The sequence below is a fragment of the Pinus tabuliformis genome, chromosome Q, assembly GCF_031772625.1.
Source record: "Pinus tabuliformis cultivar Carrire ecotype Pingquan chromosome Q, CPIR1, whole genome shotgun sequence".
Taxonomy (NCBI): domain Eukaryota; kingdom Viridiplantae; phylum Streptophyta; class Pinopsida; order Pinales; family Pinaceae; genus Pinus; species Pinus tabuliformis.
The window spans coordinates 746895624-747183981 of record NC_142296.1 but is presented as its reverse complement, the minus strand read 5'-3'; the positions used below and the strand labels follow the sequence as shown (position 1 = coordinate 747183981).

The following is a 288358-nucleotide window of genomic DNA, read 5'->3' as shown; positions in this document are numbered from 1 at the left end:
CAAGGCTTATATAATTGTTATTTTCAAGAGGAGTGATAGAAATAGTAATATATTTTCCTACAAGATTCCTCTTAATTCTAAATAGCATTGAAGCTTAGCTATATGAATTTTTTTAAAATCTTCCTTCTCTTCAGTTATAGACTCCATTTTGCTTCTGTTCAAAATATCTTAATGTTTTACTTTAAACGTGGTACCATTTTGACTTCAAAAAATATTTATTATGACTCACAAAGCATAGAATAGATGGTGATGGGATGTACTATAAAGGAAATTTGTGATGTGAAGGTCATCGATTTGAAACTCCGTGGGAAAAAACCATCCATATTAAGGGGCGGTGTGGCCTACGCCAAATGTGATCGTCGAATGATTTTGATGGCTTAAATGCCCCTAGGTCATGGTTTCTCAAAGCAAAGTTAAACATGCACTCATCTCAAAACTAACACAACTTAGCAAACAAAAAATATATATTATTTTTTTATAATATATTATTTTCTTTACTTATAAAAAAATAAAAAAATAAAATAAAAATTATTAGTGCACCTTTCAATCATTTAGTAATTAAATAATTTAAAATACTTAAATAGTTATATAAATTTGTTTCTCAATATAACCTATTTTATGATATATCATTTTAAAATATGTTAATACATTATCTGTATTTATTTATTTATTAAATAACTTAATTATAATTCTTCAATTTGAATATATATATATATATATATATATATATATATATATATATATATATAACTTCTCCCTCTTCGCAAAGCAATTTTACATTCACAATGAGTTAAAAGCTTTAATAACAATCAAACCTTTAATCTTTTGCTAACGGAAGTTGACAGCATGACCCAATGATTATGATACAATGAAAGATATCTTGTGATGACATAAATTGTGGATGAACAAAGGTGTTGTTTTTAATTGGTTTAAAATTCCATGGTGGTCACTTAGGAGTATGTGTAACGTAATTACCAGCCAAAAATTCCCTTAAAACAAGTTGATTCCTACCATTATTATTTCTTGATGTTGTAGCTAATATAACAAGAGAGCCACTGTCGTAGCGGTAGTCCCTGCCGGGGTTGAGAACTTAACATCTATTTGTTCGTTGAAAACCTAACATAATGGTAGACTCAGATAATGGTAGACTGTGGAGGAGGACAAGCACTAAACAAAATACCGTTGGGGCCGCTTGTTTTGCGTTGTTTCAGTTGAACTCAAATTGAGAAACTCCAGTTCTTTGGGTTGCCACAATGACTTTGGCAGCAATGCTTGGGCTTTGCGTGTAAGGAAAGGAAACATAAGAAAACCCCTACAAGAATTCAACCTGCCATTTCCAGACACCTAGATAGCTTACATATTTACATATTTATTAACATAGATTTAATAAGCTTGAAAGTTATAAGCCTAAAAGTTATATAAAGTTGAGAGGGGTAATCAACCTGGGAAATGGGCTATTCTTTATTGCTTTCTGGCCATATTTTCTCCAACAATAACCATCTTTCAAATGATGGACATTGCTTTGGTCATGAAAGAAAATCTAATCCAGCTATTTTTCCTGACCTCTTTTCCTATTTTAGCTCCTGTACAGATACAAGTAGTTTGGTTTTTTAACCTAAACTCTAGGGCCTGCAAAGCCTCCCCACAAAACCTTTCATTGTGAATTATTTTCTGAATGATGTTGGAATAAAGGAAAATTAACTTTCTTTATTTACAGAAAATTACCTTGGGTAATTTGCATAACTCACTAATTCTTAACTTCTGTTTCTATAAATCTGTACTAAAATTTTCATAGAGCGACTCAATTTTTTACGGCCCTAATTTGATTCTTGCACTGGATTATTATATCTGGCAAAAGCCTCATTCAAAATCCTCTACTTCTACTGGCTAAGGGATTGAACAACTGCAAAAATTCCTGCTTCTACTCAACAGAGGATCCTGCAAAAAAAGTTATGGCTGTAGGTTTAGAAAGGGAATTAAACTACCTGAAATCATATTAATGCGGCATTAAACGACCTATTTTTAATCTGCCTATTGGAATTCAAAGCAACCAGGTAGTTATGTGTGGAAATACACAATTTAAGCCGCAGACTACAATGGCCACGTATTAAAGCATGTAATACAGGTGGCCAAGGATGTCCTGCCCACCTGTGCCCGTTTTCCCACCTATTTGCACAAGACATTAATAAAGGTCTGTCAGCATGCACACATGAAAAAACACACCACAACATGGGCCCATCTGCCAACCACTTGTCCATACCAACATACTATCTTCACTACATGTTCATCGGGCTCACTGACATCCGACCCTTCTCCCTGTCCCTTGTACTCCCACTAGAGGGTTCTAGTAACTGAACTGATGGGTTCTCAAAGGAATGGCTCTATTTCTTTCCATTATCATTTAGGGCCAAACAAGAGTGCAAACTAAGATAGTTGAAACTAAGGGCAAAGTATGAGACCTTATGAGTTTCGGTTTACTTACATTTCAGTATAGCACATCTAGCATTTCCTTGCAGAAGATGATGATGGCCTTTCCACTATCAGCATTGCAGATCGACTACTAGAACCTGGAGGCCTTTTGTCTTTTTCTAATGGCGTTTGTGGAGAGGCTGGGAAGCGAATGGGTGAATTCAATGGTTGAGCTCTTTACCTGCTCTAAGAAGAGGAAGTCATAGAAAAAGTTAAAATACTATTCTTGAAAATTTGTTACAGATGCAATTTAATGGACTATACTTTGTTATTATTTAATTGTTGAGTCTTCTCAAACAAATTATATAATGTTATTTATTTGACAAGTGATTTTCGTGTGATTTCCCTGTGTGCAGAGTGTTTTTTTGGAGATGTCTGAATTCCAATACATGGCTGCTTCAGTTAAACCTTCATCTATTTATGTCAATGCCATACTCAATGCCTACACAAAGATCCTGCACTTGTGGAAAGCTCATCACCTGGACCGTTTGTGGAGCAAGATGGAGGGCCAACTAATAGCATAATAGAAAATCACAGAAGACATAAGATTGCAATGGTAGCTCTCAAAATCTTGTAGAACAAATGTGCACTACACACAAGGTAAACAATCACACTATGGAAATGCAAAATTTGCTGGCAGAAGTAGAAAATAGGTGATACATTATCTCATATGACTCATTTTCCCCTCCAAGATACACATTAATATTTATATAAATGATTATCTAATAGTAATTTAAGACAATTCTCGAAGCTGAAGTGTTTCGCCTCCCCTAAGGTTTGATAATTCATTGTTTCCATTATACCAAGGTTGTTAACTCTATTCAGAACTATATTTATACATCTCTGTTTTGTCGATAATGAGTTTTTACTTCAAACACCGCCAAATTTGTTTACTCTATTCAGAACTGTAGTTATACATCTCTATTCTGTCGATAATGAATTTTTATTTCAAACACTACCAAATTTGTTTTACTCATGCATTCTTCATGTTGGAGAACCAAAAAATTGTTTTAACTTTTAATCCTATGCCATCCTCTAAATGAGAGTGTGAAAGGAGAGAGATTGTTGCTGAGGAATTCGTTGTTGCATCTATGCCAATACCTTTGTCCTACTACAAATCTATGAAAGGAGAGAGATTTTTGCTGACGAATTCATTGTTGCATCTATGCCACTACCTTTGTCCTACTACAAAGCTCTCAATACATAAATGGGACCAGGTTACCTGGAATGGAAATGAAAACAATGCAAAAAAATGAAAACAATTTTATATCAAAACAAAACAATTATATATGGGAACATGAAACCAATTTTGAGTTAGTTATCTGCTATGCATTGTAAGTTTCCCTCTGCACTCACTAAACCTTGCCCTGAACCTTGCCTGAGTTCATCTGGTTGCTATTCACAGTTGAAATCCTCACCCTCGAAAGCAGCAGCAGCCTCCGGAGTCCGGTTAAGGAAGGAAACTCGGGATGAAGGGAACAGGCACCATTGTAGGACCAAAGGTTAGACAGCATTCATCAGATCCTTGAACATTTGAAAACTTGCTAAAAGATCTGTCCATTCAAAACATTCAAGAATCAATGTAGATATGAGCCATAGGAAAAAAAGTTGTACATTATAAAGACTACACCATCAGCAATTTTTCCAACCAACTGCAGAGAAGAATCAACACACACCACTGGAGGAAACCATCCCACCGCCTCAAGAATAGATTGAAACTGTGGAACACTGTAAAGAAGAGGCAGATTCTTCGTACACTTCTGTCATGGTAGGGTAAGACTATTGTTCAGTTGCACCTCTTCTTCAGAGCTCGGGAGCCCATCGTCTTCTCCAAAAGCATTTGAGGTTGTCCAACACTGTAAAGAAGCTCAGGACACTTACCACATTTGTAAGTGACACTTGTGGTCCATGCAAATGTGTTGGCATGTCGCAATATCGGCCAGAAATAAAACGTGTTGACGTCTTGCAATATCGGGGAAAACATTGGTTCAATGGATCAGTACGATGTATTAATATGAAATCAATCAATATCCCAGAAATAAGACCTCCAAAACAAAACTTTTGATAAAACAAAAAAACCACGAAATGTTTTTTAAAATGTTGGTTAAATGGAACGGTACGCCTGAATTAATATGAAATGAATCGACGATCAATCGCTATAGTCCTGCTATGCCGAAGGCAGGGACTAATAAGCGTTGTAATGAATCAAGCATGTGATGTTGTAAGAATTTCTTCAAGGATATATAGCTTTTGTAAGATTTTGTACGTTTCTATATATATATATATATATATATATATATATATATATATATATATAGATATAATAAATGATATATATTGCATAATTTACGGATCTATCTAATTACTAGGTAGAGTGCTTTTTCATAAAAAGTCAAATATTTTGGTTGAGACATGTCTTTTTACATGTCATTTTAATTAATTATTATTATTTAATATTTATTTAATCAATATTATTATTATTTATTGGTGTTTATGTTCATAACATTCTTAGTAATAAATTTTAATCATGCGAATATCTTTTAACAATAAAAGTATTATCACTCTCACTTACATATACATATATAATTTCTTTAAAAACTAAATATCTTAATCATCCACTAAAAAAATAAGCATACACAATTTTTTTCTTTTATATTTCCATCATTAGTGTTATCAACTTAAATCCTATATCCTTTCCATGCTATAGATGAAAAAGTTCAATATTTACAACTAAAGTAAACATAAACTTGATCTTCTTGTTCACTAAGTATTTTCTTAATTCACTAATTCATCGTCATTGAGAATCCTAGCTTATTGATTCCATTATGTTTCTCCATTAGTGAACTACCATGGGTTCCATCTACATACCTTCTTTGTACAAGACATCTACCTCTAAATTAAGCTTTTTATACACATGATGATATGATATTTTGGTGAACACTTTCTCCATTCCCTATGGCTAGTATAGAAAATTAGATTGAGGGTAACATTAGCGATCCTAGACAAACCCTATTGTATAGTTTATTAACATCAACAAGTCACCAAATACCTAAAATTTAGTAGCCCCCTTATCTATTTCCACTTTCTCCAAAGGCATCCAAGCCAATAGTCTTTCATAGTTGTTTTAATAGCACCTTTCCCCCTGCTCTTATACTGCTACAACCCACCCCCAAAAATTTCAACTTTAAAGTCAATATATGAGAATCATTCAAAAATATTATTTCTCATATACCACACATATTTGTTGCCCTTGGCTACCACCATTGAAATATTTGCATGCCCCAAACATAAGAGAACGTTTTGATATATTTTCTTTTACATTTTTGGTAGGTTATTTAATGATTTTAAAGATTTGTAAATTTTGAAAAGCATATCATAAAGCTGGCATGACTTTGTCTTGGAAAATATCTAAGTTTCTAGCTAACCAAATGCCCCAAGATACCACTAAAGAAAAATCTCTTAAAAATTTTAAATGTTTCCTTTGAACTCAGATCCTCATATACTCCTCTATTATATACTCTTGATATCCACCCTTGTAATCCATTAACTCGTCCATCTCTACCTACAACCCATAAATATATTAACAATTATATAAGAGATGATCAATAGTTTTTATTTCTTTCTAACACAAAATACAATGACATGATTATTCTTATTACATTTTTGAATGACTTTCCAAGATTCCTTATTCATAATAGATAACCACATGTAAACTCATGCTTATTACATTTTTGAATGGCTTTCCAAGATTCCTTATTCCTAATGGATAACCACAAGTAAACTTTAGATTTGAGATGAGCTAGAAGCTTCCATGGATCCTTCCACAACCAAAGCACTTACTAGTTTTCTTCCATAAACATTTATTTATACCCCAAACTAGGAATGTGAACCCCCATGAAAGGGCTCCAGAAATAACTGAACATCCTCCTCTCTTATTGTAATATGGTTCTTCTCATGCTATTAAGCATAAACCCCTATTAATGGTTGTAACATTTCTTCATTTTTCTAACCATGTTGTAAAATTAAGGTAGTATTTGACTCAGTTGCATGTGCAATTTTGTAGATTCCCCGACTTTGTGTTGGAAATACTGAGAGGAGGTGTGAATCAGTATTTCTTTTCAATTGTTAATTTTTTTAGTTAAATCATTTATACCTAGAAAACAGAAATAAATAACAGGAATGAATGCTTTTATTAATATAATCTTTGCAATAAATCAAGTACAATGTATATATAGCTTCAACCAGTTGCCAAGCACCAACTTGGACTTTTTGTGAGGCTCCAACCTCCAAAGCACCAACCCTGTCTTGTCAAGGCACCAACCTTGGATTTAGGAGCACCAACTCCCAGGACACCAATCCTTCCAGTTTTGAGGCACCAACCCCAAGGGCTCCAACCCTCTATTGTAAATTGTCTGGATCTGTTTGGTAGTAATTCTCTGCTCCCAACCCTGTTGGACCTATGACTTACTTCTGTCCTCCTGCTTCTTCCACGTCTGCCAGACCTTTGGCTTCCTCTATTTCTTACAATTTCACCAACTAGTAAACTTTCCTTGTTCTCTGTTATATATGCCTGATACGCCTAACCTTTGGCTTCCTTATCGCTGGCTTGATCTTTCGGCTTCCTCTGCGCTCGCTTTTCGGCTTCCTCTGTCTCTTCGGATTCACCAAAACTCAAAGGATGCATTCATTTAGAAAAGAGGCCAAATTACAAAAGTGTTGCATATTAAAAACTATATCAGAGAGGCCCTTTATAATATTCATATAATATATATTAATTGTTCACGGAAATCGCATCACAAGAGAGGTTATACCCATATTGAAGATCCACATGCTGCGTCATTCCTTTAATCGCAATCGCAGCTTCCGAAGATCTTTTACAATTCGTGCCCATAACATACTCTATCCTCCAATATCAACATCATCAATCTTCATATATCAACATAGTTAAAAACAAAACATATAATGGGTGGTCCCACCAGCCACATCATCACCTCGATCGCAATCGCAGTTTTTTGGAGGTTCGCACATAACACAGTGATTCTACTACTATCGATGGAGCAAATGCGATGTGATCTTAAGAAGTTGTTAATAACCCCGTCGGGTCCATAACCTTATCGCAATCGGTGGTTTTCCGTTGTTACATCTCTTCAAGACTTGTGATATGCGACGGATGTGATATTTCTTTAGGGCATATTATAATGGTGCAGCAGGTCCGCATACTTATATCACAATCGGGGTTTTAATGTGACAATAGCTTTAAAAAACTTGCGATGTGGCGGATGCGATGTTGTATTACAGCGTATTGTAATGGTCCCATGGGTCTGTATATATATCGCAATCGCAGATTTCAAGTGGCATTCATTTTTAATACATGACTTCCAATGCAGATGTGATATAACATTAAATCATGTTGTAATGGTGTAATGGGTCCACAATAATATAACGGATCCATGCGGATTTGATATTACAATAGGGCGGTTTATAATGGAGCAATAAGGTCCGCTTCTTATATCGCAGTTGGGGGATTCAATGTGACAAGCCTTTCATAACTTGCGATGCAGTACTCAGCCGGGTCCACAACTTATCACAAACGACGGTTTACGGGACTTCATGAGTGCAGGACCTGAGTCATACTTTCCTACCCCTGCTCTTCCAATAGTTGTTGTTCTCGTTGGCTCTTTCCTAGTTGTTGTTACAGATCCATTTGGGCACATCAACCCCAAATTATAGATCGATACTATTAGGGCCCATCAAACCCTAATTCAGTTGTTACGTGCCCTAAAGAAGTCAACCATCCGAATGCTTAGCTTCCCAAGAAGTTCCATGACTGAAATCATCCAAAAACTGCCTCTAAGAAGATCAGCGCAGGCAGGCCTTCATTAGGGTACGTTGCAGTGTAGTCCAGTACACTGCTAGGGTGCTATGCAGCGCACTTGAGCCCTCTTTGGCCTGCGTTGGGCGAATTTGAGCAAAATTGCATTGGGGTTTGGGAATATTCTTATCCATTGGATGCATCTAGAAGTTTCCCAAGTTTATCTACTCCTTTGGGCTCGAATCTGGATGAGGTAGGGAGTTAAGGAACATCAATCCCTTTATCCCTTCCTCTATGGAACTAAATCCTAAGTTTGTGAGGGCATTCATTTTCACCGTTTATGGCATAAATTCCTTCATTCACCTATAAAAAGACCACTCATCTAAGTGATCAAGGGCTTGGATGGAAATCATTGAATTATAGGGAGATGTTGTTAATATGAGACTTGAGTTGATTTCAAGTATTGTAATGATGTCAAAATTTCTTGCTTGTTATGAGGAGAGGATGGGATTGAACTGGAGGAGTGATGCTGAATTAAGCAAATTGGGTTGTAACTCTTCCTTTTACTAATAAAGTGTTCAAAGCTTTTTCCATATTCTTGTGTTATTCATTGATGCTTTCATATGTGTACTATGTACTTGATTCCACACTATGTTTAATCGATAGATCATTATCATATGCTTTGATCAGTTTTTGTCTTATGTCAGTGTGCAGGTACTCTTCAAGTGGATTAAGTACGAAAAGGAGCAACATAATTGGTCAAGAGAGATAAGGAATAAGCGAAATCTTCAAGTAGGCTTCTTTACCTCTTATTTAATCTATTGGTCATAGAAAAAGTAGAGAATTATTTGCACTGTTGTTCTAGACTTAGCTACTAGTCTAGGGGTTTAAGCGTTTATCCGTAGACAATAAAACTTCCCAAAACAAATTGGCAACTCCACTGGGGATCGATCATCCATCTTAGTAGCTTATCAGCCTCTTAAGACATTTCTACATACTGTAGTTGTGGTCATTGATTGAATTTCAGTGTTCTTTCATTGAAAATTGAGTCAAAACTGTGTCAAAATTACCTTCAAAATATCTTACTATCACCAGCACAGAACAATGAAAGACACAGTGCACTGCAATGCACTTCCCGCATAGAGTTAGTGCGTTGAAGTGCATTGTCTCTCACAGTTTCCTGCATTGATCCCTTGAGGGTCAGTTTCCCATCTAGGAACTGAAATTTTGTGCCAATTTTCTCCTGTTTGAATGATTTGTTGAATGTCAATGATGTCTTGTCTCTGAAAATAGTTTTTCATCTCCTTACCTGGCCCTACTTAGACTAGGATTGATAAATGTTTCTTATGTATATACTTTTTCATTTTCAATTTATAGTCGAAACTTAGTTTTTGGTCGATTGATCTTTAGCGAAAGAAAGTGTCGTAAAATCGTCTTTTCCTTCAAAAATTCAATTGTCGTAAAGTCTTCATTCATGAAAGATCGATTGATTGATGTGTGCATAAGATTAGTATTTTCGTTGAAAGTTTTGTAATGCCTCATTTCTTTGAAAACGAAAGTGTCGTAAAGTCTTCCTTTCCTTGAAAAGAAATTGTCGCAAAATCATCATTTTTATGAAAAGAGTTTATTGATCAATTGTGCATTAAAAAAGAAATGCATGCATGTGCATATTAAAGTTTGTGATTGCTTGATAGGAATAGCTAGGGAAATTGCACTAGATGTGCTCTTTTCTCTTTGTCAAAAATCTGATTGCTTTATCCCTACTAGCTAAGGATTTTCATTGTTAAATTGAATGGAAAGAATGCTTATTATATTAGTTTCATTTTAGGAATTGCAAACATACATCATGTGGTGAACATTGAAAGGCAAATTCCAAAGAAGATCAACTTAAAATTTATTTGAATTTACCTAATGGAGCATTGTCACCTAACGAAAAACATTTAGAGGTCTAGGCTAGAGACGTGTTCCGACGTCGTAAAACAAAGCAATTGTCACTAACTTGTCTGCAATACATCCCGAGTGTGATACCTCATTCCATGTACGTGAGTACATCGTAGCTTGTCCATGTACCTTCAGGTATATAGGGCGGTGTTACAGTACGTAAAGTATATGGGAATGCTCTCACTGTGTTGTTTTGCATTAAACAGCGCTTATATGGATTGGGCCTCCATGTACTTTCGGGTATGTTATCACTTAGATTTTCCTTAGAAGTTATTGAAAAGAAGGAAAGAATCTGAGGTAACCACAAACCAACTTTTAGACTTAGGTGCTAGCCCACCTAGTCTAGAGAGGTCTCTCTCTTTATGATTTAGCTATGTTTGAAAGCATTTTAGGCTAGTATTAATGTTCAAGGAGGTTATTAAGTTTGAGAGTGGTGGAGTTCTGAAACAAATGGGAAAACTAGGCTTTTAGGCCATTGGGCTATGGAGTCAATCAAGGATAATTCATTAGATTAAGTCAAATTGCTGAGGTATGAGTTCAACAGGCAGGATAACAAAGTAAAAACAAACTTTGGGGCTTGAATGGATGATATTTCTACTCAAAACTAGAGGGCAATAAAGAATCCTGAAGTTAGGATTAGAAAAAGGAAAGGAATATAAGTCAACTAGTAGAGGGCAATTAAGAATCCTATACTAGGAACTTATTAGAGAAAAACTACAAGGATAGAGGAGCAACTAAGAATTCCTTTATCAAAATAGTTTAGAAGAAAACATATAAAGGGTACATTGTTGATAGTAGAGAGCAATAAATCTAATTCTAATATACTTTGACTATTTTACCATTTAGATTTAAGATGCATAAAACATTGAAACATATAGAAAACACGTAAAATCACAAGGATAGAATACTTATTTGTAATTATACTGCACGTGAATCAGATGAAATGTCCTCAGCTTTCATTCCTTTTCCAGCAAAAAATCCAGATTTGAGTACAAAAGCTTTCTTAGCTTCATAGCATAGATTTACAGAGATGTTATAGAATCCACCCACAATACTTTGAATGGAGAAGTATTTATGCAAAAATTACATCAAAAATATCTCATAACTACATGAGATTTATTCTAGGGAGTACAAAATATCTTTTACAAAAATATAGAGACAGATGCAAAAATGATTGTTGTTTTCCCTTTATTCATGGAAGAGATGGAGGTTGAAACTCAAATTTGCCTCTTGTTGTTGCTTTAGTAGTTTTGTGTTGGATCCTTGCTTACTTTTCCTTACTAATACTCTTTACCTATTTACCAAACTTTATGATCCAAATCAGATCCATAAACGACTGTCAAAGAACCCTGACTGTATCGGGACGAAACAAATCCTTGAAGAATCCAAAACAGCAATCGAAAAAACCCTGAACGAGTGGTCATGGCAGCCGGCACAGAGCAACGAGGACCTCGGTCAAAGCGCACTAACCGAGGCCCATGGAGACTGCGTAGGAGGTCGATGTAGCCCCTGGGAGCCCCGAAACAGGAAAAGGAGCTGATTTTCAATGCGCGATTAGCGCTAGGTGCTAATCGCGCATTGCTGGGCAAACAAGGCCTAAATGGAGGGGCTTTAAGCCCTTGGTCATGTTGGGAGCCGGAGAACCACGGGCGGAGAAACGAAAAGCGCCAACGTACGAAGGTGGGACCCAGAACCTGGAAACCAGTGGTTTTGATCGGGGCGCCCTTGAACGGTAAGAGGTTTTGGAGGAGAGCGAAGCGATCCCACTCAGCGATCAACGCGTGGCAGTGGAGGTGAGAGAAAAACTGTCGTGATCGCGCGTTATCGGTCGAGCAAGTCAACCGCGCTTGACATGCGTATGATGTTGGATCAGGAGGAGCCCAAATTAGACGACTGAGATTACGCCTGATAGACAGAAGCGAAATCGACAGGGAATTAAGCTACGATTTAAGGGGATTTGGAATCCGTTGACCGCCACGGTGGAGAAAGAACGTATCCACAACATAACCGAAGAAACAAATTGACGAGCAAGTTGGCGTTGTTCTGATGGGGACGAATGGATACTTCCGGAGCGTTCATGCTGACGCCGAATAGGGAACTCCAAGCACGCAGGCGGTAGGCGAATTGACGTAGGCAGGAGAGGAACCGAACAGGAATGGAGATCGAATGGCTAAAGCCATGAACAAAGACAGTGGAATGGAGATTGAGAGAGGAGGAATAGAGAGGAATCCAAGCGACCAAGAGAGACAGTGAACAGTGAACCCTGAGAGGAGGACTAAACACAGAGAATAGTAAAGCCAAGCAGAGGAGATAGAGGTCTGAGTTGACCACAAGCAGCGTCGAGCACCAGAGAGCTTGAAGATTCAAGCCTTCCCATAGAGGAATCTGTCCAGATTAAGCATCACAGTTGGCTCTTTCCACTGTAGACCGAGGTTCATAGAGCTGGTAGGAAGGAAAAGAGTCTGTGAACTCCGAGTGGCTTGGGGAATCCAAGAACCACCCTACCAAGAAAAATCTGCTTCAGGAGAAGTCACATTGAGTCCTTGTATTGTAATTTCTCTTTTGTAAGACACAATAAAACAAGGCCATCACTGAAGCTGGACGCGAGACATAGCCCTGGAGAATAGGGTGAACTCCTTATTAAAAGTTGTTTGTGTCTTTGTGTTGCTTACTGTATTTCTCTGTTGTCTTTCCACTTATTTTCTGTGTATTGGCAATCTGATCGATCCGTTGTTTCAATAACACAGAACACACACACCAGCACATGGGTCTGTAATACCTTTTTGTTTAATAAATCTTCAACTGAGGTCACTCATAGGGTGATTATCAGATCACTTTACCTCAGTAAATATTTTCTATTTACCTTAGAGTTACCATAGTAGATTATAGGATATCGGTCATACTGGTCCACCATTCTTCATTTGGTATCTTCATCCTAATTAATTTTTTGTACACTTCGTTAGCTTCAATGTATTTTGAAAAATTGGCCTGGACTGTGAATAGGTGCTTAACTTCATGCTCAATATAGAAAAGATTTTCCAAACCATCATACAACACTTTTCCTGTAGGTAGTTCTTTTGCTGCGGAAGAGCTGGCTTGACTTTTGGCTTGTTTGTGTAGTTTTTCAATGTAGTCCTCATGAGTCATCAGCTTGTCATTTATGATGAGTGGACTTGGAAGTCCTTTATTTTTAGAATGTCATATTTTACAATAAAATCATCTATGTCTTCTTGAATACTTTGACATCATCTTTCCAGGTTCAGCATTAAGTTCTTATTAGTAAGAACTTTCTTAATTTCAAAGATAGTACCAATTCGATCCTCAATATCCCATTGTTCCATCTGGTGCTTGTTTTTTCTATTCAAGAAGTTGATCAATTGGGTTGCCTCTTCAAGTTTCTCCCCCAATTCCTCCCTAGTCTTCTGTATAGCCTCTGTAGCTAGTTTAACTAACTCAGTCTATTCAAAAATGATATGAATGGAAGACCAAATACCATTGATGGAATCAATGATATTGGTCCATAAAATCTCTCTAATATCTCTCAAAAGCTTTCCCAATGTTAAGTCCTTCTCTAATATCTTGATTGTTTCAGTCATCCTTCTATTCTTTCTCTCTTCTTCAGTGTAATTGATCTGTGATAGCTCACACTTGTTTTCCAAGCTGGTAACCATTTCTTTTAGTTTCTTTATTTCAGTTGCTTGGATTTTCATTTCCTCCATGAACTTTATCAAATCCTCTGTTTGCTTTGTTGAAGTGGCTGCTACTTCTGATGTACTTGTTGTTGTTGTTATTGGTAGAGCTATTGCTGGAGGAATGTTGGGTGCCAAAGATGCTGTAATAGTAGATGGCACTACTATAGAAATGATGGGTATTACAGTTTGAGGCATGGTGGTTGGCTCACCCTATTTAGATTGAAAAGCTTTTTCTAATTCTTGCTCTATTTCTTTCAACTACTCATTTAACTTAAGGATCAAGTCCATAAGTTCTTCCTCGTTTTGTTTCTCAATTACTTCTACAGTTTGTGGATGTATGAGGGGAGGGAGTTTGAGTTGTTTCCTGAGTGCATAAATGTCATCATTCTTTTTCTTTATCAAACCTTCAGCTGCTTTAACATCTTTGGGATCATGTCCCAACTCAATCATCAGGTCTTCTAATGATTTTATCTGGGTGTCCTTAGCCTGAAAAGAGGCTTTTCCAACTATAATTGTGTTGCAGTATTACTCTGAGAATTTTGCAACTGATGTGCAATGATGGCTTTACTGGTCAATGTGGAATAGACCATCTCACCCGTTTGCTTATGTAGTTCAATCTGATCAATTGGGTGGATGTCTCTGGCAAGGACTTCAAAATATGTTTTTAAATAATCAGACATGGACTTTGGTTGTTGTACTATTGGCTTAAAAAAGCTCATCTACATCTTTCCCTCTTTGATGTCAAAGGCTGACATCAATCTTGTCTGATTTGTAGGAGCCATTTTCAGATATTTGGCATAGGTTTGAGCTTTGAGCTGCTCATTCCTAGCCTTAATCTCTTTGTACTTTTCTTTTAAATCCTGGCTTTGCTCTGAAATTGTCCTTAGTGATGACACTTCTACACCTGGCTTCTTGTTTAGTGCCTGTGTTTGAGAGGTAGATGGTGTCTCCATTGCTAGTGTTGTATGCACTATGTCACTTCTTGTCTCTTCATATTCCTGCTCAGACAGAGGATTCAATCTCTGCCTTTTCACATATACCTGGTCCAATGGCACTGTAGAGGGGCTAGTCTCATTCCTACTTCTTTTTTGAATTCGCTCCTCATTAAGAGGGGTCTGCAATACTGGAGGGTTGCCCATGTTTGTATCAGTTTGGGTCAACTCCTCAGAAATGCTTTGTGATCCTGAATCTTTTCTCTATCCTGAGGTATCTGGTTGTCCTGATGTCTATGCACTATGCTCCTGTGTTGGTCTCTGTGAAGATTCTCCAGGCACCTATACAAAGGAATCCAGATCAAGTTGTCTTTCCAAATCTTTCATAACATTTTCTACTTCAACTTGTGTACTATCTTGTTCTATAAGTGTTCCCTCCACCCATTCATTTTGATTTGCATATTGTTCTATCTCTAGAATTCTATGATGGATGTAGGGGGATAGCTTATGCTTTTGCCTTCTGTCACAGATGAAGCTATGAGGATCATAAGGCCAAATGAAACTCTTTTTCAATCTCATTCTCTCAAGGATTTCCTCTGCCTCTTTCCTTGCTCTTCTGTTGTTGCAAATAAATGGGCCTAGGTGATCCCTTATCCTTAACAGAGCTTTCTTCTTAGCTTTCATAAAGTGGATTTCAGCAAAATTTATCATTTTCCTATAGTACTCCCGGGAAAATAATCTCATGGGGAGGTATTTAGGCATTTTAAAGGGAGGCAGCTCACACCCATAAATTCTGATCTCATAATGGTTCTGGTACAAGTGCCAGTCTCCAACCTTGTATTGCTTGGATAACTGAAGAATTCTCTTAATATCATCACTGATTCTAGGAGGGGGACTTTCTATCAACATAGTAGTTGCTGGATGCACAAATTGATCAATATAATCTGTATAAGGATGGGGAGAAGAATGTGAATAGTGAAAAGTGGAAGTCCAGAAAATGACTGACCTAGGATTCCCTCTGGTGTCAATCTTTTGAACAGAGAAAGGGAATTTATTAGTTTGGTAATAGAGGAAAAGATGATACAATACTGAAGAATATTTAAATACCCTCTCATTCTCTAATCTCATGAATTGGTCTTGCATCTTATCAGCAATGAATGCAGCATAGTCATATTTGCATGCAGGAGGTTGGCCAAGGGTAAAAATAGTCATGTAGACAAAAGTCATTTCATCTACATACTCTCTAGTGGTAAAACCCATAATGCAAGCAAACATGGCGACAATATCCCTATATAGACCAGTAAAAGTACATGACATGTAAGGAGGGGGGTCTTTTGATATGTATTGTTCTTCAATGAAAGTTTGACTGATTTAGTTAATTTCAGAACTGGACAGCCTTGAAGATTTGTCAAGTAAATCAGCAATGGAAAGGGGAGTGAGGTTCTGGCCAGGCTGTAATTGCAACATTTCATTTCTAGACTCAGCTATAATGGTGAAAAGGACTTCCTAGTTAGGGGAGATTACAGCTCTCAGATTGGGGTTGTAGTTTGCATGGCATTGGTGGACAATATTAGGGAAAATATGGATAGTGAGGAACTGATATTTAGGGAGGTTTGACTCCCAAAGATCTATTTTACCAGCATTGTTCAGATAATTGTCCCGATACTTGCAGTATAGATTCAATAGAGTTTCATCAAAAGTAAGGTCTTTAATTTGAAAATCTTTATCGGTCAAAGGAAGGTAGTCCAAATCCTTGTGGGGAGTAGTGATTGAGGCAACATTTAGGGCGACATGAGCTTCCATCCTTGGTTCTTGTGTATTCAAGGAAGAAAGTTGGGGTTTTCAAGGATTTTAGGTAAAACAGGTGCTTGGGGAAGCCTTAGGGCTAAGAAAACAACTTAATTGTACTAAATTACTTAAGTTTAGAGCAATAAATTTGTGGAGGTTTCAGTACAAAAACAAGGTTTCTTGAGAAGGAAATGCAGTAAATACCTGATTATGGTTGACTGTTGGGACAAATGGCTATGGTGAAGGCTTTGCCAGGTGCGCACAGTAGTCTGCAGTGGCCTGGAGTTCAGTAACTGATGGTGGTTGACGGTTGGGAGTAAGTTGCTAGTCTGGACGTACTCTGTGCATGGAAAGCAGCAATTTCTTTTCTCGAAAAAAAAAAAGGAAAACAATGAGTATTTTTGTTTTTATGCACAAAGTCAATGATTATTTGGAATTTTTTGGGTGAATGGAAAACGACAGTTGGAGTTAACTAACTGATGGGACACTTTGTCGTTTAGCGAAATCTGTAAGCGGGAGCGATAATGGTTTTCATCGCACAGCTTTTGGGAGGTTGGTGGTTTTGGCGGAGGGTCACGTGGTGCCACAAGTTGGATGACACATAACATCGGCAAAAATTCAAAACAACTTATATAGCGTGGTTAACGTTTGACCAAAAGGCCAATGCGATATAAGCGAGAGTCGTCGGATGAGGGAAGGCAGATCGTGCGGTAGTCGGCTGCAGAAAGTGTTAGGGAGTTAATGGAGGGGGCCCAATGGCATAATTAACATAATTAAATTGACCTTAATTATATCGGGGATGATATGATTGGACGAATGAAGGATTAATATTTTTAATGATATTGTGGGTGAATGTATTGGGAGAGAGGCTATTAATTAATCCAGGTGATTAATTAATTCCTTTTTTAACAGGTCGGGGGGGCTTGGCTCTTAATTAATCACGATTTGATTAACTAATCCAATTTAATTAACTTTATTTATGGTTTATTTTTCAAACCATAAGGACGGGATATTTATTTATTTTGGGATTTTTATTAATAATACGGGAAAGGGTAATTTGTGTGGGGAGTTAAATAATAAAAATTAAGAGTTAATATGACCATGGAAAAAGAAAATACGCTAATTAAATGTTTCTGAAAATACATTCATCATCCAACATTATGACTTAGCCTGTTTGGGGGGTTTTTCCCTAAGTAAAAGACTGATTTTACCTTAGGAAAAAGGATTTGAAGGGAATGAATGAATTATGAAGGGGGTGACTTTTGATGAAGGGGTTTTAGCACTTAGGCCTTACAAGTTATTGGGCCAAGGGTCTGGTCCCTCCAGAAGTCAGAGAAATGCTCTAAGCCCCTTTAACTTTCAGGTTGTTGGTGCCTTTAGTACTTATGGGAAATTAGTAAAATTTAGGGAAAAAATGAGTGAGGAGGTTAATTAGTTTGACTTTTGTCTATGATGTAAATGTCTTCATTGTCATCCATATCTTTAAGTGCTTTTGATGATGAAAGTATATGACTTGATATTTGGATAATCATTCATCATACATAATTCTGCAACCAATCATCTACTTACCCACCTACACATCCTACCATTTTTTCTTCTTTTATTAGGGTGCACTTAAACTGGAAAACCCTTATCAAAACCTTTTCTTTTCTTTTACAATGGTATTCTAACTAAGTCTAACCTTATTACATCCAAGGGCTCAGATTAAACTATTGAGCATCCTTTTATTCACTCTACCTATCTACTTATTTCCCAAAATTAAACAGTTTGGTCAGATTTTATTCTCTAGCTCTACGCATGAAATTGAAAACATGGAATAATCAAGATTAAACTGTTTGGTTACCATGGATTGTGGCATAAGTAACAAGTTGCACACAATTATTTATACAAAAAGTGAAATAGTAGTGGCATTTGGGCTTGCACACTTTCATGGTCTTTTTATTTTTCTTTGGGGTTCATTTTCTTTCATTTTTTGACCTTTTCTTTATTCTTTTTTCCCTTTGATTTTTCTTTTAGGGCATACCCTCTTTACATTTTTTTATTTTTTTTATTTTTTATAAATATGGAAAACATTTGCAACAAGCAAAGGTATGTACATATTTCAGAGCTAAACCAAGTCAATCATGATATATGACACCTATTGGTATAGGAACATAACAGTGGCTCCACTTGGGGATGGCTTTTCCTAGTGGAAAGTCAAGAACTGTAGATCAATGGCCTTTGAAAGACTTTGATTGTGCTCTGCAAATCTCCTTTTTCCTGTTGCTTTATTTGTATGTATGACAGTAATATTTCTGAAGCTTAGGGCCGTCTTTTCGAGCTTTAACTTCAGAAATTTTACCATCCAATCAACACTGAACATTTTGATGGATATAGTATGTACAACTGAACTGGCATAATTAGTAAATTGGGTCAATGTAGTGCTTTAACATTCGACCATTGACTGGCCCTCCTTCAATCTCTGTACCATCCAATTCTTTAAGAAAATATGAATTATTTCCTATGAAGGCATACATAATGTATGGTCCTTTCCACAGGAAGTCAAACTTCCCATGTTTCCCTTTGTCCTCTCTTCTTGAATCCCACTTTAACACTTTATCTCCTAGATAGAAGTCTTCTGCTTTGGTCTTTTTGTCAAAAATCTTCTTAAGTTTTTCTTGTAGTACTTAGGCTCTGTTGTATACTTCCTCCCTGGTTTGATGTAAATGAATAGTCTGGTTAATTCTCCTTTTTCTATCATTTGGTTCCACTTGGGCTTCCTAAAGTAATTTCATGATTGGAACTCCTAAATATGAAGGGAAAACTACCTCCATTCCATACACTGGCTCATAGGGATTGTTTCCAATGGATTTCTTAGTTGTGCGCCTATCTGCCCATAAAGCATTGGTTAATTTCTTGTTCCAAGTTTTCTTATTGTCTTCCAATAGTTTTTTGATAATATTTATTAAACTTTTATTGGAGGATTCTGCAAGTCCATTCCCTTGAGGATAGTAAGCTGTGGAATGACCAAGTTTTATATGATACTTGTGACAGAAATCAATCATTTTCTTTGACTTGAAGGCTGCAGCATTATCTGTGATGATTTTGTTGGGGCAACCAAATCTAGACAGAATATTAGCCTCTATAAAACCTATTATTACAGTATCAGTGGCCTGTCTAGAGGGAATAGCTTCTATCCATTTGGTAAAGTAATCAGTTGCAGTGAGTATCCATTTATGCTGAGCAGAAGAGGGTGGATGGATTTCTCCAATGAAGTCAAGACCCCATTGTTGAAAAGGTTTTTCTATGGAAATAGGTTTCAAAGGCAAGGGTAAAAGTTTTCTTTTGCCTTCGAAGATCTGGCATTTATGGCAGGAAGTTACAAATTTTTTAACATCTGAAAACAAAGTTGGCTAGTAAAATCCAGCTCTTAGAATTTTATCAGCAGTTGACTTCAGTAGACATGTCCACCACAATCCCCTGCATGAAATTCTTGGAGTACTTTGTCAGCTTCTTCTTTTAATAAACAGTTTAACAAAATACCTTCATGATTTTTCCAAAACAAAGTATTATCCATAATGCAAAATTTCGAAGCTTTCATTTCAAAAAACTACTTTTAGTTCAGGATAACGCTGGAGGAGCCTACAGGTTTTGGAGAACATATATAATATCAGCATACCAAGGTGAGTCTAAAAAGGGTTGGCTGATCTGTGGAGTCACCATCTCCTGTTTGTTATCTAGTTCTGCAATAAGATTTATGTCTAGGGCTTGGCAATTTGTTTCTGCCATAAGTTTGGCCAACCCCTGACCTTTAATTAACTTGGTAGGTTTTATCTCTATATCATATTCTAAAATAGTAGCTATCCATTTTCCCCTTTTGCCATCAACTCCATCCTGTGTCAGGATGTCTTTGACTACAGCGTTGGGAACATAAGCTATTACATGAGAATAAAAAATATACACTCTGAAATCTTTAATAGCTTTTACCAAAGCAAAAGCTTGTTTCTCCATTATTTTATACTTTAATGAGGCATCTCTAAGAGCTTTACTAAAAAAGGCTATTGGTTTTTCACATCCTTGATCATCCTTTTGTAGTAAGACTGCAGCTATGGTGTGTTTTGATGCAAAGGAAAATATAATGAAGTCTCTGTCAAATTTTGGGCTTGTAAGGACTGGTGTTCGAGTTAAAGCTAATTTTATTTCTTCAAATGATTGTTTAGCCTCTACTATCCACTTAATAGTCGAATATTTTTCGACATGTTATTCAATAATCTAATTAGTTCAGCTAAATTAGAGATGAATCTTCTTAAAAAAAAATTATTTTCCCTAAAAATGCTTGAAGTTCTTTAATGTTTCTAGGGTGAGGTATTTGCAAAATAGCTTCAACCCTGGTTGGGTCAATCTGGATTCCATCTTTAGAGATAATGTGGCCTAACAGTTTTCCTTCTTCCAAACCAAATAAATATTTCTTTGGGTTTAGAGAGATGCCAAATTTTCTACATTTAAGAAAAGCTTGCCTGAGATGATCCAGGTGTTGTTGATCTGACTTAGAAAAAATTGTGATATCATCAAGATGTATAACCAGGAAATCATGGATTTCCTTTTCAAAGGCAATATCCATTTCCCTTTGAAAGGTGGCCCCTACATTTTTCAATCCAAAGGGCATTTTGACATACGTGAAGGTGCCCCATGGTGTTTTGAATGCAGTTTTTGCTTGATCATTAGGATGGACTAAAATTTGGTTGTAACCCGAGAATCCATCTAAAAGTGAAATCCTTGTGGAACCTACTACCCTTTGCAGTATGTGATCCATTTTAGGTAAGGGATAGTTGTCTTTGAGTGAGACTTTGTTCAAATTTATAAGGTCAACACACAGTCTGATTTCTCCTATTTTCTTTCTTGTAGGGACAAGATTAGATACCCAATCTAAAAACCTAATGGGGGCAATGATTCCTGCTTCATACATTCGTTTGATCTCTTTTTCAATGGAAGGTAATAAAACAAGATTAATTCTTCTTAGATTTTGCCTAAAAGGTTTCTGATCTTCTTTCAAAGGGATAGTGTGTTGTATAATACTGGTATCATAGGATTTTAAGTCTTCGTAACTCCAAGCAAAAACATCCTGGAATTCTTTCATTAGCTCAATATATTTCAGCTTTTCATCAAGGGGTAATGATTTGGACAATTTTATTAGCTTAGGATTCTCTTGAGTTCCTATGTTGCATTCTTCAATGTCTACTTTCAAGGGCTCCATCTTAGGCTTTTTAGGAATATCATTAGAGTCAAATAAGTCCTCCAAAGGAGTTAATCCCTTGGGTAATTGGTTACCTTTGAGATTTATGACTTTAGTTTCATCATCAATTATTTCATCAATATCCTTTTGCTTTAAGTACTGAATATCTGTTTTCATGAATTTAGTAGGGTGAAGCATGTTTATTGAGTTTTCTTCCAATTTGTTAATGTCTAACTCATTAGTGTGATCAAAATCTAAAACTATGTCTACATCTATATAAATGCTAGCAAATTCTTCATCTGATGTCAGAAAGTGATTAATATGCTTATCGTTTTCAAAAACTTGCCAGTTCTTAAGATTATCAGGTATAGTTGGCCTATGCCTAACCTCAGTAGTATACTGGTGATTGGACTGAAAAGGAAATTTGTAGGTGCTGGAAAAAATAGACAGGCTATGAGCTTGCATGTTATGTTTTCTAGGAATGGCTGCAAGCTTGGTTTCTAAAAAAGTGTTAAGGATTTCTACAATTGTACCTCTGTAAAGTCCTAATCTAGGGTCTCTGGTTATGTAAAATCCATTAATATTTTTAACTATCAGTTCAAAATCTCCCATGATTGATACCCTTATAGCTCCTAATCCTTTGATTAACTTGAGGACTAGCAGGAGTGCTTCATATTCTGCCATATTGTTTGTGCATTTGAAAATTAACCTATAGGTGTGTCCCTCTGCATGATCATTCTCTAAGTTATAGATCCATACCCCTGCACCTGCACCTAGTTTGTTTACTGAACCATCAAACTCTAAATGCCATAAAATTTCATGTTGATACTTTGTATCCGGAGTAATGGCATCTTTCTTAGCTAAGGTATCTGGATTTTCTTTTTCATCTTATATCTCCTGAATTTGGAAGTTGACTTTTCTGTTACAATTTCTTTTGGTTCGGTTTCTATGTCTTTAGATTTTTTAATTTCTTTTGGTTCTGCTGCTATACCATTTGGAATATTATCAAAATCAGTTTCTGCATTATAGAGAATAAAGGAATCCATATCAGAATGTACTGAGTAAATGGGAAAGTTTTGAGGCTTCTCCTAACTACTCACTACATACTTCATTAACGTTTCTCTATATAGCTTCTTTGCTTGTCCAAAAACAGATATGGTAGCGTATTACATGTCTAATTGTATAGACCCTTGAAGTTTGGCACCCTAGGATCTGGACAACAGCATGCCATACTTGGGTGGAATATCTGCTACCACTATGTCCATGAGTATAGTTTTTGCAGGGTGTTGGACCAGTGAAACACATAAATCCTTTATAAGCCCTAAACACCTCACTTGACTGGAATCAAAGGAAAATAAATCCCTATAGGGTCTAGTGATGTCTAAGTTAACTTTCTCCATAACAAACTTGGGCATAAGATTGTGCGAAGCACCAGAGTCGAACATGGAATTATGCAAAATCTTATCATGGATATTGAGACTGACATAGAAAGGTGGTATCCCTCCTTCCATTGGTTTCCCATTTACTTCAAGGCCAAAAATCAATTCAGGCTGGTCATCAAATAGATTTACAGAATCTACATTTTCAATGATATTTAATGATTTTTTTATTTGAGACATGTAAATATCATGTTTTACCAGTTCTATCAAAGGAACTGAAATTTTAAGCTTGGCTACCTCTACTCCAAGATTAAAGGGCAAGATTACTTTGTCTGTTTGAACTTTTGGATTTCTGGTAGCAGTGTTTTCTATGTTTTCTTCTCTTTCAGAATTTGGGACATTCTTTGTTGATTTTTCTAACACGATCTTTGGAGACTCTTCCACCATTTCCTTCGAGGGAAGAGAAGTGGAAGGTTGTTCATTGTTGGGCTGATTATCAGAAACATCTTCTATGGTGGGGCTGGAGGGATTTTGATTTGTTCTTGAAAGGATCTGAAGTGTTTTTGTCACTGGAACTATTTTATCCTTTTTAGGTTGATTACGACCTATTTTCTGGTTTGGTTCTAGGGTATTAATATTTTTTCTGCTTCTTAAATTATACTACTTATGTACCTCAAAAATAACAGAGTCATATCCTTGTCTGAAATCAAATGACTCTCTTGTTTGGGTTTGGAATTGTTTCAATACATGGGACTCTTGGTCGTCCTGAGTTAGGAAGACATCTTCCTCATCATATAGACCCATTAAATTTATTTGAGTGTCTTGTTCAAGGTCTTTTGAGTGGGAGGCCTCTGCATAGTTTTCTTGGAAAGGTGGTCTAATATTCTGGTCAGGAATATTCTTTCCAGCATTTTGGTTCTGATTTTTTCTAAAGTTGGGATTTCTCCCTGAATTAGCCTGTTGGCCATCCCAAGGAGCTTTTCTTTCAATTATTTCAACTCTGTCCAAAAATCTATCCATTGCTTTAACTATGGCATCCATCTTTTGTTCAAAGGGTGTATTATCTTCTTTTTTGGGTATTCTTCTCTCGTTCTTAGCTTTGGATCTTTTGGAAAGTAGGTTAGCCTCAACACCTACAGCTACGCTTTGCATTTCTTCCAATGTGGGGGGGTTCCTTTCTCTTAACTAGAAAGCCATATTTGAATCAAATCCATTAGGAAATTTGATCAAGGCTAAACCAGGTGGGGGTCTAAGGTCAAGTGGAATGGCACTATAAACACTATTGAACCTAGTGCAATAGTCCTGAACGGTTTCATGAGGTCCCCTTTTAAGGTTCTCATATTCAAATAAAATATGCAGGGGGTCTTTCCTTTTCTCCCACCTATTCAAGAATTGTTGGTAGAGAACTCTTAAGCTATCTATACTTTGGGGGGCTAAAGATCTAAACCAAGTTCTAACTTCCCCAGCCAGACTCTAAACAAAAATTCTCATTTGAACATCAACTGTGTCAATTTCATATATCTCAAAATAATCAGTCATTTTCTTAGTGTGTTGCTGAGCTATGTAGGTTCCAGTGCCATAAAAAGTAGTAATTTTACTCTAATAGTCCTGAGGCATGGCACCTAGGGGAGCATGCATCATAAGGGGAGCATATCTATTAGCCATGATTCTAGGTTTGGTAGTGGTATGAACGGGATTTGGGGTAACATGAGGTGTTTGGGTTGTAGAAGAAGAACTAGAGGTAGTGGTGGGATGTTGTGTGATGATGGGCTGAGGAGGTCGTGAAGGGATGAAGGGAGGAGTGGAATGGATTTCAGAAGAGTGAGGGAATAATGATGAACTGGAAGAAAGAGAAGTAGTTTCAAAAAGTTCAGGTGTTCTATCAGTGGTAAGAGATGACTGAGTGGAATTCTGCAGATATCGATCAATTGACAAATTGGCTCGTTGGGTTTCAAGTTCTCTGAGGAATTCTGGATCTTGGACTAGGTTCAATAGTTCATTGTCAGATGTGGTTCTAAACAGAGAGAGTTCAAAATGTTCGTCAAAAGGAAGATCTTCTAGGAAAATCCACTCAACAGGACATGAATATGATCTGAACAAAGGTCTGGGACTTAATGAACTTTCTTGCCTTCTAATGATTCTTGGAATCAGGTTAGGATTTTCAAACACAGGGGGAGGATTTGGATCAAGGTTAGCCCTGGTGTAATGAGTTCTTCCAAAAGCCAGATTTCAAGTTTTACAATGCTATTTTTTATGGATTTTCAAAATAACTTCTAATAATCCTTTAAGATGCTTTAAATTAAGATTTTGAGTTTCTTAAAGGTTTATTTTAGCTGAGGATGTGTCCTCCCCAGCAGAGTCGCCACTATGTTATCACTCAGATTTTCCTTAAAAGTTATTGAAAAGGAGGAAATGATCCGAGGTAACCACAAACCAACTTATAGACTTAGGTGCTAACCCACCTAGTCCAGAGAGGGCTCTCTCTTTATGATTTAGCTATGTTTGAAAGGATTTTAGGCTAGTATTAATGTTCAAGGAGGTCGTTTTGTTTGAGAGTGGTGGAGTTCTGAAATAAATGGGCAAACTAGGATTTTAGGCCATTGGGCTATGGAGTCAATCAGGGATAATTCACTGGATTAAGTCAAGTTGCTGAGGTATGAGTTCAACAGGCAGGATAACAGAGTAAAAACAAACTTTGGGGCTTGAATGTATGATATTTCTACTCAAAACTAGAGGGCAATCAAGAATCCTCAAGTTAGGATTAGAAAGAGGAAAGGAAGATAAGTCAACTAGCAGAGGGCAATTAAGAATCCTATACCAGGGACTTATTGGAGAAAAACTACAGGGATAGAGGATCAATTAAGAATTCCTTTATCAAAATAGTTTAGAAGAAAACATATAAATGGTATACTGTTGATAGTAGAGAGAAATAAAGCTAATTCTGATATACTTTGACTATTTTATCATTTAGATTTAAGATGCATGAAACATTGAAACATATAGAAAACACATAAAATCACAAGGATAGAATACTTATTTGTAATTATATTTCACGTAAATCTGATGAAATGTCCTCAAATTTCATTCCTTTTCCAGCAAAAAATCCATATTTGAGTACAAAAGCTTTCTCCTTGCTTACTTTTCCCTACTGATACTCTTTACCTGTTTACGAGACTTTACCTTAGTAAATATTTTCTATTTACCTCAAAGTTACCATAGTAAATTATAGGATATCGGTCATACTGGTCCACCATTCTTCATTTGGTATCTTCATCCTAATTAATTTTCTATACACTTCGTCAGCTTCAGTGTATTTTGCAAAATTCGGTTGGACTGTGAACAGGTGCTTAACTTCATGCTCAATATAGAAAAGATTTTCCAAACCATCATACAACACTTTTCCTGTAGGTAGCGCTTTCGCTGTGGAAGACTTGGCTTGAATTTTGGCTTGTTTGTGCAGTTTCTGAATGTATTCCTCATGAGTCATTAGCTTTTTATTTATGACCAGTGGACTTGGAAGTCATTTATCTCTTAGAATGTCATATTTTACCATAAAATCATTTATGTCTTCTTGAATACTTTGACATCTTCTTTCTAGGTTTAGCATTAAGTTCTTCTTAGTAAGAACTTTCTTAATTTCAAGGATAGTACCAGTTCAATCCTCGATATCTCATTGTTCCATATGGTGCTTGTTTTTGCTATTCAAGAAGTTGATAAATTGGGTTTCCTCTTCAGGTTTCTCCCCCAATTCTTCCCTAGTCTTCTGTATAGCCTCTGTAGCTAGTTTAACTAACTCAGTCTGTTAAAAAATGATCTGAATGGAAGACCAAATATCATTGATGGAATCAATGGTATTGGTCCATAAAATCTCTCTAATATTTCTCAAAGGCTTTTCCAATGTTAAGTCCTTCTCTAATGTCTTGATTGTTTTAGTCATCCTTCTATTCTTTCTCTCTTCTTCAGTGTAATTGATCTATGATAGCTCACACTTGTTTTCCAAGTTGGTAACCATTTCTTTCAGTTTCTTTATTTCAGTTGCTCAGATTTTCATTTCCTCCATGGACTTTATTAAATCCTCTATTTGCTTTGTTGAAGTCACTGCTACTTCTGATGTAATTTTTGTTGTTGTTACTGGCAGCGCTGTTGTTGGAGGAATGTTGGGTGCCAAAGATGCTGCAATAGTAGATGGCACTACTGTAGAAATTATGGGTATTACAATCTGAGGCATGGTGGTCGGCTCACCCTATTTGGATTGCAAATTTTTTTCTAATTCTTGCTCTGTTTATTTCAACTGCTCATTTAACTTAAGGATCAAGTCCATAAGTTATTCCTCATTTTGTTTCTCAATTACTTCTACAGTTTGTGGATGTATGAGGGGAGGGAGTTTGAGTTGTTTCCTGAGTGCAGAAATGTCATCATTCTTTTTCTTTATCAAACTTTCAGTTGCTTTAACATCTTTGGGATCATGTCCCAACTCAATCACCAGGTCTTCTAATGATTTTATCCTGGTGTCCTTAGCCTGAGAAGAGGCTTTTTCCAACTGTAATTGTGTTGTAGTATTACTTAGAGAATTCTACAACTGATGTGCAATGATGGCTTTACTGGTCAATGTGGAATAGACCATCTCACCCGTTTGCTTATGGAGCTCAATCTGATCAATTGGGTGGATGTCTCTGGCAAGAACTTCAAAATATGTTTTTAAATAATCAGCCATGGACTTTGGTTGTTGTATTGTTGGCTTCAAAAATCTCATCTGCATCTTTCCCTCTTTGATTTCAAAGGCTAACATCAACCTTGTCTGAATTGTAGGAGCCATTTTCATATATTTGGCATAGGTTTGAGCTTTGAGCTGCTCATTCCTAGCCATAATCTCTTTGTACTTTTCTTTCAAATCCTAGCTTTGCTCTGAAACTGTCCTTAGTGATGGCATTTCTACACTTGGCTGCTTGTTTAGTGCTTGTGTTTGAGATGTAGATGGTGTCTCCCCTGCTAGTGTTGTATGCACCGTGTCACTTCTTGTCTCTTCATATTCCTGCTCAGATAGAGGATTCAATCTCTACCTTTTCACATATACCTGGTCCAATGGCACTGTAGAGTGGCTAGTCTCATTCCTACTTCTTTTTTGAATTTGTTCCTCATTAAGAGGGGTCTGCAATACTGGAGGGTTGCCAATTTTTGTATCAATTTGGGTCAGCTATTCAGAAATGCTCTGTGATCCTGAAACTTTTCTCTGTCCTGAGGTATTTGGTTGTCCTGATGTCTGTGCACTATGCTCATGTGTTGGTCTCTGTGAAGATTCTCTAGGCATCTGTACAAAGGAATCCAAATCAAGTTGTCTTTCCAAATCTTTCACAACATTTTCTACTTCAACTTGTGTACTATCTTGTTCTATAAGTGTTCCCTCCACCCATGCATTTTGATTTGCATATCGTTCTATCTCTGGAAGGATGTAGGGGGATAGCTTATGCTTTTGCCTTCTGTCACAGATGAAGCTATGAGGATCATAAGGCCAGATGAAACTCTTTTTCAATCTCATTCTCTCAAGGATTTCCTCTGCCTCTTTCCCTGCTCTTCTGTTGTTGAAAATAAATGGGCCTAGGTGATCCTTTATCCTTAACTAAGATTTCTTCTTTACTTTCATGAAGTGGATTTCATTAGAATTGATCATTTTCCTGTAGTACTCCAGGGAAAATAATCTCATGGGGAGGTATTTAGGCAATTTAAAGGGAGGCAGCTCACACCCATAAATTTTAATCTCTGTATGGTTCTAGTACAAGTACCAGTCTCCAACCTTGTATTGCTTGGATAATTGAAGAATTCTCTTAATATCATCACTGGTTCTAGGAGGGTGACTTCCTATCAACATAGTAGTTACTAGATGCACAAATTGATCAATAAAATCTATATAAGGATGGGGAGAAGAATGTGAATAGTGAAAGGAGGAAGTCCAGAAAATCATTGACCTAGGATTCCCTTTGGTGTCAAGTTTTTGTACAAAGAAAGGGAATTTATAAGTTTGGTAATAGAGGAAAAGATGATATAGGACTGAAGAATATTTAAATACACTCTCATTCTCTAATCTCATGAATTGGTCATGCATCTTATCAACAACGAATGCAGCATAGTCATATTTGCATGCAGGAGGTTGGCCAGGGGTAAAAATAGTCATGTAGGCAAAGGTCATTTCATCTACATACTCACTAGTGGTAAAACCCATAATGCAAGGAAACATGGTGACAATATCCCTGCCCAGACTAGTAAAAGCACATGACATGTAAGGAGGGGGGTCTTTTGATCTGTATTGTTCTTTAATGAAAGTCTGACTGACTTGGTTAATTTCGGAACTGGACAGCCTTGAATATTTGTCAAGTAAATCAGCAATGGAAAGGGAAGTGAGGTTCTGTCCAGGCTGTAATTGCAACATTTCATTTATAGGCTCAGCTGTAATGGTGAAAAGGACTTCCTGTTTAGGGGACATTACAGCTCTCAAATTGGGGTTGTAGTTTGCATGGCATTGGTGGACAATATCTAGGAAAATATGGACAGTGGGGAACTGATATTTATGGAGGTTTGACTCCCAAAGACCTATTTTATCAGCATTGTTCAGATAATCATCCTGATACCTACAGTATAGCTTCAAGAGAGTTTCATCAAAAGTAAGATCTTTAATTTGAAAATCTTTATCATCCGAGGGAAGGTAGTCCAAATCCCTGTGGGGAGTAGTGATTAGTGCGACATTTAGGGCGACAGAAGCTTCCATCTTTGGTTCTTGTGTATTCAATGAAGAAAGTTGAGGTTTTCAAGGATTTTAGATAAAACACGTGCTTGGGGAAGCCTTGGGGCTAAGAAAACAGCTTAATTGTACTGAATTACTTAAGTTTAGAGAAATTTGGTGGAGGTTTCAGTACAAAAATAAGGTTTCTTGAGAAGGAAATTTGGTAAATACCTGTTTATGGTTGAGTGTTAGGACAAATAGCTGTGGTGAAGGCTTTTTTGAGTGCGCACAGTAGTCTGCAATGGCCTAGAGTTCAACAACCGATGGTGGTTGACAGTTGGGAGTAAGTTGTTGGTCTGGATGTACTCTGTACATGGAAAGCAGTAGTTTCTTTTCTTGGAACAAAAGGGAAAACAATGAGTATTTTTTGTTTTTATGCACAAAGTCAATGACTTTTTGGAATTTGGTGGGTGAATGGAAAACGACAATTGGAGTTAACTAACTCATGGGAATTTGTCGTTTAGCAAAAGTTGTAAGCGGGAGCGGTAATGGTTTTCATCGCACAGCTTTTGGGAGGTTGGTGGTTTTGGCGAAGGGTCACGCGATGCCACAAATTGGATGACACGTAGCATCCGCGAAAATTCAAAACAGCTTATATCGCGTGGTTAACGTTCGACCAAAAGGCCCGCGCAATATAAGCGAGAGTCGTTGCATGATGGAAGGCGGATCGTGCGGTAGTCGGCAACAGAAAGTGTTAGGGAGTTAATGGAGGGGGCCCGATGGCATAATTAACCTAATTAAATTGACTTTAGTTATATCAGGGATGATATGATTGGACGAATGAAGGATTAATATTTTTAATGATATCGGGGGTGAATGTATTGGCGGAGAGGCTATTAATTAATCCAGGTGATTAATTAATTCCTTTTTTAACACATCGAGGGGGATTGGTTCTTAATTAATCGTGATTTGATTAACTAATCCAATTTAATTAACTTTATTTATGGTTTATTTTTCAAACCATAAGGACGGGATATTTATTTATTTTGGGATTTTTATTAATAATACGGGAAAGGGTAATTTGTTTGGGGAGTTAAAAAATAAAAATTAAGAGTTAATATGACCATGGAAAAAGAAAATGTGCCAAGTAAATGTTTCCGAAAATACATTCATCATCCAACATTATGACTTAGGCTAAAATGTGTTTGGTGGGGGGGGTTTAGAAAGAACCTTTATTTTTCCTAAGTAAAAGAGTGATTTTGCCTTAGGAAAAAGGATTTGAAGGGAATGAATGAATTATGAAGGGGGTGACTTTTGATGAAGGGGTTTTAGCACATAGGCCTTACAAGTTATTGGGCCGAGGGTCCAGTCCCTCCAAAAGTCAGAAAAACGCTCTAAGCCCCTTTAACTTTCAGGTTGTTGGTGCCTTTAGTACTTATGGGAAATTAGTGAAATTTAGGGAAAAAATGAGTGAGGAGGTTAATTAGCTTGACTTTGGTCTCTGATGTAAATGTCTTCATTGTCATCCATATCTTTAAGTTCTTTTGATGATGAAAGTATATGACTTGATATTTGGATAATCATTCATCATACATAATTCTACAACCAATCATCTACTTACCCATCTACACATCCTACCATTTTTTCTTCTTTTATTAGGGTGCACTTAAACTGCAAACCCTTATCAAAACCTTTTCTTTTCTTTTACAATGGTATTCTAACTAAGTCTAATCTTATTACATCCAAGGGCTCAGATTAAACTGTTGAGCATCCTTTTATTCACTCTACCTGTCTACTTATCTGCCAAGATTAAATAGTTTGGTCAGATTTTATTCTCTATCTCTAAGCATGAAATTGAAAACATGGAATAACCAAGATTAAATTGTTTGGTTACCATGGATTGTGGCATAAGTAACAAGTTGCACACAATTATTTATACAAAAAGTGAAATAGTAGTGGAATTTGGGCTTGCACACTTTCATGGTATTTTTATTTTTCTTTGGGGTTCATTATCTTTCATTTTTTAACCTTTTCTTTATTCTTTTTGCCCTTTGATTTTTCTTTTAGGGCATACCCTCTTTACATTTTTTAATTTTTTTGATTTTTTACAAATATGGAAAACATTTGCAACAAGCAAAGGTATGTACATATTTCAAAGCTAAACCAAGTCAATCATGATATATGACACCTATTGGTATAGGAACATAACAGGGTATAGATGGGAGGACAACTCTAGGTTGCTATCCATCCTTAGGTAACTGAGTCGGTCACCTTGTACACTGTGATACATTGAATACAACATTCGGGGAGATTGTCTTCCCGTACTTCTTGGTTTGCCAGGAGGTATTATGCAGTTCACAGTTGCTTGGTAAACCTTTTGCCTAGATTATCTCTTTTTTGTTTTGTTATGTTACTTTGATTAAAATATAATTAATTGACTGCACATAACATCCTCCATGCTCGCTCCTTAGTTAATCTTAGGTTGAAACATATGGCGACAAATCCAGAGTCCACCGATCAAGGAATTCCTTTTGATGGGAATTCTAGTCCTTTTCCTCCTTTTGGAAATATTGGTGCTCCTTATATGGCTACATTGTCCCTTCCAGGATTTACCATTGGCTTGCCAGTATGGTTGTTTTTAACCTCCTTGGTTCAAAATGTCATGATTTCTCCACAACCAAGTACACCTCCAACTAGACAAAATCAACCTCTAGTTGATCCTAAGTTTGAACCTTTGCCTTTTTCCTCGGTCATTTCTTCCTCCCCTTCTTCCTCTTCTCCTGGTGAAAGTATTGGTACTAGTAACTAGGTGGCTAAGAAGAAGAAGAAAGGGAAGAAGAAGAAGAAGAAGCAAATTCAACAGAGGGAAAACCAAGAAACCATTGCTTTTAATGCAACATCTGATGAGAAACCGTCCATCAAGCCTCACATAGTTCGATATCCATGCAAACTTTGTGCGGGAGACCATCTTCTTCGAAATTGTCCTGATATTCCTCAAATCTTAGAAGATCGGTCTTCTCGTTCACATCATCCTGTGTCATCAACTTCTGGGGATCATGCTGGTGACACATCATCAACTAGTGGTAATAATGTTCATGGAAACAAGGGTAAATTTAAGTTTCCCTATAGTTTGTGTAAAGGGAATCACCCCATTCACCTTTGTCCCTATCTGGATGAAGCCAAAAGAGTGTTCGATAACCGTCCTGCTTCACCACAGCGACTTCCATTTGGTTACAGGAAACTCTCCCTAAATCCTTCACTGGTTGATGAATTGACTAACTCAAATTAATCGTCGGTCAAACCCACTCTCTCTGAAAGTGAATCCTATGAGTCTATACCTAACCCAAATCAATAGGTCGAGGTAACAGTTGACCCGATTTCACCTTCAGTAAATTGTACCCTTCCCAAAGAGAATGAACATGATACCACTCAGGTTCTTTTTGTTTCTTTAGATTCTAATGAGCTTGGGGGTAGTCCTCCTGTTCCATCAATACAGGAGGAAAATCTTCCAGTTCTTGTAACTCAAGGGGTTAATTCTCTTGTTACTACGGTACCCCCTCCAAGTAGTCTAATCACTTCCTTTGATTGGAATCGACTGGAAGGATTCTACCTTCCATCCTATGTGCCTTTCTAGATCATAGTAAAAGTTTGTAATATGATTGTATCTGGCACCATTATATATGAAGGTGCATCAGTGAGTATCATTTCCTCAACTGCTTGGCAAGCGCTCGATTCTGTTACCTAGAATCTGTTGGCTTTTAACAGAGGAACCAGTCAACCATTAGGGATCCTCCCTCGATTACCCATTACTTTGGAAGGAAAAATCGTTTATCTGAATGTGATGGTAGTCCCTGGCCCTTTAGATTACAACTTACTTATGGGGCGCGACTATGTTTATGACATGGGAGCTATTGTTTCCACACTCTTTCGAGTGATGTGTTTCCCGCATGAAGGCAGAATTGTCACCGTTGACCAGCTTTCATTTCCTAGTCCAAGTATAGCTCCTAGTCAACCATATTCCCTAATTGGTCCTTTTGTACCAATGGTATCATCCCTACCACAAGTTAATTGTGTGGCAACCCATTCCATACCTACATCAACTGACGATCATTTCAGTGATGTTGTACGTCATGTATTGGGTGCATTGGAACCAGATCTCTCCTTCATGACCTCTTATGAGTTGTGATACAAGCCAATGAGGATAGTTCCTTGTCTTGTGTCAACCTCGTTAAAAAATGAAAACAAGGAATACGAGGATGGTTCTTTTACTGTGTCAACCTCGTTAAAAAATGAAACAGTTACCATGAGGATAGTTCTTTTACTCTGTCAACCTCATTAAAAAAATGAAACAGGCCTACTAGGACAATTCCTAGTCTTGTATCGACCTCGTTAAAAAATGAAACAAGGAATATGAGGATAGTTCTTTTACTGTGTCAACCTCATTAAAAAATGAAACAACGCCTATGAGGACAGTTCGTGTTCTTGTGTCATCCTCATTAAAAAATGAAACAAAGGATATGAGGATAGTTTCTGGTCTTATGTCAACCTCGTTAAAAAATGAAACAAGGATATGAGGATGGTTCCTGGTCTTCTGTCGACCTCGTTAAAAAATGAAACAAGGAATATGAGCAGAGTTCCTTGTCTTGTGTCAAGTTCATTAAAAAATGAAACAAGGTCCCCTGGAGCAAAGTTCCAAGTCGAGTCTTTGATTAGATCTCGTAAAATCCCAGTCGAGTCTTTCACTCGATCTCGTATGTGAACCTTTATTCCATCCACTTGATAGCCACGAGTAGTCTACTTAGGTGAATGTAATGAAGCTCGGGGGCATGCACCTAGTGGTAAAGTTAAATTTCCCCGTAGTTTATGTGAAGGGAATCACCCCATTCACCTTTGTCCCTATCTGGACGAAGCCAAAAAGGTGTTGGATAACCGTCCTGCTTCACCACAACGACTTCCATCTGGTTATAGGAGACTCTCCTTTTCATCATGTTGGGGGCATGTAAACTAATCTCAAGCATAGTTTTTCATTTCAAGCTTGTGTAAACATGAAACTGAATTCAAGCATAGTTGTTCGTTTCAATCTTGTATAAACATGAAACTGAATCCAAGCATAGTTCCCTATGGTTCAAGCTTGCGTAAAAATGAACCCATTTCCATTTTAACCCTTGTGATTGCCATTCTATCAGTATTTTGAGCCTTGGTTTTTTTATTCCATCACCACCATCCCTTTGACCGACCATACGCTTTCACTTGGTTGTTTTACCCTTTTTGAGGAACCATTGCAATGAGTGGTCTTATTAGCCAGCCTCTTCACATAAATCAACGTGTTTTGAGAAGTTCCAACATCAACAGAACTAGTTGCTACCCTAGACACCACTCATTCCTCAAAATGGAGTCCTCTTTAAGCTTTTTTCAGACTCTCTAAACATGAAAAGATTGTTGATCGCTTGTCTTTTCTAGCTCATTAAAGGATTGGAAACGATATCTCTCTTGTATTATTTTACGCTTTTTCGGACTTGAGAGATTATTTTATGAAAAATAACTTGCTGAGTTTTCTTTTTGTCCCTTTTTAAACTCTCTAAACATGAAAAGGACTGATTTATCTTTGTCATTAAACTCGTTAAAAACATCAAATAGAGACAAACTTGTCCATCTAGACAAGACCGAGTTTCACCTTCGCTAGACTCATTAAAACATCAAATAGTGATGGATTCACCCGAAGAATAAAATTATACAACAAGCATATGTTATACTCCTCAAGCTTGATTAAAAATAAAGATGTACTGGTCAGCAGTGACTGGGGAAAATTTGAAAAATGGGAAACACTTTATGATAGCAAGTCGCTCTTGAACATGAGACTTTCACCTGATCACCGTGACTATGTGGGTTGGGTCATTTAGCTTGATGGTTATCAAACCATTGGTCTATCATACCATCCATTACTTTGTTTTGATTCAATGCTACCAATTCATCTTAGTGTCGCTGACATGTTGAAGAGAAGTCATTCAGTTCAAACTTCATCCTTTGCAATATCGTAAACCTTCATTTTCATGACCGCCATTCCTGAACCTTCTATCGTTAGTCAATTTTCCATCTCTGAAATCATTTACCTCATTTCATGTTGTTGATGTGGGATACATCAAGGCCTTCCTGTGACGAGTCGCTTCTTGTTGACATCAGTACATTATCCAAGAAGTTGACTTAGAAACACCCCTTCAGTACCTTGAGACTTGCATACATCAATGGCAGGTTTCTCGCTACCGGTGATAGGTTGACATAATTGGCCTTCGACCGAAAGACTTTGTATGGTGTTTGACATCAAATCATTTATTCACACCATGCGAAATGAACTGTAGTACCTTCAGGGTCATTATCATTATCGGTGATTCCTCTCGCGTCTATTAACGGCTTACATCATTGGCTGGTAATCAGACGATATCTTCCCATGTTTGACTTCAGATCATCTATTCACATGGTTAGACTTGTACTTGAGCGAAAGATTGAATGAGATTGAAGACCCCGGATCTAGTTTCATCCATCCGGGCTGCGATATTTTCAGGAGTACTAAATCAAATGTACAATGGCCTTACATTCATGGTCATCCATTCATGGTCATCCATTCATGGGCCTATATGTATAGACGACTATATTTGTACATGTAATGAAAGTATATGAGCTGAGCATGGGTATGCCTTCCCTCAGCAAGTTCATGAGAAAAAATCAAATTATCATGATATATGTATTGTAATTCATGCAGATCACCTTCCGCTTCGAAACCTCCTCTCCACATGATAAATTATTTCACTCGACATACATATTTACGACTTCATGCTTTAGGGGGAAACTGTTACAGATCCATTTGGGCACATCAACCCCAACTTACAGATCAATACTATTAGGGCCCATCAAACCCTAATTCAGTTGTTACATGCCCTAAAGAAGTCAACCATTAGAATGCCTAGCTTCCCAAGAAGTTCCATGACTGAAATCATCCAAAAATTCCCTCTAAGAAGATCAACGTAGGCAGGACCTCATTAGGGTGTGCTGCAGTGCAGTCCAGTACACTACTAGGGTGCTATGTAGCGCACTTGAGCCCTCTTTGGCCTGTGCCGGGCTCGAATTTGGATGAGGTAGGGAGTTAAGGAACATCAATCCCTTTATCCCTTCCTCTATGGAACTAAATCTTAAGTTTGGGAGGGCATTCATTGTCACCATTTATGGCATAACTTCCTTCATTCACCTATAAAAAGTCCACTTATCTAAGTGATCAAGGGCTTGGCTGGAAATCATTGAACTATAGGGATATGTTGTTAGTATGAGACTTGAGCTGATTTCAAGTATTGTAAGGATGTCAAAATTTATTGCTTGTTATGAGGAGAGAATGGGATTGAACTGGAGGAGTGATGTTGAATCAAGAAAATTGGGTTGTAACTCTTCCTTTTACTAATAAAGTGTTCGAAGTTTTTTCCATATTCTTGTGTTATTCATTAATGCTTTCATATGTGTACTATGTACTTGAATCCATGCTATGTTTAATCGATAGATCATTATCATATGCTTTGATCGGTTTTTGTCTTCTATCTGTGTGCAGGTACTCTTCAAGCGGATTAAGTACAGAAAGGAGCGATAGAATTGGTCAAGGGAGATAAGTAGTAAGCGAAAGCTTCAGGTAGGCTTCTTTACCTCTTATTTAATCTATTGGTCATAGAAAAAGTAGAGAATGCTTTGCATTGCTGTTCTAGACTTACTACTAGTATAGGGGTTTAAGCGTTTATCTGTAGACACTAAAACTTCCCAAAACAGTTGTGTGTTCCTCTTTGCTCCTTCTGATGAATTCTTCCTCTTTACAGGACTTCTTGGGCATATATTACATGCGATACTCTCTATATGGCTCCTCCGATGTTAACTCCTTTGATATGTTGACTCCTCTGATATTTCATGTGATATCTTAATAAGAACAGTTTGTAGCAGACTCTTACTCATGGCTTGGCTTTGGTCCTTGGCTTTTCTGTGGCTTCGCTCCTTGGCTTCTTATTCCATTTTCTTCACGGATCTACTCTGCTTCTCCTTGGCTTCTTATTCCATTTTCTTCATGGATATGCTCTGCTTCTCCTTGGCTTCATATCATTATTTAGTATCTAGAATATTGCCATATTGACATCAATGACAATCTAGATAAACAATCTCCCCCTTTGTTATTGATGGCAATATTCTTCTTCTCTCCCCATTTGACATCAATGGCAAAGGAATGCACAAGGACTCCCCCTGTCGAACTGCTCCCCCTATCATGCAACATCTTTATGAATCAACTTAAAGTGATGCTAAAGAAATAACCCCCATCTTTTGATGAAGATGTTCAAATGCTTCTCGAGGAAGAGGTTTTGTGAAAATATCAGCTATCTGCTCCTTAGTATTGATATATTCCAAGATGATGTTTTGTTCAGCTACTTGTTCACGAAGGAAATGATACTTGATTGGTATATGTTTGGTCATTGAGTGCATCACTGGATTTTTGTTGAGGCTGATAGCACTTGTGTTATCACAATAGATGGTGATTGGTTGATTTGTACCTATGCTGACATCTTTCAAAGCTTCTTTCATCCATAATATTTGAGTACAACAATCTGCAGCAGCTATATACTCGGCTTCAGCTGTAGATAGTGATATGGGTGTATGTTTTTTGCTGAGCCAAGATACTAGACAATCTCCCAGGAAGAATGAATTTCCACTAGTAATTTTTTGATGATCAACACTTCCGGTCCAATCAGCATCAGTGTATGCGGTCACAGTAAGAGTTGAGATCTTAGGGTACCAAAGATTGAAATCAAGAGTTCCTTTCAAGTATCTGAGAATTCTTTTTACAGCCATCAAATGGGATTGTTTAGGGGCTGATTGAAACCTTCCCACCATTCCTACTGCTTGCATAATGTTGGGTCTCGTAACTGTTAAGTATAGAAGGGCTCCAATGTTTGACCTGTAATGAGTTGCATCTACCAGAGGGGAGTCATCATCTTTGCTTAATTTGCAATCAGTGGTCATAGGTGTGCTCATGGGTGCACAGTCTTCCATTCCATATCTTTTAAGCATGTCTTTAAGATATTTGGCTTGAGATATGAACATTCCTGTCGTGGTTTGAGATACTTGTAGTCCAAGGAAGTAAGATAACTCTCCTATGATTGACATCTCGAAATCTTTTGACATATTTTGAGAAAACTCATGGCTCATTTCATCATTATTACTAGCAAAAATCAGATCATCAACATAGACAAGTGTCACTAGTAACGTATCATCATCCGTCTTTATGTAAAGATTACTTCCTGCCACCCCCTTCTTGAAGCCTTGTTGTTGTATATAGTGATCCAATCTTGCGTATCAAGCTCTAGGAGCTTGTTTCAACCCATATAATGCCTTTTTCAACTTACAAACAAAATATTTTCCTTCTGCTAGATTAAACCCTTTTGGTTGCTCCATGTAGACTTCTTCCTTGAGTTCCCCATTCAGAAATGTTGATTTTACGTCCATTTGATAGATTTTAAATCCTTTTGAGCAAGAGAATGCCAAGAACATCCTGATAGCTTCCACACGAGCTACTGGTGCGAAGGTTTCTTCAAAGTCAATTCCCTCAATTTGTGAATAGCCTTGCCTTATTTCTGATGATTTGTCCATCTTCATTCATTTTGTTTTTGAGCACCCACTTGGTTCCAATTATATTTTTATCCTTTGGATGAGGTACCAACTCCTATGTCTCATTTTTCTCGATTTGAGACATTCTTCTTCCATGGCTTTTACCCATTGAGGATCCTTACTTGCTTGAGTAAATGTTTCTGGTTCTATCATGGATAGTAGAGCAACATCATTTTTCTTTGGTGTACTTTCATCTTTCTTCGGGTTTGCATCCTTTCATCTATATTACCAATAATCTGCTCTTTTGGGTGATATTTTTGGAGAAACTTCATCTTTGAAGGGGTTTAAGATGGTTCTTTTTCCTTGGGTTTTTCTTGATCTTTTTCTTCTTTTTCAAGTTCTTCTTCAATGAGAGGGTCAACTTCATGTTCTTCAATTTCTTTTTTCTGGAAGGTCTTCATCAATCTTCACATCAATGCTTTCCACTATTTTCCATAGTCAATTATTGTAGCACTTGTAGGCTTTGATCCTTGTAGAATATCCAAGGAAGATCCCTTCGTCAACCCGAGAATCAAATTTTCCTGGTGAGCCATCATTGATTTTCACGAAGCACTTGCTTCCAAAAATTTTGAAGTATTTCACTGAGGCAGGTCTTCCTTTCCATAATTCATAGGGATTCTTCTCATTATTTGGTCTTAATTGAGTTTGATTCAAGGTATAAACAGTTGTCCCGACTGCTTCTATCTAGAATTTTGGCTGCAAGTCAGCTGCTATTAACATTGTTCTTTCCATTTCTTGAACTGTTTGATTTCTTTTTTCAACTACCCCATTTGCTTTATTGTTCTGGAAGCAAAGAGTTTTCTTTCGATTCCATGTTCTTTATAGAATTCATCAAATTCTTTTGATGTGAATTCTCCCCCTCTGTCTGTTCTAAGACACTTAATCTTAGAGTCCTTTTCATTTTCTACAAGAGCTTTAAGATTTTTAAAACACTCAAAAGCTTCGGATTTATATTTTATGAAATATACCCACATCATTCTAGTATAGTCATCAACAAATAAATCAAAGTACCTTTCTCCTTGGAGTGTCGGAGTTCTAGTTGGTCCACATAAATTAGCATGGATGATCTCCAAAGGCTTTGATGTAGAAAACTCTTTGGTCTTGTGGCTGGTTCTAGTTTAATTTCCATGTTGACATGGACCACATACTCCTTGATTTGGCTTGAATAGCTTTGGGATGTCTCGTACTGCATTAATCTTGTTGATATTGATCAAGTTATTGAAGCTTGCATGTCCAAGTCGCTTGTGCCACAACCAACTTTCATCTGTTTGACTTAAGTAACATTGATCTTCTTGAATTTTGTTCATAATGTAGATTTTGTCTAGTGTTCTAACCCCTTTCGCCACAAGTCCCCCTGAGGAAGAGTTCCTTATTTCACAATCTTTAGTGCTAAAGACAACTTTATGTCCTTGATCACAAATTTGGCTAACACTCAGGAGATTGTGTTTGAGCCCGTTTACTAGCAAAGCATTTTGAGCTTTTCCTTTTCCATTTATAAGGGTAACAGTTCTTTTTCCAGCAATTTTGGTAGATCCACTTCCAAAGGATACATTTCCTTCCTTTTGTCCCATGTCATGTGTCTGGAGCACCCATTATCCACAAACCAATGATTTTCATCACTGTGAGCGCATAGAACTAGGCCACATTTATCCATGTTGGGATTCTCATTTTTTTCTTTCCTTCTTCAAAGGGGGGAATTTTGTTCATTGTGTCCATTATCATTACATAATGAGCAAATTTGATCAAATTTGGCCAAGGGATCAAAAGAGTTGTAGGTCTTGATTTGTCCTTGCCCTTTTGGACCGTATGATTTGTTTGCTTGATCCTTCAATTTTGGTGTTTCATGTTAGCCTCACTCTCATAATAAAACAATTATAAATCCAAAATTATGATTAAATAAATCAAATCTTGAGAATTAGGAGTTAGTTCCTCAAACTAAGGAGTTTATTTAGGATGAGAGATTCTCTCCAACTAGTTCTCCTAGATTAGTGTTTTGTTGAGAAAATATCTCAACCAAGTTTGTTCAAGATAGATGCACTATCTTGAGACAACTTCATCATGTATTTATATGTATCATAAACATTATTTTAATAATGAAATTCATGAGAATGAGAGACTACAGCAAAGTCTCTCATGCCTTTTCTGCGATGTCTAGTTTTTTGTATATGTTTGCTATTTATTTTATGAGTGTGAGTGTTTTACTATTAATTTGTTAAATTTGTTCATGTGGTATCAAAGCAAGTTTATGCTCATTGGGGAGTTTTGTTGAGTATTTGTTTTTTATCTGTGAACCCTCCGATTATGAGGGAAAGAGATTTGTTGTATCTTTGAGCATGCAAAGGCCGATTAAAGCGAAATGTTATGTGGATTGTGATTTAATGATGCCACCATTGTTGAGTCAATTTCTGAAGGTTGAGGTCGATGTCATTAGTAATAAAGTGCGAATTGGTAGCATTTGAAACTTCAAAAAGTAATTCACATTACATAAATCGAGATCTGCAATTATTGAGCAAATGCTATGTGGAGATTCTAGCATCAAAGTTTGTGGAAAACTTCATCAAATCATACAGTAGTTCTGGAGGCATGTCAATCTGATTTTTATGGTATATATCGGTTCATTCCACATATTAAAGGCTATTGAGTTTGTTTTTCATATCCATTATTATCTATTTAATTTCAGAAATAGAATATGTGGAGTATAGCTAGATCCCAACTCTCCATTAGAGTCATCGTAGAATCGATCTTGAATGTATATCCTAATTCTCCATTGTAATATTGTGGATCTCTAAAAAGATCAACATTGGACTGTGGATCTCTACATTGGACAGAGGGAAAATCTGCACATTTTGCTAGCGATAAAAAAACTCCAGTTTAGAACTACAGGATAAGCCACTTGTAATTGTGAGTTTGATTATATACATTATGGAGTAGATCAGAGGATCGAGATCCACCACTTGTGATGGTATTTATTTCATTCTCATTATCATCGACCTGTAGGTTTCTATTGGGAACAATAACTTGTTTTTCCAACCTCTGGTTAGGGTTGGGAGCAGCACAGGATTTTGAATAAATTTTTCAATCTGTTGCTCCATTCGTAAAATTGTTAATTGCTCCCGAGGATTCTGAAGAACGTCCCTAAGGAAATGGTCTACTTGATTTATAGCCTAAGCCAGATCCTAGCCATCCCCGATGCCACCCAAGGTTGAAATTAAAGGTGTGGATGTTGGCGTTATACTTCTTCCTCTGGCTGAGGATATGGAGGGACAAAGAAATTAATTCTTATAAAGCTAGAGCGAATCTGCGACAGCAAGATTATAGGGAATGGTATTCATTTTCGATTCATTCAAAATCCAATGGCATTCTCGGGTTTAGCAATTACAGCCACAAGTAATAGAAAGGTAATGCGTGAAGAGAACAACACTTTCAATGTGCGCGTAAAGGATATCTATGCAGAAATGATCTCTGTTCATGCTCAAAGTCCTGGTCTGCTTTTCCCTCCTTGCCTCTGGGAGGCTGCATGTCCTCTTAAAATGATTATATTTTCTTGGTTGGTTTTTGGGAACAGGAATCTTACTTGGGAGGTCCTTCAAAGGAAAAACTGGCAGGGCCCAAGTAGATGTGCCATGTGCCACAACGCAGAAGAATCAAACCTGCATATGTTTTTTCAATGTGCCTCGTCTCTCCATATCTAGTATGATCTATCTTTAGCTTTTGGTTTTCCTTACCTTATCTTTCCTTCTGTACAGCATGGTTTTAAGTGGTGGAGCAGGCAATGTCTATCCTGGAGATCTTTGTTTATCATTGCCTGTTGGTTCTTGTGGAAATGGAGAAACGCACAAATATTTCAAGAATCAAAGGAACCTCTTAATTCAATTCTTCAGCGTATTATGGCATGCCATGACTCTTTTCATCAGGGCGATACACTGTCAAAAAAAGTCTGCAAAAAGAAGTTGGATATCTTTTCCTTTCAGAATCCTGTCGCGTTCTTTGATGGAGCTGAGCACAACCATAGCTGTGGTTGCGGGGTCTTCGTCTTTATAAGTGACAGCCTTCACTATTCAATACCTTGGCATGGTGGTTTTGGCTCAAACCCTCTGGCGGGGGCTAGGGCTCTCACAGGGTTGCTCGCCTTTTGTGTCTTCCTAGGCATCCAGTCTATTTCAATCTTCGGAGACTCGAAATTGCTCATTAATCATGTAAACGACCTGGGCCTCATAAACTGTCCACACCTCCTTGGATGGTTAAGCCATATCAAGTTCTTTCGGAATTCAATAAACCAGATTTTGTTTCAGCATATTCCCTGTTCCAGGAACACCCAGGCTGATATCCTCTCAAAGGATGGTCTTCGCATGCCGCCGGGTCTGTGCTCATTATCAGTCATGCATGATGGTATCTCCTTCCTCATTCAGGATTTCAGTATCAATGGAATGTGACTCTTATCCATGGCAAGGCCGCAAGCTCACTGAGCTTCTGTTTCTATATGAATGTGTATTATCATGCAATCCTTAGTTGTTTTTGTTACTTCTGCGGCAAAATGTTTTTGTATCAAATCGGTTAAGTAGATATGGTTATGTTTCTGTTTTAGATTTTGATGAACTGGGAAAATCTGTCCCTATATATAGTATCTGTTTCTGGGCATCTCATTGCCCCCAAAAATTTGTTATGTATTGCAGATCTTTATATTTTCTTAATATAAATCCATGCTGGTTTTTTTCCTCTGAAAAAAAAAAAAAAAAAAAAAAAAAAAAAAAAGCTTAGCCTTGCATTGGAAATTAAAGCCACTTCATTTATTAAATTCTTCATTCATTTGAATTTGAATTCTCGGTGTAAACCAAATATTGCTCCCAACTGGCTGGCATGGTTACTCGTTGCTAACAATAGAAGACGAATCATTCTCTCCCAATTCCATGTTCCACAGTAATTGACAGAAGAAATTTTCAGAATTGTTCCTTCAATTATCGGCGGCAATTATTTGATGAAATTGTTTAGCCATATCACATATCATCGTGGAGAAAGTGAGCATTGAATATTTGTAAACCCGCATTGGAAAAAGCATCAACATTCAATTTGAAGAGGAAGACCTACATAAAAAAGAGAAGCCACCACAAAGTAAATGAAGAGAAAGTCCACATCTATGAAAAGGAGTCCAACTAAAAAGGATTGATGCACTTCCTTCAAGGTATGCTTAAATTGATACTTAATGCACATTTTTTAAAGACATAAGCTTTTGAAAATATATTTTATTACTTTTCATGAAAGTAATAAAATATCTTATATTCCTTGGTGACTTGTAAAAGTGCTTTTGGAAATTCCTATTTTAAACATAAAAGGCTTTATGAGAAAAGGGGAGGTATAAGAATGAATGTGTTAATGTAAAAGTGGGAGTTATAAGAGTGAAGATTGATAACTTATGTAATCTAATATTTAATAAAATCATAATTTTTGTGGTGCTTGTGTCCTAGATCCTCCCGAAATTGAATAAGGGGATCTTAGGTACACTATGTGTAATGAATGTGTGTGCATGACTTGTGTTCAGATTATCAAAACACTCTCTTTGTATTATGCTTAAACAACTACATGCACATAAGCAAGCTTAAGTATAAGAACGCTTAATCAAGCTCCTGTAATCAAGCTTAAGTACACAAGCACAAAGCATCACATCATCAACTTGATAAGATGATCTTCCAAGCAAGCACATTTCACATCATGTAATCAAAGCAATCAAGTTAAGGACGCTACAAAATCAATCATTTCAAGCCAAGACGACATCAACATCATCAACACTTTTTGTGTCACTTGTAGATAAACATGTTTTAACTGAATTGTACGGGTGCATTCTTGGTTGTAATCGGCACCCTAATTTGAATTGTTAAGGTGAATACATTAATTCAAGTAAGTCTTCAACTGAGTCATCAAGATTGAACTTGTCATTTGTCTCTTGGGTGCATTTTCAACAGTGTTCGACACCCTTCTTTTTTAAATCATCGTATTGAGTGAGTACATTCAAGAAAACACGAAGTGTCAATAATAAATCAAGCAAACCATCTAACAAGAAATCATCATCAAACAAGTATATTCTATTCTTCAAGTGAGAAATAAGCAACAAAGCAAGCGAGTGTGTCATTCAAACAACAAAGCAAGCAAGCATGTCATTCAAACAACCAAGCAAGCGAGCGTGTCAGTATCAAGTGCAAAAGTTCAAAGCATGACATCTACAACAAGCAAGCATGTCAAAATCAAGTGCGAAAGTTCAAAGCACAACATCTACAACAAATGAGCCAGTGTGAAGTTCATTGAAGCATTCACAAAGTGTCAGTGAAGCATTCAAGCAAAGCGATCATCATCAAGCGAGCATGAAATCAAGAGTTCAAGCAACCAAGTTATAAAACTCTAGCAAGTGTTTAAAGCATTACAAATAAGCAATAGTACAAGCGAGCCTAAATTCAAAGTAAGCAAGCTAACATGGTGACACACATTCAACTGTCCCAAATTCTTAACAAATTTGATTTTATCATCAGCTGGCGACATGGTGAACATCAGCACAACAACTCTTGCTGATATTCAATTGCGTCTTCAACATGCACATGAAATGATTGAGTTCCTTCAACTGGAGTTGCAACTACAAAGAACTAAGTTGCTAGAGAAGAGTGATGCTTCCAAGTCTTTGAACAATACAAATACAGCGATTGATTCCAAGTCACTGATCCAACCAACTTCAAGTGTCGAAGTGGTCCCTGATCCAGTTCAACTTTCTTCCAAACCAATCATCAAGCCATGGGAATAAATCCAAAGTAACAGAAATCGACGAGGCTTAGGATATGTCAAATATGACGCCAACTTGCATATCCCAAATTATTCAAGGCCCATTAAGTTTGTCAATGCAGGGTTGCTTGCACAAATCACATCAGCCAATTCTGAGAAAGTTGAAGCCAACCAGAAATACACGCAAACTGAATTTCTAATCAAACCAAACTGCCTTCATTGTCAAAGAATCGGTCATCTGGAAGATTAATGTTTTGATCTCCATCCTTGTCACCATTGTGGCAAGTCAAATCATTCATCAACACAATGCAACAAACAACAACATTCAATTAGATTGAAGATCGATTATTCATGGATTGATCCCTAGGAATGGTCATCCACGGTTAGAAGATTGTATAAGTTTTACAATCGAATTCACTCACACATATTACAGCCAACAGTAAAAATGAATATGGTACTCTTGTGCAGTTGAACAGGGGAGTACACCAGTGAAACACTCCTACACCTGAAGGGGGGGAGTTCAGAATTCAGAAATCAAGTGAAAGATTGTCTCTCCTTTCAACTGTCAAAGGGGGGAAAATGTCAATGAAATTGACAGTGGTTGTCAGACTGAAAGTCTTGACAATATCAACGAAGCTGCCAGTGGGCATCTTTAAATCAGCCCGTGGGCATCTTCAAATCAGCCAGTGGGCATCTTTAAATCAGCCCGTTGGCATCTTCAAATCAGCCAGTGGGCATCAACAACAAAAGCTGCAGTGAGCAGTTTTCGACATCAACAAATTCGCTTATGGGCGATTGACAGCAAAGTCAGGAGTGAGCAGTTTTCAAACACAGCAAAAGCAACAGTGAATTTTTTTTCAACGTCATCAACCAGTGGGCAATCATCATCAACAAATACGCCAGTGGGCATTCATCATATTTTTTCAGTGGACACATGATGCTAATTTCAAGCAAAGGATAGATGGATCCTTCTGCAGCTTGCACGTGATGGAGTTGTCAAGCAACATTCAGACATGCAGCTGACTTATGGTCTCTTTATATTGTAGTTTCTTCAGCATCTAGCTTTGGTGCTTTTTGAGGCAAATGTTTTTTGAGGATCAACTTGAGAACTTGGAAGAGGGTTCCTTGTTCTTATTTTGGATTTATCATTGAGGGGGGGAATGTTAGTGTCACTCTCATAATAAAACAATTATAAATCCAAAATTATAATCAAATAAATCAAATCTTGAGAATTAGGAGTTAGCTCCTCAAACTAGGGAGTTTAGTTAGGATGAGAGATTCTCTCCAACTAGTTCTCCTACATTAGTATTTTGTTGAGAAAATATCTCAACCAAGTTTGTTCAAGATAGATGCACTATATTGAGACAACTTCCTCATCTATTTATATGTATCATAAACATTCTTTTAATAATGAAATTCATGAGAATGAGAAACTATAGGAAAGTCTCTCATGCCTTTTCCGCCATGTTGGTTTTTTGTATATGTCTGCTATTTATTTTATGAGTGTAAGTGTTTTACTATTAGTTTGTTAAATTTCTTCAATTAATTCTTACGGGCCATGCAATGTCTAGCTTGATGACTAAAATTTTTACAATAAAAACAATGCCCAAAAAAGACAGTTTTGTACCTGTTGTAATAGCCATGATTTGAATCAACATTCTTTCTTGGAGTTACTCCCTTTTCATTCTTTGGACTTGAGATGGGCCTTTTATGAAATAATAATTTGTACCTGTTGCAATAGCCATGATTCGAATCAACATTCTTCCTTGGAGTTACTCTCTCTTCATTCTTTGGATCTGAGATGGGCCTTTGATGAAATAATCTTTCTTCTTTTGGGTTCCTGGAAAGTACATCGGCATATCTTTTTGCATTGTTCTTAGTACTTGATGATTCTCCTTTAAAACCTCTTCTAGATTTGTCATGTTGAGGTTTTTTATTATTTAGGATAATGTCAAGTGTTTGAGAGCTTTCCCAACCCTTCTTGACTTGCTCCAATTCCTTCCTCAGAGATACTATTTCGGCTTCACGTTCTTCACAAACTTCTTCTTTTTTGTTTAGCTTATTTTTCAAGAGGTCTTCCCTTCTTTTTGTTTCCTCGTTTTCTACCTTGAGAGAGATGATTTGATTTCGTAATTTATCATTTTATTCAATGACACTCATTAACAATTCATCTACATTTCCTTCTAGCCCTGAATCATCATCATTAGTGAATGCATGAATAATACTTCTTGACTTCTAGCATGGTCATTTTCTTCATCTGATTCTTCATTACCTCCTTTGTGGTGAGGGAACTGATTATTTGATTTCTTTTTGATGACTACAAATGCATCTTCATCAGACTCCTCTTGCTTAGAGAAGAAATTCTTCTTATTGAACCCTTTCTTTTTGTATACCATCCTTTTAGAATTTTCCTCACCATCACTATCATGCTTATGAGGACATTTCGTAGCATAATGACCTATTTTTCCACATTTGAAACAAATAAGAGGGTATTCAACATCGGAGTCATCACTACTGGCATTTCATTCTTTCCCTTTTTTTGATTTTGAGGCCTTGAATGCTGCATCTTTGGAACTTGGGCATCCTTTTCTCATCTCATAGGCAATGAGGATTCCATGAATTTCATCCATCTTGACAGTATATAGATCCTTCATTTCTTCTATAGCACTTACTTTGGAGTCAAATCTATCTGGGAGAGATCTTAAGACCTTTTGAACAATAGTTCTTTCTTCAATGTTTTCTTACAATCCTTAAAGAAAGTTGACTACTTCAGCTACTCGGAGAAAGTATGATGCAATATCTTCTTCATCATCCATTTTCATACTTTCAAATTGCCTTCTATGAGTTTGAAGCTTAGCCTTCTTAACTTTGGATTCCCCATCGTATAAGCTAATTAGCTTATCCCATAATTCTTTGGCCAAGTTAAATTCATGACTTTTGTAAATTCAAAATCAATGATTCCACTAGTGATGGAGTTTAAAGCTTTTGCATTTTCAATGTAGGCTTTCCTTTCATCTTGATCTGTTTGAAGAGTGGAAGGAGTTGTGTACTCATTTAGAACCGAATGCCAAACTTCAGGTCCAAGGGACATTAAGTAGTTGGACATTCTCTTTTTCCAAAACCCAAAATTTTTGCCATCGAACAGATGAGGTCTTCTTGACACTTCTTGATTTCTCATCATGAGTAAGAATCCTTCTTCAAGTTGTTAGGCTGATATGAAGAAGCCTGCTCTGATACCAATTGTTGGAAATACTGGGGGGGGGGGGGGGGGGGGGGGTGAATCAGTGTTTCTTTTCAATTGTTAAACTTTTTTTAGTTAAATCATTTATATTTAGAACACAGAAATAAATAACAGGAATGAATGCTTTTATTAATATAATCTTTGCAATAAATCAATTACAATGTATATATAGCTTCAACCAGTTGCCAAGCACCAACTTGGACTTTTTTTGAGGCTCCAACCTCCAGAGCACCAACCATGTCTTGTCAAGGTATCAACCTTGGATTTAGGAGGACCAACTCCCAGGACACCAATCCTTCCAATTCTAAGGCACCAACCCCAAGGGCTCCAACCCTCTACTGTAAATTGTTTGGATCTATTTGGTAGTAATTCTCTACTCCCAACCCTACTGGACCTATGACTTACTTATGTCCTCCTGCTTCTTCCACGTCTTCCAGACCTTCGGCTTCCTCTGTTTCTTATAGTTTCACCAACCAGTAAACTTTCCTTGTTCTCTGTTATATATGCCTGATACGCTTGACCTTTGGCTTCCTTTTCACTCGCTTGATCTTTCGGCTTCCTCTGCACTCGCTCTTCGGCTTCCTTTGTCTCTTCAAATTCACCAATACTCAAAGGACGCGTTCATTCGGAAGAGAGGTCGAATTACAAAAGTGTTGCATATTAAAAACTATATCAGAGAGGCCCTTTTTAATATTCATACAATATACATTAATTGTTCATGGAAATCGCATCACAAGAGAGGTTATACCCATATTGGAGATCCACATGCCGCGTCATTCCTTTAATCACAATCGTAGCTTCCAGAGGTCTTTTACAAGTCGTGCCCATAACATACTCTGTCCTCCGATATCAACATCATCAATCTTCATATATCAACATAGTTAAAAACAAAACATATAATGGGTGGTCCCACCAGCCACATCATCACCTTAATCGCAATCACAGTTTTTCGGAGGTTCGCACATAACACAGTGATTCCGCTACTACCGATGGAGCAGATGTGATGTGATCTTAAGCAGTTGTTAATAACCCCGTCGGGTCCATAACCTTATCGCAATCGGCGGTTTTCCATTGTTACATCTCTTCAAGACTTGCGATATGCGACGGATGCGATATTTCTTTAGGGCGTATTATAATGGTGCAACGGGTCCGCATACTTATATCGCAATCGGGGTTTTAATGTGACAATAGCTTTAAAAAAATTGCAATGTGGTGGATGAGATGTTGTATTACAGCGTATTGTAATGGTCCCGTGGGTCCGTATATATATCGCAATCACATATTTCAAGTGGCATTCCTTTTTAATACATGACTTCCAATGCAGATGTGATATAACATTAAATCATGTTGTAATGGTGTAACGGGTCCATGCGGATGTGATATTACAATAGGGCAGTTTATAATGGAGCGATCAGGTCTGCTCCTTATATCGCAGTCGGGGGATTCAATGTGACAAGCCTTTCATAACTTGCGATGCGGTATTCCAATAAGCTTCTTTTGATAACTCAACCGGGTCCACAACTTTATCACAAACGACGGTTTACAGGACTTCATGAGTGCGAGACTTGAGTCATACTTTCCTACCCCTGCTCTTCCGACAGTTGTTGTTCCTGTTGGATCTTTCCTCAGTATGTGTTCCTCTTTGCTCCTTCTGATGAATTATTCCTCTTTGCGGGACTTCTTGCGCATATATTACATGTGATACTCCCGATATGGCTCCTCCAATGTTAACTCCTTTGATATGTTGGCTCCTCCGATATTTCATGTGATATCTTAATAAGAACAGTTTGTAGCAGACTCTTACTCATGGCTTGGCTTCACTCCTTGGCTTTCCTATGGCTTCGCTCCTTGGCTTCTTGTTCCAGTTTCTTCATGGATCTACTCTGCTTCTCCTTAGCTTCATATCATTATTTAGTATCTAGAATATTGCCATATTGACATCAATGACAATCTAGATCAACACTTTGCTAATTAATTATGATATCCATTGGGAGTATATAACCACCTTTACAACCTACCCAAGAGTCAACCCCTATTCTAACTTTGTACCCACTTCCTACTTTCCAAACCTACCAATTGTTAATATAGGAAAAGATTTTAATGTTCACTTTCATAGAATAGGCATTATATATCAAGGTTTGTTTTCCTTCTTGAATCATTTTTTCATAGCCAAAGGTTATACATACTTTTTATTTATCGCATTCCTCCATAAACCCTCCTTAGAAATTGGCCTCCATAAACTTCTGGTAGCCAAGGTTTTGTTAAAGAAACAGATTTTTTTAGCCCCCAACCTCTTACTTCCTTTGGTTTGGCTAAACATTTCCATTTGACTAAAAGTAGACAATATTTTTCTTTCTTGCCTATCCACAAAAATGTAGAACTTTTATTTCTAATAATTTCCAACACACCTATAGGGATGTAATCGTGGTACGCTAGTAAACACAGTTATAAACTCCAAGACTAACTTGACTAAAGTTAGTTTTCCTCCCAATGAAAGCCATCTATTACACCACATATTAGTTGCTTTTATATCTTCTCAATCAATCACTTCTAATCATTCTTCCTTAAATCGTTAGGTTTCAAAAGTAAACCTAAATACTTAATTCCCTCTTAGACATCCTCTTTTTGAAACTGGAAAAATCGAAGGATACTTTCAACCTACTTATCCTCCACGCCAATTAAAGTTGTAGAACATTTCTACATATTGATTTCCATATTGTATGATGTATTATAAAGATTTGGGATCTCCCTTAACTTCTTAACATATTATCTAGAACCATCACAAAATAAAAACACGTCATCTACAAACAATAAGTGAGTCAAAAAGAAATATTCCCCTAACATTATGCTCCTTAAAGTTTTTGTTCTATTGGCCTCTGATATTATTCGATTTACACCTTCAATAATAACAAAGTCATAGGGAGTCCTTGCCTTAGTCCAAGGGTGGGGATGAATAAATAGTATAACCATTAATTAGAATTCCAAAGCATGTAGAAGACAAGCAACCCATGATCAAATTCACATTTGAATATAGGAACTAAAATGTATAAGTCTCAACCTACAAGGTGTCTAATAGACTGTGACAATATGCTATGTTAAGACACTATGTGGTGAAAAGGTCACTGGTTCGAAACTCTGTGGGAAAAAATATAGTCATGTTAAGGGTTGGTGTGGAACAGGCTAAGTGTGATCCCTAGGTGATTTTCACGGCTTAGATGCCTCTGAGTTGCAGCTACTCAAGCCACGGGTTAGGCATTACAGTCATCTCAAGATTACCTAACAAACAAACAAAAAATATGTATAAGTCTCAAATAAATCAATTGGATCTTTCACAACCTCAGAGAGATCCAAATTCATAACCATAGCCCCATTTCTCTAAATTTTTAAAGAATGGAAACCTTTGTGCATCACTCCCGTGGCTTCATGGACTTGTCTCCCACACAGAAAGTCAAATTTTTCTTTTAAAATTTTCTTTGAAAATATCTTTTTCACCCTAAAAATGGCAAATTTTTCTATTATCTTACAAGTCCAATTACAAAGTGAAATAGGCTTGAAATCATCAAATGATTTTTGAATTGTCCTTGTTTGAGATTCAAAACAAAAATGTCGATTGAAAGCACCCAATACCCTCTTCATTCTCCTTGAATCCCCATTCACCCTAAACAGTTATGCTTCCAACATTTCATAAAAACCTATAAAAACTCCATAATCTACTGATAAGTCTTGACTTTATCTTTCTGGAGAGAAACCAATACATCATTAATATCATCCTTTGATACTTCCTTGACCATAATTACTTTGCCTCTTTCCTACAAAGCTTGGAAAAAAGGAAGTGATCTTCTTTATTTCTATAGTATTAACTCTACATGTTCTTGGTATAAACCTTTAAAATGTGAAACCCATTGTATATATTTCTTACCATCATCTTTCTACATTTCCCATATGGTATCAATTTTTTTCCTATGATTAGTGTAATTGTCAAAATATTTTTTAATTCCATCTCTAATAGCTAGGCATAGAGCACTATACTTTACATTGGATTTCTATATCATATTGGAGTTTCTTATTACACTATTTCAAAAAATTTAAGCATGTTCTAGAATTTTCAACAAAATGTTTGTCATAATGCTAAGTATATACCTACTATCATATGAACTTAGTTTGACACTATAATAAACTAAAGGTTGGTAGACTCCATGAAAAGAACCATCGTACCTTACCCACCCAAACTTCACTAGTTTTAGACAACCCTTATTCTCTAACCATTTTGAGTTAAATTTAAAAGAGCTAGGAGATTTAGTATCTTCATTTTGTTAACTTTCGATGTTACTCTATAATTTTTTATACCATGCTTGGGGGTGCTTCATGTGATGATTTCTGTCCTTATATAATAATTTACATTACGCATTGGAGATAGCTTACTTATTATACATTGATTCGATTTTTATGTAGGAACTTCCTTTGGAGGTGGGGGACCTATGTAACATGGTGACTTTGCCATTAAGGCACATTTGGAGAGGTCGAGGACCTATCTGACATGGTGACATTTTCATTAGAGAACATTTGGAGAGGTTAATTCCTTTCTTGGAAGGATGACCCACTTGGACGATGGGATTGAGCAATAGGTAGCAAGGGGCTACTTAGTCACTTGCATTGAAGTGTGTACTTAAGGACACTTGGGTTGAGGAGTGAATGTGTATATGTAGTGGACTCGGGGGTACACATGGATTAGGATGGAGTGTTGGAACATTAGAGGGCTTTGGAGGAGAAGCATTGAGCCTTTATTAAGGAGCACTGGACTCACCTTAGTGCTTGGTTAACATGCATAACTTGGAGCTTGACATGTCACTTAGAGTTGGAGCACTACCTCTGGGGATCTATATATTGTTTACTTAGGTTGCTTATTATGGAAAAGGTTCACTTTTTTATTGTTGGCCTCCCTAAAATTTCAAATAAATAAATGGAGAGAGTCTCATCCATATTCATTATTTTACACTCATGAAATCACATACTTTTGTTAGAGATGTGATAGCTAGAGTGAGCTAATATATTTGTACTCCTCTTCATTTCTATGTGCTCTTCATCTTCAGTGTTATGGTTCTTGAAGGAATTCAAGGGATGATTAGGGTTAAGGATTTTCCCAAAGAATACAAGGTAAGATAAAACCTAGAGGAGAAAGGGAGTTCTTGATCTAATAGTTCATGTTTTGAGGTATTTGGAAACCTTAGTACACATTTGTAATGCAACTAAAGGTGTCAACAAAGAACTTCTAATTTTCATACTAGCTCGTTGTGGATCTTTGGTGAAGAAACCAGAATTAGTTGATAAAGATTCTTAGCTAGGGAGTGTTGGTCGTTAGAGTCTGTGATTATCGTGGATGTTTAGCTAAGGTTTGGAGAGATTGAATTGTACTAGTGTGTATTGAGTAGGTTTACAATTGTACTTCATATTGTCTATATATATTATGTCCCAAGTATCCAAATTTTTTGCACCTAGATTTGAATTTCATTTTATAATATCTACATGATTGAGTAGACGACATGGGTAGATTTGCTATTGTAATAATCTTCAAATATGAAATTTGCTTCGAAAGTGTGCTCTATAGTACTAAAACGTTGTTGCATTAAATTACATTTGACTAGTATTTATTTTCTTAGGTTTCCTTGTGAATTGTTAAGCGATTTAACGCACATCTAAAACATAAATGGGTAGATTTTATCTTGTAATTACCTATTGTAATAAGTCATTTTCAAATATGAAATTTGCTTGGGAAGTGTGCTCTATAGGACTATGACTTTGTCTCATTCAACTACACTTGAACGGTATTTATTTTTTGGATTGCCTTGTGAATTTGGTTCAAGAGAAGTCAAGTATATGTTATTGTAATTTAATATTTTAGGTTGAACCCTAGGGTTGAAAACTCGCAATGAATACATCCAAAGAAACCTCAACAATAAGGAGAGATTTATGAATTTGCACTAATAGTAAAATTTGTAAAATTCCACACCTCAATTTGCAACATGAATAAAAGATAGTTAGAGTCTCCTCCCACCTCTACTCATGGCCTGATCCTTTCAATTTCACTTAATAGAAATTCATAAAAAATAAATATATGCATCCTTATAGATATATTTTCTTCCTCAAACCTCAAATTCCTCCAAATCAGAGTCATCATTATTAGCTCCACATCCACATATCCAACTCTCTCAAATTTATGAATAAAGAAATATGGCAATGAATATTCTCTAGAACAATCCCCCAAGTCTTTTCTCTTTTAATGTTACTAGTAAGGTTCCCTCCAAATATTAATTTAATAACTTTTAGGAAGTTCTAGTTAAAAACCTCCTCTCAAAAAATGTCTTTCTTCATATGGCCCATATACATCAACTATTGAAAAAGCGCCCCCCCCCCCCCCCCCCCCCCTCCTCTCCTCGAATGACTAGTGTTATACACTAACCCTTGATACCAAAAACATAGAATTAAACTACTATTAATTTTCTTCTCCAAATTGTCAGCGAACACCTAGAGCACCATGTAGCATCTACAACTAAATAATATCAAACTTTTCAAGGTTTTGTAAGGTGTTCTATTAGATTTCTCCATTCCCCATGGTCTCTTGAATCATTATGATGTTAAGGTTGTGAAAAGCCACAAACTTGCCCAAGGCAGGTTTTTTTGAAAGTTTGCCTAAACCCTTCATGTTAAGGAACAAAGCTGTCATGATGTAACCTTCTTCAAGGCTTTCATTGCACTAAGGGCCCTTTTTAGGGTTCCTTTTCCTCCATTACGTTCATATGGGCTTGACTATGAGCTATGGAAATTTGTGACTTCCTTCTCCTTCCATGTTGAGGGCCTTTCTTCCTCGCATCTGTGCACAAACCCCTTTTGACTCCTACCTCTACAAATTCTACCCCCTGTTAGATATTAGAGGGTATCTAAAGGGGTCAAACACTTCAATACACTATTGTATGTTTAAGAAAGGTGGTTTCCCAATTAGTCCATGAGTCTCTTCATCTAGGAAATAAATTGAGGTAAAATACTTTCTCAATGTAAAACCTTTCCAAAACGCAATTTATTACTTGAAGCCAATCCCTTCCCCTCTTTATATTGTTTTTCCCTCTCATAACCTTCATAGAAAGTATTTCTTTATACACACCAAGCTCAAGCAATAATTCAAAAGGAAAACTTACTTCTACATTTTGTAATCAACTAATTATTTCAGGGACTTGGTTAACTTACCAATTTGAATCATAACTTGAACAAGTGAGCTTTTCAAGTTGTCTCCCAAAATGACATTCCCTAGTAGGCCTTAGTCATTTCAACAATTGGAATCCTAATCTCCTTTTTTAGGTCCACTTTGCCTCCTACTAAAGCCACTTGCAATTTTATTTTCCCACGTTCGTGGAAATAAACTTCTTGTATTCCATCTATCTTCTCCTATGGATCACATTCACCAGTTCTTAATGTCATTCAATCCAAATTTCCATTCCCTACCACCTACCACTCATTCAATCGAGAGCATTCACCTACCACCTCTTCATTCCCAATAATCTCCTTTTCAATATTGTGACAATTCTCTACTCACAACAGAAGTCCCTTATTCTTCTCTAAATATTTTTGGACAAAATAAACTACAAAACTAGAACCTTTGAGACTTTCACCTCCTTGTAATTATTCACAAGGATAAACAAGGAATAAACTTGTTGTTTAATGAAATGCCAAATCCCATTTGACCTTAAGTTCTATCACCCCCATTTCTAATGGATGACCTTATTATTGATCTTGTACTTATGACAAAGTTATCATAACCATCTAGACACTCCAGCCTACCACAGATTTCCAAATGTGAAGGTATGAGCATTAGGCTAGCCAAAGGACGTCTTCCAAGCGGCCCTCTAGTCCTAATTTTAGTTCCAACACCACCATTGCACTCCAATTGATCTCAATTGGAAAAGATAGATAGACCTTCAAAAGGATCGATGATGTAACCAACCTACTCATCCACTATTCCTAGCTTCTACAAAACCCTACTAAGTCATGTTTTCTCCTTCATTCTTTCCTTCCTCATCAATTTCAAACTTAACAAGGAGAGATGTGATACATATGTTCTAATTTATATGTCAAGTTGCTCATTACATTATGTGATGGTAATAGATAGATCATAACCCCACAACAAAATTTTTGATATATGTATGGGACATTACGTTAGTTACACCCCTCTAACTATTACCGACTATTTCTCCAAATTGGCACCTATATCAATGCTTGTCCCACTACATGGATTAGTGTGACAATTTAATCTATACATTTAACATTAACGGCCTACAATTTAATGATAAATGGATTTATCAAGTACACTTAGCAAATGCTCAACAAAATTTTGAATATATATCATTGGTTATGTTACACCTAATTTTGTATGAGGCCTACACTCACGAATTTTTTTAGTACACTTGTGATTTTTATCACAAAGGCAAGTTTACAAGATGATTGACCTTTTAAATGGCCTAGGGGTAGTGAGTTCGGTTAATGATTTCCATGCCTTGGTTGATAGTTCATGACATTGAATGACCACGGATACCTTGATTGTACCTTATTTGGTATACTTGACTGTCACAGAGAGATAACAATGCATTTGGTCCATATTTTGCTAGAGGCTTGAATATGAGAATATATGGTTCCCTTGGTGGAATTTCGTGGCACTTTTGGGCTAAGTGAACATTATCTTGACATCTTAATTTGCTTGGCATTGTCATGGAATAGAATGCTTGGTGTATACCCCATCTTCTTTCGTATGGTTTATTGCTTTGATGAGCAAATTAGCATGGTTAGACTCCCATTTCTCCAATGCCCTCTCTTATGGATGTTTTTCACATGGATATGTTGCTTATGAGGTTGACCATGGCCCTATATGAAATGCCCCCTTATTTGGCTCATATGTGGAGACATATACACACTTAGCATCATTGCATGCATCTTTTGATGAGGTCATTCCCCTTCTTGAGTAATTCTTTGATCACTAAGATGACTTAGCAAATGGTTGGTGATGATAAAAGTATTGTTTGACTCATTCTTTCTTGGATCTAGCACTTTGCACATATAATGAGGTTTGAGTGGAGCACTCCCTTTCTCTAATGGCTTCGCCCATGTGGCCATGGAGTAACCCTATATTCATGGATATAGTAAAGTGCAAATTTGTAGGGTGTGGTTACATTTTGAAAGCCTTCTTGCACATTTACTTATGATTTGAGAGGATGCCTCAGCGTAGAGAAATAGATATCCACTACTGAAGGGTTTATATTGATGATTACATTTTTTCCATGCCATTAATAAGGATGTTTCATATTGGAGAAGATCTATGATGTTCCAAACCCTACATCTAGGGCTTCAATGGATATTTTGAGGATGTCCTGACTAAAGGGATACTTTTCTTTTGACAAAGTGCCCAAATTTCCATCAAATCAATGTCATTAGATGTAGAGTGGCTACCTAATTTCCAAACTGTGGTCCTAATATAATTCTGACAAATATTCACAAAGTTATGGTGTTTTCAAAATTGTCACAAGAGACCATACTAAGTATCATGTGCCACTTAAATGTTGTCATTTGCACATTTTATGGAGGACATTGGAGCATGCCATGTCTTATACCCTCTTTGAGGGAGATGTTCTGCCTTCATGGAGCTACTTTGTTGGAGGATATTGTTTCTTTATTCCTCTATATGTTAGATCTACGATTTTGAATTTGGATATTGTTACTTTATTGTCGATGAAGACAAAGCTCAAACATACATGAGTTTGGTATCTTCGTTATTTCTTGTGGTTGGGTTATTAGAGTTTCCTCTCCATGGATTCTAATGGATGTCTTTCTTGTTGCATTTGTGAAATGTAAGGGTTTTGTCCTATTGTGTGTGGCTCATTGTTATAATGCTTCTTATTGTTTCTTGTGTTATAGAAATTGCTAGAACTTGGTTTATAGGGCCAAGTGAGAAGGGTATCATCCACCCCTTTGGGAGGGTTTTATTAAGGACGTTCTCGCTGTTGAATCCTTTATTGTCTCATACACACCATTTTATTGTATCCAACATCTTACTTAGTGGGTGCTACAGTAATATTTCATTGTGTAAGGAATACCCTAATGGCATAGCTTACATGTGGCAATTTTAACCCTCCCAATACTTCTTTACTTTCATTTTCGGTTACAACCCTTGTAGTCTTGACCATTTATCAAGCTTGCCTTCTTGGATTGGCCTCTAAAGTCCATTTGCCCTTGTTGGATTGGCCCTAATCCCTTTCCCCTCATCATTCTTTTACCATTAAAACTATAAAAATATCGTTTTGCTAGAGCTATCTCTTCATAATGCCTTTGAACTTCATTGTTATAGCTTTATTATCCTACTACCTAGGGGTACCCCCTTGAGTTGGAAAAGACCCAACCTAAAGTAGGAAGATAAGTTACTTATGTGGCAGTGGTGACATTCTTAGTAGTTCCCTCTCAGGTTGCACCTTGTGGATTAAGGCTTGTATCATTAAGTGTGAATAAGGAGGCAACAGTATGGTATGTTTTGATGAACACTTGATGTGTGTGTATAGATTCACATGAGAAGCACAATTGAGCACAAAGGAGATGGTAGTTGGCTTTGTGAGAGATGCATCACACTCCACTGATCCTTACATTCGATATGAATTTTAATATAAGAGGTCCCATCCTCAAATTACTAAAGATAAAAATTAATAGAACTTGGTAACCGATGTGATTTCTCATATTTTAATTAGAACCCCAAATCTATGGCATAAACTTTGTTGAGAAGTTGAGAATTATATACAATTTATGAACCACTAACATGTAAGATATGGGATGCATTATCAACTCTCTATTGAATTTTAGTGCACGCATGAGCTTTGGTGAAAACCCACACAATTTTCTTATGAATGAATGAATGATACTTTAATGTCCACAAGACTAAAAATACTCTATGGGACCACCAGCCTCTCCACCTTTCACCTTTTAAAATTCAATCATTTTCTTATTCAAATTGGTGATGAGTTGGCTCAACCTTCTAATAGTCCCCTCGTTGAAAAGACAACGCCAAGGGACCGATGTTAACATATTTCCATAACTGTCCTTGATGTCTCTGAAAGCATCACATTCCAAAATAAAATGGTTTTCCAATTCCACTACCCCAAAAGTACAAAAAGTACACACCCATTCTTCCCAAGCTTCTTTAGGTCTTTTCCACCATCGCATTTCACACCGAAGTTGATGCAAGTTAGTTTTCAATTAAGCAATAAGAATCTTTGCTCACCACGGAATGCCATAACTGTCCTTGATGTCTCTGAAAGCATCACATTCCAAAATAAAATGGTTTTCCAATTCCACTGCCCTAGAAGTGAAAAAAGTACACACCCATTCTTCCCAAGCTTCTTTAGTTCTTTTCCACCATCGCATTTCACACCGAAGTTGATGCGAGTTAGTTTTTAATTAAGCAATAAGAATCTTTGCTCACCGCGGAATGCTAGCTCCAATGTACTCTTTTTGTTGGACGTCACAACTATGGTTGAATTCCTCAACATAGTACTTCTTTCTACCCAATTTTTTTCCCATATACTCTTACGGGAATTCTTCATAATAAAATTCTTTAACTCCTTCCTATTTGTGGACAGACATTGAAGTATGTATTCCATTTTTCATACATTTGTTGTTTTGTCTTATCCATGTTTTCTTTCTTTCACTCATATCTTCATTGAAGATAACTTTAGGCCATTTATCTACTCTTATTTGCTCAATTTTTTTTAAATGTCGTACCATATATTATTTATATCTTATTTACTCCATATATATCAATGAAAATATGCAATCCATATATATCAATGAAAATATGCAATCAATATATGTGACTTAAAAACTTTTGGTTTTGATCCATGAATTTTGAAGGAAATAACTCCTTAAATTTGTAATAAAGTTGAAAATTGACAGCCTTCAACTACAATTTAATTTGTCAAATTAGATTTTCGATGATAACATGTGAATTTCGAGGAAAGGCAATGACTCCAATATAATACGCAGCACATTTAGATCTATTACCTGAAAAAACCAAAGAAATTTTGATTGATTATTATGATAAAGATCCTCAGATTAATCGAATATACTACAATTTCCCTCTCATTTTGGATCAAAACGAGGCTTCTGGGAAAAATATTATTGCTCTAATGAATACATTACAACAATCGGCAATGGTAAAATGCCTTAAACAGAAGTTCTCTTGGTTTTAATAGTAGTGGGCACACCGTAGCAGACAGGGGATGCTCCAATCAGATAAGGAAGTCTGCATGTGCTACGCCCTTCACCGATAAAAGATCCTGTCCGTACTGTACCCCTTGTAGATTTTGATCTTATTGCGATGTCAAAAACATTCTCAGAAACTGCCCGTTCTACCTGCATGCTCTGAACTTCATCGTCTTTACCTTTCTGCGTAGGTTTTAATACCTTTTTGGCACCCTTGTGGCCAGCTATTGTGAGGTTTTGAAATTCCTCGAGCATTTCCAACTCGCTGCAATCACTAGACACTGATTCAAGCCATCCATTCAGCAGGATCCTGCTAAATCTATCAATATCACCATCCGTAACATCCCATAGGTTGGCTATAATCGAAGGACATCCAGCTATTATATATGACAACGGGACCCCAACAGGTTCATAATCCCCTCTACAAGAAAGCCTACCACTGCTGCATCCCATAAGAACAGCAGCAGCACAATGATCCAGTCTTCTTATATTCCTTCCAGAAAGATACTGTTCTCCTGGTAATATGCCACAACACACGAGTATGAGGATGTCAGAGAAGATAGTGCATAGCATGATATCCAAAATGACAATTGAAACAGTTTTAAAAAGCGAGAAAAGATGAGCGTAGAGAGGCAATATCACATTTAAGAAATTTTCAAAACAAAACATTTTAAGTGGTGGCAAGTATCCTATGGCATAATCCGATTAGTGAGTTTATGTCAAAATGATTAGATGACCAACAAGTCCCTAACGTAGTTCCAAGCTACATAGGAAGACTTCAACCAAATTACAGGCAAAACTACTTGTAAAATTATTGGATTGTAAACAGTACTACATTTCGGAAAACAAAAAGGCTGGAATCATATAAAGAATTGTAAACAGCACTACTAAGCAGGGTGCTGACTTCAACCAGAGAGAAAAATATGGGATAATTAATAATTATGTAGTTTCAAAATAATCCAGATGATAACGCAAACTGAAGTCACTGAAATGAGAAACAATAAAACACACACACACACAAAAATTATGAGAACGTTTTATAGGGTATTACCGTGTAGGTGTTTATAATGTACATTACGAAACTGATGCATACAGTGAATCAGAGGAAACAAAGGAAGGGCAAGGCACGTAGTCCAAATAATGTTACATGATAACGATTTGAAAAATAATCACAAGTTTCAAATCAGCTCACCCCGAAACATTGAAAAACACATGAAACCGCATGTCAATTACTTTATTCAGAAAGAGTAAACACAAAGAAGCATGGATAAACTAAAACAAGCTTCCTGACAAAAGAAAATAGCCTCAAAGCCTGAACAAAACGTGAGAGATAGTACCTGTTGGAAGGTCAGAAACCTTATAGTTATCTTCAACAGCCACAGTTAATACTAGAGGTAGCATGCACTACAGTTTGTACTAGACAGGATGTAGTGTTTAGAACATGACTATTACGAACAATGGGATTACTTACCATCTAATTTTTAATCGCTGGTATTATCATATGAGTTCCAAACCAAGATATGAACTAGCAAGCATAGCCACCAAAATGTATTTCAAATATTCATGATATGCATAGGAAATATGAGCAGTTTCCTTACCACTGCCATGTCCAAAATAGATAAACAGGTCATGTTTTTGAAGAGCTGAAATGCACTCGTCTGGAGAAGGAACAACTCCCATTTTACCCTGTAAACAATTTTTAAAAATCAGAATTTCCTTTATAGAAAAGAGAAACTGCAACAATACAAGTTCTCTAGCATATCTTACCTCCCAGCCTTTCTGATTCTTAAACCAATCCTCAAATGCAGCCTGTGTGCTACCAAGGTCTCCACTTGGATTCAACAAGTAGAATGTATTGTAAGGGTCAACAGTTGGTAACCTAACCGGCTGTTCTAATACAGAAGACTTCATGGTTTTCCTTGAAGATCTTTCCTGCTTGGTGTTCTTTCTTCCTTTCAACAAAGACTTCTCTCTCTTACCAAAACCATCGACAGAAGCTGCATTAGATCGGTGAGCCATTACTGCCAAAATGCTGCTCACTGAAGGCATGCGATAAACTTCATGTTTCCTAAGTATTGGCAAACTTTCCCAGGGAAGGACCTGTGCCATGAAAAGGATAAATAAATAGAGTTACCATATGTCATGAATGATACCATAGTGTGATGTTTGTTTCTTTACCTGTGAATTTGCATCAAGTACAAGAACCACTGGTTCTCTCTGGATGTGCATCATATTTGAACCTATAAAATCCTCTGCAAGTTGCATGGGAGAAAATTTTCAGATTCAGTGCATTCATTAATTTCAACTTTAAACCGACTTTTCTTTTGCTTATACCAGCATAGATCAATCTTAAACCTACATATATTAAGCACCCAAAGGGATCAAAAGGAAACTGAGACACAAAGCCCTTGACGCTAAAGAGATCGGGAATTAAAATGGATCTATGCCGGTTCATTTTATTCATGTGTGTGTGTGCGTGTATTATGATCAAACTTCATTTCACTTTTATGTTACAGAAGTCAATTATTCTTTATTTTTTGTTTATTAGCATTATATTGAGTTACCCATCTCATAAATATTGAGATGTAGAGTGCACCTTGCTTCTCTTGGTGCATAGAAATTCCTGGTTCATTATCATGCACTTTCTGATCAGCAATCGTATCTGGTTCTCTACTTTTAAAGACACTAGAAAGTGCTTTCGCAACTTTGCCAACAATTTCTTCTTTTTGAGATCCTTCCAAGTTGTCTACCCCAGAGCTCTGCAGAATATTGAAATTTTTCCACAGCAGACAAGAAACACCCTTCTCAATTTCATTATATCCGAGAGAAGTACTACCAGCCAAAAGGACTTTCAATAGGCCTTCATCAACTGGAACATGAGTTTCCACACCTGGACTTGTTGCCACTAAGCCCAGCATTAGCTTGACATCTTGTATACATGCATCTACAGCATTATGGATAGTAGCTTCTAAGGGTTCTCCCAATAAGAAGCACTTCCATGGACCAAGCCAAGAATCTTCAATTCCCCTGAAAATATGCAGAAAATTATAAGAAAATGACTTAATCAAGTTATAGACTATAGGTATCTTGTGGAGAATTGAAGAGTTTTCATATAATGTTATACCTTAGAAGTTTGGCAAGCCTTTTATCAAGTTCAATTCTCCACTGCCACCATCTACATTTATCCTCATTGCTTGGAACAGGCAAAGAATCAGAGGTTGACAACCGACTTTCCTCAAGTACCATCCCAAACTCTTCAGCAACTACATCCACAACTGTTTTGGATGATCCATGGATCAAGTTTTTGACCTCTGAGCCACTATCAATGTCATTTCCTTCTGAATCTTCATAATCCAGATCAATAGTGTATGGACAAGATACTGTACTCCCTCGAGCATCATCTTTTGACAACCCTGACATTGTCAAGAAAATATGCTCAACAATCTCCTTAATATAGATAAGCAGTCTAACTAAATCACTCTGTACTGGTTTTGTCATTTGAAAAGTAATATTTAGAAAAATATGGGTTTAGACGATGGACTAACTAAGAAAATACAAACCTTCAAAATTAGAAAGAATAGGCAACAAAAGAACCACAGGTTGCCCCTTAGAGCCAAATCGTGTGAGAAACATCCATGCTGGAGAAGAATTATTGAATGGCAGATCCCCCAGAAGAGACACATATTTAGAATCCAATAAACTGACACAGATAACTGTAGAAAGTGGTATGTTTTTGAAAAAATCTCTGACAAAGTGTTCAAGATCCTCCACAGTCTCTGGCATAAGTCTGGGCCAGAAAAATAGGAAATGCTTAGATAAACACTCAATACTAAAACCAACATGGAGGTTATTAGAAGAATATACAAATGTAATAATCATTAGGAACCTGAGGGCTTGCTGCACTCTTGTTATAAAGTCCTTCGAATTGTGATGATGTTCCTGCAAAAGACACTAATTTAGAGCAAAGCTTCACTATCAAAAATTGAATCCAATGGCCAGATGTGACATTGCTAATATTATCTTGACTGTAACAAATTAACAACATTCAAAGGAAGATACAAATGAACACTCAAAGCTTTTCATAACATATACAAGCACAATGACTTCTTCTCCAGCATTTCACAAGTCTAGTATCACCTACCTTGGTGCATGTACACTAGAACAAAAAGGATGTAGAAGAGAGATTACTGGATATACATTAATATCCTAAAAATTGTATGTAGATGTGGTGTAGATGTCTTGTTTTGAGGTGACTTTTTTTTGGGCTCTCAAACTTGGCCCAAAGAGGTCTACCAGCATATGTGTAAGCACTATTGCTCAGATAGTCAATGCCCTGGAGCCATCATTATTTACTGCTATTGCTGTCACATAGGAATTATCATGCCAATGGTTTTTATCTAGCTGATGCAAACTAAGAATGAAACAATATATATGTACTCTTATTATCACAATGTCACTGTCGATGTATCAATGTCAGATCTGTGTAAACTCATTGTCAAGTCTTGTATGCTTATATGTCAAGTCAACATGTCATGTATTAATTGTTAACTCTTCATCAACTATATGTCACTGTTATAAACAATGCAAATCCTGGGTCATGAACTAATTATGATAAAGTTATCATTGTTATTAAGAAATATAGTTAGTGTCAACACTTCTTGTCTTATCTCATAGGAAATCTGTCACATAAGCTTACTACAACCCTATAAAAGATCACCTAAGGTACTGTCATATCATTTCATATTATCAATGTCAAGTCAAACCCTATAAGTCAAAGTCACATACAAACTATCTTGCCAAAGCCCAGCTACACCTATTGTCATAATATTTCACTGTTGTTAAGAGTATCAATTATATCAATTCACAATTCAAGGATCAATTCACTACCATCCACAGTCATGTTTTAATTTTCAGTCATATATACTTTCAATTTTCTATAGTCATTTATGTCTATGCAAATTGTTGCTTGTCTCATAAAGGTACTCCACACAAGTTGTTATATGTCATACATGTGACTGCTTAAGCTTACTGGTATAAGGTAAAGTTACTAATGTTACACATTAAGGTGACTATCGATGACTGATTTCAGGTATTTCAGAAGTTACAATGAAACTGCATGTTTGTGCTTTTATAAACCCTTTAGAATAATTTAATGCAACATACAACAACACTCGGAACCAGTCATTGGTTTAGTGCATTTTATCCTACCAATGTTGTGAAGTGAATGATTGGCTTAGTACATTTATTCCCTAAAGTTACTCACTGATATACAATGAGATTGCAGCGAGAATTATTGTCATATATTGACAACTGTAGGTGAACAAACTTCCTATACACTGCTTCTTATCATATTCATAATGGGAAACCACAGGGTACTAAAACTCTTCCAGGATCCAAGTCCTTCTGCTCAACTTTTGAACCGAATATCCATGCTATTTCTTCAGAAAAATTGCCAGTGTAATATCACAAAGAAAGAGTTTAAGAGTACAACATTTGCAGTTGATTAATACCACAGAATTATGGTCCCTTACAGAGTTTCAATGCCCTAATAAGGGACAAGCAAGCTACCAGTCCTTCGCACCTTTTGAAGCCTCCTCAATCAAACATAAATATGCAAGATGAGTTCTGGATTGATGCCCTAATGCAGGGACGAAGACTTTTCTTTCACCAAGTCCACAGATTCAGGAGACCGAGCTTCAAAATGCCTCTCTATATTTCGTTGTTGAGTTCTTCAATTGTTCAGGAATGCGGACTTTGAATCCTTGTAAAAGTCTTTGCTGCCCTAGTTCCTAGATGTACTTTAGAACATTGTACTCATTGCTCTTGAAGCAATGCTCTAAAGACTTTCGCTGCCCAAATTATACTTGCAAAGAACCTTACCCAAACGAATCACCGAGAAACAAATAATAAGATAGAAATAATAATAATAATAAATAAAATAAAATAAATAAAAAGACAACAACCAAAAAAACCATTCCTAGATTTCTTGTTGTTCTGTTATAGAAGTCAAAATTCTTAGAACATAAAATGTGTCCTAAATTTTTTTTATGCTTCCTGTGTTGCGTTCCCAAACGAATCTTAAAGGATTATAACCAAACCCAATCAAAAACACAAAGAATGACCCAATGTGTTAAAGTTGGCAACTAGGGCCAAACTCCATGTGGGTCATCTTATTTATGGCAGCTGATATTTTTTGTGGATTCCTCTCGTCGAGAGGTGTAGAATTGATCTAAAGATCATCCAATTCCGATATGTATTCATGGAGATATGAATTTATTTGTATTACCCGACAAATTGTCAAGGTCGGCCAGCAACCAAATTAACCCCAACTTAACCCAACGTAGCACTATAAATAGAGGTGGCTTGCAAGTCATTTGAGACACACACTCTCGTGAGCTCTCTCCACTTGTTTGAGTTTTGGTGGTAGGAGAGATCTAAAGGAGAATACACTGCCCTAGAGGAGATGCCCTAGCCCTAGACGCAGTCAAAAGGAGAAGGCTCTACGCAGTCCTAGGAGACACTTCTATACGCTGTCTAAGGAGACTCATACACTGTCCAAAGCCGCAGTCAAGGAGGGTTCTATATGCAACTAGAGGAGACTTCTATCCACAGCATTTAAGGGTGCCCTAGCCGCAGCATTTAAAGGTGTCCTAGGCTGCAGTCAATGAGGATTTTTATGCAGCAAGACGAGGCACTTATACAGAGTCTAGAAGAGACTTAATTCCGCAGAGAAAGGAGGTTCCAAACACAGCTATAAGATGCCCTAAGTCACAGTTAAAGGGAGGCTCAATACACAGTCCATGAAGGTCCTTAATTACGCAGTAATTAGATTCTCATATGCTGTTTAAAGAGAGCTACAATCCACTGTCCTAGAAGGCTCCTATACGCAGTCCTAGAGGAGAGTAAGACGCAGTCATCTAAAGGTCATAAATCCGCCGTAAAGAAGAAGATAACTGCAGTTGAAGGAGAGCCCTATCAACGGTTAAATCTAGCTGCAATGGTAGGGAAATCTGACCACATTCAAAGAAGGCCTAAACGCAGCAAAGAGAGGCCAGATCCATAGCCCAGAGGAACTCCTATCTGCTATCCTAAAGAGGCTCTGATCCACAATCTATAGAGACCTAGCCACAGCAAAATAAAGACCTTTAATCTACAGCAAGAAGGAGCCTAGACAACATGGGATTTGACAGTTTTTAATAAGGCTGATCTAAGGTCAAACAAGTCTGTCTAAGATGATCTCTCAGGATAAGATTGGAAGACACATTGCTGTTCAAGGGTCAAGATAGTTGGGTGGTGTGTGTAGACCTAACTTGTTGCTGGGCTAGGCTTGTATTAAGGGTTGCACAAGTCAGTCTTGAAAGTGTGGCAGTGCTGGAACCTCAACTTGGATCACCGCAGCCTTTGAAGGCCTGTTGTTGACTGTATCAAGGATAAGGACTGAAGTTTGATGCACAAACTCATGTAGCAGTGACAGCTATTACAGCTTGAAGACAACAGCATTCTGGGAGATATATTGGGTCAAGGTTTGACTATGTTTGGCTCAATTTCATGAGCTTCCTGTTGATGCTTCTTGGATGAAAGATTCTGTCCAGATTGACCAGCAGACTTGTATATTTGTATCTCTCTCTCTGCTGAACTATTGAAGAATATTAGAAGAATTGATCAAGGGTTTCCCCACATTGGGGTTTGTCCCTGGCTGGTGCCACATCTTGTGTCCTCTTGTCTTAGCTTGTCTTCTGCTGTTTATGTTTATGTTCTATCTAAACTTCATTATCATGCTGATGTGATTGCTAATCTGAATATTGTCATTGGGCTAATATGAAAATTTGAAGTAAAGTGCTCTAAGCATAGAACATACCTAAAATTTAACAGCATGTTCCTTCTGCAAATGGAAATAAATATATGATGATATTTATTGATGACTACACCATAATGTGTTGGATTTATCTATTGAAAAACAAATCTGATGCTTTTCAAACATTCAAGAATTTTCATGCATGGATTGAAAATGATGCACAATCTCATATTGGCTCTATTCGCACTGATAATGGAAAAGAATACATTTCAAATGAATTTGAAAACTATCTTCGCCAGCATGGGATCAAACATCAAACTATTGTGCCTTATAATCCCCAACAGAATGGAGTAGTTGAGAGAATGATGTTCCATGATGTTTTTCAAGAATATGAAATTGATGTTTTGGGCCGATGCAGTTCTATGTGTTGTGTATGTAAAGAATAGGTGTCCATCTAATGTTATTAGAAGCAAGACTCCTTATGAAATGTGCTATGGCCACATTCCTTCGGTAATGCATCTCAGGGTCTTTGGTTCCACCTGTTATGTCTTGATACATAAGGAACAAAGAAATAAATTTGGTGTAAGGAGTCGTAAGTGTATCTTCTTGGGGTATTCAAATACCTCCAAAGCATAACGTCTCTATGATGAAATTAATAAGAAGTTTGTAGTATCTAGAGATGTGATGTTTCTTGAATATTCTAGGGCTTACAATGTTGTTGAACGTAAGCTTGATCGCTTGGATAGATTCAACATGCAAAGGATTTTCAAGAATTTGATAATGAGATTCCACATCTTGAAGGGGGGATTCCTATATTGGATCAATTTGTGGAATCTACTTTTGAAGCACTCTCTCCCCCACATGAAGCTTCAGCCATTGATGACACTTTGAGTGATGTGACAGAATTAGGAGACTAAATCTTGACTCAGCCCCAACTTAGTCAACTGAGCAGCCTAGGCCATCTTAGAAAGGCCCTCCAAAATGGCTGACAAAGACACTTGAAAGTGTTCATCTTGATGAGGTTGGAAAGACAAGAACAAGAAGTTTAACCAGACAGAATGGAGGTGATGTAGACGATTCTAATTCACCTGTTGATATGGATGTTTCTTATGATTGTGAATTGAGTTTGTCTTCAAATTTTGAACCAACTTCCTTCAAAGAAGTTGCTTCTCATGATGAATGGAAAGAAGCGATGCAAAAAGAGTAAGATGCCTTGATAAAGAATAACACGTAGAAGCTAGTTGATCCTCCATTGGCAACCAAACCAATAAGCTGCAAGTGGGTCTACAAGAACAAGTATAAAGTTGTTGGTTTACTTGACGAGCACAAAGCCAAGCTTGTGGCAAAAGGTTTTGCACAAGAGGAAGGGATCGACTATGAGGAGACTTTTTCCCGCATAGCAAAATGGGCTATTATTCGGACACTCTTTGCCTTGGCAGCTCAAAACGGTTGGAAATTCCATCAAATGGATGTAAAAACCAATGTTCCACCAAGACTCCGGGCGGGGAGACGCACAGGGGGGACGTGTGGGAGTACCCTCAAATTTTAGGGAAATTTCGGGGGTGTGGGGAGTCGTCGAGGTATATATATATAAATATTTATATATATATATATATATATATATATATATATATATATATATAATTCAAGTTGATATTCATTGTTCATTGTTCAATAATGAAAGCATAAAAATATTAAATAGACAATTGAAATTTGAGTCATTGATCCATCCTCATCATTCATTTTAATACATACATCATTCATATGACATACTCAAGTGACAAGTCTCATTATTGAATTAATTATTATTCATACATACCATGAGATTCGAAAAACAAAAATAAAAATCAATAATAAAATATTCAAATACATTGATCGATAACTCATTCAAATCAGCATTGCGTGGAAATGGAAATGACTTTGGGTTGAAATGAAGTGAGCTTTTAACTTTAAGTTTTGCCTTTCATGTCTTTTAGGTTTAGGCTTTTAAGTTTTAGTTATTTAGTTTTAATTTTAATTTTTTTTTTAGACTTTTAAGTTTTAGTTATTTAGTTTTAATTTTAGTTAAAAAAAAAATTAATGGTTTTGATTTTTGAATTTTGAATTTTGAATTTTTTATTTTTAAGTCTTATTAGACAAATTTAAAGGGGGACGCCCAGGCGCACCCTTTTTGGGGAGTCTAGACTCCCACACTGAAGGGGGACGCCCAGAAGCACCCTTTTTGGGGAGTCTAGACTCCCACACTAAAGGGGGACGCCCAGAAGCACCCTTTTTGGGGAGTCGTGGGGAGTCTAGACTCCCACACTGGGGAAACGCACCCCCTTGCGTCTCCCCAAGACTCCCCAAAAAGGGTGCGTGGGGAAACGCACCCCCAAGAGACTCCCCGTCCCGGGTGCGTGGGGTGTGAGGGGTGCGCGCACCCAACCCTGGGGGACGCGTCCCCGTGGAACACTGGTAAAAACTGCTTTCTTGAATGGAGATCTGAAAGAGAATGTTTTTGTCACAACCAGAAGGATTTGTTGTGAAGGGTCAGGAACATAAAATATGCAAGCTTGTAAAATCCTTGTATGGCCTCAAGCAAGCACCGCGAGCCTGGTACGAGAATTTAATTGAGCATCTTCTGAAACTCAACTTCAAACATGATGATCTTAATGATGCAACTTTTTTTGTCAAGAAAGTTGGCAAAACAGTTGTATATCTTGTGGTGTATGTAGATGATCTTTTGATGACAAGGAACAATGAGAGCTATATTGCATCCATAAAAGAGGAGTTGAGGAAAGGTATTGAAATGATAGACATGGGGTATGTTCACTACTATCTTGGTATTGAAATAACTCAATATCCAAAGTTTATTATTCTCTCAGAAGAAGTACATTGGAGGTCTGTTGAACAAGTTTGGCATGGCTGAGTGCAATCCTTTGACTACTCCAACGAACAGAACTTAAAGCTCACATGCATTGAAGGAAAAGAATTTGAGAATGCAACAAAGTATAGACGACTTGTAGGAAGTCTCAACTACCTGACTACTACTAGACCAGACATTCCATTTTTTGTTGGAATCCTCTCCAGGTTTATGCAAAAACCTTGTGAGGGACATTGGTCTACTGCAAGAAGAGTTCTAAAGTACTTGAAGGGAACTCAAGACTTTGGAATTAATTATACACAGGTGGGTGACTTCAACTTGATTGGATACTCTAATTCACACTTCGATGGAGATAATGAAATTGGGGTATCTACTTCAAGTTATGCTATGAGTCTTGGATTAGGAGCTGTCTCCTGGAGGTCACGCAAACAATCAGTTCTAGCAGATTCCACAACTGAGGCAAAATATGTGGCAGCAACTGAAGCAACAAAGAAAATTGTGTGGCTACAGAAAATTCTGGAAGATTTGCAGGACAAACAAGTGCATTCAACTCCTCTCATGATTGACAACACTTCTGCAATAAAGTTGGCCAAAACCTAAGGTTTTGTGGTCAAACAAAGCATATCAATACAAAATATCATCTGATTTTGACATCATGTTGAGGCCAAGACAATTCACCTACGTCATTGTTCCACAAATGAGCATATTGCAGACATTTTCACCAAAGCGCTTGGAAGAGAAAAGTTCGAAAGATTCAGAACGATGCTTGGACTTACCAACATCCCTTCAGGTTAAGGGGGGGGAATGTTGACACCTAATCTTTGGGTTTAGGTAATAGATGTAAAATAATGTAAATAAAAAATAAAGAGAATTGGAATATGAAGAGACACTAGGAGATGAAGCCCAAGGGTCTCTCCCTCCATGTATATATCTATAATCAGTCTTAATGTAAAATCACAATTTGCTTTGAGGGGTTACCTCCCGGCCTAACTATAATAAATGCGATGGAATAGAAAATTCTACTCTAACAAACTGAAACATAAAAGACATAATACAAATGTGTGAAATACAACTATCTAATGACACTAAATAAAAGGGAGTAGGGTTAGAGATACTAAACAAAACGATGCCTTATGGCATCAAATGTCATCAATGTGGATCAATCCTGGGCATCTATTGACTGACTGGTAGATCAATAGGCTACTTATTAGATGTCCCTTGTTGAAATTTAACCCTCTTCGGTTGGTGTAATTGCTCATCACTATGTTGCATATCTCTGTTGAACTGAAATTTGTTTCTCTTTCTTCTCAAAGGAGGGGATGGGCGGTGGAATGAAGAAAAGTGATAGATTGGTTGAACATATTCTAACTCAAAGTGCAGTGGATGACCCTGTGGCATGACTTCTTCACCATTTTCTAATCTCTTTGGAACTTCCACATGATACCTTCCCTCCACTTCTATGTATAATCTACCATGCCACCTGTTGTTGTTGGAATGGTGGCGTAAGATAGATCCATTTGAATATAACAACCAAGATCAGCTACAAACTTCCTAGAAAGAAGCATTCCCCACATGTCTGGCGCATCAATTACTGCTATGTCCATGGTGATAATCTTGTATGAGTAATCAACTAATGCGACCTGTATATCCCTAACCACACAAGGACTTCAACATTTTTAGAATCCATTGAGAAAATGTTATGATAAGGTCTAGAGATTTTTAAGTTTAACTGTTCCGTAACTTTATTAGTCATAACATTTGTGGATGCACCAAAGTCAAGCATGCAATTATGGAGCAAACGATCATTTATGTCTAATGTCAGGAAGAAAGGTTGATGGTCTTCATTAGTCATATAGCAATTTACGTCCTTTAACCTGATTTCTTCATCTTTAGGCTAAGTATCAAATCTTTCTTGTTGAGCCAGCCTAAGGCTTTAAAGAATGAAGCTCTTTGTGATGGAATCTTTAGTAGTTCTAATACTGGAACTAACATCTTAATGTTATTGATATATGTTGCCCAATCTACCTTTAAGCCAGAATTATACTTTTCAGATGGAACTCATCTATTTTGACTCTAATCCTTACCTCTTCTGGTATAACCTTTACTTTTTGCAAGCTCAAGAATCTTCTCCTAAGATGGCTTCTCATTATATGCTTGAGTGATGGGGTCTTTCTCTTCATTGAAGGTGTTGATGGCAAAAGCTAAAGATATCATGTCGGCATATTGACTTTCCTTGGATTTATCTTAACTTGCGTTATGATCTTGTTGGTTTCTCCTTTCCTCCAAGATTCTTCTAGCAAAGGCACATGTACTCTCTTCACGGAAGCCTCACAAGATTTGCACAAAGGAATAGGCTCATCAATCATATTAGCAAACTCAAGTGGTGTAGGAGGTCTTTGATCATATCATGGATTTCATCTTCGCTATGGATTGTTATCATTACCTCGTTGTTATTATTATCTTTAAGCGGCATACTCTGCATCTGGGACCTTTCCATTTGTATTAATTGATTTTGCATCTCGCTTACCTGTCTAGCATGTTCAATTGTCATTTCATTCAGGAATCGGGTCAATTCTTTAATAGATTCTTATTCTTCTTCTTTAGTTTTTTTCCCTTAGACTTGATTTGGACTCTTTCAAAACCAGGGATTTATGACTTTCCTGAGGCTTTCTACTCCTTTTCTCATTCCTCAGTTGTGCTTTGGGCAATAGCGAAAGTGTTGGGATGAGCACGTCTTATCTCATACTGCGTCTCTACAGGGTAAGCCTCAAGATATTGTTTAAGAATTGTCTTGTCAGGAGGCTTGTAATCTTGAGTCATATCCCTTAACAGTTTATTAAATCTTTGGTTAAATTCTTCAACCGTTTCATTTTCCTTTTTCTTGATGGTGTTGAATTCCTTTAGCAAATACTTTCCTTCTCTCTTGTCTCCATACTTATCTCTAAATAGATCAAGAAGGGTTCTCAAAGAATTGAAGGAATTGTCAACTTTATCTTGAAACCAATCGAGGGCATCATCTTCTATAGAAAGCACAAATAATTTCATTAGAACATCCTAGTGATTATAGGCATGGCATGAGCGAATCTTTGGATAAAGTAGTTGAACTTCTTTACGTGACTTTTAGCATTAATAGCATTGTTCCCTTGGAAGAGAGGCAGCTTACTCATAAAGGATTCATTCGGAAAATCATGTGGATATCCCTGAATGTTGTTGAAGTTGCAAGGCCCGTAGAAGTCACCCGTGATGTTTTCATTTATAGGATGGTTGATGAAAAGAAAATGGAGATCAAGGAGAGCTTCTTGTTCGAGAAAATTTAGACGACCTCTAGAATGTAATTTTTTTAACTGAGCTCTTAGAACCCATTCAAGATCAAGAGCGGGGTTAACCAAGCTACCAGGATTTATTCTAGAGAACGTTCTTTTGAATCGATGAAAAAGTGAAGTCGCTACCCAAACAGGAAACCAACCTAAATGTCCAAGTGTTAATGGTGAATGAACAAGATGAGAGATTAGTGAGAGAACAAAAGATAAGATGATGAAAAGATGAAGAATGATCAAAGATAAGCGCCAAAAAATGTTGTGTCACTTGACGAGCTAATGAATGGCGAAAGATGAAAAGATTTAGAAATTGTCGTAAACACCAGGAACTGAAAATTTTATCCCTGGCAACGTCGCCAAAAAATGTTGTGGCGTTGGCGAGATAACAAAGATGAAGTTGATTAGCAAATTAAGAGAAGAGATGATAATTGTCGTAGAGCCAAAGCCCAATAAAATGGTTCCCGGCAATAGCGCCAAAAAATGTTGCCGCCCAAATTGTACAAGCATCGTGACAACCGCTCAATGTGGGGGTTGTCACTCTGATCCATGCCCACTCCATTCTAATTCTCCCAACAGTAGGCTTTGGGGGGTAGTCCCTATTGAATGAGGTGATGGAAAACAAGTTGGGAACCAACTCGCTTGGGAGACACAGATGAGTGACCTAGCTACTTGGTTAAAATTAGCAAGACCTAAGGATTTAATTAGATTTGGAGACGAGACCAGTGCTTTATGGCGTCACAATTCTTGCTTATTACAAATTTAGACGAAGTAACCGAATGAACACCCGATGCTTCATATGATAGTCTAACCTATATGAGATGCAATTCCAAAGAACTAGGTGCGATGTAAGGGTGTTGGTTAATTTTAGATTGAATGCCTAGTCTAAGTTGAACCTCTCCCTTAATTGTTTTGACAAACAGTCTTCAGAGTAGGTTGTGACATGGAAGCCAATGAGAAACAGGCAGTGACTTGAATAACGATACCTCCATTTGTGTTCCAACCACCCAGCACCTCAGGTGTTGCAAAGACTGTGGCTCTGACAACTGCAAGGTCACTGTGTTAACCACTAAGAACGGTTGAATCCCTCAAGCTAATTGGAAAAGGGCTTCCCTAGGAGTCTATCAACCAATCTTATGCTTGGAAGTAAATTATTAATGCAAATTAAGTCCTAAGATGCTAGTACAATATTTATGAGTGAAATTATCTTGGCTTAAAATTCGTTTATGTTATTTAAATACTTAATGTGAATTATCTTAATAGCAAGAGTACTTCACAATGATTATATAACAATCTTAAACAAGATAAGTGCTTAAAGATACAAGTGCAAGCTTCAACTATAGATTAATCCACAAGATGCTAACTAATTCTTGACAAGAACTTAGAACAATTTATCCACTTCTCAATTAGCCACAAAGTTATAAGATGTCAATCACAATCACCAAAAATGTTTCCAAACAAAATTATGTGTAATCTTATTACTCAATGTCAATTATTAAGAGAAACTCAACCGGATTCACAAGATACCAATATGCCCAAGAGACTTGTCACCAAAATGATTTATGATTTACGTGCTTTAGTGAGTGCCTATTAGATGTGAAACATGAATTCTTATAGTACATAAACTCACAAGCAAACACAATGTTAGCCACTTCAACAATATAACTGCTAGGAACAAGTAACAACAAAATATAGAACTATGAAAACACTTATGTACTTTATGTTCCAATGATCTTTTTATGAGCAATGAGTGACTATTATGACAACAGTAAGAGACTTATGACAGCAGCAAACAAATTTTCTCTAAATATCAAATTCAAAGTGTATATGCTTGCCCAATGTCATAAAGAGAAACCCAACTACCAAATAAACTCAGACAATTCAAGAATCAGATGTATTAACCCTTTTAAGAATAATTTTTCCATTGTTATATCAGATCTGAAATCTTAATTACAGCAGTAAGAAAAGAGCATGAACAGTGAGTTATTAATGCTTGAACCAATTCCAAATTTAACTCAAAACTTAGAAAAAATTACCAATACTGAAAAATCCAGTGTTTAGTCCCTTTAGAGAGTGTTCATTTAGAAAATTTCAAAATTGATTCTGCGTTTTATGCAGAAAAATTCCAGCAAACAAAACTTTAGATCTAGGTTAGATCCTTCATGCCCAAGTAGCCAAAATTTAGAAAAATTCAAATACTGCAATTTTGAGTTATTTTGACCAATTTAAATGTGAAGTAATATGATGTCGCTGTTATAAACTGAAAATTACAGTAGTAATAAAACAGTGAGAATTAGGGTTTAGAGAGCAAACCCTAGGCCAAAGGTCTTGAAGATCCCTTCGTCCAAATTTGCTGAAATTTTGGGATCAAATTGCCACTTCAAAAAAATAGATTTTTTGAAGTTCAAAACCACCAAGTCTTCAGTCCAGAAAAATTAGACGTAAATTTACGGCAGATTAGGGCTAAGGAGGGCCAACGCTAGGCCTAATATGGCTAACATTGAGGGCTAGGAAGCTAAAAGAAGGTGGATTTGGGGTCAAAGATGGCCAAGGAGAGAAAAACGAAAGGAAATGAGACAAGGAAAAGACCTAAAGGGCTAGATGTTGGACAAAAGAGGTAATGGCTAGGGTTCTAGGGCTAAAAAGCTCACAGTTATTCCAAAGGGCAATCGTCTACGGTCTCTGAAGGAGGTCGAGGTCTTCCAAGGCAACGACTAGGCCAAATTTGGCCTTAAACCTTCAACGCAAGGGCAAGGAGGGGAGGTTGAGGCCTCTAAGGCTTACAGGCTACCCTAAAAGGGCATAAAACGCTGACGCAGGGGGGATATAGGCTGATGCAGGGGCCTTAGAGGTTGAGGTTGGGTTGGAGGAGGTTGGACTTGAGTTCGGGTGGCCCAAAAAAATGAAACCCTTTCATTAGAAAAAATTTCCTATTCCAGATCTGAATTTTGCTGCAAAATTTTCAATGGTTGGCCCTCCAAAAATTTCTAGAAACTAAATCTTGCCCTCAAGGACCTAGATCTAGCTCTACTTTAGCCTCTTCTCTTAACTTCACCTACAAAAAATGGAAATAAAACACCCAAACCCCAAATATATACGAAATCTCAAAACCCCAATTAGCTAAAATATTTTACAAATATACAAGGGTTTTGTAAAATAATTTTTTTGAGAAATAAAAATTTTATGACTATTTTCTTTGATAAATGGCTAATAATACTTTAGAAACCCCATGCACACTATAGCCTTAGCGAAGATTAAATCCACCAAATAAATATTCAGGATCCAAGCAAAGTTGATCCCTGCCCACAAATTGTGAACTTAGAGACCAAGGACTAAAGTACCTACAAACACTATGTATTTATCTCACGACAATCCGTTAAATCATATAGCAAATCAAATCACCTAAGGTTATCCCAAAACTATCAATAGAATGATTTTATCTCCATCTAATGGAAAAACATATCTTACCATTTATCAACACAACATAGGAAAGCTCGCAGTAAGTACATACCACAAATCAATGAACATGGACACCTCAAATTGCACCCCAAAGTCCTTATTATGATAAAAATAAAAGTTCTCAGCGGGACAATAGTGTTACATAAAAGCTTCAGCAACAATTTCTTAGCCAGAATCAGATGGCTAGAGACTCAAATGACTCTTTAATTTATAGATACATCCTCCATGTGAAAAATAATGGCTAGTTTGCTTGATCCTTGTCAAAATAATCTCAATCGTCGAAAAATACTTGATCATCTTTTTATCTTAGCCATTGAATCTTTATTTTTGAGGAATTTTCGAATTTATCATTTAGTTCAAAATTCAAAATTAATTATTGAGTTAATTTCCTCAAAAATGTGACTTTCACTTAACCACCAAGGTCCAATGGTCCATTTTTTCTTGAAAGAACCAATATTCCCTTGGTGGAAGCCCTCCAAAAATTCATTCTTTTGGCTTAGGGTTTTAATTCAAATTTCTCAGAAAATGTAATTAATTGACACTTGAGGGCATTAATTATTTTGCCACCCTCTAATATTTTAATCATGGTGTCTTAGTATGAGGGACCATGCATTAAAATACTTTTTACATAAGATTTAAAATTTCAACACTCAAAGGAGAAATACTAGTTCGGCTTAGACCCTCAAATTACTTACTCAATCTGCGACACAATATGATCTAGTAGACCAAGTAATTTATGATAAAATAATTTAGCCAACTATCTTAAATTATTCCCAAATCACATTTACATAAGACTCGACTAAAACACTAGGACTCACCTAAGATTTTGACGAAGAATTCCACCCTAGATTTGGGGTGATGTTGGAGGGAAAGACTTTGCCGACCAAACTGTGTTTGGAAACACAAATGAATCAGTGAGACGAAAAACCTCCCAGGATGAAACTCTCACCAAAATAATAGGCTTATCTAGGTTGCTACATACATTCACGGTCTTACTAGCATCATTTACATTACATAACTTGTATAATACATTTATAACGGCACATGAACTAATGATAGATGATCTAAACTTGTTAAAAAAATTGGTACTTCCGCTTCCTTGAACTTTGACAAAATGTGTGCAACACCTCCCTTGTGGGAGAGCCTTCTAATTTCCTCTCCTCAACTCACTCCATTCACTTGGGCATACCTTGAGCCCTTCTAGTTGTAAAATATCTTTGAAATTCTGCAATTGCTATAGTGAACAATCTTAAAACTGAAAACTAATTCATTTTCACTAAAACATGGAATTTATCTACATCAAATTTGCAACGGAATAGAACAGAATTAAAGACACATTCACACACAATTAAACACTATTTTTCTAGGGAACCTAACTGGGAAAACCCCCTACCTGATTATTGATAGAAACTAAGCATTAGATCTCTTACAAACACAACTTATTTCAATCTGGAAACAAACTTTTTTTCTTGCCTTGAACTAGGCTTGAAACCCTTAAAAGATTGCTGATCCCTATCTGCTTGCTATCAAACTCACACGAGCCTCAACACACAAGCACCAGCGTGTGCTCTCTACTACCTTGTCTCGCCAACTCATGCTCACAAGACAATGATCAAATTGTGCTTTCGTTCCTCCTTATAATCACATTGATTAGGATATTACTAGCAACTTCTATTGGACGAAAGTCGAACTGTTGATTGACTAGTTAACAAAAGCTCACTAGTTGCGTTAACTCGTCCTTCCTACAATTTAGGACTCTGACTCAATCAACTCGTCTTTTATCCAAAATAACTCACACTAGAAGATAATAAACTCGGTCGTCCATTAATTAGCACTAGTCAACTGCCTCTTACACTCCTAAATTTTAGGAACATGCCCTACTTTTTAGGAATTAGCTCCTAACTCATGGGAACTCATGCAGGCTCAAGGAGAAACTCGTTGTGGTTCTTTTGATTAAGGCACAAATCAAAGAACTGTTTCTCGCCAACATTTTCAGCACTATTTTCACCAAACTCCTTCTCCCGTCCACCTTTAATATAAAGGCACACATCATTTGATCTCCACCTACAATGAACATGAAAGGATTGAGCTTCGTACCTCTTAGCCTTTGAAATTCTTCTGCCAATCTCCTTTGGACAAGAACTCATTATTTTATCAAGCTCCTATTTCATGCAAGCTTGAGTCCAAATGAATACAGATAATTTGCTAGCAAGAAAGAACTACTTTAAACTAGAATAAACTCAAAAAAATGAAAATACTTATACAACAATCTCATCAACCTCCAATTCATAGAATATATATGACAAGACATGCAACAATGATGTTAAAATACTCATATCTTAGTAAAGGGATAGAGCCATTCTCGACCAAGTCCAAGGTGGCATCGGCATCTTAAGGGCTAAGTTTCCTTCTGATGAAATGGAACAGGGAACAGATTTCTAGTGCAGAGCATCCGAAGGAGATGGAGTTGTGGGATTAGGTATCATAACTCAATCTCATAAATAAGCAATCTGTTGGAAATAGTGAGAAGGGGGGTGAATCAATATTTAGTCAATTAATCAATTTAACCATCAACAATTCACAACATTAATCATCTGAAATTGAACACATGAACACAAAAGATTAATAACCGGGAGAAAATCACTTTCAACTATTCTTAATATATAAAGAGTACAATCAAGTCTATCAGCTTCAACTAAAACTTTTGTAGGCACCGATCTGCAAGAGACACCAATACCCCAATTGAGCACCAACTCATTCAATTCGTGGGCACCAACCCACAGGAGACCCTAATCCCCAGCTGAGCACCAATTCAACTCCAAATTCTACTTTGGATTTGTCATCAATTGCTTCTTCCTCAGATGGTCGTCCCTTCACCATGCAATCAGTAGATTTCTACTCGCAACTTTTATTACAGCCACCTGGCCTGAACACTGCAACTTTGTGCTCTTCAACTAGACTTAGTTCATTAACTTGACTTCATTTGGCTTCTCTTCAAATGTCCAAAAATGCAGCTCCTTCAGAAGCCTTTACTATTCACTTGTTCAATTGTCTTTGTCACACTAAGGTTTGCCCTTTTTGGCAGTCTTTCAAACATTGTAGTCTTCTCACAAGATTGTCACTTCAGTCATAATGAATTGATCTACCAATCAATACGAAGACAACTAGTGTGTTATTACAACAATGGTTCAATTTTATTCTACCCCTTCAATTTTATTCTACCCTTCCACTATAGTTGCCAGACTGGATTGTCAAAGTTCTGCTACAAACTCGGTTATATAGACAATACTGAACCTGGACTTTCGCCACATATGACATCCTCTGTCATATCTGCGGCCTCTGCTAGCTTGTTATAGATGAATTGTCAGGCCAGGGTAACTCCAGACTTGCCAGAAGAAAACTGATTGATTGATTTCATTAGGTAACTATTGTTTATATACAAGAATGTGACTGATCAGTTCATCTACTTGATGATTGTTCACATTCCGGGTACACCCAACCGCTGAGGATTAGGTGTCAACAATTCCCCCCCTTAATCTGAAGGGATGTTGGTGAGTCCAAGCATCGTTCTGAATCTTTCAAGCTTTTCTCTTCCAAGCGCTTTGGTGAAGATGTCTGCAATTTGCTCATTTGTGGAACACTGACGGAGATGGATTGTTTTGGCCTCAACATGATGTCGGATCAGATGATATTTAGTATTGATGTGCTTAGTACGATCATGGAACTTTGGGTTCTTGGCCAACTTTATTGCAAAGGTGTTGTCAATCATGAGTGGGGTTGATTGTACTTGTTTTACCTGCAAATCTTCAAGAATTTTCCTGAGCCACACAATTTCTTTCGTTGCTTCAGCTGTTGCCACGTATTCTGCTTCTGTTGTGGAATCTGTTGGAACTGATTGTTTGCGTGATCTCCAAGAGACAGCTCCTGATCCAAGACTCATAGCATATCCTGAAGTAGATACTCCAGTTTCTTTGTCTCCATCGAAGTTTGAATCAGAGTATCCAATCAAGCTGAAGTCGTCCACCTGTGTATACTTGATTCCAAGGTCTTGAGTTCCCTTCAAGTACCTTAGAACTCTTTTTGCAACAGACCAATGTCCCTCACAAGGCTTTTGCATAAACCTCGAGAGGATTCCAACAGCAAATGAAATGTTTGGTCTGGTAGTAGTGAGGTAGATGAGACTTCCTATAAGCTGTCTATACTTTGTTGCATCCTCAAATTCCTTTCCTTCAATAGATGTGAGCTTTAAGTTTTGTTCCATTGGAGTAGAAAGAGGATTGCACTCTGTCATGCCAAATCTGTTTAACAAATCTCCAATGTATTTCTTTTGAGAAAGAAATATGGATTTTGGATGTTGGGTTACTTCAATGCCAAGATAATAATGAACATAGCCCAAATCAGTCATTTCAAAACTTTTTCCTAATTCTTTCTTTATGGATGCAATATAGCTTTCATTGTTCCCTGTCATTAAAAGATCATCTACATATACCACAAGATATACAACTGTTTTGCCAACTTTCTTGACAAATAAAGTTGCATCATCAAGATCAAAATGATTGAAGTTGAGTTTCAGAAGATGCTCTGTTAGTTTTTCATATCAGGCTCGTGGTGCTTGTTTGAGGCCATACAAGGACTTCACAAGTTTGCACACTTTATGCTCATGTCCTTTCACAGCAAATCCTTCAGGCTGGGACATAAAAACATTCTCTTTTAGATCTCCATTCAAGAATGCAGTTTTTACATCCATTTGATGGACTTTCCAACCGTTCTGAGCAACTAGTGCAAAGAGTGTCTGGATCGTGGCCCATTTTGTTGTGGGGGCAAAAGTTTCCTCATAATCGACCCCTTCCTTCTGTGCAAAACCTTTTGCCACGAGCCTAGCTTTGTGCTTGTCAAGTGAGCCATCAGCTTTCTATTTGTTCTTGTAGACCCACTTGCAGCCAATTGGTTTGGTTCCAAATGGAGGATCAACCAGCTTCCAAGTGCCATTCTTTATGAGGGCATCATACTCCTTTTGCATCGCTTCTTTCCATTCATCATGAGACGCAGCTTCTTTGAAGGAAGTTGGTTCAAAATCTGTAGACAAGTTCAATTCACAATCATAAGTAACATCCATATCAACAGGTGAATTAGAGTCATCTACATCACCTCCATTTTGTCGTTTGAATTTCTGGTTCCTGTTTTTCCAATTTCATCAGGATGAACACTTTCAAGTGTCTTTGTCAGCCACTTTGGGGGACCTTTCTGAGATGGTCCAGGCTGCTTTGTTGATTGAGTTGGGATTGAATCAAGATTGAGTCTCCCACTTCTATCAATTACATCACTTAAAGCATCATCCGTTGTTGGAGTTTCATGCAGGGGAGATTGTTCTTCAGAAGAAGATTCCGCATGTTGTTCTAGTATAGGAATCCCCCCTTCAAGATGTGGAATCTGATTATCAAATTCTTGAAATGATTTTGTTTTTGCGAATCTATCCAAGCGATCAAGTTGCCGCTCAACAACATTGTCAGATTTGGATGATTCAAGAAAAATGACATCTCTAGATACAACAAACTTTTTATTTACTTCATCATAAAGGCGGTATGCTTTAGATGTGTTTGAATACCCCAGGAAGATACACTTACGACTTCTAGCACCAAGTTTGTTTCTATGTACCTTTGGTATTAAAGCATAATAGGTGGAACCAAAGATCCTGAGATGTTTTACCGAAGGAACATGTCCATACCACAATTCATAAGGAGTCTTGTTTCTTATAGCACTAGATGGACATCTATTCTTTATATATGCAGCACATAGAACAGCATCAACCCAAAACATTATCTTTACATTTTTGAAGAAAAGCATGGATCGTACCATATTCAAGATTGTTCTATTCATTCTTTATGCTACACCATTCTGTTGGGGATTATAAGGCACAGTTGTTTGATGTTTGATCCCATGTTGGCGAAGATAGTGTTCAAATTCATTTGATGTATATTCTTTTCCATTATCAGTGCGTATAGACCCAATATGAGATTGTGCATCATTTTCAATCCATTTATGAAAATTCTTGAATGTTTGAAAAGCATCAAATTTGTTCTTCAATAAATAAACCCAACAGATTCTGGTGTAATCATCAATAAATGTCATGATATATTTATTTCCATTTGCAGAAGGAACAGGCATTAGACCACATAAATCTGAATGAACGAGTTCAAGCTTCCTATGTGCTCTTGAATGTGAATCATGAAAAGACTGTTTGCTATGCTTTCCTAGAATGCAAGCATCACATTGCTTATGTTTTCTAGGAATTGTAGGCAAACCAGCAACACCATTTTTCTTCAATAAGCGGAGACTGTCATAGTTTAAATGTCCAAATCTAGCATGCCATAATAAACTTGATGGAAGTGTACCTTCTTCATGAGCAGAGGTTCCTTGCAGTTTGAGAAGCCTTTCTTCTTCTATTCCCCTCATGACAAGTGAGTGGTCAGAAGCTTTTCTTACCTCAAGCTTGCCATCAAACATATGAATGGAGTGACCTTGCTGGCGGATGTGGACCAAGGACAGCAAGTTTCTCTTGAGCTGTGGGAGATATAGAACACGATCCAGAAGAAAGTCTGGAAGACCAGGCAGTTTAAGCCTGATTGTGCCAAGCCCTGATGGCTTGATTTTTGACTAATCTGCAAAGTATACTGCTCCATCAACATTGTCAGTGAAATCTTCAAAAAAATCTTTCCTATGAGTCATATGACAAGTTGCTCCTGAATCAAGCAACCAATCATTTTTCGAAGAAGCAAGTGAAGCATTAAACAAATCTTCATTTACTCCAATGTTACATTGTGCCTCAATATAGTGAGCGGATTCAGGTGCTTTACCTTTGTCTGTATCATCAGTTTTACCTTTCTGCTGGTTTCTTTTCTGCTCAATTTTGTCCCACGGTAGCTTGCATGTAGAAGCATCATGTGATCCATTTCATTTGCAGCGAATGCAATGCAGATCTGCCTTTTCTGCTTGAGAATGTCTGCCCCCCCTGCCTCTGAAGTATCTTCCTCTTCCTCTTCGTCCACCTCTTCCTCTTGTAGAATCTTGAGCAGGATGCTTTTCTTTATGAGCAAGGCAAACAGTCTCTTCAGAAGATTCAGGGACTGTCTTCTTTCCAAAGGCTTTCTCTCTTTCAGCAAACTTTTTCACAAGAGAGTCAAAGGTTATATCTTTAAGATTTCCATTTGCTTGTAAAGACTCAAGATAATTGGAGTAAGTAGGATAGAGTGCCTTGAGAAAAGCAATAAGAGGGATATCCAGCTCAACCTTAGTAGATTTGATATCATGCATTATGGATTTTACTTCAGATGCAAGAGCAAGAGGATCATTATTTTTTAGTTCAAGACTGAAGAGTTTAATCATGAGCTGAACAACTTCAAGTGCAGAATGTGAGTCATAAAGTTCTTTCAGCTTTTGTAAAGCTTCAAAGGCAATTGAATATGATGAAATATGGCGACTTACTTCTTCATTTACAGATGTTGCGATTAATGCATAGGCTTTGCTGTTCTTGTTTTCCCAAATGACGATCTCTTTGTCTGATGTAGGTTGTACTGGGTCATTGTCTCCTTCTCTGACACACACTCCTTTCCACAACTCATTGTAGATGAGGGTGTGTTTTACCATCCGGGACCATTCAGGATAGTTCTCCTTGCCAGTGAGAACTATCCCTACCATAGAGATGATTGAATACATTCTGTAAAAAATGCCTCTGCTGATAAAAAACTTCTGTTGATAAAAAAAAATTCTGCTGATATACAGTGAAGTAGTAAAAAAAGTAACAGATTTCAAATACTTTTATGTACTGTTTCTTCAAATCCCTTCAAGTATCCTCATATAATATATCCATCACATTCCAAATCTACAACTATTCAAACAGCGTCCAAAAAACCATTCAAAACTTATTTAAATAGCGTCCATAACTCAAACGCTGGTCAATGTAACCACAGTGCACACATATATACAGCGTTAGTGCACATATAAAGCACCGCCACAGCAACAGCGTTAGTGCACATATACATATTCAGCACCGCCACAGCGTTAGTGCACATATACAGCGTTAGTGCATATATACATATTCAGCACCGCCACAGCAACAGCGTTAGCTCAGCACCGCTATCTCAGATAAAAGGAACACCGCATATAAAGTGATCATAAAAAATTTCAATGTATTGTAAATACACCAGCATGTAACTCAACGCACATACAAATTCAACGCACAACAACATGGACCATCACATACCATTCAAGGCAGCAATTAACACATGAGTATAAGGTCAGATCAACGGTCATACAATCCATGCAAACGACTTACGTAGAACGAATCACCATAAGCAGCTCGGTCTTGAACGCAGAGATGAAAGCCAATGTACATGCAGAGAAACAATATTGCTACCAGGTCACAAAATTCTCAATGAGAAAAGCCATCTTCCAAATTATTTACTCGGTTGATTGAGTTCCAAAGGCTGTGAATTTATGCTCTGCAGTTCATTACTGGAAACTTGTGACCCTACTGCCACCAGTGACCGTTTCACAAATTCTCTTGCCACTGAAATTTCATGAAAACTATGATCCTCTTTATGAAAACCAACGTCTCTTTCCTCATCCGCTTCAAATCTTCAAGCAATTGTAGCTCGTTACAGAAATCTTCACGCCGCCTCTTCGGCTCGGCGAAGTGGATCAAATGCTCCACAACTTTATGACGCAGCAAACCAACAGGGCTATCTACACAGAAATTTGTCTTGCAGGCGAGCTCTTGTTTCTGGGTTTCTCTTGTCTCATTCCAGTTCTTGCCGCCATTCGGACATTCGCTTGGCTCTAGGCTCCACGACTTTCACGCCGAAAATCGCAGGACAGATTCAATTGTAGAGGAAACGCACGACCTCCACCGTGGCTATCCATGGTGATTTCTGACGATGAAGATGCAACTTCATTGATCCGATGGGTTTCCACCTCCAGAAAACGATCAGAGTCGTTTGAGGACAGAGCACTGGCAGAGGCAGAGGCGTTAACCAACGGATGCAATTACACTAAAACCAGCAGGCAGAATATGGGATAGAGGAGTTACAAGGCACGCCAAAAAAAGGAACCTGGGACCTGCGCTCTGATACCATGTCAGGCCAGGGTGACTCCAGACTTGGCAGAAGAAAACTGATTGATTGATTGATTTCATTAGGTAACTATTGTTTATATACAGGAATGTGACTGATCAGTTCATCTACTTGATGACTATTCACATTCTCGGTACACCCAACCGCTGAGGATTAGGTGTCAACATGAATTAACATACCTTGTCATCATAACTGGTCCGTCACTATAACCAAACAATCCAAAGTTTGGGAACCATACCTGTCACAACGATAAAGCTCATACCAATCTCAAACTCTTATCGAACATTAGAACATATGTTTGCTTACTGTATATTGTTGTGACAGATCAACAGTTCCACGAGGCTTTCTATCTCATCGCAGTGTCAACTTGTATTATCAGTCTGACGAGTCAAGGTTTTGACGATGTCTGTGTCAATTTACCAAAATTTACAACGTCAGGTTGCTTGTTCAATATGAATCCAGCTTTTGTGGATGTATTATTCTATCCAGAGCATGCACTTATTTCAATACTACCTCCATTGAGAACCATAAACCAAACCAATCACAATGGAGCCTGGACAATGAAATAATTTCACGTGCTAAGCTCAACTTATCTAAGAACAGTGCTTGACTACAGTTATAAACAATAGATTTGATCCTCTGCCACTGTAAACAACCCACTGGTAATACCTGAAATAGCTTGATCGTCTCACCACAGAGATATCCTCACAGAGATAATTATTCCTAGACCGCGGACTCACACCAGAACTGTATAGTTAGTTTGTTATACCTCAGAACCCTTTGCTTCCTATCTCAAGATTTTTTCTCGACTAAATTAGAAGACTTATGATCCAGTCACGTTGAAATGGCATGTTCAGGCTCAATACGTATAGAAGTCCCTGCATCTATATGTTGGGAATAACAATTGTCGTTAGATCAAAACCCGCAGGTGTTAGTCAACAATTGCATCCCCAGAGATAAGGATCCACGATAAGTGGTTAGTCCATGTAGCGAAACACATGGAAAGCGTTGGTTTATCCAATGTCCAACAATCCCCCACGCCCAACGCGAGACGGGTGTGTATCGAAATCGTGACCTACGCTCTGATACCACTTATTGAGAATCATGATTGTCGTTAGACCAAAACCTGCAGGTTTTAGTCAACAATCGCATTTTCAGAGATAAGGATCCACGATAGGCAGTCCATGTCACGAAACACACAAGGAGCGTTGGTTTATCCAATGTCCACACTATAATTTTTAAGAGCCAACCTGTAATTTACTTGGAGCCGACTTGTATTACTTTGAATATTTGTTCTATCTTAAGGGCCAACCTTAGGAGAGGTGCCATTACTTTTCTATTTCATTCTTTCTTTTTTTACAGACAGTGTCACAGGGTTCGTCGAACCTAAAGGTTGAGGTCCGAAATTCGTCGAATTTCAAAAAAAATCTTAAGGTTCGGTTCCTACTGCGTGCATTATTATTATAACGACATTCATATTGTTATTACCCTAAGGTTTAGGTTCCAGAAGGTTCGGTTCCTGCTGCTGTGTCCTAACTTGTACAGTATTCCACATAATCGTCCCAATCTCCCAGTGAGCTTGTGCGCAATTTCCGAGTCATGGTTCAAATTTTTTTTACTAACGCGTTGACATTATTATAATTTTACAAGTATTATAATATATTGCAGTATCAAAATCTGCGTAAATACATTATGATGTGTTAAAAGCATTATATTTTAAGGCGTCAACATTATTATAATTCTATAAATATTACAATGAACTGGAGTATTGAACTCAACATACATGTATTACAGGCAATACAATATGTTAACACATTACAATGTATTGAACTCAGCTTATATGAGGCATTACAATGGGCTAATGTATATTTATTATTATTATTATTATAATAAAGATAAGTTAACATAATTTAAAAATTATATATTTTTACAACAATTATTTTTAATATATTTTAAATTATATTACATTAACGAAATTAGGGTATTGTTATTTTAAATATTATAAAATAATATAACTTATATTTACGGAAAATTATAAATTTATTGATACAGTATATCATAAAAATTATAAATATATATTAATTGTAAATGAATATAAAAGATTTATGTAATTTTAATTATTATATATATATTTTTAAAATTAAATACATGAACGAACCTAATGGCGAACCTCATTCGAATCTCATCGAAAAATTCAAACTCGAATCGAACTTAATTGTAATCGAATTCGAATTCGAACCCGAACCATGTGACATTGGTTACAGATAGTACATTTTCACACTTAACCATACTCTTCTTTGTATGTCTCCCTCCCTGATATTCTGAAAAATGGTGCAGCAATATCATTCACTAAACCAAAGAGAACATCTGTGGAAAGGGTTCTCTTGTGGGCCTTTCAACCATCTGACTTTGACCATGGTTGGCTTTGACCATGGCTGGCCCTTGTTTTGACATCAATGACAACATCTCAAGTTTCAACGCAATCAACCCAGGAGACAAAAAATGCTGATTTATTAGGCTTCATATTTTTTCTGATTTTTTAGAAGCCTTGAGCTTGTTGTTCCAAAGAACCAGAATTCTGGAATAAACAAAAATTACAGTTTTGCAGAGTTTTGGAATAAACAAGAAAATTACAGATTTGAAAGGCGTGTACTATATGCAGAGAGACTGTAGACAATAGTTATGATATTACGGTTTTCTGTCTATATATGAATTGATCCAGTCATTATGAATATCAGTAGGAGGAAGCATGAAAATTTTCAAAAAATTATAAACAAAGTAAACAGTTTCATAACTTGTGAGGGCTTCAACCAGCCTTTTTCAGCAGAATAAATTTTGTTTCATTTAGCCAAAAAATTACTAATGATATGTTGGCAGGCATTAACTAGTTTAACCAAGATCAAATAGAAAAAATTTGAGAAGACCTACCCATGAATTCAAATACTTATTTAGATATGATTCCATAAATAAAACTTGTTAGCCCAAAAGAGTTCATTGTTTTCATGAATATCACAGAATATATCATTTAGCAAAATATGAAGCAATTGAAATAAATGAAAATTAAATTATACATCATTGACTAACAATCAATTTAAATTTACCTCACTTTCACAAGCTAAGCTTTCAAGCTTTGAGTCCAAAACAATAAGATGTTGCTGACGTAAAGTTGTTCCAAGAGAAGCTTGATGAAAATACGCAGCCCAATGACTTCTAGAAGGGTTATTACCATGCCTCACAGGTAAGGAATACAACCCACCTGATTCTAAGGGCAGATGCAGAATAGCTAGTAACATGGATACCTGCACCCAAAAGTCATCAAAAATGGCATTTAAGTTCCCAAAATGAGGAATGTATCAACAAATTTCTTTCGATATCAAACAAGTAAAAATATCTAACAAATACCAATTTCAACCTAAGAACAAATGTTTCAGTACTAAATTATAAATAAGATCTCAAAAATACTAAATTTTTCAGAGAGGCATGCCTCCCACTTCAAGTCTCAGCTTCAAACTAAACCAAGATAAACTATATTGATTTATCCAAAAAATAAAAATTTATGGAAATTCGTTTAGCTAAATAAGAATACCTGAGACCTCCGAAAAACAGTAACTGCTAACCAGACTTATAGGCCTCTTCAAGGCCCACACCTCTAAGGAGCAGTAAACAAGATGAGCAACAATCTTTGTTGAAAACTGAGTCAAGAAAAAAATAAGATAAAATGCAAGTGTGAGACCAATCTGAAAAATAGTCTAAAAACATCTAGGATGGGCTGCAAACTCTCCCTGGACAACGGCATGCAGTACAGTACTCTTTCTCTTGATGATATGGCAAAGATAAGAATCTGTATGCCCTCTATCTTTGCCCAGTCTTGGAAATGTTTATCAAAACATTGTCATTTGAGAAAGCAAGGGACCCATACCCCTGTTTGAACCAGGGTTGGACTGCTTTCCACAACTTCAATCTAGGCCTTGAGAACTGAACTCCCAAGTAGGTATAGGTTATGATGATGTCAAACTCCTCTCCCGGTAACAAAAAATGGAAATTTGTAAGGTCACTCTTCAAGCCATGGAAGATCAGCACCTTGCTTTTACCCAAGTTGACTATCACCTACCACAGATCACAAAATCTAGGTGGGACATCCAACAATCTCTATCAACCCTTTCAAGTAGTGGCCAAGAGGAATACATTATACAGAAAGGAGGATGGAGATTAAAACTTGAAGAAGAAGACAACCATCTCCAAGCCAATTATACTCTTGCATGGACCTACCTCATCAATATAGATTCAAAAAAAGGTTAAGGAGAGAAGGCACCCTTGCTTCACCCAAATGGTGCTCCAAAGTCCAAACAAAATCACAAAGTTTGTGCACTATGCTAAGGAAACCCTGGATAAGCTCATAGAGGTGCATGATGGTTGTGACAAGGAACTTAGATAGAGCATTGTTAAGAAGCTATTGAAAGAAAGCCTCCCTCAAAACAGATTCAAAAGCTTTTTGAAAGTCTACAAAGTAACAAAAGACACCGTTGTGGTATCTTGCCTCTCCGATGATGGCTCTAAGGGTAAGACTATGGTTAAGAACATGTGCATCCTCCTTGGAGGTCATAGGTTCAAAACCAAAGCGGGTAGGATTTGTATATGTAAATTGATTAATATTGGCATGTTATGATGAGGCTCGAGGGGTACACATCCCTCTAGAATGGGACCCTCCAAAAAATTGATGATGGGAAAGTCTTCGGACTTCTCGACCCTTGCCAAGTCAAAAACTCCTTTTAGTATTGGTGTGTAGGTTGTCAATACTAGCTTCACCCAAATTTACCATAAATAAAAAAATAAAAAGTAAATAAATAAATATTAGGGTTTTAAAAGTAGATGCACTAGAGCATCCCCCCTTACTCCTTCATTATCCTTCCTTGGAATTTTGTGCCATAAAGACTCCATTAGACCTTGTAGGATAAGGCACTGGTCCCAAAGTATGTTGATCAAGCTTAAATCTAAATATAATGCTTTCCTTTTTCTCTCCTCAACAACCGAGGCAGCCGCTAGGGTCTAGCAGCTAATTTATGTGTAAAATTTGTCGTTTTATTGCTTAATGATGGCCTTAAATTGGATTTAAATAGGTTACTCTCTAAAAATCATATACAAGCAAAACCTATAATATTCCTACAAGGAATTTAACACTGATAATCAAACAAAGCACCATATGCAACACAAAAATTCAACATGCAATTAGACACCCAGAAATTTGCCAAAAATTGTGCCAAGCATACCCATTTTATTAATATATCAAAGAGAGCACAAAGATGTATGGAGTAGGTGCACCTGGGCTTGCAAAAGCAAGCTACACAAGTCACAGGTGATAAAATGTGTTGCCCGGGTGATAGGAAGTACTACTCCTTCAACCCCTGCACTGGCCCAGAAATTATGTTGTTGTCTAGAAAGGAACTGGAGTTTGGCCCCTCTAGAGTCCTCAAAAAAATCTGTGAAATTAACAGTGGCCTCTCCTCACCAAACCCACAAAGACCCAGAAAGGGTTTGGCCATGTTACGACTGCCGGAAATACCCCCAAATAGTGTGAACTCCTTCTCCAGCTGGGTGTTCACACCCCTATGAATTTACTACCCAAATGACCCCCAAAATCCTAAGAAATCCCTCAAATAATTCTCCCTCTTACCCCTAGCAAAACTCACCCTCAAACTCTCAGTCAAGCCTCCTGCAACAAGTGACTGCACAGGCCCAATCAACCATCTTTGCACATGCCCAGAAAGAAGAATTTGGGCTGAAAGATGGCCACCCAATCAGCTCACCAAACCACTGCAAAAATGCTACCAAATGCCAAAGAAATGTACTCCTAAAAGCCTAACGCTATCTCTCCACAACAATGTGTGGTGCCTTTCTACGCCCAATCTGCTCCAAAGATAGCTCAAATTTTCTATAATATCTCCCAGAACAACTCTTCAAGTGTAGCAATGGCTCCCGTAGGGTGTCACTCGAAGTCCACAGAAGAAGGAGGTGAGATCTCCCCTCGAAAATCTCAGTGTTGAACAACACTTCGTAGACTTGACTCAATAGCTCAAGCATATTGTTGTTGCCCCGATGGTACAGGCACCGCAACAATGCTCAGGACGAGGGTTGTCACTCTGATCCCCACCAACTTCATTCTAGTTGTCTCCCAACAACAGGCTAAGGCGGGTAGACCCTATGAAATGAGGCGACGAAAGACAAGTTGGGAACCAACTTGCATGGGAGACACAGATGAGTGGCATAGCCACTTGGTTGAAATTAAGCAAAATTATTGATTAGATATAGATTTTCTATTATGAAACTGGTGCCTTAATGGAGTCACAAATTCTTGCTTTCTATAAATTGGAACCAAATGACAGGATGGACACCCATTGCTTGAATGTTTGACTAACCTATATGATATTCAAGACCTAGGACCTATGTGAGATGCAGTGATCTTGGTAAATTTTAATTAGATGTCTAGTCTAAATGTAACATTTTCCCCAATTGTTTTGAGAAGCAATTCTCAAAGTAAGTTATGAAATGGAAGCCAACAAGAAGCAGGTAGTGGCCTAATTAATGATACCTCCCCCTGTGTTCCACTCAACTAGTGCCTTCAGTGTTGCAGAGATTGTGGCTCTGACGACTGCAAGGTCACTATGTTAACTACTAGGAGAAATTGAATCTCTCAAGCTAGTGTGAAAAGGGTTGCCCTATATTTCTATCAACCTAGCTTATGCTAGGAGGTAAATTATTAATGCAAGCTAGATCTAGGATGCTAAATGCAAGATGATGAGTGAGGTTATCTTGAATTAAGATTGTTTGAGTTTCTTAAGTACTTAAGTTATGATTACTCTTTATGCCAATAGTACTTAACAACAATGGGAAAAATGATTTTAATACAAGATGAGTGCTTAACGATACAAGTGCAAAATTCAACTATAAGGCAATCCACAAGATGCTTAAGTAAATCAAACTATCCACCAATAATTACCAACACAAGATATTGTGCCAATTCAACAAGATTAACTTTAGATTTTGAGTGCAAAGTTAGACAACCTTTAAGACCAAGATGAGATAAGCCAATTTCAGATTTATGACAGTCTATATCAGCAGTAATAATTCAGAAATTCCAGACTTTATTAGTGTTATGACAACAATGAGGAAGCCACTTTAAATCATGAAATTTTGCTCAACCATGAAACATAAAAAATTTCAATGACCAGCAAATGTAAATTAACTTGTTTAGCCCACTTTATGATGAAGTATTCAGTGATATTTCAGATATGATATATTTATAACAGCAATAAATAGATCACAGATCAGCAAACTAATGAGGCCCAAAACAGTGCCCAAGATGTCCAAAAATAGTAAAATTTCACCAAATCTTGAAAAAATAATTTTTAGAGCTATTTAGAATATGTGATTCAGAAATTTCAGATCTGATCTAATTTATTACAGAAGTAAATAGATGACAGATCAGAAACCCAACAATGCTTAAGACAATCCCCAATATCCAAAAATAGTAAAATTTTGCTGGAAATTGAAAATTAATAATTTTTGGCCCCTTTAAGTATTTGATTCAGAAAATTTTGCAGTCTTGATTCAGCAATTCACACAGAAATTTCCAGCAAGCAAAAATTTGGATCTAGGTCAAATCCAAGATGCCCAAGTGGTCGAAACTCATGAAAATTAAGACTTTACAATTTTAAGTGATTTTGACCACTTGGGCATCTTGGATTTGACCTAGATCTAAATTTTTATTTCCTAGAATTTTCTGCATAAATTGTCAAATCAAGCTTGAAAAAATTTCTGAATCAAATACTTAAAGAGGGCCAAAAATTTTGAAGTTTCAATTTCCAGCAAAATTTTACTACTTTTGGATATATTGGGGATAGTCTTGAGCATTGCTAGGTTGTTGATCTATCATTTGTTTACTACTGTAATAAATAGATCAGATCTGAAATTTATGAATCACATCCTCTAAATAGCCCTAAAAAATAATTTTTTCAAGTTTTGGTGAGATTTTACTATTTTTGAACATCTTGGGCACAGTTTTGGGCCTCATTAGTTTGTTGATCTGTGGTCTATTTATTGTTGTCATAAATATATCAGATCTGAAATATCACTAAATACTTCATCATAAAGTGGGCTAAACAAGTTAATTTACATTTGCTAGTCATTGGAAATTTTTATGTTTCATGGTTGAGAAAAATTTCATGATTTAAAGTCGCTTCCTCATTGCTGGCATAACGCTTATAAAGTCTGGAATTTCTGAATTATTGTTGCTGATATAGACTGTCATAAATCTGAAATTGGTTTATCTCATCTTGGTCTTAAAGGTTGTCTAACTTTGCACTCAAAATCTGAAATTAATCTTGTCGATAGAGTTATCTTGGGCTTCTAAGTTTGAATTGGCATAATATCTTGTGTTGATAAAAGCATCTTGTGGATGACCTATAGTGAAATTTTGCACTTGTATCGTTAAGCACTCATCTTGTATTAAGATCGTTTTTCCCATTGTTGTTAAGTATTATTGGCATAGAGAGTAATCATAACTTAAGTACTTAAGAAACTCAAACAATCTTAGTTCAAGATAACCTCACTCATCATCTTGCATTTAGCGTCCTAGATCTAGCTTGCATTAATAATTCACCTCCTAGCATAAGCTAGGTTGATAGAAAAATAGGGAAACCCTTTTCACACTAGCTTGAGAGATTCAGTTTCTCCTAGTAGTTAACATAGTGACCTTGTAGTCATCAGAGCCATAGTCTCTGCAGCGCCGGTGGCACTGATTGAGTGGAACACAGGGGGATGTATCATTAATCAGGTCATTGCCTGCTTCCTCTTGGCTTCCATTTCACAACTTATTTTGAGAATTGCTCCTCAAAACAGTTGGGAAAAAGGTTACATTTAGACTAGGCATCTAATTAAAATTTATCAAGAACACTGCATCTTACATAGGTCCTAGGGCTTGCATGTTATATAAGTTAGTAAAGCATTCAAGCAGCGCGTATCCATCTAATCATTTGGTTCCATTTTATAGAAAGAAATAATTTGTGACTCCATTAAGGCATCGGTCTTATAATAGAAAATTTAGATCTAAACAATTATCTTGCTTAATTTCAACCAACTAGCTAGACCATTCATCTGTGTCTCCCAAACAAGTTGGTTCCCAACTTGTCTTACTTCGCCTCATTTCATAGGGACTACCCCCCATAGTCTATTGTTGGAAGACAGCTAGAACGGAGTGGGCGGGGATCAGAGTGACAACCCCAGTCCGAGCGTTGGCGCGTTGCCTTTACAATACGGGCGACAACATTTTCTAGCACTGTTGTCGGGGACGAGTTTGCTCATTGTCGGCGTTTACGACAATCTTCACAATCTTATAATCATTTTTGCCATTCATTAGCCCGTCAAGCAGCCAAACGTTTTGTATCGCAGTTGTTGGGGACCAAATTATTAGACTTTGGTCTTGACGACACTCTCATTAGTCTTCCTAATCTTCTAATCTTCTAATCTTCCATCATTCTTCATCTTCTCATCACCTTATAATTTTTCCTTTCACTAATCTTATCATCTTGTTCATTCACACTCTTCGCACCTAGACGTTTACATTGGTTTCCTATTTGGGTGGCGACTCCACTTATTCACTCATTCCTTTTAGGCAGGAAGCTCTACTTGATATCCATTTGCTTGATCCTTGACTAACTTTTTAGTTTTTAACTTTTGGATCTTAGAGCTAGATTCATGTTCAAGTGGCGACTCCACTTCTTTCATTTTTTACAAGAATTTCTATTAGAAGCTCCCTTCTTGTGGATCTCTTATTTTCTTGTGGATCTCTCTCTCTCTGACATCCATCAACTTCCCTTTCCCCTTAAGCAAGTCATCTTCTTTTGGAAGTTATTTGATGAAACTTTTGACTCCTTACAATCAATTTTGAGGCCTTTGAAGATAAATATGGAAATCAAAGGGGCCCACCTTGTCCCTCTAGTACTGGGCAAAAATTTGAAAGTGGTCATCAAGAGATTGTGTCGTATAGCAAACCTTGCATGAAATTTCATAATGAATTCACTTATGTCATTGCAAGACAAATCCTCGACAGTGGAAAGGCAAGGATGAGTTGTCAAGTTGGTAGCAACAATGAAAAGGAAAAAGATAAGCAACTTATCAATGAGTTAACTCAAATAATAAAAACCATGGAACTTAATCAAGAGAAATTGATCGCAGACCGTTCTAGGGATATAAAAAAGTTGTTCACCAAATTATAAAAATGTGATGAGGAGTTAGAAAGCATGAAGGTCAATCACTTCGATCAAGTGGCCGACATGCAAAACAATTTGATCAATATGGTAGCTAATTATAAAGAAGAAATGAATTCCATTCAAGTGAATTATGATAAAGTAATAAAAGACATGAAAATCGGTTTTTAGAACAGGTTGTCAGCTATAGAGGAAAGGCATGATGAGGAGGTAAAGATCATGAAAACTAATCACTCTAATCAAATGGCTACCATGGAGGAAAAGTGTGCTCGAGAGATGGAGGCTATGAAATCTAGTATGCAGAATCATTTGATTGCCATAAAAACAGATCATGTCAAGTAATAAAAAATATGGAAGTTGGTCAAATGTGTCTCCAGAATAAGTTGTTGACCATGGAGGAAAGTCATACCAAAGAAATCAATGCTATGAAGCTTGAAAACTCAGATCATATGGGTGCCATGAGAATTGAAAAGATCACTTTTTAGAATAAACTACAAATAATGGAAAAGATACAAGTACAAAAACTTCAGCATGGATCAAATAATGAAAGAAACAAATAGTCTATGATAGATCATAAGCCTCCTGATCCACCAGAGCAGTTCCCATCTCATTGCCAGGAGGTTACTTGCTCCACTCGATATAGGTCAGCTGGAAGTACCAAAGTTGAAAAAGAAGCTAAGAATGGTCAGGCTTATGTGTCACCTTTGACTGAGTACATACATAATAAGATTGTGCATACTTCAGATTCTTCAAATCCTTCATCCAAGAATTCTCAAAATCAGGACAAGAAATCTACAGTGGTATCATTATTGATATCACAACCCAATGGAAAGAGAAGTAAAACACAGAAGAAAAGAAAAAGGAAGAAGTTTGATGCGATGCATAAGATGGCCGAGAGTAGCTCAATATTCAGATGAATCACAGAGCTAGCATTTTCAGAATTTAGCATGGCACATCCGAAAAGCAGCCCATAGACTTGCCGGAGTTTCGGTAGATGCTCAATATGCATCACGTTGATGACATTTGATGCCATAAGGAATCATTTTGTATAGTATCTCTAACCCTACTCCCTTTTTATTTCATGTCGTTAGGTAGTGTATTTCACGCATCTACATTATGTCTTTTATATTTCATTTGGTTAGAATAGATTTTCTATTCCAACGGTATTTTCTATATATGCATGATGATTTCAATGTTTAATGGATATCTATTTAAAGGACTTTTGTTTCCTTGGATGCAGGATTCTAGGATTCTCACGTTCCTATTGAAGAAAGTATAACTAGGTTTGGTTTTCATAATGACATGATCTTTGTATTTGATGTAATAAAAGACAAATTATTTTTGTAATCTTGCTACATGGGTTTCATGAGAAAGAAGTGTCACTAGGTGAAAGACTTCTTCTTCTTCATGACTTCAGGATTTATTTCTATGTCAAAGAATCGTGTCATGAGTCTGTGTAAATGTATACAAGTCTTCAACAAGTGTAGCAGACCTCCAAGCCCAAGATCAATGCCTCAAGAACAAGCACAAGAAGTTTGCTAGCTAAACAATAAAGAGATGTTAATGTCAACTCCAAACAAAATGAATATATTAAATAAATGGAAGTCATGTCGGCTTGGAATAAGACATGACTATTCACACTCACACGTCAGCTCAATATGAGAACACTCACCACTATATATACTCATGAAGGGTCAACGAAAATCATATGAAAAAAAAATTGGATGGTTCTGAGATTTTGCATGGAGTAAGGGAGCCACAGTGAAGGAGCAACCGCAGTCAAGAGGAAAAGGAGCCGCAGTCAAGTGAGGTAGCCGCAGTAGGAGCCACAGTCATAAAGAAGAGGGAGTCGCAGTCAAGAATAAGGTGTTAGGATATTCTAATGCATAGGAAATAGTTAAGTATAACTTGGTCTAGTGTAGAGTTACGTAAAGTCTGTTTTTTTGCTATGTACTTTTGTAACTTACAATCCGACGGTCACGATATGTTCTAGACATGAAGTGATCCGACAGGTTCATTCTCTCCTTGGTATTACTGACACTTGATCCATGGCTTAACACCCAATTGGTCCATGATCTCTATTTAAAGATCATGGAGGGTCATTTGTAAGGTGACCATTCAAGAAAGAAGCTTATGTAAATTTTCTTTTTTTTATTAATAAATTGCATCAAGTGGCTACGTTGGCTCAGGCCGTGGATTGTTTCCATCTTTGAGGGTTTTAACCATGTCAAAAATATTGTTGTATTGATCTGTGATTTGTTTGTGAGCAGTGTCCTTTGGTGTTCTATCTGAAGAACTTACCCTGTAAATTCCTACATGGTATCAGAGCTATTTGAGCGCCGCATCCGTTGGTGATCCAAATCCGAAGTGGGTACAACTGCATCCGACTATCATTTCCTAGATCTATTGTTTCTGACTGCTTTCAGGCCAAGAGGACTGTTCTATTGCGTTAGGAGCATCTATTCCAGTGAGGAAGCCCTTTCGTTTCATGCAAAAAGGTTTTTGATAGCCCTAGCTACGTCATTTTTAAGATCTGGAGGTACACAGTCTTTATTTGCAGTTTTAGTTATTCATCTCTCTGTTTATTTCGGTTTATTTAGCTCTCTGTTTTTTATTACCAAATCTATACCTTTAATTTCTACGTATGCTCTTTGCCCTGCGACCCTGTGCGATCTGGGCAAACCAGAAACAGAAAGGAAAGATTTTTCTCATGCGAATGCTCTTTTCCGCCGCACCTTAGTGTGATCTCGGAAAATCAAAAGCATTGAGTAAAATATTTAGTTTCCGAAGAAAGCTGAATTCAAGCCATAAGGTTTGGTTTTTTTTGCATATTCGTGTTGAGTTGTGTGTTTTTTTTGTTTTGTACGCAAAAGGGCTTTTTCAAGCAAGCATGCACTCCAAAGCTTCAGTGACTAAAAAAAGGGAAAAAAAACCCTTCCTCTTTTCCAAAAGTTACTAACCTTTTAAACTAGCTCACTTGGTCCAAAGTTACTTTATGAGAATAGAGGTCTTGCGTTCAAGTCTTTCTTTTTGTTGAGTTAGTTTTTCAAAAAGCACATGTAACTTATGTTTTAAAGTTACTTTATGTAAAAGTGTTCTTACCCATTATAAAAAGTGAGTCACTTATAATTCTAAAGTCTCTTTATCTTTTATTTAAATTACAATTCAGTGGGCATCTCATAAAGTACCATTGTAAAAGTGACTTTCACTTATTTATAAAAGTCGGTCACATAAATTTTTTTAAAGTGAGCTAATTAGATTAAGTTTGGAAAGAGGGGGGATTTTTTTTTAAATATAACATTATCATTCAGTTCCGCACATCCACATACTTCATCAGCATCTTCAACAACTTTTCTTCAAAAAGCCATAACTTCTTCATCCAGAAGCCGTTTTCAGAGGCATTTTTTTTTAATCGGCCTAATTTTTTGAGATCTTTCCATTGGAACACTTAGTTTCAGCATTTAAAGCTTCAGTTTCTGTTAAAATGGAAAGTCCATGCCAAGTTATTCTTGACAGCACCAACTACCTCCAATAGGTGTCCTACATGGAGGATTTACTTAGAAGTAAAGGCCTTTATAGAATAGCATCAGGCCAAGAGTCTAAACCTAAATATGAAGATAAGGCAGTCAAATGGGAAAATAAGCAAAATCAAGCACATGGATTGATAGGGATGTCTATTTCTCCAGATCTTAAATTCCATATCGCAGAACTTGATACCCCTGAGGAAGCAATGAAACAGCTCAATAAAGTTTTGGGAATTAAAAATGAAATTACAACCCATCAACTCGAAAATGAGTTGCTTATGTTGGACCCCAATAATTTTTCTTCCATTGAAGATTTTTTGTCCAAGTTCAAGACCCTTAGACTTCTCTTGGAAAGTGTTAAGATTAAGAAAGAAGATGGTTGCCTTATCTATTGCATTCTTACTAAGTTAGGACCAGCCTACTCTGTGTTTGTTTCCACCTTCCATTCTACTAGAGAAGCCTTTATTTCTCAAGGACAAGCCTACAAGTCCCCCTCTTTTGATGCCTTTTGTAATTCTTTAATAAGAGAACAAGAAGAACTCTTACATCTTGGTCTTCTTAATCTTGGAAACTCTTCTATGAAAGCATAAGAGAACAAGAAAAACTCTTACATCTTGGTCTTCTTAATCTTGGAAACTCTTCTAAGAAAGCCTTAGCCGCCCAGCAGCAACCAAGTTCAAATAATCCTAAGAAGCAGCATCCTAAAAAGAATGGTCCTAAACCAACCAAGGGTCCTAAGCACTTTTAGTCTCAAAATGAAAAATCAATTCAACAAAATGATAAGGCAAATAAAAACAAAGGGAAGAAGACTAATAGACATTTCAACTTTTGTAATCAAGATGGCCACTTAAAATCCAAATGCTTTAAGAAGATGGAAGCCTTGGAAGCAGCAATGAAGAAGCATAACATCCATTTGGAGCACTCTTCAACTTCAACTTCATCGTCAGGAATAGCACTTTCTGCATGTGGTTGTCAAGCATCTCGGTCTGGTTATGCACTAAATGTATCTTCTTCTTCTCATTCTCATGAGTGGCTCATTGATTTTGGAGCTTCTTATCACATGGTCAAAAACAAAGCCATGTTTTCTTCTTAAAATGATTGTAACACCAAAAATATATATGTTGGTGATGATAGATCTCTTAGTGTTGTAGGGATTGGAACTATTCATCTAGATAATGGTCAATTTAATAATGTATTATGTGTTCCAACCTTATCCTGCAACCTTCTATCTGTATATCAGATAACTCATTCAGGTGAAGGTAAAATCGTTGAATTTTCACCTCATGATGTTGTATTTAAGGACCTAAGAGATCCTAGACAGATTTTAGCTAATGGCATTGTTGATGATTCTACAAGGTTGTATAAGTTTAACAACTTTGGGTCATCAACTCTTCCCTCGGAATTTGTTGCTCATAATGATGAAGTGAGCAAACTTTGGCATGAGCGATTTGGTCACTTAAACTATCGCTCCCTTCGAAATCTATGTAAAGAAAATAAGGTGACAAGTCTTCCTATGGTATCTTGCAGAGATGGTGTTTGTTCCGAATGTGTACTCGAAAAACATCATCGGGATAGTTTTGAAGTGCATCTTGGCACACCTCAGCCCCTTTACAGCTTGCCCATAGTGATTTATGTGGTCCACTTCCAATTGTTTCATTCTTTGGCTACAAGTATTTCTTAACTTTCATTGATGATTTCTCCAGACGCACTTGGGTATACTTCTTAAAACTCAAAAGTGAAGTATTTAACATGTTCTTGGCCTTTAAGGCCTTTTGTTGAGAAACAATCTAGACATCAAATTCTTAAGCTAAGATCTGATAATGGCGGAGAATATGTTAACAACAAATTCATCAACTTTTGCACTGAGCATGGAATTCAAATGCAACACATTGTTCCATATACTCCACAACAAAATGGTACAGCTGAAAGGAAGAATCGCACCTTAAAGGAAATGGCTAATTATATGCTTCAATCTAAAGGACTTAGTCTTAATTTTTAGGCAGAAGCAATTAACTGTGCAAATTACATAGTAAATCGCACTCCTACTAAAGTTTTAAAGAATATCACTCCAGAAGAAGCATGGAGCTCAATTAAACCAGATGTAAGTCACTTTCGTGTTTTTGGAAGTGAAGCATGGGCCCATATTCCCAATGAGAAACATAAAGCCTTAGAACCTATGAGTGAAAAATGTATTTTTGTTGGATATTCTGAAGATGTCAAAGAATATAGACTTCTTTCACCTAAATCCAAAATGTTATCATTAGAAGAGATGTAAAGTTTACTGAAAATATATCGGCCTACGAGCCTAGTTCGGCGGATGTGCCACCTCTCTCTATCCCTTCTACTTCTGAAAATATTTCTTCCTCAGATGATGACAGCGAGGATGAGAATCCTCCCCCACCTTCTCAAGATCCTCCTTCAGCTCCTCAACTTCCAAAATGGGTCTTTGCTACTCGGGATGCAGCAGCTTCTCTTGCAGGTGATCCTACAAATCAACGACATACATGTTCTCAGTTCGATAGAGTCTCGTCTTTACTGGCTCATGCTTCAGCGAATTATGATCTTGACACCTTTGTAGAAGCTTCAGGCCATCCAGATTGGGACGCAACTATGAATGAAGAATATTGCTGACACCTAATCATAAGGATTGGGTGAACAACTGTAATTAATGTAAATAAATAATAGAAAAGATGGAGAGTCACCGGGAGATGAAATTAATAGTCACTCCCTCTTGTATATAATAATGAACAACCTGAATGAATAACATGATTTGATTTGAGGAGTTACCTCCTGGTCTGACATGGTATCAAAGCCAGCGCCATTTTTGCCTTCCCTCTTTAATTTGTATCTCCTATTCTGCCTATGTTCTAAATGCTATGCAGACTGACATTTCTCTCATTATTATTCTACTGATTCTGGCTAGCCTGGCAGCCTTGACGCTACCTCCCATCTAAGAATACACAGTCATGGTATAACGCTTCAAAATCAAGCTGGCATTTTTTAGTAATGGTATCTCGTGGTATCTCGTGGTATCGATGTGCTGAACATCGCGGAAACGTGGTATCGTCCTTCTACAGCACCATCGGCCATACCCCATCTCATGGCGCCCACCGTGGTATCGTTGTGGTGAACGTCGCTCCTCGTTGAACACTGCCTTCTACAGCACCCTCGGCCATACCCCATCTCACACCCTCCTCCACGGTGAACGCTCCCATGGCTAATACACAGTCGAATTTTCGTTGCACGTTGAACGCTAGTGCGGTAGCTGCTCCATGGTGAACGCTTGGTATCAGCGTTCATACCTTTGATCACTGCTGCTAAACACACCCTCCTCCCACGCTGCGCTACTCCTCCCACACTGTGGCTGCTTCCATACGGCCCCTTCTACCACGTTGTCGCTGCCCCTCTTAACTCGCAATGTCAGTCCCACCATTCGCAGTGCCTCCATATAACTCATACACCGCTCCCAGTCCATACAAATTCGCTCCTCCATATAAATAAATCTGTTTTTTTTACCTCCGCTCTATACATATCATATTGTAATTGTTTTACCACCAGAAGTACAATATTTTTTTTAAATTGACAGCAGAAGTATTTTTACAGCACTCATATTTTACAATGCATTCAATCATATCTATTGTGGGAGTAGTTCTCACTAGCAAGGAGAACTATCCTGAGTGGTCCCGGAAGATAAAACACACCCTCATTTTCAATGAGTTGTGGAAATGAGTGTGTGTTGGAAACGAAGACAAAGAGCCAGAACAACCTACCTCAAACAAGGAGTTCGCCATTTGGGAAAATAAGAACAGCAAAGCTTATGCATTGATTTCAACATCAGTAAATGAAGAGGTGAGTCGCTATATTTTCGCCATTTTCAAATGCTTTCGAAGCCTTACAAAACCTGAAGGAACACTACGACTCACACTCTGCACTTGAAGTTGTTCAACTCATGATTAAACTCTTCACCCTTGAATTACAAAATAATGATCCTCTTGCTCTTACATCAAAAGTAAAATCTATAATGCATGATATCAAAGTCACTAATGTTGAACTGGATATTCCTCTGATAGCTTTTCTAAAGGCACTTTATCCCACTTACTCAAACTATCTTGAGTCATTGCAAGCAAATGGAAACCTCAAAGATATTACATTTGACTCCCTTGTGAAAAAATTTGCTGAAAGACAAAAAGCTTTTAGGAAGAAGACAACTCTTGAGTCTTCTAAAGAGGTTGTGTGCCTTGCTCATAGAGAAAAGAATCTTGCTCAAGATTCTTCCAGAGGAAGAGGTGGTCGAAGAGGAAGAGGAAGAGGAAGAAATTTCAGAGGCAGGGAGGGCAGACACTCTCAAGGAGAAAAGTCAGATTTGCACTGCATACGCTGCAAAAGAGATGGATCACATGATGCATCCACATGCAAGTTGCCTTGGGACAGAATTGAGCAGGAAAGAAACCAACCCAAAGGTAAGACTAATGACAGAGGGAAAGGTAAAGCACCTGAATCCGCTCACTATATTGTGGCACACTGTAATATTGGAGTAAATGAATACTTATTTAATGCTTCACTTGCTTCTTGGAAAAGTGATTGGCTGCTTGATTCAGGAGCAACTTGTCACATGACTTTTAGAAAAGATTCTTTTGAAGAATTTACTAACAATGTTGATGGAGCAGTATACTTTGTAGATAAATCAAAACTCAAGCCATCAGGGCTTGGCACAATCAGGCTTAAATTGCCTGGTCTTCCAGACTTTCTTCTGCATCATGTTCTATATCTCCTACAGCTGAGGAGAAACTTATTGTCCTTGGTCCACATCCGCAAACAAGGACACTGCATTCATATGTTTGATGGCAAGCTTGAGGTGAAAAAAACATCAGACCACTCACTTGTCATGACGGGGATAGAAGAAGAAAGGCTTCTCAAGCTGCACGGTACCTCTGCTCGTGCACAAAATTTCTCATACAATTCTCATTATGAAGAAGGTACATTTCCATCATGTTTCTTATGGCATGCTAGATTTGGACACTTGAACTATGACAACCTTCGCTTGTTGAAGAAAAATGGTGTTACTGGTTTGCCTACAATTCCTAGGAAACTTAAGCAATGTAATGCTTGCATTCTAGGAAAGCATAGCAAACAGTCTTTTCATGATTCACATTCAAGAGCACATAGAAAACTTGAACTCATTCATTCAGATTTATGTGGTCCAATGCTTGTTCCTTCTGCAAATGGAAATAAATATATGATGACATTTATTGATGACTACACCAGAATGTGTTGGGTACATTTATTGAAGAACAAATCTGATGCTTTTCAAACATTCAAGAACTTTCATACATGGATTGAAAATGATGCACAATCTCAATTTGGCTCTATTCGCACTGATAATGGAAAAGAATACACTTCAAATGAATTTGAAAACTATCTTCGCCAACATGGGATCAAACATCAAACAACTGTGCCTTTTAATCCCCAACAGAATGGAGTAGCTGAAAAAATGAATAGGACAATCGTAAATATGGGACGCTCCATGATGTTTTTCAAAAATGTAAAATTGATGGTTTGGGCTGATGCAGTTCTATGTGTTGTATATATAAAGAATAGATGTCCATCTAATGCTATTAGAAACAAGACTCCTTATGAAATGTGGTATGGGCACATTCCTTCGGTAAAGCATCTCAGGGTCTTTGGTTCCACATGTTATGCCATGATACCAAAGGTACATAGAAACAAACTTGGTGCAAGAAGTCGTAAGTGTACCTTCCTAGAGTATTCAAACACCTCCAAAGCATACCATCTCTATGATGAACTCAATAAAAAATTTGTTGTATCTAGAGATGTAATCTTTCTTGAACCATCCAAAATTGACAATGTCGTTGAGCGGCAACTTGATCGCTTGGATAGATTCGCAAATGCAAAATCATTTCAAGAATTTGATAATCAAATTCCACATCTTGAAGGGGGGATTCCTTTACTAAATCAACCAATGGAATCTTCTTCTGAAGCACTCTCTCCCCCGCATGAAACTCCAACAACGGACGATACTTTGAATGATGTGATTGATAGAATTGGGAGACTCAATCTTGATTCAGTCCCAACTCAATCAACAGAGTAGCCTGGACCATCTGAGAAAAGGTCCCCCAAAGTGGCTGACAAAGACACTTCAAAGTGTTCATCCTGATGAGGTTGGAAAGACAAGAACTAGAAATTCAAACCAGGAAAATGGAGGTGATGTAGATGACTCTCATTCACCTATTGATATGGATGTTTCTTATGATTGTGAATTGAATTTGTCTACAGATTTTGAACCAACTTCCTTCAAAGAAGTTGCTTCTCATGATGAATTGAAAGAAGCAATGCAAAAAGAGTATGATGCCATGATAAAGAATGGCACTTGGAAGCTGGTCGATCCTCCATTAGGAACCAAACCAATTGGCTGCAAGTGGGTCTACAAGAACAAGTATAAAGTTGATGGCTCACTTGACAAGCACAAAGCCAGGCTTGTGGCAAAAGGTTTTGTACAGAAGGAAGGGGTCGATTATGAAGAGACTTTTGCCCCCATAGCAAAATGGGCTACCATTCAGACACTCTTTGCCCTAGCAACTCAAAACGGTTGGAAAGTCCATCAAATGAATGTAAAAACTGCTTTCTTGAATGGAGATCTAAAAGAGAATGTTTTTATGTCTCAGCCTGAAGGATTTGTTGTGAAAGGACATGAACATAAAGTATGCAAACTTGTGAAATCCTTGTATGGCCTTAAACAAGCACCGCGAGCCTGGTATGAAAAACCAATTGAGCATCTTCTGAAACTCAATTTCAAACATTATGATCTTGATGATGCAACTTTGTTTGTCAAGAAGGTTGGCAAAGCAGTTGTATATCTTGTGGTATATGTAGATGATCTTTCGATGACAGGGAACAATGAAAGCTACATTGCATCCATAAAGAAGGAATTGAGGAAAGGTTTTGAAATGACTGATTTGGGCTATGTTCATTACTATCTTGGTATTGAAGTAACTCAACATCCGAAGTCCATATTCCTTTCTCAAAAGACGTACATTGGAGATCTGTTGAACAGGTTTGGCATGACTGAATGCAATCCTCTAACTACTCCAATGGAACAAAACTTAAAGCTCACATCCATTGAAGGAAAAGAATTTGAGGATGAAACAAAGTATAGACAGCCTGTAGGAAGTCTCAACTACCTAACTACTACCAGACCAGACATTTCGTTTGTTGTTGGAATCCTCTCCAGGTTTATGCAAAAGCCTTATGAGGGACATTGGTCTGCTACAAAAAGAGTTCTAAAGTACTTGAAGGGAACTCAAGACTTTGGAATCAAATATACACAGGTGGGCGACTTCAGGTTGATGGGATACTCTGATTCAAACTTCGATGGAGACAAAGAAAGTAGGGTATCTACTTCAGGTTATGCTATGAGTCTTGGATCAGGAGTTGTCTCCTGGAGATCACGCAAACAATCAGTTCCAACAAATTCCACAACAGAGGCAGAATATGTGGCAGCAGCTGAGACAACAACAGAAATTGTTTGGCTTAGGAAAATTCTTCAAGATTTGCAAGTAAAACAAGTACAATCGACTCCACTCATGATTGACAATACCTCGGCAATAAAGTTGGCCAAGAACCCAAAGGTCCATGATCGAATGAAGCGCATCAATACTAAATATCATTTGATTCGACATCATGTTGAGGCCAAAACAATCCATCTCCGCCATTGTTCCACTAATGAGAAAATTGCAAACATCTTCACCAAAGCGCTTGGAAGAGAAAAGCTTGAAAGATTCAAAACGATGCTTGGACTCACCAACATCCCTTCAGATTAAGGGGGGAATGTTGACACCTAATCATAGGGATTGGGTGAGCAACTGTAATTAATGTAAATAAATAATAGAAAAGATAGAGAGTCACCGTGAGATGAAATGAATAGTCACTCCCTCTTGTATATAATAATGAAAAACCTGAATGAATAACATGATTTGATTTGATGAGTTACCTCCCGGTCTTACAAATATTGTTCATTATTGGAAAATGATACATGGGATCTTGTTCCTCTTCCAAAGGGAAGAAAACTTGTTAGATGTAAATGGGTTTACAGAACCAAGTTTGGACCAGATGGAAAAGTTGATCAACATAAAGCTCATCTTGTTGCTAAGGGATTTTCACAAGTTGAAGGCATTGACTATACTCAAACCTTCTCCCCAGTTGCCAAAATGAACTCTATCCGCCTTGTTCTTTCCCTTGTTGCCTCTTTCAAATGGGAAGTCCATCAGATGGATGTTAAATCTACCTTCTTGCATGGGGACTTGCATGAAGAAATCTATATGGAACAACCTCCTGGCTTTATACAAACAGACTATAGACTTGTATGTCGGCTTAAAAAATCCCTTTATGGTCTCAAGCAAACTCCTTGGGCTTCGTATGCCAAAATAGATAGCTTTCTTTTAGATACTGCCTTTTCTAGGTGTCATTCTGACAATACTGTCTACACCAAGAAAGTGGGTAAGTCTCTTATCATTTTTGTTCTTTATGTTGATGATCTTATCCTTACTGGTAGTGATCCCAGCCTTATAAACCATGTGAAGTCCAGCCTTAAAAAGCAGTTTGAAATGACAGACTTAGGACACTTGCATTATTTTCTTGGTCTTCAAATCTTGCAATCCAAAGAAAGTATTTCCCTTTCCTATTCCAAGTATGCATGTGATCTTCTACGCCATTTTCACATGGAAGACTGTAAGCTAGCCCCTTCTCACTTTCATCCTGGAGCCAAACTTTCAGTCACTTTTACTTCCCCTGAAGTTGATGTTACCTTATACCATCAACTTGTAGGAAAAATTTTGTATCTGACCCATACTCGTCCTGCCCTTTCCTTTGTTGTTGGCCTTATTGCTCGATTTATGCAAAATCCACATAAAAGTCATTGGAAAGTAGCTAAAAAAATACTTCGTTATGTTCGAGGTATAGTTCAGTTTGGGATTCATTACAGTGTAGAAGCATCTCCTCTATTGGTTGGTTTCATTAATTCTGATTGGCCTGGTGAGCCTGATGATCGGAAGTCTACTGCAGGTTATGTCTTCACTCTTGGTTCTGGACCTATTACATGGGTTTGCAAGAAACAAAGTGTCATTTCTCTTTCTTTAGCAGAAGCAGAGTACCGTGGCATCGTAGAAGCTAGTAAGAAAGCCCTATGGCTTCGTCAGATCCTGTCAGAGTTTGGCTTTCAGCAACAGCATCCGTCTACACTTTGGTGTGATAATCAAAGTGCCATTCAACTATGCAAAGAACCAATCCAACATCAATGCAACAAACATATTGAACTACACATGCACTTCATTAGAAATCTCATTCATGACCATGTTCTTGAAGTGCGACATTGTTCAACCGATGATCAAGTTGCAAACATCTTTACAAAGGCTCTCACAGAGGCGAAGTTTACTAAACTTCGATTTATGGTTGGAGTTCAGGAAGTTGTCACTAAGAGTGGATAGGCTCTAATGCCTCCTTCCTTCTCCTATTGTGTCATATTTGTACATCCTTCAATCCAATCCCAAGTTGTTCTTAAGGGGGGATGTTAGGATATTCCGACACATAGGAAATAGTTAAGTATAACATGGTCTAGTGTAGAGTTAGGTGAAGTGTGTTTCTTTGCTATGTACTTTTGTAACTTACAATTTGACGGTCATGATATGTTCTAGACATGAAGTGATCTGACGGTTCATTCTCTCATCGGTATTACCGACACTTGATGTGTGGCTTAACACCTGATTGGTCCATGATCTATATTTAAAGATCATGGAGGGTCTTTTGTAAGGTGACCGTTCATGAGAGAAGCTTATGTAAATTTTCTTTCTTTTATTAATAAACTTACTGAAGTGGCCGCGTTGGCTCATGCCGTGGACTGTTTCCCTCTTTGAGGGTTTTAACCACGTCAAGGATACTGGTATATTGATCTGTGATATGCTTGTGAGCAGTGTCCTTTGGTGTTCTATCTAAGGAACTTACCTTGTAAATTCCTATATAAGGGTGCCGCAGTCATGAAAAGGAACCGCAATTAGGGCTTGACTGCATCTCGGATGGGGTTTAGGTGCAATCAACACCTTGCATGAATGGGAAGAGACAGTCTTGACACCAAATCTCGGTGTTTCTCCTGTAGCTATCTAGGCATATTGGATAGCAGTATGAAGATGATCCAAGTAACGTATTCATTGCATAATACAAACAGTGATCAAAATTACAAGAAGTGTCAAGGGTCATATCTTGGCATCTCTGTCTTAACTTTTGGATCTGTATAGGCAGATCAAAATAACATAATGACTTCGGCATATCTATAAGTATCTCAGCAGGATGAAGAAGATCTCAGTCGTAGGGACTGTGTTAATAGATCTTGCACAGAAGTCATGATATATGAATCTCGGTGACATCCTTATGGCAGTACAAACATATTGTACAGCAGTATTAGAGTATAAGGCAGTGATAAAAGAAACAGTGATCACCACTGTGAGGAGTGTTAGTCTCATCAATGTAAGAGACAAGGATCATAATCCTTCAGTGCAGTAAGGTGCAGTTATGATCTCAAGGTACAGAGATCTTCTTAGTCTCAAGGAACAGTCATGATGTATAATCCTTTCATCAACCTTGCAGTAGTGACGAAACTCTTGAAGTCAAAATATTGATCTCATAGGTGCAGCAAGAAGCATTCAAGCAAGTGGATTGATGTTTTGGTCTTGGAGAGGCAGAGTGTGTCAAGGGTCATGGTCTTAGTATTCGTCAATGGAATCTCTATAAGAAGAATTTTACGCATGGGTTTTCCTCTCCAAGAGGGAGAGGTTTTGGCCCTGGTAGATGGTGAACCATTTGTGTTCTTGTCTCTTTTGTTTGATAGCAGTTTGATGAAGTTAACTTACACATGCTAATAATGAATTAAACAATCAAGCTACAATAAAATTGCATTAGCACTTCACAAATTGTTATCATATAACGAAGAATCATCTTAATTTTGTCAAGCCCTAGATTCTTCAACAATTCCTTCTTGGAAGCAACGTGTCGCCATATGGAGCCAGATGTTGCACTCAAAATATCAAAGTTCCAAGGAAGCAGAAGTGCCAATTTTTTCCAATAGGATCGGATCACCTATCAGCAGTCCATGTGTCATGGTCACCCCATTCTGCAAGTTATATGATGTAAATGATCCTAGTAAGACCTTGAGTCTATGTAACAACCTAGGTAAGCCTATAATTTTGATGACGAATTTCATCCTAGGAGGTTTTTTAACCTCACTGATTACCTGTGTTTCTAAACACAGCTAATCAAAAGAGTTTTTCCCCTCCAACTTAAACCCCCAAAGCTAGGGTGAAATTTATTGTCGAAATCTTAGGTGAGTCCTAGTGTTTTAGTCAAGTCTAATGTAAAAGTGGTTTGGGAATAATTTAAGCTAGTTGGCTTAATTATTTTATTACAAACCACCTGGTCTACTAGATCATATCATGTTGCAGATGATTTATGTGTCTCGAGGGTCCAGGCCTAATGTGTATTCCCTCTTTGAGTCTTATAAATGTAAAATCTTATGTATTAGAGGGTTAGAAAAATATTAAATCCCCTCATGTGTAAATTAATTAATTTTTCTGGCAAAATAAAATTGAATCCTAAACCAGAAAATAAATTAATTTGAGTCAAATTTAAATTGTCCTAGGAAAATAAATTATTCAAATGGAAAAATTCGTTAGTCTTAAAAGAGTCAAGTTTTAAAGGTCCTCCACCAAGGGAATATTGCATATTTCAAGAAAAATTGGAGTGTTGGGCCTTGGTAGTTAAGTCAAAGTCAATTTTTTAGGAAATTAACTCAAAATAATTAATTTTGAGCTAATTAATGTGAAGTTAAATGATAAATTCGAAAATTCCTCAAAAATAAAATTCAAGGGTTGAAATTGAAAGATCTTGAAGTGTTTATCAACGACCAAGATTATTTTCACAAGGATCAAAGAAACTAGCCGTTATTTTTCCATTTGAAGGATTTATCTATAAATTAGAGCCATTTGAGTCTATAGTCATCTTGTTCTCTGGCTAGAATTGCTGCTGAAACATTTTGTAAATTATTGTCCCATTGGGAACTATTTTTTCTACTATAATAAAATACTTTTGGGTGCAACTCGGGGTGTCCTTGTTCGTTGATCTGCGGTATATATTGACTACAGACTTCCTATGTGGTGACTTACTTGATATATTTTGAGATAATACATAGTGTTTGCAGGTACTCAATCCTTGGTCTCCAAGTTCACAGACTGTGAGCAAGGATCATTTTGCTTGGATTCCTAGTTTTTATATGGTGGATTAAATCTTCGCTAGGGCTATAGTGAGCAATAATTTTTTTGAAGCGTTTTAGCCATTCTTTCAAGAAAAAATATTATAAAAATTATTTTCTCAAAATTTATTTAAAAACCCATGTACAATTTGTAAAATAATTTTGTAATTTTAAGTGTAAATTATTTTTCTAACTTGGGTTGGGGTTTTAGATCTATTTTGTATATATTTGGGGTTTGGGTGTTTTTATTTTCATTTTTGCAGGTTGGATCAAGGGATCAAGTGAAAGAAGAGCTAGATCTAGGTCCTTGAGAGTAATATCTAGTCTCTACACAATTTTGCAGGGACATTTGCTTAACATTTGACAGCAAAATTCAGATCTGGAAGAGAAAAAACTTTTCGAGGCACGGGTTTTCATTTTTCGGCCTCCTCTTGCCATTTCAGCCCCCGATCTATCATTTCACCCCTTTTATCCCAACAAATTGGCTTTTCTTGGCCTTGTTTTGCCTTTTCTTGGCTTGTTTTGCCCTAATCTACACTAAACCCTTATCTAAAATTTTAAAAGTTAAATACTTGGTGGTTTTGCAGATTTTGCGGTTCAAAAATTATGATTTTCAAGTGGCATCTTCATCCAAAATTTAGGTTCACTTGGCCAAGTGTTTCTACAAGGCCTTGGTCCTAGGATTTGACCTCTAAACCCTTGTTTTACTTCAATTTTATTACAGCGGTCAGATCAACAACAATTATGCCCTAAAATCACATATTTAACAGTCAAAATCACTTACAATTGTAAAATCTTAATTTTCATGAGTTTTGGCCACTTCTGCATCTTGGATTTGACCTAAATCTAAATTTTCGTTTGCTGGAATTTTCTGTGTAAATTGTTGAATCAAGCCTGCAAAATTTTCTGAATCAAATATTTGGAGACCAATATTTTTTGATATATTAGGGATTGCCTTGAGCATTGTTGGGTTGTTGATTTGTCACTGTTTCACTACTGTAATAAAAATATCAGAGCTGAAATTTGCTGAATCAGACTTCCTAAAAGCCCTAAAAATTGAATTTTTGAGTTCTAGTGCATTTTTACTATTTTTTGCAATATTGACAGACTATTTTCGGCATTTTTAGCCTGCTGATCTGTGGTTGTTTACTATTTTAAACTAACAATCAGACCTGAAACTAAATACATCATCACAAAGTGGGTTAAAACAAGTTAATTTACATTCGCTAGTCATTGAGAATTTTTATCTTTTATGTATAAGGCAAATTTCATGATTTGAAGTGGTTTCCTCACTACTGTTGTAACATCGATAAAGTCTGAATTTTCGGAATTTTTACTACTAATATAAATTGTCATAGACCTGAAATTGGTTTATCTCATCTTTGCACTCAAAGTCTAACATTGATCTTGTTGATTGGCATAATATCTTGCGTTAATAATCATTGGTGGATAAGTGAGTTATTTGAAATTTACACTTGTATCTCTTAACACTCATCTTGTCTTAAGATTGTATCACAACATTGTTAAGTACTCTTGCATTAAGACAAATTTCACATAAGAACTTAAGTAACTTAAGCAATCTTCACTCAAGATAATCTCACCCATAATCTCTTGCATAAGTATACCAAATTTAGATTGCATTAATAACCTCGTAGCATAAGCTAGCTTGATAGAAATATAGCCAACCCATCTCAGTTAGCTTGAGGGGCATCGGCAACTCTTCAGTGGTTAACACAATGACCTTGCAGTCGTCAAAGTTGCAGTCTCTACAGCATCGGAGGCATCAAGTGATAGGAGCACAACAGAAAGTATCGTTAATCAATCCCTACCCTGCTTCCTGTTGGCCTCATAGGTTTGCATATCATTCAGGTTAGTCAATCATCTTAAGCAGCAGGTGTCCATCTAGTAATTTGGTTCCATTTTACTTTAAGCAAGAATTGGTGACTCCATAAGCCACTAGTCTCATACTTTAAAATCTAATCTAATTAATAATCTTGCTTTAATTTAACCAATTGGCTAGGCCACTCCTCCATGTCTCCCAAACAAGTTGGTTTCCAATTTCTTTCCCTTCACCTCATTCCATAGGAACTACCCCCAATAGCCTGTTGTTGGGAGACAACTAGAACAAGAGGGCGGGGATCAAGGTGACAGCCCCCGCCCTGAGCGTTGTTGTTGTATCTGTACAATCTAGGCAACAACAAGAGAATTTGTTTTTCAAATGGTCAAAAGCCCCAAAATGATGCATGCTCCTCCTATTTATCATTCATCTCCCTTCTCTCCATGTGGGTCCCATGCATCGACCCCCTCTTGCCTTTCTCCCTCCAAAAGTGTATATTGCTCCAAGGGGTGTGTATGCCCCTTGGGATGGCCCCCACCATCCTCTAAGAATTCGATTTGCCTCCTTTCTCCTTTGTTGGAGCCTCCCCTTAGCCAAAAATATGCAAGTGGGGTCCTCCTAACCCACTTTTTCCTAAGTCCTCCTTAGCAAAACTCAAAATTGTGCAAAATTGTGACTACTTAACAAAACTGCTAGTAGGAACATCACAATCCTCCCCGCCTAGATGTTGCTTGGCCTCAAGCAATTGAAGTGATGGGTGTTGGAGTACATGTTCCCCTTCCCAAGTGACATCTTCCTGGAGCAAATCATTCCACTTCACCAAAAATTCCTTAACAGTCCTATTTATGAGCTTCCTCTCCCTCGCCTCCAAAATGGCCTCTAGAACTAGAACCAAATGCCCCTTATCATCCAAAGGGGGTAGATCAGCAGTTGTTGTCACCTATTGTCCCAAGGCCTTTTTCAAGCATGAGACATGAAATACAGTGTGCACCTTGCTCCCAGGTGGGAGCTCCTACTCATTGGCCACCTCTCAAACCCACCTAGTTGTCCTGTAAGGCCCATAGAAATGTAGTTTGGGCTTCTCAGCTCCCTTCTACTTCAGAATGGACTGTCTGTATGGTTGGAGCCTCATAAAGACTCAGTCCCCAACCTCAAAATGCCTCTCAACCATGTGCCTGTCTGCATAGATCTCCTGCTAATCCTGGGTTGTGTACAAATTATCCTTGAGAGTCGTTGGGATGTCTTGGCTCTCTTGTACCCAATCTTTGGCCCTTAGGGACCTACAATCTCCAAACACCATATAAGCAAATGTCAGAGCATCATAACCATATAGAGCACGACATGCAGACATACCTATTGACATGTGGAACATGGTGTTGTAGCAATTCTCTCCAACGTGAAGCCACTTCACCCATGCGCACTGTTGCCCGATCATATAGTTGCGCAAGTACCCCTCCAACCACTTGTTCATGATCTCAATTTGACCATCAGTGTGTGGGTGGTAGCTAGTGTCGGGTGTGATCTTTACACCCACTAACCGAAACAACTCCTGCCAGAACCCCCCCCCCCCCATAAATTTGTTGTCGTTGTCACTCACTATGGTCTTGGGTAGACCATGCAGCCTAAAAACCAACCTGAAAAACAACAAGCAACCTATGAAGCTGATGACTAGAAAGGTATGGTCAAGAAATGGGCATACTTGGTTAATCGATCGACCACCACATATATGCAATCTTTCCCGACACTGTTGGCAACCCTATAATAAAGTCCATAGATATAATCTCCTATGTCCTCTTAGGAATAGGGAGGGGTTGCAATAAAACTGTGGGGTGTGTTTGCTCCCCCTTGTTCCTCTGGCAAGCATCACACTCCTGCACTGCCTCCGAACATCCCCCTTGAGGCCCCTCCATGTGCAGCGCTCCCGAATAGCTCGGTATGTCTTGAGGAACCCCTGATGCCCTGCTAGTGGAGAATCATGCACAGTCAGCATGATCCTCTTCCTCAACTGTGAACTAGGTACCAAATAGATCCTCCCCTTGTAATAAATCGCCTCATTCATCACCCGATACTTGTCATCCACATCAGGGCCATCTAAGATCTCACAAGCTTGCCTGTCCTTAGAGTACAGCACCAGCAACTGCGCCTTCCAACCCTAGCAGATACTCATAAGGGATAATGTCGTGAGCCTCCTGGGTAAAGCATCAACTACTGCATTCTACTTGCACTTGACATACTCTATATCAAAATCATAGGCTCGGATCTTGTTGACCCACTTATGCTACTTCTCGTTGAGCTCTCTCTACTCCAAAAAGAACCGAAGACTGTTGTGATCAGTCTTCACCTGTAATGACCCACTTATAATAAATTAATATTTAAGAAATTAAATAAAATTAATTAAATTAAAATTAATTAAATTAAAATTAAATGATTAAAATAAATAAATAAACTTTATTTCAAATTAAGATATGCAAATAAAATCAAATCAGATTTTTGTTTATAAAAATCGACACGTATCATAATTTTGACACGGTGATGGGGGATGTCGACAAATAGAAACTTATAAGAAGGAAGGGGCAGTGGGAGGCAAGGGGGAGAAAAAAACGGGAGAAAAGCTTATACACAGTTGGTTAATCATCAGGAACAGTTGGGCCTTGCTTGTTCTGAGGTTTCTGGGCACGGGGGAACAGTGTGCTCCAACTGAGGAGTTTACTGGACTGAGTAGCGAGGTTCTACTCAGTTTGGTTGGGTGGTTTCGGTCGTTTGGTAAACGGAAGCAAACTGGAGGAGTCCTAAAACATTTTTCATCTGCAGCAGACATCCACAACAGACCAAGTAAGTACTTATCATCCAAGCCAGCAATTAGTCATATGAAGTTTTTGCATAAATTTAGAATAGAAAATTTTCTTAAAGTCTCATACTCTGTTTAGGATAGATAGCTCTACAAAAACATTTTACAATATTTACAGTTCAGTAAATCGTTATAGAATCAGAAATGGTCCTTTACAGTCCTTTATATCACCCTAAACCTGTTGCCCACTAGATACTGTCAGAATTTGGCCAACACATGCATGATGGCCAACATCTCCTTGTCATATATAGAATAGAGACTCTCATGACTAAGGAGTTTCCGACTCTCAAACACTATGTGGTGCCCACCTCGCATCAAAACAACCCTGATGCCTTCATCAAACGCATCAATCCAAAAGAAAATGTTGCGTGAAATCGGGCAACGCTAGCACCGGGCAACTGCTCATGACCCTCTTGAGGCACTCAAAGATGTCCTGCGCTACATTAGTCCACTTGAATGCACCGTTATTGGTGAGATTGGTAAGGGGTGCCACCAGCTGTGGGAACCCCTTCACGAACTTCCTGTAATAGGTGCAAATGCCCAAAAATCCACATGGCTCAATCACACTCCTGGGTGTGGGCCAATTCAATATGGCCTGATCTTCTCCTAGTGCACTTGCACTCCATCCTCCCCAATAACGTGACCAAGATACAGCATCTCTATTAGTCCAAACTCACATTTGGACACCTTGGCGTACAACTGTTGCTCCTCAAGGATACAAAGCACCTCCTCCAAAAGCCTCAAGTACTCCTCCCAAGTCCTACTATAGATCAAGATGTCATCAAAGAACACCAACACGAACCTATGAAGTTGCTTGTGGAACATGTGGTTCATGCAAGATTGGAAAGTAGTTAGGGCATTGGTTAACCCAAAGGGCATCACCAAGGACTCAAATTGCCCATAATGGCATCAAAAGGTTGTCTTCGGAATGTCTTGCCCCCGAACTCTAATCCGGTGGCATCTTGAGCACAAACCAATCTTAGAGAAGTATTTAGCCCCTATAAGTTCGCCCATCAACTCATCTATGCATGGGATCGGGTACCGATTCTTCAAGGTCTTCTTATTCAAGGCCTAGTAGTCAATACACATGCAAAGGGTCTCGTCCTTCTTCTTCACCAACACAACTGAAGAAGTGAAAGGACTCTAACTAGGCTTGATGTGACCCAAGGCCAACAACTCATGTATGGCATGCTCAATCTCATCCTAGTAAGCCTTGGGCTGTAGCCACGGAGTGATGATCACGGGATGCACACCCTCATTTAACTCAATTGTGTGCTCAAATCCCTGGTCAGGTGGCCTGCCTGTAGGAGTGTCCCCAAAAATTGTTGGGTACCTATTTAATATTTCATGGATGTCCAGGTGTACTGGTCGTGGTTGAGTACTTGCCTCTGTAGTCCTGAGCTTCACTGCCCACTCTATCTCTCCATGTCATAAATCAGCTTCCATTCGATGTGTTGACACAGTATGTGGTGTGTATGAATGCATCCCTCTCAACAACACCATCCTCCCATCTGGCCCCATGAACCCATCTCTAGTTTCCTTCAATAGTTAGTGACTCGTCCCAAGCAACAGAACCACTAGACACCCATGACTATGTTGGTGTCTAAAACATCGACCACAAAGAAGCGATCGGTCAAAGAGTAATTCCCCATAATCATTGTCACACTAGGGACATACCTGGTGCACTGCATAGTCCTGTCTCCCGGCACCAGGACTAAAAACCCCTCAAAGCTCTCAGTTTGTATACATGTCTGCTCCACCATCTATGCATCAATAAAGTTGTGGGTTGCCCCACTATCCACCAAGACTGCTACACGTTGTCTTTGCACCATGCCCCTGATCCTCAGCGTGAAGTACTTGGGAACTCCCCTCAACGAAGCGATAACACCTCCAGTGGGTCTAAAGAGGTCTCGATCAGGTGGGGGTGGTGCTTTTCCTCCTCCACTACCTCCAATGGTCTGCAACTCACCACCTCTGACATCATCCTCCTACTCTACACCATCCTCTGGCTCACTGTTAGAAAACACCTTTATATAATGGACCTTGCCTGTGGTACACCTTCCTCCTACATAGCTCTCTCTTGCTCTCATCGTCCAGTTGTCCATGCCCCTAAACATCTCTTTGCGATGGGGCTCTAGTGTCTCAGCCCCTTTGTGGGAAAGGAACTCAAGGTGGAACTAGTGCCCTAGTCTTGGGAATTGTGTCTTGTAAAACCAGTGTGGCTTTCAATGCCTCCCTGTAGAGTGGTGGGCCTGCTTGCCCTCACTAGCCAACGTCAGGGCCCAACCAAACCATCCACAAAGGTGTAGACCCTCCTGGCATCTGATAAATCCAGCACCATCACAGACACCCTCAAGAACTCTGTTATGTAATGCCTCGGGCTACTTATCTACTTGAGTTAGGTCAGCTCTCTGAAGTGTTCCTCTAGATCACTCCACTCAAAATGCTCCACAACCATGCATGTGAAGTTAAACATGGAACCACCAATTGTGGGCCTCCCCCTCCAAGTGTAAGGTAACCATTTTAATGGCTTCCACCTCAGGCATCTAGCTAAGATGAAAATGTGTCTAACTTCTTCACCCAAGCCCTATTTGTGCACTTGGATGAGCCATCAAATGTGGGGAGGTACATCCTCCCAATTGTACATTGCAACTTCGAGTTCTGCATGCTTGACCCTCCTGCGCCCTTACCCTTATCATTCTGCTTGAGCTAAAAGAAATCCTGAAAACTCGATGCAACTCGAAACTCTTCACCCATCGACTACCATTCCCTGAAATACTCCCCATGGGCATCTTGTCTTGCCCTAACTGCTCACCATTCTTGAGGATAAAAACCTTGCAATGAGGTTCTGGTTGGCCCACTGAAAGCATCTGGGTTGAGTCAAAGGAGAATGGTGGTTGTACTGGTGGGAAGTACTTGAGGTCTCCCCAAACACGAAATCCCGGTTGACACTCTAGTTGTGAAAATTTCTAAACAGAAATCCTACTGTAGTGATTAATATTATTTCTTCTACTTATTATCTCAGAAATAAGTTATTCACAGTGTTCTTATAGCAATATTCAAATATATTCTACTACAACCTTCACAATTTAAATATTGCAGAAGGTAAATGTAAGAAGAAAAATAAAATATTGGCACAAATACAATCACAATGACACAATTATTTTTGGACAATCATCCCCGAAAAAAAACCAATGTGGGAAAATCAGTGCAGCAGATGAGGGTTTTATTATTCTTCAGCAAATTCTCATGTACATTTACAACGAACAAAACAAGAGTGAGAAATTTTACAGACACTTCCTGACAACTTTCTGATCCAGGTGAAGTACTCCTCTTCCCCAGAATCCTTCTGCGTCCCTTTGCGTCAAACTTCTCACACTGGCCTAATGTCTAGCTGCCCATGCAAGCTCTGCGTCAATCTGCCTTTGTTTTGCCTCTTACTGCATCAGCCTGTTCCTACTTTGCATCTTGCTTCCTTGCACTCTCTAAAGATGCTAATGCCCTCTCTTCCTTTCTCACCTGAAACTCTCCCTCTGATTCGATTTTCTCTTTGTCGAACTTCGACCAGTGAGAAAATCGATCTTACTTGGGTAACTGAGTATCTGCCTCTGGTGTGTTCTCCAAGTGGCCATCAAGCCTCCTCTTATAATCCTCTCGTTGATCAATCAACGACCCAGATTAGATTCTAATCAATGGCTAGGATCATTTGACTTGATCTCCGCCTTCTTCTAGAAGTTTCACCCACAATTTAGATTAAAACCCATTAATTATTTTAATTTCTTAAGTTTAGACATAGGATCCCATTTAATTATTTTAATAAAATTGTCTCTGGCCAGAATTTCCCAAAACGATTTCTAGGTATTGGAGAATGCATGTGTCTAAGCCTCCATGCAAATTTTGAGGCCTAAAGCACATTGGATGCTACCCCAAATCAACACTTGTCACAGTTTTGTAGCTTAATCTCCAGCATTTCTTTCTGCCCCTTTGCCAGGTCATTCAAAGCCTTCAAGAGGCGTCTTTGCTTGTTGGTTCCACCATGTTTGCTTCCACTACCTATTGTTCTGGGGTCTCAGTATCAGGTGTGATCTCCATTTCTCTCTCTTGGCTCTCGTATCTATGCCTCCTATAAGTTATGTTCTTCTTCTCTTTTGTGGTCATAAAAGATTTCCCACACGACTGAGCCAAGACCAGTGCTCTGATACCATTGTAATATTCCTACTAGGAATTTAATAGTAAGAATCAAAACAAAAACACCATATGCAACAAAAAAATTCAACATGCAATTAGGCACCCAAAAAATTTGCCAAAAACTATGCCAAGCTGAGCCATTTTATTAAATATATCAAGGATAGTACAAAAAGATGTATGGAGTAGGTGCACCTGAGCTTGCAAAAGCAATCTAAACAAGTCCCAGGTGATAAAATGTGTCGCCCAAATGATAGGAAGTACAGCTCCTTCAACCCCTTCACTGGCCCAGAAATTCTACTGATGCTGGCTAGAAAGGAAATGTAGTTTGGCCCCTTTAGAGTGCTCAGAAAATTCTGTGAAATTAACCGTGAGCTCTCCTCACCAAACCTAGAAAGACCCAAAAAGGGTTTGGCCTCGTTCCGACCTCCCGGAAATACCCCCAAATAGTGTGAGCTCCTTCTCCAGCTGAGTATTCGCACCCCTGTAAATCGGTTGCCCAAATTACCCCCAAAATGCTGAGAAATCCCTCCAATAATTCTCCTTATGACCCCTAGCAAAACTCAGCCTCAAACTCCCGATCAAGCCTCCCACAACAAGTGCACTCCTCAAGTGACTGCGCAAGCCAAGTCAACCACCTTTGTGCATGGCCAAAATTAAGAATTCGGCCTAAAGGATGGCCACCCAATCAGCCCACCAAACCACTGCAAAAATGTTGCCAAATGCCAAGGAAATGTGCTCCTAAAAACCCAGAACCAACTCTGCCCTGAAGCTATCTCTCCACAAGAATGTGTGGTCCCTTTCTACGCCCAGTCTGCTCCAAAGATAGCTCGAATTCCCTGTAATATTTCTTGGAACAGCTCTTCAAGTATAGCAATGGCTCCCTTAGGGTGGCATTCTAAGTCCACCGAAGGAGGTGAGATCTCCCTTCGGAAATCTCGAGTGTTGAACAGCACCTTGTAGACTTGGCTCAACAGCTCAACCGTACAAGAGAGTTTGTTTGTCAAATGGTCAAAAGCCCCAAAATGATGCATGCTCCTCCTATTTAGCATTCAGCTCCCTTTTCTCCATGTGGGTCCCATGCATCGACCCCCTCTTGCCTTTCTCCCTCCAAAAGTGTGACCTGCTTTAAGGGTTGTGTATTCCCCTTCGGGTAGCCCCCACGATCCACTAAGAATTCGATTTGCCTCTCTTCTACTATGTTGGAGCATCCTCTTAGCCAAAAATATGCAAATGGGGTCCTCCTAAGTCCTAACCCACTTTTTCCTAAGTCCTCCTTAGGAAAACGCAAAATTGTGCAAAATTGTGACTACTTAGCAAAACTGCGAAGCAAGAACATCACAAAACCTAGCATAGTCGATAGCTTTACATGCCCTAGAAGGGCTGCTGTCACCTTCTATTTTTTTCTGTTTATGCATATCTAACAGCCTTAAAGCTGTTTACCCAAGTTCAGCCCTAGTCTCTATTTGAAGCCCTTGATCCTTTCTTGTTGAAGATAATTTGAAGGGCTTTTCCTAGGCAGCTATATGCAATTGCATGCCCTATTATTTTAATTCAAACCCTAACTTATGCAACCCATTTATAGGTCTATATTTAAAGTGTTTGAACCCTAGCATTGAATACATTTGGTCATCTTTGGCCTTGCCAAGCCCTATATCCATCTTTAGACTGTCGAAAACAAATCACCTTGAGCCCTACTATTTGAATACCCTTATAGGTCATTTAGGGAAGCCTCCCTTGTGGTTGGAATCCCACTAAACAGCAGGAAGACAGTTGCTGAGGAGACAGTGGCAACCCTTCCTCATTGTTGCCATAAGGTCTGGCTCCTCGCCCAATGAGACTTTGTAGCAGAGGCCTTCTATATTTTGCAGCAACAGTATGCATCATGAAATTACCTTCAACACATCAAAAAATGTAACTCAGTAAAAATTCATAGTTCAGTACTTCATCTAATATTCAATGAAAAATGTTTGGCCTGGAGAAATATTTTTCCACATTTTAAGTAAACATGCATTTTTTTACGATAAGACATTTAAGGATGCCAGGTAAGTTGTTAAAGAATTCCATCACTTCATAACTATCACTATTACTTAACTGATTCCCTTGACAATTTCACAAATATCATAAAGCTTAGCATTTACTAGACTCACAAGATTTGAAGGGTGACCATAATCAGCCCAGAGATGCATAAAAAGATAAAAACACATTAGCAAAATAGCAACATAACCTTTTGAAAAAGTGCAGGAGTTTGACTACAAATAAAGAAAGCATGATGCAGCCATCCCAACACCAATGACATCCGGTTTTCAGCAAATTTGCAGCACTGTATCCTGTACAATTAAAGGCAAGAAAGCAAGCAACTATAAGATCAACACATATTTCTATCTATATATTTGCATAGAGTTATCAGCATTACACACTTTCCATTTGTATTATTTCAGGCATACAAATTAACATAAGAGTAACAAGAAAGTTCTTACCATGATAAACTACAGAAAATTTTACTTAGAGAAAGCCAACTGACATGGTACAGCAACGCTGCCCTTTCAATGTGGAATATATCCACAGGACTTCTCTTGCCAGAGCATTCAAGCTGGCAGCAATGTGCAGTACCAAATGAACACAGGCATAGAGATCTACCATTATGAAAAAATAGCAGAGAGATATTCTGCAAAAAGATCTCATGCACCTTGTCCAACTCCTCAGATGCCTTGTAACATTTGCCTGTTCAGCAACAACCAATAACTTTGACCTTAGAACTAAACTATAGAGAAACGAATATAATCAAAAGTGTAATTAAGAGAACTTTCAAATCTATCTATTTTGACAAAGATACCTATTTGAAGCAGGAGTCTAGACAATACACTTCTTGTATGGCATTCCCAACAAAATGCAATAAGGTCCTGCATAGAATGTACTTGATCTGTTTCGATTTCACAATGACCACTGCAATCTCTCTCATGTGACAGTTCTTCAAATTTATTTCTAGATCCAATGTGGGAAACACTTTGTGGCTTCGGCTGTGTTTTCTTCCTGAGTGAATAGAAAGATTTATCTATGTCATCCCTTGCTATCAAGCATCCACTTGATTGCCATGGAGTTTTTGATAATGACAGATGTTCTGTACCTTCACTAGCTAAACGACAATTATTTCCAGCTTTTGAACGCGAACGCGTCTTTCTGCATGTACCCTCAGACTCCTTTAGGTAATCCCTTACTCCAATGCTAGAGTCATCTAAGTCCACTATTCTAGAAGACTTTTTCCCCCTTTGACCAGTTCCTCTTTTCTTCTTTATGTCATTGGCCGTGCAAGCAAGAGATTCTGCTAGTTGTGCTTTGCTCATTTCTTTACATAAATTTTCCCGTGCCAATGTGTAAATATCAACAGCAGAAGTCAGGTTCTCAGGAAAATGTACATCTTTTTTATCCTTTGGACGCCTACGCACCAAATCTCCAATCCGCATGTCAAGCATGGCTTCTACTGTTACTTGGCAAAGCTTACACACAAGCTTCAAGTCCTGACGATGAAAAATCTGCTTTGCATTTTGCAATATCTCTTCAGCTTTTTCCCATGAATGACGTTTCCGATAAATTTCACCTGCAGAAACCATTATTCAACCACCACAATATGTGAGAGCCTCAATCTTTTTCTCTGCATACCCATATGAATATTTCTGATACATCCAATAATAAATCCAGAAACCCCAAAGGCAAAAGATACCTAAGCAGGATCCAAATGCAGCCTGACCAAGTGGTAGATCTTGTGCATTTGAAATCTTCAGACCTTCCTGAAAGATGTTTTCAGCTTCATCTCCATCTCCCACCATTTCATAGAGAACACCCACCTAACAATCACTTAAATTTTGAGAACCGGTAAATCTAAATCATCCAATACTAATTGATTTTATGTATAGAAGAGAAATCATTTCCTTTATGCTTTTAGTTTTCAAGAGTTTAGAACCTAACAAAAGCTGATTGATTTAATTGCTAAGGAATAGCTTCCAAACCTGCATAAGGTTTTCCAAATAATTTCCAAGAACAACCCATTGACTAGGCCAATACTCCCCATTCTTCTCTGCATCTGAAAAAGTTGGCCAGACATTTGTTGTAACTGATCCTAGGGCCTCCAGATAAATACCTCCCACTTCATTTGAGTCATTTTTAGGCTCAGTATTATTATCTCTTGCAACTTGAATTGACTTCTTGTCCAAAAACCTGAATTTTCGATGCAGAACTTTTGTTCTTATAAGTAGTGCTTCTTTGGAGTACCTGAGAGCCTGTAGAAAACATCATCTAAGCAAAGCATAAAATAAAACTGAAGGACATCAGAAAAAATATCCTAAAGAACTTATCTAGGCATCTGTTCAAATTCTGATTAAAAGTGAACCAAATATACCGCAAAGTGTCATTATTCCCAATGTTGCATTAATCGTTATCGGGATAATATCGGCGCGAAGAAAAACTCGGAAAAAATCATAATTATCGGGAAATAATCGGGAAAAAATCGTTTGGTACAAAAATTTTCATTTTTTTCATTTTTTTCAATTTTTTTAATATCTATACCATCTACAACATAAAATAAATACATTGACACATAAATATGATAAAAGAACTAATATATAAGATGTTTAATATCATTTCTACTGCTAAAATCACACATAACATTGAATCATTTCCTGAATAGTAAGTCCTGACTCTTGAGTCCCAACTCAGCCTCAAAATATCAACAAAAAGTATAATAATGTATCTCATCATGTCATAATGTCATATACAATAAAATTAAGAAAATAACTAAAGTCTAATCCTATTGATTTCCTCTGCCCCTCTTGCGAGAAAATGCCACAGCTTTCCCTTTCCCTCTAGATGTAGATGCTGGTGCTAGTGGAGTTGGCAGTGGAGTCTGATGTGCTCTAGAAGCTGAAGAACTAGAAGTAGGATTTATAGGAGGTAGACCACATCCTCTACTGGTGGCAATGGTAGCCTGGGCAGGTGGCGTCACCTCCTCCTCCTGTTCCTCCTCCTCCTGCTCCTCCTCCTCCTCCTCCCCCTCCACTACATCCTGCACTAACCAATCATCAGCAGACTCCATGAGAGGCCTCTCGGCCTCAACCCTCCATGTAGCAGTGGTGTCAATCCCATCCAATGAGATGGCCTCCACATCAAGTGTCCTCTCAAGTTTACTCACCCACAATCGAAGATTGTAGTAGACGTAGACCATGTCATTAAGTCGTTGGGACTCCAACCTATACAAAGATCATGAAATAATAATTAATAAATATTAAAAAAAATATTATTTAATGAATTCAAAAATTTATTTGGAAATTTGCAATATTTTAAATGTTTAAGTGTTACCCTGTTGCGCTTCTTCTTGTGTATTTTTTCAAATACACTCCAGTTGCGCTCACATCCTGAGGAGCTATATGTTTGGCTGAGGATGCGAATGGCAAGCTTTTGCAGAAGGGGTACCCTGCCACCATACATTTTCCACCATGCATCTACAACAAAATTACAAATAAAATTTTAAATAAACATAAGAAAAAAATGGAATTTGAAGAGACAATGAAATTTGAAACAAAGTTACAAACTAAAAAATACCTGGCATTTTAATCGTCCTATCAATGATAGCCATCTCAAAGCCAAATGTGCCACCTGCCATCCTATATGTCTCAATTTGTTTAGAGATCTCTATATGTTGTTTTGGAGATCGCACCATCTTCTGGACACGAGATAAGAATCCATCCATGATCTCAGCATCAAAATCAAACCCACATGCGTAAGAAAATGCGGGGTTCAGGAAAAGCTCAGCAACATGAATGGGACGATGGTGTGTGTTGTTCCATCGCTCATCAATCACTCCCCATAGGAGGAGTTGTCTCTGAAACCCATCATCTCCCTTACCATCATAGTAGTCCCGAATGGCTTCTTTGACCCTGTCCATGGCCTCATACAAATAGCCCATTGCGGCCTTCTCACCATCAACCAACCGAAGAACCTTTACCAAAGGTTCAATAACGGCCCACACCTCCTGCACTCCCGCCCAAAAGTCTTCCTGGTATGAAACTAGTTTGCATACGGCCTCTCCCTCTGGTTTGCGGCTCATTGGCAAAGCACGTCACTCCTCTGAAATAAACATTCTCTTCACATCCCACATAGAATTCAAAAGGAATTGACGAGATATGAAACTAGTGGAAAACCGTGTAATGGCGGGACGCACCAACTCTTTGTTGTTGGTGAATCTTCTCATCAAGCTAAGCACAGATGTATGGTTATATATAAATTTTGTAATGCTTTTGAATGAATCAACAATATCTTTAACAAAGGGAATTTTCCCTATGTCCTCCAACATCAAATCAATACAGTGTGCAACACAAGGTGTCCAAAATAAAGTAGGATGCTTGTCCATAAGCATCCTGCCAGCAACAACATAATTTGCAGCATTGTCCGTTATGACTTGGACAACATTTTTTGCACCCACCTTCAAAATAAACACATCTAGCAAATCACATAAAGTTCTTGCATCTTTGATTTGTGCAGATGCATCAACAGATTTGATAAACATAGTCCCCTTGGGACAACTAACCAAGAAATTTATAAGGGTTCTCCCCTTTTGGTCAGTCCAACCATTTGACAAAACAATGCATCTTGTTTGTGCCCATGATGCCCTAAAATCCTCCAATCTTTGGGTGCAGTCACGCTTTTCATTTTGAAGAATCCGGCCTCTGAAATCATGATAAGAATGGATTTTGTACCCTAGGCCAACACTTGCAATAGCATCAACAGTAGGTTGGAAAAATGGATTATTCCTTACAATGTTGAAAGGAATATCACTCCAAAAAGAAATTTTGCCAGCAACTTGTCAGCTTGTTCTTTCTCAGTTCTTTTCAGCATTGAACTGATAGATGGCAGTGAACCAGGTGTGGTTCGAGGAACAAAAAATGATGTGGCAGCTACCGAATTGGTTGATGTTGCAGTAGAACCAGTGCCACTTGCTTCAGTTGACCTTTTCAGTTGCCTTTTTTATTTCTTCTTTGGCCTCTCTACTCTGGTCTAAAGTTTCCAATGCTTTCATGGCTCTTGGATGAGTTCAGGATTTGTATTTGAACAAGGCCCCACATCTTTTCCAAGGATTTGTGCAAGGTGATACTTCAACCTATAAACCCCCCTGGACATAGGGTGGCCACACAACTTGCAATTCAAGTTTAGTCTATCATTCGGAGCATTAGGTTCACCATATTCCCAGAAAGGATCCAATTTCCTTGGCATGTTTGTTTTTGAACTTTGAAGTTGCAAACTTGAATGGTGTTTCAGTGAAGTTGTGAACCTATGGGAAAATAAGGATTACAATTTAGTATTTTAATTTTTAATTTTTACATTGTAAAATGAAAACCCAAGTTACCCAACCAAATGGCAAAAACAATGAAAAAAAACATAAACAATGTTTAAAAACAATGAAAAAAAAAATGGTTCCCATAGTCATCCTTTCATTTTAAACCAAATGCCATCACGCTTGATGAACCATTCTCAAGAATCACATTGCCCCTTGCTCTCTATCTTTATGTAATTGCAGCAGACACCCTTCATTATTTCTTGGACCATCCTATTAGAACCAATCAGTCCGAGTGGTTTCATCGCCACACCAGTTCAGTTTGGTGTTTCAGAGAGGTTCAAGCCGGTTCTGTACGAAACCAGACAATTCCGTAACGAAACTGAGCACCAAACTGGTTGATTCTATACAGCACAGCTAAAAACCACCAAACCTCGATTTTTTCATAAAACAACAAAAAATTACTTAAAAGAAAGAAAAATATCTAATCCTAGGGCCTTGCAAAACCTAACACTAATTAATGATAATATTGAATTCTTAAAGTAAAAGTTGACATTCTCCTTATCTTTTGTTTTCTATTGTTTTAAGTCGACATAATTGTATCCATCACTTTCTATCCTTTTACTAAAACTTAACATTACCATTAATTGTTTCAAGATTTTTGAGAGTGGTTCCAACCTCATTGGACATCATATGGATAAAGTAGAATTTTAGATCCCATTCAAAATCCAGCAGACTTAACAGATTTCAAGATTTGAGATTTGGTAGCATTGCAAGGTTTCCACTAGATTCCATAATGCATGAGTATGGAGTTGGCATTTAATCAAAACCACCAAGCCCTCTGTGTAACTTGATGTTGATTGCATTGATTGTTGAACTCCTTTGTCATGACCCTAATGTCTCCGTGGCTTGAGTTAAGGGCATATTCTCACTTGGGTCATGATAGAAGAGTTCAACAATCAATGCAACCATGGCCAGAAACCAGTACCATATGATTAGATTGTAGATTCTAGAGTCTAGACTATGTCACTATACTCATTAGTACTATGCTTAGTTTTGGACTCCATAGGCCATTTAGAGCTTCTTTGTTGATGTCTTTCGGTTCAAAAATGTATCACACTCAGTGCTATTTTGCTTATATGCACACATGTTAAATCAATGAGAAACTTTGGATATCGATGTATGACCAATTTTTTGTTCCAGCTTTTTTCCAATGCCAATACAATTCACATTTTTATTTTTGGGGTCAACCAGTCTGGCTCTAATAACAATGATCAGAGGTATATCTTTCCCTAATGGTAACTATTATCGTAAAATCTAACACCTTAGTGTAAAGTCTTACTAAGCATTCTGGGTTAAAGGAAACAAAGGGATCAATCACCATTGTCAGCTTACTAACTATTGCCTTGTTGTTTTGTGAATGGATACTATCCCCACAAGGGAGGTTTCCCTAATAGATCTTGGAGATTAGATAACCCAACAACTCCCAAGCTCAATACCCTCCAAGGGTTAAATATCCAAAGATAATGTTCAACAAAGAAAGGTTTTGTGTGAGATAAGCTAACGAGTTCAAAGGACCTACAGCTAAATCTAGAAGACTTGGATAATCGTGGAGAGGCTTTGCACTAAGGTGTTATATTTGCAGTAACATTTTTGGTGTCATTGCTAGGGAGGAGTTGAGTCATTCTCATCGTGATCCAAATTCTATGATTCAATTTTATTTGATGAGATTATCGCAGAGCCGAGCTTAAAATTTCTCTCTTGGCAACTCAAAACTCTTATTCCAACTCAAGAGATTCTAGTCAAACATCTAGTAAGAAAGCTAATATTCCTCCAAAAAAATGCCCTGAACACTATTGAGAATTCAATAGGGCAATGATTATGATTAATTCTCTTTACTTGATAACTGCTTGTGGTTCCTTTTTACTTAATAGCTTTGTTCCTTATTATTATATGTGTGAAACATCAAACAGGGACCAAAAACAAAAGAACAATGACACAATATATACGTAGCAAGCCAGGACGAAACCTCTCCTCTTGAGAGGAAAACCCTCAAATCTCTTCTCTTCCTTAAAGATTCTTCAACTGACGAATTCCATGACCTTAAGACTGAGACCAATACCCTCGAAGACAAAGACCAACCTCTTTGAATGATGTGCCAACTTCTATCTATTCAAACCCAGCGAAATCTCTTCCAGTAGCACCTTTTCAACCTTCTACTGCAAGATTTTCGGCCTCCTACTGCAGATCTGAAATTTCAGCCTCCCAGCCACTATTGCTATCACACGTGGGAACTTCGATCTTCTTTTAGGGCCCTCCTCTGACCTTCGCTTTCCTTTCCCTGACTTCTAGAGCTTGAGAGTGACCCTTGGTGACCTTCGCTTGACCTCTTTGCCTCCTTTTCTCCAAGATCGAACTTGTAGATGGACGCCCTAGGTCAACTTCCTTACTCTTCCTTTGCTAGAATGAGTGGTGAGTGAGTGTGCTTCAAGGAGACTAGTCCGCTTCTATATATAGGCTTCTTCAAGGGTCGACATGGCTCCTTCTTTAGGCCGACTTACCAGCTGCCAGGCCGACTTGGTGTTGGAGGGTATTTTGACACTTTTAAAGACAAAAATAATTTTCTTTACAAGTTATAATGTGCCAAGTGGGGTCTTCAACTTGCGACAATGACTCTTTTGACTCCTTGACCTAAGACAAACCTAGAAGCACTAAATGGGTGCTTGACCTATAAAATAAGACCTTGAGCATGAAACCCATGCTCCAAAAATAATGATAATATTTTTCTTTCATTTTTATCATTTACAAGAATCAAAAATACATTTCATACTTATGAAGACCGAACTTAGTTACACATTTATTAACACTCCCACTTAACTAGTGAGGTATTCATAAGAGGTACATGGACATTCTCAATCTGAAGAGATCTCGTAAGAAGTGTCGGATTGGTAACCCATTTGCCTAGCATCATATCAACCAACATTGTCACATAGTAAGGTCTTGACTAATAGCTCTATCTCTCCACAAGATTAGAGAACAATGTTGGCGAGGCCAATTATTTATACACACCATCATCATTGCCTCTCAAGGTACATACTCCACTCGATTTTTCACCATGTATGACCTTCTTTGGGCTCTTCTTCTCTTGGATAGCTAGTCCTCAAAGAATATCGGTCCACCACTACTCTTGTCTTGGATGCCCTACCTCATCCTCAAAGAGTATCGGATACCAGATGGTTACCAAATCCTCCATTGTGTCTTCCCAAGTGAAGACAAGAATGATGTGCCTATCTCTCCCTCTCAACTAGGGAGGATATATCAACCAAAACAAGCTTGTCTCTCAAGTGCACAAGCTTGTCTCTCAAGTACACAAGCTTCTTGTTATGAAGAGATTTCGTCAATATGTCAGCTACCTGCTCATCAATGGAGATATATTGTAGTTGCAACACATCATTTTATACTATCTCCTGAATATAGTGATACTTGTTGTTTATAAGCTTTGCTTTTCCATCAAATATTGGGTCCTCAGACAAACATATACAACTGGTGTTGTCACAATGTATCACTGTAGGGTCCATCGGTCCTTCGAATAGGTCGGATAGCAGCTTCCTTAACCAAACTGCTTCTCTGCTTACTTCACAGGCCACAACATACTCAACCTCAGCACTACTCAAAACAACTGTGTCTTGCTTTCTGCTCATCCATGAGATCATAGACGATCCTGTGAAAATTTCTAAATAGAAATCCAACTGCAGTGATTAATATTATTTCTTCTACTTATTATCTCAGAAATAAGTTATTCACAGTGTTCTTACGGCAAAGATCGAAATATATTCTACTGCAGCTTTCACAATTAAAATATTGCAAAAAGTAAATGCAAAGAAAAATACTAGCACAAATACAATCGCAATGATAGTTATTTTTGGACAATCGTCTCCGGAAAACACAATGTGGGAAAACTGGTACAGCAGATGAGGGTTTCTTTATTATTCTTCAACAAAATCTCATGTACAAGTTACAACCAACAAAACAGAAGTGAGAAAATTTATAGACGCTTCTTGACAAATCTCTGATCCAAGTGAAGTACTTTTCTTCCCTTTGAATCCTTTTGCGTCTCTCTGTGTCAATTTCCCCACGTTAACCCAGCGTCAAGCTACCCATGCAGTCTCAGCGTCAAACTGCCTTTGTGTTGCCTCTTTCTGTGTCAACCTACTTCAGCGATGTCTCTCCCAACTCTACGTCTTCTTGCCTTGCACTCTCAAAAAATGTTGATGCTCTCTCTTCCTTTCTCACTTGCAACTCTTCCTCTAATTCAATTTTCTCTTACTCGGGTAACTGAGTATTTGCCTCGGGTGTGTTCTCCAAGTGCCCATAAAGCCTTCTCTTATAATCCTCTCGTTGATCAATCAATGGCCCAGATTAGATCCTAATCAAAGGCTACGATCATATTGACTTGATCTCCGCCTTCTTCTAGAAGTTTCACTTACAGTTTAGATTAATACCCATTAATCATTTTAATTTCCCAAAATGATTTATGGGTATTGGAGAATACATGTGCCGAAGCCTCCCTGCAAAATTTGAGACTTAGAGCACATCCAATGCTACTAGAAATCAACAAATCCCAAGCTGAAACATCCTCCTATAGTGCTTCTTCCATCTTGCTCGTTGCCTCCCCAGTCGAAATTTGTATATCCAATTAGGTAGACATCATTCCTCCAATCATATTTCAAGCAATAGTGGATAGTCCCTCACAGATATCTCAGTATATGTTTTGTTGCTATCCAATGATCATGTAATTAGGTAGACATCATTCCTCCAATCATATTTCAAGCAATAGTGGATAGTCCCTCACAGATATCTCAGTATATGTTTTGTTGCTATCCAATGATCATGCTTTGGCTCCACTTGGAATTGACTGAGAATGTTTACTGCAAAACATATGTTTGGTCGAGTGTTTCACCAAGTACATCAGTGAGCCAATCAGTTGTCTATACTTGAAAGGATCTATAGGGCTCGATTCGAAACTCCTTAGTCTCTTCAAGTTTGTGATCATCGGAGTGGTCATAGGTTTGCAATCCATCATGTCAAACCTCTTCAGCATCTTGATCACATAGTTTCCTTGACCCAAATAAACTTCAATAGGTCCTTGTCAGACTTCTAGTCGCAAATAGTGATGCATCATCCCTAGATCCTTCATGTCAAATTCTGCTGCTAGTTGCCTCCTACATTCTTCAATTTGGCCTTCTACACCTGTCCAGAAAAGATCATCTACATACAGAACAATGATTACAGGTTCTCCATCTACAAACTTTATATAAAGGTTTGGATCAGCAAAACTTTTTGTGAAGCCTATTCTTTGTAGGTATTCATCCATTCTAGCATACCATGCCCCTAGTGCTTGCCTGAGGCCATATAATGCTTTCTTCAATCTGCAAACATATGCCTTCCTGTCTTTAACTTCAAATCCCAAGGGTTGCTCTATACAGACTTCCTCATCAATTGCGCCATTCAGAAACACAGTCTACACATCCATTTGATGGATGTTCCACTCCATTGATGCTACTAGAGAGACCAATGAACGAATCATTGTATACCTTGTTGTCGGAGCAAATGTCTCTTCATAATTGATGCCTTCTTGTTGAGAGAAACCCCTAGCCACAAATCCTGCCTTATACTTATCAATACTTCCATCTATCGCATGTTTGATCGTGTAGATCCATTTGGAAGTTACCACAGACTTGTCTTTGGGCCTAGGCACAATTTCCCAAGCTCCATTATTCATTATAGATTGATATTCTTCATCCATGGCATCCTTCCATCCCTGATGGTTGATAGCTTCTTCAAAAGTGGATAGTTTTGCTTCTATAAGTTTTTTCATAAATGCAGCATACCCAAAACATCTCATGGGTTTCTTGCTTTCTCTAAATGAGCATTTCGCTAACCCATGACCTTCTGCATCAAGTAGTGTGGACTTCAACCAATTTGGTCTCTTTCTTGATTCGGTTAGGACCACAGGTTGAATGGGTTCACTGGGACTCTCATCTTCATGATGAGATTCTTCTTCTTGAATGACCATCTATAAATGTGACATAATATAGATGACCTCCAAGAGATTTAGGAGTCATAGGGCCACATACATCGGAGTGAATGAGATCCAAGATTTATTTCGACTGTGAAGCACTGCTTCCAAATGGCCTCTTGGTATTCTTATCCAATGCACATCACTTACAAACTCCTTCATGGTCTTCTTTCAATTCAGGGATTCCATCTACCATAGAACTCAAAGTTGGGCGGATCTTGAAATGAAGATGACCAAATCTTCTATGCCATAGTTCACATCGGCTAACTTCAATGTTAACGACGGTTTGAGCTAGATGAGATATCAGCCTATAGTTTCTTCCTTCTCGAATACCAATTACTCTAGCATTTTCTACGCTTGAGTTTTTACTCCATACAACAACCTTTCCATCAATGAAAGCTACTATATAACCCTTGTCCTCTAGACTTGAAATGGGAAGTAAGTTCTTATGCAAACCTGGAAAAATAGGATGTTGTTGAGGTGCATGTTGCTTCCATTCTTCAGCTTTATAGAGGTTGATCCAATGCTTCTCACAAGATAGCTTTTGTTATCTCCAAGTTCCACTAAATAAGAAGATTTTCCTCTTGATAAAGTCTTCAATTGTGTGTGATGACTTGTCATGTGCCTAGATGCACCATTATCAATTTACCCAAATGCTCTTGTCTTCGAATGTGTCAGTGAGTGTAGAGAAGAGACCTTCATCATTTTCTTTGATTACTTCCTTCTTTGTAGGGAATAAGAGACTCAATGCTTCCTTGATGTTTTTCTTGAGATAGATTGCTACCTTTGAACACTTCTTGATGAACTTCTTCAACATATTAGAGATCTTCTTGATGCCCTTAGCCAACCTTAGCTCTGAAAACATGTTGAGAATTCAATAGGGCAATGATTATGATTAATTCTCTTTACTTGATAACTGCTTGTGGTTCTTTTCTACTTACTAGCTTTGTTCCTTATTATTATATGTGTGAATCATTGAACAATTACCAAAAACAAAAGAACAATGACACATGTATAGGTTGCAAGCCAGAGCAAAACCCTTAAATGCCTTCTCTTCCTTATAGGTTCTTCAATTGCCGAATTCCATGACCTTAAGACTGAGACCAATACCCTCCAAGACCAAGACCAACCTCTTTGAATGATGTGCCAACTTCGATCTAGTCGAACCCAGTCAAATCTCTTTCAGTAGCACCTTTTTGACCTCTTGCTACAAGATTTTCAGCCTCCTACTCCAGGTCTGAAATTTCGGCCTCCTAGCAACTGTTGTTGCCACACCTGGGACCTTCGATCTTCTTCTAGATCCCTCCTCTGACCTTTGCTTTCCTTTCCCTGACTTCTAGAGCTTGAGAGTCACCTTTGCTTTCCTTTCCCTGACTTCTGGAGCTTGAGAGTGACCTTTGCTTGACCTCTTTGCCTCCTTTTCTCCAAGATCGAACTTGTAGATGGATGCCCTAGGTCAGCTACAAAAAACCTAGTCCTCTTTAGCACGTGTGAAAGAAAGATAGCCAAAACATAAAGCTCCTTCGTCCTTCTTCTCCTTCGCTGACTCTTCCTTCCTCTTCCTTCGCTAGAATGAGTGGTGAGTGAGTGTGCTTCAAGCAGGACGAGTCCTCTTCTATATATAGGCTTCATCAAGCGTGTGCGTGGCTCTTTCTTTAGGCCGACTTGCCAGCTACCAGGCCGACTTGGTCTTGGAGGGTGTTTCGACACTTTTAAAGGCAAAAATAATTTTTTTAGAAGTTACACTGTGCCCAGTGGGGTCTTCAACTTATGACAACGACTCTTTTCACTCCTTGACCTAGGACAAATCCTAGAAGCACTCAATGGGTGTTAAATTTTTGTAGCATCGAATGTGTTCTAGCCACGAAATTTGGTGGAGAGGCTAAAATATAGGAGATCTCCAAAACCCCAAAATCATTTCTGGAAATTCCGCCTAGAAGTGTTTCAATTAGATTATTAACCGTTTTTTAAATATTTCCTAAGTCGAAACTTAGGTAATATGGTTAATTAATCAGTATTAATTGATGTAAGGCGTGAATCATCTAGAAACTCACACGGATCGATCCAGAGATGATACTAGCCATCGACTATGTTTTAATGTTGGTCGTTGGAGCTCCATCAGAGGATTATAAGAGGAGGTCGATGTGGTGATGGAGAACACACTAAAGAGGTTCAATTTCATGAGCAAATCGATTTCGAGAGTAATAGCAATCAGTTGTTGGAGAGAGAGCCTGAGATCAAAGCAATGAGAGAGGAGCAGAGACAGTGAAGTCAGAGAAAGGTTTCCACATTTGGTGAGTACATTTGCAGAGAGGCAAACGAGCCACAGAGAGGTTGACGTTGGGGTAGCACAGTAGCCTCTAGAGGCAGTTTCGATTATGCTAGGGAAAGACGAGTTTCAATGCCAAAAGCTGGATAGAGGTTTCGAAGGCCAGGAGAGACATTTTCCCAGACAGCTGCAAACTAGACGGCTTGAGGAGAGGCTAATTCAGACTGAGTGCAAAAGGGATTGCGCTAGAGTGATGCAGTAGCTACGCAGAGCCAGTTTGGACGACGCACTTGGAGCTGTGGTCAGAGCCCGGATTTGCCTGTGGGGTGAGGAAAATTCCTCACTAGATTTTTGCAAGTATATTCTCTGCAGGATTGGCAATATTCCGCATCCAAATTGTAATCAAATTATTTCACTGTTGCTTAATAATAAAGCCCTCAGTTGTTGCACCGATTTTCCCAAGTTGGGCTTTCCCGGGGATTTTTGTCCAAAAATAATTATCTTATTTTTGTGTGTGCTAGCATTTCTTCCAACATTTATCCTTCCGCAGTTTTATTTGTGTAGATTGCAGTGTTATTTATTCAGTATTTCTTGTAGCGAACAGTAAATAAATTGTTAAATTAAAATAACAATTAGGAGAATAATTTCCAGTCGCTGCAACAAGATTCCAGTTTGGAATAATCACATGGTATCATAGCGCAGTTGATCAGTCGCAAATTTCAAAGGCAAAGAAATAAGGAATTTCGGTGCTCATTTTTGGCAGCAGCCCGAAATTCCTAAGGGCAACGCAGTCATCCTACTAGGAGGCCAAATTACTTGTGGAGGTTCGTTTTTTTGAGTGGGGTAGAAAAATTCAATTTTTCAAGATCGAGTGATTCCAAAGGCAGAGGAAGCAACTCAAATTTTTCGTTGAGCAATCTCTCTACCTAGACGTAGTGGTTTTTGTAGCAGTTTGCTAGAGCATATACAACGTTGGGTGGAAGGAAGAAGAGCACACACTAAGGGAAAATTTTCCTCAAGCAACTTCTAGTCTCAAGAAGTTCGAATTCTCCTTGCAGATTAGTAGTCATTGTGAGCAGCTCTTCTCACTCCAAAAAGGAGTGTGAATAGCAAAGCAGCAACTGAGCAGAAGGAAAGAGGAGATTTTCAATATTTTGTTGAGATGGCCATTGTTGGGATTCGTGATCAAGACAGGTTGGATGTGGCTTCCAACTATGTCATCTGGAAGGCAAGGATGTCCTTCCTTCTAGATGAGTTTGGCCGGAAAACATATATCGATGCAGTGGTAGCAGTTCCCCAAGATGCAGTTCAATTGAAGGAGTACAAAAAGGAGATGGCACGGGCGAAATGATTGATCCTTGATGGAGTTTGGGATCATGTTGTTTCACACATAGCTCGCAAAGATACTGCCAAAGATATGTGGGATTCCCTCTCCACGCTATATAGGGTACTTCCGAGCGGTAGAAGATGTACCTAGAGGGGAAGTTGAGGTGTGTCAAGATGCAGAAGGGGGAAGGCATAAACCCCTTCCTCACTAGGACTGAGGAGATCCGGAACTTGCTTGCAGTTGTTGGGGCAGCGCCTCAACCCACGGAGCTAGTGCTATTGGCACTCAACAGTGTCTCAGAGGAGTAGCAGGGATTCTTCCAAAGTATCTTGGGAAGAGATACCATGCCAAGGTAGGACAAGAATTGGGCCGATTTGCAGCAGGAAGAGTTGAGAGGAGCTCTATTGAAGAGCTCCATCACTGGAAACAGCAGCAGATTGAAGCAGGTGAATGAGGAGCAGAATGTGGCCCTAGCATCAAAGGGTCTCAATGAGGGACAAGGGGAGCAAAGAAAGAAGAAGGCCCTGTCAAAGGTCAAGTGCTTCAGATGTGGTGAACTTGGTCACTACAGTACCCAGTGTCCTCTCAAGAAGAAGGACAAGGAGGAGAAGCACGACCAGTATGCAGCTTTAGCAGAGATGGATAGGCTTTCCTCCAGATTGGAAGAAGAATTCACCATGTTAGACAACATACCACCAGGAGTGAGGTGGGGTGACTTGGTGTTGTAGCTCCAAAGAGCTACAGAGATTGGGCAAGATCCTTGAGGAGTCCACCTCATGGACCAATACCTTCTTACGAGGGCCCACAGTATTCAGTAGCAATATGGATTAGTGATAATTGATGCAGTCAGATTCCACAGTGACAGTTGTAGAGACTAAAAGCAATCAGATGTTGGGGAGCGCAATGTAGAGTTGGCAGCGGTGCAGTTGGCACAATGCAAAGTAAGCAGCAGCACAAATTCTTCAGTGTCAGTGCTGATACTAGCAACAGTCAAAGACTCGGTTGACAGATGCATTATACTGATTACAGTTGCTTCAATATTTTGGATGCTTTTCAGTTGCAGATGTTCCAGTCGCAACAGCAACAAATGAGAGGGAGTTGTAGTGCAGATGCAGTGTTGGTAGCAGTTCAACAGGGTCAGCAGCAGCACAGATGCAGTATATATCAAAGTTGCGCAGTGGTTGGTGGGCAGTATGGCCAGGCATCAGCAGCATGACAAGAGATGATACAAAGATAGTGTGTTGCTACAAGGTGTGTAATAGCACTAGAACACATTCCTCGCTAAGAGAGTGTTAGTTTTTGTAGCATCAGATGTGTTCTAGCCACGAAATTTGGTGGAGAGACTAGAATACAAGAGATCTCCAAAACCTAGAAATCGTTTCTGGAAATTCTGCCTAGAAATGTCTCAATTAGATTATTAATTGTTTTTAAATATTCCTAAGTCTAAACTTAGGGAATATGATTAATTAATCAGTATTAATTGAGATAAGGCGTGAATCATTTAGAAACTCACACGGATACATCCAGAGATGATCCTAGCCATCGATTATGTTTTAATCTTAGTCGTTGGTGATCCAACAAAGGATTATAAGAAGAGGTTGATGTGGTGATAGGCAACACACTTGAGAGGTTCGATTTCATGAGCAAATCGATTTCCACCGCAATCAATTACCGAAGAGAGAGCCTGAGATCAAAGTAGTGAGCGAGGGGCAGAGACAATGAAGTCGGCTAAAGGTTTCCAGATTTGGTGAGTACATTTGTAGAGAGGCAAAAGAGCCACAGAGAGGCTGACGTTGGGGCAACGTAGTAAACTCTAGAGGCAGTTTCGATTCTGCTGGGGAAAGACAAGTTTCAATGCCAGAAGCTGGACAGACGTTCCGAAGGAGAGGAGAGACATTTTCCCAGACAACAACAGACTAAACGGCTTGAGGAGAGGTTGATTCAGACTGCGTGCAGAAGGGACTGCGCTAGGATGATGCAATAATTGCGCAAAGCCAGTTTGGACGGCTAACTTAGAGTTGTGGCCAGAACCCAAAATTGTCTATGGGGTGAGGAAAATTCCTCACCAAAAATTTGCCAGTATTTTCTCTGCAGAATTGCCAGTATTAAGCATCCAAATTGTACTCAGATTATTTCACTGCTACTTAATAATAAAACCCTCAGTCGCTGCATCGGTTTTCCCAAGTTGGGTTTTTCTTAGGACTTTTGTCCAAAAATAACTATGTTATTTTTATGTGTGTGTGCTAGCATTTCTTCCAACATTTATTTTTCCACAGTTTCATTTGTGTAGATTGCAGTGTGATTTATTCAATATTTGTTGTAGCAAGCAATAAATAAAACGTTAAAGTAAATTAACAATTAGGAGAATAATTTCCAGTTGCTACAATAGTATTCCAATTTGGAATTTTCACAATGGGCGCTTGACCTATAAAATAAAATACTTTTGAGCATGAAACCCTTGCTCCAAAAATAATAATAATATTTTTTTTCATTTTTATAATTTACAAGAATCAAAAATACATTTCATAATTATGAAGACCACCTAGTTACACATTTTTCAACAAAGACTCTTGTAGCCAAAGTTTTGTTCAAGAATCCATCTGCCTCACACACAATGGTGAAGCCATGGCTCACAAATGCTTTAAAGCCCTTCGACATAAGCGCCATTCAAGGATTTCCCAACAAAATGCCTAATAAATTTGAAAAATTGTTGCCAAAATTCTTAGGAAATGGTGTGGTTGTTGAGAAATCTAAGGCATTAGCATTAGGTGATTTCTCTACTATTAGTGACTGTGTGTGAATGCTTTATAGATTAGGATCTTCTTCTAGTTAGATTATTAGTGTTCTTCATCAAACAGTAACCAAGGCATGAACATAAATAGACAAGAGACACAGTGTGTAGGCTATGAGTCAAGGCCAAAACCTCTCAGTATTTGAGAGGAAAACCCGCACAAATTCTTCTTATAGAGATTCCAATTGATAGATACCAAGACCAAGACCCTTGACCTATTAGCCACTCCACAATCAAGACACAAGTCCTCTTCCACCTTCTTCATCGCTTTCTTTTGGTTCCTTTTCCTACACCATATAAGATCACTGTAAAGATAGTCACATGAAGACTTTCTTCATGCAAGACCCCGAGATATAGTCACACACTTGTGACCTTCTTCCTGAGTGGTATCAATCTCTTCTTTGTTGTGAGACAGAGTTCCAAAGTCTTTGCTGCGATGTACCACCGAGACAGTGAGGAGACATCACTGTAGTATCACTGAAACCTTCTTTGCTCCAATCCACAATATTACCTCTGCAATTAGTCCGAAATTGATAGAGACCCTTCCTGTGATTATACCAAACTTTGATCATTGTAATCTCTCTAAATTTCTTCTTGTTGCACTGAGACAGTGTACCATCTTTGACTGGGAGACAAAACCGAATTTATATACTGCAATTTGGTACTCTTCTCTAATTTCCTTCACTAAACACTTACTGCATTCCTATCCAAACTTCTGTCTGTACTTGTAATTAGAAAATCTCAGAGATCTTCTGAACTTCTCACCCATTACAGTCACCCAAAAAACTCAAAAAAGGATGTCCGAATTTCTGTCTTTTTGAACTAGGGTGAGGTTGCTATTTATAGTGATTTGCCCGTCATACTCAAGCCAACATGAGATGGTGAACCGGTGTCTCTCCATAAGAAGTCGACATGAGTTAGCTATTGTGACTCGAAGCCAACATGAAGAGAAGAGAATTGTGCTCGTCTTTGGAAAGCTTTCTAGACACTTAATTCACTCCTATACATTTTACACATGCTCAAGTAGAGCTCTTCATATATGATATTAATTCTTTGACCTTAATGACAAATCCTAAGGCTCTGAATGGGAGCCATCTAAAATAAAATTCCCTTGCTCATGAAGCCCATGAAGCAAGGCTTACAAAAATAATTTTATTTTCTTCATTACATCATTTACAAAAGTCACAATTATATGTCATTATGAAGACCGAACCTAGTTACACTTTTCAACAGTGGTCACATCTGAACAACACATTGATTTTTTTACTTGCATGTTGGTGAATGAAGTATTGAAGAGGAATATGTAGTCATCAAACTATTTGCCTTTTCTTTTGAAGACAATGTTAAATCAATGTACCTAGAACTGTCTAATGGAGGAATCAAGACAACGACCATTAAAGATGGAAGGCAATTGATGACTCAGTTTCAAGAAGCTAAAAAGCAAGACAATGGAGCTACATGAAACTTTAATCAAAGGTTCAAAATCTTAGTTAAGAAAATACCAACTAACTTTAAAGTTTAAACCATAGTTTTAAAACCAGGTCGTTCTGAATCGGACTCGCCCTAGTCGACCGAGTCAGACCCCTGCCCAGGACAACTCACTAGAAAACCATGTTCGAAGGTCAGTCTATTACCGAACCGACCGAGCCTGACACTGACTTGGCTGGTTCAGTAACGAATCGACACTAAAGGGCGGCAAAGTCAGACTTGAAAGCCAATTTTTTTTTGGTTTAGGGTTTTCCTCAATGCATTTACCCTCTCCCAAGCCTATAAAAGTTACCCAACCCCCTCACATTTCCTCACAGCTATCTCATTGCATTTGTGTAAGCATCTGTGAGAATTTTGTCAAGAGTTGGAGTTGCTTTTTGGAGCAGCAATGAGGAGCCCCTTGGGCAATCATTGGAGCAGCAGTGACGAGCTTCTTGGGCAATCATTAGAGCAGCAATGAGGAGCTTCTTGAGCAAACACTGTAGCAGCATTGAGGAGTTAGTTTTTGGAGCAGCAATAAGGAGCTTCTTGGTCAATCACTGGAGCAGCATTGAGGAGGCTAGAGGTATTGTTTTTCACTTCTCAAATCTGCCCTTGTTTTTTTTTGCAAATCTCGAAATTGAAAAGAGTAATTTTTCTAAAAGAAATGAACATTGAAGAGTTTTTCTTTTCTTTTCATTTTCAAACTTTTGTCCTTTCATTTCCACGTCCAAATATCAGAAAATGGCTCCTAGAATGAAAGATGTTGCTTGGGCATACGCTGAGATGATTTATAATCAAATGCATTGCAAATTTTGTCATAAAAAAATTAAGGGAGGTGCAGGGGGCATTCACAGGCTGAAACAACACTTGGCTAGTATTAGAGACCAAATTGTTCCATGTGCAACACCAGCAGAACAAATTGGGGAAATTAGGAAGGAGTTGCTAGAAAAATTTGAGAAGTTTGAGGAAGAAAAAGCTAGGGAAAAATAAATAGAGGTTGAAATAGGGAGGAAGAGGAGTATAAAACACATGATGGCTTCCAACCCCAATTTTGATTATGAGGGCTCTTCATTTATCCCTTGCACTAATGCATCCAACCCCTTTCGCTATGTTCCTCCCTCTTTGGAGTCTATTCAAGAAAAGGGTAAGGGTAAAATTAAAAAGAAGGGTGATATCAAAAGTTATTTCACAATCACACCCTCCTCTCCCTCTGATAGTGCACATGGTCCTCAAGCTAATAGAGGTCAAATGCAGCCTACTTTAGATGACCATTGGAAGAAAGAATTGAGAGAAAGTTGAAACTGCCTGTGATTACATAGCTAGATGGTGGTATGATGTTGATATCCCCTTCAATGCTTCTCATTCACCATATTATCAATCTACGTTTGATGTCATATTTGTTGCTAGAAAGGTCTTCAAAGGCCCTACTATGCATGAGTTAAGGGGATCTCTTTTGCCAAAAAGAGGTTATGTCTATTAATGAATATTTGAAATATTTCAAAAGCTCATGGTTGAAAACAAGATGTACCATCATGTCAGATGGATGGACTGATCAAAGGAACCGTACCATCATAAATTTTCTTATCTTTTGCCCACAGGGAACCATGTTTCTAAAATCAATTGACACATTTGATAAGGTGAAAGATACAGACTTGTTGTTTCAGTTTTTTTATGAGGTTGTTGAACAAGTGGGGTGGCTAATGTCTCTAACTATGTTCTTGTTGGTAAAATGTTAAGAGGAAAAACATGAAACCATGCTTTAGACCCCATGTGCTCCACATTGCATAGACCTCATGCTTGAGGATATTGGTAAAATAGATTGGATCAAGAACACTATAGAGCATGCCAAAAGCATAACAAAGTATATCTCCAATCACTCATGGATTTTGAACCTAATGAGGAAAAACACAGGGGGCAAGGATCTTGTTAGGCCTACCATCACTAGATTTGCAATTCATTTTTTGACATTGTAATCTATGCTTTCACAACATAGAAACTTGTAGAGGATGTTCTCCAATGCTTAATAGAATGGATGTCAATGGGCTTGCAAACAGGATGGCAAAGATGTGAGAAAGAAAGTTAATGAAGACATATCTTGGAAAAAGGCAGCAGAGATTGTGAAGGTTATTGAGCCATTAGTTAAGGTGTTACAGTTGACGGATGGGGAAATATTGGCTATGGGTTTCATTTATGAGGCTATGGATCAGGCAACGGAGCAAATAAAGGCAGCATACAAGGGTAGAGTGGCCAAGTACTGGCCCATTTGGGAAATCATTGATCAAAGATGGAACAATCAACTCCATCGCCCTATACATCCAGCTAGGTTTTTTCTAAACCCAATGTATCATTAGAAAGCTCTGTAGGCAGAAGCTTTGACTGGAGAGTTTAGAGATGGATTGATTGAGTGCCTTGAGCGCATGGTCCCTATGGAGAGTGAGTAGTTGGAGATATACCGACAAACCACTTGTTTTAGCAGAGCCACAGGTACCTTTGGCAAGAACTTAGCAAGGATTGCAAGCGAAGCAAATGAGCTAGGTAAAAAAGTTCATTTTTCAAATTCTTATTTTGTTAAATTGTTTATAATTTGAAAGTTGGATATAATTTCAATTTGTTGAGCTAACTCATTACACAACTACGTATTTTGCAGCACAATGGTGGGAGGCATTTCGTAGCCATTGTCCTCAATTACAAAAGTTTGTAATCCATATTTTGAGTCAAACTTGCAGTGCTTTTGGGTGTGAACGCAATTGGTTTATCTTTGAGAGGATTCAAAGGAAGAAGAGAAATTGTTTGGAACGAAAACAATTAAATGATCTAGTCTACGTCCAATACAACCTCTGGCTAAGATGCAACCAATTGTTCAACAAAAGACCTAATACAGATCCCATTGTGCTGGAAGATATTGATACATCATCGAATTGGGTAGTGGAGAGTCAACCAACAGAATTTGACTCTAATGAGGATATTGGCATTGATTTGGATTTAGCGATGGAGGCATTACAACAGAATGTTCAGTTAAATGCAGATCTACTAGTACCAGGCCCAGCCCCAAGTCCTCCAGTTGCAGGCAAATCCTCTACCCAGCCATGACACAGGCACATAGCTCATCTATCTCAACGCGCAACTGCTACTCGTGCTACTACTTCTACAATTACAATTGGAGATGTTGATGAAGAGGAGCGATGGGTTTCCTCTTCTGACTCTAAAGAGCAGTCTGAGCCAGATGATGTTGGCCTTTTTCGCAGTAGTGACTAGTGATGTTTTGTTGTAGAGGACATTTAGAGCCTCCTTGGTTCTGTGTTTTTGTTCTGATCTTTATATATTACATGTATTGGACAGTGCACTGGGTGCCATTTTGATATAATAGATATATTCATGAGCATACTTTTTCATATGTTGTCTTCTCTCTATATTCTAATGCTTTGAGATAGGAAACATGAATGGAAATCGTTAAAAATATGTTTTTTCATAATAAAAAAAATATATTTAATGTATTTTTTACAAAGACCGAGTCATTGAAATCAACTAGGCCGAGTCGATACAAAGTCGAACTCGGAGTCGACCCTCAGTCAGTTCCAAATCTAAGTCGGAGTTTTGAAACTATGCTTTAAACCCACTACGAATACAATATTGATGCAAAATGTTATTGCTTTTAATGGACACTTTGGCTATATGCATAGAGATAAGGAAAGTACAAGTATGGACCAAGCAAATGGATTTATTGTGAGTATTGAGCATAACCAGGCTACACTAATTGATCTTGATACTCTAATTGATTAAGGTGTCTATTCTTGTGATTAGGATGATGATAAGGTGTTTTTGTAGTATGACTTACCCTTACTATACATGTAATTTCTTCACTTACTTTTGATCTGTCATCTTCTTCTTGTATTGTTGATCACTAAATTTTATTAGTAAGTACTCTCAAATTTTCTATCATTTGCACTCCAACATCTAAATGTGGCTTTACTACAATTATGTTGACATGTTCTTGAAAGGTTATATTAGATGGATATGCATTTGTTCCTTTTCATCAACTTGGATTCTTTCAATTTAAGACGTAGATTCTTCATCCTAGATATGTTGCTCTAACTTAGCTTCCAATGACTTCTTATCAGATCAAGTTCTAACTACGATTCTTGATGCAAGAAAATACTTCATTTTTATCTACGATAATTTTGTCATATCCTTCTGCATCTTTGATATTGACCTTTGATTTTCTTAAGGGATTACCATTAAGATATCTTGAAGGTCTTTCAATTTTACTAAGTCTAGCTCCAACATACTATCCCGTAATGGTATCTTTCTCTTCTTCTAGGAAAATGTTAAGAACCTCTTTTTCATTTTCAATATGAAAGCCCCTAGTGATTCCATCCAGGGCGATCTTACAACGATGTCACTATCATCACAAAATAAGGATCTAACAACAAATGTGATACAAAAGTACAATCTCCAATGTTCAATTGTAAATTTCTTATGTCATATTGTAATTTCAGCCCATGAGCTTATATTTTCAATTATATTTGACTCAAGTATCACTACTTGGTTACCACATTTACTATTAGTACAATTATTATATACAGTAGGAGCAATAGAAATAACAATAACGTTTCCTACAAGTAACCTGTTGAGTCTAATTAACAACTAAATATGTAACATCAACCAACCCAAGCATGCTTCTAAAATACTCAAACTTCTTACTTGGAAGAGATTTCACGAGCACATCAACTACATGTTCATTTGTCGAGATATATTGTAGCTTCACGACCCCATCTTCTACCAAACTCCTAATGTAGTGGTACTTGTTGCTGATATGCTTCATCGTTGCATGGAATATGAGGCTTCAGACATCTTGATGTTGCTTTGATTATCACAATTGATCATTGTAGGATCCAGAGGCTTTCCGAACAAATCTAACAAGAGTTTTCTTAACCAAACAACTTCCTTTCCTACTTCACATGCAACAACATATTCTGCTTCAACACTACTTAATGCAACAGGATCATGTTTTCTACTCATCCATGAAATCAATGCAGATCCCAAACAGAAACATCCATCGGTAGTGCTTCTTCCATCAGCCCCACTGCCACCCCAATCGAAATCGATAAAACCTGTTAACTTGACTTCCTTTCCATCATACCTTAGACATTGATGTATTGTGCGACATAGGTACCCCAAAATATGCTTGGCAGTTATCCAATGATCATGACAAGGCTCCAGCTGAAATTGACTAAGAACATTTAAAACAAAACATATATTAGGTCTTGTATTTACCAACTACATCAGAGAACCCACCAACTTACAACTACTAGTAGGATTGACAAGACTAGAGTCAGAGCTTCTCAACTTCTTGAGATAGATGATCATGGGAGTAATCATAGGCTTGGAATCCATCATATCAAATTTCTGCAACATCTTCATTATGTATTTACCTTCACCCAGATAAATCTCATCGAGTTTCTGCCCATACTTCGAAGCCCAATTAATAGTGCATGAGGCCCAAATCTTTCATTTTAAATTCAGTTGCCAACATTTTCTTGCATTCTAGTATTTTGCGCTCCACACTTGTAATAAACCAGTGATGCGGGGGAGCGCCCCCCCCCCCTTCGAACCCGCTCCCGAAGCGCGCTCCGGGCGGGAGCGGGTCGGGAGCGCGCTCCCCAAATCGCTCCCGGACGGGAGCGATTTTCGGGAGCGCGCTCCCGTAAAAAAATTTGCGCTCCCTGGTCTGTGAGGGAGCGCTTCAGGGAGCGATCGCTCCCGCGCTCCCGGAGCGCTTTTTAATGCCCGGGAGCGATCGGGGAGCGATCCCTGGTCTGTGAGGGAGCGCTTCAGGGAGCGATCGCTCCCGCGCTCCCGGAGCGCTTTTTAATGCCCGGGAGCGATCGGGGAGCGATCGCTCCCTGATCTCTCCCGGGCATTAAAAAACGCTCCGGGAGCGAATTTTAGTGAACCGGGAGCGGTTCGGCGGAAAAAAATTCCGCGGACCCGAAAAAAAACAAAAAATTTAACTAATTTTTTTGGGTTTATAAGCCCAATGGGCCAAAACAAAATCATTTCAATGAGATTGAGCTTGAGTTTGAGAGCAAAGGAGCAAGGAGCAAGAGCTGAGGAGCAAGGAGCCAGAGCTGAGGAGCGAGGAGCAAGTGCCAAGGAGCGAGGAGCAAGCTTGCAGAGGTAAGTAACTTAATCATTTAGTTAGTTTAGTTGGTTAGGTAGTTAGTTTGTTTAGTTTAATTTACCTATTTGAGTTTAAAGATCATTAATTTAAATTAAATTAATAAATTAAATGAATTAATCCCAATAAACTAAATTAATTTGCAGATTCAAGACTCAAACCCTACAAACATCAAACACGATGGACCTGGGGATTTTTATTGGCATTTTCCTCTTCCTGGTCCCTTTTCTGGTTATTATGGTGGTGGAGAGTAGGAAACGGAGGGGGCCTGAAACTGAAGAGGTGGATGAAGAAGCCGGAGGAAGTCAAATAGGTGAAAACCCCAGTGAGGAGGATGTGGAGGGTGAACATGAGGGTCAAAAAACTAAACAAGACCAAACTCCATTGTGGAAATATGTTCAGAGGCCTGAAACAGGGAGAGGGGGTGGAACCACTAAATTTCATTGCCCCCATTGCAACAATGATTTCACAGGCTCATACACCCGTTTGAGAAGACACCTTTGCGGGAAAAGGGCATGGGATGGAGAGAAACAAATAGGAATCAGAACTTGCGACGCGGTGTCAACAGCAGATAGAGCCAAATACATAAAGGAAGAGGAGGACGCCCAATACAAAGCAAAAAGATCAAGGGGTTTCTTTGAAAGCTCACAAAGAACTCCTTCAGCATCCTCCCAAGGCAGTGGATATGGACATGGAGGCTCAGGGTCATCATCTTTACGCCGTAAAACCATATCAGATTTCCTTGATGAGGGGTGTAGGAATGATGTGGATTCAAAAATTTACAGGTTCCTCTATGCAAATGGGATACCATTCAATGTTCTACGCTCACCTTATTGGCACGAAATGGTTTCTGCCATAAATGATGCCCCTAAAGGATACAAGAGCCCTGGGTATGACAAGGCAAGAACAGTTGGCCTTGATCATGAAAAAGCAAAAATATCACATTCTTTGAATAAAATGACAAGTTCTTGGACTGACAATGGGGTGTCCATTGTATCTGATGGATGGACAAATGTAAAAGGCAAGCCATTGATAAGTGTTCTTGCTGTGTCCCGAAGTGGTCCCATTTTTCTAGCTGCACATGATTACTCAGACAAGTTCAAGACCGCTATCAACATTGCAGAAGCATTGCTTGAAACAATTGAGCGTATTGGCCCATACAATGTCATCCAAGTCATCACTGATAATGCTCCTAATTGTAAGGCAGCGGGAGCAATTATTGAGGATAGATACCCGAACATATTTTGGTCTGGATGTTTGGTTCACACATTGAACCTTCTGTTGCATGATATTGTCAAAAACAAAATGAACAATACCAATGGATTGGTGATTTGTACAAGAGAGGAAAAAAAATGATAAAATTTATTACAAATCATAGCAATACCCATGGCCTTTTCCGCAGTCACTCGAGATTGGAGTTTGCTGAAGATTGAGAGGACTAGATTTGGTAGCTATTACCTCACCTTCAGGCGCCTTTTGAAGGTAAGAGAGGGTTTAGCTAGCATGGTATCAAGTCCAAATTGGCAGGTGTTAAAGGAAAGGGCTACAAATGTAGCTGACATTGCAGGTTTTGAAACGGTGGAGGAGGCCGCTCTTGATGGGCAGTTTTGGACAACTGTGAGACAGGTATTGGATTTCACCAAGCCAATTTATAACATGATTCGGTTTGCAGATACAGACAAACCAGTGATTGGCGAGGTGTATGAGCAAATGGATACCATGTTGGGGGAAATAAAAGACATTGTTAATAACAGAGATCCCGACTTGTACAATCTGATTCACGATTGTGTGTGTGAACGGTGGAAAAGGCTTAACCTTCCACTACATTGCTTGGCGTATATCCTTACGCCAAAATACTACTCAGATTCTTGGTTGGGCAAACCTGCAGCAGGGGGTGGTGTTAGGACCAAACCCCATTTAGATCGAGAGGTAACTAAAGGATATCTGGATGCATTAGAAAAGTTGGTGCCTGACAGGGAGGAATGTGCAGCTGTGCGCCTTGAAATAGGCAGATACTTCACTGGCAGTGGTTTGTATGGTAACTTCCATGCAATGGACGACAAAGATAAATTTGATTCTCTCACATGGTGGGAAACATATGGCGGCGACGGACTTTTGCGAAAATTGGCATTGAAAGTTCTTGCACAGGTTGTAAATTCTTCTTCTGCAGAGAGGTGTTGGAGCACCTACAGTTATATACATAATGTGAAAAGAAACAGGCTCAACGAAAACCGAGCAGAAAGCTTGGTTTATGTGCACTACAATTTGAGGTTGTTGAGCCATTACTGTGATCGGGCTAATGAAGATCCCACATATAAAATTTGGGACAATCACCCTGAGGACGACAATTTGGAGGATGGCATTGTACATATGGAAGAACTAGAAGATGAGCTTGTACGGGATGAAGCTGAAGCAGCTGCAGCAGCCATGCCACCTCCACCTCCACCATCCAGTAGCAGTTCTCGGGGCCCGAGTCTTGTTCCATTGCTGTCGCCACCTCCATCGACACCCTCGCGTGGAGGCTCTAGTTCTGGTCGTCGGTCTGGGCGGGAGACTCCTAGAAGACCGCCAAGACCTACTTATACTCCTGGAGACTCTCGTGGCAAGGGCCACTTGTAGATTTACAGTTTACTTGTCTTTTTTAGTTTCTATTAGACTTGTCACTTTAGTTTTCATAACTGTTCAGTGTTGAGTTTTGAGTCCTTGACTCTTGACTCTTGACTCTTTCATATCATTATGACATTATGATATTTTTTGTAAACATTATATCACTGTGACAATGAAAATTTGAAGTTTGAAGTTGGGCCTTGGCAATTATAACTCATTGGTAATGATTGTGAATTATGAATATGATGCTTTGTGAAAGACTAAAGTTGTTTCATTTCATCTCATTATTCATGTTTCATTTTATAAATTTTTAACATTTCATATCATGTTAACAGTTAGAAGTTAGGACTTAGAAATATCTTCGATATTACTTCTTGTAATGGTTAAACTTGGCTTACAAGTACAAATTTGGTGATCAATGATGATAAATGTTATTGAATTTTCAATTCTGAAAGCTTGAAGTTGAAACTTTAATATTGAATTTGATGAATCATGATTTATAAGACTCAATATGTTGCAGTTGTAATATGTATTTTACTAACTTGTGGACATGGTTGATGACGATTATAATTTCTAGATGATTGATGTGATATGGTTCAATGATCAATTTATGTTTTTTTATGTTTTTTATGTCTATTTCATCATTCTACATGTTTTTGTTGACATATATGTATCAAAAATTAAAAAATATAAAAAATATATATATTTTTAAAAAATCGCTCCCGGATTCGCTCCCAAACCAGGAGCTTCTGAAAATGGTCGCTCCCGCTCCCGTTTTCGCTCCCGCTCCCCGCTCCCGCTCCCGCTCCCAAGTAACATTGTAATAAACAAATCATCCACATATAGTAGTATAATGATTGGTTCATTCTTTACCACCTTAATGTAGAGATTTGCATAGGAAAAACTTTTGACGAACCCAATTCTTAAGAGATATGTATCCATCCTTGCATACCATGCCCTAGGAGCTTGCTTCAAGCCATATAGGGCTTTCTTGAGTCTACAAACATGTGTATCTCTACCATTTATTTTGAAGCCTTATGGTTGTTCAATGTATACTTCTTCATCAATGGTTCCATTTAGAAATGTTGTTTTGACATCCATTTGATGTATACTCCATCCCACAGTAGCAGCTAGCAAAACCAAATATCTTGTAGTGGTATACCTAGCAATCATAGCAAAGGTTCCTTCAAACTATTCCTTCATTTTGTGAGAAACCCCTTGCAACAAATCTGGCTTTCTATTTGTCTATGCTTCCATAAATAGCATGTTTGATTTTGTAAATTCATTTTGAGGTGACAATCGATTTGTCACTTGGTCTAGGAACGATTTCCCAAACCCCATTCTTCATGATGGATTGATATTCTTCTACTATCACCTTCTTCTATTCTTCTTGATGAGCAGCTTCTTCAAATGTTTTTGATTCAGTATCCATCAATTTTGTCATGTATATTGCATATCTTCAATATCTCTTTGGTCTTTTGCTTTCTCTAAAAGTTCCTTTCGTAGCTCCATGTCCTTCAACATCTTCAAGTGTAGCTTTTGACCAATTTGGTCTCTTCTTTGTTTCGGGAATGATTATAGGTTGAATAAGCTCACTTGGTCCTTCTTCTTCTTCTTCTTGGTTTGTAGTTGTCTTGTCATGATGCACTTCTTCTTCGAATAGTGGTACATCTTCATCATCGGATTCGATTGGTATATCCTTCGATTTTTTGTAAGCATGATTTTCATGAAATATAACATCCCCGCTCACTTCGATTTGTCTTCCTTCCTTCATTTAGATTCTATATGCCTTTGAAGAAAGATTGTAACCAACGAAGATCCATTTTATGCTTGTAGAATCCAATTTCTTTCGTTTGTCTTTGGAACATGGATGTATGCGGGACACCCAAAGATTTAGAGATGGTCTACACATGGCTTCTTCCATGTGAATGCTTCTTTCAATGTCATATTATCAACGATTCTATGAGGACTTCTATTCTGTATATATATTGTTGTCATTGTTTCTTCTCCCCATAGAAACTTTGGTAGATCTTGATCAAATATCATAATTCGTATACATTCTTCAATTGTTCTATTTTTCCTTTCTGCAACTCCATTTTGTTCGAGATTGTAGGCAACAATGAGCTCCCTCTTAATACATGCTTCTTACAATATGCAATTAGTTATTTTGAAGTGTATTCCCCACCATTGTCGAATCTCAAAGTTTTTATCTTTCTTTCGGTTAAGGTCTCCACTTCGGATATAAATTCCTTGAACTTTTCAAATACTTCGTCCTTTGTCTTGAGAAGATAGAGCCATGTCTTTCTAGAGTGATCATCAATGAAGGTCACGTAATAAAGATGGCCTCCAAGAGATTTGTTAGACATTGGCCCACACAAATCAGACTAAATAAGGTCTAATATCTCCTTAGACCTTGTATCACTACTTGTAAAAGGTTTCCTTGTATTCTTTCCTAAAGCACATCCCTTGCATACTCCTTCATGATCTTCCTTGATGTTGGGGATGCCCTTTACCATTTGACTAAGTGAGGGTATTATCTTGTAATGAATATGCCCATATCTTTTATGCCATAGTTCGATAGGATTGATCTCCATGTGAACTAGGGCTTGAGGAGATGGTGTTATGACTCTATATAGCCTTCCTTCACAAAGATCAATCACTTTTTCCTTTTCAATACTTGAATCCCTTCCCCAAACCAAAACTTTACCATCTACAAAGGCAACCCTATCTTCTTTATCTTCTAAACAAGAAATGGAAAGTAGATTCTCTTTCAAACCTGGAACATAGAGTATGTTGTTGACGTGTAGCTTTGCTCCACTTTCCATCTTTAGTGATGTAGATCCAAGGCCCTTGATTGCATAACTATTGTTGTCTCCTAGCTCCACTGCATGTGACGATGGTTGTCTTGATAGAGTATGAAGTTGTCCACGTTCTCTCGTCATATGTCTTGAGGCTCCACTATTAATGATCCATGCATTGTCATCATCAAAAGTACATATAAGTGCAACCAAGAATCCTTCACTCTTGACTCTTCTAGATAGTTTGTAGATGATTGTTCCAATCTAGCTTCCTACAATTCTTACGATATTGAACCCGATCTTCAAGTAACTTGCCATAGAGGGAGTGACCTTTTCTTCCAAGCCAACAAAGTGATCTTTAGCCTTCTTCAACCTTAGCTCTGATACTATGTTGAGAAATCAGTGCTTATAGGAATTAGGATTTGATTCCTTTTCTTGATCATTACTTGTGAACTATGTTGGCTTCTCTCACTTCTTTATTAGTTTATCTTTCATCAAGCAATTACGAAATTATATGTATATGAAGATCACAAGAACAAGAGACACAAGATGTAGGCGCTCAGCCAGGGCAAAACCCTTATAAGGGGAAAACCCAGTCAAACTCTTCCTTCAGTGGATTCACATCTGTTAAAATTGGCAACCAGGGCAAAACTTCATGTGGGTCATCTTATTCATGGCTAATAATATTTTTATTAGATTCCTCTCGTCGAGAGGTGTAGGATTGATATAAAGATCATCCAATTCCGATAAGTATTCATGGAGATATGAATTTATTTTGATTATGGAATTATTATCAAGCCGGCCTACAACTCATGTAGGCTCAGAAGCCCAACAGTCGCATCTATTCACCCACCAACGTTGTGTATAAATATAAGAGGACTTTTCCTCATTTGGACTCGCTCATCTCATCACATCTCTCTCTCTCTACTGCGCAGATATGAGTCTCTTCTCTACTGCGCTGAAATGGGTCTCTCTCTCTCACCCTAGTTTGAAGCCGGAAACTGTTGAAACTGAAGCTGCAATTGCAGAAGTAAAGATTGACTTGCGTGGCCTAGAATATCTCCTCATCTGAACTGCGTTGTAGGTTCATCTGAACCTCCTTTGAAAGCCGCAACTTTTGGTGGTGGAATGAAGTCAATCCGACGAACGGTTTGCAAGATATCGACTGCCCTAGTTTGAAGCCGGAAACTGCTGAAACTAAAGCTGCAACTGCAGAAGTAAAGATTGACTTGCGTGGCCTAGAAGATCTCCTCATCTGAACTGCGTTGTAGGTTCATCTGAACCTCCTTTGAAAGCCGCAACTTTTGGTGGTGGAATGAAGTCAATCCGACGAACGGTTTGCAAGATATCGATTGCCCTAGTTTGAAGCCAGAAACCGCTGAAACTAAAGCTGCAACTGCAGAAGTAAAGATTGACTTGCGTGGCCTAGAAGATCTCCTCATATGAACTGCATTGTAGGTTCATCTGAACCTCCTCTGGAAGCCGAAACTTTTGGTGGTGGAATGAAGTCAATCCGACGGTCGGTTTGTGAGATATGGTCTGCCCTAGTTTGATAATGAAGCCGCTAATGCTGATGCTGCTGATCTAGGGTTTGCTACTGCTGATATGAATCAGATTTATTATATTATTTCTCTCTGCTGAATTATTGAAGATAAAAGAAGATTTGATCAAAGGGTTTCCCCACACATTGTGGGGTTTGTCCCTGGCTAGCCGCCACATCTTGTGTCTCTTGTCTTGGCTTGTTTTCTGTCGATCGTTTAATGTTCTATCTGCACTTTACTTTATGTACATGTGATTGCTAATCGGTGGAATATAATAAGAAAAAGAAGTAAACTGTTATAAGCATAGAACATACCATAACTTAACAACATCAAGATGAGACACTTACAGACTTTTTAGACCTAGACAAAAACCTCCTCCAAGCTAGCCCTTCCCTTCAATAGATAATCCCTGTCAAAGTCTCCAAATAACAGCTCCCCAACAACAGCTTCGATCCAGAATTTTGGTCTAGTAGCAGCAGAACTTTGACCCCCAACAACAAAAGTTAGGACCTGCAATAGACACAGAATTTTGGCCCCAGTAACTGCCGAGAAATTTCGCATGTGTGAGAGATAGATAGCCCAGAAACTCAAATTAGATCTTCCCACCAAATTTCGTCCTTCTCTAGTTATTTTTCTTTCTTTTCTGCCTCTCTTCCTTGAAGATCAAACTTGTTGAGTGAATGCTCCAAATAGGTCAAATTTCCTCTCTATATATAGCCTTTTCTACTAGGTCGAATTGCCCTAATGTAGGCCGACTTCATGGGGACAGGGCCAACTTGGTTTGTAGGTGACAAATAACCCTTTTGACTCAAAAATAATTCTTTTACCATGATACAAAAGTCCAAGAAGGGTCTAATAAAAATGACAATGACTCTAATGACTCAAGACAAAACTTAGAAGCCTTCAATGGAGGCTTTGACCTGGAAAACATTGACCCAAGCATGAAACCCATGCTTTAATAAGTCATTTTCTTTAATAGTAAAATTTATTTTGACAAGTTCAATTATGAAGACTGAAACTAGTTGCATGCTTCAACAGTTTGCACAGTGAAGAGAGTTATCATAGGGAAGAGAGGGCATGCATTTGTGTAATATTCCTAAAGGAAATATTAAGTAATAACAGCCATAAATTTCTTAAATACAACCAAAGAGCAAAACACCACAAAATAATAGCACATTAACAATTTGTCCCCGAACAAGCTGAGCCATTTTATTATATTTCTTGGTGGGAGTACAATAGACAAGAACAAGTGCACCTGGGCTTGCCAAAGGAAAGCTATACAAATCCTAGGTGACAAAACAAGGTGACTTGATGATGGGAAGTGACTTCTCCTCTATGCTCAGCACTGCCCTTCAAATCTACAATCCTAGCTGGAAAGAAATGGCTGGTAGGGCCTCCTCTGATGCTCAGAAAATTGCGGGAAAATAATCTTGGTCTCTCCTCCAATAACCCACAGAAACCCACGAAGGAATTCGCCAAATGTTGACCTCAGAATTTTGGCCCAATTTCCCTTTGCTCCTCCAGCTGCTAGCTGAGTTGGGACCCTTATTTTACCCCTAAAATCTGCCCAGAATATTCTGCCAAATTAATCTTGGCCTCTCCTCAATAAACCCTGTTGACCACCGTGTTTCACCACCGTTTGGATTGATAACCTGTTGGTTCGTTTGACGGCCTGGTGTGTGCTACACAGTGGTAGGTTTGTCGGCTTGGTTCGTTCGACGGCCTGGTGTGTGCTGCACGTTGGTAGGTTTGTCGATTTGGTACAACGAAGCACAAGATGCAACAACTGTAGACTGCAGTCGGGTGGCAGCATGGACGGGCAGAATTGTTGATTGTCCACTGGTCAACATGGTTGTGGGCGGCGTAAACAGGTTGTGCAGACGAGCCCAACGAGCAATGGAAGACGACGGATGGTTGATTTTTTGACGCAGGTGGATTAACCACGACGAACGCCTGACTGTTTGACCTAGAATGAGACATGAACCAGACAGAGCACTATAGTAAGGGAACGGCAAAAGGCATTGTTATGAATGTCGGAGAAGGAAAACGAAAACATAGTTGGCTTTTTGACGCGATGATAAAAAATGGCAGTTGTGAGCAGAAGGTGGTGCTATCGACACGGGACGGTGGACCGAGCGGTTGGGGAGACACGGGTAGTCGAGGTGCAACCAGGACGATAGCAGGTTCGGAAGACTCAATAAGTTTTACCATCTCATGGAGATGCTTTTCATAGACTTCAACATGAGGGGGTTTCACACTTGATGGTAACCTTGTGTTTTCGACAAGACCATTTGAAATGGAGTGAGCCCTTGCAAGGCGCTTCATCATCACATCATTTATGTCTGTTTGCAGCGCCACACACATATCTTCATCCTGTTTACTCTTAGATTTGGAAACAAGCAATGCTCTTGCAATTCTCATTTTGATAAAAACTGCAGAAGAGATACTACCAAATTGAATGATGAGACAAAGTTCAGCAAAATGTAAGTATTCTTTTGGAACTGGTCCAAAGAAGTGGACCCCCCCCGGTTGATACCAAGAATAACTTGACAAGGAAATAACCCTATCGGGTCCCCAATCTTTCTAACACTATAGAGTATTGAATCTCCATATAGCAAGGCACAAAGAATACGAAACACCTGTTGTCGTGCTTCATCTTTAGATAAATTCACAACAGTACGGTAATGCCCCAAAACATCTTCCTCCCATTCATTTTTTCCCTTGATGATTCCAACTGTCTTGGAAGGTATCGATCAACCAACACAAACAAATCTGGAGATGATTCAAGATTCTCAACACGATCAACTTCAGCCAGAATTTGCAGTGCTGCTAGTTGTATCCCATCATCCCTTCCAACAGGGTAATTACCAATAAGGTAGTCATGTTGAGACTGGATGTATTATAGTTGTACAAATATAGGCTCTGTAACTAATACCTTTGCTTTCTGAGCCGCCTTATTTTTCTCCTCATCTGGAATATCCATTGGTTGTGGCTGACCTAGAGGGGGGTGTAATGGAACTCCATCTCTAAGCGAGGGCCTACTGGTTTCTCCTTTTTCCCTTCCTCATTTTGTTGTTCTTCTTCTCCAAAATAACCGAAAACATCACGCATATCTATTGTTGAATGAGTCACATGGTGACCATCACCTTGATCACTTAGTTTTCTAACTTGTTCAATTTCTCCAACCTCGTCCTTTAGATTTTTTTGTTCATGAGATCTTTCAGAGACACTTAGACTGATTACTTGTCTTCTACTGGTTGCCTCCTCTGCATCATTCTCTTGTTTCGTTTCTTCACCATTGTTATCATCTTCCTCTGCATAACTTTTCTTTAGACATGTTGTAACTTCTGCACATGATTTTTCTAATCGTTGAAATGATTCTTGAATTTTACCAAACTGCTCAAGGCATGATTATATTGTGTGCCATGGCTCTGATACCACTGAAGCATAAAAATTGTTACTGAAGCAAGAAAACCGATAGCTTGGAGACTTTAAAGTAAAAATACACGAGGTATTTAAAATAATAATTTATTATATATAAAAATGTATGTGTGATGAATGTTACAATGAGGACCCTGCTTTCATACCTCAGCGGGTGATCTTTCATGATTAGGCATGTCTTTTAGACATGCCTTTTCACTTAACTTAATGACTATTTAACATAATCAATTTTTTATTATTTAATATTTACATTTATTTTATTTATTTACTTGTTATGAATTATATTCATAACATGCTACTGCGTAGTATCCTCAAATCGACCAAAGAAGAGTAGAATTTGCCCCCCTGGGGTGGCACTAGTGGTCCACTAAAAAAGAGGGTGAGACTTCCCCTTGAAAACATCTGGTGCTAAACATCTTAATTTTAGGCAACTATGGTATGTTCTCTGCTTTAAAGCAATTTTACTTCAATTTCTTTATTAGCCCAATATCAATATTCAGTTTCGTAATCACATCAACATGATAGTAAAATGCAAATAGAACATAAAAATAAACAGTAGAAGACAAGCCAAGACAAGAGGACACAAGATGTAGCACTAGCCAGGGACAAACCCCAATGTGGGGAAAACCTTGATCGATTCTTCTTATAGTCTTCAATAGTTCAGCACAGAGAGATAGTACAATTTACAAATCTGATCATTTATAACAGCAGCAAAAGATCCCTAACCAGAAAAGTCAACGATGGTCAACAAGGCAGATTTGACCCTCAACAAATTGGTCAACTTCGGTCTCCAAAAAGCAAGATGAAACAACCCTCAAATCAGCCCTAAAATAGCCCAGTCAAATCTGGTCAAACAACCAACCTACGATCAAGGCTAGCCGCAGTGAACATTGGTCAAAGTCAACGTTTGTCCTCGATTTCTGTGCCCAGAAATGTGGCATGCCCAAACAGGAATATCTCACCCAAAAAACGCAACCAAAGGAGTCAATGTTGTTGGTCAACTCATGGTCAAAATGTTCCAAAATTCAGTCAGCACAGTCAACACCCAAAAACAGAAATTCGTCCTCCTTTTCTTCGCACGTGCGAGAGAGAATGTTGCCCAGAAATGCGAACCCAATCAATGAGGAGAGAGAGATGTGTGAAGTGAGTGTGTCCAAATGAGGCTAAGTCATCATGTATTTATAGCAAACATTGAGGATGAATAGACGCGACTTTTGGGCTTCTGAGCCTACATAAGTTTGTTGGCCGACCTTGACAATTTGTCCATAATCAAAATAAATTCATAACTTCATTTGTACATGTCGGAATCGGAAGATCTTTAGATCAATCCCACAGTTCTCGAAGAGAGGAATCCAAGAAAAGTATCAGTTGTCATAAATAAAATGACCCATGTGGAGTTTAGCCCTAGTTGCCAATATTAACAGTGCCTCTCAACTAGGGAGAACTCCATCTGCCAATATGTATTATCTCTGCCATCAATGCACTACTCTACACTGCTCTGCTATGCTGAACTATGAAGAAAAAGAACTGATCGAGAATGTATCATACCATTCTCTATTGACCCGAAGTCAGTCCCAATCAAAGGAGAGTGTGTCATACCACTCTTACTGACCGAAAGTCAGTTCCAATCAAAAGAGAGTGTCTCATACCACTCTTACTGACCTGAAGTCAGTGCCAATTGATCTCATATCAATATCAGTCATCCTAGCATAGGAAGTCTGGTAGTACACGATGCATCCATCGGTAGTACTATGGTCCCTATCCTCCTTTCCCTACTCATTGGCCAAATGAGAGGTACTTCCCATGAGTCCCAGACTGCATGGGTAGGATTTCTCAACAAGAGAAGGATGAACCACTCATCCTGCCTACATGTCGCCAAGGGGTGTCACACGGGAAGGTTGAACCACTCACCTCGTACATAGCAAACCACTAGGGGTTGCTCATCGCTCCAAGAGCTCAATGTCCATTTCATACAGTGCCCTCATAAGAGGGTCTCTCCATGACTCCAAGTCGATCTCGGAAGGCCAAGAATTTGATCTTCCCCAGGGGCTTTGTCAGAATATCGGCGACCTACTCATCAGTCCCAATGTGAAGGAGCCTTATTTCTCCTCATTGTACCATGTCCCAAATAAAGTGGTACCTGATATCTATATGCTTCGAGCGATCATGAAAGACGGGATTCTCGAATAATCGGATCCCACTCTAGTTGTCACAAAGGATCACGGCGATATCCAGCACATGTCCAAACATCTCACTGAAGAGCTTCCTCAACCAGACAGCTTCACAGGAGGCCATACTAGAAACTATGTATTCGGCCTCAATCGTGCTCAACGCAACCGATTTCTGTGTTCTGCTCATCCAAGATATCGACGCAGAACCCAAAGAAAAATAGCATCCATAAGTGCTCTTGCGATCCACCACACTGCCAGCCCAATCAGCATCAGAATAACCATGCAGCCTCACTTTTCCGACAGTGTATCTCAATCCATGACTGGTTGTGCCTCGAAGATATCTTAAAAGATTCTTGGCAGCAATCCAATGTATATGATGAGGCTCAACCATGTATTGGCTCAATGTGTTAACTACAAAACATATGTATGGACGGGAGTTCACCAAGAACACCAATGCTCCTATGAGTTGACGATACTCAGAAGCATTTCCCAATTCAGGTCCAACAGCACTACCACATAACTTCTTAAAGTTAAGTTCCATCAGGGTAGTCACAGGCTTGCAGTCCACCATCCCAAATCTTTCAAATATCTTCACAACATATTTTCCTTGAGATAGGAAACTTTCACCTTGCTTTTGCCAAACCTCCAACCCTAGGAAGTAGTGCATCTATCCTAGGCGTTTCATCTCAAATTCAGAAGCCAACTCCCTCTTACATTTGTGAATTAGAACGTCTGCACCTGTCAGAGAGAGGTCGTCCACATAAAGTATCAGAATGAGAGGTTTATCATTTTCAACCTTAAAGTAAAGGTTTGGATTGGCTTCACTTCTAGTGAATCCCAGCTTCATCAGATATCTATCGGTCCTCTCATACCAAGCCCGGGGTGCTTGCTTCAATTCATAGAGAGCTTTCTTCAACTTGCATACATGAGATTCCCGGTCATGAACCTCAAACCCCTCAGGTTGTTCCACATAGACTTCCTCTTTGATCGAACCATGCAAGAAAGCGGTCTTGACATCCATCTGATGTAGGTTCCATTCTTGCGATGCAGCAAGGACTATGATCGAGCGAATGGTCGTGTATCGGGCAACAGGTGCAAATATCTCATCATAATCTGCACCTTCTTTTTCAAAGAAGCCTCGAGCAACAAAGCAAACCTTGAACTTTTCTGCACTTCCATCTGCTCCATGCTTGATTTTGAAGAGCCACTTGGAGGTGACAACCGATTTGTCCTGGGGTCTAGGGACCACATCCCAAACATCATTCTTCATAATTGACTTGCATTCTTCATTCAAAGCATCCTTCCATACTTGTTGCTTCACGGCGTCTTCGAATGATGAGGGCTCATTTTGAATGATAGTGCTCATGACGGCCAAGTATCCTTGATACCTGTTTGACTTCCTGCTTTCACGAGAAGTCCCTGTTGGTGCAATGTGTCTCTTGGCATCTTCGAGAGTCTCCCTAAGCCATGAGGGTCTCCTTCTGGAGGAAGAGGTCTCATGAGGAGGAGGATCAATAGGATCCATAGGTTCATCAACATCAGGCATCGTTTCATCCTCTTTTTCACCTTGATTTCTGGTGTCATCTCCTTTGTCCTTCCTTGGGATAGGAAGGTTGTTGATCTTCCTGAGGGCCATATCTTCGTCGAAGGTGCATCATAACTTATCTCAACTTCCTTTTGACCAACCACATAAATTTTGTATCCCTTACAATTTTCACTATAGCCCACAAAGATTCCTTTCTTCCCATATGCACGCAATTTGTTTATTTTCTCTTTCGACACATGAAAATATACATGACTTCCAAAAATTCTAAAATGAGAGACATCAAGGTTCTGACCAGTGAGCATTTCTTCAAGAGTCTTGGAGTCCAATGCTTGATGAGGGCATCGGTTTTGAACATACACAGCGGTATTTGTAGCGTCAGACCATAGAAACTTCGGAAGCCCTTGATCATGAAGCATGGCATGAACAACTTCTACAATAGAGCGATTCTTCCTTTCAGCCACACCATTCTGCTCGGGGGTGTATGGTGTTGTAGTCTCCCCCTTAATGCCAGCTTTTCTACAATAATTTTGGAATTCATTGGATTCGTACTTGGTCCCATTATCAATCCTTAATATCTTGATTTTCTTTTCGAGTTGGTTTTCGAACAAACCTTTGAAATGTCAGAACCAGGTGAAAACTTCATCCTTCTTCTTCAAGAAGTAGATCTAGGTATTGCGAGAATAATCATCCGTAAAAGGTGAAATAACATTAGTATCCTCCCAAAGAGTTTACGAGCATCATACCAAATATGTTGGAGTGGATCAATTGCAATATATATGTGGTCTTGCTATTACTTGAGGGGAATGGTCCCCTTGTAAGTTTTCCTTCGACACATCTTGGACATACACCTTTATGCTCTACTTCGAACTCAGGCATACCTGTCACCATCTGTCTCACATCGTGTAGGGCTTTATAATGAAGATGGGCAAACCTCCTATGCCATACTTCAGATTGTAGAGATGTGTAACAAGACATGGCTCCCAATGGACTTCCTCTAACTTGATAGAAAGTGTCAACCCTAAACCCAAGAGTAAAAGCATCTTTAAATTTTCCTTTCCCAACACGTACCTTTCCATCGATAAAAGCCACCTTGAATCCTTTGTCTTCCATTGTAGAAATGGACACCAGGTTCTTATTGAGAACGGGTACACATAGTACTCCTTGTAAATGAATAGTGTTACCCTTATTCAATTGAAGGGTAACATTCCCTACTCCCTTCACAAGATAGGTGGCATTGTCTCCAAGGATGATCTCCAAGTTTGTCTCCTTTTTTATCATATTAGAGAGGGCTTCCTTGTATCCGTGAAGTGCATTGAGGCACCACTATCAATCAGCCAATTTCCCAAAGTGTCCGAGGAGAGGCAGTGGAGAGGGTCGATATAAGACAATACTCTCTTTGCTTAATGTTAACAACATTGGATTCTTCATACCTAGAGTTCCTTGATTTCTTGGAGGGTCGACCATCTCCTTGATGTCCTGCATTCCTTTTTCCTTTGCCATTGGACCTGCCATTCCTTTGATCATTGTTGTTGAAGTTGCCCCCGGAATGATTGTGATCATCATCATGTGATGTGTCCCTTCTATTTGGACACTCCCATACATAGTGGCCAAACTTATTGCAAACAAAACATGTTTCAATCCTGATCTTCCTTGACTTTGTTTCTTTGAACCTACATTGTTCTTCCTCTTAGCATGAACGGAGAATGCAGTGGGGTTGCTTCTATTAGAAGGCATTTCTTGCTCCACCATTCTTGTTTCTTCTTGAATGCATCTCGACATCAATTCTTCAAACCCTGGAATTCGATCATTGTTGAGTATAGCGGTTCTCAATACATACCACTCAGATGGGAGTCCTCCAAGGGTGGTAAGAGTAAGTTCCCTGTCAGGAATGACTTCTCCAATCGAGAGTAGGTCATTCTTGATCTCAGTGATCCTCAAGAAATAGGATTGAATATCCTCGTCCTTGCCCTTCTTAATATCCTTCAGCTTATTCTTGAGAAATAGAATTTGATTAGCATTACTAACCGTGAACATGTTGACCAATCTGTCATAGATCTCCTTGGAGGTCTCTAATTCGGAGATATAGGCCGCCAGGTGCATGTCAGGAGTCCCTGATAATCTTCTTTGTTTGACTTCAGCCCTATTGTACTTGGTATTCGCAACAGTAGGTGCATTTGAAGGAGGCTCAGGGATTTTACCCTGCACATAATCCATCACTTCTTTTTCTTCCGAGGTCAAATCAAGAGACATCTTCCATCCATGACAGTCAGATTTATCATGGAGCTTGTCTTCAACTGGGAAGTAGGATGAGGAACCCATTGAGCCTTTTGTCCTTGTCCAACTGTCTTCGATGATTGCTCTTTCACTCTTGCTTGGGCTTTGTCATCACCTCAGCTCCGATACCATGTTAATTTTAGGCAACAATGGTATGTTCTATGCTTTAAAGCAATTTTACTTCAATTTCTTTATTAGCCCAATATCAATATCCAGTTTATCAATCACATCAACATGATTGTAAAATGCAGATAGAACATAAACATAAATAGTAGAAGACAAGCCAAGACAAGAGGACACAAGATGTGGCACCAACTAGGAACAAACCCCAATGTGGGGAAACCCTTTATCAATTCTTCTTATAGTCTTCAATACTTCAACATAGAGAGATAGTACAATTTATAAATCTTATCATTTATAACAGCAACAAAAGAGCCCTAACCAGAAAAGTCAACACTGGTCAACAAGGCAGATTTGACCCTCAACAAATTGGTCAACTTCATTCAACTTCGGCCTACAAACAGCAACATGAATTAGCCCTCAAAACAACCCAATCAAATCTAGTCAAATAGCCAACTTGCGGTCAGCCCTAGCCGCAGTCAACGTTGGTCAAGATCAACGTTTGGCCTCGATTTCTGTGCCCAAAAATGCGACATGCCTAAACAGAAATATCTCACCCAAAAACATGGTCAAAGGAGCCAATGTTGTTGGTCAACGCATGGTCAAATGTCTCGAAATTCGATCAATGCAGTCAACGCCCAAAAACAAAAATTCGTCCTCCTTTCCTTTGCACATGTGAGAGAGAATGTTGCCCAAAAATGTGTACCCAATCAATCAGGAGAGAGAGAGAGAGATGTGTGAGGTAAGTGTGTCCAAATGAGGCTAAGTCATCACATATTTATAGCAAACGTTGAGGATGAATAGACGTGACTGTTGGGCTTCTGAACCTACGTAATTTTATTGGCCGACCTTGACAATTTGTCCATAATCAAAATAAATTCATAACTTCGTTTGTACATGTCAGAATCGGATGATCTTTAGATCAATCCTACACCTCTCGGAGAGAGGAATCCAAGAAAATTATCAGTTGTCACAAATAAGATGACCCATGAGAAGCTTGGCCCTATTTGCCAATTTTAACAAAACAACCCCTGTGACTCAACTAAACAGCGTGAGCAACAATGTGTAAAATGACAAATTATCAGAAGTGCTCTATGCTACCTTCAACCCCCTACTTATAATTGTTGCCTCCTTTTTCCTTGTGGGTACCTTAGCCAACTATTTAGACCCCCTTCCCACACAATTGACTTTTCCTCCAAGGGGTGCGTATTCCATGAGGGTTGGTGCCCACATTCCATTAGGATTGGAATTTTGGATTTCTCCTAAGTCCCACGTCCCCAAAATGTCTCCAATGCCCTGATTACGAAATTGTGCTAGACTTAGCACTTTCCCAATAAACTGTGTGAATCCTATTAAACGAAAAATCAAAATTGTGGAATATTAGAATTTGTTTGCACAACTAAAAGTGGGATTGACCTTGCACTGAACAGCAAAAATCTGGAATCAATGATCACAATTACAAATTATCATTTGACATTAGGTTTTAATAGCTCAAGCCTCCATTCCCATGGCACATTGAAGACTTAAGAGTGGAAGCAACATGGCACATTGATAGTGTTTCCCAGTGAGAGGCAATCAGTAGGTTAATAAATGAAGAACTCTTTAGTAATAGAATTTTTGTTGTAACATGTGTGTTGCTTGTGACTACCTTACTTATTCTAAACATTTATGGGATCATAACTTCTAAAAATTTGTCTCTACTTGTAGGTTTTAGATTGATAAATACGCCATAGCATACCTCAAACCTATGTTTGAAATTTTGTTATATGATATCTGAAATTGGCACCAACAGTGTTTTACAGTGTTCCATGGGGACGCTTCCCCCCACCTGGGAAACACGTCCCCACACTTCTTTGCTCTCTGAGGACGTGGGGATGTCTGGGGGACGTTTCCCCATGTCACCAAGAAACAAAAACGCGAGGCAACTCGAAGGGGGGCGTTTCCTCCCAAAAGAGAAAATGTTTCTTGCGTTTCCAAAAAAATTGAGGTCAAATCATTAAAAAAACTAAAAAGAAATCTATTTTTTTATAAAATATTATAATATGCTATGAATCAATGGTTCATGTATGATGAATGAATGTTCCTAGGGATGTTCCATTATTGAATTTATCTCGATAAGCCATCCAATCTTGCAAACGAAATGTAAAGCTTTCAAAAATACTCTCCTTTTCCTTAATTCTAAGCGAAGTTGTCTTTGAGGCCTCCTTGACCTAGAAAACGAAGTCCATATTCATTATTCTCTTGACTCCAATCTTCCCAAAGGACTAGGCACTAGTCTACAATAAGGTGATCACCTTAAACCCTATCTTTTCTCTCACCTTCTCCCCTTTCTAGGCCTTGTACCATTAGGTCTCCTAGGGCATCATTTTTCTTGCAAACCACTCACCCAAAAAAATCGATCTCTTTTCTCCTACTGCGTTGGTGTGTCTCCTAGTTCTCCTCCAAATTTGAGGTAAATCCGACGGTGGGATTGTGAGATATCCTAAGCCCTAGCCTCATGATCGAATCTTGCCCTTGGTTTCCTTAGACTTGTCGCCTCATTGGGATTATCATATTGCCTTTATTAGAAATTATTTCCTTGATCCCTTTCTCTTCCCTAGTTGGGTCCAGTACATTGTTGGTTGCCAAATTCCATTACCTTAACCTGTTCCATACGGATTTTAGGGATTAGGGAGCTCCTTTGCGAGCCATATTCCTTAAGCCTAGCCCTCAAATCCTCATCAACACCTCCTAGAGAACCCTACACCTTGCATAACAAGAAAGCAAGCCCTAATTTCGAGTTTCTCTTGGGAAAGGATTATTGGAATCACCTCTCGTCCATTTCATTGATCTACCCTTCATAGGTGATTCTCTATATCTACTGGGTCTCCTCCCATCAGTGAAAGTTCGTAAAGAGTAGAGAGCTTTAGTTGTGGTGACAATGGTGTTAGAGAATCTAGGGCAAAGTAGTGTTGTGATGATTCTCTGAGACTTGATAACAATTTGTGAAGTCTTTTTGCTTTTTCTTAGTTAGCTTGTACTTCTTATACTTCTTATTAGTGCATATGTGTGCGCTTCATCGAACTGCTACCAAAAAAAATAACAAGAACACAAGTTTGGCTCTCTGCTAGGGACAAACCCTCTCCACTCTTGAGAGGGAAACCCTTTGTAAGTTTTCTCTTATTGAAGCTTCTTATTTGAACAACTACCAAACCCTAGACCCTTGACTAAGATGTCCTCCAAGCATGAGTCAAAACCCTTCCTCTTTCTACACTGTCACTTCTGGCACATCTTCCGGCTCTTCTTCTGGCACTTTGTCTTCCAGTACTTTTGTCTTCTAGGTTAGTAAACCCTAGAATATTAGGGCTCCTCTTCTTCACTATAAGGAGTTCCTCCTTTGCTTATCTTGAAGACCTTGTAGACCCTTCAAAGTGTTGCCTTTAAACTGTTGTCAATCTGTAACAACTTACCTCTCAAATCCTCGCACGTGTGGACAACAGGAACCCTAGAATATTCCTTCTATACTCGTCGGCTCTACCTCCTTTCCTCGTTGATGAGAGACGCCTTGTAGGCCTAATTTGTACCCGAAAATTGTGAGATATAATGACCTACACCTTACTGTAGTTGTAGCCGTAGGCAGCCCTTACTTCTTTGCACGTGTGACTATGTGTATGCCCTAAAGACAATCTTTTCTTCTTCATTGTTTCACCTTCTTTCTTCGTTGCCCTTGTAGCCCTCTATCTTACCTTTTCTTCGTCTTACTTTGTCCTCCTTCCTTGTGGATTTCAGAGATATGATTGTGTGTCCAAATGAGTGGACAGCCTCTATTTATAGAGATTTGTCCCTCCTTCTTGAAGCCGACATGACTGTCCCTAAAGCCAACTTGCAGTTGCATTACATTTCAACATTTATTCATCGTTTTTGTTGCTTGTAAATTTTGTTGGTGCTAGGAGAGGATTTGACCATGCTTGGAGTTATTTCCTTGACCTTGTATGATGACTTACATGATGTAACATGCCCTCAAAGGGTCTTTTCATAATTACATTTTGACTTTGACTCTCTAGAAGCACTTCAAAATGTGCTTGACCTATTTTCAATGAGCAAGAAACTCATTGACAAATAATACAAAAATAATTTCTCTTTTCTTGAATAAGTACAAATATCAAAATTACATATATGAAGACCGAACCTAGTTACATCTTCTCCAACACTCCCTCTTAACTAGGGAGGTATTCATACAACATTACAAGGTGTTTGGCAATTTTCAATCTTGAATAATTCACATAAGAGAAACCAGATTAGCAATCCATCTGTTATAGCATCATATCCATCAACATTGTCATAGTGCAAGGCCTTGACTAACAGCTCCATCTCTTCACGAGACCATGAGCCACAATGCTGGCAAGACCAATGATTTATAGACACCTTCATCATTGTCTCTCAAGGTACATACCCACCCGGGTGTTCTCGAGTATGACCTTCTATGACTATTCTTATCTTGGGTTCCCAGCCCTCAAAGAATATCGGTCCTCTTGCCTACTCTTGTCTTGGATGCCCTACACATCCTCAAAGAGTATCGGATGCCAGATGATTACCTAATCCTCCCATTCTTTCTTCCCAAGTGAAGACAAGAATGTTGTGTCTATCTTGTGTTCACGTCCATTCATGGCCTTCATCTAGACTTATGGCCGCAAAGCCCATGAAAAGGAAAACACAATTGTCACTCCTTTGTAATCAAGGGTGATTCAAAACTCCCACTTAATCAAGGACCTGCCAGAGCTCTCTCTTAACTGGGGACTCTTTCCTTCAACAGCAGCTTCTTCTTTGTGGGTCCTTCAACTGCATGATCTCCTTCCTTTCTTGATGTCATGAAGTTTTTGATCAAACTTCTTCTTGGTAGGGCACCATCCATCCATCACTTTCCTTCTTGGTCAGTCATGTCATTGCTTCGTGGAAAGTGACTGTCAGGTTCTTCTAGTCATCTTGGCTACTCCTTTGTCATCTTGTCCATGCTTCGAAATGCTCTCCTCATGGATGCTCCATCATACTTGGTAGGTTATATGCTTTGATCTGGTAGCCCATCATGACTTCATCCTGATATTGCTTTAGCATTGTTTTTCCTTTTGTTGGATGGCTTCTTCATCACGACATCTTCATAGAGTATAATCAATTATATGCACCTTTATATCTCCAAGGCCTTCATAGGTGTCAAGGGTCCTTTCTTCCTTTATCAGAGTTGTCCTGCCTTCTTTCGGGAGATATCTTCAAGGCCTTTTGTCAAATAGTGATTCTCAGTGATCACGACGTTCTTCACATGTTTGATCTCTTTCTTCATTTGCTTCTTCTCAGATAGATCAGTCAACCACCAAATGCTTCTTGTGGAAGCATTCCTTTATCCCTTGCTTTCAGGACTTGTCAGCATTTCTTCTTGCTTCTTAGTCAGCAATCTTTATGCTTCTTAGGTGAGCATGTTCTTTTGTTGACCTTTATTGCATCGTGGTACATGCCTTCGAGCATGTTCTTGGTGAAAGAGATCCTTTCATGCTTGATCATGTTATAGAACTATACCCATAACTCAATAATATACAAATGATTACATGACTTAAACTTTGATGTATACATACGTCATCTTGATCCTCCTTGATCATTCTTTGTTGTGGTCCTTCTTACTTCATCTTAGCATGCCTGCATACCATCCCTTTCTTGAATTCCATAAGTGGCAATCCAAATGAGACATCTACCTTGGTTCATGAACCTTCTCTTGAAGATTCCATCATAGGATTTTTAAAGATCCTCGCCTTGCAAATGTTTCCTACCTTTGATGATTTAGGTCTTCTAAGATTCTTATCATGATCAAGTTTTCTTCCATCATATACGACGTCCTATTCTAGGTATGCTCCTTCAACATGAATATCTTTGAGCTATATTCTAGAAGATATCCTACTTATGCATTTTTGTTCTTCTCATAAATGCTACATCTAGATGAGTGTCTAGTACTCCATGTACATCATGCTGCTAGATTCTAGAGGGTAATTCTAGCCATGCAATTTAATTTATTCCTACATGCACCTATTCTACTCAAAACTTTGAAAGAATTCTTAGAAGGAAAGAGTTTGACCTAGTCATAGTAGAGATCCAGAGGATCTTCCTTCTTTTGCTTCTTTCCTTTCTCTTCCACCTCTTGAGTTATATGAGCTTCTTCTCTTTCTCTTATTGTTGTTGTCCTTCTTAAGCTTGGGACAATTCCTTTTGTAGTGTCCATATTCTTGGCATCCAAAACATTGGATCTTGGACATGTCTTTGTTGTTTGTTCTTTGTGGACCAAACTTTCCAAATTTACCCTTTCTTTTGGACATGGTAGCAAATGCTTGCTCCTTTGATCCCACATCTTCTTTCGCCTTAAGTCTAGTCTCCTATGTTCTGCATAAAGACAAAATATCACTGAGAGTGGTTGCTTCCTTCTTGGCATAAATGCTTGGTGTGAGGTTTCCCCACTCCTCGGGTAGAGCATTGAGTACAACAATTGCCATCTCTCTATCGGACATGACTTCCCCAAGCTCTTTGTTGAAGAAAGTGTAACTAGGTTCGGTGTTCATAATGACATGATCTTGGTAGATGATGTAATAAAGAGAACAAAATATTTTTTTATATCTTGCTACATGTGTTTCATGAGCAAGAAGTGTCACTAGGTCAAAGACTTCTTCTTGATGTCTTTAGGATTTTATTTATATGTCAAACAGCCTTGTCATGTATTAAGAAGCTCTTTAAGAGCCTATGCGTAATGTACTCTAGTCTACAAAATGTGTAGAAGCCCTCCAAAGACCAAGCATAATCGTCCAAGAAGTATGCAAGCAAAAACAAGAAGGAATCCATCATGTAGGCTCCAAAAATAAAATTAAATGGATAAAAGGAAGACATGTCGGCTAGAAGAAATAGTCACAACGTTTCACTTGGTAACATCGGCTCAAAATAGGAGCATGAACCACTATAAATACCTGCCTAGGGTTAGCGCAAAATATAAAAGGAAAAACTCGCATTTCTTTCTAAAATTTCGGGTGATTAAAGGAGCAGAGATCCGCATCAAAGGAGGGATAGATCTAGTGTTTAATTGCTATGTCGAATGGGTATAAGGAGCAGAAGAACCCAAGCTAATCTCATTCTCAGCATACCTATGAATTGAAGGTACAAATCTCGGATGGATGGAGTAGAGATCTCATTCTCAGCATACCAGTGAATTTTAGGTGTAGATCTCGAATGATGGAGCAGAGAGGACTTCAAATGAAGACACAGTATTGACATGCGTTCTAGATATTCTCGACATAGTCATGACAATCTCGGCATGAAGTCTTACCGTCTTGATATATTTAGTATTACAATATACAGATCTGTTTCCTAGCAATCTTAATACGCATCTCAGTGTTATTACATTGTTAATAATCTCATCATATATATATATATATATATATATATATATATATATATATATATATATATATATAGATATATATTTGTGCTCCTACCTTCTCGCAAATCCTCAGCAAATCTCAAATGCAATACTAAACTTGGTTACAATATTGGCGAAGGTGAAGACGCAACCCTAATCTCAGTGACCATCACAATTTCGGTGTAATGAGATGGAGCAGTATAACAGTCTCTTCATAACAAGAAGGAACAGAACCATAGCATCTGCATAATAAGAAGAAACAATGACAAGGAAGATCAGTCTCATCATGATGAGAAGATCACAATCTCAATATGATCTCATGATCCTATCTCAGTTATGATCCCTGTCTTGAAGGTCGCGATCTCAATGAAGACGAGATCTTAGAGACATGATGAAGAGGCAGTAATGAAGATCTCAGTGACATGATGAAGAGGCAATAATGAAGATCTCAGTGATGCAGAAGTGATGGCTTCAATGGTGCAACAATCATAATGATCCCAGTAGTGTTCGAGGCAGAGGATTGATGTCTTGGTCTTGGAGATACAGAATGTGTCAAGGGCCATGGTCTTGGTATTTGTCAATTGGAATCTCTATAAGACTTATGCATGGGTTTTCCTCTCTAAGAGGGAGAGGTTTTGACCCTGGCAAAAAGCCAAATACTTTGTGTTCTTGTCTCTTTTGTTTTGGTAGCAGCTTGATGAAGTAATCACACACACTAATAATGAATGGAAGATCAAGTTAAGATTAATTGTATAAATACTTCACAAATTGTTACCATGTTAAGAAGAATCACTCTAATTTCTGAATGCCCTAGATTCTTCAACACTCTTGAAGTTGATCTCTCAACTCAGAGATTTTCATGAAGTAGGGAGCTATTCCTTCCTTTGTTATCTTCATCTTGTATAATTCATTCCTCAGATATAATACTTCTCCGGTGGTGGATACCGCGAATAGCTCTACTAATCATAAATTTCTTTTGATGTCTCAAACTTGGAGACATAGGGAATGAGAGAGTCCTTGATTGATTCTATCATAATCCTTTGAGCTCTTGTCTCATCCTTATTGTACTTGGCTAAGGCTTGAGTTTGTTCCTTAAGCAAGAACAGTGATGTTCCCCTTGACATATTCTAGGAGCTCATTCTCCTTGACAATAGATCAGTCCTCTTCTTCCATGCAAGAAAGTTATTGGTGCCTACCAATTTATTGCTTTCCTTGCAAAAATACATTGATGTATATTCAGAAGGGGACATGCACTTACTTGATAGATTTTGAGATTTGATGGATTTGCTTCCTCCTTGAAAGCTTGATGGCTTGTCTTCCCTGGATCTTGGTGTCCTTCAAGTTGTCTTCTCCAAGTGGACTTGCTTGGTGATGAGGTGTGCTTGAAGACTTGTAGCTTGATGTAGATCTGCTCTTCTTTGTAGGTGCCTTTATATAAGGCTCTCCTTCTAGCTTTGTAGCCCACCTTGATGAATGATGGATTGTAGACCCTTCTTGTCCTTTAAGTGGTCGAGACTTCTAGGCTTGATGCTTGAGTATTCTTGAGTTGCCCTTTCCTTGATGTGTCAACCTTGCTCTAAAACCATGTTAGAGAATCTAGGGCAAAGTAGTGTTGTGATGATTCTCTGAGACTTGATAACAATTTGTGAAGTCTTTTTACTTTTTCTTAGTTAGCTTATACTTCTTCTTCTTATTAGTGCATATGTGTGTGCTTCATCAAACTGCTACCAAAACAAAATAACAAGAACACAAATTTGGCTCTCTACCAAAGACAAACCCTCTCCACTCTTGAGAGGGAAACCCTTTGTAAGTTTTATCTTATTGAAGCTTCTTATTTGAACAACTGCCAAACTCTAGACCCTTGACTAGGATGTCCTCCAAGCATGAGTTAAAATCCTCCTCTTTCTGCACTGTCACTTCTGGCACATCTTCCGGCTCTTCTTCCGGCACTTCAGTACTTTTGTCTTCTAGGTTAGTAAACCCTAGAATATTAGGGCTCCTCTTCTTTGCTATAAGGAGGTCCTTCTTTGCTTATCTTGAAGACCTTGTAGACCTTTCTCTACATCCAAATGATACCCTTCAAAGTGTTGCCTTCAAACTACTATCAATCTATAACAACTTACCTCTGAAATCCTCGCACGTGTGGACAGCCAGAACCCTCGAACATTCCCTTTATTCTCGTTGGCTCTACTTCCTTTTCTCGCTAATGAGAGAGGCCTTGTAGGCCTAATTTGTACTCGAAAACTATGTCACATGGTTCAGGTTCGAATTCAAATTCGGAAACAATTAACTTCGATTCGAATTTGAATTTTCCGATGAGGTTCTTATGAGGTTCGACAATAAGTTTGACTTTATATATATATATATATGACATAAAATAATAAAAAATCAAAATCAATCAATAAAACTATATGAGTAGCAGTGAGTACCCACGAGCCACAAATCACAACCACTATTAACTTCACGCTTTGGGCAGCAAGGACAAGCAGCGTCTAGAAATTGAATTCAGGAAATTGCAGAGAATACAACACGCAACCGTAGCACTGAGCACAATAGAGCGAGTACACTCGTACTGAAATTGGTTTATGAAAATCTAGCGACAACCATGGTAAATAAAGACAAACCAGTGTCCACCACGGAAAACTAATTGGTGGGAAGCGAAACAAGAGAAAACCATGTGCTGCCCGTGTTTTTTCTCATAAACCATAAAACAACTAACAAAAACCTCCCAAAATCTGACCTTGAACCCCCAAAAAAAATTATAAATTATAAAATTGGGCTTCAGGTTCGAATTTGAGGTTCGACTATCAATTTCAAATTCGTTGAGGTTCGACTATTAGGTTCGAATTTGTTGAGGTTCGAATTTCAGGTTCGACTATCAAGTTCGCCGAACAAATTTGAAAAAAAAAATTGGGTTCGCCGAATTTCGAACCTCAAGGTTCAAATTCGGCGAACCCTGTGACATAGCCTGAAAATTGTGAGATATAATGACCCGCACCTTACTGTAGTTATCGCCACAGGCAGCCCTTACTTCTCCACACATGTGACTATGTGTATGCCCTAAAGACGATCTTTTCTTCTTCGATGTTTCACCTTCTTTCTTCGCTGCCCTTGTAGCCCTCTTTCTTACCTTTTCTTCGCCTTACTTTGTCCTCCTTGCTTGTGGAGGACAAATGAGGAGTGGACAGCCCAATGTTGCGGGGCACCCCCCCCCCGATCCCGCTTACAATCCGCGCTCAGGGCAGGAGCGCTCCAGTAAAAAAAATTGCGCTCCCTGCTTATTTCCGGAGCGAAGCAAGGAGCATTGCTCTCGTCGCTTCGGGAGCGATTTTTATAACCCGAGAACAGTCAGGGATCAATCGCTACCGACAACTCCCAGGTTATAAAAATCGCTCCTAGAGCGACGAGAGCAAACAGGGGAGACGCGGAAAGAACAAAAAAAAAATGTTTTTTATGCAAATAAAGTGAGGGAGGGAGGGAGAGAGGGTTAAATAGACCCTCCCTCATTTCATTTCATCCTTGTAATGAGTGAGAGTGAGGAGCAAGGAGAAAGTGAGAGAGAGTAAGGAGAGAGTGAGAGAGAGCAAGGAGCATAGAGCAAGAGAGTGAGAGAGGAAGAGAAAGCAAGGAGCAAGGGGACATTGAAGAGCACGCAAGGGGAGATTGGATGCCAAAGAGGTAGGCTCTACAATATTTAATAGTGTCCAGCAAAAAAAATTTTAATGTTTATTCCTAAATAAATAAATAATTTTTTCTCTATTTCCCATTCCATTTTTTAAAATTTTACAGATTCAAAACTTCAAATTTCAAACATCATGGTTATATTTCTTGGCATTTTCTTCTTTTTGGTTCCTTTTTTGGTTATTATGGTGCTAGAGTAGAAAAAGGAGGGTTGAAATCAAAAATGAAGAAGGGGATGAAGAAGGGGGACATAGTGGATTTGATGAAAACCCCGGTGAGGAGGAGCTGGAGCAGAGTGAACATGAGTCAGCTCAAAAAACTAAACAAGACCAAACCCCATCGTGGAAATATGTTAACAGGCCTGAAGCAGGAAAAGGGGGTGGAACCACTAAATTTCATTGCCCCCATGCAACAATAATTACACAGATTCATACACCCATGCCAGAAAACACCTCTGCAGGAAAATGCCATGGGATGGAGATAAACAAATAGGAATCAAAACTTGTACAGGTGTGTCAGTAGCAGATAGAGCCAAATACATAAGGGAAGAGGAGGAAGCCCAATACAAATCTAAAAAATCAAAGGGTTTCTTTGAACCAAGCTCACAATCACATGCACAAAGAACTCCTTCAGCATCGTCCCAAGGCAGTGGATATGGAGGCACAGGGTCACCAAATTTAAGGTGTAGAAACATATAAGATTTCTTTGATGAAGGGTGTAGGAATGATGTGGATTCAAAAGTTTACAGGTTTCTCTATCCATGTGGGATACCATTCAATGTTCTTCGCTCACCTTATTGGCACGAAATGGTTTCTGCCATAAATGATGCCCCTAAAGGATACAAGAGCCTTGGGTATGACAAGGCAAGAACCATTGGACTTGATCATGAAAAAGCAAAAATATCACATTCTTTGAATAGAATGACAAGTTCTTGGACTGACCATCGGGTGTCCATTGTATCTGATAGATGGACAAATGTAAAAGGCAAACCATTGATAAATGTTCTTGCTATGTCTATTAGTGGTGCCATCTTTCTTTCAGCATATGATTACTCAGACAAGTTCAAGACCAGCATCAACATTGCAGAACCATTACTTGAAACAATTGAGCGTATTGGGCCATACAATGTCATCCAAGTCATCACTGATAATGCTCCTAATTGTAAAGCAGCGGGAGCAATTATTGAGGATAAATACCCCAACATATTTTGGTTTGGGTGTTTGGTTCACACAATGAACCTTTTGATGCATGATATTGTTAAGAACAAAAACAAACAATACAAATGGATTGGTGATTCATACAAGAAAGGCAAACAAATGATAAAATTTATTACAAATCATAGCAATACCCATGGCCTTTTCTGCAATCACTCAAGATTGGAGTTGTTGAAGATTGCGAGGACTAGATTTGGTAGCTATTACCTCGCCTTTAGGCGCCTTTTGAAGGTAAGAGGGTCATTGGCTAGCATGGTATCAAGTCCACACTGGCAGGTATTAAAGGAAAGGGCAACAAATGCAGCTGACATGCAAGGTTTTGAACAGATGGAGGAGGTCGCTCTTGACGGTATGTTTTGGGCACGTGTGAGGCAAGTATTGGATTCCACCAAGCCCATTTATCACATGATTCGGTTTGGAGATACAAATAAACCAGTGATTGGCGAGGTGTATGAGCAGATGGATACCATGTTGGAGCAAATAAAAGATATTGTTCATAACAATGATCCCAACTTGTATACACTGATTCACGATTGTGTGTGTATACGGTGGGATAAACTTAATGTTCCACTACATTGCTTGGCGTATATCCTTACGCCAAAATACTATTCTACATCTTGGTTGGGCCAACCTGCACCAGGGGGTGGGGTTAGGGTCAAACCCCATATAGATGAAGAGGTATCTACAGGATATTTGCAAGCATTAGAAAAGTTGATACCTGACAGGGAGGAATGTGCTAGTGTGCATCTTGAGTTAGGCAAATACTTCAGTTGCACTAGTTTGTTTGGTACCTTTCATGCAATGGAAGATAGAGACAGATTTGATGCTCTCACATGGTGGGAATCATATGGCGGCCATGGACTTATGCCAAAATTGGCAAAAAAAATTCTTTCACAGGTTGTAAATACTTCTTTTGCAAAGAGGTGTTGGAGCACCTACAGCTTCATACATAATGTGAAAAGAAACAGACACAATGAAAATCGGGCAAAAAGCTTGGTTTATGTGCACTACAACTTGAGGTTGTTGAGTCATTACTGTGATCGAGCTTATGAAGATCCAACATATAAAATTTGGGACAACCACCTAGAGGATGATAATTTGGAGGATGGCACTATACATCTTGAAGAACTGGAAGTTGAACTTATGAGAGAGGAAGATGAAGCAACAACCATGCCACCTCCACCATCCAGTAGCAGTGCTCGAGTTCCGAGTCTTGTTCCTTTGTTGTCGCTGCCTCCATCTACACCCTCACGTGGAGGGCATGTGCCTTCTGGTTCTGGTCGTCGGTCTGTGAGGGAGACTCCTAGAAGACCACCACGACCTGCTCATACATTCTGGTTCTGGTCGTCGATCTGTGCGGGAGACTCCTAGAAGACCACCACGACCTGCTCATACATTAGACACTTCTCGTGGCAAGGGCCACATGTAGTAGTAGATAATAGATTTACAGTTTACTTGTCTTTTCCAGTTTCTATTAGTTTTCATAACTGTTGAGTCTTGACTCTTTCATATCATAATGATATTTTCTGTAAACAATATATGACTGTGACAATTTAAGTTTGAAGTTTGAAGTTGGCAATTATAACTCATTGGTAATGATTCTGAATTATGAATATGATGCTTCGTGAAAGTTGTTTCATTTCATTTCATAATTCATTTAATAACATTTCATTTCATGTTAGATATTATTTCTTGTAATGGTTGAAGTTTAAACTTTAAACTTAGCTTACAAGTACAACTTCGGTGATCAATGATGATAAATGTTATATATTGAATTTTCAATTTTGAAAGCTTGAAGTTGAAACTTTAAGATTGATGAATCATGATTCACAAGACTCAATATGTTGTATGTTACTAACTTGTGGACGTGGTTGATGAAGATTATAACTTCTAGATGATTGATGTTATATGGTTGATGGTTCAATGATCAATCTATGTTTTTTTATGTTTTTTATATCTAATTCATCATTCTACACGTTTTTGTTGACATATATGTATCAAAATATATATATATATATATATATATATATATATATATCACTCTGGGATTCGCTCCCAAACCAGGAGCTTTTGAAAATGTTGCTCCTACACCCCACTTTCGCTCCCGCTCCCAAGTAACACTAGGACAGCCTCTATTTATAGAGGTTTGTCCCTCCTTATTGAAGCCAACATGATTGTCCGTAAAGCCAACTTGTAGTTGCATTATATTTCAACATTTACTCATCGTTTTTGCCGCTTGTAGAATTTGTTGGTGCTAGGAGAGAATTTGACCATGCTTGGAGTTATTTCCTTGACCTTGTATGATGACTTACATGATGTAACATGCCCTCAAAGGGTCTTTTCATAATTACATTTTGACTTTAACTCTCTAGAAGCACTTCAAAATGTGCTTGACCTATTTTCAATGAGCAAGAAACTCATTGACAAATAATACAAAAATAAATTCTCTTTTCTTGAATAAGTACAAATATCAAAATTACATATATGAAGACCAAACCTAGTTACATCTTCTTCAACAAGTGGGCTATAGCTCCATTGTTGCTCTTGACCTAGCAAGTGCCCCTCTAGGACCCCTGCTAGTTTGAGCGGTAACAAGGTGGTAGCTTGAGCTCCCCTATGATGATGATTCTTCTTCTTTAGGTTTGAGTGTTCAACATATGAGCAAAGATGAGCTGGGATGAGATATGACTTGATGTCAATGATGAGACATTTGAGATGGGACTTATGATGCAGTCGGAAATTTCTCCCTAGCTGAGAGGGAATGTTAATTTGACAATTCAAGGATAAATTCCCTCCATTGGAGAGCCTTACTCATCTAGAGAAACCTGTTAATTTTAGGTATGTTCTATGCTTAGAGCAATTTATTTCAATTTTTATAGTTGGCTCAACATATTTTCCAGATTAGCAATCACATCAGCATTAAAGTAAGCTGTAGATAGAACATACACATAAATCGCAGAAGACAAGCCAAGACAAGAGGACACAAGATGTGGCGCTAGCCAGGGACAAACCATAATGTGGGGAAACCCTTGATCAATTCTTCTTTTATGTTCTTGAATAGTTCAACGGAGAGAGAGAGAGAGAGATAGTACATTTACAACAGAAGTCAACACTTTGATTTATCTAAATAAGAGCAGAGATCATATCTAGGAAGATGATACATGAGATCAGTTGAAGACATGTTGCTTCAACTGATTCTCCAAGGCGACTCCTTCACCTCTCATTGTGCTGCATCTCGTTATCATGCTGCACCCATCAACACAATGTTGCATCTCATCATGCTTTACTAATCATGATTGTACCCATCACTGTACTGCATCTCCTCTTGTTGCACTATGCTGAGCTCTTCATTGCACTATGTTGCACCCAAACGCATGCTGCAATACCTCAGCATCTTGTCGCTGCTTCCATCACACCATGTTGCACTATGTATCACTGTGTTGCACCCCTGTTACTGTGCACTATGCTGCACTATCATACAGTTGTAGTATACCATGTTGTTGCTTCCATCACAACATGTTGCACCCCTTTTCATTCATTCATTTTGTCTTCAGCACATTATTGTCCCATGCTGCCCACGCACCTTATTCCATAGTGTTGCACCTAAATATCATTGTGTTTCACTGAAGTCAAACTTTAATCCTCCATGATGTTGGCTATGGCCTGCAGCGTAGCCTAGCAGCAAGACAACCCAGCTATCTTTAAATCTTCTCTTGCACACTCAGCAATTAAGGTACAAGAGACCCCTCCTAAGACTGTGATCTAGAACATTGTTAAGGTCTTCACCATAACTTCAACTTGATTGCGTTTAGGGCAGCTTCAATATAACAGCGTACATGAATATTACCTAGAACCAAGACAGCGTAGAGGGTAGCTAGATCCATGACAAAGTAGAGGGTAACTAGAATCTAGATCCATGACAGCATTTACGTCTCTCTTCTAAGTCTGCATTTTAGATGGCATCTTCTTTAAGCAGCGTAGCTTCTTCTTACCCAAGACAATAACTATGTCTAGGGCATCTCCTTTCCCTTTAGTCCTGTGGCTAGGGCATTCTACCTTCATGACTGTGTTAGGGATAGCGTTAGGTCAATTATGACTGTGCCTTGATCTTGTAGAGAACAGCAATTAGGGCATCTCTTAGCCCTGCGTTTCCCACACTGTTCTTCCAATTATGACAACGTATTAAGATCAGATCAAGGTTCTCTTCTTTTTGTGTTTGAGGGTTTCTTTTAGGACAACGTTAGGGTTGTTAGGGCTTTTCTATACCAACGTTGAACCCTATCCTTGCTGCAATGTAAGAGCCTCCTTTTTGGGCAGCGAAGATTCTTCTCCATGAATAAAGATGACGACAGCGTATAGATATCTTCATCTAGCGCTAGGGCAAACCTCCTAAATTAGTGTATTCTCTTAGGGATTCTTCCTTCCATTAAAACCCAAACGAATGGAGAGGAAGATATCACAAGAGAGTTGTGAGTGTGTCCAAATGACTTTCAAGGCACCTCTATTTATACTAAAACGTTGAGCACATGTGGGGTTTAATTGATTGCTGGCCAACCTTGACGAATTGTCCCATAACAAAAATAAATTCATATCTCCATGAATGCTTATCGGAATCGGATGATCTTTCGATCAATCCTACACCTCTCGATGAGACGGATCCAAGAAAAATATGAGTTGCCATTAATAAGATGTCCCACGTGGATTTTCGCCCTAGTTGCCAATTTTAACAAAACCCCTACCAACCCTTGGAAGAATTTAATTTGCTCAAGGAAAAAATATAGTTCTTAAGGTGAAACCCACATGTGTACAAAAGAACATGTCAGTCTGGGCAAGCTAATTTGACCCCTTTAAACACATAAATAGACCACTTGTCACATCACTTTGGAGCATCATCACAAGCATCTCTCTTCTCTTGATTGGTTTGACTTGATCTGAACTTGCAGGGTTATGCTCACACTTGCAAAGGGAAAGAGGATAATTATGTTTTCTGCATTGACATTCTGATTGGAACAGTTTGACCAGCCTTTGACCAACGTTGACTTGGCATGTTTTAACTTGGCTTGACCAAATTTGGATCTATTCTTGGAGGCCAAGTTGGCTACTCTTTTGACTGAGTTTTTCTTGGCACTTTGACCCACATTCGCCGCAGGGTTTCCACAAGTCAAAGGTTGACTTTTACCTAATTTGTATGGGTTGAAGTTTCACCCCCTCTTGCTCCTGCTCCCAATTCACACTCCGAGTGAGAGCGCCTCTGTAGTGCACTCCCTAAAAAAAAACGCTACTTGCCTTTTTGGGAGCGTTTATCCCTTTTTGCAAAAAAAAATTGTTGTAATGTTCCAAATGCAATTTTTTTCAAAGAAACAAATAAGTTTTGAGCGGGGCAACTTAATGATCAGGCCTATGACCCTAGTATTGATATGTGATTCATGGTAATTTTAAATTCTTAAAGTAAAAGTGGCATTCTCCTTAATCTTCTTTTTCATCCTTTTACTTAAATTTTTAACATTACCATGAAATAACTCAAGATGTTTGTGTTAAAATTGGCAACTAGGGCCAAACTCCATGTGGGTCATCTTATTAATGGCAGCTGATATTTTTCTTCGATTCCTCTCATCGAGAGGTGTAGGATTGATCTAAAGATCATCCGATTCCAATAAGTATTCATGGAGATATGAATTTATTTGTGTTATAGGCCAATTCGTCAAGGTTGCCCAGCAACCAAATAAACCCCACTTGTGCTAAACATTTTAGTATAAATAGAGGTGCCTTGAAAGTCATTTGGACACACATCCTCTTGGTGATCTCTTCCTCTCCACTTGCCTTTGGGTTTTGGTGGGAGGAGAGATATAAATAGGATACACTGCCCTAGAGGATGCCCTAGATCCTAACGCTATCATGGAGGAGTTTTTAACGCAGTGAAGGAAGCCTACATATAGCAGCAAGGAGAGATTTAATTGTTGGTCTAAAAGAGAAGCCCTACGCTACCCTATACACAGCTTTGTGGAGAGCCCTACACTACCCTATACACAGCTCTATTAGAGAGCCCTATGCTGCCCTATACACAGCTCTATTGGAGAGCGATGCCCTCTACACAACTCTATGGAGAGCCCTACGCTGCCCTATACAAAGCTCTATTGGAGAGCCCTACGCTACCCTATACACAGCTCTATTGGAGACCCCTATGCTGCCCTATACACAGCGCTATGGAGAGCCCTACACTGCCCTATAACAGCTCTATTGGAGAGCCATACGTAGCCCTATACGCAGCTCTATGGAGAGCATACGTTGCCTTATACGCAGCCCTATGGAGAAGCTCTATGCTGCCCTAACTGCAGTCCTCCAGGTGATATAAAGGAAGACTGTTCAAGCATGCCCCAATCACAGCCATGGAGAAAGGAAGGTCTGAAAGCGGCTTGTATGACATGGAGAAGAGTGTTGAAGGGTATACGTTGAAGTCTGTCCAGCAAGGCAACATATGTTAGGACTGTGTTCATAATAGTACAGTCACTTGGATGGAGAAAACAGTGATGATACATTGAAGCAGCATAATGTTGCAAGCAGCAGATATATTGCAGCAGCATGTTGATGAATGTTGCAGCATGATGGGTATAGCGATAAAGTGCATCATAGCATAATGAGGGGCAACACAGTGGTGAGGTACAGCAGTATGATATAGCAAGTTCATAGTGTTGATAGTATAACACATTGGGACAACAGCGTGATACATAATGCAGCAAGTACAACTAGCATGCTAGGGACAACAAGCATGCTCGAGACAACAAGCAAGCAAGGGACAACAAGCTAGCTAGGTGCAGCAAACACATACGTCAGTATGGCAACATGGTGCAGCAATGGCACATGATGCAGTACAGTGATGGGTACGTCATGATTGATGAAGCATGATGAGATGCAGCATTGTGCGGCACGGTCAGGCGCAGCATGATGACGAGATGCAACACGATGATAGGTGAAGGAGTCACCTTGGAGAATCAGTTGAAGCAGCATGTCTTCAACTGATATCATGTATCATCTTCTTAGAGATGATCTATGCTTTCATCTAGATAAGTCAAAGTGTTGACTTCAGTTGTAAATGTACTATCTGTCTCTCTCCCTCTCTACTGAACTATTGAAGAACATATAAGAAGAATTGATCAAGGGTTTCCCCACATTGGGGTTTGTTCCTGGCTAGTGCCACATCTTGTGTCCTCTTGTCTTGGCTTGTCTTCTGCGATTTATGTTTATGTTCTATCTGCAGTTTACTTTAATACTGATGTGATTGCTAATCGAGAAAAGATATTGAGCTAACTATGAAAATTGAAATAAATTTCCCTAACCATAGAACATACCTAAACTTAACAGTTTGATAGTGGTTCTGGCCTCATTGGATTTCATATGGAGAAAGTAGAATTTTAGATTTCATTCAAAATCCAGCAAACTTATCAGTCTTTCAGGATTTCAAGATTGGGTGATCGCAATGCTTCCATTGAATTTTGTCATGTATTAGGGTATGGAACTCGTATTTAAAAAAGAGCACCAATCCCTCTATGTACCTTGATGTTATGGACATTGGTTGTAGAACTCCTCTATCATTACCCTACTAAAAGTGTACGCATCACTCAAACAAAATCTTGACTCGACATGCTATGCTTTTTCTATCTTAAGTTAATGCTTAGAGGGTGATATTAATGACAAAGATCCCTATACAGATCTAGAGGTAATGACAAAGATACCTCTGGATATTAATGCTTAGAAGGTGATATTAATGACAACGATCCTGATTTTCCAACAAGACAAAAAAATTAGACATTTCTCGTGGTGGCAAGAGGCCCAAGCATAAGCAATAGATAATAGATTTACTTGTCTTTTCTAGTTTCTAGTAGTTTTTATAGCTATTGACTCATTCATATTTATTATGATATTTTTTTAAACAATATATGACAATTTAAGTTTGAAGTTGGCAATTATAACCATTAGTAATGAATTATGAATATGATGCTTCATGCGGTTGAAAGTTGTTTCATTTCATTTCATTTAGAACATTTCATTTCAAGTTAGATATTATTTGTTTTAATGGTTACACTTAGCTTACAAGTATAACTTTGGTGATCAATCATGATAAATGTTATATATTGAATTTTGAAAGCTTGAAACTTTAAGATTGATGAATCATGAGACTCAATATCTTGTATGTTACTATGTTACTAACTTGTGGACGTGGTGGATGAAGATTATAACTTCTAGACGATTGTTGTTATATCCTTCAATCTATGTTTTTAATGTTTGTTAGATCTAATTCATCATTCTACATGTTTTTGTTGACATATATGCATCAAAATATAAAATATATATATATATATAAAACACTTCGGGATTCTCCCGCTCCCCAATTTCAATCCCGCTGCCAAGTAACCTTGGTTTTAACTGCATTTGATTGATCTTGGAAGGCCGAATTTAATGTTGTTTTGACCAACTTGTGACAGTAATTACACTGCACATTTTTCTTCCTAGCAGGATCAAAAGGCTGAGAAGAACCTTTCTGCTGAAAAGACTTAAGAGGACTGATATTTGGCAGCAAAAGCATTTCTGAGGAGGCTGATGAAGCACCACTACCAAACTGTTGTTTCCAACAATCTTGTTGCATGAGTTTGGTGCATAACTCTGGAAACTTCAGATCAACATTAGTGGAGGTAATGTTGAGTGTTTCTATGAAGTGCTCATAAGATTGTGGTAGACTTTTCAGAGTGATGACTACCATATCTTCTTCCTCCATGGTCCGACTAATGGCTTCGAGCTGATCTCGAATGTCTTTAATCTTGTTAAGATGTTCCTGTAAAGACATATGTTCATCCATCATCATGGAGAACCACTGGTTCTTGAGAAAGAAAGCTCTGCTTTTGTCGGATGTCTTGTGCAATTCCTTCAACTGTTGCTAGATCTCGACAGCCGTCTTGCCCGAAGGAATCTGCAATAACTGATCATCAGTCACAGAGAGCTTGAGAAGCATAACGACCTCTCGATTTCGATCATCAAACTTATCTTGATCGGTGCCAGCTGTACCAGGACGGAGTTCTTTGTTTAGAACGCGCTGATCAAGAAGCCTATATTCAAAAATGGTCAACATTCTCTGTTTCCAGATGTTATAATTTGTGCCATTAAAGCGTTGATTTCCTTCCAACATCAGATTGGTTAGTGAGGCCATCTGTACCTTTCCCAAGACACGGGAAACAACAAAGGAGGCTGGCACAGATTTCAATGCAAACACCAGTTGATCTAGACAAAATCTGACAGATGCTGGAAACAAAATTCAAATCCGCTAACTCGAAAATCGAGGCACGGAAAACGATGCACCCAGAGAATTCTGACGACTACCCAGTTGAGATATCACAAGACTTACATCAAATCTGTAATCAGAAAATTTTCGACAAAAAAAAGATAAAATACCTTGGTCGAAAAAAAACGAGGTACGAGAAAAAAATCACGTGACTTTCATTTGTGACTTTCAAATGAAGGCAGAAGGGCCATTGTGGTGACAGTATCACTGCAGCACGCAGTTTCTCCTCGGCCTTATGTACACTCGTTCCCCATAAATCCTTGTAATATGCAGACAGCAGCACCCACGAAAAAAATCACGCCCTTAACCACGCGAACAGCAATCTTTGTAACACGCTGTAGTACCAGCACCCACGTCCTCAGCTATGCGGACAGCAGCACCCACTTAGCAAATCATGCCCTCAACAAAAAAAAACGCAGGACGCTTCAATGGAAACGATGCATGGAATAACGATGTAATGCCTTTGGGAATACTAGACTGAGCAGATAAATGCACAAAATACTAGATCTTCGTCCAGGTATGCAGCCGCAAACAAAGCGATGTCTTTGCAAAGCGAAAGAATGTGTATCGTAGGAGAGAAAATAGTCCCGACTATTGATCCGCTTCAAAAAACCCTCAACATTGCAATTGCATCACACGACCTCAACAATTTCGCGCTCACCTTCAAATTTTCTGCCATGGAAAGCGAAGTTGAACCGTGGAAAACCTCCGTGGTGCCAGAAATACGCGCCTGAAACCCTTGAAGCAGCAAATTCCCGTGAGCCAAAAGCAGTCCCTCTAAACAATTGCCCAGAAACTCATCGTCGGGAAAAAAAAAAACGACGAGTTTTCTTCGAGTAAGTCGCGTGCCAAATTATATCCCAGCAATCAAGAAACACCAAAAACCCGCAGGTGCAGAGTAAACAACGACTTGGTGCTATTCTTCGGAAACCTGTAATGGTAGATCACGACGCCCAAAGAAGGATAAAATGCGACCCAAAAAATTTAAGACCCGAAATAAAGCACGAAATTTTCCAAACAATGAAAAATTTCGAAAAAAATACCCAAGCTCTGATACCATAAAACAGTGCGAAACACGCATATGGATTTCCAATGAATGAATTGAATTAATTTCATGAGCAAAATGAAGCTCAATAATAATACAGAGATATTTACAGTAATAGAAACAACCAGTTTCATCTAAGAAACTGCTAAAAAGATAAAATTAGCAACAGCTAATAAGAATGAGCATTAAACACAAAATAGTATTATTCTAATAGGACTGTTGGACGTTGACCATTGACTGATTGGAGCTGCTACTACTGCTGTTGACTTTTACCAGAATTGCGGACCTGACTTGTTGACCAAATTTGACTTTTGAGCTCATCTTGTGAATATTGGTTGGTTGTTTTCTTGGATAGTCAAATGTTTGACTTTGACTCTTTTGTTAATGAATTGGAACATTGCATCTCTATGTTGAACATTCGATGACAATCTAATAGAAGAAGAATTTTGAAAGGGTTTTCCCCCTTGTGGGGCTTTTCCCTAGTCTTTGACCAAATACTGTTTCTCTTGTTTTTGGTTGTCTTCTATTGTGCATTGGATTTACTGTTCTATCTACAATTGCTTATTGTTACTGGAAGATTGAATTATATTGGATAAGTTGATTGCTAATTGAATAAGAATTGGTAAAAGTGATTGGGTTAAGCATAGAACACTGGAAAATTAACATTGTTGACATAGGAAATCTGAAAAATTCAATTTGATTTCAAATGAGAAAATTACATGCATGATGTATAAGGTATGATGTTACTAGTTTAGAATTTATTATTTACTATTTATTGTTGATGAATCTCATTCCCAACATGAATACAAAAGCTGGAAAAACAACTATGAGTAGGCTTTTGATTCCCCAATTCCTAATTTGGGACAGATGCCGCAGCCACATCGAAATCGACTACTGATCCCAATCACACCCATAATTCATGTAACGTTGATTCATTTACATTGCAACATAATTGGGAATTCTAAGCCTTTATGATCTCGAGCCTTGCCCTGCTTAAGAGGGTGCAGGCAATTTGGCAAGTTGTGTCTGGTTCTCGTTCTTCTAGATTTGAGAGCCCAGAGGATGTTTGGGATCTGATGCCACAGCAATGGTAAAGTCAATATTTCATCTAAGTTTGCTAGGATGAGATGCAAAGAAAGGTCTCTTTTTTCCAAAAGAAAGAACATCATTAGTGGTATACCTAATCTACTCTTAGTTGGGCCCAAAAGCATATTGGTTAAAGCAAATTTTTTTCAAGGGCTTTGCCTCCTAATACTTGTTGATTTTCTTTTTAAATTGTATTTTCATGGGTTAGGGTCGTTCTGGATAGACTGGAGATGCAAGAACAAGAATCCATTCTATATTTATGTGACCAAGGATTTTTTTGTTATCGTGAGGCACACCTCTAAAGTGTCTGAACAAAAAGTAGGGGGTAAGGGACCCTATAGCACACTGGTTCCAACAATGCCAATCCATCTAGAAACCACACTCCTCTTTCAAACACGAGGTTTGAGGGTAGCCTCTACTCCAACTAGGGTTGACTAACAACTGTACGCTGATGTAAAGACACAAAACACTTTGCCACATAATAATCAACTTCTGTAGCACAAATAGACTATCAATGTCATTGATGTCAACCATGTACAACCTTCACCACATGGAAGGATTGATGACGGGCATGTTTTGTCCCGTCACTTGATTGGAACAATCTGATGGGTGATTACTAATTACCTAGCATTTAATCAATTTCAGTGCATCCTAACTAGATTCTAGATCAATTGAATGACATACTAACTTGCTTATCTCATAGATGTGTGTCAAATAAAATTGTCAAAGGGTGAAGAAGGGTCATCCCAACAACAATAGCTCCTCGTTCATATGATTTTTGGTTTGTTTCTTGTCTGTAATATGGTTACTGGCATATTCTTGTCCTAGGGTTTGTGTCTGTAATATGGTTACTGGCATATTCTTGTCCTAGGGTTTGTGGCATTTTTGCTACTTTCTGTTTTGTAGTAAACACTTGTTGTTGTTGTTGTTGCCAAATCAATGACATAAGAAATTATTTGTCATGAAAGAATACTTGAGTTTCACCTAAGTAGCTTTTTAAATGTTTTATAAATAAAACAAATAATGTATGTACTTGGTAGAAGGGTCAAATCCCAGTGGGAAACTCAACCACGAAATAGATATAGGATAGGTGTAACAATACTTCCCATCAACAAAGATAACCTAGAACATCACCTTGAACAGTCACATAAACATTGTATCAAAATGCATCTCCCACGAATTTTCCAAGTAGCTATGTTTTTTCTGTGTTAGATTCAAATCCTAAAATTTGGAATTTTCAGTTAATAAAGGAAACAGTCACAAAAAACTTTTCTTATTGATGTATATGCATTATCAGAGAGCAATGGTAGAGAAATTGTACCATTAAAAGTTGTCCTTTTCTACGGTACTTTTCAGACAACATGTAAAACATACTAGATGCGAGAAATGCAGACTCCCTTGTTTTCAGTCCCTGTAAAAGGCAGAAAATGAATCAAAACAACAGAACAATGTAACATGTGAAACCACTATAAGCATGCTCCAGGAAAAGCCAAACACTCTATATATTTATAAAACTTTCTTGCCTAACAGATAAATATCTCACATTTGAAACAAGAGTTAATGCCCTCTCCTTCAGATCTTCAATAGTGGAGCCAGAACTCGAGAAAGTTCTTGTTGCCAAAACCCTGTCAGTTTGAGCTTCAAGAAATTCATCATACATGAGCTTTTGTTGAAACTCTAAGAGAGATTCTGGGTTATCTTTCACACAACTTTCCCAAAATTTTATAGAATTGACAGCAGTTCCAAACTTTTCCATTAAAATAGACAGACTCTTTTCAGGAAATGATACACAACAAAGAGCATGGCTAAGCCTGTTCTCTCTCCAAAGAAGAGCACAACATTCTTCAGATCCCATCTTCTTCCAAGAGTTAAAAATGTTGAGAACCAATTCCTGAAGCTTTGACTGCAGATGTGTAAATCCCTGAAGTCATCCCAAGAGAAATCATCACTAACAAAATTCCTACATGTAGGCAGCCATGAAAAGAAAAATTGACCCAAAAATTAAAATGCAATCATAAAGCTGCACTAACATGCCATGCAAGCAAACTGGATAGTAAAAAAGTCATCCTCACCTTTAATGCTAGTAACTCCAACATATTGAGTAATAAAGGAATTGAAGTATCAGTTAACCAATCCTTCTCTCCGTCATTTGACTCAAGGCATTCATAACTATCTATTTGTTCCCACAGTTTCATAGCTAAGCTAATATCCTCACAAATTACCTGCTTCAGGTTAAAAATCAGAGAAAACATTCTCAATATTTATAAAGAACAAACACCATGGTTAGAACAGCAAACAGGCCAACTGCAGCTGATAATTTTAAAACTAATAGTGTATTGTAGCGGACCACAAAAAATATCCACATTTGGCAATTGAGAATCCCATATGTCAACAGTTACAGCCACGTAAATATTTGTGTTTGGAATAGTTCTGACCTCTGAATTTGCATTTGTTTCCTGGGTACAGATTGCATGGACACAATATGTAACAGCAAGTTGGTGACGCACACGATCCAGGAAAAAACTATTGCCATTAGGATTATAATCTTCATCTAGCACATCTCTCTGTTCAAGAAGTTATAATGTTAATAGTCAATTAGTATACTTCCAGCGGAATTCCTTCTTCAAGTTGATAAATTCAGTTCAATAAAATCTAAAATAGCCTTGGAAATGTTGAATAAGTTACAAGCAGAAACGAATCTTACCAAAAGTAAGATGGCATCTGACAGACAATCCATGCATCTGCCTGAGCCTGCAGCACCACTCAGTCTAGCTATCTTCGTCTGCTCCAAGAGAACTCTTGATCTCTCTAATGAAAATTCCTTGGTAACATACACGTCATCCAATAGCAATTCCACAATTCCTTTACGCATAAACCTTGAAAGTTCAGATTCTATTTTAGAATAAGCCAGGAGCTCCTGTCAAGTTAACATATTTAAAGTTTAGACATCAATGCCTGCATATCTGTTTCGTCTTCCAAAGATTTAGAAAGATAGTATAAGCAAAATGCATTCAAGACAATCTTTAGAACAGCAGATTGCTTAGACCACCTCTTCTAGGAGCATGCCAAATGTCCCCATAGGCAAAGAACAGCCAGTGCTCGACAAAACCTTGTAGAGTGTGAGACTTTGCACTGATGCCTCATCTACATCAATCTCCTTGTAATCTACAGAAACAATCTGAATAAAAATACAACATAAGTTATGAAAGTGCACTAACAAATAAACTCTTAGATCATATGCTTAAAGTTTCAATGTACCTTAACCCAAAGCTTCACAAGGGTACGGAGATTATTCGGACTCGACAACTGTGTATCAACATTGGTCCAATGTAAGAGACAATCTATGACATTTTCTCTTGCTTCTTTTCTCCCACTTCTTTGTAGTGTATCAACTAAAACAACACTTTTTCCACAAGCATCAGAAACTGATTCAGACATGCTGTCTCTCACGCTACAGCCAAACCCAGATGCCATACTTTCATCTGACAGGAGATTTTTTAGTAAGGACACCCGGGTCCATGCAGCCTTGTAAGCTAACTTTAGAGGACCACAAGCCTGCAAAATATTCATTAAGCAAAGCAAAGCATTGACAACATAAACACAGGGTTCTTCAAGAAGAAAAATGGCAGTTAAAGAATTAGAACATACACTGAAAATCAATTTAGCGTTCATATTGAAAGGTTACATAATGCGCCAAATAGAAATAGATAACTTAAGACCAAAACCTAATTGCTTACCCAATCATATTGCTTCATATTGAACATTGCCACCCCAATATTATAAATATAAGATATTAACCATTTTAACTCTTTAACTTCAATCCAACTTCCTGAAATAAGTGTATCTACAGCTTCCAAACATTCCTGGATCATACAGAAGAAAAACAAAATTTATCACCCTTATAATCATAATTATGATTTTTCTCACATGCAATAAGCTGCTCAAATATTTCTATGATTTACATTAATATGTAGGAAGGCAGGGTGATTATCCTACCTGAACAGCTTCTTGATGCATGAGCGACAATTTGAGTGTTGCACTTCCAGCAAGGAGTAGTGTCTGGCAGACCTTACGAAGCTCTTTTCTTTCTTCCACTGTAACAAAGTTAGAACTGCAGAACATTATAAGTCAACAGCAGCATCATAAACGAACCTCAGAAAATGCAGCAGAACTTGTGTGAGAAAAGACAACTGTAACACAAGATATTGTCAAGAATTATATCTAATCACCTGAAACCAACAATGAATACTTGCATAAAGAGATGGAAAGCTTGTTCCAAGGAAGGATGCCAAACCGAAGTCTTGGTAGTTATACTACTAGCTGTGAAAATGTCCCATTCCTGTTGTATATACCCTGCAAATACCTTCCACAGGAATTCCAGAGCCTTGGAAATACTAATCAATGATTGACCTATCCACCTGTGATTATTGTTGCTCACTGCATAAGTCTTAGATTTAGCATCACACAATGCCCCATTATTTCCATGCCTCTGAACAACCAATTCTCCAGATGTCCACTTAAACTTCTCAATAGTACTTTGAATTATTCTAACTGATTTTGAGAGAAGTACTGAATCTTGATTTTCAACATGTATGGGAATCTTCGGAGCTTCAGATACATCATCCTCAATATAAATAGCATCATCATTACATACACCTGAAATCTTTATGTCCTCAAAACCCAAGCTAACTGCATAGATACGTAAAACCGCAGCAAGAGGAAATGTGGATCCCTGGTAAAAAAGAGACAATTTAGACACCACACATTAATTTTAAATATAACAGTTTCAATAAGTCAAACAGTTGATAGCTTGGGAACTATTCGCTATTTCATGTGGCAATATATGGGGTGAATGAAGGTGCAATTACATGGACAGAGGTGGCTTCTTGAGTGCTTCAGAGATGAAAATGCTCCAAGAGTTAGGACTATACAGTACAATTAATTGATGATGATGATCTATTAAAAATGCTTAAAAGCAATAAGCTTCTCTCTGCTCCGACAATGTGTTGTAGTGTGCACTTTGGAGCACCCCTGCTCATTTGTTTTGTTTTCCCATGTAGTCTTTGAAGAGAGGCATGGGATAGGAGATAGCTAAAGCCTGGAGTTGATCCCCACCCACTGTTTCAACCATCACAGAAGGAACAGTGCAGCAGATTGCAGTAGAAGCATTATAAATAGATGGATGGATTGATTAATGGACCTGCACGAGTTGCCACAAGCAAGGACACAGAGACTGGATGAACAATAATCTTTTAAGGATTGGAGGAATATCTGGTCGGTAGTTAGGGCACAATATACCATGAAACATCTTGCAAAGGGCAAAATCTGATCAGGTTGTTACTGAGTTGTTCAGTACTTCTTCTTTGCTGATATATTCTTCCTGTTTGAAAGGAGTCTTCAAGGCAGCGATTCAAAGAAAGAAATCACAACAGACAAGCTAGATTGAATTCATCGTGGTCACGAGGAATCTGATATGCACGAATTAGGGAGTTCTACAAGTCTTCACAAGCGGAGAAAGCAAACAACAGTGAAGGACAAAAGTCAAACCAGCGACTAGGGTAGTCACAGAATTATGGAAAATGCAAAACAAATGACTAAAGAAACATCTGATCAGCCAAGAGAGTATTCACACTACAACTGCAAAACCTACAGAGAAAAACCTATATAAGCTGTAGATTTACTGATCAGGCCATTTACATGCATATATAAGATTCTAGCTTTAGGACCTTCCAAAGAACAGCAGAATGAAATATCTTCATATCTACCACGATCAATTACCGAAATCTGTGTTGTGCCAGATTCAAAGAAGATTTGGTGCACTTACTGAATCTGTATATACACAAATTATTAAAAAAAAAGTAGATTATATGTAAAAATTATTAAAACGAAGTCCTTGTCAGTTCCTAATGATGGGATGGTTCGGAAAAGTAGAGGCTTCGGTGCTGCAGAAGGAAAGCGATGATGAGGAATCAGTTGATTAATTGAACAATCAATGCAAAGGATTGAGAACAAACTAAAATTTACCTGTCTCAGTGGGTTTACCATCAGATCCTTCCTTTTATAAGTATGTAGTGCTTGCATGTCTAGAACTGTAGGTAGACAATAGGAGAAGTGGATCTTCCATTCTCCATACGGTAAGCCTTTATCCTCTTACTCTAGTCATGGAAGAAGGAAAAAAGGCATAATTTAGTCATGTAGAGAGCACCCAGTGGATTTGACAGGTAAGCAACACCATGTCTTGTGGCCTGCTCTGCCGAGGTCTTGATCACACACAAGTTCACCATCTCTTGTTCACCAAACGAGTTTGGAGGGTTGCTAAAGCTAGGATTTAAGCCACTTAGAGAAACAGGCAGATCAATCTACTCCTCTGGTTGGAAAATCATCATATTTAACAAAAGAAGAACTGCATGATGGCTCTGTCAGCAGAGGTCGTGTACAGTAATTAGAAACAGGAGGAAAACTGTGCTTGGGGGAGGTAATTTACAGTAGGAAAATTTAGCTAGTAAAACAGCAAGAAGAAAGAACAAATATGGCGGTTCCATATCGAATCAGGCACAAAACCAACCTAATTTGCCTAAACCAACTGGCTCTGTACACATTTACATGACTAATACTCTGGTTCAGAAATTATCAGATATAACAAAAGAAGAACTGCATGATGTCTCTCACAGTAGGGGCTGTGTGCAGGAATTAGACACAGGAGGAGGAGAAATGTGCCAGAACCAAACTAATTCTGCCAAAACCAGCCAGTGCCTGACTGTTCCTGCTACAAATCATGCTTTCAAACGAGAAAAGGCCAGTTCCCGAGCCGTTTCTGGTCGAAATCACACTTTCAAACTGGAAAACGCCATTCCATATGGAATCAGGCACAAAAGCAACCTAATTTGCCTAAACCAACTGGTTCTGTAAACAGTCATATGAATAGCACATGGGACCACTAAAGTCCCTAAAAATTTAAAAATGTATCAAATAAACCAACTAAAAACTGATCTTTTCATTGCCATTTGTTAGAAATTCATCTGCAAGCTAGAATATCATATCATGATAATTACTTGTAACTGATATATATGTTTCCTTGTAGCATTTACTTCATTAAGTTATGTCATCAAGCAATTACACATTCAAAACATAAAGAAAAGCAGAGATCATAGTGGACAAGAAACAAGAGACACCAGAGATTAGGCCAGTGGCCAGGGCAAAACCCACAAGGGGAAAACCCAGCAAACCTTTCCTTATAGAATCTTTGTCAACACGAGAAATCCAAGTCATAGTAACAGCTAATCCCTCAAATGCAAAATCAGCCCTCCATGAAAACTTTGGTCCATCAGAATGTTGCCACAAGTCTGTCCAAGATATGCTTCTTGTCTGTCCTTAATAATGCCTCAGAAATTCCACATGGCTTGCCTCAAAATTCATATGAACTGCCACAGGTAGCTAATATACCACAGGAACATAGTGCTACAGATAGCTCGGATGGCTTAGGAACATAGTGCCACAGATAACTCGGATGTTTCAGGAACATAGTGCCATAGATAGCTCGAATGCTTCAGGAGATTGTGCCTTCAATAACTTGCATACCACAGAAGATAGGTGCCTTGGAAATGATGTACGAACTGTCTCGGAGATGTCCTTGATTCTGCCACAGATATATGAGCTTTGGAGGAGGACGAATTGGAGTATAAATAGCCTAATTGTCCATTCAAAAGTGTGCCTCTTTTGAGCAGGCCAACATGACATCTGGAGTGCCGACTTGGCATATGGGGTTTGACTAAAAGACACATTAAAAATTCATTTTTCTTTCTTTTAAAAATGTCCAAATGGGACATGATAAAATCAATTTCTTTTTGTCTTGAATAAATTCTTTTTGACTTCTTTACAAAAACATAATTATGAAGACTGAACCTAGTTCCAATTCCAACACTCCCTCTTAACTGTGGAGGTATTCATAATAACTCATCAGGATATTCTCAAGTTGAGATACTTCTATAAGAGATGATCCAGATTGATAAGAATCATTGATGATAACATTATCATAACCAGCATTGTTGAATTATCAAGGCCTTGAAAAGTAAGCTCTATCTCTCCACCAAATCAAAGCACAATGATGGGGGCATTCAATAGAACACCACACTGCCTTTATGATGCACATCCTCCACCTAGGTTCACTAGAGTATGTCCTCCACAGGACCATTTCCTATTTGCCACAAGGAAATGTCAGTCCATCGGACCATTCTTTAACCATGTCCATGTACTTGACTTACAATTGTTAGTCCTAGCCACAGTACATGATTCAAGAATGTCTCTCCAAGATGCTTATCCAATCCACCATTCTCCCTATTCGTGTCCATGTACTTGACTTATGGCTATTAGTCCTAACCACAGTACATGACACAAGGAGAACTAGGTGTCCAACCTCACTCCCTCTCAACCCACAAGGAGAAATCCACAAGCCCAAGCTTGTATCGGAAGTACTCATACTTCCCTTACATCAGCTACCTATTCAACCATGAAGATTTATTGTAACTTCTCGGCTCTTATCTGCATCACATCTCGAATCATAATGTGCTTTGACCTTTCATGAGAGACCAGGCTTTCTGTCAATCTTCATACAACTTATTACAACGTATCATGGCTGAGTCCAGCACACCATCAAATAGTTCATTAAACATCTTTCGGAGCCAAGCTTCTTCACAGTTAACTGCACAGACTATCATATCTTCTTCCTCTGCAATGCTCAGTGTCAAATAATCATGCTTCATGCTCTTACAAGAAACCATAGACAATCCCAAGCAGAAACAACAACCAGTAGTATTTCTTTCATCGTCAACACTTCCATCCTTAAGTCTCAAGTAGTAGTGTATCAATCCAAGATTCTTCATGTCGAGTTTTGCACCTGTCTCCCTCTAGAGGCAACATCTTTTCCTCTGACTCAAGAGTCTTTCTGTCGTTAGAAAACAAATCATTAAGATCATTATTGCTCTTAATCAATCAATCTCTAGCTACGACGTCTTCTTCAATTACGAGGTACTCTCGAGATCCATAGGTAACTCTTCCAACTAAGACAAATGTCTTATCATGATTGTCTCCCTCTTACTAGGAGAACCTTCTTGCTTTCATGTTGTCATCTAGTGTTCTTATATCTTGCATATTTCAAATTGTTTACTCCTCCTGTATTCAGGAACGTCCTCTTACTTTACTACATTCTTCCATTTCTTTCATCTGCGAGCAAATCCTAGGTACCTCTTATTATTGGCCTGCAAACTTTATTAGGAGGCTATATAAGAACAGATATAATTAAGCAAAGTACATAGACAAGAAACTATCCAAAGGTAGAGTAATCAAAGAGAGAGTATATAGAATACTTATATTTTGACAAAGTCAGCTCCCTCTTATTCTTGGACTTCTTGTATTTATCTTGCAACTGCATTATCCTCAACATCAGCATGATGTCATATCCTTCTAGCAAAATCTAGGGTTTCTTCTTTTAGTAGACGATTAGCCCTAGGATTTTATCTTAGGGTTTTTCTTTTTTGCACCTTAGGGTTTACAAACCCTAGATGTTTTATTATCCAAAATCTCCAAAACCTGCCAACTTTTAGATTTTCAAGTTCTACAAGTGTTAGCTACAAACCCGTTGAAATATGTAACTAGGTTCGATCTTCATAATGACATATGTAATCATGATTTTATGTATTCAATGTAAAGAGAAAAATAAATTTATTATTGTTGTTTTTGAGGCATGGGTTTCATGCACAAGGAAAACTTGTTTTTAACTCAAGCACCCATTGAGTGTTTCTAGGTTTGTCATAGGGTCAACTCAATAATTGTCATTTGGGCATGTTACATATCGTAAAAAGAATTTATTTGAGTCATAATTGAGTCAAAAGACTCTCCAAGACCTTCTCAAATGTGCAAGCTACAAGTCGGCCTTCTCAAAAGACAAGTCGGCCAAGAGACAGTGACAAGTCAGCTTATTTGATGTCACAAGAACCCTATATACAAGGCTAGTCGACCACCATAAAGGGCATCCAAGAAGGCACAAAGAATTTGATCTAAACAACGACACTTCAAAATCCAGCGAAGAAGGAAAAAAATAGGACGAAAAAAGGAGCAGATTTCTCTTGAAAACTATTTTGGGAAAATCTCACACACATGCGAGGTAAATTACGACACCCACCTATTGCAAGAAAACCGAATTACAGACCTCAAGGAAGTCGAAATTTAGCATGTGAAGGGTCTCTCTTGCAAGCCGAAATTACAAGAAGACAAGCCCAAGGCAAGCGAAGAAGAAACTCACTCCAATCTACCCTAGTTTGATCACACGTGCTCGAAATTGCAGTCAAAGTTGCAAGTCTGAATTCTTGCTCAAAGGTAAAGAGGAAGTTGTTCGAAGGCAAGTTTGACTTGAGTTAAGGAGAAAGTTTGACTTCGTGTTGGAGCGATTGTTTGACAAGGGTCATAGGTCTTGGAATCTGTCAATTGAAGTTCTATAAGAAGAGAATAATTCTTGTGGGTTTTCCTCTCAAGTGGAGAGGTTTTGGCCCTGGCTGATTGCCTATATCGTGTCCACTTGTCTCATTGTTCTTTATGTTTTGATAGTAATTTGATGATAAGAACATAATAATAACAAGTAAAAGAAACTAATCAAGTTAAAGTTTAAATACATCACAAGCAATTATCAAAACAAGAGAAAGGACAACCTTTGGAGACGGAGCAACGATGGCGAGGAAGGCGAGGAAGGCGTTAAGAGGTTTTGATGCCACGACCTCCGAGGGTTAACTGCTATCGCCGCTCCTACACCAATCCATTAACTGGCTGTTACCTGCTCCAGTCTATCTCGTGTCTGCCCCAACTGCTTACGGTTACCCTCTCCCAACCTGGTTTTCCAGAACCCTCAGGTTTTTCTCCGACGGTTGACTGTCATTTTGCTGTCCTAGTCTGGCAGCTGTCATAACTTCCCCCGACAATGGACGACCTGGGCGATTTCCTGGACCCTTTGGAGGATGTGCCCTCATGGTCCCCCACTAAAACCACAGATGCCGGTTTATTCCCTTTCATGTCCGAGTTGACGGACGAGGTAGAAGCCCTTCCTTCGATCACCAGACCACTCATCTCGCCGGTTTCTGTTCCTAAGTCTGCGGCCTCACCTCCAGCTCTCATCTCTCAGACCAGCTTACCGTGTTCGCAGGCTCACAGTGCACCGTTGCTCAAACCTGATTATCAAACCCTAGCCCCTGTTTGTCAAACCCTAGCCCCTGAAAGCATTCTGATTCCTTCGGCGGGGACAGGTCTCATCTCTCCCGACCCCCCTCAGGGTTCGAAGACGGAGGCTGTGAAGCACTCAGCATCGAGGTCCTACTCGACAACTGCACAGGGTCATTTTACTAGCATTGGTCCCATATCAGGTATTTTCGCCACCATCCCTCAGGAGGCAACAGAAAATCCTAGGGTTCTCTGGACCACTCGCTCCCGGGTTCTTCTCAGGAGGCCACAGACACAGGGGTTCCAAGACAACCGAGAAAGAAACGAGGCCCTAAAATTCGTGCCTGCGCTGCGCCACTCAACATAGCTGAAGACATCAATCTATTAGACGCCATGGAAATTGCTGCAAAGGTCTTGGTCGATAGGGTACGTGGTCGACACTACAGTGTAGCAAAGCTTCAGCAATGGGCCTCAAACGTTTGGGGAGAAAACCTTAAGGAAATACCAAAGGTTCAGATCCTTGAAAAAGGGTGGTTCGCTCTACACTTTAGCAGCTTGGAGCACACAAATTGGGTTCTGTCCACGGTTTGGCACTTAGACCTGGCACCAATTCTCCTCCGACGCTGGACTCCCCTTTTCGACCCGGCGAGGGAAAGGGTTGACGCAGGGCCAATCTGGGTTCGATTGCTCAGCCTTCCTCTACACTTCTGGACCGAGGATGTTTTCAGACTCATCGGAAATGCACTGGGTATCTATCTCACTTTTGATAAATCATATCAGACAATAGGAAATTTAGTCTACGCGAGGATCTTGGTTCACTTGGACCTATCTGAGGGTTTACTGGAGTTCATTGATATTCGCTGGAGGAATTATACCAGAAGGCAACTGTTGGATTACGAGGGCATCCCCTTTCGGTGCCGCCGCTGCCATAAGGTAGGGCATCTTTTTAAGGACTGCCCTCTGCTGAAGAAGAAGAAATTTCAATCTACTGAACAAGAAGGGGCCTCTCAGCAACATACTTATCAGGAAGCACTGCCCAGGAGACAAGTTCCTTTGGCCACTCCGGACCCGGACGCAGCACAGTTTCCGGACACTCAACAAAAGATTCCCGATGATGGGGCAGTGACACCTCCTATGCCGAAGAAGCGAGGGTGGCCACCAAATCGATCGCAGCCTTCTCAGTCTCAGCCACAGTCGCCTTCTGGAGGCCTGCCATCTTCGGGTATGAATCCTACCATTCCTCTCCCCGCTTGTAGTTCTTCTCATTTGGACTGTTATTTATCTAGCACTTTCTCTTCTCTGCATATGTCAAATATTGAACATCATTCATGTGCTTCACCACCTAAATCGACTCCTCTCACCTGCCTGATAGCCTCCATTCCCATCTTCTCCCCTGCACCTGCTCCAAATCCCTCTCATACCTCCCCGTCCACTACTCTCCCCACCCTGGCCCCCCCTCCTGGTCGTTACATGACCCGCTCACAATCGAAAAGACAAGCACAGGACCATTTCGGACTTGAAATCCTCCACTCCCCCCCTCCCCCTAAAATCATGAGGGGTTGACCCTCTTTTCTTTCAAAGGCAAAAGGCACTGCAGAAGATGAAATTGCCTTGGGAGTTCAATCCACCATACCAGGGACGCTTAGAGCAAGAGGATCCCATCCTCCCCCTTCATGAAGATCTTCTCCTTCAACTGTAGAGGGCTGGCTAGGCCGAACAAGAAACTAGCCCTTCGTAGACTGTTAAAAAATGAACCGCTGGATATTATCTTTCTGCAAGAAACTCTGGGTTCATCACTTGATATTGCGCAGTCCCTTTAGAACATGCTCCCAGGATGGATATTTTTTGGTATTGATGCCCATGGGAGGTCGGGTGGTCTTGCATTGGGCTACAACACCCGCACAATCAAATTGCATAATTGTTGGGGTGGGATGGGTCATCTGGGAGCGGACATCAGTTCGGCAGAACTGGGGATTCATTTCCGGATCATAAATGTATACGGCCCATGCCAAAACAGACCTGTTTTTTGGCAAAACCTCCTAAGCTCAGATTCTTTGAAGACCGACCACCTAATCCTGGGGGGCGACCTGAATTTCTCCATTGGTCATGCTGAATCCTGGGGACACAGGGCTCAGAGAGATTCTCTCTCGGATTACTTTTTGACTGAACTGGAAGCCCACCATCTTATTGATATTCCCTCAGCCAAACCACAAGCTACTTGGAGAAACAACAGGACAGGGGATGACAGTCTGGCCCGCAGACTAGATCGTTACCTCGTCAAAGAAAAGTTTTTGGACTTAGGTCTACATATCAGACACTGGGTTGGCTCTGGGGGGATATCTGATCACCTCCCTATTTACCTGGAAATTGTAGGGGGGCGAACAAAACCTAAAGGTCCTTTTAAATTCTGCTCAGTCTGGCTCAAGGATGACTCTTATAAAAAAATGATCTCTGATTTCTGGAGAGCAAACCCCCCTGGGAGAAGAGAAGACAGCACCAGAAGATTTATCCAAAACCTTACGGCCCTAAAGAAGATGTCCAAACTTTGGGCCCTTAATAAAAGAACACAGGAGAATCAAACCCTCCATCATATTGAAGCTGACATTGCCTCTTTTGAGAACAATCTGGGAGGTATTTACTCCTCAGAGGAACATAAGGATAGGATGATTTCTCATTATGCAGAGAGGGCAAGAATTTTAAAGGAGAAGGAGGAAATCTGGCGCCTGAGAAGCAGAGCCATCTGGATGTTGGAAGGAGATGAAAACACCAAATTCTACCATAACTTTGCTAATGGAAGAAAGGCGATCAACACCATATGGCAACTCCAAAATGAACAGGGGCAGGCTTTAAATACCTTTCCTCAACTTGCTGATCTGGCCTCCACACACTTCAAGAAAGCCTACCAAGCCCCCCAGGACATTAATCTTGCAAAAATCATCAGGGTGGCACAGCTCTTCCCCAGATATGTGGATCCCGGGGAAGAGGATGATTTAACAAAGGCAGTTACTCTGGAGGAACTGGAACACACCCTAAAATGGTTCAAAAAGGACAAAAGCCCTGGGCCTGATGGATGGTCGGTGGAATTCTATTTGGCTTTTTTCGACATCATTGGGGATGATTTGCTCCAAATAATAGAGGATTCGAGAAGCAAAGGGTTTCTTGAAAATTCTATTACTTCAACTTTCATTGCTCTCATTCCTAAGAAAGACAACCCGGAAACCTTCGAGGATTTCTGCCCCATATCACTCTGCAACTGCATATATAAGATTATTGCCAAGATAATTGCCAACAGGATGAAACCCATCCTATCCAACCACATCTCGCCGGAACAATTTGCTTTCTTACAAGACAGGCAGATTCATGAAGCAGTTGGCACTGCTTAGGAGGTTATCCACACACTACACTCAAGACGGGGCAAAGGTATGATTTTGAAAGTTGACTTATCTAAAGCTTTCGACAGAGTGAATTGGCTTTATATTAGAATGTTGTTAACTCATCTGGGTTTCCCGTATTTATTCATTAAATGGATCATGAGCTGCATTACTAATATTCCCTTCAGTGTTTTGGTGAACGGAAGTGCTTCTCCCTTCTTTACCTCCGGAAGGGGGCTGAGACAGGGATGTCCTCTTTCGCCATTGCTTTTTCTTCTCGTTATGGAAGGTCTCAGCAATCTTATTAAAGATGAGCACCAGAGGGGCAGACTAAAAGGTATTAAGATTACAGAAGGTTGCACCCTAACTCACCTTCTTTTTGTTGATGACATTCTGGTTTTCATCAATGGTAGTATTGGGGACATCAACAGTATCAAGGCTACCTTCACTCTCTTTCAAGTGGTTACAGGAATGATCATTAACGAAAGCAAGTCTACACTGACTACAACTGAGTGTACACCGCATGAGATATTTTTTGCCCTTCAGCGCTTCCATTTCTCCCAGTTGCAATTAGCAGATGGCCTCAAATATCTGGGCTACAAATTAAAGCCTCTAGGTTATAAAATTGTTGATTGGACTTGGCTAATTGCCAAATTGGAAAAAGGCTAAACACATGGTATCTTAAATACCTTTCGAGGGCTGGAAGACTCACTCTCATCAAAAGCGTCCTTGAGGCCACCCCGGTCTATTGGATGTCCTTGGCTTGGATCCCTAGGGGCATTCTCAACAGAATACAAGCCCTCTGTTGTAGGTTTCTTTGGCAAGGGAACAAACAGGGCAGGATTTTTGCTTGGGTCAGGTGGGAGGCTCTAAATCTCCCAAAAAAATGGGGCGGGTGGGGCATCAAAAAACTGGAGGACTTCTCTTTAGCACTTGCTACAAAACTTGGTTGGAAATTAGTTGCAGCAAACAGCCTATGGACGAGGGTTACATATGCAAAATACATAGCTCCCCTACACATCATGGACTGGATTAGGAGAGCACATCAAAGTACCTCCGGGGTCTCAATCATCTGGATGGCGGTTCTTAAAGCCTTGAGTCCGATCAGAGAAGGTATCACCTGGAGGATCCGATCTCGCAACACAATCCGAATTGGTCTTGATCCTTGGGTGGGGAGGATGAAATTATTTGGGCTCTATCTAAAAATGGCAAATACTCCCCGAAGGAAGGATATTTGACATTGGTTGCACCGAGGAAGCCACCTCTGCTGGCTGACTGGTGGAGACATCTTTGGAAATTGAAGGCTCCCCCCAGATCTAGACTTTTAATGTGGACTATTCTTCGGAACAAGATACCAACAGGAGAAAATCTTCTCAAGCGATCACAACATGGGCCCCACTGGTGTTGTCTTTGTAAACAGGCAATTGAAACAACCTCTCATCTTTTTTAGAATGTACAGTGACTTGTCATATGTGGAAGCTAATCTTACAGCATATCAATCCCTCAGCTTTATGGATTGGGATCAATTTACTCGCTGCTTGGCAAGTCTGGTATCAGACTTCCACGTCCCCAAAGTTTCGAAACCTCCCTCTCCTTACCTGTTGGACAATATGGACAGCTAGGAATTGCAACATATTTCAGGATTTGGTGCCTAATTGGGATGCCCTGGCAGCAAAAGTCATTGTTGATTACAATATTATCCCAGATGATCCTCCTCCCAGCCATCGACGCAACCCCTCTCACCATCAAATAAATTACAACAAACCGTGGGCTTTCTTTGATGGTGTTGCCCAAGAACAAGGCTGTGGTGGGGGGGCTATTCTCCACCTTTCCCAACAACACTCCTACAGCATGTTGATTGGTCTTCACAGATGCACAAACAACTCAGCTGAACTCTTAGCCGCAAAACACACCATACAATTTGCTTTGGAGAAACATTGCACAGATTTGCAACTTCATGGGGATTCTAAAATTATTTGTGATTGGCTCAACAGAAAAACTAGATGCTCTTCATACACATTACTACATATCTTGGAAGAGACTTTGAGATTGATATCACATTTTGATTCTTTCACTTGCACACATATTGACAGAGAGCAGAACGGAGACGCTGACAGCCTATCCAAAGAGGTCGCGATCGGGGCGCCGGGCATCTGGTTGATCAGAGAACAGGAAGGAAATACTTTCTTCCAATATTACCACAGACCTTTTATGAATCTGAATATTTAACTTATCATGGTTACTTTATTCATGCATACATATATTTTTGATCAGGCTTTAAGCCTTTTTTTGTATATATAGACTGTCTCGGTACATATTACATACTGTTACTTTTGTGCTCGACATATGCAATAGCATCTACAACATGTAATTTCCTCTTTTCTAATGAAATTACGATTTTTCCTGATGGGAAAAAAAAAAAAGAGAAATCACCTAATCTATTTGCCATAGATTTCTCAACACCTAGAATTGTCATTTCCATGCCTTCGATACTAGAGATGGAGTCCTTTAATTGTCTAACTTTTGATTATACCACAAAAACTAAGTCCTTGTGTGCAAGGAAAGATCCAATCACTTACCATATCGATTGTGTTTTTATCCTCAAGAAAGAGAGGACACGACCTCTTATATAGTAGACTCCTTTTGATGTATTTAGAAGTCATTGGTTCCAAGAGATATTTGAAATAAATTTATATTCTAGATTTCTACTAGCCTAGCTCCTAAAATATAAAAATAAAAGATCATACATACCTTTTAAATTGCAGAATATAAATAATATTTCAACCTTACTTGTCTTCCTTTCCTACCTTTGAGTATGGTGTTGAATCACAATTTCTTCAGGCTCCTTCAAAGTGATATAGACCAGCTCCTTGCAATATATGGGATAGATAATTCCTTGGTCTAGTTAGGACAAAACTTGGTCTAATTTCGCAGGGTGACCATCTAAGAATTTCTGTACAGAATTTTGTGCTTGACTTAAACAGACAAACTTGATCCTTTTTTGGAGAAGAAGATTCGGACCATGCCACAAAGATGGATCATGCCTTTCTTCGAATTTCAGAGAGCAATCACAAACCTTGAACTAATGCTCAAAATCCTTCAAATCTTTCCTCAACCATAGAGGCCAAAGACTTCTCATTTAGTTTTTGTTGAAAATGTAGCGAGCAAGGTCTTTTGGCTTGTGCCTTAGCTAGTGAAGACCTTGAGTTGTCCTCAAGAGATAGACTTCAGTTGTGGTGAGTTATTTCCAGTTTACTGGAATACTTATCAAGTTAACATGCGTAGTGTTGAAGCTTCAGTTAATTGGAAGTATTCATAAGTTTGACTATAGGTTTGGTTGGCAATTACGAATTTAGATAGAACGAGTTGGAACTTCAATCATTGATTGAAGAAAGGACGCGTTATAACTCAAGAGTTGATCGGGGAGAGAAAGCGTTCACACTCATTTAACTTGTCAATCACCAATCGAGTTCTAAATTTGTACTTGCCTAATTTAGCTTGGATTGAATTTATAAAGAGGAGGACGAAGGCACAAGGAACTATGAATGTTTTGCGCACAAAGTTTTATGACAATTCAAAGCTCACAGGTTGTGAGAGAGCCTTGTCTGTGGAGAATGCGGAGAGCTTGTGACCTAAGTAATAGGAGATCACAAGTGCGCTAGGATTTAGGAGTTCGGATCAAGGGTTGACAAAGCAAGTTTAGGCTAGATCAGTGGGAGAACAACTTTGTTCTCAAGAGACAAATTGCTTTGTATTTGATCTATTTGCTCAGACAATAAATAAACATCAATGAGAGGGGTTTCCCAGTTGGGTTTTCCAAGAAAAATTATTGTGTTTGTGGTGTGACTGTGTTCTTTATCTCTGTGTTTATATATATTGCTTCTATTGTTGAGAAATGTTGTCTTGATGAAAAGAAAAGTAGTTTCATATTGTTCATGCAAGCAATTGTAGAATTTCATGAATTTTCAACATGGTATCAAAGCAAATATCAACATAAATACCTACATCGGGTTGACCAGTTAGTGAAAAGCACAGATCAATCAGTAAGGCTAGCGTTAGAGTTTTGAAGAGAAGTTTTTTTGGGCCAAGAAGAAATTTTTACAGACAGATTTTTTTATCATGAAATCCTTTTGGGGCTAAAAAAATAAAAAAAGATAAGGGTTTGGCGTTTGGGCCGTGGTGGCCGACAGCCCAGCCACTGGTCGGGCCACTAGTCACCAAAGCAGTCGCTCGCCACAGACCGGCGGAGAACCCACGACACACCATACGCAAAGGAGATTAGGTTAGGGATTCCAGGGGATCGGCCAACCAGCGCAGCGCCACAGCCATCAATTAACGTGGGCAAGAATTTGTTTGACTGCAACAGACAGGCTAGAACAACAGGAGATCACAGAGAACAAACAGCGCACTTGTCAACAAAGATTCCACAGGACAACAAGGCCCAGTGGCAGCGTAGAACAGCTGAGGGTCTAGCTGAGGATGGACGACAGCACTGGCTGTCATATTTGTCGCCAAGATCGACTACATTACAGGAGAATTGTAGTGCAGAGATGCATGTACAAAGTTGTCAAACAGTAGATTGTGCGGTAGCCAGCTGAGACATTACAAAAGAAATGGTTGGGTCGATAGGGCAGCGAACAATTGACGTTTGCAGATGGGATAGGCAGTCGTCAACGTAAACAACATACAGCGCATGGGGTCAAATCTTGAGGGTAAATGCACAAGGAAATCACATGGTTGCGCAGGCGTAACGGAGCCAGCAAGAGCGAAGGTGCAGGGTATCCGTCAACAGTAGGCGTGGTCAACGCAAGAGTTTAGCCATAAAGCAAATCTGGCGTAGTGAAAGAGCAAGCCATGGGACTCGAATCTGCTTCCATAGGAGAGGTATGTTGTGTTTAATGATTAAGGTTTGTGGTCAAGCATGCAAAGAGAGCCATCTAACAAGCAGACATGGACAACTGAGGACGCAGGGCATAGGGCTAGTGCTAACGACGAGCGGGTGCCAAAGCGCACTGTCACATACAGGCGAGACAGCACATAGAAGGCTCGGACAGCAAGCCCAGGCAGCATGTAGCAGAGGGCTAAGGTAGCCATCTAAAATGCTCAGGAACAAGAGGCATCTAGGAGCATAGTTCTCAGCTTGGGTTTCATATATAGAAGCAGGGAAGTCTTTTATTTCAAAGGAAGTCGTTGCAGCAATAGAGAATTTGGTAGTGTTGAAGACAGATCCAGCAAGACAAAATTCTTCTAGAAGTACCTTCCTCACTAAAAGGGAGTGTTGAAAATGTAGCGAGCAAGGTCTTCTGGCTTGTGCCTTAACCAATAAAGACCTCGAGTTGTCCTCAGGCGATAGACTTCAGTTGTGGTGAGTAATTTCCAATTTACTGGAATAATTATTGAGTTAACATGCGCAGTGTTGAAGCTCCAATTAATTGGAAGTCTTCATCAGTTTAACTACAGGATTTGTTGGCAGTTACGAGTTTCGATGAAACAAATTGGAACTTCATTCATTGATTGAATAAAGGACGAGTTAACACTCCAGTGTTCATTGGAGAGAGAAAGAGTTCACTCTCAGTTAACTTCTCAATCACCACTCGAGTTTTAAATTTGTACTTGCCTCATTTAGCATGGATCAAATCTATAAAGAGGAGGATGAAGGCACAACGCACAAAGGTTTGTGACAAGACAGAGCTCACAAGTTGTGAGAGAACCTTGTTTGTGGAGAGCACAGAGAGCTTGTGTCCTAAGTAATAGGACATCACAATTGCGCTAGGATTTGGGAGTTGGGATCAAGGGTTGGCAAAGCAAGTCTAGGCTAGATCAGTAGGAGAACAACTTTGTTCTCAACAGATAGAATGTTTTGTATTTGATCTACTTGCTCAGTCAATAAATACCACATCAAGGAGAGGATTTTCCCAATTGGGTTTCCCGAGAAAAATTAGTCTTTTTTGTGACTATGTTTTTTTTATCTCTGCATTTAATTTCGTTGCTTCTATTGTTGAGAAACTCTGCCTTGATGAAAAGAAAAGTAATTCCAGATTGTTCATGCAAGCAGTTGCAGAATTTCGTGGATTTTCAACAGTTTCATTATGATGACTAGTAAACTTCGGACTCTTTGCCATATAAATAATTGACTCAGACTTGTTTCTATAGGTATAGTAGATTTTGGTCTTGAATTTTTCATTCTTCCACAACAATATGTTAACTTGTTTCAAACTTGTCACTGTTGTAAACCAATCAAATTAGACTTATGATCTGACTTCATACTAGACAGGGATCATGCTCAAGATTTTGGGCTAGAATTTGCACTCACAAAATATCATCAATAAGAATTTCGTACTTCAAACTCGAATCTTTTTCTTATATAGGGAGCTCGGTTACTTTCTATCAACATGTAACTTCAGAATTTACCATAAAGATTTGTCACAGAGCATAATAGTATTATGTCTACCAAAGGAGCTTGGGTCATTCGGATACTTGAATTTGTAGCATATTAATGTCACAGACTTTGGCCTCAATTACTTTATAAGTTTATAGAAAACTCTAATCATCGTTACCAAAAGCTCGGATCAAAGATAGAATGTTCATAGCAGTGTTGATAATATCGCCGAGATATCGGCGATATTCGGAAATATCGCGATATTTTCGGTGAGCCGATATATCGCCGACAAAATATCGCGATATTTTCGGCTTTTGAAAATATCACGCGATTTCCGAAATATCGCCGCTATTTCGGAAAATATCACGCGACAATCGAAAATATCGCCCGGTGACTGTAAAAAATTTCTGCACGGCCTATAAAAATCCGATTTTGGTTTTTTTCATATCATTTTCATTTCTGATTGCTGGAGAAGGAAGGGGAGAGCTATGTGGTTGTTGCCAAGGAGGGTTTGAGCGTTCTAGGCCCTAGTATTGATATGCTATTCATGGTAATGTTAGATTCTTAAAGTAAAAGTGACATTCTCTTTAATCTTCATTTTCATCCTTTTACTTAAATTTTTAACATTACCATGAAATGACTCAGGATGTTTGAGAGTGGTTCTGGCCTCATTGGATTTCATATGGAGAAAGTAGAATTTTAGATTTCATTCAAAATGCAGCAGACTTATCAGTTTTTTAGGATTTCAGGATTGGGAGATTGTAATGTTTCCAGGTGACACCACCTGCCCGGGCTACCCCTGCCACCAATAGAGGACGTGGTCTACCTCCTATAGCTCCTACTTCTAGTTCTTCAGCTACTAGAGCATAGCAAACTCCACTACAGAGGCAGGGTCAGGCAGGGTCAGGGCCTTCTACTACTAGGGGCAGGCCTGGCAAACAGCCCATCATGTTTTCCCGTAAAAGGGGGAGAGGGCAGTGATTTTAGATAGATAGCTGCTAGTTTTATTTGTTGTGCTACATATAACTCATGATGATGAGATACTTTTATATATGTGATGTTATTTTGTAATGGTTCTCCACATTTGAGTCCTTGAATGGACAATTATCAGGGATCAGCAGGATTTGGTATCGCCTTTGATGTATCATTTCTATTTGACATCATATATCAGTTTTTTCTTCATATTTATGTGCCAATGTGTTTATTTCATGTTGTTATTGCTTTATATGTTTAAAAATATGAAAAAAAATGAATATATTATGCATTTTTTATGCTTGCCGATATTTGCCGATATTTTCGCCGATATTGCTGATAAGATATTTTCTGGACCCTCGCCGATATTTTCCCGATACTGATATTATCAACACTGGTTCATAGTAATTCGTTCTCTTCTCAAAATTCGAATCTATGACACATACCTCAATCTTTGCTTCAAAATTTCAGAATTGATTTGCAATGGATGCTAAAGTGAGTGGCAAAAAGGGTCTCTTTGTCCATGAGTTTGGCCTTATTATCTTTCCCTAGACTGCTCTTCGATCTTCTTTAGCTTTGATACCATGTTAGAAATTCATCTGCAAGCTACCATTTCTTATCATGATAATTACTTGTGACTGATATATATGTCTCCTTATAGCATTTACTTCTTTAAGTTATGTCATCAACCAATTATACATTCAAAACAAGAAAAGCAGAGATCATAGTACACAAGAAACAAGAGACACCAGAGATTAGGCCAATGGCTGGGTCAACACCCACCAAGGAAAAACCCAACAAAACTTTCCTTATAGAATCTTTGTCAACATGAGAAATCCAAGTCATAGTAACAGCTAATCCCTCAAATGCTAAGTCAGCCCTACATGAAAACGCTGGTCCATGAGAATGTTGCCAGAAGTTTGTCCAAGATATGATTTTTGTTTGTCCTTAATACTAACTCAGAAATTTCGTAGCTTGCCTCAAAAACTTCATACGAACTGCCACAGATAACTAATATACCACAAGAACATAGTGCTACATATAGCTTGGATGTCTTAGGAACATAGTGCCACAGATAACTCAGATGTTTCAGAAACATAGTGCCACCGATAGCTCGAATGCTTCAAGAGATTATGCCTTGAATAGCTTGCATACCACAAAAGACAGGTGCCTTAGAAATGATGTACGAATTGTCTCAAAAATGTCCTTGACTTTGCCACAAATATATCAGCTTTGGAGGAGGACAAATTGGAGTATAAATATCCTTTTTGTCCATGCAAAAGGCTGCCTCTTTTGAGCAAGCGAACTTGACATTTGGAGAGTTGACTTGGTAAATGGGGTTTAGGGTGCAGAAGCCCTAGCTTTCTCACATGTGTGAGTAGAAATGTGTACAAAAGTCAAATTTTTTATTTCTTCTTTAGATTCTTCCTTCTCCTAGACCTCCGCTTCTTTTTCTACTTGCTTCTTATTGCAAATCGAAGATGAGAAGATTGTACGCTAATGAGATCGAAGTTCCTTCTATATATATGCTTCTCATGAGGTCGAATTAGGCCTCTTCAGTCGACTTCCTCTAGCAGTGCCGACTTGGTCTTGGAAGTTACAAATGACTTTTTAGAAACAAATAATTTTTATATGATGTAACTTGCCCAAATGGGTCTTTGAAGCATAAAAACTTAGTCCGAAGCACAAAGACTGATAGCTTGTAGACTTGAATGTAAAAATACACATAGGTATTTAATAATAATATTATTGATATATAAAATTGTATAACATGATACAAGATGATGATTGTTTACAATGAGGCCCTGCATTTATATACCCAAGCAGGTGTCCTTTCGTGAATGGGCATGTCTTTTAGACATGCCTTTTCACTTAATTTAATGACTATTTAACCTAATTAATATTTAATTATTTAATATTTATATTTATTTTATTTATTTAATTGTTATGAATTATATTCATAACATAGGCCCTTCCTTACAAATTTCGCAGCCTCTGTCATTTTCTTCTTTGGACGACATCCCTGAGATCTCGCTTCCCCCTGAGAAGCCGATCCAGGTCGCCCTTTCGTTAGCGGAGCGAGCTTTGGTTGGACAGTTCACTGGGCTCTGGCCCTCCCCCAAAAACCACAGAGAGCTGGGTCGCTAGGAACTGGGCGCCGCTCATTAAAAGCAGAGTCACCTCGTACTTTCTGGGGAAGGGTTTCTTTCTGTTTGAGTTTGTTGAAAAAGAAGATAAGGAGCTGATATTCCGCAATGGTCCCTATTTCATGGGCCCTCAGGGGCTGTATCTTAACAAGTGGACGCCTGACTTTGATCCATCAGTTGACGTCCCCTCAGCCGTCCCTGTGTGGGTTCGTTTGCCCAATCTGCCAATGCACTGCTGGAACTGGGAATCCCTCAAACACATCGGAAATACCCTAGGCAAATTCATTGACCGCGCCAACAGCAGAGATCAATTTGACTGTGCTAGAATCTGCGTTGAAGTTGACCTTGAGGTCGGTCTGCCTGAGGCAATAAAGATTAGGGTTGGAAGCTGGTCGCATGTTCAAAAACTGGATTATGAGCAGCTTCCGTTCAAGTGCAGGAAGTGCCATGTCTACGGCCATTTTGCTAGGGACTGTCCAAAAAACAGTGAAGCAGAGAAAAGCAAGGGGGAAGGATGGACGCAGGTCAAAAGAACCAAAAACAAAGCCCGAAGAACCGGAAACAACAATGCCAAAGCTCCCCAGACAGGCTCTGTGCTTCAAACTTCTCACATGGAAGAACAAGGCAATAAATTCATCCAGCTAAGCTCAGCAACAGAGGACTCTCAAGGAATAGAGATACAAAATGAAGGATCGCCCCACAAAGAGCCCCCCTCGGAGCCAAAGCAAGTCGAAAACAATGTAGACAAAACGGAAGAGATACCCACAGAAGAGGCTGAGGAAGTGCAAAGCTTAGAGGATTCAGAAGAAGAAGGTGAAATAGCAGGCTCGCAATCCTCGGCCAGAAGATCATTGAGAGGCCAAAAAACTGCCCGCGTAAAAAGGGAGCAGCAGACTTACAAGGACAAATTGCAAGGAAGCCAGCCTAACCTTGAGAAACTTTTGGCTAAAACCCCGAAGATGACTAGAAACCAACACCAAAGCTCTAAAGGAGCTCCCCACTCCAAAAGCAAGTGATGAGGATCGTCTCCTGGAATTGTAGGGGTATGGGAAGCAAAATAAAAGAAGAAGCCACCAAAAGTCTGATAAGATCCGACTCTCCCGACATACTCCTAATCCAGGAGACTAAAATGGAGGATAAGGTCTTCCTCCATATCGGGAAAAACTTATGGAAAAGAAATGAAGGACAAGCAGTCTCAGCCAGGGGGGCCTCAGGAGGCCTGGGCACCCTCTGGAATGCAAACAAATTCTCAAAGGTTAAAGAGGTCGCCAACCCACATTGGCTGTTCACAAAGCTGAAACATGCAGACTCAGTTGAGACCCTCTGTCTCTTTAATGTGTATGTTCCAGTTAGCGCAAGAGAGAAAAAGATCTACTGGGATTCCATCAGAGGACTGGCAGAATCTGAAGATTTAGCAAATATCATCATTGCTGGAGATCTAAACCTCACTTTATCTCTAGCGGAAAAACGTGGAGGAAGCATAGTAAGGGATCTGGCGCGCGAATGGGTGGAGGATCTGCTTCAGGATTGGGATATGATCGACATCAAACCTTCGTCGGGCAAGTACACCTAGACCAATAGAAGGCTCGGCCCGGGTCACATAGCTGCAAGGTTAGACAGATTACTTGTTCAAAGTTCCTTTCTTCTTCTTGGTTTAGAATCTAGAATGCATATTCTTCCTTGCAGTGTATCGGACCACAGACCCATTAAACTTGATCTTGTGGTCCACATGGATTAAGGTCCCATTCCTTTTAAATTCAGTTCCCTTTGGGTCATGGAACAGTCCTTTATGCAATTAGTAAAAGACACTTGGAAGCAACCTGTCAACGGCTCTGCCTTCTTTGTTTGGTAAGAAAAGCTTAGGAGAGTGAAAGCTGCCTTGAAAACTTGGGCAAAATCCCTTCCTAACCCAGTAGTGGAAAGGAAAAAGATTCAAGAATGCCTCGAGAACCACCATCTGAAATCGGAAAATGAAGTGATCACAAAACAAGTCCTTGACAAGGAGGCATATCTTCAGCAAAAGCTTCTCAAAGCAAGTTCGGCCGAGGAAGAGAATTGGAGGATCAAATCTTGGAGGCTTGGCTCAAGGCAAGAGATAGAAACTCTACCTTCTTCCACAAGCAAGCTCAAGCTCGGAAAAATTTCAACTCCATCTCCGAAATTAAGGTAGAGAACACCAATCACTGTGATATGCAAAGTATAAAAAATGTTGCCTTCCTCCATTTCAAAAACTTGTATAGTGAGAAAGAGGCCCTAGGGCAGACTTCCAACTTAGTCAATGAGGTGCCCACTCTGATATCGGCTAGAAAGAACCAGCCCTAGGAAGCAGAAGTCACCAACGAAGAAATCAAAACCGCTCTTTTTTCCATGGAACCTGACAAGGCCCCGGGCCCAAATGGCTTCACTGCCAGATTCCTGCAGAATTGTTGGCAGATTGTGGAAAAAGACTTGTGCAGAATGATCCGGAAATCTCAAGCTTGTCAGAAATTAGGGGGTAGCACCAATTCGGCTTTCCTGGCCCTTATCCCTAAGGAAAAAGGATCCAACACCTTCTCCAGATTTCGCCCCATCTCCCTTTGCAACATAGGCTACAAACTGATAACAAAAGTGATTGCCAACAGGCTGAAAACTATTCTTCCTTCCATTATTCCAGAGAATCAGGGAGGTTTTATTCAAGGAAGACAGATAGTGGATAATTATATCCTGGTCCAAGAGGCGATTCACTCAAGCTTGACCCGGAAAGAGAAAGGAATGGTTGTCAAATTAGACCTGGAAAGCGCCTTTGACAGGGTGAGACACAGATTTCTGTTTGATGTTTTGCATAAGTTTGGGTTTGGGGCCAAATTCATCAGTTGGATCAAGGCATGTATCAGTGAGCCATGGATCGCCCCTTTGGTGAATGGGAGGGCCGCTGACTTTTTCAAAGCCTCTAGAGGGCTGAGGCAAGGGTGTCCCCTATCCCCCTTGCTCTTTGTCCTCCAAGCCTCTGTCCTCAGCTTCCTCTTGAATAAAAAGCAGACTGACCAAGAAATATTGGGACTAAACATAGCAAGAGGTGTTAAAAGCATAAATCATGCACTGTTTGCGGATGACTCTCTCCTGCTGGGTGCTGCCTCCTTACCCTTGGCTGTAAGATTCAAAGAAGTGGTGGATGCCTACTGCGAAGATTCAGGAAGCAGCCTCAACAAAGGCAAATGCCACATTTACTGCTGGAATGCAACGATCAAATCGATTCAAGCCATATCTAACTGTTTTGATTTTGCAGCGTCTTTTACTTGGTCATCCTTCAAGTATCTGGGCCTCCCTGTCTTCCAAAAAAGAGCCCTCAGCAGAGACTGGCTGCCTCTGATGGAAAAATTCAAGTCTAAAATTCATTCCTGGGGATTCAATTGGCTCAATCTAGCAGGTAAGACAGTGCTTATAAAAGTTGTTCTGAATAGCCTTCCCATTTACCAGGCTGCAGTGATGATGGCTCCTATTGGCATCACGAGGAAAATGGAGGAGTATATTAGAAACTTCTTTTGGAAAGGTGGCAAAGCAAATGAGAAGAGAATTCCATTAATAAGCTGGGACATAATCTCCTTGCCCAGAATGGAAGGCGGGCTGCATTTTAAGAATATCAGTAAACAAAATATAGCATTGGGCGCAAAGCTGTTATGGAGGATAATTGCTCCAAACCCGGGTTGGGCTCAGCTTGTGCTTTGGAAAAAATACTTCCGTGGGCAGAGAGCACGCTGCCTGGACAATCCTATTACCTCCACTGGAACTATGATACATAAGCTGTGCGAGAAAGCCTCTGTCTTAATTAAACAGCATGTGCATTGGATACCTGGAAACGGAAAGCACATTAATATTTGGGAGGATCGCATTATGAGCTGCGACCCCCTTGCTGAGGATCGATCCCTGATTCAGTTAAAAGAATGGATGGATAGAGCAGGCGTTAAAACGCTGTGGGATCTATCGCAGTGGGAGAACAGCAACTGGCAAAGATGGAGAAATCTGGAGGTGCCATCGCATCTATCCAACGAATACGCCACCCTCCTCATTCACTTAAAAGGCAAAGCCCCATTGAATACCAGGAAAGCAGACACGCGGGGATGGGGTTCAGTCCCGGGCAATTACACAGTCTCACAAGGTTATAACCATCTCTCTCAGAAACCGAATGTGCCGCCAAATCCGAAGCCCTGGCAGGGGATCTGGTCTTAGTCAACGCTTCCCAAGATAGACATCTTTTGCTGGCTCCTCTGCCATCACAGGATCTTGACTAAGGACAGGCTTCGTAAAAGAGGCATTATTGGACCCTCTTGTTGCTCGCTGTGTGAAGACCACGAAGAAACTACCGCTCACATGATGCTCTCTTGTAGCTTTGCAGCTGATCTATGGAAGGAAGTGTTAAAGCCTTTAAACTCTGACTTCGCCCCTCCTATTCACTGCTCAGATTTGCTCTCTAAATGGACGCACATGTATCCAGGTGGCTCATCTCAGAACCTGCATATCAAACAAGCCTGGCTCGCTATTCCTAAATTAACCTACTGACACATGGCTGGAAAGAAACCATAGGATCTTCAATGGCAAAAAGAGTGACTCCAAGATAATCTGGGTAAAAATCAAAAGTCATTTGAAAGAATGTTTGGGAGACCAGCTAGACAAAGCAGATCTTAGCGATCATGACGTTGCTTGGGGCGATGCTTTGGGCCTCCAATTCGTTGATAAAGTCAGACCCCCTCATATCCTTAAGCATTGGCAAATCCGTCTCAAGGCTGCAGAGCTCGTTGATCTTTGCAAAAAGAGGGCAAGAAAAACTCTATTCTTCGACGGTGCTGCAAAAGGCAACCCCGGCATCTCCGGAGCAGGTGGTGTTATTAAAAACGCAGATGGCAGAATCGAATCCAGATATGCTTGGGGAGTGGGTTTCAATTCCAGCATTCAAGCCGAAGCTCTAGCTCTGCTCCAGGGTCTCAAACTGCTCATCTCTTTGGGTATCAAAGATGCAACTATTTTTGGAGACTCTCAGTCCATTATAAAGGCTATGGTGGATAATTCCTCTCCCTCAGATTTAAGATTATCAAGACTTTTGAGCAGAATCAGATTCTTGACAAATACCTTTCAGAATTTGGAGTTTCTTCATATAAAGAGAGACAACAATAAAGAAGCCGATGCTGAAGCCAACAAAGCAGTTCTCCTCCCCCCTGGAGTCCTTCTAAGAGACGGAGACGAAGGCTAGGACGCCATCCAATAATCGTCTGTTTAAAATGTTTTATTGTTTCTTATTAAAGCAGTTTGTTTGTATCTGTAATTTAGGAAAGATAGACAAAGCTACAAGAACTACAGCTAGCAAAAGTCGCAGACTCATTAGAAGGAAAGCCACTTGGTGCCCGGTAGTTGAGAAATCTGATCTTTGTTCACCTCATTGTAATCTGAATTAAGGCTTTCCAACCAAGAATCAATATATCAACATAACCGTTTCCGTCAAAAAAAAACATATGCCCTTCCATGAGAAGCTTTGTCCTCAAAGCTATATTGCTGGCAATTGTCTTTGCAGTTGTCGTTGTCTCAATCTATATAATCTGGCCATCCTCTCTCGTCATGTGACTCATCAGTAATATCCCATTGTATATTTTTTTCTTTTTATAAATAACCTTTTTTTTAATAATAATATTTTTTTTGAAATAATTTTTTTTAATAATATATATATATATATATTAACTCACTTCAACACTCTTTGAATACTCACATTAATATAAAATAAAATATGGAATATATTTGTTTGATTTATTCCTCCTTTTTATCGTAGATTCAACTATCCTTTATACACTATATAGTCTTCTATATAGTTTGGTGAGTAATCAAATTAAAGTGGCTCGTAAATGGTCACAATGAGGCAATTAAAGCGTGAGTTCGAAGAGACGCAACTGTATGTATGGTCATGTCAAGATTTTGTGCGTATGGTTTGGCTTACTGATAATTAATTATATGGATGATGATGGCTAGTATATAGCAGTGTAGTTGTTGTACCAATGGTTGACAGTTTAAGTGAATATTGCAGCAAATGACTTTTTATAATGGTTTTACGAATTACAGAACCAATTTAATTATCTATGGCCCTGTAATGTTATGATTGTGCAATCACACAATTCTTTAATTGTGAATGTACGACTGTAGGAATTCATAAATTTTGTACATTTTACAATTTCTGAAGTGGCCGCTGAAACAATGTTGAAAGTGGTGTCGGTGATAGTGGTTTGTACAGACATAACCTTCTGTATGGACATTAATATGCCATTATATGGTGGCTGGCACAACGATTTTTAATACAATACTATACAGTAACACAGACTTCAACTATGTATTGCACACATTGAATGGTTGTACAAATGATTCAATTGGCAGCAGAAGTATTAATTACAGGTACGCTTCAAATCATTTTTTTATATAATAATGGTTTTTAACTCTATATATTTTTTTTAATTAAAATATATAATTATAAAGTATATATATTATAAAGTTATAATTTATATATATAACATGTAATTATATAATTTATACATCGATTTTATAACTCTTCTTTCTTTTTTTTAAGAACCGGCCACGTCTGTTGGTCACGTCAGTTGACCCCATAACCTCACGGCGTTTTATTATTGTGGATAAAATGCCAATGCTGGAACAAAATTCCAACGCTGGGGATTGGAGGGGAGCTACTGTCTACAGTAACCATTTTATGATTTTTGTCATGTAATAAGACTACTGCGTCACTGCAATTAGTAACAAATGTCAGTAGGGTAATTCTATGAATGGGTGATACTGTCACGCTGTTAATAAAGTGGCCATCCTCTTTAGAAAATAATATCAGACGTATTTCACCAGTAATCTCTTGATGGTACAGCGCAATCGTAGAGTTCTCTGACCTGTAAAATCCGCAGACCATTGGCCATTCAAATTCGCACTGTATTGTATAGAGAATGTTGTAATTTTTCAATTCAAAGACCTTAAATTGCCTTTGGGCCTGTTTATAGAAAATACCCTTGCAGTTGGGAATGTCAAAGTCAAGACGTGATTTCCACATATCTGCTTGTAAATGGCGTGTTAACTGTACGAGTTCCTGTTGATAGAATGATTCAATTGGAACTGTTTCCAATAAATTTTCCCCATTTGCAGCTATGTTAACTATTACCAAGGAATCGTCGTGCTCATTGTAGTAGAATGTTAAGCAAAATGCTCCTTTTGTGAAATTCAACCTGTTTATAATTCTAGTCATTTCTCGATCAAATATGAGCACAGATTTTGCGTTGTCAGATTTTATAAACAGATTGCGATCGCTGATACAAACTTTCATGATGTGAGTATCAAATTGTTGTACGTGAAAGTCACGAAATAAATTCATCTATTTGCATTTATTCGAAACTGTAGGGTTTGAGCTGATTTCTCTCAGATGTAGTTTTTTCCAGCAGTGGTTGGATTTTTCGATCATTGTGGGACGATGTGGAACAACCGTGGCCTGCGGTGGTAAGTTTGCGCTTTCCAAATTGATACAAAGTTGAGTAATGAAATCGTGTGACTGAGTGCGCCTAATTTCACCCTCTCCTCTCTTAAGTTGATTAACAAGATTTTGGACAAGGCCTCTCAACTCCATTGATGGATATTTCTTGCACAGGTGACCCCAGAATGATGCCAGTGATTGTAACCTATCTAACAAGTTAAGATCGTCTTCTTTCAGTTTTTCACACCCTCCTTGAGTAAGGTGCTCTATTACACTTTTTGCTTGCTGTGGGGTTTTAATTACCTTAGCAGTTCGCTGCTTATTAACCTTCGGATTAGCATCGCTCTCATCTTCCTTATCACCACCATTGTTGAGATTTTCTTCATGTGGATCTATGTCACTACGAACCAAGTTTATTTTCACCTTTATTAAAAGTAGTGTTTTGTGCCTTATTCTTATCATTTTGATCATGGTTTTCTTCCTTATTATTGATTTCCTTTTGACATTCATTAACTTCTGCAATTGATTTTTCTAATCGCTGAAATGCTTCTTGAATACTAAACTGCTCGACGTCCTGATTCTAAACTGCTCGACGTGATCAGGACGTGAACGTAATGGCACATTGTGTGGTGAACAACATTCAAAGACTCGCATGATTATATCATGTGCCATGGCTCTGATACCACTATAGCATAAAAACTATGGCTGAAGCAAGAAACTGATAGCTTGAAAACTTGAATGTAAAAATACACACAGGTATTGAATAATAATAATTTATTAATATATAAAATTGGATAAGATGATATAAGATGATGATTGTTTACAATGAGGACCCACATTTATATACCCAAGCAGGTGTCCTTTCGTGAATGGGCATGTCTTTTAGACATGCCTTTTCACTTAATTTAATGACTATTTAACCTAATTAGTATTTAATTATTTAATATTTATATTTATTTTATTTATTTAATTGTTATGAATTATATTCATAACAGTGTTATACAAATGATAATGACTCTGTTGACTCATGGCAAATATTCTTTTGACTTGACAAACCCTAGAAGCGTTTGACCTAACTAACCAATCAAATGGAGCATGAAACCCATGCTTGAAAATAGTATTTTTCTTTCTTCTTTTGCTTGTAACACAGTTACTAATCAAATGGGAACTTCACTGACTTCTCATATTTTTAGAGGTAGCAAAAAATCATCTGATTTTGAAAAAGTGTTGATTCAAAATAAGTCTTTTCTTATGGAACATATTTTTGAGACTTTAAATTTTCTTTATGCACATTTTTTAAAAAATGTTAGTGATTTTTATACCAATTTTGAAAAGTGTCGATGCAGCATCAACCCCTCTTTTTTTGAGCCGACGCAGGGGGATTGATTTTTCTAATTTTTTTAATTTTTTATTTCAACGATTTTAAAAAAAATGTTTATTTTTTTTATTTTAATGTTTTTTATTATTTTTAACATTTTTTAATTCCTTTTTAATGTTTTGTTATTTGTTTTTTTAATTATCCAATTTGCTTTGTTTTATTTGTTTTCTATTTTTTGGCATTAAATTTAATATATATATATATATATGTGTGTGTGTTTTTTTTTGAAATATTTTTTTGTCTTTTCATTTACTTTTTTTACATTTCTTAATTTATTTTTTTTAAATTGGGTTTTCTTAATTTTTTTGTTTAAATTTTTATATTTTAAGTTTTATGAGTTAGTTTTGTTATTTTTTTACATTTTTTATGTTTTTTTTGTATATTTTTACATTTGATTTTTTTGTATTTTTTGTATTTTTTATTTTTTTATTTTTATTTTATGTTATAATATATTTTTATTGTTATTATTTTTTAAACCTTTCGTTTTTTTGTTTTAGTTTTAATTTGTTTCAACTTTTTAATTTTTGCTTTGTTTTATTTTGTATTTTTTATTTTTATTTATTTATCTAACCTCATTATGTGTTAATTTGGTAGTTGATTTTAAAATTTTCACTATAATGGATAAAGTCAGCACCTAGATTGTGTCAATTTCATGGTTGATTTTTAAATTTCCTTTGCAATGGATTGAGTTCGCCTACATTGCGTGTCAATTTGATGGTTGATTTTTAAATTTTCGTCGAAATGTGGCAAGTTGTCTTAAAATAAGATTTTAAAATAGCTATACTTTTAGCATTTAAAAAATAAATTACTCTTGGTATAATGACTCTTTCATCGAGGTGTTCATTTTTAAAGTTTTTTTAGTAATATTATTTTTCCATAATGTCATGCTTGAACTATGTTGAAAACTTTTAGTTTTTGTAGTCATGATATTTGGTTTTAATTGCATGGTTGAAAAAATGTTAAAATTTTAAGGTTTTTTTGAGTCGTGATATTTTATCTTTAACGCTATGGTTGAAAATAGTTATAAGTATTTTATCTTTAATGTCATGGTTGAAGATTGTTGGAATTTCAAAACTTTTCAAAGACATAATATTTTATCTTTAATATCATGCCTGAAAATTGTTGAAATTCTAAAAATTTTCAATCATGATATTTTATCTTTAACGCCATCGCTAAAAAATGTTGAAAATTTACCCTGAAACCTTAGAAGAGAAAATAATAATAATAATAATTGTTAAAAAAAAACGACGTTCCAGCATCAACACTTTCTTTTTTCAGGGGTGCTTTTTGTGCAAAAAAATTTGGTTTTCACTGCCATTTTTAAAAAATGTTGAAAATTTACCCTCAATAAACAAAACAAAAATAAGTGTCGTTCTAGCATACACACTTTCATTTTCCGGTTGTTTTTAATATTTTTTGGGGTTTTTGGCTAGAGTTCTCGTTTTGAGGTCACAATCCCTGTTTGATTGGTAACTTTGTTTTGTTACATAAGATATACATAGCGACATGAGTACAATGAAAATTATAAAGACCGAAACTAGTTACATCTTCCAATAGAGGGCTCTGTAGGACACAATCCTTGTAAATAATTTTTGTCAATGTAAATAATTTTTACATAATAGGTAGGCGAAATTAGGAGCGATGAGGAAGATTGGAACGTGCCCTAGCCCAAAATCCATAGTTCATCTTCCGGATTTTTTGTGTTGGTTTCTATAGGAAGCTACAAAGACTATTTCGAGAACAAGATCATCCTCTACACACCTACTTTTCTATACACCTTGCGTTTAAAACAAGGTTGCTTGGGAGCGAGAGCGGAAGCGGGATCAGGGAGCGAAATTTTCAAAAGCTTTGGGGTCCAGAGCAAACTGGGAACGAATTTTTATACAATATATATTTTTATATATTTTCATGAATATATGTCAACAAAAACATGTAGAATGATGAATTGGATATAAAAAGCATAAAAACATGGATTAAACCATATAACATCAATCATCTAGAAGTTATAACCTTCATCAATGATGTCCACAAGTTAGTAACATACAACATATCGAGTGTCATGATTCATCAATCTTAAAATTTCAAACTTTGAAAATTCAATATATAACATTTATCATCATTGATCACTAAAGTTGTACTTGTAACCATTACCATTACCAAGTAACCAAACTATAACAAAGAACATCTAACATGAAATGAAATGTTTCAACTTTATAATTGCCAACTTCAAACTTAAATTGTAATATATTGTTTACAAAAAATATCATAATAAATATGAAAGAGTCAACTGCTAGAAAAACTACTATAAACTAGAAAAGACAAGTAAATCTATTATCTACTGCTTCCTCTAGCTCTTGCCACAAGAAACGTTTAATTTCTAAGAAGCTTGTGGTGGTCTACTTGGAGTCTCCTCCCGCATAGTTGAATGACCATGTCCAAAGCCAGAACGAGAAGGCACATGACCTCCACATGAGGATGTAGATGGAAGTGGCAGCAGCAAAGGAAAAGCTTGTGGAACTCGAGCATTGCTATTAGATGATGGGGCTGGCATGGTTTTTGTTGTTGCTTCATCATCATCTTTCAAAACTTTTGTTTCCAATTCTTCTAGATGTATAGCTCCATCCTCCAAATTATCTTCCTCTAGGTTGTTGTACCAAATCAGATATAATTTATCAGCACAACCCTGCTCACATGTGTCAACAACCTCAAGTTGTAGAGCACAAAAACCAAGCTTTCTGCACAGTTTTCATCGAGGAAGTTTCTTTTCACATTATGGATGAAGCTATAGGTGCTCCAACACCTCTCTGTTGAAGAAGTAATTACAACCTGCGAAAACACTTTTTTGTCGATTTTCCCAAAAGTCCATTATCGCCATACATGTCCCACCATGTGACAACATCCAATCTGTCTCTGTCTTCCATTATGCAAAGAACCAAACACTCCAGTGAGATTGAAGTATTTTCTAATTCTCCACACAATCTAACACACTCCTCCCTGTCAGGCACCAGCATGTCTAATGTTATCATATACCCATTTTGTACCTCTGGATCTGTATGGGATTTTCTCCTAACCACACCCCTAAGTGCAGGTTTGCCCAACCAAGATGGAGAGTAGTGTTTTGGCATAAGGATGTACACCAAGGCATGTAGTGGAACATTAAGTTTATCCCACTGTGCACACACAAAATTGTAAATAATATAATCCAATTTGGGCTCTTTTGGCTGAATAATATCTTTTATTTGCCCCATGTTATCCATCTACTCATACACCTCCCTAGTCATTGGTGCATTTGTATCTGCAAAACAAATCATGTTATAAATGGGCTTGGTGTGTTGCAAAACTTCCCTCCCATGTCCCCAAAACAAATCATTAAGAGCGGTCTCCTCCAGCTCTACAAAACCTTCCCTGTCAAATGCAGTTGGAGCCTTGTCCCTTAATACTTGCCAGTGTTAACTTGATACCATGTTAGCCAATAACTCTTTTACCTACAAAAGGCGCCTGAAGGTGAGGTAATAGCTAGCAAATCTAGTCTTCCCAAGCTTCAACAGCTCCAATCTTGAGTGATTGCGGAAAATCCCATGGGTATTGCTATGATTGGTAATAAATTTTATCATTCTCTTGCCTCTCTTGTACAAATCACCAATCCATTTGTATTGAGGTTCTTTTTTCTTAATAATATCATGCATCAAAAGGTTCATTGTGTGAACCAAACACCCAGACCAAAATATGTTGGGGTATTTATCATCAATGATTACTCTCGCTGCCTTACAATTAGAAGCATTATCATTGATGACTTGGATGACATTGTATGGCCCGATACTTTCAATTGTTTGAAGCAATCGTTCTGCAATGTTGATGGCGGTTTTGAACTTTTCTGAGTAAGCATGTGCTTAAGGGAAGCTTGCACCACTACCAAACACACCAAGAACACATATCAATGATTTGCATTTTACATTTCTCCAATCATCAGGTACAATGGATACCCCGTAGTCATTCCAAGAATTTGTCAATCTACCCTGAGCATGTGTTTTTTTTCGTTTTTTCATGATCAAATCCCACAGTTCTAGCCTTGTCATACCCAGGGCTCTTATATCCTTTAGGGGCATGATTGATAGCGCCAACCATTTCATGCCAATAAGGTGAGCGAAGAACACTGAATGGTATCCCACATGCATAGAAAAACAGGAAAAATTTTGCATCCATATCATCCCTACACCCTTGATCAAGGAGATCTAATACTGTTCTATACCTTGAAAGAATATTTGTGCCTGTGCCTCCATATCCACTACCATGGGTGGATGTTGATGGAGTTTTTAGTCTATGTGATTGTGGGCTAGTGGTGTCATGTTCAAAGTCACCCTTTGATCTTTTAGATTTGTATTGGGCTTCCTCCTCTTCCCTTATGTATTTGGCTCTTCCTTGTTGTGACACACTTCCACAAGTTTTGATTCCTATTTGTTTATTTCCATCCCATGCCATTTTCCCATAGAGATGCTTTCTGGCACGAGTGTATGAACCTATGAAAGTGATTTTGCAATGGGGGCATGTAAATTTAGTGGTTCCACCCCCTTTCTCTCCTGAAAGCCTAGTAACATATTTCCACAAGGGGGTTTGGACTACCTTGGTTTTTTTGCCCTCATCATCTCCACTCTCAATATCCTCCTCCTCCTCTTCCTCTTGGTACTCCTCCTCTCCAGGTTTTCCAAATCCACCACAACCCACTTCTTCATCCTCTTCATCACTCCTTCTGCTCCCTAGCATCATCATAACAGAAAAAGGAACCAACTTCAAGACAATTCCAATCCATATAGCCATGATGTTTGGTGGAGTTATAGTTTCTTGCTTGCAATAAAATGGAGGAATGGGAATGGGAATGGGAAAGAGAGAAGAGAACATCTTTCATTCAACAATGAACATATAAAAAATACAAATGCTATTGCTACATGCAAAAATAAAAAAGAGTGGGATTAGAGTCTAGACCCTACCTCTTTGGCTCTCTAATGGTTCCTTCAATCCCATGCTCCAATCTCCCTTGCAAGCTCCTCAAGCTCTTAAAGCAACCCTCTCAATCTTCCTCTCACTCATCTCCTCAACTCAAGCTCCAAAAGTCCTCTCTTGCTCTCTCAATATACAAATGATGCATTGTGGGAGGGGAGGAGGCCTTTTAATTCTTTGGGCTCCTCCCCTCCCTCAAAATAAAAAATTGGGCACGCAATTTTTTTAGGATGGGAGCAGTTGTGAATGATCACTCCCCAACCGCTCTCAACTTAAAAAAATTGCTCTGGGAGCAAACGGGAGCAATCACTCCCCGACCACTCCCATAAAGTCAAGGAGCACAAACGTTTTAGGGAGCACGCTCCCACTGGGAGTGAATTCCAAGAGCGCACTCCCGAGGTCGCCCTTTATCCACTCCCGAGCAAAGTGCACTTCAAAAGCGAATTCGAGGGGGGCACTCCCCCGCAGTTCTAGTCTAAAATCTTCCCTAGCACCTTAACATCTTGAAACCCATCTAGGCAAAAGTTATTGTTGATCTTGGGATAGAATCCCATGGTTACTTTGGCTGCTGAGGATTTGATTCTTGAACAAATTTCGCATTTCACAAGCCTTCATCCTTACCTCTTTGGCTCAATCTTCCACCATTAAAGCCCGCATAACTTTGCAAAACTCTCGAGGTTGAGCACTCCATCACTCTACATTTCAACCTCTAACTGATTTCCAATCTCGAATTGAGGCACTAGTCCAAGTGCATCAACAAGATAACACGAGGAACCCCAAAAAATTGCAAAACCTTACACATGTTATTGCATGCCTTACATACACACATTTCAAATTGTACTTCTCTTCAGCTATTTGAACCATATGATGAATACCCTTGATTGAATCTTTTGGTATTTTGCCTTCCTCCACGTCTATCTGAAATTTATTATTCTCTTTTATGTGATTTAAGTAGCCAAGGACCATTTTATCAAAATGACCTTTTCTAGGTTTTGAACTAATTGCCAACCATTGTTAATGATCACAAATATTGGCAATATGCCTCCATCTGAAAGGCTCTTCAAGTCCGCATTGTTATAGTAAGAAAATGATGAAGCACTTAGAGATTGCGAGGTGTAATTACTAATGAAGACACATTCTCTCATCTCCATTATCTGCGTGGTGTTAGCTGGCAAGTTGAGCTACAAAGAGTGGTTCGGAAAGATCAAATACGCTCACATATTCAATGACTTGTGGGATGGCATCTATGAAAGAGAAGTTGACAATAGTAAAGAAGAGGAGGATAGGGGACCTAAGAAGCTACATCAGATAAGGAGCTAGCCATATGGAAGAACAAAAACAATAAAGCTTATCCCCTGATTGATGCATCAGTAAGTGAAGAGGTGAGCCATCATATTGTTTCCATTACAAATTCTTATGGTGCTTGAAGGAAGTTAGAGGACTTGTATGACTAACATTTGGAACTAGGACTAGTACAAATGCTACCCAATCTCTGCAACACGTTGAAGGATGATGATCCTAAGGCCTTAGCTTATGAGATCAAAGCCATCAAGCATGACATAGATGATATTGGGGTGAAGATAGACATTCCTCTTGCTGCCCTCATCAAGGCCCTCTAGCCTACATACTCTCACTACTTTGAATCCCTACAAGCTAGCAACCAACTAAATGTTAATTTTAGGGCTAGATTGTTCTTTGTTGTAGATAATCGCATTTTTAAACTTTTTCAACATTTTCACATTACATTAACCCCATAACATCATATCATCATTAGAAATTATGTAGAGAGAATAATAACGTCCACAATGCAGTGAAACAATAAGGAACAGTAGAATTAAAGCATACACAATAGAGACACCGGGATTTAGGTAAGAGACTAGGGCAAAACCCCCACAAGGGGGAAAACCCAACCAAACTCTTCTTCTTAGATATTCATCAAATGTTCAACTGAGATACAACGTACAAATATCATGAGACATAAGACTTTCATCATTAATCACATTAGGCCACCTAGGACCAATCCAAGATCATACTAGATCCTCATAAGATAGCAGCAGACATACCTGTCAAGGAGACATTCACTAGCCCTCCTATCCTTGTCCCAAGAATTACTATCAACATTGTCATAAGCATCACTATCATACACATCACTATTATATACATCATGGTCATAGACATCACTGCATAAGTATCACTATCATAAAGCACAACCACACATCTCAGTCATAGAGGGATTATGACATCTATCAGAGAGGCATTATCACACATCACAATCCAATCAAAGCCATATGTCTATCACTGCCATATATCATTGTAATAAGCATTGTTGAGAATCATTGTCACATATCAAGGGCATTGTCACATAACAAGGGCAATGTCATAGTCACATAGATCACTGCTATGAGTGCCCACATATATCATTGTCATATCACTGCTACAAGAACAAGTGTCATTATCGTTGTCATATAAATATCCCTACCATATGTCATTGACACGAAGGATATTGCCATACATTATAGTCACAAGGACAAGCCATTAAGTTAATACATTACTGAAGATTGACATACATCTTTGCCATAAACTTATCACCATATATTAGAGTTATAGGGACATTGTCATATATCATTGTTTGCCATAGACCACAATTATAGAGACCTTCCCATACATCATTGTTTTCCAAACAATACTAAAGATAACCTAAGGATAACCTTCTGCAACTAGGGTGCAATCTACCATCAACCTTTCTTACTTGATATTACAAACCATCTAACCTTATTGCCTTTTACAAGGGACTATACTAAATTAGTCCAACAAGACCTACACCACTTTGCATAAACTTCAAACATATATAAACTACACACCTCGAACCTGGATAACTTTTACTGCCTTCCTTTACTCGGCCTTGAGCACATTGAGCTCTAACAATTTCAGCCATGGTTAGGGCAGTCTTAAGGTGTATCAAAATCCACATCCAAGTTTTCTACATGTTCTGGAAGTGGAATCAAGGAAGGGTTGTTTGCTATGTTTTCCAAGGATACGTGCATTGCATTGTTTTAGTTTCCTTGGAATAGTAAGCAAACCATAAACACCATTCTTTTTCAATAACCAAAGGTTCTCATAATTAACATGTCTAGATCTAGCATGCCATAGAAGACTAGATGGCAATGCATCTTCATTGTGATGAGAGAGGTATGCAAAATTTTGTGTATGTGTAGATGTGCCATTTAGCTTCAGTGGTCTTTCATCTTCCACTCAAGTCATGACAACCATGTTGGTGAGGGCCTCCCTTATTTATACTTCGTTATCAAAGATATGAATGGAACGACCTTGTTGTTGAATGTGCAAAAGGGACAACAAATTCCTTTACAACTTTGGAAGATAGAGTACCTATGCAAAAGAAAATAAGGGAATCCATGCAATATAAGCTTGATTGTGCCATGTTTTGAAGGTTTGAGACATCATTTATTTGCAAAATATATTATGCCATTTGCATTTTCATTGAAATCTTTGTAAAAGTCTTTTTGGAAGGGCATGTGGCATGTTGCACCCGTGTCAAGCAACCATGCATTTCTCCAAGAATCAAATAAAGTATGAAACATATATTTAGTTACTCTAATATAATGTAACGAGCATATTCGAGTGGTTTACCTTTCTTTGGATTGAGTGTTTTAGCTTTGTCTTCTTTTTTATTTTGTTTGTCTTTGATCTTCTATTAGGAGATTTTTATGTTGATGCATCATGTCCAATTCTGCTGCAACAAATACAATGAAGAACAAATCTTTCTCCTTGATTTTGTCTACTCCCTTGCATTTGAGATTCGTTTTTCCATGGCCCTTTTTGCTGCCAATTCCTCAAGAATAATTATGTGATTGATTCTTTCCTTTGTGAAGAAGGCATATGGTCTATTCAGTGGGTTGAACAACCGTCTTCCTCTTTACAAAGGCTGTTATGCAAGTTTTCCCGCCAAAGAGTCAATTGTAACAGACTTTAGTGTTGAATTTGGGCAATTGTAGAATGAATTTCCCCATTAGGAACCCAACTACCCAAGGAGAAATGCCCCAAAAGGAAAATTCAAATTGGATAAAAGAATTATTATTGTTGATAAGTTTGACACTCCTATTTTTATTTGATGTGACAAAATTACTCGAGAAAGTAATCATCAAAGCATTTGGAAAATTTTTAAATATTATTTGAATTTAAATTTTCCCTCCATACACAAGTTGGTCTGCCCCAAAGGTTGCGACTCTTCATATGTGGAAACAACTATAAATTGGCACCTTGTCTCCTACATTTGGCATTCAATTCGATCACATCATCTTCTGAGTTTTTCAGTGGCTAGGAAGCTTGCATATCTTTGTGGTAGCTCATATATCCCTATGGCAGCTCGCATATCTTCATGCAATCTTGTATATCCTTGTGGCAACTTGCATATCTCTGTGGCAACTGCGGCCTATTCTTTGTGATTTATATGACATATCCTCTGTGGTTCATGCAACCTCTCTCTGTTATCCTATGCATCAAATGCGGCCTATACCAATGATCCATTTGACCTTCTATGTGGAAGAATATTGGAACCTCCTTTTTGTGTTTGACAGGCTGAGCACAATGTCGAGTTGGGTAACATTTATGGGCAGGATTCTATGGCTAAATCACTGTGACATGGTTAGTACATTTCAATCAATTTCAGGTAGGCCAAGTTATTGTTATGGAGGGCCATAAGGTCTAATTGATAGGTGATACTAGGCCAAGTTTATCTCATGAACAATGCAGGGATTTTGCGGACACAGAGCCCCTGAATTAGGGATGATACTACACCTTAAGACTGCCCTAACCATGGCTGAAATTGTTAGACCTCAATGTGCTCAAGGCCGAGTAAAGGAAGGCAGTAAAAGTTATCCAGATTTGAGGTGTGTAGTTTATATATGTTTGAAGTTTATGCAAAGTGGTGTAGGTCTTGTTGGACTAATTTAGTATAGTCCCTTGTAAAAGGCAATAAGGTTAGATGGTTTGTAATATCAAGTAAGAAAGGTTGATGGTAGATTGCACCCTAGTTGCATAAGGTTATCCTTAGGTTATCTTTAGTATTGTTTGGAAAACAATGATGTATGGCAAGGTCTCTATAATTGTGGTCTATGGCAAACAATGATATATGACAATGTCCCTATAACTCTAATATATGGTGATAAGTTTATGGCAAAGATGTGGATTCTGATCTTCCTGATCAGAATCCACATCTTGAAGGGGGATCCCTACCTTGAATCAATCTCTAGAATCTCTTTTTGAAGCACCATCTCCCCCTCATGACGTTCCGGCCACTTCATCAGATCAGGAAGATCCTTTGAATATGTGATTGAGAGGATTGGAAGGTTGAATCTTGAGATAACACCATCTCAATCAATGGCGCAAACTAGACCAATTTCAAAAAGGTCCACCAAAATGGCTCATCGAAACACTTGGAATTGTTCATCTTGATGAAGTTGGAAAAACAGGAACCAGAGGTTCCACCATATTGAATGGAGGAAATGTACATAATTCTAATTCAAGTGATGTAGATGACATGGATGTTCCATATGATTGTGAATTGAATTTATCTACTAATTTTGAAGCAACTTCCCTTGAAGAAACCACTTCTCATGATGAGTGGAAAGAAGCAATGTAAAAGGGGTATGATGGTCTCATCAAGACTAGCGCATGGTAGTTGGTCAACACTCCATTCGAAACCAAACCAATTAGCAACAAGTGGGTCTACAAGGACAAGTACAAATTAGATGGCTCACTTAACAAGCACAAAGCAAGGCTTGTGGCAAAAGGATTTGCACAAAAAGAAGGCATCGCTTATGACGAAACTTTTGCCCCACAGCAAAAGGGGCCACCATAGACACTCTCTTTGCCTTCGTTGCACAAAATGCATGGAAATTCCAAAAAATGGATGTGAAGACAACTTTATTGAATGGAAACTTGAAATATAATGTCATCATGTCCCAACTAGAAGGTTTTACAGTGAAGGGACAAGAATAGAAAGTGTGCAAACTCATCAAATCATTATGTGTCATGAAACAAGCACCATGAGCATGGTATAAAATAATTGAGCATCTTCTAAAATTCGATTTCAAACACTTTAATCTTGATGATGTAATTGTATGTATCATGAAAGTTGCCATATTTTTTGTATACCTTGTAGTGTATGTAGATGATATGTTTATGATAGGGAACAATGAGAACTATATTGCATCCACAAAGAAAGAGTTGAAGAAGGGCTTTGAGATGAAATATTTTGGAAATTTTCATTACCATTTGGCATTGAAGTGACTCAACATCCAAAGTACATACTCATTTTCCAAAACAAGTACAATGGAGAATTGTTGAACAAGTTTGGCATGGTAGAATGTAACCCTCTTTCTACTCCAATGGAACATAATTTGAAGCTCACATCAAAAGAAAGGAATAAAATTGAGGATACAACCAAGTACATAAAACTTGAGGTATGTCTTATCTACCTTCACACCACCAAACCAAATATTTTATTGGTCATTATGGTTCTTTCTAGGTTTAAGCAAAAGCCTTACGAAGATGACGCAAAAAAAAAATCTCAAATACTTGAAGGGAACTCAAGATTTTGGACTCAAGTATTTCAAGGTGGATGACTTCACCTTGATTGGATATTCTAATTTAGACTTTGATGGCGGTAAAGAAAATGGGGTGTCAACTTCATGCTATCTCGTGAGTCTTGGATCAGCAGTGGTCTCATGGAGGTCAAGCAAACAATCAATTTTAGCAATTTTCGCAACAGAGGCAAAATATGTCAAGACTACAGAAGCAACAAAGGAAATTGTGTGGCTTCGTAAAATACTTGAAGATTTGCAAGAGAAACAAGTGAATTTTACGCCTCTTAATTTTTGCAATCATCCTGGTCAAGAATCTAGGGTTTGCTATATGAAAGAACTGAATATTAAAACCCTAGATGAGTTTAATATTTTGAGCAGTTGATGTGATTTAGGGCAAGAAGTTGAAATATAGTCTCTTGTTGATTATGTTTGTAAAATCTAATCCTTCCATTATTATAAGATTTTGATATGGCTAACTTCATGCTTCTATAGTTTTGGTTGTACTTGTTATCTAAGTTGTGCATGTACAGCATCTTCTAGATGGTGAAGATGATCGTAAGTTAGGTTGATGTGATAAGCATGATATATGAATGACTTTGATAAGAAGGATGACAGCCAAGAAAGATTCTCCAATAAGAAAAAGTTGATCTCCCTAGGCTAAGAGGGAGCCCGGATAGAAGAGATCTCCCTAAGATTAAGAGGGAGCCTAGATAGAAGAAATCTCCCTAGTTGAGAGGGAGGGCATAACATAGTTTTGATTGGAGAATGCATTTCGAAGGATATGTTGTTGCATGTGAAGTACGAAAGGAAAGTGTATGATTGAGAAATATTTTATCAAAGATTCGATTAGTAATCCTACTACGATAAGTTGAAAAGCAACATCCAGTTGTCTTGAAGACCCCAAAGGTTTGTATTTGATTATGTACATTTGAAAGCGTACTACTAATTGGATACCGATCAGTTTGATCGAGAGATATTTGTTGTCCTTAATATGCTAGATCAAGGAGTGTTGAGGCCTTGTGAGTGAAGCATTGCTTGGGAGGAGATCTAGTCGGCACTTTCTATTGATGTCTAGGTCCCGAAGTTGGGAGGGTGGTGTTGGTTATAGAGCTCTGGCCTTGGATACATACCTAGATCCCCGAGTTGATGGCTAGCAAGTAAGCATGATGGTACCCAGAGAGGCTAAAAGCTTGAGTCCATCTTAGTACCACTCAGATAGATTACCCTGGTCAAGAATCTAGTCTGTGGCATTCCGATGCCTAAATTGTTGAGAGACCTTGGATAGATTTTGCTGGTCAGGAATCTACTCCATGGCACTGCGGTGCCTAAACTTCTTGGTAGACGATGGTTTTTAAGATATTCCATGTACCTCTTTATTTATATAGATATGAATACCTCCCTAGTTAAGAGGGAGTGTTGAAGAATGTAACTAGGTTTAGTCTTCATAAATTGTACTTGAGTCAAAATGTAATATATTTGTCAAAAGGAATTTTATTATTAATTGAATTGACTTGTTAAAGAATGGGTTTCATGCTTGGGTCAATTGTCATAGATCAAGCCTCCATTGTAGGCTTTAGGATTGTTTACTTGAGTCAAAAAGTCAAAGTTTGTTTGGTCAAAGACTCCTCCATCAAGTCTCCTTCAAATCGGCCTCAAAAGAATCATCATCAAGTCGGCTTCCCTCAATGAACTCAAGTCAACCTAACCTTATATGGAGACACAATTGCTCAAGCACTCATGTTGGCTTATTTCTCATGGAGACAACTATATATATAAGCATAAGGACTTCGCTCAAATCACAAAGAGACAAGTTTGGATTTCAGAGAGAAATTTTCGGTACTATTACAGTGAAACAATTCGGATCTTTTCCAGAGAATGGGTTCACAGAATTTCGGTGAATGCACAGTATAATGAAAATATAACTTCGGTGTAAATTGCAGAGATGATTTCGGTGCAGTGACAAGATCGAGGTGCTATCACAGTGAGATGATCTCGGTGCTACCATAGTGACAAAGTCTAGGTGTTGTGACAAGGTTTCGGTGCTACCACAGTGACAAGGTCTCGGTGCAATGACAAGGTCTAGGTGCAGTGACTAGGCCTCGGTGCTATCACAGTGAGATGGTTTCATTGCTATCACAGTGACAAGGTTTCAGTGTCTCAATAGTGACAAGGACTCGGTGCTCACACAGTGACATGAAGAAGATCAAACAAGGATGACTTGATGGAGGGAGTCTCTAGTCTAGGTTGTGAGGGTCTTGGTTATCTCGTCTTGTTTTGAATCTACCGAAGGAAGAATTCTTGATCAGGTTTTCCCCTAGAGTGGGGTTTTGCCTTGGCTGCATGCCTACATCTTGTGTCCACTTATATTTGTTGATTGGCATTAGCCTTGATGATAATGAAAAGATAAATCGAATGGAAGAATAATAATAATAACCCATCACAATATAATGTCATAATAAGAGAAATCAATTAGCTGCCACACTTTGGATTTCTCAACAAACCAAACACATCAACACAAAGTATCATTTGATTTGATATCATGTAGAGGCTAAGAGATAAGATAGCATGATCTCATTATTGTCCAACAAATAACTATAAATAGGTCAATGGAACTACTAAGTACAACAGTTTCAGATACAAAGTGGGAGTCCAAAAAGCTTCTTCTAGAAAATCATGACATAAACAAAACTAGCCTATATGTCGTAAAAATACGAATTATATGAGAATAAATAAGAATATCTAGGATGCCAAAAATACAAATGGTACTAGAGTAGGCACATTCCATTTCAAGTGTCAGTTTCAAGAGCCTCCAACAACTTATATTGCAAAAATTGTTAAGTCGTACTCCTTTTTACCAAGACTTTTGAATGAAGATCAAAATACTTAGATGATGTAACAAGGTACCAAAGAAGAGCTATAGGTTGTGTTACACATCACATCAACAAGGATATATACAAATCATTACAGCATTTTTCACCACCATTGTTCTTAAGTTTTCTTACCTTAGCAATCAGGGAATTAGTTCCAAACATAATTATGTGTATTGAATAAAAACATAGCTAGGGTATTGACAAAAATAATTACAGTGAAAGCAAAATGTACCAATCTCAATCACATAAATGACACACAGATTCTTCCCAATCCAAGTTCTCATTAAGCTTTGAACTTACTTCGGCTCCCTTTCTGGCAAAATGGACGAACTAAGTAATTGCATACAACATCGGATCTCATCCAAGTAATCAACCCTCCTTGGTTGATCTAGATCTCTTTGCTACCCTTTCCTTCGACCCAACACACTCACTGATAATCTGAATATTGAGCTATTGTATTCTGCTTCTCCTTCTCCCTAGCCTTCCTTTTATAATTTTACATTGACCTAAATCCCAAACACTAATCTCAAAAGTGATTGGCAATCAATATTAGATCTTGCCTCACTTGAGATCAAGGGTTGAGATTAAAACATAATCACTAAAGTAAGTAATTCACTTTACCAAAGTTTACTTTAGCTCAATAAGTCAACGTAATAATTATGTGATTTTCCTAAGTCTAACGTAGGCTTTGTTAGATTAGCAACTTGCTCACACTAGAGCAAATGTTCTAAGGAGATCCTGGGCAAATTATGCACACCTAGAAACTTAGTTGTGTCCAAAAGTACCTACCCGAGCTACAAACATCAACAATTGTAAGCCCAAGGTGAAAAGTCAAAAACCATGTGAGGCCCTATATGAGGCATCCTAGACCTTGTATCTATTAGGATATTTAGACACTTAAGAGTTAGTTAAGTTCAACTTGTTCTAATGTGTCTATTAGGTAAAATTGTGTTTCTTTAGTATGCATTAGTTGCATTGTAATCCGATGTTCATGACATAGAGTGATCTGACAACTCATATTCTCCTTAGTAGTAACGACTATTGATATATGGCTTAACACTAGATTGGTCCACGATCCCTATTTAAAGGGCACGAAGAGTCATGGGTAATGATCAATTGTGAGAAATCTCTTATGAAAATATTTTCTCTTGCATTAATGAAATCGCCTCAAGTGGTCATGTTGGCTGGGGCCTTGCACAGTTTCCCTCTCAAAGGATTTTACCATGCAAAAATATTGGTGTTGTGATCTTTAATTTGGTTGTGTGAGTGGTCATTGAAAATGTTCGTCCTATATGGAATACCCTATTTCCCCAAGCATGGTATCAAATCCCATTTAAAGAACTGCTCCCGTCAGTGATCGACATCTTGAACCTCGTCTCGCCACAATTTTGAGATCTACCATTTATCTACCACTATGGATCCAAAACATTGTTTTTAGCTAAGAACACCTTTTGCTTTATCTAAAAAGATGTCCATTTATCCAAGATACAACATTTTTCGTGAAATCGAAAGATATGTTGTCCAAATGCGCCCCTTAAAAAAATATGGAGTTCATATTTCAATTTTTTTGTTTATATTGTTAGAAATCCATGCACCCCATGTTTGGTCTGTCCTACCTAGAAACATAAACACACAAGAAGTACCTAACTTCAAAAACTTTTGCACAACAAAATTTACTAGTAATTAGCTCAATAATAGTACACAAGAGCTTATTCCCAAACTTGTTTCTTATCAGTCCATTAACAAGAAAACCTTGGGGTTGTTGTACCAAGGATAATGGCCCTTTATATCCATGTACAAATGCCAAAAAATACAAGTCTAATCTTTTGACCAAATATCCTACGTCCAAGGCCATTTCCTTTAAGTCCTCTTCTGCCCAAAATACAATACAGTGGTAATCATTTTCCAACCTTAGATCATCAAGCGGTGACTTACATAACTAGGCATGCTCCTTCAGCCCACAATCCTTTGTTATAGCATTGTTTCCTCCACATCCAACTCCTTAGCTTTCTTTACCAGTCCTTTGGTTTGTTGTCCAACCTTGCTGCCTTCTTTTTTGGTTGTGTCAGCATCCACAACAAGCCTCAACTTACATGTCTTACCCTCAGCCAACATGTTCTAGGCTTCGACCATCCTAGAGCTCGTGCCGCCTGCATTCGGCCCCTGCGATCTTCCTTAGGCCTATGGCCAGCCTAACCAGGTTTGTTTCAGTTGCGGCCTTCTTACACAACAACCTACAAGATTGTGGTTGCCATAAAAAGCCACAGAAAACAAGGCCTTCTTTCTAGAAGGTTGTTCCTTTGTTGCACTAGACTTCGGCTCCTTAGTTGTCCTACACTGCGGTTCCTTTGTTGCCTTAGCTAAGTCACTTTTAGCCACTCCACAAGAAGAAAATCGTTTATGTTGCTTGTCCACTAGCCTCTCCATTAGCTACTTTATTTATACTTGTCCTTAGGTGTCTTAGGAAGCCCTTATGTCCTTCAAGGAACCTCCACTCTCAACCTTATCATAAAATTAGAATATTAAACTCACTTTCTTGGGTCCCAAGCCCATTCCTTTGGGTTCAAATCCCCAAACTCAAGTGCAAAGCCTATTGACAAATCTAGGGCAGCTAGGTAAGGGTGATTTCTCTTTACTTTGATCACTGCTTGTGATGCTCTATACTTAACTTGTAGTATTTATGAGTAGCTCCTTCTTCTTTAGATTATTATTGTGTTCTTATCATCAAACAGTTACCAAAACATCAAGATCAAATAGTACAAGTGGACACAAAATGTAGGCTACTAGCTAGTGCCAAAACCTCTCCTAGAGAGGAAAACCCACCAAAAATTCTTCTCTTCTTATAAAATGTTCAAATGTTGAATTCCAAGTCGTTTATACCCGAGGCAAAGAGCAACAAATTTTGTCCTTCCAGCAACTTTCTGCAACTTTGACCCCTAGCAACAATTTCGGCCTTTACTTTCGGCGCTTCTTCAGCAACTGCAACTTCGACCCCTAGCAACAATTTCAGCCTTTACTTTCGGCCCTTCTTCAACAACTGCAACTTCGCACGTGTGGGATAGATAGGCTATTTTAGGCCTCCTTACTCCTTCACTTGGCCTACTTCTTCTTTCTTGAACAAATAGATGATATGTCTTGTCTTTAGCCTTCCTTGGAGATCTGAAATTTCGTCCTATGTAGTTGTAGAAACCCTAGCTTCCTCTTCGCACGTGTGAGAGATATTGACTCAAAAACTTGAAATTTTGTTGTCTTCTATTCCTTGTCTTGTCCTTCGTTCTTCTTTCTTGCTCTTCTACTTCTTCTAGTGATATAACTTTCTTGGATGATTTTTCTTCCAATGAGGTTGATTGCTTCTTATATATAGGCTTCTAAGGAGGTCGAATTACCCTTCATGAGGCTGACTTGTTCTTTTGCAAGCTGACTTGGTCTTTGACACAATATTGACTCAAATAAATTCATTGACTTGATACAAAATGCCCAATAGGGTCTATTACATATAACAATGACTCTTTTGCCTCCTAGACTCTATGACAAAACCCTAGGAGCACACAATGGGAACTTGACCTACATATAAATTGGCCTAGAGCATCAAAACCATGTTACAACATAAAAATAATAAATTTTCTCTCTTTTACATCAAATACATAAAATCAATAGTACATAAGAATATTATGAAGACCGAACCTAGTTACAAATTTCAACGCTCCCTCTTAACTAGGGAGGTATTCATAATACATTGATGGTACATGGGCATTCTCATACTGAAGAATTTTCATAAGAAGAGTCGGATTGGTAAGCCATCTCATAAGCTATATTTTCAGTTGATATCAGCGCATCTCATCATATCAACCAGCATTGTCATATGGCAAGGCCTTGACTAACAACTCTATCTCTCCACTAGATTAGAGCACAATGTTGGGGAGACAATGATTTATAGACACCTTCATCATTGTCTCTCAATGCACATGCCCCATCCGGATGTTCACAAGTTATGTCCATTTAGGATCATTCCTATTTTGGATTTACACATCCTCAACAAATCTCATCTTCGACTACTCTTACTTATCGGATGCCCTACCTAATCCGCAAAGAGTATCAGTATAGGTATCAAATGCTTACCCAATCCTCCATTCTTTCTTCATGATATGAAAACAAGAATGATGTGTTTATCTCTGCCTCTCAACTAGGGAGGATCTGCTTATTCCTTCATATGAAAGGAATATACCCAAGCTCCCTCTTAACTACGAACTTGTTTTCAACAACAGCTATCTATTCTTCCGTGGAGATCATGGTACCATCATATGATTGTAGGGCTCCTCTTTCCACATCATTAGGGGATGATTCATGAACAAACTTCAACTTCTATATTGTGGAGCCATCTCCTTCCATAACTTCTTCATAGGGCTTCGGTCATCTTCTACATCACTTCCCTTCAACAAAGCATAGTATTGAACCAATTAATGCTAATCATGCCATCCTTATTTTCATCGGAAAGTGATATTATTGTCATCATTTGGCTATCTTTCATACTACTACCTCTTCTAAGTCATGTTCTTCTCAGAATCATCTATCAAATTTATGTGTACTATGTAGGTGAATTTCTACAACGTTCTGCCAGTAGCCATGTTCCAATCTAACCAGATGCTTTCAAAAATAAAAAATGAACATCAAAAATAGAATTACCTCTTCATGATGGCCTTTCGTCAATACATTTATTTATGTAACATCAGCATCTTTTCTTTATGAATCCATCTCCAAGGCTCCCACTACTAAGGTTATCCTTCTTCAGCATACTTACCAGGGCCTTCATAACTTCTTCACATACTCCTCTCTTCAACATCTCTATACATAGTTCCTTCTTATTCGAAACCTTATGGCCCACCTCCTTATATTCTACAGGAGGTCCTCATAACTTCTTCATGGAGATGTCATAGCCAATCCTTTTAATATCGAATGTTGATTAAGTAGTTGTAGACACATCTTTACAAACTATTCTTTCACCTTCCTCATATACTGCTTTCTTGGGATCTTCTAAAGTTATATAGCTCATCTTGCATAAGGACAATTGTTGTCCACCACCTCATATGAGGTCATATGATGTTGATTCTATCATGTTTATAATGTAGAAGAGTTCAAGGCATATTGATTTATGCCTTTATGTGTCATTCATAAGGAAGAGTTTCTTCTTCCTCAACCATGCTCATGAGAAGTATTCCAACCATTCCATCTTAAACTAAGAGACGACGTGACTCTATCTATTAAAAAAAATATTACCAAATACATGCATACCTTTTTCCTTTATGTGGTCATCTAGACTTCCTTTAATGGCTTTCTTTCCCTTGCTTGAAGATGAAAATGCTTCAACTAAATTGTTGTGTTGCAATTCACTGTCACCATACCTTCATCCTTCTAAATTGTGGATACCATACTAGGTGGAATGTACACTACCGATGTAACACTTGCTTCTTTCAAGTACAGGTGAATCTTTTCAACAAAGATTCTAGTGGAGGATCTTAATGATCCTTTTCTGCAAATACTTCTTGCTAATGAAAATGAGCTGTGATGAGCTTCTTTCTTTCAATCTTGCCAAATAACTTTCTTCAACTATACAAACTGCTACTTCTACTATTCTTCTAGGATTCTAATAATGATGCCATCACAATCCCTTACTACAATGCATCCTATCGTAACTATAATGCTCCTATCATGATTATTGACTTGAAAATAAACTTAAAGTATGAGAGACCTTTAATAGTAGAGGTCTTTCACTTCTTCCTTCTTTGGTTTTTTCTCTTTCGATTCTTCTACTTCTTCGGTCACATGGGCTTCACTTCTTTCTTTCCTTTGCTTGTTGCCCTTCTTGTGTTTAGGACAATTCCTCTTGAAATGCCCATATGCATTACATTCATAACACTAAATCTTGGACATGTCAAGTTTTTTTCAAAATTTCTTTCATGGCTCAAATATTCCAAACTTTCCTTTCTTCCTTGTCATAGTAACAAATGCTTGTGTTTGCTCATTTGATCCAACGTCATTCTTTGCTTTTGATCTAGTTTCTTCAATCTTACATAATGCCCATAGATCACTGAATGGTGTAGTTTCCTTCTTTCCATTGATGCTTGATACAAAGTTGCCCCATTCATCTGGTAGTGCATTGAGTGCACAAGTGGTCATCTCTGGATCTCACATTGTTTCTCCTAGCTCTTGTAGTTGATCTCTAATTTGAGATACATTTAGGAGATATGAAGTTATCCCTTCTTCCTTTGATACTTTCATCTTGTATAATTCATTTCTTAAAAATATTATTTCCCCAAGTATACTTACAGAGTATAACTCCACCAACTTGTCATAGATCTCTTTTCATGTCTTCAATTTTGCTACAAAGGGAATGAGAGAATCCTTCATAGATTCAGTGAGGATTCTTTGAGCCCTTATTTCTCCTTTCATATACTTTGACGATGCTTGAGATTGTTCATGAGGAGGCCTTGTGATGGAGCCCTTGACATACTCAAAAACTTCATTTTCTATGAGAATCGAATCTATTCTCTTCTTCCATGCAAGGTAGTTTGATGTCCCAACAAGTTTATTGTTCTCCTTGTAGAAAGTAGTCATTTGATTTGTAGGATGAGACATAAATATAAAGTACTTACTTGACAAATGAAGATGCCTCCTTACTGATCATGTCTTCCACTAAAGTGTGAGATTTAGACTAAGGTAGGTATGTTCTACCTTCTTCAAAATGATGGTTCCTTTTCTTCAAGATGAGAGAGGCATGTTCTTCTTCCTTCGCAAGTGTTTGAGGTGTGACGATTTCTCCACTGGGAGGGAGATCACTTTGATTCCTTTAATGATGATGAAGTGATCTTCTTGCTTCCTCTGGATGATGATGTAAAGTGAAGTAGGCTTCCCAAGATGCTTCAAATGTATAAAGTCCTTCTTTCTTTGAGATGGAGGTGGGGTCTTTGAGGTCTCTTTTCTTTTTCCAAGAGTTCTTCCTTCAATATGATGAAGGTCCTTGTGATGTAATGACTATATCTCGTTTTGTTGTTCTTCCTTCTTATGCTTGGCCCTTTTTATATCCCTTTCAATTGGTATGATCTTCAAGTTGCCTTTCCTTCTCACCTTAGCTCTGATACCATGTTGAGAAATCTAGGGCAACTAGAAAAGGGTGATTTCTCTTTACTTTGATAACTGCTTGTGATGTTCTTTACTTCAACTTGTAATATTTATAATTAGCTTCTTCTTCTTTAGATTATTATTGTGTTCTTATCATCAAACAACTACCAAAACATGAAGATCAAATAGTACAAGTGGACACAAAATGTAGGCTACTAGCCAGGGCCAAAACCTCTCCTAAAGAGGAAAACCCACCAAAAATTCTTCTCTTCTTATAGAATGTTCAAATGACAAATTCCAAGACCTTTAGATCGAAGACAAAGACCCCTCCAAGACTAAGTCAACCTTCCTTGTAGATGAGCAACAAATTTTGTCCTTCCAGCAACTTTAGCAACTTCAACCCCAATAACTTTCTGCAATTTCGACCCCTAATAACAATTTCGGCCTTTACTGCAAGTCTGCAACTTTTCGGCCCTTCTTCAACCGCTGCAACTTCGCACATGTGAGATAGATAGGCTATTTTAGGCCTCCTTACCCCTTTTCTTAGCTTTCTTCTTCTTTCTTGGAAAAATAGATTATATGTCTTGCCTTTTGATCACGAATTTTAGCCTTCCCTAGAGATCTGAACTTTCGTCCTATGTAGCTGCAGAAACCGTAGCTTCCTCTTCGCACGTGTGAGAGATATTGACCAAAAAACTTCAAATTTTGTTGTCTTCTAGTCCTTGTCTTGTCCTTCATTCTTCTTTCTTGCTCTTCTACTTCTTCTTCTAGTGATCAAACTTTCTTGTATGATTTTTCTTCAAATGAGGTCAACTACTTCTTATACATAGGCTTCTAAGGAGGTCAAATTACCCTTCATGAGGCCGACTTGTTCTCTATAGGACGACTTGTTCTTTTGCAAGCCGACTTGATCTTGGAGGGACTTTTGACACAATATTGACTCAAATAAATTATTTTGACTTGATACAAAATGCCCAATAGGGTCTATTACATATAACAATTACTCTTTTGACTCCTAGACTCTGACAAAACACTAGGAGCACACATTGGGTGTTTGACCTACAAATAAATTTACCAAGAGCATGAAACCCATGCTATAACAAAATAATAATAAATTTTCTATTTTTTACATCAAATACATAAAATCAATAGTCATAGATATTATGAAGACCGAACCTAGTTACAAATTTCAACAAAGCCAACACAATCACCACCACCACCCACGTAAATTTTACCAATCATATATCTTCAATCTTAAATAAATTTCTCAATTTCTTAGTTCTTAGGCTTTAATGCCTATTCACAAATGCATTCAAAATTAAACATATGAATGAAAACACATTGAATCCTTTAAATACTAAGACTCAAGAGGAAACTTGGAAAATCAATCTCATAAATGACACAAAAATGTTTGGGCAATGCCCCTTGAAAAACCCCACAAGGAAAACCAATAAAGAGAAAATTTTATTAAAGCTCGCAAAATAATGAGTTTACAACAAACTTTTCCATCCAGCAAATACATTAATTATCTCATTTTCTTGTGTCAGACCCCTCAAAATCTGTGTTGTCAATCGACATTGATTTCTTTGCAAAGTGCCTCAATTTCAGTGCAGTCAATAGCATTGAAATCTGTGTAATCAAACAACCTCAATTTATGTGCATCGTGCCTCGATTTTCATATAGTCAACAACCTCAAAATTTGTGCATTCAATCAACCTCGACCTTTGAACAATGTGCCTTGATTTTTGTGCAATCAGTAGCCTCAAAATCTATTCAATCAATCAACATCGATTTCCATGCACTATGCCTGAGTTTTTGTGTCGTCAACAACCTCAAAATCTCTGCAATCAATCTTCCTCGATTTTTATGCAGGATGCTGAAATGTGTTGCTAGGTTTGACTGACAAGTCTCTTGGCACTCGTGTTGCACCTTCTCCTTTTCCTTTAGTGCTTCTTGTCCTCACTCTCTCCTCAAAATAAGAAAATGAATAATATGTCTTTTCCTTCAGAGCTTCGTTTATTTGCCTCATTAAAATGGTTGTAACTAACCCTAAGATCTAATGGCTAAGATTAAGTCCTAGCCAATAAGATCAATGGTTGTGTTAAAATTCTCATTAACATAACTTAGGGTACCTTAAGTCACTTTATTAATTACTTATGCATAAAAATTCACTTTCACTTTATATCACATAACGTTATTGGCCGAGGGACCACTTTGGACACTCTTCCACATGCTAGACACCGAGCAAATGTGGATGACACTTGTCCAAACTAACTTTTTCAACACTTCCTTGTATTGAGGAAAGTGTTCTTCACCACTCCGAATTTGTCTTTGATAAATATATCCTTGTCTTTTATCAAAGACTTTGTGAGAATGTCTACTACCTACTCATTTTTGGATATGTACCACAATTGAACTGCTCTTCTCTGAACATAGTCCCAAATGGAGTGGTATCTGAAATCTATGTGTTTTGACCTGTCAAGACATATTGGATTCTCCGAGAGTTTTACACAACTCTGATTATTGTAGTAAATCACTGTCAGCTTCAATTGTTGATCAATTCAATCAACTAATGACTTGCGAACCCATATGGCCTCACAACTTGCTTGACTAGCTGCCATATATTCCGCCTTTCAAAAACTCAATGCCATTGACTTTTGTTTTCTGCTCAACCATGACACAATTGTTGAGCCGAAACTGAAAGAACACCAGTAAGTGCTTTTTCTATCCACTACACTAAAAGAATGTTGAATGAATTTAATTCACATGGAGCTAACAGCTCAATGATAATACAAAGATATTTACAATAATAGAAACATCAGGTTTCTATGTAGAATATAGAACAAACAGTTTCATCTAAGAAACTGCTAAAAGAAAAATAGAAACATCTAAAAGACTGAGCATTACTAAATAGAAATATATTCTAATACCCTCCCTTAATGCTCAATCTATTTACAACACCAATAGACCCGCGAAATTTTACAAATTTATCAGGACCAAGAGGCTTGGTGAAAATATCGGCGGGCTGCTCTGTTGTGGGAACATAGTGCAACTGAACTGTGCCGTCTTCAACCAGCTGTCGAATGTAGTGGCAGTGAGTTTCCACATGCTTTGTTCGTTCATGAAAGACTGGATTCTTGGCAAGTTTGAGCACTCCCTGATTATCACAAAACAAAGAAGTAGGCCTTGTCTGAAAAACATGCATATCTGCAAGCATACTACGAAGCCAAACTGCCTCACAGGCTGCCTTAACTGCTCCCCGATACTCTGCTTCTGTTGAGGAGAGAGCCACTACCTGTTGCTTCTTACTAGTCCAAGTAACAGCTCCAGACCCTAGACTAAACACATACCCAGCTGTAGATTTACGGTCATCAACCGAACCGGCCCAGTCAGAGTCAGTGTAGCCACTGAGAATAGGATTGGAGCTGCGGGTATATAAGAGGCCATAATCAGAAGTACCACGCACATATCGTAGTACCCGCTTTGCTGCTATCCAATGATCAGCTTTAGGAGCTGACATAAAGCGAGAAATGTAGCTTACTGCAAAACTGATGTCAGGTCTGGTAGCAGTAAGATAGATGAGACTGCCCACTAATTGCCTGAATAAAGTTTCATCCACAGGAGGAAAGGATGACTGTGCTGAAAGTTTGAGCCCTGGTTCCATAGGAGTCGTGGCCGGTTTGCAATCCTGCATTCTGAACCTTTCCACAAGATTTTTAGCATACTTGGACTGAGAAAGAAAGATCTGATTTTCAGTCTGCCACACTTCAACTCCCAGACAGTAATGAAGAAGTCCCAAGTCTGTCATCTCAAACGTTCTGCATAGATCTTGTTTGATCCCATGGATCAAATGTGCAGAGCTGCCAGTAATGATAAGATCATCCACATAGACGACTACAAATAAGATATCATCACCAGTATGCTTGATATACAGGTTTGCATCAGATGGACTACGCTGAAAACCTTGATCTGTCAGGTACTGATCAATTTTCATGTACCAAGCCCGAGGAGCTTGTTTCAATCCATAGATTGCTTTAACTAACCGACACACTTTCTGTTCTTGACCAGCAACCTTGAATCCTGGAGGCTGCATCATGTAGACTTCTTCTTGGAGATCACCATTTAGGAAAGCACTTTTTACATCCATCTGATGAACTTTCCAATTGAACTGAGCTGCTAGGGCAAGAACAAGCCTTATGGTACTCATCTTGGCTGTAGGAGCAAAAGTCTCCTCATAGTCGATGCCTTCCTTCTGTGAAAATCCTCGAGCCACAAGCCGAGCTTTATACTTGTCTAAGGTTCCATCAGCTTTGTATTTTACTTTATACACCCATTTGCAACCTATGGGTGTTTTGTCTGCAGGAAGATCAGAAAGGGTCCATGTGTGATTCTTCTGAAGACTCTGAAATTCTGCTTCCATAGCCTGTTCCCACTCAGATGTACCCTTAGCCTCTGAATATGTTTGAGGCTCAAAAGTACTGTGAAGGTTAGCCATAAGAGCAAAATTGACTGTAGACTGTTGTCTGTTCTTATGCCTAGAAGTTCTACCTTCAAGGAGCTCGTCATCCCGGAGATCACCTATGGTTTTAGCCCACCATTTGGGCCGAAGAGAAGAAGAACCAATATCAGGATTAGAGGAACCAATATCAGGAGGAAGAGAAGCAGGCTCAAGAGCAATAGGAACAGCAAGAGGAGGATTAGCTTCTGGAGGAAGCTCAGATAGAGTAGTATCAAACCCTGATGCTACATCATCCCTCCCATCAGATGGACTGACTGGAAGAAGAACACTGTGAGGCGGATCCTCAGAGAGCTGCTCAGAGGAAGAGGACTGAAAGAATCCTCTGTCTTCATCAAATACTACATCTCGACTGAAGCTAAGTCGACCAGTGGCTATATCTATCAGCCTATAGGCCTTGTGATGATCACTGTAACCTGTCATCATGAGTTTCTGACTTTTGGAATCCAACTTAGATCGCTTAGCAGATGGAATCCAAACATATGCAACTGAGCCAAAAACTTTGAGATGACTGATCTTAGGCTTACGACCAGACCACAATTCTTCAGGAGTCTTCCCTTTAATAGCCTGAGTAGGGGATCTGTTAAGAAGGTAAACAGCAGTAAATACTGCTTCAGCCCAGAATTTGTTTGGAACACTCCGGTGTTGTAACATGGAACGAGCCATTTCAACAACCGTGCGGTTGCGACGCTCGACAACACTGTTCTGCTGGGGAGTGTAAGGTGTGGTTAATTGACGTTTGATGCCATGAATATCACAGAAGTTGGCAAAAGCTGAGGAACAAAATTCCCCCCCATTTTTGAATGACGACCGATGTTGCTTTCCCGCTTGACAGGCGCTGCATACCCCCAACTGCTGAGTCTGAATATCAGGTAATCCTGACACAAGTCCCTCCCGAGAGAGCTGAGAGAGATACTGCATATTGAGATGCCCATATCGCTGATGCCATAGAGTACTGATGGGAGAGACACGAGCTGCTAGAGCCACTTCTGGAAAGTCACCGGTGTCAAGTAGCCTGTATAGACCATGGTCCTCTAGGCCAGTAGCAACTGTCAGACTGGTCTCCCTGTCAATGATGGAACACTTGTGTGCACTGAACACAACATCGAGCTGAGGAGAATTCCTCATAATCTGACTGACAGAGAGCAGATTAATCTCCATACCAGGAACATAGTATACATTTAGAAATATGAGCGTGCGTCCACCAGACTGAATTTGAACTGTACCCCTGCCAGCAACAGTGTACTTTTCACCGCCACCAAATACTACTGAATCACTGAAAGGTGAGAAGTAAATAAACCAGTCACGCCTGTGAGAGAAGTGGCGTGATGCACCAGAATCAATGTACCATGCAGAGGAAGGAACATGTTCGGAAGACCTTTTAGCCATAAAGGCGTAAAAGGCAGAATCTGTCTGCTCGGAATGTTCTGCAACATTCGTTGTCTGATGAAGTGTGGCCATTTTCACAAAGAGAATACAAAAGTATGACACACAAGAACAATGTAGCTGACTGCTTATGCTGGTGAAAATTTAAAGAACAGACTTTCTGTTGTCTAAAACAATAGTAATACTGCTAATACAGTTCTGAGAATACAGATTTTCACAAGAGAATGCCAGTCTACAGATGTCACAGGTCTGAGTTTGTAATGAACACTGTCAGGATCACAAGAAAAAAAAATCCGCTGATTAGTAACACACTGCCGGCCACCAGAACCACAAATACAGCAAATACAAATGTTGAAAAATGGACCCACATGTGCTGTCTCAGTTTCACGCTTCTGCTGAATGGTAACCCACTGCCAGCAAACACTACGGATATATATATACGTCTCAGGTATCAAAATGGCCCACAGAAAATAGATGAAGATCTAAACAATGGCCCACGTGAGCTATCAAGGCTTCACGTCACGTCTCAGCTGTAAACGACTCAGAGATATACTATACGGCTCAGCTATATAGATCCACAGGTGTATACGATGGGTTTCAACTGCCACGGGTTTCACTGTATATATGGAGGTGTATTATGGACTGTATATAAATACCCGTATTCTGGACGGTAATGAGGACCCGTATTATATCCACGGGTCTGATAAATCTTTGAAATAAAACACCCGCGTATATCCACGCCACAGAGATTGACGGATATCCACGCCACAGAATTTTCAAAGCTTTACGACACGTCTTAGCTACGTGGTAATATATCAGAATACACGGGTTTGAAATATATCCACGGGTTTTACAACACACGCGTATATCCACAGGTTTGAAAATACACGCGAATTACAGGGTTTTACAACACACGCGTATATCCACGGGTTTGAAATTACACGCGAATTACAGGGTTTCAAATATCCACGGGTTTGACAGATATCTCTGCCACAGAGATTCAGATATATATCTAAGAGTTCTGAAATATATATATATCCACGAGTTTTAACTGTAATATCATCCACGGGTTTCAAATATCCTCGGGCTTGAAATCAATAAGCGTATATCACAAGTTTGACAGCGTTTGAAAAATAAAAAATAGACAGTTGCCCGCAGATCAAATTTTCAGACCACGACTCCGATTTTAAAAAACAAATAAGTTATAAACCGAGAGAAAACACCTGGATCACGATTGCTGAGGAATTCCACGATGTGGTCGAAGAAAATAGCTGGATTCAATATTCCAAGCAAACTGGCCAGCCAAAAAAAATTCCGCTTCCACGAAAACAGTCACCGCCACAAAGTTATTTCCTTAGAAAAATGATCATGCAAGGGAAGAATCCATTTCTGTATCGAGATGGACGACTGTAAGCTTTTATCACAGCGAGCAAAGCCGAGGCTAAGACTCAGTGAAGGCTGCCTGGCTTACAGAGGGCTCGACCTTAGAAAAGACTCAAGAAATTATGATGCAGAGAGAATTACTTTTCAAGAAATCTCTTAACCTCGCTCTGATACCATAAAAGAATGTTGAATGAATTTAATTCACATGGAGCTAACAGCTCAATGATAATACAAAGATATTTACAATAATAGAAACATCAGGTTTCTATGTAGAATATAGAACAAACAGTTTCATCTAAGAAACTGCTAAAAGAAAAATAGAAACATCTAAAAGACTGAGCATTACTAAATAGAAATATATTCTAATATACACTTCCTGCGCAATCAAAATATGTATAGCCAATCAAACTTACTCAAACCCCTCTCACATAGTCTAGTCCATAATCCATTGTACCCTGTAAATACTTGAGCACATGTTTTGCCACAACCCAACGCATTCTTCTAGGTTCAACGATATACTAACTGAGAATGTTGACACCAAAACACAGATTTTGCCTAGTGTTGAACAAATACATCAATGAACCTATTGACTGATGACACAATGTGGGATCCACCAATTCACCCTTAGAAGCACCTAGCTTCTTGCAGTTGGTGATTATAAGTGTCAACACAGACCTGCAATCCTCCATCTGAAATCTCTTCAGGATGTCAACTACATATTTATATTGTCCCAGAAAAATGTGTCCTACTTCCTGCCAAATTTCCAATACCAAAAAGTAATGCATCAAACCAATGTCTTTCATCTCAAACATTAAAGCAAGATCTTTCTTGCAACCAGTTATAAGTCTATCCACACCTGTAATGAACACATCATCCACATATAATACGAGAATAAGACAATGTCCACCAACCACTATGTAGTATAGGTTGTGATCTACCTCACTCTTCTCAAAGCCCATCTACTGCAAGTAGGTATCAATCCTCAAATACCAAGCTCTGGGAGATTGCTTCAGTCCATACAAGGCCTTTTTCAACTTTCACACACGAGACTCCCTCCCATGCACTTCAAAGCCTTGCAGCTACTACATATACACCTCCAAGCGGATGTTTTATGAAGGGCAAGGTGTGCCCTAGTGATTGTTGTTTGGGCAGATGAGAGCCTAAAAAACATGGCCTCAACCCTAGAGATTTGGTCAAAGGGTTTGACTTGGGTTTGGGAATTATACAGGGATTGCAAACAGCCACTATCTTATTTTATTTTGTAGCTATGGTCAATCTTCATAATGTATATTTTAGCTCTTGATGTATTTATAATGATTAATGTAAAGCGTGTTCTTCATGCTAGAGTCAAAAGATAAATTTGACTTTTCGAAATTGAATTTTTGGCTCCAAAATTAACCAAGTCAGCGTCCCTCCAAGTAAAGTAGGCCTAGGCAGAATAGACATCGATTCAACACAGTGAATCACTATATAAAAACAATTCAACCTCCGCCTCAAGGCAGCAACTCGATCTCTCTCAAGCAAGAATCTTATGGGCATCCAAGCGAAGGACAAGAAGGAAAAGGAGGACAAATTCATCTCTCTTTCTATCTCGCAACGTGTGGAGGATCTCTCTCTCTCTCTCTCTCTCTCTCTCTCTCTCTCTCTCCAGCTCGCATAAGTTTCTAGGCAATAGCAGTTACAAGATTGAAATTTTATGGGCAGTGGCAGGACCGAAATTCTGGGTTTTGGGGGATTTACTAGGAGGATGACTTTCGGCCTAGGGTAGAACAAGAAGGTCAAGTTGCTAGGGCAGATTGGAGGCTTGACTTGGAGGGTGTTGACCAAGTTTGACCATAGGTTTGTTGAAGGTCAAGTTTGGCCTAGTTGTTGACTGAAGTCTAGGTGTGTCTCTTGTTGAAAAGAAAATTTTATTTATTGAAAAGGTTGTTGAGTTTCTCCCCCAAGTGGGTTTTCCCAGGACAACTCTTGTGTTCTCTTTGTTCATTGTGATATCTAATGTCCTACTGTTTTTATATAGTTGAATTTCTGAAGTATAATTGCTTAATGATATTCTAGAAAAAATTTAAAAAAAAGATCAACACCATTAGAAGTAATCATCAATTTTCAGAAGTATTGTGCTTGTATCTATTGCACTTAAAAAATCAACATGGTATCAGAGCTTTGGTGAAGGAAGCGACACTGGGATCACTCTTGAAAAAACATAGAATGAGATCACTATTGTTAAGATCTTCCTAATTGTTCATCTACATCCATAGCTTCCTCTATGAAGTCAGAGATCAAGTTAGAAGGGGCTTCAAATTTCAAAGCTTGGAAAACTAGGACTGATCTTATTCTTGCAAAGAACAAATTTTTCCATATTGTGAAGGGCAGGATTGAAGAACAATCAAATGATGCAAGAAAACAAAAGTTAAAGAATGATGACATCACTACGATGAGTCTTATTGTGGATTCTATTAGAGATCATATGTTCCCCTATATATCAAAGCTTGAAACTTCAAAGAAGATGTATGATCCCCTAACTAATCTATTTATAGTCAACAACATTGGTTAGTTATGAATTTGAAGAATGAGCTTCATGACGTAAGGATGACAAATGATGACATTGTGGCCTCATACTTCATAAGAATCTCACAACTAAGAGAAACTTCAAACAATTGATGAAGTCATCTCTGAGAAGGAACTTGTGACTACAACACTTAATGGATTACCTAGATCATGAGATGCATTTGCAGCTGGTATAAGTAGCAGAAAGGAAGTTTCATCTTTTGAAGAACTATAAACCTCGTGTGCTCAAGGACAAGCAAGGCTTATATCAAGAGATAGAAAGGAAGAAGATTCTCAAGCATTTCTAGCACATTTCTAGAAGAAGAAAGTAAGAAAGAAGAAGTTTGGTTTACAAAAATAGAAAACCAAAAGGAAGACATGTTCCACAACGAAAGAAAGATATGTCAAAAATCAAAGCTATCATTATCGTAGATTTGGTCACTATATGAGCCAATGTGCCAAAGGAGCAAATGATAAAAAGAGGAAAGGAAAACTACATGCTTCAACAACAAATATTGATGAACATCCAAAGAAATCCAAAGGTGACAAATTTCTTTTATTTTTCTGCTCTAACAGGTTCTATTGCAGATGATAATGATATGTGGTTGGTGGATAATGGTGCTTCAAGGCATATGACAAGAGATCGTGGCAATCTCACTGGCATGATGGAAAGAAGACTATCACAAAGGGTAGAGCTTAGAGACAACCCCAGCTATGCAGTAAAAGGAATTAAGAAGACATCCATTGAGTTGGAATCTTGTAACAATGTTCATCTCGGCAATGTTCTATATGTGTCAGGTTTGAAAAAGAATTTAGTCTCCATTTAATGTTTGGAAGATAAAGGAGATAGAGTAGCATTTGTTGATGGCAAAGTGCTTGTACAGCCCAAAGTTTCTAGTATAGATGATGCTATGAATTATTGAAATTCGTTAAGGAAGATTGTATAGACTCTTAGATCAACTAGCTCAAGCTTTAGCCCATGTTGAAATCAATCCATGTGAACTATGGCATAGGAGATATGCTCACCTTCACTATAGAGCCTTGCCTGCTTTAAGTCAAATGGTTTCAAGTGTTCTTGAATTGCAAATAGAACATAAAGGTGTATGTAAAGGTTGTGCACTTGGAAAGAATGTCAAAAGGTCATTTCTACGCAATGATAGTACATCGAAAGAAATTTTGAATATGATTCACTCTAATGTATGTGGTCCAATGTTAGCAAAATCACTTGGAGGTTCTTTATACTAGGCAACTTTTATTGATGACTTCTCTCGTAAGAGGTGGATATATCTCACGAAAACCAAGGATTAAGTCTTCACCAAGTTTCAAGAATTCAAGGCTAAAGTAAAGAACTTAACAGGAATGAAGATCAAGATTTTAAGATTTGACAATGGAGAAGAATACACTTCAAAGGAACTTGATGCATTCTGTAAAGAATGCTGGGTTAAGAGGGACCTGACTGTCCCCTATAATCATCAACAAAACGAAGTGGCAAAAAGAAAAAACAGGTCCATTGAAGAATTTGTCAAGGCTATAATGCATGATCAAGATTTTCCTATGTTCTTATGGGGAGAAGCATCCTTAAAAGCTGTATAAATTCTAACTAGAAGTCCTCATTGAATTCTGGAAGATGTGACTCCTAAGAAGCATCCACTGGACAAAAGCCAAAGGTTGGGCATTTGAGAATCTTTGGTTGCCAGGTTTACATTCATGTTCCTAAGGATAAGAGGAAGAAGCTAGAACCTTCACGACAAAAAAGAAAAATTGTTGGTTATAGTGAATCATCAAAAGGTTATAGAATCAACATTCTAGAAGAGCGACAGGTTAAGGTCATCCAGGACGTTACCTTTGATGAGAAGGTCGCATATTGGAAGTCTAAAGAAGCTTTCATGGGATCCAACAATGAAGACGAACAAGAAGATTCTAAGGAAAAAGTTTGAAGTCCTACAAAAGATACTGAAGAGCCAAAAGGGCCTTCTGAACCTGTTGAACCAGTTGTTCTTGAGATCAGGAATAGACCAGAATAGCTTAGATCTACCTTACAAGAAGCAGAATGACATGCAACTCCATATGGCCATTCAGAGAAAGTAAGAGACCTATATGGTTCTCTAGTTATGCAGCTTTTATGACTAATCTCATCGACGCAGCTACCCAACAAGTGTGGAAGGATGCTATGATTGAAAAATAGTAATCCATCATGATGAATGATGAATGGGAAATTGTGTCAAGATCTAAATGGAAGTCAGTGTTGACTTCTTAATGGATATATAAGATCAAGCATGCAACAAATTGAAGTATTGACAAATACAAGGCGTGATTTGTAGCTAGAGGGTTCTCCCAGAAAGAGGAAGAGGACTATGACTAGACCGTTGCTCCAATTGTCAGGTACACCTCTATTAGATCTATCATTTCTCTTGTTGCCTCTTTGGGTTGGAGTTTACATCAGATGGATGTAAAATTTGCTTTTCTCCATGGTGTAATTGAGGGAGAGGTATACATAGAACAATCTCAAGGTTTTGAGGTGCATGGGAAGGAGTCTCACGTTTGCAAGTTGAAGAAAGCCTTGTATGGACTCAAGCAAGCTCCAAGAGCTTGGTAAGCTCGAATTGATAGCTACCTGACGAAACTTGGATTCTCCAAGAGAGATGTTGATCCAAACCTCTGTTTCAAGGTTGTGAAGAATGCACCTGTGATTTTATTTCTATATGTTGATGATTTATTTCTGACAAGTGTTGGGCCTCTCATTATTAAGTGTAATGGGGAGTTGGCCTTTGAATTTGACATGAAGGATCTTGGCTTGATGCATTATTATTTGGGATTGGAAGTATGGCAGAAGCCTGGTGAAATCTTCCTTGGTAAAGCAAAGTACGCTATTAAGATACTTCAGAATTTTGGCATGATGTACTGTAAATCCATGGCAACTCCCAAGGTGACTAGTTTCAAGAAGTTGAGAGACTCTAAATCTGATTTGGTAAATCCATCCTTATACCGATAGTTGATTGGCTCGATGTATTTGGTTGATACCAGGACAGACATTTGCTTTAATAAACACATTGAACCAATTCCAGGTAGAACCGAGACATGAACATTGGATTGCAACAAAGCACATATTGAGAATTCAACGCGGTACTACAAATTATTGTGAGATATATCTCAAACATTGATGTACATGTGTAGGGATATAGAGATTTTGACTGGGCAGGGAGTGCAAATGACAGGAAGAGTACTTCGCGAGGATGACTTGCTACACTCAGCACTGCAGAAACAAAGTATAACACACCTAATGAAGCTTGTACTCAAGCAGTGTGTCTTCGGGAGTTGTTTGCAGGATTGTTCGACCACAAGCTGGAGTCGACCATGATATATCGTGACAATCAAAGCTGTGTAGAGATTTCAGAGAACCCTGTGTTCCATGACAAGTTGAATCACATCGAAATCAGGGACCACTACATCTATGACATGGTGCAAAAGGGAGCAGTGAAGCTCAAGAACATCTCCACTTATGAGCAAACATTGATATTTTGACAAAGCCTCTGTCTAGAGCGAAATTCATATACTTCAGGGACAAGCTTCAGCTTTTTGAGATTGCGAGTTCTGATATGATAGCATCATGGACAACTATTCTACGTGTGTCAAATATGTAGACTAGTTGGGGAGAATGGTCCTAGAAGCCTAGGATCACTCAGTTGACTATGTGGCTTTCAGCGTCAGGCTCAATCTCTCTAGATAGGATGAGGAGCTCATTTAGCATCAAACCCAGTTGCTCATGTGGAGTGTGGCCTTTGGAGTTTCACCAAGGTGTTAGAGATACCAACCCAAAGAATGGTGAACCAAGACTAATCTAGGTTAGGAGTACTGACCAAGATTATGGGTTAGTGGTACGAACCAAACTTATGATGACTAGTTGATGCTAAATGTTATGCCATGTGTCAGGAGTACCGGCCAAGCTTATGGGTCAATGGTGCCTACCAATTGTGGCAACTAGTTGATGCTAATGATTTACCTTATGTCAAAGTTGTTGACTAGGTTGTTGTTGATGATGATGATGATGATGATTTGTTATAACCTTTTCTTATACAAATTTGCCAACTTGAGAACATCTAAGACAATTATTATCAATACTTCCCTAGTTAAGAGGGAGTGTTGAATTTTGTAACTATGGTCGGTCTTCATAATGTATATTTTAGCCCTTGATGTATTTATATTGATTAATGTAAAGCATGTTCTTCATGCTAGAGTCAAAAGAAAAATTTACTTTTGAGTCATGTCCTTATGGACTTTTAAAAGAGAAAATTTTGAATTTTCGAAATTGAATTTTTGGCTCCAATATTAGTCAATTCGGCCTCCCCACAATTCAAGTCAGCCCAGGCAACAGAGACACCCATTCGACCCAGCAAATCACCATATAAATAAAGTTAGACCTCCTCAAGGCAGCAATTCACTCTCTCTCAAACAAGAATCTTTTGGGCATCCAAGTGAAGGACAAGAAGGAAAAGGAGGACGAAAAAGGACGAATTCATCTCTTTCTCTCTCTATCTTGCTCGCACGTGTGGAGGGTCTCTCTCTCTCTAGCTCGCATAAGTTTCTGGGCAGTTGCAGGGCCAAAATTTTTTGGGCAATTACAGGACCGAAATTATGGGTTTCTGGGGATTTACTAGGAGGTCGAATTCCAACCTAGGGCAGAACAAGAAGGTCGAGTTGTTGGGGCAGATTGGAGACTTGACTTGGAGGGTGTTAACTAGGTTTGACGATAGATTTGTTGAAGGTCAAGTTTGACCTAGTTGTTGACTAGAAGTCTAGGTGTGTCTCTTGTTGAAAAGAAGAATTTCTCTATTGAAAAGGTTGTTGGGTTTTTCCCCCAAGTGGGTTTTCCCAAGGTAAATCTTGTGTTCTCTTTGTGCATTGTGATCTCTATTGTCCTATTGTTTTTATATGGTTGAATTTCTGAAGTATAATTGCTTAATGATATTCTAGAAAAATTAAAAGAAGATCAACATCATTAGAAGTAATTACCAGTTTTCAGAAATATTGTGCTTGTATCTATTGCACTCGAAAAATCAACACATCCCTAGTACAAGAGCCCTATGGGTTTTCATATTAATGGATTTATAAGAAAATGATTTTGGTAAATAATTTTGTGTCTTGTGCATTTATCTAATTGTTGGTATATTCCGTTGTGCAAAAGTTGTTTTTAAGGTTAGGCATTTTAGTGTGTTTAGTTTTATGTTTCGTGAAACTGCCAAAGCATAGAACAGACCTAGGGTGCATGGAATTCTAACATTTCGCTCCATTTGCCACTACTCTATCCTTATCTGGATCCTTTCTCTTGCCATTATTTCTTGAGAAATACGGTTTTCATCATAAAATATGGGGTTTAGCGCATGCGCTAAAGTGTGCAATGGAGTGTTAAGCTTGCTCCATCTCTCAACCATGATTTTCTTCACTATATCCCCAAATTGAGCATCAACAATTAGAAGCTAAGGAGATTCCTAAGCAATGATTTCCATAGTTTTCTCAACCATGATGTCCATACCATAAACCTCTCCCAGGAAATGTTTGTCTGTGTCAACACTTCGAAGAAGCTCAGCTACAGGGAATGTGAACTTGAGCAAGAATTCTTCTTGCTCCACCAATTTTCATGAAGACAATTTATGCACCATAGCTCCTCGCTCTGAATTTGCCTATCTCCACTCAGCCCAAAGTTGACTCACCACCATAGAAATTAATGGTTGTTTTACCTCAACAACATGATGAAATTTGAGGCATATCTTGTCTCAACAACTCTAACCTAGAGTATTCATAAAATATTGCTCGAGACCGATGGTGGTTATTGATGAATTTAATTATCTACCTTGCTTGTCATGTAAGTTCCTGAATCCATGGAACTTTATTATCAATCTCCTCTAAGACCAAATTTAGACTATGGACAATGCAAGAAGTTCAAAAATGTGATCATATTTGCTCTAAATAATCAACCTTGCCTCTTCGCAAACCGGTGCATTATCTGTGACAACTTGCATGACCCTAGCAAGTCCTACTTGCGCAATATCTCTGATTAAACTATCAACAATGAATGGAGCATCCTTTACCTCCAATGAATAGACTTCAGCCTTCAAAAACATTTTTCCTTTTGGTGAATTGTCAATGATATTAATTAAAAACCTACGCCTAGTATCTGTCCATACCTTTGAGATAATGTTAACCCTAAAGCTACTCCATGAAGCATGAATAGGAGCTGAAACATACTAGACAATCTCTTTCTCCTTTTTGAGCAATTTAGTTCGAACTTTTTCATAGTTAGGCCCCTTGAACCCTTGATGAGTTGAGCTAATTGCCCTCACCAAATTTTGCCAATAAGGAGACCGAAACACATTGAAAGGGATACCACGAGCATATATGGCGCTTGCCACACTTGATTTAGCTTCCTCTCTCCCTGGTGCAATGATCATTTTAGCTAGTCTAGTCTCTTGAAATGATGGACTCCTAACATTTTTTTATGTTGGTTGTTCATGTTGTTGTTGAGTTGCTCTCAAATTCCTTGTTTCAAGCACAATCCCTAGCTCAATGTTTAGAGCATGACAAGTAGCGTTGGCAAGTTAATCGTGTATTTTTTTAAGCCCATTAGCCTCTTCTTGCCCAATATCATACTTCTTCCTTACTTTGGGTTATTGTCCTTGGATGAACATGCACACTCTTTCCCTTTTCCAGCAAAAAATGTCCCTTCACTCTTGGGTAAGAGCCCTTTTAAGGTTTCTGACACAGATTGCATATCCATTCCCATGCACCACCACCTCCCATTTTGGAAACTTTTGTTACATGTTTCCAAAGAGGATAGAAGTTGGTCCTTGTGTTACTCTTGGGCATTGTACTAGAAGCACCTTAAACGCAAGCCATTATTGTTGCGAAAAAAAATACAAAACCAAATCTGCAATAAATCAAATGAAAAAGAACTAACAAAGTTAATCATTTCCTTAAGGCTTAGAAAACCCTTAGAAATACATTCTTAGAAAAAGCCAAATAAACTTAAAAGTGTTAGCTTCTTACCACCAAATTTTTTCTATAGCTAAAGTTGCCCAGAAAACAACACAAAACAAAACCTTATGATGCTTGTAGTTGTCCAAAAACACCACAAGACAACCAAAATCTATGGTTGTAGCGGCCCAAAACACCACAAAACAACAGCAATGATAGTTGTAACTGTCCAAAAACACACAGACAACAGCAACTTAGAAGCAAGCACGGTTGTAGTTGTCCAAAAACATCACAAAACAGCCAAAAAATATGGTTGTAGCTGCCCAAAACACCACAAAATAATAGTAGAATGGTTGTAGCAACTTTTGATTGCCTTTCCTCAAGTACCCCTTGCTCAAATTCCTTTGCTAAGTGCTCAATTCTCCCTTGCTCAAGCCTCAAAGCATGTAAAGCATGGTACACATGTAAAGCTCCAAGGTGATGTTCATACATAAGAAAGGCCCCAATGCAAGGGCGCTCCACAAGATGCGTCCAACAATCCTCTGAAGCCATGTGCTCCATTGCAAGTCAACTCCAACACTCCACGCAAGCATCCAAGCTACCCCATGTTGTCTCGAGCTCAATGCCATTTTCCAAAATGCCAAACGCTCCTCCTCCAATTTGGGGTGTCCTCTCAACCAACCAACCAATTTACATGTAGCCCACATGAAAAATCGCCCAAGTTATCTATACATCTCCAACACTCCAAGGATGAATGTCATGCAAGCATCCAAATGAGGTGAAGCAAGCACTAAGTAAGCCACTTGCAATGAAGCAACAAAACTTATAGCTTGTTGACTAATACACAACAGGTATAAGTAATAACAATTTATTATATATATAAAATGTACAAGTGATTTGAATGTTACAATGAGGACCCGCATATATACTAGGCAGGTGTCCTTTCACGATTGGGCATGTCTTTTAGTCATGCCTTTTCAATTAACTAAGGACTATTTAACATAATCATTACTTGATTATTTATTATTTATATTTAATTATGTTTATTTTATTTTATACAATTTTATGTTCGTAACATTGCCCCTTCCTTCAGAAGCTTTGTCTTCAAAGCTATATTGTTGACAATTGTCTTGATCTTGTGGTTGTCAACTCAGCATATGGAACCCGACGTCGTTGGTACATTAGCATGTATAATTTTGTGGTAATGTTGTCTTGAAACTAGGTTTTTTTTAATAATAATTATTTATTTATTTTTGTTTGATTTTTTAATCAATTTTTTTTGTTTATTAATTAAATAACATTTAGTATTATTACTCTCTTTTTTTAATAATTAAGTTAATTTTACTATATAATTAATTTTATTATTATGTTTTTTAAAGGTGCAACATACAACCCAACACAACACCACATGACCATCAACCTTCAAACCCTGCCCTCTCTGTGTTCTTATTATGTAACTATATAGTGATATAACCATATAATTAATATGAAATGTTTTGCGTGTTACGTTTATACGAATCAAGCCGTTGTTTGACCAGGCCTCGACAAGATAGTGACAACGTTTAAGATTCGTCCAGCAAGAGACAGTTAGTGTGACAATATTCCTGTGAAGAAATTATATAACAAAGCAGCGGAGAGAAAAGGGAAAAAGGATGGCTCGAATGAAGCAAGCTATCCGAAAATGCACGGATGGAAAGGCACCCAGAAAACAACTCACAACTAAGGCTACCAGGAAATCTGCGCCCGCAACTGGTGGAGTGAAGAAGCCTCACAGATTCAGGTTGACTACTGTTTCCCTTCGTGAGATTCGAAAATACCAAAAGAGCACTGAACTTCTCATAAGGAAGTTGCCCTTCCAGCATCTCGCCAGGGAAATTACTCAAGACTTCAAGATAGATTTAAGGTTCCAGCCCTTCGTTGTGGCAGCTCTACAAGAAGCAGCTAAGGCATATCTTGTGGGTCTCTTTGAGTACACAAACCTGTGCACCATCCATGCCAAGAGGGTCACCATCATGCCCAAAGATATTCGGCTTGCTTGCCGCATTCGAGAAGAAACCAGGTTTTTCCACAGCAAAAGAGTACACGACCTCATCTCTGGTTCTTGCAATGGCTTCCTTGATGTCCTCGTGGTTCTTTGTGAGAATCTAGAGCCGAAATTGGTTGGGTTTGTACAAGAACGAGTTGCAGAGTTTTTTTTGAATGTTTGAATTGGTCTGAGAGGATCTAATTTCATAGAGTTCAAGGTTGTTTTTTCCGATCCATCACTAAGTTCTCAAAGGCCAACTTTTAGCTCTGGCATTCCTTCTTTGAACACAACACAGATAGTAAAAATAGGCACAGAAGGTATCCTTTGCTTGAGTTCCTCAAACACCTCCTCGGAACCATTTTCATCTATCTCTTTAGTAGACAATGAAGAAGCACACTCAACCTTTTCCCTTGAATCTCCTATTAACTTATTTTCGTCAAATGGCCCCAAAGAGTTCTATCCTTTAGCCTATTTCCCTGTACAATTCTCCACTTCATTGGATGGTCTATCCGTAAATTCAACTTCAACTTCAACTAATGGCCCTAGGGAATTCTCTACTTCATTATATAGCTTACTCATCAATTCTTCTTCAACCACTAGCCCTTGAGGATTCTCTACTTCACTAGATGGCTTATCCATTAATTCTACTTCATTTAAAGTCTCCTTGGTAAAAGAACTCTGCATTGAATGATCATCTACTAGTACTACATTTTCCAATCTTTCACCAGCGTTTTCAATTTTGTTAGGTACCCAACCTTCTAAAAGTATAGAGTAAAGTTGTTGTTGGCTTATTAATAAAGGATGATCCTTAGAATCTAAATCCGCTTTTAATTTTTCATCAACGAACTTCTCTTCAAATGGACTTTCAACATGTAGAAAATGAACCCTTGAAGAGTTCGACGAGGGAACATCCTTGAAATTCATTTTTTCTTTATCTTCTTAGCATGCTTTGCTTCATCCAGAAGATTATCTAACTCTGGTTCATGTGACAAATTTTCCAACACGACCCCATTTAATTGCTCTTTTTCAATCAATGGCTTTGTGAATCGTGCTCCCATCATGTCTATCATTCTCATTATGTTAGATCGATCTTGACTTTGGTATCCAGTTAGGCAATTGCAAAGGGACTTGCTACCTGGAATGCCATTCAAATCTCTAACAGGTTTGTACAAAATCTTTGTAGAGTCAACAAGCATCCCCATGTCTAAAGCATCCATAACCCATAAGTTTGTAACCAACGTCTTTTTATCCCTTTTGGCAACAGCAAAAATTGGGTCATCATATGTAAGCTCATGTACCATGACGTGAGTGCAGCTTGCATCATACCGACCCACATTGAATCCACCATTATTTAATGTAATGTTTTGATCATTGCTTATTCTAGCATCTTCCTCATTGTTATGATATTGTTCATCTTCTTGTTTCTCAAGATAGTCCTCATCCACATCATCTTCATTTGTATCATCATCTTGATCTACATAATCTTCATCTCCTACTTCACCTTGTTTTGTTTCTTCACTATCACTATCACCTTCCTTATTATCAATTTCCTTTAGACGTGCTTTAACTTCTGCATATGATTTTTCCCATTGCTGAAGCTTTTCTTGAATTTTACTAAACAATTCAACACATTCAAGGCGAAAACTTAACAATGTATGGTGCGGCGAACAACGTTCAAATACTTGCATGGTTATATTGTGCAGCGAATAATGTTCAAAGCCTCGCATGGCTCCGATACCACTGGAGCAACAAAACTTATAGCTTGTTGACTTAAATGTAAAAATATGTGAGGTATTTGTAATAATAATTTATTATATATATAAAATGTACAAGTGATTTGAATGTTACAATGAGGACCTGCATATATACTAGGCAGGTGTCCTTTCACGATTGGGCATGTCTTTTAGTCATGCTTTTTCAATTAACTAATGACTATTTAACATAATCATTACTTGATTATTTATTATTTATATTTATTTATGCTTCTTTTATTTTATACAATTTTATGTTCGTAACATGCAATGTGCAAATATATCATGAACAATTTAAGGGCTGATCATAAACTATGTTCCCCAAATCTCCTGAAGCACCCCCAAACATGGTGTGAACACTTTCAAACTAACATCAAAAAGCTAACAAGTAGTCAATGGAAGAAAAATCAAGATCAAGGCAAAACATTGGATAGGGGTAAATGAAGATCCATCGCACAGCAAATGAATATTTTGATCTTGTAGACTCTCTAGCAATGCTTGGAGGCAGAGCTAGAAAACAATATACAAACTAAGTTTAACTAGAACCAAGGTTGAAGAGTGTCAATCCTATGTGAAAATCATGGTAAATTACTCCATCGACCTCAAACAAGGTGAGGATGTCTGATATTGGTCCAAAACCTCAACTTGTAGTATGTATGCAGCCAAACAAGGATATGGGTCTTTCTTTGTATAAGAAGTGGGTTTTGTTCTTGAATGGTGGAGGAATGGTTTGTGAAATATGAAGCAAGATTTGAAAGCAAAACTTATCTTCTAGCTGGAAAACCAGGTTTAACTGGAAGCAATGTTGAAGAGTTTAATCATATGTGAAAGTCATTATAGATAATGCCATCAAACTCAAACAAGGTGAGGATGAATGATATGGATCCAAAAACTTAGCTTCTAGTATGTATGTGGCCAAACCAGGATATGTCTCTCTCTTTGTGTAAGAAGTGGGCTTTATTCACGAACGGTGGTGGAAAGGTTTGTAAAAGATGAAGCGAAATTTGAAAGTGAAACTTTTCTTTTGGTTGGACTTATCATATAATATATCAACTTGGTATGTAATCCAAAGATCATCTTGGGAAGGTTCTAATATCTACATCATGTCCAAGGCTCATGAGGAATCTATATACCATATGTGTGCCAGGTTTCATTTTGCCAAGGAAGTGTGGATACTTATTAGTACTCATTTGGGAGGTGCTGGAAATTAGGCAAGGGACTCTTTTTTACAAGCCTTTAGAAACCATGTTCAGGCCAAGGAGTTAAATGACTTTAAAGCTCTGCCCATGGCAATCATTAGACCATTTGGCATTCGAAGAATGAAATTATATTTGAAGATGCATCGTAATCTCTAAAATGAATCTTCTGTAAGATGAAATATTTTTATGAGGAATACATAGGAAAGGAAAAGAAGACGTGGAGACATGCAAGCAATCTAGAGGTTGATAGCGGATGCCCTCGGGATTTTTTCAATGAAGCATCTCAAAACAACCCTGGTAAGAAGGCTGCAAGTGGCAAATCATATCTCTCTCCCTCCTACTATTTTTCTTTGGGACTCAAAAATGGACCATAATTACTAGGCAAAAATTCCAGTCTTGTCAACTATTCTAAGAATTGCTATAGAGAAAGGGGTACATAGACATCACCTGTTCAAAAACTTCAAGTTGGTGGAAGATTAAATAAATGAAGAAGTGCAATTTCAAAATATGGGACTTCACAGTGTCATCTACTAGATTCTAGAGACAAGGAACAGAGTTAATGAAATAACATTCAAGCATGTTTATCATGAGCTAAATCAAAAAGTTGACAAGATATCAAAGGACAGAATAAATATGGATCCTAGTGTTATCAATCTTTAGGAACTAGAGGAGGGGGTTAACAACATTGCTCCTCCCTATCCTTTCCTTTAGTATATCATGTTTATGTCTGTGTCACAGCTTCATAGCTTCTTTAAGGATCTGCTGCCTCTGTGGAATTGATGATTTCCAATTTTGTTCTGATGATGATGTAAGGCTTAATTGTCAATTCAAACTTTTAGGAGGTTAGGGTATTTGTTTCAGATAGAAAGAAGGTAATAGGGTGATGTTTGACAGTCATGAATGCATGAATGGGTAATGTTTATGGAATGTAAGGCACTTGTTCAATCTCTGTTATGCAATACATTACGTGTTTTTCCTTGGAAAAAATGGCAAAAAAAAGCACATTAAGGACATGTATGGGAAACCAAAGATACAATAAAAATAAGGCAAACCAGCAGTGTAGAACATACAAAAAAGTACATTAGTGTGCATCGACCCAAACAAATAAATAAGCTTGCAAATAGAGTTAAATAATAATATGAAAATTGAGATTAGTAAACTAATGCTATCTTTCATCCTTGCAATCAATTATTTGCCTGGAAGTATTGGTATGTCATATATTATAGATACTGACAAAAAAATATTTAAAACAAATATTTATATTGATTTTTTAGAACATATGAAAGCATCTTGTGATTATAACTTCAACAAAATCAAAAACACAGGGGTGCAGTTGCATACTTGCCCAAGGTTATCTGCAATTCCATTCAAAACTTGCTTAGCATTTTTTCTGAGCTTTGGATTAGCTTCACAGTAACGGCAATAATATTCAACAACCTTCAGAATTTCATGTTCGCCAAATAGCTGCAATTTTTGCACATTACATCCACTTTCAGTTAGACAAAGCTCTCATGCAAAGACAAACTTTAATTTAATAAAAAGGTAAAATTGCACCTCTTTTACACTTTAATTTGAAAATATATTACAAAATTTTGTGGAAATTTTCTACAAAGGTATCCTTTAGAAAATATATGATATGCATCTCGCATTGAATAATAATCATAATTTCAAGACAAACAAACCTTAATTGGCAACATGTAGAAGAAATAAAGCTAGCATCAAAGGTTACTTCTTGTTTTTGAATTATGACCCTAACAATCATATATGAAGGATCTAATGTATGTATGAATAGTAAGGTTGGTGGACCTACAAGAACAATGACTGAAAATAGGTATATATAGAGGTAAATAGAGTCCTTATCATACGCATGGGCTTATAATTGGTGTATAGATGTATTTGGGTGATTTGGGGATTTTGTTCGTCTCTGAGTGAGTAATAACTCATCAAGCCAAAAAAATTAGCTGTGCTCCACATCCATTTTTGGTGTACATTGTGTGTGCAAGTTTATCATGCTTTATTGTGTACTAGATCTATAACAATTGGTATCAAAGCAAATAATTCTCAATTGGTGTCCTTCCCACAAGGTTTTCCTTGAGAAAAAAGAAATAAACACATACACAAACAATACAAAATCCCAAGAGGTTAGCTCAACAAGTTATCACCAATGTCATTGAGCACTTGGTCAGTTCTTGTTAAACTAACCTTGACTCGATCAAAGAGTAACTAGGTTGACTTGATTCAATCATTAATGAGTTTATCATAACTAGTTTACTGCCCTATGAAATTTGCCCATCATTTTCAATGTGATGAAGCCTCTGTAAAGGCTTGTGCTTTCCATCATAAAATGCCTCAAGCAACCCATGTTTGGTCGGCTTGGCCAAACTGGCCAAGGAAATAATAAACATCTATTTTAATGTTGGTTTTCCGAGTAAAGGGTTTCCAAGGTAAAATCTCTTGTGCAAATCTTGTACTTGCTTTGTGCTTATTATATTTCTCTCAATATGCTCGATTTTACATATGCTATCAGAGCCATGCATAGACCTAGACTCTAACAAGACTTGTTTGATACTGGTAGCCATGTAGTGTAGATCTAATATGCATGTTCACTAGTGAAGGAAAGAATGCAGGGTTGGTAGTGGAATCATCAACGTGGCTCTTAAGAATCTATGCCTTTTTTCCTTCATCCATAGAGACACGTGATCGTGCTTAGATACATGTGTGAATTCTAGTAAACAAACATATTGGTGCATACTCAAAATGGTTACAAAGAAACAAGTGCTTGCATGGGAAATATAGCACCTGGAGTTGTTCCCTAAGTTGAGCTCTAGATTTGGTTTGAGATGTAAATTTGGTCAAAAGTGATGCCTATGATTGAAATAATACACATTTTGAAATAGAATTATGGATTGGTCAAGCCAAAGGTCTCCATGAGTGGAGTATTATGAATGAGAGGAAGCTTTGATGTTGACATTGGTACTATTTGCTCATAGATCTGTTGAAATGTCCAAATTCACTACATTGGGCTATATTGGTATTCATGTCACTAGTTCAAGAAGCAATATGGTCCACAAGGAGCATCATGACCCCATGACATCATGTTAGCTCATGTCCTGGTTAAAAAATTTCATGTAGTAACCAACATTTGAAATCTTTGTGCAACTTTGTGCAAAGAAACAAGTGTGTTTCATTCTATTGACTAAACTAGTGCTTCGCTACTAAGTTGGAACTTGATCTAAACAAACCTAAAAGCCATGTAATGAAGATATTGAGTAGAGCAACGATTTACTAGTTATTGGTGTATAGATAAAACATCATCCAATTGCTTGTAATAGCACTTAGTTATAGAGCAATTTTATGTTGGTTGAATTTGGTGTTGCAAAGGGAATCTAATTGCTTCCATATGATGGATCCAGCAACCTATGGAATTACTTTAAGGTAATGCTAGAGAAACCAACAAGCATAAATCTCTATTGCATATGATACCACACGGTTGAAATACTATTTGTTTCTATGGTTTTGTGGTCTCTATGTGGTTATCTCACCCATGATGCATCACATTAGAACACTCTTCCATGTGTCAACATTTTGTACCAACTTGTGGATTGAAGGTATTAGAGATCATGTTAGAATTTCCCAACCTAGCACCCGGTATTCAGTTCCCAACAATTATTAACAGAACAAATACACAACCAAATTCCTAACACAAAATATAGCAAAAGCAAAAGAAAACTCAATCTAAATCACATACATGCAAACAAATTTTTTCCCAATCACCAATTCTTCATTGATAAATTAATCACAAAACTTACTTGCGCTCGTGTACCAAGGATAATGGCCCAATTGAGAAAATACAAAACTAGTCACCAGCCTCACTACATTCTCTCGAACCCAGCACATGCTCACTGAGAAGCCTCTCTCAATCTTGTGTTGTTGTTGTGTCTTCTCCTCACCTTAGCCTCACCTTTATAACTTTACATTGAGCCAAAACCCTAATCTTGATCCTAATCCTAATCTCAAGTGATGGACAACCGAGATTATATCTCGCCTCACTTGAGATCGACAGCTAAGATTAAAGCTTAATCACTAAAATAAATACTTAATTTTATCTTAGTTTTTATTTTAGCTCGATAAGCCAACATATAATTATATGTTTTTTCCTAAGTTTAACTTAGGCTAAGTTACACAGACAAAAAAAAAAAAAATATATATATATATATATATATATATCTAAGGTGAAATGTGGGCGACTTATGCACACCTAGATACAAGGTTTGTGCAGAAGTACCTACCCGAGCTACAAACTTCAACACTCCCCCTTAGCACGAGAGGTACTTATGGAAGAACCTTCTCCACCTAGATATGTCTCCTAGCCCATCTCAATTCTATAGTTGCTCCCTCTGACACTAAATCCTATCCTACTACCTTGATCTGAAACCTAAGATGAGGACATGTCACATCCAACCATGCCCTAAGGATCCTGCTCTTAAGCATCCATCAATGTCATATCATACCTACTGAGGCTCTTGGCAATACCTAAGGAATTACTCTTCCTCGCCACCTGCTCCCTCTCAATAGTTGACACTAATCTTGTATCCAAGATCCCCTCGGATATACCCACAGGTTGTCCCAACAACCTGTATGACTGCCCTTGTATGATGCCAAGCACTACAACTGCGTCCAAGGTAGCTCCCTCTAAATACAGAAACACCTATCCATCCCAGAACAGAACAATAACAAAAACATCACAAGATAATGCCATTAATAAGGAAAACCATTTAATTGCCATCTCTATCGCTTTTCCAACATGGTATCAGAGTTATGGTCATGGTCAATGGCAGTGTGAAGACCACTTATACAATCTTTGAGGAAGGTTTTGTATTGAAGACCAATCTGAGGAGGGTATACCTCACTCCACAGTAAATCTCGTGTCAATTTGGTAAATGTTGATTGAGATAAAATCATTGTTTCATTACCACCACAGAGAAAAGATTTTGGTAATCTAAGGAACAGAACCTCGGTGATATAACAAGTTCGGATTTTTTCTAGATTGGGTTCGTAGCATTTTCGGTAATGGCATAGTCTTAACATTTTCGGAAAAGGCTCAATCTCAACACTTCTTGAAGGCATAGTATGGACATTTCGGTGAAGGCACAATAAAGATATAACTTCATTATATATTTCATAAATAAGCTCAAATGATTTTCAGTGGCATTACAGTGATATGCTCAAATGCTAACCACAGCTTGGTGTTACTATAGATTCGATATTACCATAGTTTAGTGCCCCCACAATAACTACAATTTCAGTGATATGTCATAGTGACTTGGTCCTACTTCAGTATCACAATTTGGGTGCCATTTCAGTTCAGTACTACCGCAATGACATCAATTTGGTGCTCTTAATAAGGTCTCGGTGGTGTTACAATGATAAGGTCAAAGCAGTGAAAAATATTTTGTCTTCCACTCGTTGAAGGAATGGACCTTTGTATTGTTGCCTATGAAGATCTATCAAGTTCTAGCACAAGGAACCAGCTTAAGAAAATCAAGTAAGTATTTTGCACTCAACAAGATGCAACAAGAGGTATGTAAGTCACAAGGTACGTATTTTTGGGCTTTTAGATTTTTAGATAATGCTAGTTTACAATCAGTCTAAGGTAAAAAATGTAATCCCTAAAATTATATTCAAGAACCTTAAATCCTTATCCTTATATGTAATCTAGGATGTCAAATAAAAGGTCCTACTAATGATTGAAAGAATGAACAGCTTATCATAGGATTCCATCCTCCATGATTATGTAGAAGATCTAACTTGAGAAATTAAATTATGTCCTTGGTATCACATGTTGTGCTTGTAAGTATGTACTACAGGTATAAGAGACAATGGCTTAATACAAAGAGAACACTTCAAGAAATCCTTATCAAGTTTGCCAAGGAACATCTCCAAGTATGTCTCAAACTATACTCCTTACAAGATTCATTGATCATCCTATTTTTGAAGTTTGCATTACATTACTAACATCGTTATGCCTAGCTATCTTGAATCATAAAGATTCTTATTTAGGGTAATTCATCTTTTGATAAATTTACCCTCCCCACATCCTTGATTGTTTTTATAGAACCCTAGACAGGTTCTCTGAAAAACCCTAACCTAAGGGTATGTTAATGTTAACATCTAAAACTCTAAAACTGCTTAGGGTTATTGTGAAATGTTGTTAATGATGTCATGTTTGGGGTTTTGGTGTGATCATGAAAACCCTAACTTGTTAGGGTCAAAATGGTGTTGTCTGAAATCCCGAACCTTTGAAGTTTTGGTATTGTGGGGTTTGCTTTGCTATGTTATAAAACCCTAGATCTTTAGGGTTTTGGTTCGGTCTATAAGCTAAACCCTTGTTATGTATTTATAGTCCTGGGAATAAAACCCTAGGTATGTGTTCATTTGGCTGAAACCCTAACCTGTTCTAAGTCGATATATATCTAACATATTAGTATTGCCTAATATATGATATGCTAATGAATTCCTAGATAAATGTGTTGACCTAAGTGTTAATGGTCATGAGTCCTAGGGTTTGGAAACAAGCCCTAGTCAAAGTTTGATGGCTTAGGATGATGGAAAACCTAGGTTTAGCAACTAAACCCTAGTAGTAGTTAAATTCTCTAGTATGTATAACCATCTGGAATTTATGAATCTATATAGTGATTGCTAAGAATTTGAAGATGGAAATCTAGGGTTTACATCAAACCCTAGTAGATGCTAGTCATGATGTTGATTAAGTTGTGATTGTTGAAGCTCATGTATGAGATCTTAATGAGGAGTCTAACATATGAATTCTGAAAGTTGTTAGATTCATTGATTTGATTTGTTCCTAGGGTTTGCTATATAAAGGAACTTCTCGTTGAAAGAATATTAAAACCCTAGATATAATGAGTTTGAAATCTGAGTTATCAATGTGATTTAGGGTTTGTAACTAAAATTGGGCAAGAAGTTGAAGTATAGTCTCTTGTTGATTATGTTTGTAAAGTCTAAATGCTTCCGTTGTTATAAGATTTTGATATGGTTAACTTCATGCTTCTATAATTTTGGTTGTACTTGCTATCTTAGTTGTGCAAGTACATCATCTTCAATTTAGTGAAGATGATCGTAAGTAAAGTTGATGTGATAAGCATGACAAGAATGATGGAAGCCATGAAAGATTCTCTGATGTCGTAAAGAAGAAGTAGAACTCCCTAAGTTAAGAGGGAGCCTGAATGAAATCTCCCTAGGTTAAGAGGGAGCTTGAATGAAAGGAATCTCCTTAGGATAAGAGGATGGATGAGAATATTCCTTGTACAGGAATGATTAGATCCTCTCTAATTAAGAGGGAGTGACAGATATGGTTCTCTACTTCATGTGTCATGCACTAGACCATGACTAACAGTCATAAGTTTTAGTGAAGGCCATGAACAAGAGAAGGAAATTGGAGAATGCATTTTAAGGTGTTGTTGAAAGAAGGAAAGCAGGATCCGCTTGAGGAATATGTTGTTGCATATGAAGTAAAAAAGGAAGGTGTATGATTGAGAAATCTTTTGTCAAAGATTCAGTTGATAGTCCTACTATGAAAAGTTGAGAAGCAACATCAAGTTGTCTAAAAGACCCCGAAGGTTTGTATTTTATTATGTACATGGGAAAGTATATTATTGATTGGGGTTGTGTTTGTACAAGTAAATCTCTTGAAGTTTTAGATAGCATGTTGGTTACCGATCAGTTTGATCAAGAGAGATTTGTTGTCTTTGATCTGCTAAATCAAGGGGTGTTGAGGCTTTGTGAGTGAAGCATTGCATGGGAGGACATTTGGCCAGCACTTTGTGTTGATGTTTGGTCCCAAAGTTGGAAGGGTGGTGTTGGTCATTGAGCTCTGACACGCACCTGGATCTCTGGGTTGATGGTTAGCAAGTAAGCCTGATGGTACGTAGAGAGGATGAAAGCTTGAGTTCATCTTAAGTCCCAACCGGATAGATTGCCTTGTTCAGGAATCTAGTTTGTGGCATTGTGATGCCTAAATTGTTGAGAGACCAATGGATAGATTGCCCGGGTCAAGAATCTAGTCCAAGGCATTGTGGTGCCTAAACTTCTTCATAGACGATGTGGTTTGAGATCTTCCATGTACCTCTTTGAATATATATGAATACCTCCCTAGTTAAGAGGGAGTGTTGGAAAATGGAACTAGATTCGGTTTTCGTTAAATGTATTTGAGTGACCATGTAATGTACTTGTCAAAAGAATAAAGAAAAGATTTTTTATTATTATCAATTAACTTGTTAAAGCATGGGTTTCATGCTTGGGTCATTTGTTATAGGTCAAGCCTCCATTGAAGGCTTTAGGATTATTTATTTGGGTCAAAGTCAATTTGTTTATTGGTCAAAGACTCCTCCATGAAAGTCTCCTTGATCATCATCAGCCTCCTCAAAGCATCCTTGTTGTCAACCTCAAACAAGCCTTCATCAAGTCGGCTTACCAGTCAGCCTACATGTCGACCTAAACTTTCAATGGAGACACAACCTTTCATAAAGTCATGTCTGCTCATTTGTGATGGTCGAATCACTATATATACAAGCCTAGGACTTCGCATTAAAACACAGAACAGTAACTCACATCTCAGAGATGATTTCAGTGATAATTTTGGTGAATTTCAAAAAGGATGCTTCTGTGTCAATCACAAAAAGGAAGTTTCGGTGTAACCTCGGAGGAAGTTTCGATGTCACTACAATGAGTAGAGTCTTTATATGTTGTTTCTTGATGGACAAAGGGGCACCTAGAGAGCAAATTGGAAGCGAAGGACCAACAGGACAAGATACAACATAGATGTTGTGATTGTGCAATAGAGCAGCGAGATTGTCATTGTATCTTGTATTCTTGTACTTGTGGATATTTGAGGGCCATTATCCCTTGTACGAGAGCCCTAGACTATTGTATTATATGTTGATAATATAACGAAGTTGGGTTACATATATTGTTGTTATTGTTCTTATTGTGCACATGATTGATTTACTGCATTATATTGTTCCACTGTGCAAAGTAGCTTTGTTGAGATTCTTGGTTTTGGTAGCGTCAGAGATTTTAAGATTCTATCTTAGACACCGGGGTCATGGAAATTCAACAAATCACTTAAGTAAATAATTTACTTTATCTAAGTTTTTATTTTAGATCAACAAGCAAGCATATAATTATGTGCTTTTTCCTAAGTTTAACTTAGGCTAAGTTACATCAACAAATATTCTAAGGTGAAAAGTGGGGGACTTTTACATGCCTAGACACAAGGCTTGTGCAGAATTACTTACACAAGCTACAAATTTCAACAAATCTAGTCACTACTCTTACATTGGAGTGGGGTTGATGAACATCAATCTAGTGTTGTTTATGTGGTGTTCTACGTCGAAGGTGTTTGTGTCTAGTTTTGTTGTGTGCGAGTTATGGAGGATGCAATACCATCTCTTCTCGACGACAAGGGACAAGTTCAAACTTACTATCTTTGGGCTAAGGATGTAACACTAATGTTAAAGGTATGGCTTATGTATGTATCATTCCTATGAGAAATAAAATCAAAGGATAGCGTTAAATGGTGTCTAAGAGGCTGCAATAATAATCTTTATGAGGGCAAGTTACAAATCCAAGTGGGCTTTGGTGAAGGAAATTTGTGCGCATGGTGGATAGCAAATCTCAAGAGGTTAACTGAGGTTAATTCACTTTAGCAATTCGTGAAAAGGTACAATAGTGGAAATCACATGGAAATGCATCACAAGGATTAATGTGGAACATTAGCAAAAGTAAATAGAGGAGAGACAATGAATAAATATTTGGTTAACAAGTACACAATTCATGCAACTATAATTGGAGCAAGAAGCAATGCAAGAAAAAAAATGGTAGATGTTTCATAGCATCGTATGCTCTAGCATATAGTGGTAGATGTTTTATGGGTTTGGCGTTAGTCAAATGTAAATGGGCATACGACTATAAAACCCTAGTTAGGCATGCCTAACCTTAGTATGTTCGATCACCAATTTAAGGTCTAGACAAACCCTAGGTGACATAATTAAAGGGAGCATTTTGTATTTCTACTAGAATATAAACATTGGGAGTAAATGTTTGTTGTGACTCAAGTTTAAACAAGGAAAATTTAAATTAACCTTAACACACTCAAAGAGTTACTAGCTTAACCTTGATTTGGACATTGATAACTTTACCATGGGTAATTTACAAGCCAATGGTATTGGGTTGCCCATGATATTTGCCCATAGTATTTGATGTGATTGAGTTTATTTAAAGGCTTGGTACTTTCAGTAGTAAGATGCCTCAAGCAACCTACGTTTAGCTGACTTGACCAAATTGGCCAAGGAAACAATAGATATCTATATGGGTGTTGATATTCTCAATAAAGGGTTTTCAAGCTAAAATCTTGATCTTCTTCCCTTTCAAGTTCTCTAATTCAACCTTGAATTCTTGAAACTTGGTGAAGACTTCATCCTTGGTCTTCATGAGATAGATCCATGTCTTACGAGAGAAGTCATCAATAAAAATTACATAGTATAAAGAACCTCCAAGTGTTTTCACTAAAATAGGACCACATACATCAGAATGAATCAAATCCGAAATTTCTTTGGACCTACTATCACTGCTTGGAAATGACTTCTTGACATTTTTTCCAAGTGCACAACTTTTATATACACCTTCATGCTCTATCTGCAATTTCGAAACACCTAAAACCATTTGATTTAAAGCAGGCACCACTCTATAATGAAGGTGAGCATATCTCCTATGCCATAGTTCACATGGATTAATTTCATCATGTACTAAAGCTTGAGTTGGTTGACCCAAGAGTCTATACAATCTTCCTTCATGAATTCCAATAACTCTAGCATCATCTATACTAGAGCCCTTGGGCCATACAAGCACTTTTCCATCAACAAATGCTACTCTATCTCCTTTATCTTCCAAACATGAAATAGAGACTAAATTCTTTTTCAAACCTGGCACATATAGAACATTGTTGAGATGAACATTGTTACCAAATTCCAACTCAATGGATGTCTTTCCAATTCCTTTAATTGCATAGTTGTGGTTGTCTCCAAGCTCTACCCTTTGTGATAATCTTCTTTCCATCATGCTAGTGAGATTGCCACGATCTCTTGTCATATGTCTTGAAGCACCACTATCCACCAACCACATATCATCGTCATCTACAATAGAACCTGTTAGAGCAGAAAAATAAAAAGAAATTTCTCACCTTTGGATTTCTATGGATGTTCATCAATGTCTATTGTTGAAGCATGTTGTTTTCCTTTCCTCTTTTCTACCATTCGTTCATTCAAGACATTTTCTCATATAGTGACCAAATCTATGACAATGATAGCATTGAATTTTTGACATACCTTTCTTTCCTTATGGAGCGGGTCTTCCTTTTGGTGTAAACCAAACTTCTTCTTCCCTCCATTCTTCTTATTGAAATGTGTTGCAAATGCTTAAGAGTCTTCTTCCTTTCTATCTCTTGATATAAGCCTTGATTCTTCTTTAGCACAAGAGGTCCATAAATCTTCAAAAGAGGGAACTTCCTTCCTGCTACTTATACTAGTTGCAAACGCTTCCATGATCTAGGTAATCCATTAAGTGTTGTAGTCACAAGTTCCTTCTCAAAGATGACTTCATCAATTGCTTGAAGTTGGTCTCTTACTTGAGAGATTCTTATGAAATATGAAGCCACAGTGTCATAATTTGTAATCCTTACGTCACGAAGCTCATTCTTCAAACTCATAACTTGACCAATGTTGCTAACTATAAATAGATTAGCTAGGGCATCATACATCTTTTTTGAAGTTTCAAGCTTTGAGATATAGGGGATCAAATGATATCTAATGGAATCCACAATTGTCAAAATTTACAAGTCTAATTGCAACAACTGGAAATTTATTCTTCTAATTGCAAATTAATTATGCAGTTTATTTGCTACGACAAATATCAAACAAATCACAGTGCAAATTTTCACCATAAAAAATATTGCGGAAAATAAAATGCTAGAAACTAAGAAAATGCTAGCACACACACATAATGACACAATTATTTTTGGACAATCGTCCCCAGAAAAACCTAATGTAGGGAAATCGGTGCAATTGCTGAGGCCCGAGGGTTTTATTATTATGCAGCAATGAAATTCTGAGTACAATCTTTGGATGCCCAATTGGTTATCCAATCAGCAAATATCTGACAAAAATAATTAGAGAGAAATTTTCTCTCTCCACAAGCAATCCCAACACTTGGCTCCCTCATAAAACTGGCAGTCTAACCCTTGCTCAAGCCCTTCTGCGCCAAAGTTGCGCAAACCCTCACATGTGTGGCTCTGTTCTGCCTCTGATCAAGTCGTCTTGCATGTCTCTGCTCCTGGAAGTGACTCTCCAGACCTCTGAAGACTTTCCCAGCCTCTGGAAGCTGAATCGACTTCCTCTCCAGCTAAATCGAACTGCTTTTGTTGAAGCTTTTGTGCAGCCTCAGGTGGAATACCTCTGTCACTTAATGTTGCTTCTCTGGAACTGGAAATCCTCCTTCGGACTCACTATCTCTTCCCCTCATTGTCTCTGCGTCCCCTCTCCGCTCGAACTTCTCTCTGTTGAATCACTATAGCTGGGAAACTCAACCTCTGCCAAGGAACTCGCTCCCCAAGTGTGTTCTTCTCCAACTCCATCGACCTCCTCTTATAATCTTCAGTGGGATCACCAACAGCCACAATTAAATCCTCTTTGATGGCTACGATCATCTATAAGTCGATCAATGTGAATTTCTAGAGAATTCTCACCTTTCTCAATTAATTCCCATTAATTAATTGATTTCCCTAAGTTAGACTTAGGCATTTTTAATTATCGATCAATTAATTTAATTGAGTTGTCTCTATGTGGAATTTCTAGAAACAATTTATGGGTTCTGGAGATCTCATGTGTTTTAGCCTCTCCACAAAGTTTGAGACCATAACACCATCTGATGCTACAAAAACTAACACTTCCTCTTAGCGAGGAAGTTGTTCTAGTGTTCCACTGCTACAACAACTTGTCTCTACATCATCCTCCCATACACGCTATTGATGTCCGACAACTATATTTGCCTGCCACTGTCCATCAACCATTGCGATAAATATTTGATTCATCTGCCACTCACTGTAGCTAAACCATGTTGCACTTGTGTTGATGTTGACACTACAATGTACATCTTGTACTGTTGCCAACTTTTTCCATCTGCACTGCAACCCAACTAACACTCCCTCTCACTGTTGTTGTTGTTGCTGCAACTACTGCAACTGAGAAGCATCCAAAATACTAAATCAATTGTGATCACATAATACAACTATCTCCTGAGTCTCTGACCGCTACTAGCCTCTGCATTGTCCACTGGGAAATTCGTGTTGTTGTTGACTTTGTATTGTGCCTCCTGCATTGTTATCAACAATGCTCTATGCTTCTCAACATCTAACTGCAACTAGTCTGCAATTGTCACTCTGGAGCTGACTACATCAACTGACATTGATCCTCCTGCTACTGAATATTGTGGGCCCCTGTAGCAAGGGTAATGATCCATGTGAGGAGTAAACTGCAAATGTTGCTTCTCTATGGACCCTGCCCATCTCTATGCAACTCAGGAGTCTAGAACTCAATGTCTCCCCACCTCTCGCCTAGAGGTATAGTCTATGTCACAGGGTTTGCCGAATTTGAACCTTGAGGTTTGAAATTCAGCAAACCCAAAAAAAAAATCAAATTCGTTCAGGGTCGGCGTACCTAATAGTCGAACCTGAAATTCGAACCTCAACAAATTCAAACCTCAACGAATTCGAACTTGATAGTTGAACCTCAAATTCGAACCTCAACGAATTCGAACCTGATAGTTGAACCTCAAATTCAAACCTCAACGAATTCGAACCTAAAGCCCAATTTTCTAATTTTTAAAAAAAAATTTGGGTTCGAGGTTAGATTTCGAGCGTTTTTATCAGTTGTTTTAAGGTTTATGAGAAAAAACATGGGCAGCACATGGTTTTCTCGCCCATGGTTTTCTCTTGTTCCACTTCCCATCAATTAGTTTCTCACAGTGGACACTGATTTGTATTTATTTACCATGGTTGTCGATAGATTTTCACAAGCCAATTTCAATATGAGTGTACTCACTCTATTGTGCTCAATGTTGCCGCTGCGTGTTGTATTCTCTGCAATTTCCTGAATTCAATTTCTAGACGCTGCTTGTCCCCGCCGCCCAAAGCGTGAAGTTAATAGTGGTCGTGATTTGTGGCTCGTGGGTGCTCACTGCTACTCATATAGTTTTATTGATTGATTTTGATTTTTTATTATTATTATTATTATTATTATCATTATTATATATATATATATATATATATATAGATATATATATATATATATACCGCCCAAAGCATGAAGTTAATAGTGGTCGTGATTTGTGGCTCGTGGGTGCTCACTGCTACTCATATAGTTTTATTGATTGATTTTGATTTTTTATTATTTTATGTCACATATATATACATATAGTCTAACTTATTGCCAAACCTCATCGGAAAATTCAAATTCAAATCGAACTTAATTGTTTCCAGATTCGAATTCAAACCCGAACCATGTGACATAACGTATTTCTGAGGCTTCTCTCTATCCACACATACAAAGAAAGGGCTGTATTTTTTGTCCCTGCGTTGACCAGTTTTGGCTGCGGTTTTGTGGGGTATCTCTGTATGGGTAGGCCACAGTTCTGGGCACAAAAACCGAGGTTGTTTGACCACTTTTTGACCAGCATTGACTGTGGAAGGGCTTGCTACTGCATTGACTTTTGTTGACCAGATTTGATTGGACCTTTTTGGACTGTTTTTGGGCTGATTTGACTAGCTGTTGGAGGCCAAGTTGACCGAGTTTAACCAAGCTGTTTTGGAGGTCAAAATCTGCCATGTTGACCAGTGTTGACTTTCTGGTTTGTTTCTGTTGTTTGACTGATCAGATTTCACTGTGATTGGGCAAGTGAATATCATATATTGTACTCTCTCTCTGCTGAACTTTTGAAGAATTATAAGAAGAATTGATCAAGGGTTTCCCCACATTAGGGTTTGTCCCTAGATGGTGCCATATCTTGTGTCCTCTTGTCTTGGCTTGTCTTCTACTGTTATTGTTTATGTTCTATCTGCATTTTACCATCATATTGATGTGATTGCTAAACTAGATAATGATATTGGGCTAATAAGAAAATTGAAGAAAAATTGCCCTTAAGCATAGAACATACCATTGTTACTAAAATTAACAATCTTCCACTTCTAGGTCTTCTATAAAATCAAGTGTGCTTTTCGTGGCCCATAGGAAGAAGATTACTATTAAGGTCTCGAGGCAAATTGGTCAATTGCAATTAGACAAATCTGATCCATGGGATTCTTTTGATGGTGCTTCATAAGGTAATCCAAGCAAAGGTGGGGTGGGAAGAGTTATATACGTCTTAAAGTCCCATTCCTTCTCCTTCTCATGTGGGTTAGAGTATGGCACCAATAACATGGTAGATGTAAAGGCAGTCCTTGTGGTGGTGGAAATCGCTGTGCAAAGGGGCATTCCAAAATCTGTAAATCTTTGGGGATTCTCAGCTGATTGTGAAATGATCTATAGGATAGAGCAGGAACCTCAATCTGAGCTTCAAGCATCTTATCGAAAGGGCCAAAAAGCCATTGAGCGAGATGGTAAGTTTCTCCTGTTGTAGTTTTTGAGAATTAAATAATATCACAGATGGATTGTCAAAGTGGATTTGGGATTCAAAGAAGGATGTTGTGTCTGCTAGACAGATCTTTGTCTGATGTTTGTATCTTTGTGACATGGACATCTTTTTGTCCTTTATTACTTGATGTGATATAATTGTAGTTATAAAAAGCCTAGACTCGTTGCTTGGCTCTCACTGGAAACTTGATTTTGAAAAATTACAGCTTGTTAGTACAGCTTTTCTTTAGACCTGATATTTAGAAAGCTAGTGGCAGTACTCTTTTTTCCTTACAGTGTTCTTGGGCACTTAACGTAATTTCACAGTTTCTTTTTTAAATAAAGGAATTGTGACATTTTTCTTGAAAAAAATAAAACAAGAACCCCCTATATAATTGAAGAGGAAATTATGATTTTACCAAGTTGGGGAACAAACTATTGAGATAGAACACTTCATGATAATACATGAAAACCTCAACAAGAAACATAAAAGCGTAAGAAAACAAAAAACGCCAGTGCTGCAATAATTGAGTGAAGGATAAATGCAACAACACCTTCTCATCGTTGAAAAGAATGTTCAGAGCAACTTTATATATATTATCAACAGTAGAAGAGAGTTGGGACCCTCCAGAGGCAAGCTGGTGACAAATTCGACAAGTTGCCTGCATTCTCCCGTTTTCAAAACACTTATTAAGTCTTTACTCGAAAAATATCATAAATTAAATTCAAAAACAAGTTTGCTATAGTCAAGTACTTGGTGAACAGTGTGAGGACACACATTTATAAATTGATCCTTTACTGAAGAATAGGCACAGTTTTTTAGTGCTAGAATGCTTATATTCCTTATCAATTTCGGGTTGAAGTTATTGGGCTCTTTTGCCATGAACTCGATGCACTTTTGCAATCCTTTAAACAGCATGCTATTGTGTTTTTCTGCGCTATGGTTGTCTAGAACCCTGCAACCAATAAAATAAGTAAGAAGTTAATGCCAAACATAAGAACTTTTTCAAACGGTGAAAAACACTCCAAGTATGTTTCGAATGACAAGAAGTATAATTCAAGGAAAATGTTGAAAACCTCCGCCATGGCGTGAGCTGATCGACAAGCAACGGGACCTTCTCCAAGGTCTCTGCATCATTTGGTCTGCTTTCGCCAATACAAATAATCAGATCCATCACGAGTCCCAAAATTAAACCTGCCAGACTAGGGTCTGATCCCGCTGCCTGCTCCCCGTACAGATGAACGTCATACTTATCTTTCTCCTTGGCAGCAGAGAACAAATTTCGTTTGAGTTTGTCTAGTGTGTTCCAGCATTCCTCCCGGGCTTCGTTGAACCGCTTCCAGGCCATTAAACGACGGACCATCCAGTATTGTTGAGTCTCAATCTCGTAAGGTGACCCTACAAGGCAAGGGCGTAGGGCCTCGAGACAATCGAGGGCTAATTTAAGGGTCTTGAATAACTCATCTGCCCTGCTCTGTGAAAGCTCGTCCGTCTCTGAGATCCCTTTGGTTAAATTGTTACAGCAAACCTTCAACAGTGGAACCAGGAAGTTGGGAACATACCTCTTTGCGAGGCGATGGATTTCTGGGGTATTCTTCTTGTTTTCTTTGCCATTGATGAACTCGAGTAAAGGCTTCAGATAACCAGCTACCTGCTTGTGAAGTCCAGCCACATCGTGGCCTTCGGCCTTGGCAAGAATAGTCGCAGGCTCCATGGGATAGGAGGACAGAGTGGTTCAAATATTTCTCGGCTCCTCCTTTCGTTTGTTTGCTTTGGTTGTTTCTGCTGGTGTTTGCATTGTTGGTGTGAAGTGAGAGTGATATAGCTCATCATGTTTCGAATTTGGGCTTTTTTACATGAACACATTCGTCCTTTGCCAATGGAAAAGGCGGGATTTTGGCGGATTTCAAACGCTCCTGTCACTCTCCTACACAAAAGAAGAATGGCGACCACTCGGTTTTCATAGAAAGTGGCTACGGTAAGGGAATTATTGAGTTTTCATGGGGCAATAGTCAATGTTTCTAGCTCCGGTTTGTGACTGTTTCTGGCTTAAGTCATTATTAAAAAATTTAAAATTCATTTTTTATATATTATTGGGTTTTAATAAATAAAAGAGGTTGGCTACAATATTAATTGATTCCCTCTCAATCTCTTTTTATATGAAATTTTGTTTTGATTTATTATTAAAAATTTCAAAATTTATATAACTCTTTTGATTTATTATTAAAAATATGGGATAAGTGTAAATCTTACATCATATCTCTATTATGGAGACCTGCCATTATGTTGGACCATGTCTTTTAGTGCTAAAAATATCCATGTTCATGTTATTTATGTTTTTTATTGCCATATTGTGGGTAGTATATTTCATTAACTTATAAGCTATATTGGAGAGGTTGGAATGGGAGGGGTTATTTTCAGCTTCAATGAAAATACAAAGATTAAATATGCTTGGGATAGGGATCTCAATCAATAATCAAGGAGAGTTCCTAGCTTTATGACAAGGGTTAGAAATGACTTTAGAAAGGAAAATCAAAGAGGTGATGGTTTTTGGTGATTCCAAGATAGTAATCCAAAAGGTGATTAGATCCAAAAAGACCCAATGTCGTGGCAAATTCCCATGTTGCATCGAATTTATTTGAATAAATTAAGTTCTTTCATATCAGAAGGGAACTCAATGTGGAAGTTGATCTAATGGCCAATAGTCGAGTCAATTTAGGAGTAAGAGTGATGAAAATCGCTGGTTCTATCCTAAACAAATTTATTCCATGAGTTTACAAATCTTAACTCAAATAAATTTGGACTCAATTCTTAAAGAGGGTATAAAGGATAATTGGCTTCAGGTTCAACAATAAAGGTGTAGATCCTCAAAATCTAAAGGAGAAGGACGAACATCAAATCCCATTGACAAAAAATTAAATTGTTAGTGATTTCTGGAATCATACTATGTAAAATGTGTGATTTGTCCAACGTTTTAGATGGTGATTCCATCCATCATCAGGGACCACATAGAGAAAATTAAATGCCAGTGGATATGGATGAGGTTGCAATCCTTGAATCAGTGGTTTTTAAATAGATTATACAATAGTTTAGCAGTATGTTGGCCAGTGATCAAATGGTGGAGGATTGCATAACGGCTAGGTGTAAATCGATCCAAAGCAAAGCCAAATATGTGATGCAGCGAGGATAATTTAGATGCAACCTTGGAGTAGCAAAGTCTTGTGTCGAGACTGATGCATTAATGGTTTTAAACGTCAATGAAGATAACTCGAGTGTAAGGGAGTGCATATGACGTTGAGGAGGGGTATTGACGAAGGGAAGAATGCAACACTCAAATCTACTAGACAACAATTGGCCACTCGCTCCATTTCCAAGACATATCAATCTGAAGTAGAGAACCAGGATTGAATGGAGTGAGCTGAATTTGACATAACAATTATGGTTGGGAATAATAACATGAGGAATTGTAGGTATGAGGCATGATGGTACCCATCCCCAACACAGGTTGTATGCCCAACGGTATCGATATTGATCATCTATAAAAAGGATGCGGCCTGCATTATCAATATGACAGTCTGGTTTTGGAGACATATTAGAGAAAAGGGTAAAGTTGAAAACAACAATAGCAAAATGGATCTGCTACGAGTAGAAGAACACGCTCTAACTAGGAAACTAGTCCAATCACGGGAGACAGTGGAGTTTATTTTCAATTAGATGGATAAGAAGGGGGAGATGAAGCAGGAAAATGATCGAGTCCAACTAGAGTTATTGCATCAAAAAATCGGATGGTTGCAAAATAAAATGGAACACATGCAAATAGCCTTTGATAGGTTGATTGTTAAGTTGGACCATCTCATTCTAGGTTTAGCATTTCATTGATTGATGATGAGGAAGGGAAGCACGAAGAGACTAAGAGATCCAAGGCAGAGTTATCAGGAGTGACAAGCGAACATGAACGATGGAGTCAATGAGACTCTGGTCAATACATTGTGTTTACAGCACCTCGATGAGGTTGAATGCGAGCATGCTCTTCTTGCAGGAGCAATGGTGGAAGAATCTTCTTTCCTTGTTTCTATGTTATGCAAATATGTATAAATTTGAGGGGTCTTTTGGAAGGTGTATAAGTCCAGTTGTATCATACTCTTAGTAAGTATCAGGATAGCTAGTGCCTTCAGATCTTTTTGTACATTTTTGTGCAATGCAAAAGAAGATCGGGTGTCCATTGTAAAAAGGTATTGGCCTTCAAACCAACTTTATGTAATAGAAGAACACTAATTGTTTTTTTTTTTTTTTTTTTTTTTTTTTTAAATAAATAAAATTTTGTAAGATATATCACGTAAAACACATATTAAAGGACACGCTTAGCTAAGTCAATGAAATCAAGGTGTAAAACACAACCATATATTAGCTAAGCAAATTAAACAAGGATGTATGATACAACGATGACTAATAGCCAAGTATGTGCAATTAGCTAGAATTGTAAATAAATAACCATACTAATTTAAGTACTTATAAAAGCCTACTCACATGCATGACATGCAAATAGATTTAGTTGCAATATAAACTAATAAATATGACATTTCAATTTAGATTCAATTGCATTATCTCACATAAGCACATCACATACATAAACATAGTCAACTAATCAAAGTCACTTTACTTATATCCACAAATTATGCCCCCAAATATGGAGGAGGTAATAAACTACCATACAAAGAGGTATAAAATGTGCATGAATATATCAATTAATATTGCATAAAATAGGGGCATAGTGGACTTTTATTCTTGGCATGTATTCCAACTCAACATTATTATTTCTAAAATAATGCATTGTCCCAAATCATGTGGGACTCAACATTATTTAGTTCCTAAGCATGGATCATTGAAGAGATGAATAGATATATTGGCTTGCTTTGAAGTCGATGCTATGAGTGAGGTGCTCAAAAGGGGTTCAAAAGAAGTTGGAATTGCAAGCACGAAGTTGTAGACCAACTAAAAAGAGGTAAATTGGAAACACACACATGAAGAATTTGGTGTTGGCAAAAATCAAATATCCACTCACTAGTACTAACATCAGCGTTGCAGAACAAAACTAATATTGAAGATGGCTAATAAAATCAAAACATGTAGTGCTTTCTTAGACGTGCCCATGAGAGTGTTGCTTCTGATTTTGTAATT

General features: G+C 38.3%; 1 protein-coding gene across 1 annotated transcript; it reads right to left on the bottom strand.

Annotated features, from left to right (window-relative positions):
* Positions 1 to 61707: 61707 nt before the first annotated feature.
* On the bottom strand, positions 61708 to 285066 carry ESP (separase). The gene is made up of 28 exons (XM_089385190.1): positions 284257 to 285066; positions 283958 to 284135; positions 283734 to 283841; positions 268784 to 268906; positions 195383 to 195885; positions 195150 to 195264; positions 194891 to 195016; positions 194412 to 194708; positions 194203 to 194331; positions 193858 to 194070; positions 193589 to 193717; positions 193226 to 193375; positions 192697 to 193074; positions 192475 to 192564; positions 127445 to 127714; positions 127159 to 127282; positions 126274 to 127035; positions 125918 to 126161; positions 125665 to 125767; positions 91573 to 91770; positions 65799 to 65851; positions 65473 to 65699; positions 65037 to 65325; positions 64509 to 64939; positions 64091 to 64164; positions 63680 to 64012; positions 63511 to 63598; positions 61708 to 62427 (listed from the first exon to the last, which is right to left on the bottom strand). The coding sequence occupies exons 1-28, from the start codon at positions 284892 to 284894 to the stop codon at positions 61874 to 61876; spliced, it is 6927 nt and encodes a 2308-aa protein (XP_089241316.1). The 5' UTR covers positions 284895 to 285066; the 3' UTR covers positions 61708 to 61873.
* Positions 285067 to 288358: the final 3292 nt, after the last annotated feature.

Bases quoted from the DNA above. Each gene is read 5' to 3' on its own strand.
- ESP (XM_089385190.1), bottom strand. From the start codon at position 284,894: ATGGAGCCTGCGACTATTCTTGCCAAGGCCGAAGGCCACGATGTGGCT. The intron at 195,886-268,783 runs GTATGCAACTGC...CTTTTTTACCAG, and splicing joins TTGCAGATAACCTTGGGCAA to GGATCCACATTTCCTCTTGC. The intron at 194,332-194,411 runs GTACATTGAAAC...ATTTTTATTCAG, and splicing joins TTGTGAAGCTTTGGGTTAAG to ATTGTTTCTGTAGATTACAA.